Genomic DNA, 288358 nt, shown 5'->3' on the forward strand with positions numbered 1-288358 from the left:
TTTGGGTTGGTGCTAGAGGAGGAAGGAGGAATGATGGGGAGGGCTTCTTTGCTTATAGCTTAAATAACAATTAGGTTTAAAGAGAAAGGAGCAGAGAGGAGGAAGGTAGAGAACAGTCAGAAAATAGGATGGATAAAAGTGGGTGGAACTCACAGGGCAGGACCTAACCTGAAGATAAGAAATGTTGAGGAAAGGAATTCCAGGTGTCAATAGCCTTGCCCACATCTGAGTTTCCACATCAGCACATCACTGGTCCCTGAGTACACTTGAATGTTTGCAGAACACAACCGCCCCGCTGAAATGAAATGCTTCCTTTTTTTCTTTCTCTTTTTTTTCCCCCTTGGTTTGAAAGGCTTGTGGCATAACTACAGAATCATTCTATAGTAACTTGGTTCAGTGTAAAAGCAGAGCCATACTCTTAAACTGAAAAGGATGTAGTAATATGCTTCGGGTTTGGTCCTCTCATCAAGTCAATGATGATGGTGATGGTGGAGGCAGAGCAGGAGAGGTGAGAGGAGTATGATAATGATCAGGATGGTAATAGCAACACCTATTTTCAGGATCAGTTCTGTGCCAGGCCTTGTGCCAACAGTCTGGTGAGGTGGGTATTATCTCATTCCATCTACAGATATAGAAACTGAAAACGAAGGAAGTGAAGCATGGACTAATGTCAAACGGAACCAGTGTCTGGCCAGAAAATGCCGTAGCTAGGTTTAAAACCCAAGGGTGGCTCCACAGCTCAAGATTTTGCCGGCACAGGGTATCGCCTTGCTTGAAGCAAAGGTGCTTCCTGGATTAAAATGCCATAGTTTACACTCAGTTTTGTTGTCTGGGTTACAACAGAACATGGGAATAAGAGCAGACATAATAAGCACATGGGTTTAAGCTGAATGAATTGAACAGAAGTGTAGTAGTGCCATTAAGTAACATTTTTAGAAACTTTATTTCAATGAAAGAGCTCCTTAATTGAGGCAAATTCAAATCAGCATAGTCATTGTGATACAGTAGTTTGACTATATTAGTCTCTTACATGTAATTATTGTTTTCAGGCCTTTGCCTATCTTTTTGCTAAACAGACATTATTCGAGGCATCTGATCCCACACCGAGGATATTTATAGACTCTATCGTCCTGACTTTTTCCCCTGCAATTCATCCTACCCACCAGGGGACTAGAGTAATCACTCCTGAACATACAGTTTAACCAATTCCACTTTGCAAATGCTGAGCATTTATTATGTGCAGGAGACCAGTTCACCTTTGTGACCTCCTAGTCTGCATATTTTCAGAGATGGCATCTATTTCCTCTTGTATAAAAAGTAAACTCCTTTGCTTGATGATAAAAAAAAAATGCCCCATACTTCCCATTGAGTCTGCTTTTCCACATTCCCAACATGGACCCTTCACTCTGGTCACACAGGTTTTTTTCTCTATGTTTAAGATGACATACACAGTGTTCTGTCCTCTCTGCCTAAAAATTGTCACCACACTTCAAGGTGTGGTCATGCTTCTGTCCCTAATTCTGGATAGATTTTTATTTTTATTTTTTATTTATTTAAATGTTTATTTTGAGAGAGAGAGAGAGAGAGAGAGAGAGAGAGAGAGAGAACGAACATGCACAGGCAGGGGAAGGGCAGAGAGAGAGAGGGAGGGAGAGAGAAAATCCCAAGCAGACTCTGCACTGTCAGCACAGGTCTGACACAGGACTTGATCCTATGAACCATGAGATCATGACCTGAGCAGAAATCAAGAGTCGGATACTTAACTGACTGTGCCACCCAAACACCCCTAATTCTGGATAGACTTTTAGACAAAGTTGCTGTCTTACTTCCTCCATGATTTTTTAGAGATCATTATCTTGTCTAAAATCACATTATGTCATTTATACTAACTACTATCACTTATTGTTCCTTGATGATTTTAGTGTCAGCATTATTTCCAAACTGGGATGTTAAGCTATTTGAAGACAGTCTTTGTATCTTAAAACAGAGCTGCCCAAATTTTAATGTGCATATGAATCACTTTAAAAGTGCAGATTCTCATTCGGTAGGTTTGGGGTAGGACCTGAGAATATGCATTTCTGCAGAGCTCCCCAGTGATACCAGGGCTGTTAAAGGCCTCCTTGGGTGATACCACAGACCACACTTTGAGTATCAGGACACCACTTTGTTTCCTTGACACGGCCAACACCAACTATTTCATTAATAGTAGGTACTTAATAAATGATTATTGATTCAACACAAATGAGGGATTTCATCTTAACAAATTATCCATAGATGAGAACTAGTATTTTGAGTTCTTATTAGGGAATTAATGATGAAGAGTTCTAGAAATTTTCATTTTAGAATGAATTTGGTCCCATTTTTCAAAAATTGGCACAGTGACAATGAGTTTTAAACATAGTTAATAAACCTTGCATTTCTTCTCCCCTTCCAAAGAAACCAATGAGAGAATTAAAATCTCACCCTCGAGAAAACCTTGTGACAAACTCTAAGTAACTCTCCCTGTTGAAATCAACCAAATGAGAATGGGTGAAGAATATTTTCTTTCTTTCTCCTTAGCGCATCCTCTTCTCTTGCTGCTTTAATGCTTGTTGCTTCCTGCCACTCAACTAGCTTTGTGCTCCTGGGACCTTTTTCAGCCCTAACTAGTCATTCTACAGAAGAATGAGACACTTTCTCCCTCATCTTGCCAAAAAAGTGCTTCAGATTAGTACTAATATTTCATGATCTCTGCCGTATTCACTTGCTTTGTTATAAGGTTAATACTTTCTTTAGATATTACCTTTTAATGTATTTTTAGTAAACATTTTATTGCTACCATGAATAGAAAAAAAAACCCAGCATAATGTGCCATAGATAAAAGGAAAGTGTTAAAAATAATAAATTCAATAAAAACAAAACATTACTCATTTTTATCCAGGTACAATTCCCCTCAGAAGACTCTGAGTTTAAGGGCTGATTTATTTGTTAAGGCAAGTGGAAATGGTGTTAAACTCATAAGGTACCAAATGAGACTTTCTCCTTGACTTGATCAAATAATTGAAAGAGAATTGAGAACAGAATATGGTACACAGTGTATGATTCAATGACAGGGAAGGCTGTGAATTTGCATCCTTTCTGGTCATCTCTCTTACACTTCTCACACTTTAGGAACCATACTTCTAGATCACAGGAGTTGGAAAATCTGTGGAAAATGTTGACTTCACAAGAAAAGAAAGAAAAATGTTTTGCTTAAGCTTGAAATTCACCATTTAAATGGAGAACATGCTTTAACACTTCTCTGTGTCTTGCAGACAAGAGTAGGAAATGGTCTGGATATGTTGTTTTTTTTTAAGCCTCAGAATTACAAGTATGTTGAAGATTTTAGTATAAACCAGAGTAAACAATGAATATATTTACTCAGAAAGTCTGATCTAGCAAAAAGCTCCTCTGGTGAACCCAGTTTAAGCCGAAGCTAATGGCTTATCTGGCCCAATAAGGCGGTAGGTTCAACTACATTCCGTAATATGATACAAAACATACATTAAAAGTAACGCACTATCAATGCAACTATAAAAGAGAAAGATGACCCACCTCAGTAACTTTGGGAAATACAGTTCAATTGAAATAGATAAAGCAAAAAGAATAGAAAACTAGTTCTATGACATGTTTTGCTTTGAAATCAGAGTTATAAACTAATATTTCCCACAGGGAAAGTTGATCAGAGGAAAGGGAATAAATAGAATTTCGGGTTTCCTTTCTTCATCTTTCTGAAGAAGATCTATACCATCATTGCCTGGTGGAGATATATCAGTATCTATACCTGTACATGTACCTATCTGTATACCTATGGATATAAATATTCAAGGTCCCACTTCCTCTCTAGGTATCTATGTCCATGACTTGATGAATGATTAAAATACTTGGGATTCTGCGTTTGTTCCAGTCTTGACCAACTACTTATGGGTGACTTATTTAATGAGTCAGGCTTGTTTCCTTTTCCTTTTCTTCTCTTCTTTTTTCCCCTTGCAGGCATAGCCAGACAGGTTTTGAAGTACTAATGATGATTAGTTCATTTAAGCCAGCACAGACCAACAATGGGTTTGAAATGTTAATCAGATGAAGGGCTTATTGCTAAACAGCCCACAGAATAGCAAATGAACCAGGAAAGGAAAGCAAGGAGAAAAAGAGTCTAAGTGGAGATTTGACACAAGCATTTTCAGCTGCTGGGCCTCTTTGATGTGTGAGTGGGACAGATGCACTGCTCTTCTCCTGAGAGAATCCTCTTTGTATACAATAGTGTGCTGATTAATATCACTTCACTCTTCCCTTGAGAGGGGCAAGGCTGGCTCTTACTCATTCTCTCATTGGGTATCATTGGACCCGCTTCTCCTTCCTGCTGGCAGGGAATTGGCATTCAGTCTCTCTCCTCTTTATCTAAAAACTCAGACTCACAGAAAACCCATCCTTCTCCTATCACCATGGTTCCAAGTAGGTACCTATGATGAGGTCACTTATATTCTTATAACCTCACGTATGTAAGGTATGCGGTAAACCATTGATGCCAAGTATATGCCTTAGGATACAACTGTAGAGGCAGTGGAGAAACTGGTGCAGTCAAGTTTTATTACTGTTGTGCTCTAGAGCAGAGGCACCCAATAAAACTTTCTGCAATCATGGAAATGTTCTATGTTGGTGCTGTGCAGTGTGCTAGCCACTAGCCATATGTGCTAGTGAACACTTGAAATGTGCCTAGTGCTACAGAAGAAATGAATTAATATAATTTAATTTTAATTAAATGTAAATGGCTACATGTCACTATCAGCTACTGTACTGAAGAATCTAGGAGATCTAGAGCCTTGCCACTCAAAGTGTGGCCTGGAGATGAGCAGCATTAACATCACCTGAGACCCTATGAGTAATGCAGAATCGTAGGCCCCATCCTAGACTTTCTGTATCAAATTCTGTATTTAAGGATAGTCTTCTCAGGTGACTTGTGAGAATATTAAGTGTTGAGAGGCCTTTTTCTGGAACATGTGTTGAAACCTGGATATACTGCATCTGACAGATGGAAATACCAAATGGAAAAATTATTATTCTAAAGGTTATTAGCCTCCTTAAAAAAATATTTCCTTAAAATATGATGGAGTTATTCTTTGTGTCTGGGAAAACATTGCTGGTAATTGGGGTCCGATATCTAAGGAAGCAACTGTGTTGACTCTCCAAAGAAAATGGAAATCTCTTAGGGAAAGTATCTTATCTCTTAGGGAGTTTTTAGGCCCCCTCCCCCAAACCACATCATCAGACAGCTAGGATCTGTATAGCCCTTAACCATTTACAAAGCACTTTCATTTTTGTTATGTTTTGGGTATTTTTGTTTTGTTATGATATGGGTATTTTATCTCCCTTTGACGTGTGAGAAAATGGTCTGGGAGGGTTTATCACTTGTGCATGATTACTGAACATAGTTACACAACTCATGAGTGACAGGTTTATGGTCCAAATCTAGACTTCCTGCTTTTTGGGTCTTTTTACACAAGGGCAAACTGAGGGGACCACATTTCTGTGAGAATCTTACAGTGACAGAATTTAGGAACAAGTTGGATGAGAGAATTTTAAGGCTGTGTCTAATCCATAAAAAGAAAACAAGACTGTAGACCCTGCTTTCTTCTCTCAAGGGAAAGCGTCTTCTATGTTATAACGGCTATAGTCTTTTGGATTTCATATCTCATTTACATGTAATCAATTACATGCTACCTTTCTCACTCTCATGAAGATAAGAATGATATATTGTGAGTTTTCTAAGACAATATTGAAAGTTATTTCAAAAGCTACTTGCCTTTTATTCAACAGGTATTTCAAGTAGTTTCCAAATCAGAGAAAGTTAGAAGGCTATAACTCTGGTTTACTAAGTTGTGAAAGGTCAGTTTTGGTGCATTCAGCTTCAGGAAAATGAGAGTTGGGCAAGTTCCTGAAGTCTGAAAGAGGAAATTTATAGGCCTATAAATAGAAGGACCTATGCCAAAATTAATAAAGTTGCAGAAGATGTTACCTTAAGAGTTTGGATAGACTGGTATGATAGTAACAATTAAACATGTTTTATATAAACTTGTCAATAATAAGTCAGTACCTGACTATTATATAAGTCTGGCAATATTTGGATACATGCCTTATATTCAAATGCTGATGTGACAGGGCAATAATTCTTTCCTATAAATCATTCTTCGTTGTCTCTTTCAAATTTAATTACTTGGCTAAATATAACATGGATCTGACTTTGTGGTATTTCTTATGGTCTCAGTAAAGGTTGTAATGCAAATGAAATATTTTATTATTTTTATATATGCCAGAGGCTTATATTTATTAAGCTTGCAGAACAGTTTCTAATTTTTTTCCTACTATTGAAACTGATATTGGCAAACAGAGTCCTCAGTACTTTCCAGATCCTTCAAGTCCCACATCAGACTGAGATTGGCAGGTAGAAATTGATCAGATTTTTGGCATTATTCTTTATGGTTCTTCCTAAATCTCTTACCAACCTTGCTTTATCTTCATACAACACTTTGATTAACTTATCACTGACATTTGCAGGGGTTCCCTCACCCCGGTACAGAGAGGGTATTACCCACCAACACAGCAGGATTTCAGTGAAGCAGAATGAGACCTTAATTACAGATTTAATGAGGAGAAAGCCAGATCTTCATTTCTTGCTGATTTCCCAGCTGTAGGATGATGTCTGATTATTTCCAATACGCCAATGGTTTACTTTCCATCTGCTGCTGTCACCACCACCACTTTTGTTGGGCAGTTCTCTGCTGGTTGTCCTGTTCCTTTTTGGCATACTGGCTCTGAGAAAATGAAAATGTCAAACTCTCAGGTATCCTCTCTGCTTTAGCTAGAGAGAAATATCTTAAGAGAGAGATGACACTAGCTAGCTTCACTGAATAATTGGGGTTAAAAATGAGATCTATTTCTGATTTTCAAAAATAACACAATGTATATATTATTCATTGCTCTTAGAGTTTTAACAAGAATTACATTCTACTTTTTATCATCTTCATCTGTTTTCATCTCATTGTCAGTTTTGGAGTGTCCAGGTGATGAAAATTATCATTCTCCTTATTTCTCTGGAATATAAAGTTTTCAACCAGGCACTTGTTTTTTAAGGTTTAAAATTAGTTGAAAAGAAACAATAGAGTTGTGCAGTCTGGTCATTTACTTAACCACTCTCTGCGTCAGTTTCCTCATCTGTAAAATGGAGACAACAATATGTACCGCATGAGTTTGTTGGCAGACATAAATGCAATTAATACATGGAAAGTGCTTAGCACGTTCCTGTAATATAGCAAGTTGACAATAAATGTTATGTATTATTTTAAGAGTACTTATAAATATTATTCTCTAATGATAGCATGCTTATTCAATTTTGGGCAACATGAATTTTATGGCTAAGTTTTCTTTGGCCATGTTTTGTTAAAAAATAATCCCTATGTGACTGAAAAGAAAATCATAACTCAGCACACTCAGTTGTCACATAATAAGACCTTGAAAACCTTAGGAAAACCATTTCTTACCAAGAGGCTGGCTAAAGAGCAGAAGCAGAAGCGGCTATTCCAGGCTGTACATAGATGATACACTGACCTTCACACCAGCCAATGACATTTTTTTCTGAGATAATCATTTTACACTAGCTATCTTATATTAGCAAATATCCAAATATATTAAAGTGAAATAAAATCTAATATTGATTGGGGTTATTTCAAGACATAAAAGTCTTAAATGGATGCTTTGGAAAGCCAATACATTCTGTCGTTCTTTAGTTTAATATGGTGATAAATATTGAATCACCATGACTTGTTTGATATTTAATAATACTGGGTTTTCAAATGCTACACATCTGAACTATTATTATTCTCGATATTCTACACACTTGAGGTCAGGGATTGAACTCTTATTTATCTTTGTACCCAAGCCTCATTGAGCGCGCGCGCGCACACACACACACACACACACACACACACAATATAGCACTGCATATTACACCTACTAGGTGCTGAGTATTTATTGAAGGACAGAATGATCTTTTGCATTAATAAATGTTTATTACTTAATCACCTTCTTTCCTTCCTTATTACTGTTCACTCAGTAAGCATGTACTCCATCACCTACCTCATACAGTGCAGATGGCTAAGGCTTTTTTTCTCTTTGTTTTGTTTTGTTTTGCTTTCTTTCTTTCTCAATGAAATACACTAGAACAGATTGTACTTTCACTGCTGCGTTTAGTCTTGACCCTTATTGAATCCACCACTTTCTACCTCCCTGGCTGCTGTACCTCTGTCTGCCCTTGCAGTGCAGAATGAAATCTGCCTGCTTTTTAACTTCTACCTTCTCTCCTTTTCTCACTCCCAGAACTCTCTCCTCTTACCTGCTAACTAGGACTTCTAACACGAGTTTTCAACTAGTTAGCACTCTGTCTTTCCCTGTTAGGTTCACGTCTTCAGTGAGGCCTTTCCTGGATCAATAATACACCTCCGGAGGGCCCAGATACTCTTGACTTCTGCTCTTTTTACAGAGCCTAATGCATCGTAGGCACCCAGCTGTTATTAACAGAATTAAGAGTGAACTGCCAAGCCAAACAAAAATTCATTTCCTTTACTCTTTGTGTGTGGTTTAGTTTCTCTACTTTATTTAATCAAATAATTTACCAGTAAGTTTTACTTTAGTTATTTTATTTATTTATTTATTTATTTATTTATTTATTTATTTATTTTTTTTTTAGTTTTTTAATGCTTATTTATTTTTGAGAGAGAGAGAGAGAATGCTGGGGTAGGGCAGAGAGAGAGGCAGACACAGAATCTGAAGCAGGCTCCAGTCTCTGTGCTGTCAGCACAGAACCTGATGCGGGACTCAAACCCATGAACCATGAGACTGTGACCTGAGCTGAAATCAGGCCCCTAACTGACTGAGCCACCCAGGCGTCCCCAATTTCACTTTATTTTTAAAGAAACTTTCTATTTGGCTTTTGGTGCCCTAGTGCTGTATAGTATTGTTTGTACTTGCAAAGCTGACAAAGTATAAGTAAGAACAAATTGTTATTTAACGATATGAAAATAGAAGAAATCTCATTAATACATATAGAAAATATTTTAATTGTTGAGCTGTTTATTAACTAGGTACTTTTTAAAAAGTGTACATTTCATTTAATTCTAGTAACTCCAGAAACTAGATCTTATTTAATACTACTTTACAAATGAGGAAACCAAAGTTCATGGGAGGAATCAAGATGGAGCTGAGATTTTAACCAAGATTTGGCTTCAAAGCTTGTCCCAGTGGTTCTCAGCTTTAGTCTTTGAATTTCTCAAGGTATATTTTAAGTATTGTAACCCACAGACTCCACTACAGGAGATTCTTATTCAATAAGCCTAGAGTACAATCTCAGGACTTGAGAAACCCAACTCCCTGTTTTAGATTTTGAATTTGAAGTTAAAACCAAAGGATTATACTGAAGTAATTTGAGAATGTTTAGTCCCTCACCTAATAGTTCCTATAGTGTGTTAGATTAAATATTAACTCCAAAAGCACCATGCTATTATAGGGAGAATATGTGTTATTACCATGTTTCTAGACTGACAGAAGGAATCATTCACGTCAACTGCAGATTTGGCTAAGTCAAAAGTAGCTAATACTATATCAGGGTGATTGCATAAGAGAAGAAGAGAACTGAAAGAATGTGGGAGGTTGTAAAAGTGCTCTGGAAGATCCATTTTACCCTTAGAGAAAGAGGGACCAAAAAAGTAAGTACAATGGAGGCTAATCATAAGTGAATGGTCCAGAGGACAAGAAGACAGAAGAGAACATGTTCTGTGAAGCCATGCCTCCCAAAGTCCTAGCTGTGTGTCCCACTCATATTGAAGGCTCGGTAATGGTAGGTTGAATTAATAAGTGAATGTATGAATCATGGAACATTTTAAAACAAGAAAGAAACCTGAAAGATTGGGCAACCAAAAGAAGGAGGAGGCGGAATCATGGAGAAGGTGAAGAGAATTAGAAGTCATGGAAAAGGAGAACAACCTGAGAGCACAGAAAGATAGAAGCAAAAGAGAAGTCGGGGAAGGAATGCTTCCCTTTGGGTTTGCCTCAGACAGGACATGTTTCCATTCTACAGCAGTTCTTCCTAACAGTGTTTTGCATATGAAAATCTAGTTAAACTAATGAGGTCCTTAATTAGGGCTTTTATTATCCTTTAATTCCTTGCTTAAAGGAAAATGATTACAAAGCTCATCTTTATGATTTAGGAAACTAATCTTTCATTTCTGAAGTGTTTCTATCCTTCCCTCATCACAGATATTAGAAGAGAAACAAAACCCCCAGAATGATGCAAAACTGTGCAACAGTAATAAACAGAGGTAGTGAGCACTGTATATTAGAATTGTCATGAACTACAGAAAAGTCTCCTGGATCAGACATGACCTCTTCTATGGTTCTTAATTTAGTAAGGATTATAGTGACTCTGGATAAAGTACTACTAAAATTATGTCTGTAAACCTTGAGTCTTTTGCATGCATTCTTAAAATTTCAATTACAGAGATGTCTATGTGCTTCTTCTCATCTTAGTGAGAAGCACCCATGTTCTCCCATACCTACACTAAAGCATCTCCTTTCATCCAATTGAGGATTAATTCCCATACATTGTTTGGAGCCATAAATCAGAATGTAAAATCTTACAGCTCCCCTGTCACCCAACAGTATTTCTCAGATAAAATCAAATTGAAAGATAAATCAAAGAGTGACCTATAAGGGGAAAATAATCCCAAAGCACAATATTTAATTGATCTGAAAAAAAAAAGCAATGGTTTGAGGATTGCCTATTAAAAAGAGGATGGGCAGTTATACCCCTTGCCTTTAGTCAATTAGACATATAATGGCCATCTTGTAGGTGTCTGCTATTCTACTAAATTTTGTGGGTACAACTATACAGTTCATTTGGGGAAACAGACTTATGAACAAAAAATTCCCAAACAATATACGAATTGAGCACTAGGGTTAGGGATATGGCATTTTGGAGACAGTAGAGTTCAACCTGAGGTCTCAAGGAAGTTTTCTTGGAGAAGATAACCCAGAAATAATACCACACATGTTGGATTTGAGAAGAGTAAGACTGGAGACTAGGAAGGCCAGGTGAAAGACTATCACAGTTTTCTCAGGAAGGAGAGATAGGAACCTGGAAGAAGGCAATGACAATGAAGCTTGGAAAGAGGCAATGATGTGAGGGATCCAGAGGTGCCATCAGCATGAGTTAGTGTTAACTGTATGCAGATATAGAGAGGGCAGAGATTCTAGGTATTCTGACTTGGGATGCTAGGTAGACCAATAAACTGAAGAATACACTGAACGTTCTGTTTATCTGGATGTTGGTTATGTGGAATTTGACACCTCCTGAAAATTCAAGCACTCCTGATTTGTATGCTTTTCTTCATATATACTTAAATCAAAAAGGAGTTGATCAGTGTTCCAGGAAGAAGAGCTGTGAGGATGTTAGAGGTGCCTGTTTGTGTATTGTGTGTTTTACTATTGATGAGCCTTGCCACTGTCCACTGAAGCACTATGCATGAATTAGTTTGTAGGAATGGGTGAAGACTGGGCCTTCGTTCACCACTTTTCATTGACTATTCTGCATGGCATAATTATATTTAATAGGTTCTTTCTTCAGGGAATATTTGATAATGAATAAATGGTGACTCTCAAAGTTGCCTAAGAGAGAGCAGACAGAGATAATCAGATGTTTCTAGTTCAGCAAGATCTACCTGGAAAAATCAGCTGTGATCTTCTCTATCAACAATAACCAATTCAAAATATAATCAATTTAAATGATACAATTCACAATACAAAAACTGCAAAGCTATTATAAAAATATTAAAAATAAGCACAACTTGTATGAAAAAAACTCAAACATTAAGGAAGGACATAGACAATTTACAGTGGTGCAGTGAACATGTATAGTTAGGAAATCCAAATATCTTGAGTTGTAGAAATCTCTCTGAATTAAATTTTAAATTCAATGCAATTTTAATTGGAATCCCAAAAGAATAGTTCTTGGACTCTGACAAACATTATTAAATCTAACGATCAGTTCTTAAAAACAAACAACAAAAACAAGCGTTGATTACACTAGTCTATATTTAATCACTTTTCTTTGTGAAAAATTTTTTTTTCAAGTAGACTTGTAGCATCAATGTTACTAACAATGTAACTCTGGGAAAGTGACTTGGCTTCATGTGCTTCCATTTCCTCATGTATAAATGGAGATGAAATGGTACATACCTCAAAAGGTTGGTTGAAATGCTCTTGTGAAGGGTGCCTGGGTGGTTCAGTTGGTTGAGCATCTGACTTTTGATCTTTTGATTTCAGCTCAGGTCTTGAGATAGAGCTGCACATCAGGCTCCATGCTGAGTGTGGAGACATCTTGAGATTGTCTTTCTTTCTCTCTGCCCCTCTCCCCCAGCTTGGCTTATGTGCTCTCTATCTTTGAAAAAAAAAATACAAAAAATTTTTGTGAGATTGTACCTGCAAAGCACTTAAATAAAGCACTTAGGAAGTATTCACTGAATAGAAGCTATTATAACTGAAGAAAAAAATAAAAGTATATTGACTCCTAAGCTTTAATTGCTTTCAGTAGAGTGCAAACTCCTATCTTAAATAGTTTTGCACAAAACATAGCAGCAAATCTGTATTGATTGGAATCGAATTATTAGCATAGGCTTCTACTTCATTCACAACATTGGACATCCAACAGAACCCCCTTTTCTCTCAGACTCTAAGTAGAGAAGATTCTTTTCTTCCTTTATTACAAGCTCAACTGACAGAATTCTGTTCCCTCAGCCAAAACCATCTAAACTCATAATTTTCAATCGGCTCTTTTGGGGTTTGGACCATTTGCCCTGCTTTCTGTCTTTGTTCAGGCCTTCGTTTTCCTATCAGTGTGACACTCCTAATAATGAATTGTAGGTTTCCATCAGGTGATTTTCTTTAAGTAATTTCCATCTCTTTACAAATGAGTTCAAGTTTCAAGTTCAGCCAAGCATTCTTACCTGTTGTTTTCTAACTTGTTTATAAACAAATAATTCAAATTTGAAAGGTAAATGCTATAGACTGGAACATCTACTTTAATTTTCTCCATTGGGTTTGTGATCATGCTGTGTTGGGTAAGCAATGACCTATGACTAGACAATGGGATTAATAAAAGTGATGCTAATGGTCCAACCACTTAAATTTTGCAAAACAACGATGTGTTTTGCCTTAAAGTAATAGATGTTAGATTTAATGTCAAAATGAGATGAATTAACAAGTCAAAATGGACCTGTCCCTTGTAGTTTGTGAGGCTCTCTCAGTATACATTATTACTTTTAAGTACACTTAGGCAGTTTTAATTCTCCTCAGCAATTATCAATTATCTCTTAACTTAATCAAACCGTTGGATTCCTTCCCAGGCCTAAATTAAAATCTACTCTTATCTTTTTGTAAAAGCCAGGAGCCCCTGGACTAAGTCATTGACAGTGGGACATCTAAGGTAGTTCAGGTTTTGCCTGGAAAATCCCCACCAGCTGCTCTGCCTGATGCTGGGTTAATTGCCTTAATTAGCTTTTTTACAATAGCCTTCTTAATCAGTCCTTATGAGGAGATCTAAAACTTGCATTGTGGTTCCTTTCTCACTATATTCTGACCTTTAAAGAATATCCATTCAGTCTTATTGCACAATTGCTTTTGAAGTCTTAAAATGAAAAATCTGAAAAGCTAGAGAAAAAACCTCTTTGCTGTTTTTTTCTGTATTCCTCCCAAAATTGTAACCCTTAACTTCTAATCAAGACAGGTTATTCTGACTTTCTAAATTACTAACAGCTAGATATTACTTCCTTTCTTCTCCCATGGCTCACTTTAGCCTTCTTTTCTAATGAATGTGTAATTAACACTGATACACGTTCTTTCTGATGAAGCTTGCAGTTTTCACAATTTGTAGCCCTCTCTGTAAACTTCTTCATAAAGAGGCTCAACTTTCAGTTATAAAACTTTAAAACTTGTAGACTTTGTTGAAAGCATAACAACAATCTACAGTTTTAATTCCCTTTATGGAATTTCATGCAGATCAAGATCTTGATTTTTATCAAGCAAGACCATGTCTTTCACTCGGCTGCAATCTGTGTTGTCATTCATAGAAAGTGATTCAGTTGACCCCAAAATATGTGATTTTCATAAACATGTCATCCTTGCTCTTGACCAATAATACCTTTTGTCCTATGAGATGTGTGTTTATTGATATTTTAAAATTCATTCTAAAATTTTCTTATAAGGCTTTAACAATATTTAAGTAACCATAAAATTAGTGTGGACGTTTTGAGTATATGTGATTGTGGTCAGCATTCTGAATTTATTTTAGATTATACTGTAGCTTTTCAGTTTCTGTCACCATCAAATGAGTATAAAGGCAAAAATAAATCTATAGGACCCTGTTGACAATTTGATAGAAAATAGGGGAGATCTTAGGCAGCATCTGCTGTTATTTTATGGGTAAATGATTATACCAGTATTAATGTCATGTGATGCTCTGCCTTCACTGGAATACAGCACTTTTTATTGCTCATTTTGTCAATTTCTGGACACTGCAAACTATTCATTAATAGCTTGTCTTAATCAGTCATCCTCTACCTTTCCCCCACCCCCAGTGATCTTTAGAGAAAAAGTTTCATTTGACACAGAGTGTCACCATTCTGCGTGCTCCCTAGGGCAGAGGACCTTTGGCTGTACAAAGGTGTAGGAAAGATAAGATGAGGGATATCTTTTGCTGATAAGATGATGAATACCTGTGATGTGCTGTGGGAAAGGAGATATAAATTGTTATACGTGTCAATAAAGGATAATGAAGAGTGCTAAGGAGTTGAGTTTCATCACTCTGAATGTTTCCGTATATACTCAGCCTTCAAAAGTGCTGAATTCTTTGTAGACTGTTAAAAGCTATGATCTTTATTCAGAGTTGATAAAATTATTATTTAAGTGAAAAAATGATTATTTGAACTGTAAAAATTAAATCAGTTACCACCATTCACATACTTGCTCTGAAATTTACTTGGCGTTCTAAAATTGAGTCAGCTTGTTCGGTTCATGTCATAATCTCACAGTTAGTGGGGTCTAGCCCCAAGTCTGGGCTCGATGCTGACAGTGCAGAGCCTGCTTGGGATCTTTTCTCTCCCGCTGTCTCTGCCCATGCCCCCCCCCCCCCCCACCCCGCTGGTGCTCTCTCTAGACCAACAAACAAACTTTAAAAAGAGAGTCAGCTTAATCATTGATACATGTAAATAAGGGAAGAAATGAAAGTCAGTCAGGAAATAGTACTTTAGATACTTTGCATCAGTATTATCATGCATGTTATCTATTGTTTATTGTGTATCAGGTCAACCCACTTGAAATTGCAAATTAAACTTCAAAAACAAGTCCCTGTACTTAGAGCAGAAGTTTGTTTTTTTCCTCTTGTTTGGTTTCTTCTTCTACCTTTAAAATATAGAATAGGTAGTATTGCTCTTATCCAAAAACACCACTTGTTTCTGAAGGAAGCAAAGATAAAATCCGCCTAAGAAAAACAATTGTACTATTTAGTAGACTAATATGAACATGCTGTGTTAACTTGTGTATATCCTGATTGGTGATCACATTCCTAAACTCTTTGCATACCAGAATGTAAACTGCAGGTGTCATTAAGGGTCCTCCTGGTTCAGTCATTGACAGTAGTATTATATAATAATACTTGGTGGGTAACTACAATGTAGAACTTAAAAAGACTCAATGTACCCTATGGATTCAAGTGTAGTGTGTTATTCCATTAATTTAAGCATAATGGAATGCAATAAGCACTATATAATATGAAATGGATTTCTGATATTTTGATTTCTTTTCACTCACTCTGACATGGTGACAGTGCAGTGTATCTAGTGTTTCTTGTCTTTTCATCACATTGGTTTTGTTAATTCTTGCCTTGTCTCGTAGAGTATGCCCAGGATGAAAGCTAGCTGCAGTCAGGATCCTTGTTATTAATTGCAGACAAACCTAAACCTTGGCTTCAGCAATTATTGAGAGTTCAGATCTTTTTAAAAGGAGTCATTACCAGCTATAGATGAAAAAGGGTTAGGGATGCCTGGGTGGCTCATTTGGTTAAGTGTCCAACTTTGGCTCAGATTATGATCTCATGGTTCGTGAGTTCAAGCCCTGCATCAGGTTCTCTGCTACCAGTGGAGATCCTGCTTGGGATCCTCTGTCACTCTCTCTGTCTATCCTTCTGTCATGCATTCTCATTCTCTCTCTCTCTGTTAATATGTATACTTTAAAAAAAGAAAGAAAAGAAAAAGGATTACATTGTACCTTCCACTGTTGGAAGAAATCTGACATGATTTCTCTTTATATTTTATGAAACAGATATTCTCTGGTTGTTTTAGAATATTCTTGGAGGCTGTGTGTTTTCAACTGTTGCCCTGAACACATTTTTCAGCATTGCTTCTTTTTGATATACCTGTGACACTTTCTCCTATGTTTAGCCTATGAGAGAGAGATGGTGTGGGATTTACCCACTCTGCCCATGGCAGGAAGAATCAATCCCCAGTTGAGTACAGTCTGAACAGGATTTCTCATGAGCAGAGATACTGTATGATATCTGAAGGACAACATGGAAAAGCCTTCTTATCTGTACCTACAAGGATTTTTTTTTCACACTCAAAGTTGTATATGCTACACATGTATCAAAGTTCAGGGAATTTTCCCTTCAAACTGCCCTTCAAAGCCTATTACTCTTACATGAGATGATCTGTTTAGACTTGCTTATCAGGTTTTTTTCAGTCCATGGCTTTTTTTTTTTTTTCTTGCTGTCAGATTGCTTACTGTCAGAGCGGCAACAGGAACTTAAATTTCATCATCCTAGTTGGGACCCATTTTGAGTAAGGTTAGCCACATTTGCATACTGCTGAAGACCTGACTCTCATAAGGTTTAGGCCTTAAGTATACAGAAAATTTCATTTATATGTAACACTGTCTTCTCGGATGATATCAAATAAGTGAGTTTCCTACAATTAGTTATGCCTTCTATGTTATGTAGGAGTTTGGCAAGGGTAATCTTTAGTAGATAAATTAAGCCACACGGATTGTTGAAAATTTACATTAGCCACCAGCATTTCCCATTCAGAAATACACCCAAGGAACTCCTTTGCTGGGTTTAACAGTCATTGTTTAAAGGGGATCCCACAAGACTAGATGTGACATTTTAGTTATTTAAGTATTTTCAACTCAGCTGGTCAACAGAAAACTGGGATTAACATCTGCTTCTCTATCCCCAGGCCTCCAGTGTCTTCTTTCCCTTAGCGTATTGGCAACTCTTTGTAGAACTATGAAGTCTGTCCCTCCAGGCATCTGTACTTGTTCTACTATCAAGAATCCATTTTGTAAAATGTTTGTTTTGTTTGTTTGTTTGTTTTAAGGATCTTAATTAAAGGGGAGATGGGTAGCTGAGGGATTACAATAGGACCCTGTTTACGGTAACAAAGTCTAGTTATATGGGCTCAAGTGAAAATAATGAAATTTCCTGTCCTTGGTGGAATAGGTAATTCCACACACCAGATAGTTAGGAGATCTTTTAAGGAAAAGTACATGAATTACTCTATACCTCATTCAGAGCTGTAGCCTGGTGTTGCCTAGCATTCCCAGTCATTGTTTCTGCTGTGACACGTATGACAGACGACATTCATGTGCTCAACATACTCCCTTGGGCATACCCAGATTGTGACAAAATACCAGAGCGTTTATAGTGAAGTCAGGCACAGCAATAATTCATAGTCAACACAATTATTAAAGTGGTGTCAGTATCCGTTGTTCCCTTTGGGCCTTCAGAAAGGCTGGATGTTAAATATAAATAATTTCATACTAGCTGCACCTCCACCCACTTTTTATATCACTCAGGAAAGAGCATGAAATTCCAATGAGTAGGAATGACATAACCAAAGATATAATTTGGAACCACTCTAAATTGTATTTATTTTTATTGTTTGGTTTATAGACTGATATACTATGATAACTAGCAAATTACTTTCAACCACATATCTAGCAACCTGTAAAGTCAAATTGCTGTGGGTTTGGAATCTTAAGTGCTGGGGCTAGGGATTCAGTTCTGACTTTTACTCAGGAGGATGGCAAACTCTGGAGGTCCATTGCCGTACCTACTCAAATTGAGATAATAGGAGCATGTGGGTGGCTCTGTTGGTTCAGTGTCAGACTTCAGATCAGGTCATGATCTCATAGTTTGTGGGTTCAACCCCCTGTCCAGCTCTGTGCTGACAGCTCAGAGCCGGAGCCTGCTTTGTATTCTGTGTCTCCCTCTCTCTCTGCCCCTCCTCCACTCGCACTGTGTGTGTCTCTCTCAAAAATAAATAAACATTAAAAAAATTAAAAATAAAAATGAGATAATAACCCTAAATTTACTAAGGATTAAATGAGATATTTGTATTATATATATGTGTATAAATATATACTCTGATAAATATATATATATTTACTGTTATTAAATACATTAATGATTATACCTTATTTTCTGATGATTCATGATGATACACCTCCCCCCCCCTTTCCATTTGTTATTATTGGATCTTCTGAAATATACATGATAGGTATTAATCTGATTGATAGATAAAGGAACAAACTAAGACTATTGCACTTCATGTTAAGTAATTTGCCTAAGTTCTGTCTCTTTCCCATGCCAGTTTGAATATGCCTGAACAGTCCCTAACTTTAGCATGCATGTTTTTATACATTCATATTCTTGAGAAGTTTAAGATAATTTTTAGAACATTAGAAGTTACTACTATATTTATATAATAAAAACTATTACAATGAATCACTGTGGAGTTAAATAATTTGTAATAGGGTATTGGATCAGAAGAAAGAAGAAGAAGGGAAAGAAAACAAGAGGCAAAGAGATAGGAATAAATATACATTTCTATATGTAGAGAAAGGCTAATAATTAAGACTCACTGGAATTATTCCTGGGGCCAGTTTTGACACTTTTATAAATGGTCTAGATGAGGGCTTTCGTACTGAAATATCTACTAAAAGCAGACTCTGATAAATTATTGACCTGACTTGCTTGGCTGACAGTTTCATCTTTCTTAAGGTAGAAGATGTTACAGTGGGGAATTGCTACTTTGGGCTTAATTCTAATCTCAAGGGAGAGGTGGATGGAGATGTGGTGGGGAAATCCACACATAGGCATATCCTGATTGTGTGTGTGTGTGTGTTTAGACACTAAATCTAGTGGACAAGATGATGATATGGGTTGGGTGATAGTGAGGGCGGTGCATTTGCTTGTTAAACCTAGCATGTATTATAATTAACGTCAACCTGGAAAGACCTCTCAAAGGACCAAACCTTACAAAGTCCTGGTCCTAGTCAAGATTTTTATCAGTGCTATTCACTATGTCATAGAAGTAACTTATCAGTTATAGATGATAATGTGACAGGAGGTGAATATAAATAATGATTAGTAAAAGAATTAAGAATTAAAGAATTAAAACAATCCTGACAGCCTAAACTCCTGGGCCAAAATCAATATGCTAAAGCTGTATGTCTTCAATATTAGCGTTATTTTTATTGTTGTTTGTTTGTTTTGTAATACCTAGTGATGTGCAGGATGTTTCTGATGGAGTTGTAAATTAGTTTGATTTTTCTGGAGGGTAATGTGGACATATATAACCAAAGCTGTGAAGTATTCATGATCTTTAAACTGAATATTCTGATTTTAAATAGAATATTATGTACTTTATTTTTATAAAAGAAAGTTAGTGTATATAGATATACAAATATGTTAAAAACAAAACATGTATAGAGGTATATCCAGGAATATGTCATTGTGGCTGATAATTTTAGGTATGAGATTTTCTTCTTAAGCTTATCTAGGTCTTCTAATTTTTTGTAGATATATGTATTGACTGCATGTTAGAAATGTTATCACAAAAAGATAAGATTGAGGTGACAGCCATTTCAAGTGAAAATTTTTCTGGGTTATTTGGAGGACAAAAGTTACCACTAGTGTGACAGAGCAGCTAATAAAAAAGAGTATAATTAGGTTGCATAAATAACAATAAAGCTTCAGTGGGGGGTGGTGGGAGAGGTAGCAAAGAGCTGTTAAGCCCACATAGTTATGGTGATATTCTTTTATAGGAACCGTTTTTAAGTAAGAGTCCTAACAATACGTATAATTTAGTGGATTGAAATTTGACATATAAAAAATTTGTAACTCAAAATCTTTAGCCTACAGAATTGATAACTTGGGGATCTGAGGAGGACAAGCCAGGCTAATTGTGTTTAAATACTTGCAGGATGACAGAATGAAAGACATTCTGATCATCTCTGTAAACCTTTAAAAAAGACTTGAACAAATGGGCAGAAGGCTCAGAGAAGAAGATACTCAGGATTTCCTAACATTTAGAAAACTGCAGCAGGCTACAGTAGAAATAAATGCATTCCCTATCATAGGTCTGTATCTTGGATAGTAATGATTGAAAACCTTGCTCAAAATGATGTTAATCAAAAGGCAAATTTATTGGCTGAGAAGTGGCTGGCTTAGTCTATCCTCCATCAAGCAAAGGCTAGATGCATAGTGTTGATGATGCCCACAGGACCCATCTCCCCTCCTTTCATGTGGTTTTATCCTGAAAGGAGCTTGGTTTCATGATGCAAGATGGCTGCAGGCCTTTAGAACTCCCATCCTCTATTTTACATTTAGGGGAAAGAAACACATCATCAACAGTAGAGTGAAAAGCCTAGACCTAATTTTCCTTAGAAATAGTTGGCCCCTGTTCTCATCCTCGAACCAAGTACTGTGGGCAGGGTGGTGGTGTATAGAATAGTTGTTTTCTAATGTTTGTTTGTTTGTTTATTTTTGAGAGAGACAGAGTGTGAGCGGGGGAAGGGCAGAGAGAGAGGGAGACACAGAACCGGAAGCAGGCTCCAGGCTCCAAGTTGTCAGCACAGAGCCAGATATGGGGGTCTGAACCCACGGACCTTGAGATCATGACATTAGCTGAAGTTGGACGCTTAACTGGCTGAACCACCCAGGTGCCCCTAGAATAGTTGTTTTCTTACAAAGCCAGACAGGGCCTCCCATCCCCCCACCTGAGGATGGGGTCAAACTCAGGTAAACCCCCTGCACTGAGGATATGGAGGAGTGGTTTCTGAAAAGCAATTCACACTAATCGTTTATCAGGAAAATGGATGACTAGACAATGGGCTGCAAAAATGACAGATGCCTATTAAAACTAGGATGACAAGTGTAACTGGATGATTTCTTAGGTTCTTTCCAATGCCAAGATTCTAGAAGGCTGAGATTCAATTTGTGGTTGGCGCTAAGATTTGCAGGGAGAGAAATATAAAAGGAAATACAAAAGGAATTGATGATGAACTCCAGGAAGACATTACCAGGCTGCAAGAGAATAATGGAAAGCAATGCTGTTGGGCAGGCAAAGGTATTAAAGGGGGAAACAATTTGAAACATGGAAATTCCTTTACAGTTGTGAGCTTTTGAGCTTAAAAAAAAAATTGAGATTCTGTCAGTTAACATGTATCTCTCCCCCAAAGCATTCTCTGTCTCTACTTAATCAAGCATGCATTTTGTGCTGCTTTTTTCCTCCTCATTTAACAAGCACACGTGTGCACACACACATGCACTCTGCCTAGTAGTTTGCAAAAAACCAGAAAGTAGCAGATATCTTTTCAAAACACAAAACCCTCACCCATGCACTTATGTATAATCCAATGCTCCAAAAAAAATGTAGTCAATTATAGATTATTTATGTTTGACAGATGCCTTTCAAAATTCATATGATCTCTGGAAGGGTTAAGATTCATTCACAGAGCAAATTGCTTTAATCAGATAATCAGATCACCAGCTCCTTAGGGCTGCTGGCTCAGCAAAATTTCTCCTGCAAATTTACAATTTTATTTGAGAGCGGGAGGAGAGAGGGAGGGCCAGGGTTTGGGAGCAGATGGTGATTTCGGGGTACACCTTAGGCAGCTAATAGACCACTTAAAGAAATGTAGGGGAAGACAAGGGAGAGAAGGAAACCAAGAAGGAGTGGATTAAGAAAGACAGTAACAAGAGAATTTTGCCTAGAACCATCTCAACTCTGTATAAACCAACTGGACATAATGAACATCGCTGCTTCCCTAAATCTCTATAGCCCCTCTAATGTCCCCTTATGAGCTCCCCACTCTTTTAACTCTTAAGATATAAGGAGGAAGGAAAGGATAAAGAGGCTAAGCCTGCAAAGAGGAAGGTCTTATTCATGTGCCTATCTCCTTGTCCTTTGTGTTCTTCGTACTATTTCAGGTTGTAAAGCCTGGGATTTGCCTTTTTTAGGATAACTACAGTGCATCCCCCAGGAACACCAAGGGCAATGCCCTTGTACAAAACCTTAGATCATCTGCACTATATGTGGTTCTGGTTGATGAACCTTAAAAGAGAGGAAATGGAGCTAGAAAAGGTCTAGAGAAGGGCAGATAAAATGATCAGAGGGATAAAAAAGGGTGCAGGATGAGAGCAGATTAAAATGATCACTTTTCTTCATGCTGCCCTCTACAAAACTATGAAGGGCACAGACAAGGTAAACACAGACTAGATGGCCAGACCCTGCAGTGCCATAACCATGGGGAAAGCCACAGGAGCTTAGGGAGAGCAGAGAGACGAATAGAAGACTAGCTTTGTACATAGCACAGATACATGTGTACAATTCCCTACCTTTCAGTAGCAGTATAAGCTAAGTAACTATAAGTAGGTTTTGATAGGTTTGTGATGGAAAAACCCATAGTGAGTTTTGATCAAAACAAGCCATGCATCTTTCATTTTTGCTGTGGATACCTTAAAATAGTGGTCTTCAAACTCGATTGATCATCAGACTCACCTACGGGTGCTTTTAAACTGCGTTTAGCTTCCATAGCCCTACCTGAAATTTCAAAAATAAAACTTTTGGGAAACAATAAGACCCAAAAATTTGTGTTCTACAAAAGATCAGCTGACTCTGATAGTCACAGGACTGAGGAATACTGGCCAAAAGGCTGCCCCTAGCTGCCCTATGTGATGAGGAGATAGCATGGCCTGTGGGATCAGGCAGACCTGGGTATAATTCTGACTGCTGCTTTTCACGGTGTGACTTGGACAAGTTACCTACCCTCTCTGAGCCTGAGTCGATCTTATAGGGTATTAAATAAAGGATTTGGTGCTGAGTAAATACTAGCCTATGTTTCCCCACCCCAGCCTCCAACCAGGTTCTGTGGATTGTCAATCACAGAATCCTGGGCTAGTGAGATTCTGGATTTAAGCACATTGATAGTTCTTTTTTAAATTTTTTTTAACATTTATTTTTTGAGAGACAGAAAGAGACGGAGTGCAAGCAGGGGAGGGGCAGAGAGAGAGGGAGACACAGAATCTGAAGCAGGTTCCAGGCTCTGAGCTGTCAGCACAGAGGCCGATGTGGGGCTCGAACTCATGAACTGTGAGATCATGACCTGAGCAGAAGTCAGATGCTTAACCGACTGAGCCACGCAGGTACCCCAAGCACATTGATAGTTCTTACACATTAAAGTGTTTGTCTCTGAGAGGGAGAGAAGACGACTGTATAGAAAGGCGTGAAGGTGGACATGCCATCTTCTCCTCTCCTACCTCTCTCTTTTGTATTTCCATTTATAGGTAGAATAATGAAAGAAGCATATGTTTCTGAACTATCAAGTTTCCACTTACTGGCTTCATGGTGTTTTGAGATAATTTGTCAGTATTTTGGGGTTTTGGTTTCTGTTGAGGTCTGCACCTCTCAAGATTAGTTTACAGATACTTCTGTGAAGTTAAAACTAAAAGGAAAAACAAATCAGTGGAGATCTCGGAATGTGTGTGAACACGTATTGGGCAGTTGTGCACTGAATCAGCCGGTGAACATTCTTTACTGAGTTGCAGTAAAGATCTAAGGAGATGAGCAGAGAGAAGAGACATACGGCATGGGAGGGGACAACTAAGAAGGGAGTTTCTTAAAGAGGCAGGTTGCTTTTAAGGCAAATGCAGGTTTCCTGAGAAAAGAAAAGGAAAACAGAATTCCAGGCTCCTGCGGAGCCAGCAGGACAGGAAAGTGAGGTCACCTAAGATGCTGTGGGTCACCGGGCTATAGCTCTGCTCCGGTGCCCACCTGGTCATGGGGCTACTGCTTTGTATGGGGATGCATGGGTGTTTTCAAACCCCAACAGACTTGCAGGGAGAGATCTGCCTTATGGGGTCAGTGGGAAGGAAATGTAGAGGTAGTGAACCTATGGCACCGAGTCTTCCCAAATACAATGTCAGAGATGGTGTGTCCATTTCCCCAGCCCTCTCTTCTCATTATTGCATTTGGAGACTCTCAGGGATTCTGTCCATCAGTCTCTGTTGTATACCTGTTTCTGTCCCAGGTCTCTAGCTGGTTATTGAGGAAGATTCATACCTAACAGAATGGAGAACAAGAATTTTCCTGTTACAGTGTAATTGGGGCTGGCACCCAAGGCACAGGTCAAAAGCTAAGTATCTATATTCCAGATTCCAAGAGTCACCAGCAGGTGTGACTAAATGTCTCCCCAAAGAATTTACCGAGGAGACTTTCCCCGAGACCATAGGTGAAGGTCTAGACGTAGAGAATCCTGCACATGTTTGAAAAACAGTTTCCAATATGAATAGTTGGGGTGAGAGAAGAGGTCTGAAGGAAAGAGGAAGGGGCCTTAAGTAGTTCATACTTATTTTGGAAGAGAAGTATAAGATACTTTATCATCTGTCTTCTGTTTTGGGGAAAAGACTGTAGGCTCGTATAGACCTGCTTTATTTTATTTCTTAATTATATAAGACATATATAGACATATTCCTAATTTAGAAATTAGAGTATCAAAGAGAAAGGCAAGCCAGTTTTACCACAACTCTAGACTATATACATATATATGTATATGTGTGTATATATGTGTTTATGTATATGTGCATAAATATGTGTGTATATATACGTAAATATGAGTACACATACATATATACATATGCATGTATGTGTATGTATAAAATCTCTAATAGATATCCATAAATAGTATAAACTTATATGATATTTTTTTCTAATGTGGCTTTTTAGCATTATTCAGTTTGTCTTTTTTATAGCAAATTTGTGTGTGTTTTTTTTGTTTTGTTTTTTTTTTAAATTATGCAGCTGAGATAACCCAGAGAAAGTAAAGCAGATTGTTAAGAGCCTAGATTGTGGAGCAAAACTGCTTGGCTGTGTGACCTTAGACAAGTTATTAATGTTTCTGTTCCCAGTTCTTCATTGGTACAATTGGGATATAATATGGTGTTCCACACAGGTTTGTTGTGCTGATTAAATGAATTGATACATGTAGACCATGTAGAATAGTGCCTGACATATTGTAGGTGCCATATAAGTATTACAAATAGATCAGGTTCGTTATTTAACAGCAAATTCTAATATATGAATATACCATATTTTATTTAGTGATTCCCCTACTGATTGACATATTGGCTCTTTTCTAATTTTGCATTATTAAAAACAATTCTGCGATAAATATTTAATCAATTTATAACACATGTTTTGGGAACATGTGTTACAACTGATATGGCAAATGCTACTGTTATAAATAAATGCTTTTGAAATCACATTGATGGTAAGAATTTGATGTAACTTCTTTCTGATTTACACACTTGAGATCATTTTTCCCATCTTTGAAATGACTTGAGAGAAGCTGTATCCCAAAGATTTAATGAGGTTATGTCCTTTTAACTGTCAAGAGCTCCCAATTCTTTACACTGATATTCTTTTGAATTGTTGATAATTAATCAGGAACATCAGTGGTGAAATGTCACATAGATATCACTCTAACCCTTCGATCTGTATCTTTAAAGGGAGGCTTTTCTCTCTGTCTGCTGGCCTGTCATTGCCAAGCTTCCCTCTTATTAACCTTGAAGTCACATGGAACAGACTCTCCTGTGATTTCATCATATCTCCCATCTGAAGAGATGCTATCACACTCCAAAAAAATAAATTAAAAGCACTGCATTACCCCCACACGCAGGCAGGTCACAGGTTTAATTTTTTTTCCCCTAGTGGGGCTTCTTGCCCAACCTGTCACAGACAAGCGTTTACAGATTTCTCTTTGAGTCTTCTATCAGTTTGCATAGAACATTTTATTATTGATAATTGTTCATGACATTCTCTTTCTTCTGATAAAGCCAATCTTCTCTGAGTTTTATGGAAAATGAGTTATTTGCTTCTTTAAAATGCTTCAACTTCCCAATGGTGATAACTTGATTAGTAAAAATGGTGAGACAAATTTTTATGAAAGCTTTCCGATGTCTTTATAAATTAAACAAAATGTGAAAGACTCTTTGTCCGGCGCATGTGAAGAAGTATCCCATGTGCAGGTTTTCTTGGAGTTAGCACAAGTTGCTAGCCCCTAGGAGTGACCCTGGACAAAATGATGAAGTCTGGGAAGTTGGACTTGAACCTCCTGGCTTTCTCTTCAATATCCACAAATCTCTTGACTGCTTTGAGCTACAGATGTTCTGTTTCCAGTAATCCTTTCCAGCCAAATGTCTCTGCTTTCTCTACTACTGGAAATATCAGAATAATGAGAGGGTGTAAGAATTTCCAGGAAAGAGTGATATTTAGCAAGAAAGACAAGTGGGGGGCGGGGTGACAAAGGCTAGAGCATGATATTAACTTGGGATGAAGGAGACTTCAGTTGAATTGATCAAGTGGAACAATTGTCAGCCAGAGACAGTGACGTAAATGCAAGATTTTGTTTTACTTCCAAAGCATCAGACACTGGGTTTGCACAGAGCTGAGGGTCAAAGCACACTGAGGAAGAGTCTGTAGGGTAAGTTTGTTGAAACTGAAATTTAGAAGCTTCCAAGTTTGGGTTGGCATTGAATACAGTCCACAGAACCAGGTGTCAGGGGTGCTAGGGGTAAAACTGTGGAATATGTAAGGGTCAAGTCTCAGGCTGAAAGAGCAGCCAGGTTGCTTGGGCCATGGCAAGTTGTAATGGCAAGTATTTTGTTGTTGTTGTTGTTGTTTCAATTGGATGGGTAAGAGGGTTCTCTTTCACTCAGTTTCATCAGATTCCTGGGTCTTAATGGGTCCTAGAGAACTGGGCACAAACCTCATCTTTAGAGTTTCCTGGTCACTGCCATTGTTAGTGAAGCCCCTTCTGCAATGCTTTGTTTCTCACAGCTCTCTGGTCCTTTGTGTATACTGGAAACTGGAAGCCTGATACCCTTCACAGGTATCCTTCAGTCCTGCTGTACATACAGCCATCATTGCCCACCCTTCCCACTCTGAAGCTTCTAACATTACTGGAATGATGATGTATCCTATAATGTCACATCTCAGTGCCTTATTTGAGTAAAGTGACCTGACTATCATATCACTGCCCTTTCCCAACCCAAGCAGCTTTCTGGGTCCCCTCCCACCCTCAGAGGACTCCTTACTTACCCCTGTCGGGGTTTAACTTTCCAAAACCAAGGTTTATACCCTGACCTCCAAAGAGCTATCAACACCTTCCTACCTAAGACAAGCGATCCTGGAATTAGATCTTAGTTCTTGTGAAAGGAGAAAACTCTTTATTTTTTATTTTTCCACAGTAGAAAAATACCATTTAATCTGTCAAGAATTCCCTTTTATATGGGTTTGCCCTTTCTACTTTTTCCTTTTGTGAGGGGAGAGAATTCTACCCTTTACCCATGAAGGTTTAGAATCAGAGAAAAGATAGGGGAAATTCCATGGAGTTTTGTCTCTTTTCTGTTTCAAGTGACACTATACCTACTAACCTGACATGGAGAATAAATTTGATTTAGTCCTTAGGGTTCCCAGGGAAAAAGTTAGGAATGAGGTACACTTAAGGATTAGACTTCTTTAAGGTGCCTGGAGGTCTATTCCTATGACTTTTTGAGAGTGGGAGAGTCTTTTTCACCAGATTTTCCAGTATTTGGAGCCTTTTCTGCTCTATCATGATTTTGTTCAGAACACCCTTCTTCCTTAGTTTTGTTTTAATGTTCGCCTCTGCCCCCAATCCTCCCTCAACTTCAAGACAAACTCATCTTCCAACTCTTTCTCACATGTGTAGGTACATATTTTGCATTTTCTAGTAGTTTCTTATAACATTAATGGATTTTTAAATACTAGTCTGCCATCTCTGACATCTAAGAACATTTGCCTTTTATATTATTTCTGCCTTTATTTATGAAGCTCCTGCCAAAAAGACAAATTAGAATTCATTTTCCACATTAATGAAGATGTCTAAACCAACTTTGATCCAAATTAAAATGAAAAGGGTGCTGGTGTATTTGAAAACTGAAAAGGTAAGCTATGAGGGCATCATTGGCAAATTTAAAAATTGTGTGTGACAGGGGCACCTGGGTGGCTCAGTTGGTTAAGCATCTGATTTCGGCTCAGGTCATGATCTAGCAGTTTGTGAGTTCGAGCCCCACGTCGGGCTCTGTGCTGACAGCTCAGAGCCTGGAGCCTGCTTCAGATTCTGTGTCTCCCTCTCTCTAACCCTCCCCCCCCACTTTCTCTCTCTCTCTCTCTCTCTCTCTCTCTCTCTCTCTCTCTCTCTCAAGAATAAATGTTTTTTAAAAAATTGTGTATGACGATACTTGCAGACAAGGTCTTGGCTCAGGCATCAGCACTTTGATCACGACCTTGGGTAATTTTGACATGAGTGGTACTTGGATCCCACTTTGGGAAGCATCACAGTGTTTTCTATCTTACATAGATGTCGTCATTTAGATCTATGGGTTATTTATGTTAATGTACTCCTTGGAAAAGCAGTGCAAAGGGAGTTTCAGTGTTAGATGAGGCATGATACTCTAAAATGTTCTTTTTGGTAAACTTAACAGAGAGGATGTTTGACACTGGATTGAACTAGATGTAAAAAGGCACTAGACACTGGTGTCTGAGAGAACTGAGCTCTGAAATCCTGCTCTCCTAGTAATTTTGCGTGTTGTTTGAAAGTCATTCAACTTCTTCCAGAGCTATTTCTTCATATCTAAAATGATGTGTTAATAATAATATTTACCTGAAGGGTTGCTGAGAAGATGAAATGCATCAGTGTGTGGAAATCACTTGGTATACTTTGTAACACATATAGAATTTTTGCACCTGATGCCTATAACTTCTACAGTGCAGGCATAACTTTGGGTGCATACATATAATACACATATATGCATGCACAGACACACATGCAGAAAGCAGGGAGAGGAGGAGAGGGAGAGAGAGGGAAGGACTGGCAGGGAGATAGGGACTCTTGTCTTGGAAACTCTCTAGTCTCAAGAATTACATATTTTACCAGGCACAATTCCTAGGTAACTATTTTAGGTACATAAAGAATATACATGTGTAGGAGTCTAATTTGAGAGAGAAAAAAGCTAGAACTAGTTGTGACTTTTATCTCTCTAATGAATACTTACATCTTTTGGTTCACCCTCCCACCGAGTCAAGCATTCCTTCCCATCGCATCTTTCTTTGGAGGGAGTCCTGCAACTGCTGCTACCCCTTCAAAAAGTTGCTCACACAGGCATATACAAAACCCTTTTAGATGAAAAAGAAAAAAAAATAAACAAATGGAAAAAATATTTTCACACACCCCTGAGAATGCAATGTTGGGGCAATCCAAGAATGCATTATATTTTCTTCCTACTGGGAAATCTGTTTGCATCAATGCCCTTCAATGCTATTTGACATTTAGGACTTGAGAAAGATAAAAAATATGGGTGTGGAATTGAGTTAGCAAAGTTGAGGTAGAAAGTAGTCCTTAAATGTGCTTAAACATGCTTATGCAGATTCCTTTAAACTTTGTTTTGTTTCATCAAATCATAAAAGCATATTTTAAAATTATTATAAAAGTTGGAGACTGTCAGTGAGATAAAGGGCTGTAAACTGCCAGATATCTAGGAGACTGGCCTGGGCAGACCCTTTTGAAACCCAGAGGATCGTCTCTTCCTCATTAGCGAATATCATTTTCATAATGGGGGAAAGGAGAAAGGAAGAGAATATCCAATGTAACTTCATGATAGCTCAGATAATGTGTGGCCTCAGATCTCACAATTCAAGGTAGAGGAAAACTCTCTGAACCCCTGAATTACAGTAGTCAGTTATTTCTCTCATCTCTCCTAATCAAAGATAGCTTCCCCTCATTTTCACTGCCCCTCATTCTGTCCTCTTTCTTCTCATTTAATCAGTTCAGGTTATTCCATTGAGAATGCTAAACTGAAAATCCTAGGCTGGCATCTTGTGTATCCGTAAGACAGGGAGAGCTATAAGGGCCCCTGCTGGAGGTACTATTCCCCCAGGGCCTTCAGCCCCAACCAGGGAGGCTGAGCTATTAATGAGGAGTATAAGTCTTCCTTGCTCATTCAGCCCTTGTCCTCTCTCCTGAGACTGCCAACAAGAGAAGCAATTAGGGCCAATTGTGGTGGTGGTTGGCTGCCTTTTAAAATAGAAACCATCTCAAAATCCGTCTAAGAACGTGCCTTACTTTCAGCTTCCCTATAGACCACAGAGACATTCAGTGACAGTGCTGAGAATTACCCAGATTATCCATGGAAGCCAGTAATAGTCCAATTACCAACACTTGTTTGCAGTCTTTCAGTGAACTTTCTCTGAAGTTGGGAAAGAGTATGCTGCAATAGGGCTGAGGCTGATGTCGGGGTGGGGGTTGTTGGGAAAACTGTTCTGAGAATAAAATTGTTTTGATCAGTGACTCAAGATTCCCTTAGATTAGGTGACAACTGGAGGCTCTGATGTGTTTTCATAACACATAATTGTGTTATTACCATTAATAACATTACCATTGTGGAGAAATGATTTTTCCACAGACTATGGAATCTCCCATCCAAGCCTGTGTTCATTGTATGTTTGCTATATTGACTTGAGGGAAAGTTGGTGGGTTTTGGTGTGTTTTTTTTTTGTTTGTTTTTAAGATCCTATGTATTCTCTTCATGAATTAGATAATCCCAAAACTAATAGGAAACTCTAAACAAAAGCTGAAAACCAATGTGCTTATCTGTCACCTGTTTTAACACTTTGAGTAGGATTCCCTTGCTTTGTATTTAGAGGGATGATGACCCAATTTAGAATAAAGTAGAGTATGAGATAGCTTTTTTAAAATTGTCTCCTGCTATTGTTAAAAGTTCCATCCTTGAGGGAAAGCAAAGAAACCAAAACTTATTTTCTCTGTGAGCAAGTTTTCCCTTGTCAATTCAAAAAAGGATTATATAGATAAATACTAAATGCTTAATTTCCATAATAAAGTAATAAGTGATGCTTTGCCATTTCTTCTCTTTTTTAAGTAGAGCTATTAATATGCTGTTATTTGGAGTCTATGATCTTACCTCTAGCTGTCTGATAATAAATCAGGAGCTATCATTCACGGAGACAGGAGATGACTACATTACTTCAGTCAGAATTCTTCGGAACCCTTAGTTTTATCCATCAATTTCTGCAATGATAAAGGAACCATATGGGAGGATCTTTCCATTTTTTTCTTCTGCCAGCCCCCTATTTACATTCAAACTTCATCTTTTAAAACCATTTCTAAATATTTCTTCTTACTTACAGTCAGTATCTTTTAAATGACAATATTAACATACATGCAGACCATCGTAGCTATATTTCTGGAGTACTGGAAATTGTGCAATTTATGTGCATAAGCCATTTGCTCATCTCTTCCTTTTAAGAGCATCTGTGTTTCTCCATGACAGCTCATTTCTGTAGTTTATAATTTTCATTTGGAGTATTCTATACCCTAGACCATTCTACACTGGGCAATGGCAGCTGCACCTCCTCAGATAGGATTCTATTGAAAAATCCTGGGTTCTGCCAATAACTGTCTTGGGAGGAAGGCATAGGTGTGTGTGTGTGTGTGTGTGTGTGTGTGTGTGTGTGTGTGTGAGAGAGAGAGAGAGAGAGAGCGAGAGCGAGAGAGAGAGAGAGAGAGAGAAAATGTGTATAGAGGAGTTTATGTGTTAATTGGGTATCAACCTATATTTCTCCAATTGTTCCCTTTAGGTCTTATGTAGCTTATTAGCTCTTTGCTGGCTCAGGATCCTCTGGCCATCCTGTCACTACCCTTTACAGGAGAACAGATTGCTGCTGGGCCCAGACTGTTTGCACTAGAATGCACTGAATGTCCAGGGGGAAGGAGAACCTTCTAGAGTTTTACAAATTTTAGTATGTTGAACAATGACCACCCAAAGATATCAAGTCCTAATCCCTGGAATTTGGAAATTGTCCCTTATTTGGAAAAGGATTCTTTAGAGATGTAATTAAGGATTTTGAAATGAGGGGATTGCTCTGGATTATTTGGTTGAACCCTAAAGGCCATCACAAGCTTTAGTAACTACCTTTAAGTGTCCTTATAAGAGGAAGGCAAAGAGCTGTTAACAGAAACATGAAGAGAAGGCAGTATTAAGACAGAGGCAGACTAATAGGTGTTTATCTAAAGAATATAAACATGCTTATTTGAAGGGGCACATGTACCCCAATGTTTATAGCAGCCTAATTATGGAAAGAACCCAAATGTCCATCAATTGATGAATGGATAAAGAAGATTTGGTGTGTGTGTGTAAGTATATGCACACACACATATACATGTATATACACATACATATACATGCAATGGAATATGTATACATATATATGTATATATATACATATACATGCAATGGAATATTATGCAGTGATCAAAAAGAATGAAATCTTGCCATTTGCAATGATGTGGATGGAACAAGACTGTATTATGCTAAGTGAAGTAAGTCAGTCAAAGACAAATACTGTAGGATTTCACTCATATGTTGAATTTAAGAAACAAAACAGATGAACACGGGGAAAGAAAGGAAAAATAAAATAAGATAAAAACAGGGAGGGAGGCAAACCCTAAGAAACTCTTAGAGAACAAACTGAGGGTTATTGGAGGGGAGGTGGGTAGTAAGGGGATGGGCTAAATGGGTGATGAGTATTAAGAAGGGCACTTGTTGCAGTGCCTGGGTGGCTCAGTCGGTTGAACCTCTGACTTTGACTCAGGTCATGATCTCACAGTTCGTGGGTTCCAGCCCTGCATCAGGCTCTGTGCTGACAGCTCAGAGCCTGGAGACTGCTTCAGATTCTGTGCCTCCCTCTCTCTCTGCCCTTCCCCCCACTCATGTCTCTGTCTCTCAAAAATAAAAATAAATGTTAAAAGAAATTTTAAAAAAAGGAGGGCCCTTGTTGGCATGAGCATTGCATGTTGTATGTAAGTGATGAATCACTAAATTCTACTCCTGAATCCAATACTATATGTTAACTAACATGGATTTAAATAATAATAAAAACAAAAGACAGAGGCAGAAATTGATAGCGGTGCTGACACAAGCCAACAAGAACCACTGTAACTACCAGAAGCTGGAAGAGGCAAGGCGGAGGCTTCCCTAGAATCCCCTAGAAAGGGTGGTCCTGCTGGATTTGGACTTCGCGCATCCAGAACTGTGAGAGTGTAACTCTGTGTCATTTTAAGTTAAGCCATTGCCCTGTGGTAATTTGTTCCCGTGTTCTTAGAACACTAACGTGTAGGTGAGGAAAAATAACACAGGACGTAATATTTCATAAATATTATGCCTCCTAGACTTATTAAATTATCAGAAATGTTGAGGATTTTTATGAACATCACAGTTGGGCATCATCCCCCTTCTCCTCCTTTACAGCTGCATTGTTAAATATGGGAGCCACTAGCCACATGTGGCAATTGAATAATTGAGATGTAGCTACTGGAACTAAGAAATTGAATTTTTAACTTTATTCAATTTTAATTAACTTAAATTTTTAAAACTTGTAGTTGATTCAGTTATTGGAAAGCTTTTAAGCATGCTTGGAACAATTTAGGTATGTGAATTTACTTTTTCAACTGTAAATTTTATGAAATGTAAATATACATCAAATATTCCAATGAAAATTTATTCTCCAAACGGAGATGTGCTCTAAGTGTAAAATAAATACCATATTTCAAAGACTTATTATGGAAAAATGCAATATATCTTACCAATATGTTTTATATTGATTACAGGATGAAATGATAATATTTTGGATATGTTAAATGAAAGATATTACTAAAATTAATTCCAGTTATAGTAATAGATCTGCATTCTGGTAGCTTACGGACCAAACCAGTCACTCAGCTTGCCATTAACTTGGGACAAGCTTTGACCACATGTCCATTCTCATGGCTGGTCATTTCATTTGGTGTTTTTTTCAGTGAAAACAACCATGTTTTGAACTAGAATGTAAACATAAACATTTAACACTGCCTTCACTCCTGATAGAGCATACAAAAGAAAAATAATTAAAGATTACAAGATGTGTTCTTGATGGTTACAGTTTGAGGATGTTTTTTAGGGCTTGGGAAGTATATACTGTCTTAGAGCAGTTGAGTTTCCAAAGCTTCGGCAAAGATATTCCAGTCCCATTTCCAGTAGCTCTTGATAGTTCTGGGTGAAACAGCAATATTTTTATTCTTGCTTTGCTTTATTTGCCTCATGGATCTATTCCAAATATTTAAAAAATAACATTATTAGTTATGTAAATAAATTTATCTTAATTGATTTAAAATGACATTTCACTTGAGAAGTGCAATAATATTTTTACTTTCTCTACCATTACATTGAATATATTCTGTATTTTAAAGAATTACTATCTTCAGGCAATTACCATAGTGAAAAATAATTCTGAAAAACCAGGATTGTAAGTAAAAAGGGTTTTATCTACCAATCTCTATTGGACTGATTGTGGAGCCTAAAACTATAAGCAATAAACAACACTTGAGAGTAGAAAACCTCTTGTACTTGGTATTTAAGTAGTTCATTGTTGTTTTGCTTCTTCTCCTCTTAATTCTTCAGTCAATATATGTCTTCCTACGGGTCCCTCCTACATTACTGCCACACCTAACCCCAGATCCTGCTGACTTTAGAGGCCATCTACAAAGAGAACAGACATTTTTGTCCCAGAAACTACAGGAGTTAGCAAGGACTTAATGGTCTCGTTTCACAGATGGGGGATAGTTTAGAGTCAGGGCCAGGGCTAGCACAGAGGGTCTTCTGATATCACATCTAATTATCTTTCTGCTAAATCATACTTTTCCACTACAAATGACCTGAAAATATCCTGAATGTTATACACTCTTACATGATCTCCTAATTTCCAAAAGAATCTGATCAAAAGTGAAAGGCCACACCTTGTGAAAACTAGAAATTGGTGGATGTTTGTTCTAACACCAGTACTGCTGTGGACATCTGCTGAATTTGCGATGGGCTGTCTGTTCATTCACCCCTCATGCTTTACCCAGAGTGTTTGCTGCTAAAATAGGGTTATGTTTGTAAGGCAAGCAACCTACACAGAGATAGTCCCTACAATTATAGTAGCTGTGTCCCCTGATACATATGAAGTCCCGTGTGAAGTTTTTAAGAGGAAACTAAATTCTTTGTCATATGCCAAGTTTTCTGGACCCGGGGATTAATATTTATGTTCTAAGTTTGTAAAATTAAATGTATTATTAATATAGTATTATAACCTTCAAAGCTAAATACTAGTTATTTGATTTTATGCATCCTGACATAACAATTTGAAGAAAAATTAATACCGTAGTTCTTTTGTTGAAGAAAAATTAATACCGTAGTTTAAACAGAGTTTTAAACACTTTTAAAGTGTTATGTGTTTAATATCTATTTTCAATGTTCAAGCTCAGAAACCTCAAGCCTAAATATTGCCTTTCTTAAAATGTCTCTTTCTTTTGTACTTTATGTCTTCCTAGATTATATTTGATGTCTTATCTCATGACCAGATTGTTGGTCCACATTCAGAGATCGTACCTCGGTGGGTTTAGTAACTGGACTGGGATAGGGTGTAAGTCGCCATGATGATATAGTCAGGAAAAGCACACATCGCCAGAGGTATATGTAATGGCTCTAAACACTAAGGTACAGTATGTTCCATCAAGATCCTTGGGTTTTTCTCCTCTCTGAGTTTTATATTCCTAGTCTGGAAGACTCGAATCATTCCAGGGCTATCTATCTCATGGAGTTGTGAGGATAATACGGAATAGAATATTCATGCAGTTTAAAAAATTAATTAACTATGAAACACAAAATAACACATAACTGCGATAGGGACTCTATCTGAATACGATACTGAAAGCAAAGGAAAGAGAAGAGAGGTAGGTTGGCGGGAAAGGGGAAGACCAGGGGCTTAGGATGAATTAGGCTCATAGTTGCAATATTGGTGTTTGGGGGGGGTGTCTTATTTTTTCCTTCAAAACTTGAAGTTTGAGCTCACTGTGTGTGGCTGTGAAAAACGTACAGAACTTTTTCACATACTGCAGTAGCAGATTTTGATAGATTGGACAGTGACATTAATTTTATGATTTGCATTATTAAAAAAGATTATGCACAGACAGTGCTTTAAAAATTGTAAACATGCATTGAAATTGTATGGATTATCATTATTATTGTCAAATGATGTGTGTGGGAGTTTATGTTGTTGAGTGCAGTTTGCATCTTTTGGAGAAGGAAGAGCCTTGTAGTTTAAAATGGAGGGAACCTGTGACAGCTGATTCTGGGGATCTCCTGTTGAAATTTTTAAAATTTATCTTGGTGTTACATAAAAGTCTTTTTTTTTTTAATTTGAGAGAGAGAGAGAGAGAGATAGCAAGAGTGCACACACATGCAAGTGGGGGAGAGGAGCAGAGGAAAGGGAGAGAGAATCTTAAGCAGGCTCTGTGCTGAGTGGAGCTCCATCCCATGACCCTGGGATCATGACCTGAGCCAAAATCAAGGGTTGGATGCTCAACTGATTGAGCCACCCACGTGCCCCCAAAGTCCTTTGTTTTATATCTAAAATTAAGGTATGGGATGGGAAAGCAGGAAGAAATAATTCCTTTAGTGGGAAAGTAGATATTCTGTGATAAACATTTGTAGGGATTTTTCTATCTGCTTTTTCTTTTTTCTTTTTTTAGTATATGTGCTGCCAAAGCAAGCACTTTATCTGCTTTTTTGAATCCTAACAGTTTGGTGGTTTTTGCATGTATTTTTATATTTTTACTGCTGCTGTCATTAACCACTTATCTTTCTCTTCATCCCTTCATAACGTACATTTCCATTTATTCTCCATTGCAGTCAGTTCACTAGTCATTATGCCAGATGACCTCTGAAAGTAGCCCTAAATGGACGTGTAAACATGATACGTGAATAGAAGTGGCTCTGTCTGATATTTCTTTCGTACACAAAGTTTTCTTCAAAGCAATGACTAAAGCTTTTTGCCCTTTTCAAACCCTCCAATCCTCAGGAAGTTATTTTCAGTGAAGTGGTGAGAAGGAAAGAGTTCAAATAGGATTGATTTAATAGAGCTATGATGTGAAAAATCTTGCAACACGCTGTCTGCCTGAAATGGCCAATCATGGAAGCATTAAAATCAGAGCTGGGAAGTAAGCTGAGGCATCCCAAAGAGGCACCCAAATTAAAGAATGACAGCAGCTTGCCATTCCTGTGTGGAGAAATACAAGTATTATAGGATGAGAAATAGCCAAAGGAACATTTGAAGCAGTTATCATCTGTGAGCTACAAACAGCTTTAGCTACAAATTTAGTGCAAGAAAATTTCCCTCCTCCTCCCACTCCCCACCAATGACCCAAGAAATTAAAAGAAAACCTTCATATTTCTTTTGCTCATCTGTCTGCTTTCCTCCATGGGATCTATTCTCTCTTACTTACTGATAATTTATTCCTATCATCACAAAACTCTACTGTCTTTCATACTTTAATGGTGTATTTGGTTTCTTTCTCTTTTGCTATTAACTACTCTCAAAGAGTATTGTTCATCTATGAGTTCTTTAAAGCTGCCTATCAGGGCATGACAAATGTAGCCTCAGGGCAGGGGCTTTCTAAGAGATTACTGCCTAAGAAGTATGGCAATGATGGCAGCAAACATATGGGATTGCAGATTGCTGTAATAGAATGTAGGATAACTAGGTAAAATATGAGTAATGAGTCCTGCTAGGATTGTGGGAGTGGAAGTACTGAATCTTTGAGGGGTTGCCCCTTTCCCAAGGTCATTTAGCCCAATAAGCAAATCTAGAAACTTAATTATCAGTGGTATGACATGCATTCATGAAATGTGTAGGGAATTCCTTTGTAAATCAGAATTCCAATTAAAATAATATATTATTACAAATTTCTGTATGAGTGTGTGTATGCAAACAAAGGGAATGTCTTTAAGCATGAAGAAGAAAATAAATGTATGCAATGCTATCACTTGGAGAGAACTACAGCTTTTATGATGTCTAGCTTTCCAACCTATGTACACATAAGTATGTATTCTTTAAAATAAGGTATCATAATATGCACTTTGATTTGTAAACTTTTTTGTCTGGAGTAAATTGAGAAATGAAGGAAGGAACTTGAGGAAGCATGTACACAGATCTTTTAAGAAGTTCCTCTGTGACTGAAGCTGGGGAAGAGGTTGCAAGGAGAGCAAATAACTAAAGGATTAGTGTATTTGAGATGGTGAGAATGAATGGGATCTGCAGAAACTATGGAGCCAGACTTGATGGAGTGAAGGCCATTCTTTGTTGTAATGAGGAAGAAGAGGGCCATGGACGCAGGTGGTTTGTTAACAGAAAAAGTGATCAGAAAATGAGGAAAGTCAATGTTGGTGACTTGTCCTTGTTTTTTCTAAGGAAGCCCAAGGGAAAATCTTCCATTAATTTAAAATGAAAAAGGGGTATGTAGGGGTGTTGAGGCAAGAATAGAATGTATGAAAGTTTTCTGGGTGAACAAAAGAGTGACTTTTCTAGTACACTATGGTGGGATTGCCAGACAATATTGAGGTCCTAGTTAAAGTTCATGATCATGTAACTAAAATAAGGAAGTTGGCTTTGTTGTATAGCTTGTGCAGGAATGTTTGGCTATTTAGATGAAAGTACAGGAATACCTCAGAGACATTGAAGATTTGGTTCCAGACCACTGCAATAAAGTGAATATTACAATAAAATGAGTTTGGTGACTTCTTTGATTTCCCAGTGCATGTAAATTATGTTTATTTATACTATTTTGTACCCTATTAAGTGTGCAACAGCATTATTAAACATAATGTACATATGTTAGTTAAAAAAACACTTTATTGCTAAAAAACGCTAACCATCATCTGAGTTTTCAGTGAGTCATAATCTTTCTGCTGGTTGAGGGTCTTGCTTTGATGTTGATGGCTGATAACTGATCAGGATAGTGGTTGTTAAAGGTTGGGATGGCTGTGACAATTTCTAAAATAAGACAAAATGATTTTAAAAATCAGACTTTTAAAAAATTTTATTTATTTAATTTTGAGAGAGAGAGGGAAGGAGGGAGGGGAAAGGAGAAAGGAAGACAGAGGATCTGAAGCAGGCTCCATGGAACAGCAGAGCGCCCAATGCAGGGCTCTAACCCATGAACTTTAAGATCATGACCTGAGCCTAAGGCAGATGCTTAACTGACTGAGCCACCCAGGTTCCTCTAAAAATGACTTTTAAAATAAAACAACAATGAAAAAAATAAAGTAACAATTTTGCCACATCAATTGACTCATTCATGAATGATTTCTTGGAACCATGTGATAACGTTTGATAACATTTTACCCATAAGCAGAGCTTTTTTTCAAAATTAGACTCAGTCTTAAAAAAAAACTTTCTGCTGTTTTATCAGGTAAGTTTATGTCATATTCTAAGTCCTTTGTTGTCATTTCAACTATCTTCACAGCATTTCCACCAAGAGTAGACTCCATCTCAAGAAACCATCTTCTTTGCCCATTCATAAGAAGCAACTGCTCATCCATTCAAGTTTTATCATTAGATGGCAGCCCTTCAGTCCCATCTTAAGGCTCCACTTCTGACTCTAGTTCTCTTGCTATTTTCTACCACATCTGCAGTTACTTTCTCCTCTGAAGTCTTGAACCCTCAGAATCATTCATGAGAGTTGGAATCACCTTCTTCCAAATGCCTGTTAATGTTATATGCCCTCTTCCCACAAATCATGAATGTTCTTAATGGCATCTAGAATAGTGACTCCTTTCCAGAGGTTTTCAATGCAATTTGCCCAGATCCATCAGAAGAATTACTATCCATGGCAGCTATATTTTATTAAATGGATTTCTTCAATAATAAAAAGACTTGAAAGTCCAAATGACTCTTTGATCCATGGGCTGCAGAATGGATGTTGTGTTAGCAGGGACAAAAACAGCATTAATCATGTTGTCCATCTCCAATAGAGCTCTTATGTCATGAGGTATGTTGTCAATGAGGAGTGATATTTTGAAAGGAATTTTTTTTTTTTAACGTCAACAGTAGCTTTCAGTAAACCGTGTTGCTATGAACAGATGTGTTGTCATCCAGGCTTTATTGTCCCATTTACAGAGCTGAGGAAGAATAGATAGTTCTTAAGAACTATAGCATTTTCAGAATGGTAACTGAGTATTAGCTTCAACTTCAAGTCACCAGCCAATTAGCCCCTCAACCAGAGGGTCAGACTGTCCTTTGAAGCTTTGAAGCTAGGCATTGACTTTTCCTCTCTAGCTATGAAAGTCCTAGATGGCATCCTTTTCCAATAGAAGGCTATTTCATCTACAATGAAAATATATTATTTAATATAGCCACCTTCATTAAATATCTTAGCTAGATCTTCTGGATGACTTGGCTGCAGCTTCTACATCAGTACTTGCTGTTTCAACTCACTTTTGTGTTATGGAGATGGCTTCTTTTCTTAAACCTCATGAGCCAACCTATGCTAGCTTCCAACTTGTCTTCTGTAGCTTCTTTCCTTATCTCAGCCCTCACAGAATTGAAGAGAATCAAGGCATTGCCCTGAATTAGGGTTTGACTTAAGAAAATACTGTGACTGGTTTTATCTTTATCCAGGTGACTAAAATGTTCTCCATATCAGCAATAAGGCTGTTTTTCTCTTTTTTGTTTGTTTATTTTTGTTTTTATCATTCTTGTGTTTACTGGAGTAGTACTTTTAATTTCCTTCAAGAAATTTCCCTTTGCACTCACAATTTAGCTAACTGGTGCAGGAGGCCTAACTTTCAGCCTATCTCTGCTTTTTTTTTTTTTTTTATAATTTTTTTTTTCAACGTTTATTTATTTTTGGGACAGAGAGAGACAGAGCATGAAGGGGGAGGGGCAGAGAGAGAGGGAGACACAGAATCCGAAACAGGCTCCAGGCTCTGAGCCATCAGCCCAGAGCCCGACACGGGGCTCAAACTCACGGACCGCGAGATCGTGACCTGACTGAAGTCGGACGCTTAACCAACTGCGCCACCCAGGCGCCCCAAGCCTATCTCTGCTTTTAACATGCTTCCTCACAAAGCTTAATAATTTCTAGCTTTCAATTTAAAATGAAAGACTTGTGGGGCGCCTGGGTGGCTCAGTCGGTTAAGCATCCGACTTTGGCTCAGGTCATGATCTCGCGGTTCGTGAGTTCAAGCCCCGTGTCGGGCTCTGTGCTGATGGCTCAGAGCCTGGAGCCTGTTTCGGATTCTGTGTCTCCCTCTCTCTCTGACCCTCCCCCATTCATGCTCTGTCTCTGTCTGTCTCAAAAATAAATAAAGGTTAAAAAAATAAATAAATAAAATGAAAGACTTGTGACTCTTCACTTGAACACTTAGAGGCCACTGTAGGGTGATTAATTGGTCCAATTTCAGTATTTTTGAGTCTCAGGAAATAGGAAGGCTCAAGGAGAAGGAGAGAGATGGGGAAATGGCTGTCAGTGGAGCAATCAGAATACATACAACATTTATCAATAAAGTTAACTGTCTTATATGGTCATAGTTTGTGGTACCCCAAAACACTTACAGTAGTAACATCAAGGATCACTGATCACAGATCCCTATAATGAATATAATGAAAAAGTTTGAGATACTGTGAAAATTACCAAAATGTGACAGAGACATGAAGTGATCAAATGATGTTGGAAAAATAGCACCAATAAATTTGTTCAATTCAGGGTTGCCACAACTCTTCACTTTGTAAAAAACATATTATCTATGAAGTGGGATAAAGCAAAGCACAATAAAATGAGGTACACCTGTACATAAAAGGTTAATGGGGGCGCCTGGGTGGCTCAGTGGGTTAAGCGTCTGACTTCAGCTCAGGTCATGATCTCACAGTCTGTGAGTTCGAGCCCTGCGTCAGGCTCTGTGCTGACAGCTCAGAGCCTGGAGCCTGCTTCAGATTCTGTGTATCCCTCTCTCTCTGCCCCTTCCCCGCTCATGCTCTGTCTCTCTCTGTCTCAAAAATAAATAAAAACATTAAAAAAAAAAAGGTTAATGGTATGATTCTCTCAGAGTTGGAGTTTTCCCAGGTGACTATAAGACTGTAACAGAGGTAGCCGAGAGCATTTGCAAGGGAGTTTAATAATCACAGAAAAGCAAGAAAGTGGAGACAAGTGAGGATAAATGGCATATTTTTGAAATCAAAGAATTGTGGCAGTAGGAGTACCAGAGAAAATTGGCGTGTGTGTGGATATTTAGAGAAAATAGTCAAATAGGATGTTTACAACTGAGTTCCTGGTAAGCACATGGCACACGGTGTGCCCTTGACCATGTACTTGAGTTGATGGGAGGTAGTGGGGGAAAATGAAGACTTGAAGGAAAAGAGAAGTAAATTGAATGATTCATTAATGTGGACATTGAATTCACTGTGAATAATGGCAACAGTTGTGGTAGAGAGGAGCTGTGTGGTAAAGTTTTTGAGGAAATAAAGGAAGCAACAAGGAGGTAAGGAGGTACGTGTAGTGAGTAGGGTAGACTGTGATTTATCAAGATGGTATACATTTTAGAGGAGTAGTGGTTTTTGTAAGGGGAAGGGGTCTAATAGTCTGGAAGCCACAAGGGGAAGCAAGGAGGACACTAACCTCACTTTCTGGCTCTGAGGTAATAGTGTATGTAAGACAGAATACAGTTCCTACTTGAAAAAGTTAAAGAAGAAATGTTCTCAGAGAATTAGGTCTCAGCTAAGGTAAGAAGGTGAAGGAGATGTTCTGAGAAATTAATAATAGAAAGGAGCTTGGGGAGGTGAAGAGTGGGGATTAAGTTTAAATAGCAGGTGAGCAAACAAATGTGGACATGAGACATGTTAAAACAACTGGCCAGAGAGATCTAGGTTAGTGGTGATGAGGGAGGCAAATAAGAAGGAAGGGATATTGGTGGGTAGTCCTGATGGGTCTGAGAGGAGTATTCACGGGACTATGACTGTCTGAGGGTTAGTCAGACACACACTAGTGTGTTAGACATCACACTGGCTCAGTGTGATGGAACTTCTTAGGCCTTAGAGTCCTGAAGGAATGGAAAGGGCTAAGCCAAAGCAGCTTCACACCATATTTTTTATATATGGACTTCCTCATAAGGTTTTGTTTGAAGGAAGTGCCATATGGCTTTAAAATTTTTTTAAGCTACAGTCATAGGCCATCCTTCATCAAGACTAATTTAGACAAATCCCTGGGTAATCAAGCAAAGGACAGATGAACTTTTTTTTTTTCCTCCCATCTTCCCTTTCACACTGAAATGGTAGATTTGATCATAATTGGGTCTGTGGGTGAGAATTAGAGCCAAGGAATAAAAAAAATGTCAGGAGACAGGCAGTCATGTTGAATACGCAGAGAGTTTTGACTTTGTTTTTCTTGTCAGACAAGATGTTGGATCTCTTGTCAGGGAAGAGTATGGCAAACTGTGGACAACGCTATCCATTAGGGAAGATTTATACACATCACTTTCCATCCCAGGCTGAAAAGAGGGCTGAGAGCCAGGACAGACATATCTTAATGGTACCGATTCACAAGTAAGTTGAAATATGCCCCATTGCCCTCCCTCTCCACTCTGTTCAACAGATGACAGCAGCTTCACTAGCTAACATTTCATTCAGTGGATAAAGTTTAGGCAGTACGACAGGGCATTTTATTTTTCCCTAGACTACTTATTTTCCATCATAGAGACTGTGCTGTCAGGGATACCAGGTCTCTTAGCCACTCTCAACTTTCTTTTCCTTCTTCTTCTTCTTTTTTTTTCAAATCTAAAGTAACAACATCTGGATAATTAGAATGATTAGCGTTCGTTTATAGCTAGAATTCTTGAACATTTATGTTGGCTGAGATAATAGAATTTCCCCTCACATAATAACAATGCTCAGAATTATAATGTGCATATTAGGAGAACTCAGTTTTTCCTTTGGGGCAAAAATCCAAGCTATCTTAGAGCCTAGATGAAAAGCAGTGATTTCCTAAATGAACACCTGTCAGAGAAGTTTCTCTTTGAAAAGTTTTCTATAAATTACTTGAGTTATTATCACTGTGCTTACTTGATCACAGCACTTAGCTTACCATGTTAAGCATAATTTTGATGTTCCCTCCTTATCCTTTCTATTGGGCTGACTTCTCCATACCCTTCAGTACTTTCTCAGGAAAGACTTCCATGATAACCTGTAGACCAGGTTATGTGCTGTTGTCATTTGGACCCAGAACGCTCTATTTTCTTTTCCTGTATTATCACTTATATGATTCTTTGTTACTGCTTATTTAGTTATCTGTATCTGAACGTGTATGAGGGAGGAGCACATATCTTGTTTATTTTTACATTCCCAGTAGCTAACACAGATCCTGTCTCAAATATATACTTAATAAATATTTATTGAATAAATAAATATCACATTTTGGAATTTGGGGATTTAGTGTTTATAAGAATGCATGTTGAAACTGTGTATGAAGTTACTTGAAATTATACCATCTCACCTTCAACAAGGTAATTTTTTAAAATTTATTTTCTAACTCTAGGTTAATTTCGGTGCCAGAGATTCAGAGGATATTCAGTGTTTGTTGACGGAACAGTAGTAGGTAGCCACAATTTGGAAAGGTCAATTTTGGAAAAGAAATCAGATGATACTGTTCTTTTGGAAGTATAACCTGTCTCCATGTTTATAAGAAAGTATATCAGAATTCTACTTCTAGTTCCTTGACCTCCATCCTCTTTGTTCCTCCATTGTGTCTGAGGAAACTAGATTTTGCTCAAGAAACTATTTTTTACCTTTTTTCTGTTTCATGCGGTGCTTGGTGAATATTTCTGAAGATTGATTTTAATCAAAAAAGGGTACATTTAGGGGTGCCTGGGTGGCTTATTTGGTTAAGCATCCGACTCTTGATTTCAGCTCAGGTCATATTCTCGCTGTTTGTGGGTTTGAGCCTGTGTTAGGCTCTGGGCTGACAGCAGGGAGCCTGCTTGGGATTCTCTCTCTCCCTCTCTCTGTGCTCCTCCTCCACTCATTCTCTCTCTCTCACACACAAAATAAATAAACATTAAATTTTTTTTTGAATAAAGGATACATTTCTTTAGGAAGTAGACCACTTTCCCAACTTCCATAAGCTATATGCTGAACTTGAAGCCAGAATCTCATGCTCAGGGAATGGAATCTTCTACCATTGTGCCAAAGGACAAATCAAAACATGTATTCCTTTTTTTTAAAATTTTTTAAATATTTATTTTATTTTATTTCTTTTTAATATTTTTATTTGTTTCTGAGAGAGACAGAGACAGAGTGTGAGTAGGAAAGGGGCAGAGAGAAAGAGAGAGAGACACAGAATCAGAAGCAGGCTCCAGGCTGTCAGCACAGGGGCTGATGCAGGACTCAAACCCACAGGCTGTGAGATCATGACCCAAGCCGAGGTCAGACATCTCCCTAACTGAGCTACCCAGGCACCCCTATTTTATTTTTTTAAAGACAGAGAGTGTGAGCAGGAGAGGGGAAGAGAGAGAAAGAGACACAGAATCCAAAGCAGGCTCCAGGCTCTGAGCTGTCAGCACAGAGCCCGACACGGGGCTCAAAACCACCAACCATGATGAGATCATGACCTGAGCAAAAGCTAGATGCTCAACCGACTGAGCCGCCCAAGCACCCCAAAACATGTATTCCTTGTGGGTGCAAGGCAGTTGTTTTACCTACGGTGCCAGAATTGTAAGTCATGTGATAATCGAGGTTTTACATAAGAGAGCTGACATAAAATCCAGATAGTCATCATAAAATCAGATTTCTATGCAAATAACTCTGTGGGAATCAGATTATCAGGTAATGAAAGGAACAGGCAAACAGGTCAGATTTTTAAAAAGGAAAAACAAAGATGCAAAGGTCTTGCCATCAACTGAAGGAGAGCCTTCACCTGCCTTCCTCTGTAGGGTAAAGCCCATAGTTACAACTGAATCATGGTTTGGGTAACATACAAAGTTGCCACACCCTGGCACTTACCATCTAACCATTTGTCTTACAGAATCTATCCAGAGAAGAATATACCTGATGTAATAATTCATTTGATGTTAAGTCCAGAACAGATTTTGGTAATTTCAAAATATCACTGAGTATTTTAAATTTAATTTGGCCAATGAAACTATATTTCGGATTTTATATCCTCTTGGGAGCTACAGTACTCTCATTTTAACATTTATTGAGGGCCTACTATCTACTGAGTACTGCGGTCTCTACTGGCTGTGGTACCCTTGCCCTCAAACCTATATCCTAGGAGAATGAGTTATGTAGTCAGTAATTCAGTATAGTATATAAAGAGAACATGGAGTTACAATACTAACTAACACCCAGTCTAAAGCTTCAGAACAGGCTGCTTGAGCATAGTGCCTACACTAACTTTTTAAAAGGATGTATATGAGCCAGCTTTGTGTGGAAGACGGGGAAGTTCTTCTAGGTAGAGAGAATTTTATGAACAGGTTATGCGGCGGGGGGGGGGGGGGGGAGGGGGAGCGTGTAGGGGTGTGTGTGTGTGTGTGTGTGTGTGTGTGTGTGTGTGTGTATGAGTGAGTATAGGTTGATTAAACGCCTCTCCAAAGACTATATAGAAAAGGAAATGGTGAGTTAATCAAGGCTTTGATTATGAAAGATCTTTTATGCTATATTAATGGATTTGGAATTTATCCTGAGACAATGATTTTAAGCATGAAGAATGTGATGTCAAATCTTTGTTCAGGTAACTTTGAGGAGTAGATATTTGAAGAAAACAAGGCAATGCAGAATAGTAGTTTAATAAATAATCTGTGTCAGAGCTACACCTAAAGTGGAGTTTTAAAAGAGGAGCAGGGGAGAGAGGAATATTTTGCCACCAATAATGCAATTCTTCTGCCATTATTGCTCAGAGACTTATTAAAAGAAGTTTTAAAAAAAGAGAGAGAAATTGTTGAAAATACTGAATACCAGATAAATGATGGGTTCTTAAAATAACTAGTATTTGAAGGATCAGCCATCAGATAAAAATGAGAATCAGGCCAAGAATAAATTGTAACCTGAACTGAGACAGATCAGCTTGGATCTATATGTAAGGAAATATTTGAAGGTGGAGTAGAGGGTTTTTTTAATTGTTGTTTTTTTTTTTTTCTTTTCATGAACTGAGTCCTTTGAAAGCTTCAGTTGACAGCTGTCTTTCCAAGAGCAGCTACAAAACAACCTCTAATATTCCTTGGTATCAGCCTACACATATTGTAATGTGAGATTAACACTGCTAATTTAGACACATAGAATTCCAGAAGAAAGAAGTTTACGTTTTCTTTAGCACTTAAAGATGGTTTTCATATTATATCTTTCAGCATTTCTGATGAAACTCCAGCTCGCTTTCTCAATAGTTGTTCATTTCAATTCAATGTGTTTTTTTCACTCTGATAACTTTAAATTTTTCCCTTTTTCTTTTGTTTTCAGTAAAGTTATTAGCATGTTGCTATGCTCTGCCCAGGTGTTGTTTTCTTTTTCTTTATCCTTCTTGGGATTTGCATTGCTCCTTGAATCAGTGTCCTGATGTCTTTGATCTTATTTGAAATAATGCTTTTTTAAAAAATTTATTTATTTATTTTGAGAGAGAGACAGAGAGAGAGAGAAAGCTCATGAGGGAGAGGCAGAGATAGAGGGAGAGAGAGAATCCCAAACAGGCTCTGCACCAACAGTGCAGAGCTAGAAATCATGAACTGCGAGAACACGACCTGAGCCAAAATCAAGAGTCAGATGTTTAACCAACTGACTGAGCCACCCAGGCACCCAAATATTTTTCATTGAATTTATGATTTGAGTTATTGCATTTTTTAGTTCTAGAATTCCTATTTCCTAATTTCTTAAAAATTCTAGTTCACAGGTAAAATTCCTCATCTTGTCATCTATTTTCTAAGTATATTAGTCATGGTTATTTTAAGTCCTTGTCTGACCACTCCAATATTACTTTTCCATCTGTAGGTCTCTTTCTATTGGCTTTTTTTCCTTCTTGGTTTTGATATTTTCTTCCCATTTCCTGACATAACTGGTATGTTTTAATTGAATGTCAGACACTGTGCATGGTAAATTTTTGAGGCTCTGGATGAAATAAGAAAAAAAGTTTTATCTTCCTCCAGAGAAAATTTAATTTTCCTCTGGAAGGCAGTTAGATTAGCATTTCTTAACCTTTGAAAACTATTTCCTTACTAATGAGACATTTTATTTCTTAATCACCTAACCATGAAATTGTAAAAACACCTATATACTGTGTATCTGGTTCTGAATGTCTGTATATCTGTTATTTTGTTGTTGTTTTGTTTTTTTACACAAAATGACTAAGTATAAGGATTTCTATTTTTTATTCAATACAGGACTAAGAATGACTAAATAAAAATGTTGAGAGTTGAAATTAAAAAGTTATTAGCATTTAACTTTACAATTGTGTTTGCAACTTTTAGTGTATTAAATTACAAATGCAAATTAGCAAGTTATATAAATATATAATAATATCAGTAATATAATCACATTTAAAACATCATTTAAAACTAATATTTCACTATTAAAACAATTGAAAACATTAAATTAATTTCTTAAAATTATTTTTAGTGAATTTAATTTTTAACATTTTGCATGAAATGAAAAAATAACCTAAGTCTCTCCCAGATATCCAGGCATTTATTCAGATACTTTTGACATTTGTTCTGTTTTTGTTTTTGTTTTTGTTTTTGAACCATCAATCAAGAGAAAATCCTTCAGTTACAACCGTCTACTCAACATAGTTTTGTAGCATTGATCTTGCATACATTTTGTGTATCTTCTGTGAATTCATTGTCAGTGAGAACTCAATGCTCATAGGATACCCAAAAAAGCCCAATGACAGAAATTAAATAAGGGAGAGTTGGGTAGAGTTGAGTTTTAGAGGGCAATGAGCTAACATCTAAGGATTTGCTCTTACCACTTAAGGACCAATCTTTACTCCCTTGGAAACAATGTTACCTCCGTTGAGTTGAGAATGCATGGATTAGGGAGTGATCATCTTGTTCCAATAAAGTATTGATTTGATAGGCTAATTTACAGTTGTTATGAGAGCCTATCTTTGAGGAGGTTTCTGCTCATTCCTAGGCTATACACTTTCAGAGCTCATAACAAAAAGTCTGGGGTGTTTACCACTGATCTCTCTTGACTGTCCCACAACTCCCAAGTTTTGTCTTCTCATTATCTTGAGACTATGAAAAACTCTGTTTAGCTTTGTAACTTCTTAGTTGCCATTTTGTTTTTGGCTTCTGGGTCTCTTGCCTCCTATAATTTAGGAATATTCAAATGTATCAGGGTAGAAGTTGCATATAAAGAAAGATTCATTTCTTTGTAGTTTTCTTTAGTCTCAACCCTCTGATACCCTGACTGCCTTGCTAATTCTGAACTTTATTTCCCATCTCCCTAGTCTCTTGAGCCTTTCGAAAGTTGTGAGCTCCTACTTTATGCATTCATACTCAATCCTGCATAGTTTACAAAGTTGGAAGGTGCCTTAAGGGGGAAAAGCAGTGGAGAAAGTTGGATTCATCTCAGTGTGTTTTCCTTCTCAAGGTCTTGGATCATTAAATTATGGCTGCATTGGTTGCTCTCTGATCCATTCAGACACTTTTTGTATTTTATCCAGCTTTTATAATGGTTCACAGTGGGAGAGTTCATCTTTTACAAGCTACTTTATCATAGCTGGAAGCAGAAGTCTCAATCCAATGGTATGGATTAGCTGGAGGTTTGATTAGCTTTTGGCGGAGGAGATTGAGAAGAGCTCAAGGCTGGATAGACAGATGTATCAACAAAGGTTGAATGTTGAGGTGACCGTTATAATTTGTAAGTTTATTTTCTCAAAAGATGAGCCTCAAGTATTTTTCGTGGGGTTAATCATATGCTGCATTTTAAGAGAAATCAATGGGGAAGTGGAATTAATGTTAAAATGTTTTCTTGATAAACACCTTTAAAATGTATTGAGTATGTGAAATGAGAATTTTGTTTGTTTTGGGTTTTTTTTGTTATTTTTTGTTTTTGTTTTTTGTTTTGTTTTATTTTTGGTTTTGTCAGAGTGATTGCTCTATTTTCATAGCCAACACTGGAAGGCTACAGCTTTTTTGAGTGGAACACTGAGAAATCATGTGTTTATATCTGATCTTTTTTTCTAATAATTTGGGATAGGCTCCACACTAAAACCTTTTTAATTCTACTATTTATTAGTTGCTTTCTTCTTTCCCTTTATGCCTCTCGTCTAATTTTCTGTCAGTAACCATAAATGGAAGGCTTCTTTTATTTAATTTTACCCATCTCTATCCACAGCTGACATACAGTATTGAACTGTTGCTCAAGTTCTTCCCAGATGCTATTATAAAACCATTTCATCTCTTTACTTCCTAATACTGTCTTTCTTTCAGCTTATTTTAAAGAAGATGGTAGAATGTTTTCCTGGTCACTCATAAAGGTTTAATGGTGTTGCCTTCTCTTTGAGTCCTGTTTATAGTACCTAATTTCACTGATAAAATGTGATAAAAATGTATGTTGTTATGAAAGGCATTGAGAATAGCTTTTGCTGTTGCTTTGGTTTGTAGTTTCCTGTGAAATAAGTTAAGAATCCAACTTACTTTCTTAGTGCTTTGGTACTTTTAAGTAGTTAATGTCTATGTGTATGTCTAATTAAAATATTTATATTTTATATATTAATATAATTTTATATATTAATAGTTTTATTATTTAAATAAACCCAGAGATGATAGGACTTTTCTCCAGCTTCTTTACTAAATAGGTTTAGGGTTTTTGTTTATCCGTTCAAAGTTATAAATTAAGCAATTCCTCTGCTTTAATAGTTTCTGAGCTAGTGGAGTGAACACAGTAACAAAGGTTTTGCTTTTAGATTAAGGAACACCAAAGACCTATCTGGAGAAATTGGACAAAGCTACAAAAAGGAGGCAGGATGTAAGAGAAACAGATTAAGAAGAAAAGTAGGCAATCAATGAAGAGAGGGATTTTTAACAAATGCAGAAGTGCTAGGGCTGTTTTAAAGACTTATTTTCTCCTAGTTCTTGGAAAAAATGGACCAGCTTCTATGCCTGTCCCTTCTGCCTGCTCAGCCTCTTAGAATATAGATTCCTGTGGGAAAATGATGAATACTATGGACTGAATATTTGAGTCTCCAGAAAATTTAAGTTGGAGTCATAATCCCCAACATGACTGTATTTGAAGGTAATGGGAGGTATTGAGGTCATGTGGATGGTGCCCTCATGAATAGGATCGGTACCCTGATAAGAAGAGACATGAGAGAAATGATCTCTTCCGTGGCCATGTGAGGGTATGGCGAGAAGACAGCCATTTGCAAACTAGGAATTGAATGCTCACCAGACACCAGATCTACCAGTACCTTGATCTTGGACTTCCCAGCCTTCAGAACAGTGAGAAATAAATGTTTATTGTTTAAGTCACCTGTTCTGTGGTGCTCATTGTATTTGCTAGAGATGACTAAGAAAGTGAGCAGCAACAAAGGACATCCTTACAAATAGAGAAAGAGAAAAGAGACCAAAGGAACAATTGGCTCCAGGAGATTGTTGTTGATCCTTCTAAGGTTCTGGGAATAAAATGGGCTGGGTCACCCATCTTGTGAAATGTTCATTCCCCTAAATCACAATCGTATTAAAATGGTTTTTTGTTTGAGGAAGGTAGGGGGGTGTGAGGAGATACTGGTGGAAACTGGGTCAAATTCTTTGTCAATGAAGATTTTCCAGCTCTTATCATTGGCATTGCTTTGCTATATATATCCCAGCAGTCACTTGGATTGTGAAACAGAAAGATTGAGTTTGAACCTCAACGTCCATTTTTAGTATAGAACAGCAGTCATTTACATAATTCTGTGACATTGTGAGAAAAGGAACAAAAGAAATTGACTATTCATACTTTTTTTTACTTTAATCATAATTAACAGGTGATCTAAATTTCTATACATGCAATAAAACCATAGAATTTTTAAAATGCAAATGCTTACAGTCATTCAAATTAGTAGAGATGCACAGAACTTTGTTCCCTAGAATATCAGAACAATGATAATTTAATTTCTAATTGGAATCTAGAATTTCTAACGTGGTGTCATTTGTGTTCCCCATTCATTTAGATTACAAGTATGCTCCACTGTTAGCATCATTTTTGCTTGGATAGTAGAGAGTGTCACAAAAATTATCTTCTATTTACTTTTATTTAATGTATTTCTTTTTTTTTTTTTTTTTTTTTTTAAATTTATTTTTGGGACAGAGAGAGACAGAGCATGAACGGGGGAGGGGCAGAGAGAGAGGGAGACACAGAATCAGAAACAGGCTCCAGGCTCTGAGCCATCAGCCCAGAGCCTGACGCGGGGCTCGAACTCACAGACCGCGAGATCGTGACCTGGCTGAAGTCGGACGCTTAACCGACTGCGCCACCCAGGCGCCCCTAATGTATTTCTAAGATGGACCCTAATATTAGACCCTAGAATTTAGTCTAGATTTTTAAGTTAGTGACAAACCTGAGTTTTACAATTGACTTCTTAATATCTAGCTCTCTAATACAAGCTGAAACTTCAGATACAAAGTTTCTGATAATTATTTATATTCATTCAAGACAGAATATTTCTGAAAGACATTGGTCCTTATAATACCATTTTCCATTACCATATATGAAACAAAACCTCCAAAATTGTTTCTCTCTAGAACTGTAGTGTCAAAAAGAAGTGCTTTATGTCACATTTTTCATTCCTTTCCCTAACCAAGTCTTCCCTTGAGGGGAGAAATGCCCTCTCATGTGCCCCTCTGATAATTTGGAAGCACTTGTTATAAAACCCTAACAGTTTATTGTCCTTTCTTGTTTTGGAGTCTGTTTACCACCCTTGTCGCGAGTGTACGTTCTTTGTAGGCAGGGACTATCTTGCATTCATCACAGTGGTATCCAGTGGGTACTGTGATTAGAACTCAATAAACTATTCCTCTGTACATTTTCTTTCCTTTCTCCTCATCCAGAATCTTTCTTGAGCAGAGGTTTGAAGCAAACTGAACTACACAAATGGAGGCAAAGTACAGATAAAATATGTCTCCAGGTTAAAAGTCAATGTATAAACCATTTTTAAAAACAGTGTTTTACATCCTTCCTTTTTGATGCAGAGAAAGGATGAGAACGTGAGAAGTACCACTTGGATCTTCCAGTTCTAGTAGCTTCCAAATTTGTAATCTCCCCTGGGAAGCCATGCATCTCAAACATTTCTGGAATGTTTGGAAAATGAGAGAGTTTACATGAAAGACCATGTGGTCAAAGTTTTGGGAGAGGGCTGTAGTGCCAAAAGAAGATGTTATCTTAAAATGATAGATACAGGGACGCTTGGGTGGCTTAGTCGGTTGAGCATCTGACTCTTGATTTGGGCTCAGGTCATGATCTCATGGTTTGTGAGTTAGAGCCCTGTGTTGGGCTCTATGCTGACAGTGTGAAGCCTGCATGGTATTCTCTCTCTCCCTCTTTCTGCTCTACCACACACTCTCTCTCTCAAAATAAATTAATAAACTTAAAAAAGGATATGTATATATATATATATATATATATATATATATATATATATATATATATATATATATATAAAATCATTTCTCTAACTGATTAGAATAACTTTATTTCCTTCTTTAGAATTAAGTATAATGCTCACTTCCTGTTGAGGCTTCATGACTATTCCAGAGTGACAATCCCAAGCTTAAAAGCTAGAGGATTTTTATATGAGTGAGTCTTCCATTTCTCTACAAGGTTTTATATATACAATAAGATTAATTAAAATGTCTTTCTAGGGGCGCCTGGGTGGCTCAGTCGGTTAAGCGGCCAACTTCAGCTCAGGTCATGATTTGACGATCCGTGAGTTCGAGCCCCGCGCCGGGCTCTGTGCTGACAGCTCAGAGCCTGGAACCTGCTTCAGATTCTGTGTCTCCCTCTCTCTGACCCTCCCCCGTCCATGCTCTGTCTCTCTCTGTCTCAAAAATAAACAAACGTTAAAAAAAATTAAATAAAATGCCTTTCTAATCATGTATGAATAATGAAGAAAATATGTCACACAAGTAATCCACGTGAGGCATTTCAACAGTCTTAGCAGACTGAGTAAACAGAAACTGATATTATTTATTTATGCTAAGATGTGTAAGTCTGTACAAAGCATACAATCTGGTGTTAATTGTAGGCCAACATCTGAACAGATTAGATGAATCTAAGAGAAGGACTCTTAGGAGGAAGAGTAGCGAGCAGAGTACTCCACACTGACTCCACACTGTGGTGCCCACAGTTCTGAATAGCTTTTCTTGAGACCTTCCACGATTTTCTTCTCCATCACCAATTTATTACCCCTCCTGCAATCTACTTCATTTTTATTTTATTTTAACTTTAGTTTATTTTAAACTTCATTTAAGTTTTCAGATTATTTTCTCATTTCCATCACCTCACATTTGGGTTCCCATTTCTTTATACTTGTCTGTTATTACCTCTCCATTTTATTCTTTTATTTCTCTTCCTCAGTCACTGAACTGATTCTCCTCTGTGGCTCTCCTGTACTATGGCCAATTTTAAGATTGTGTCACAATCCATGAGCAAATACATTTCCAGCAACTCTTTTTATTCCAGAAATCAGAGAAGCAGCAGAACCCAAAAGAAATCTTTTGGGGCTTGATCCATCATCTTTCCTCCATATTGCTATGCTTTGGTGGTGTGGCTTCTTCACATCCTGGTGGAAAGTCCTGTGTTTCTGCAGTGCTGGCTTAGAAATAACAAGACTGAGCTCCCTATACATTCCACTTAAACACTTTTAAAAGAGAAGCTAGATATTCATCAATGGCTTTTTCAGGACCTCTAAAACTGCATTCTGTTTCAGAATAGCTGCTTAAATATCAACTTGGAAATGCCAGACCTTTCCTAAGGACACAATGGTGAGAGATTCCACAGCAGAACAAGACAGCAATACATCTTCAATCATGCTACTTTAAAAAAGTAAATCATGCTTTATGAATCTAAACTTAGCCTTTCCAAATACATGTGTCTGCCGATACTGGTGATTAATAGATGACACTGAAGCTTGGCACCACGGGGCCTGATTAATGGCAGTGACATCATGACTTTTAAATATGCTATTAATGCCGGGGCCTATGACACATGCAAATGTGACATGTGGATTTTCATGGCATTTGCATAGATGCAGAAAAAAAAGTTGAAAAGTGACCTTTCCCCCTAGATTAATCACTGATTTGTAAGGCATCGTCTGAGGACAGTGAACCCCACCTCTCCTGCCTTCTTTGGGGGATGATCTTAAGTTGCTCAAGTGGTGTTGGAGTGACTTCTTTTCTCCACCCTTAGGCTGATTGTAGTGCACAAATTTATCTACAGGATTCCAAACCTTGGATACCCTCCTAGAAATTTAGTATCCTAGGAATCTGAGTGCTTCTACTAAGGAAAATTAAGTCAAACTTACTTTGAGTTTTTTCTAGCCCCTTGTGTTTCTTCACCCTCACCTTCTCCAGAGAAGAAAGGGAAAATAGAGGGGGAAAACTATTACCTCCATATTATGACTGATTACTTCTTCTTACTGAGTTTTGGGGTATAGATCCTTTCTTAATTTTTTTTAATGTTTCTTCATTTTTGAGAGGAGGAGGTAGGGTCAGAGAGAGAGAGGGAGACAGAGGATGCAAGGTGGGCTCTGCCCTGACAGCAAAGAATGCTATTGTAGGGCTTGGATTCATGAACCATGAACTTCGGCTGAGCCGAAGTTGGATGCTTAACCAACTAGTCACCGAGGTGCCTTTGGGTATGGATTCTTAACACTGTACACTTACTGGATGTGAACTTAGCTGTTAATAGGATTCCTTACTGGGGAATCCAAGATTGCAGTTCAAGGGTTCCTTCCCCCATCATGTACATAATCACACAGCGGTCACCATCCTGCAGCCTTCCATTATATCTCATTCTGGAATGGATGGAATCTACCCTACATAAAGTTCCCGGAAATGACAGCAGAGAACAGTGATAGCATTTGCAAAGGAATGCTCAACAACTTTTAAATTCTCAGTGTGACCTATTGGAAGACCATCTATCCAAGGATTTTTGATATCCTCTTCAGGTTGAGGAGGATGTATCAAGCATTCAAGAAAGATCAAGGCGGTTGTAAAACAGAGCTGTAGAAAACATTAAAAACGGGAACAGATTGGAGGAGCAGCACTTTAAACATAACTACACACAGAATGTGGTAAAGCACCCTACTTGTTAAATGACTACTCAGTACCAGATGATTGACCTGCATCATCAATAAACCACATAGTTCCCCCCAACTAGGGATGATCATCCCCTTTTTTTAATGAAAAACTTGGGATCCTGAAAAAGTAGTTAAGTTTCCATACAATCTAGATCTAAGAACTGGTGGAACTGGGATTCATCTCTAGATTTGTCTGACTTTCCCAGTGTGCTTTATTATTATTTTTTATTACATACTTCCTTGAAGAATATGCATCAAATTGAATAACATTATTTGAGGCATCAGAATTTCCGAGTCATCTGCTGAGGGGTACATCCTCTTTTCTAAGCCTAGCTCAGGGCCAAGGATATATTTCTGACACCATGATCTGTAAGATCTTGTTTAGCTCTGACATTCTGTCATTCTGTGACCATTCCTCTCAATGAATACTGTATCCTGGACCTCTCTCTTTCCCCCACTGCCCTAATCTTTCACCTCTGCTCAATCTTCAACTGGCTTTCATTAGAAGAATTGCAATTTCATTAGAAGAATTTTGACTACAGGACACACATTATTTTAAGGAGAAAAAAATAATTGGCTTCTAACTGCAGGTGTAGTAATTGGCATTCACTACAGCCTTTAGCCAGTTGGGATAGTGGTGACATTATAAGCTGAGGAGGCTGACCTATGTTTCTAGAAAGGAACAAAAGAGCTGGCAAAGAGGCTGTTTCTGTACAAAAGTCTATGTTGCAGGGACTGAAAAAGGAGAGACACATTTAGAAGGAAATAGGTGTAGCCTAAAATGCAAGGAATTGAATTTTGTCTGAAAAGATTTAGCATTTCATATCAGATCCTTTTCCTTAAACTTCTTGAATATTAGCAGACTTCCAAGGACACTCACAAACACAAAATACTACAAATAAAAAGGAACTTAGAGGCAGTTTAATCCACCTGTGTCATTTTGGATGGAAAAAACTGATGCCTAACAAAGGTGTGACTAAAAAAGATAGAACTTTAATGACAACCATTTATTTCAGCTTTAAGACAAAAATCACAAGTGAAATATAAATTGTCATATAATTTTAGCACTAAAAAGTAGCTCTGGTAAACTCTTAGTGAAATTTTAGTGAAATTTCAAATGCTTGCTTTTTTGGTAAAAATGGATAAGAATCAATTATTTATTCTAATAAGTCTTTTGATTAAAAATACTGTTATCTGTTTATACTTGTAATCTTAGATTTTTTTTTTTTCTAGAGAAATAGCTTGTCGTTTAGACATCTGGTTCTGGGATGTCTCTTACAGGGCCAAAGTGGGTGTTTATTGCTGCCAGAGAGTTTCTAAGGAATCACTGCTTTTTAGCAAGTATTGGCCAGAAAGAAAAGGACAGTGTGAGGACTCCCTTTAAATACTTTCTACTTGGCTTTAATTTTTCTTCTCCCCACTTTCTGGTATATAAACAAAGAAAGAAAAATGAAGAGATGAAGACATAATCTTGATCTGGGAGAAAGATTAGCAAGCAAGTGCAGGAGCTCTCTTCTAGGGGAGTGTGAGGTGGAAGAGAGTTTGCAAGGTTAAGAACTCAGGGGCAGTGATCAACTTGGAAACCTATTAAACAAACCAACAAGAAACTGTGAAACACCTGAATGAGTGGTGCTGGGGTTTGGAGACCTGGTGTTAGGACTAGATACTGCAACTAGGGATCATTCTGACCCCTCTGTTTCTCCTGCATCCTGCTTGCAATCTAGTAGCCAAGGGGCATGGCTTCACCTTCCAAAGATACCATGAACCTGACTGTCCCTATGCACCTCTGCCACTGACTACTTGGTCTAAACCACCATCATCTCTTGCTTTGATTTTTGCCATGCTTCCTAACTGGTCTCTGCTTCCATATTTCCCTATATAGTCTAGTGTAGGGGTTGGCAAACTTTCTGAGGAGGGCTGGAGATTAAATATTTCAGTTTTGGTCACTGTAGCATGAAAGTGGCAACAGACAATCAGCAAATGAATGAACATGGCTGCATTCCAGAAAAAAAATTTACTAATATACTGAAATTTGAGTTTTATGTAATTTCCACATGTCATGAAATATTATTCTTCATTTGATTTTTTTTTAATTTGTTTACAATTTATTTAATTAATTTTTTGGTGAACCACTTAGAAATGTAGGAAACATTCTTGGCTTGTGGGTTGTGAAAAAACAGGCAGCGGGCCAGAGTGATCTCGTTAAATAATGAATAAGTTCATATTATGCTTCTGCTCAAAACACTTCTGTGGCTTCCTATCTCATTTAAAGACCAAAGTGTTTATGATGGTCCACAGGGTCCAGTGTGATCCATTCCTGGTAACTGTCTGACCTCATCTACTCCTCTGTTTTCCTGACCCTGCTCCAGCCAGACTGTCTCCCCGTTCTTCTTAAGCTCATCTGTCATGCTTCCCCTTAGGCCTTCGTGTGTTTGTTGTTGGCTCTGCTTAGAGTACTCTTCCCCCAGAAACCCACTTGGTCTGCTTGTTACCTTCTTCAAAATTTTCTCAGAAAGGGTTCTCCCAATAACCCTTATTTAAAGCCGTAAACCAACTCTTTGAAAAGAAATACCCAATTCCCCTTTTCCTTTCATGTCAATCCCTTTCTAAGATACTCCAAATTTATTTACTAGATGTTTTCACCCAGAAGATTATCAGTTTAGCAGGGACAGGCATTTCTACCAACTTGCATTTGTTTTGTTTATATACACCTGAATCTGGAACATGCAGGATGTATTCAGTAAATGCTTAAATAGTTGTTGAATGGATTCTGGTAAGCATGACCTATTGCTGAATTCTAGAATATGGATCTAAAGAACTTTATGTTTTGACTCAGATAACAATTCCACCAATACTTGGGTGTTTGTGTGGGATGGGGAGTTTGGATTAAACAGATGTTAAGAGGACCAGGATATATAAAGGAAAAGTGATAGAGGTACTGAGTCTCAGATTTGGCAATCTGATGGTGTTTATGGAACTTAAACCAAAAACATAGTACTTGCCCAATATTTATTCATTCATATAAATAGGTTTAATAGTATCCATTTGTAAAATTGGCTCATGTACTGTACTGAGATCACCTGCATAACACAGACACTCTTCTAGTGCCAGGACATGGGCAGATGTGCTCCCAGCCAGCCAGTCAGTCTTATGCCTCACTTACAGGGCACTGACACTGCTCAGGGTACTCCTGTTGACCTTGTGGTGATGGGTGTTCATCCTGTCATGGCAGAGGGGCTGGCAAGTGTAGAGCCATTTTTTTTTTTAGTTGATTTCATAAATGAAATGAATTTGATGTGGTCCCTGCAGCTTCCCCACACGCTACTACATTTACCCTATTTGTCGTTGAACTTGGAGAGAAAGAACATCCTTTCCCCCCCACCCCCCACTATATGGATCTATTTTCAAAGTTTGTGAAGAATACGAATCCATATTCTTAGGGCTTGAGTAGGCTTCAGGACTTCCATTACCATTAATACTTTAACAAAATAGTAAACAAAAGGAAGTATCACTTCACATGTGTATTCTTCTCTAGAAGTTATTAGTAGCAGTGCAGAAAATATTAAGAGCTGTGGACATAGAGGCAGATTTTGGTTTAAACACCAGCTCTGTCATATTTTTGCTTTATGACTTGAAAATGCTAGTTAATGTAAATGGTCATGGTAATAATAAATAGTATTTATCAGAGCTTTATTATATGTCAGGTTCTTTTTTTTATGAATTATTTCATCAGTGCTCTGAGTTCTGAAATGTTATCCTTATTTTACAGATGAGGAGTCTTAATCAACTTGCCAAGATCACCTAGCTCTTGAATCAGTATAGATTCCAGCCCACGTCATGATGTTAGAGTTCACACTCTTAATTACTTCCCTATAGTGACACTTCAGGTAGTTTTTCAACACTCCAAGTCGTGTGCCAGGGTCTATATTTAATCTAATTTATTTTTAAAAAATTGGATTATAATCATTTATATTAAATTATTGGTTTAATTAGTATTTTAAAGTGGATTTTGTAATTTGTGTTTATATGTGTTAAATATAATGTTAAATATATGGTGTATATATATGAGAAGTATTTTATCACTGCCACTTGATGGAGGATGTAGAAAATTATTCCATGCCACTGATCAAAGGAAAATACAAAACTCTTCTCCACAGGACTCCAAAATTTCTAGGATTTCCAGAATTTCCGAAATTTCCAGAATAATTTGGATTTAAGACTATCCAGACAGAGCATATTTTTTTTGTATTTAAAATTGATGTTTCTTACTAGGATAAAATAGAGAAGGTTGGGTTTGGGGAAGAAAATCTTTTCCCTTATTTTTTCTAAGCTTCCCTTTATAAAACATTGATGTAGTAAGAAATCAATTTTTTTTTTTAATTCCTCTTACTTCCCAAGAGAGTATGGACATCTGTGTCACTTTTCAATGGGCTCTTCAATCTTAATTATTCTTAACTATATGTGATGGATCCTCAAATGACAAATACAGGTTATATTTAGTACCTTTTTATATACATCCCATACAATCCCCTCTTCATGCACACACATGCGCACACACACACATACACGTTCATTCTTCAGAGAAGAGTACCCACAGAGAAAAGTAACATTGTAAAGTGCTTTTTATAGTACATGTAATTGTTAATAGCAACCAAATGTGTCATTGATTTTAATTTGTACCCACCATAGCCACCTTATCCATAAAATGTCTTTAAGTTTCTTTAGTTAGATGGGGGAAAAATGTTGCTGTGAGCAAAAGGTATAAGTCTCACCACCATGCTGTTTCCCCCACCTGTAGCTCCAACTGTCCTGTTCATATGGCTGATAGGATGTTTAAAAGCATTCCTTCTAATCTAATAGGTCATCTCCTGACACCAAGCAGACACCTGATGTAGCCAAAATGAACCTTAGACACCATGCTCCTTCATTGTCCTTTTGCCTAAAGCGTTGTCAGCTGTGACGCTTTAGATTTTTCTCCATATCAAAATATGCTGTTTTCTTCCCGTGCTTTCAGGGTTTTGCACTCTGCAGCTCTTGCTCTTGCTTGTTCAGTCGGGTTTACTAATCTCTTCTTTTGAAATGGCTGGCTAATTGAATAATTCTCAGAGAACAGTGACCTAATTCACCTAATATTTGTGTGATTTGAAGTATGTGAGAGACCACCAAGGGTAAGATCTTTGATCAGGCATGGCTCTGGGTTCTTCTCCAGGAGTAGGACTATTAATGTTCTCACCTGACTTATATCCAGCATGGAGGAAGAGAGGGCTCATATTCTGTATCCATTGATTAAATAAGTGTGATAATTATATGCAGAGCTCACAATTTACCAAGTTTCTTTTAAAGTCCTTATGTGGGACTTCTCATTTAATTCTCACAACCACCATATTAGGAAGCTACCCTTAATATCATTATCTTATTTAGGGAAGTGAGGATGTTGAGATTCAGAAACTTAAAAACAGTTGATGATGAATAAAACCTGGGTTGATGTGAGAAAAAAATGTCTGACAAAGAAAATGGAAGTAATTGAAGCAGAAGAGCTTTTGCTCACGTTACTGCCTTGCCTAGAATTCTCTTCTCTCCCATAGAATGTCCCTGTATCCACCTGTGAAGTTATTTGCTCTCATGGCCGGGTTTCTCTTGTCATTCTTGCTCCCATTTCTGTGTTCCCATGGGAATCTATCCTTAGCTATTTTAGAGCACTCAGCACCTGTGTCCAGAGGATTATTTAGGCATCCATGAGCAATAGAACTTGAGTTCTTTGTAAGGTAGAAATGAGCTTTGGCCATTTTTATGCCCCCCTTCACAGCACTTGATATGTAGCAGATGCTCTGTAAAACGGATGTGTGAAAGAAATCATACCAAAATGGATTTTAAAAAATAGACAAAGACATAATGGAATTGTCTGCTTATACTTAAGCCAGAATGCCAGGATTAAAAAGGGTCAGATGTCATGTGACCATTAGTGACTAATAAAGATTAGCAAAAGGCATTTTAGCAGAGAAAATGCTTTTTCTTTTATGATACACAGGATTGCATTTTTTTTCTGTGTCATGATTGATAAAATTTTATCACTCTTTACGGAAGCAATCAATTCCGTTTCTATTGCTGCCCAGTTGGCTGCTGCAATTCTTATGCTGACCTCTCACTCTTAAGGTTCTACTTTGCATTAGGACCTCTTCAGATAAACTTGCAAAGTGTCTGGTGATTAGATCAGGAGGCTGGTTTCAAGCATTCCATTTTTATCTCTATTGCTTCCCTTATTGTGTCACCTTGGACAAAACACTTAGTCCCGGTTTACATGTAAGGTTTTTTTACTTAAAAACTGTATCTCATGATAAATCCTCATCCAGACAGTAGAAAGCTATTTTCCTAAGTGTTTTACTTAACTGGTTTCCATCCACACATGAACCTCCAAGGCTGTACTTACATATCTCATCATGCAATATTGCCTCCATAATTCTCTACCTTTCAGGAAGGTACATGTCTCTGGTAATTTGTTTGTGGCTGCCGAGTTCATTCACTGATGCTTGTTCTTTATTCCCCATACTCTATCCGTGTTAGGCAGACGGCTATGCAGTGCTTGTTAGGAATATGAGTTGGTCCTATAAAAGTAATAAATGCTCAATTACCTAAAATTAGTACCCAAGTCTGAAATTCTGGCCAGTGGAATGCTTACTGGAGGTGGAAAACAAGATCCTTATTTGAAGAAGAAGGTATAAGGCCTTTAGGGTTGTGGGCTGAGAAAATATTTTGGTGGGGATGTAGCCTCTTCCTTATTATTATTATTATTATTATTATTTTAACTTTTATTTACTTTTGAGAGAGAGAGACAGAGCACAAGTGGGCAAGGGGCAGAAAGAGAGGGAGACACAGAATCCAAAGCAGGCTCCAGGCTCTGAGCCATCAGCACAGAGCCCAATGTGGGGCTCAAACCCACGAATGGTGAGATCATGACCTGAGCCAAAGTCAGATGCTTAACTGACTGAGCCACCCAGGTGCCCTGCCTCTTCCTTATTATTAAGCGTAAGTGTTGAGGGTGAAATGTTTTCTGTAGAAGACAAGAGCTTGGGAAAAGGCAATATGGAACCAGTTGTGTGTTGTTTCTACTACCTATATATGCATTGAGTAGTAATTTGGCTGAGTATGTCTAATGGGGTTAGGGTTCTGGGGAGAGGTATATTCTCAAAAATGCCACAACTATAGGAAATGAAGAACTCTAATTTTTGTCAACCCTACAGTTTTTCTGAAAGACTTGCTTTGGCTATAAACCTTAAATGATTTTTCCATTTGTTCAAAGAGGGATCTTTGTAAGTGGTTCCATCCAGATGCATAAATTAAGGAATACAGTCCATAGTCAGAATAGAACAAGAATGAAGATTCATGACTTTGGCTTCCTTTTCTCCAGTTCTCCTAGTCAAGTGAAGGAAGTTTGTTGGCAAGAATGGTGAATAGTAAGAGTTCCATGAGAAAGCAGAGAGGGAGACATCTGGGTTGTAAGAGATGTGACAGCTCATTTTGTTCATATGATTAGTAAAGATATGAATTCAAACAGAGCAAATGAAAATATTATATTTGCTTTTCTCATTAGACTATGAATTACATGGAAATGGATGTTTTCAGGGATATAGAGCTAAAATTCAATTTGTTTCCAAAAGAGTTTCTAGAAAGGAGGCTTAAAAAGCTCCTCAAATTTGCCAAGAAAAAAAAAAAAAGTATGGCCCAACTTTATGCTGCTATGCTTTAGTTCTTTTTTACAAGGTAATGGGCATCCTGACTAGATTTATAGTAATAGTAAAACTATATATACTGTTCAGTGCTCTTATATTTTTGAATAAGTATCACTTTTATGAAAATGTTAAATAATTATCTCTAGCTCACCAGTTTTACCTATTTAGGTCAACTAACAATATCACAAAGTATATTCTGGTTCTGATTTCGTCCTGCAACCTTGAGTGGAGCCAAATGGTGTCTTTTGTCCCAGTTAGTTTGGTAGTCCCCTTGAATGCATCATGGTTAACTCCTTGGATGTCCTCATTTCTGAAAGGTGATATTGGAAAAGAGCTCATTGGCACCTGTCAAATGTTTGACCTCAGAGGCTGATTGATGACTCTATTCTTGTGACTAATGGAGTTATTTATTTCTCATATGTATTTAATCCTGTTTTTCTACCTGATGGATGGGCAGATATACTTATTTGAAAACTAAAGAAACTTGTGACTTTTCTGAGTTGGATAGGATAGGAAATATTTTGTGCATGCTTCAAAAGGAGAGGTGAACTTGATAGCTAAACCAGTGAGTTATGAGCAGAACTGAACTTGTGGAATAGCACTACTTAGCAAAATACTGAAGCGCATATATTAATTAAATAAGTAGAATACAAATTTGAAACTAAAATAGAACATCTTTCTCTAAAGAAATGTTTCAAAAAAGTTAACTTGGATGGATTTATAAAATAAGGTATCCAGATGTAATATAACTTTTAATAATTTTTCAGTTAAAGTATAAAAAATAATTGCTATGGGATTTTTTTTTTTTTTTTTAACCATAGAACCTGGGATTTGTTGTCTCACTGCTTGGAAGAATGGAGAGGTGGACACAAGACTAGCAGCAGGCAAAAGTTTATTAGAATATAAAAAGCTCTTTTTACAGAGAGGGGAATTTGAAAGTGAATGCCCAAGGACTATAGGGGAGGGTCCTTGTTCTATAAGGTTCTGGTCAACCCTCCCCCATCCCTTCCCCCTTGTTCCTTCTCAGGTTCTACCCTATTGGCTTGATTGCTCTAAGTACTGGCTTGTTCCTGTTTGGTTCCTTTTCATTGTACGAGGGGTGGTCTATGGCCATACTTAGGTCTTTTGTCAAATTCCTGAGGGAAACCTGAGGGGGAGTAGGTGGGATCTGTTAAATTCTTAAGAGAAACCTTATGCCTGAGGGGGTTTGCTGTGGTTGGACACTCCCAACATTGTTCCAAAATAGGTGTTTTTTTCCCCACCCTGGGATCTCAGGTCCTAACTTTTCCCTCTCTGCCTACTGAATCCTATCTTCTCTTATCATATAATTACTGTTTTCACTCCAGAGGAAGTTAATTTCTACTTAAGGAAGAGGCAAACCATGTGCTCATTCTAAATTCATATAATGGTCACTCTATAAGTGGTAATGGAGGCTATAATTTTGAAGAACAATACCTACATTTAATGAAAAAGTAGTATAATGAGAACATGTAAATTATAATATGTGAGAAAGCCATGAATGCTATGAGAGAGTCACTTCAAGGGATCAGAGGATTTATTCTGACACCTCAGGGGTGTTTTAAGAAAAGGCTCACTTTGAGGCCTTGGAAAGAATATAGTTTGAATCAGCATAAAGAAAAATAATCCAGAGAGATGGTTCGGATTGGATCTCAGAATACTCTTTAACGTGGGTTCGCGTTGGTTTGGCTTTTGGCTTTGTCCAGCAAAGCATAGGGTGGCAAAAAGGACTACTCAAGACACCATGCAAGTCAAGAGAGGAGACAGGTAGGCTAAGGAAAGTCTATCTGAGCTGCTCTCAAGCTCTCATATTTATTAGGCATACATTATAAGGAAAATATTACTCAGTATGTCAGTGGCTATGTGCCAGTAAGAACTATAGAAAAGTGTGCAGACAAACAAGGCGTTCCCAAGACTACAAAAGAGCAGATGCCAAAAGCAGGGTAGAGAACAAAATAAAATATTCCACAGATAACATGATTTAAGAAATTCATGAGCACAGGCAGGACCCAACCTCTCTATATACATATGCTTAACTAGATACTAGTCACCTGTTTTCAGCAGGGCCAGAAAGCAGTGTAATGCATTCCCTATAATCTCCTTAACCAGGACATAGCTATTTGATTTCCCACATTAACAGACCAAAGAATTTGAAACCTACCTGGTAGACATTAACAAGTCAGTGGGCATCTTTGAGAATAATATGATAAGAGCTGTGGTTAAGGAAATTTACCTGAAAGTCTTATATAGGTTGAATTAAAAACCAAGGGGAACTTGGAAGAATCATTATTGAATGATTAAAATAATCTAGGTTATAGTTAATGAGGCCTGAATTTGGGGATAGACTTGGCATGGTGAATTAGTGAAGGGCTACAGGTATGTGGAAACTTGGATAACAATTGAATGGAGGAAGCAAAGGGCCGAAGTCAAGGAAGACTGAGTCTGTGATCCTGAGTGGTGGGTAGAAGCAAATTTCTCTTAGCGAAGCTGTGAGAGCTAATTGGTTTACTTCGTCCTTTACTACATATTTGGGCATCATAAACATGCAAGTATTCTCAAACAGTTGGATAGGTAGGTAGATGTTATTTGAAGTGAAAATAATAATTTTTTTTAAACTTCTGTAAAACCTGTGGCAGTTAGAAGCTCTCTCCAAATTTAAACAAATAGTCTCTGATGTAAAATCTTGCAGAACTGTTTTCCAAAGCGTATTATATGTTTTCCCTCTGAACAGTTTAAACAATATTTTTTGAAGTACTTTTTAAGATAGGTTTAAATAAGGTTCGTGACAGGTATATATAGACTTCTCAAAGCCTGGAGGGAAAGTGAGAAATCACCTAATTTAAAGCTTCATTTTGAAGTTGTGGGAACTGAGGCCTGGAGAGTAAAGAAAAGTAAATGCCTACAATCACTCAGTGACAGAAATTAGCTGATGGCTCTTAACGTCAAGTCTTGTGCTCTTTCCACAGTATATATATTGGATTTAACCACATGCGATTGCAATTTTTATAGGTCACAAATTTTAGAATATCAGAAATTACAATCTAACAACAAAACATTTAATACAGGGTAAAATATGGGACTACTTATACAGAAGGCTAAAATTTCTGTAATAAGAACTGGTTCATCCATATATTTACTTAGGGAACAATTTCAGTGACAAGAGGCAGGCTCAGATTAAAGTCTTTATTAGAAATCTGGAAAAGCAATAAATAACATCGATGGCACATTTATTTGGAGGACACTGAGCAAGAAGATGTTGCAAACACACTGAAGTTTGAGGAAGCAGAAATCATTTCAGATCATAGACCAGAAATAACAAGGTCAAATTAAAAGAAATCAAGCCAATGCATTTGAGAAACATAATGAAACATAATAAAACATAGACTCTTTGGTGAGGAGCCACAGGAAAATTATCTGTTCTAGAAAAAAAAAAAAAAAGCAAAATATATAGTATTGTATAAATGTGCTAAGACTAATACTCAACAGTCCAGAGGGTAGGTACCGAAGTCACTAAGATGGTGAGGACTTTGTATTTGGAAGACTACTGAGCCAAAGGAATGGCAAGAATCAGTAGATTAGGACATAAAAAGCAAAAGCAAGGGCAAGAGGCTGAAGAAACAAGGGGCCAAATACTTATGGATTGATGGTAAATACTTGAGCAGTTTTAGATTTCCCTAATGAAGTATTTAGGCCCTTGATGAATAGAAGTAGTACTTGCCTCTGGATACACATTTCTGTGTGTATACCTGAGAGAGAGGTTGAGAAAAAGAGTGAGAGAATATGATTTAGGATGAGCATGTGAGAGGGAAGCTTGGCTTTCTTACATATGCATATTGATACATATTAAAAAAGAAAACACCATTCATTCAATGAATCTTTATTATGAGCTTAGTTTGTACATCGTTGTCTCAAAAAAACCTGAGAACCATGTACCCTGACATTACAGATCAGGACAGTGAGTCCCAGAAATGGACAAGTAAATGGTACAATTTTACATGCCAGTGAAAGGCAGAGCCTTTCTTTCATAATTCCTTTTCCATGAATCATGTCTCAAATGGAGTTCTCAGATTTGTCAAAGAGGGTAGAATCTGTTGCAGTCAAACACTGTGAAATCCACTGGGGAAATCATGGGGTGAAAGGAGCAAAGCCTGGGGCTGGTTAAAGAGGATAATCATGTAGGCATTTATTACAGGGCCTTAGAATAGTCTTGTCCTGATAGAACTTTGCATCTCGATGGCAAAGGAGACCTCCCTGAAGCAGACAGAAGATGGATACTACTTTCATTCCTCTAGGAAGTAAGAATTTCCCTTAAACTCTATATGCTTCAGGGGCCCACACACTACACTGGGTGGGAATTAGAAGACCAGGGTATTAGTCCAGGCTGTACCATTAATCAGCTGGGTGACCCTGGACATGTCTTTTTACTTTTTGACCCTTGGTTTCTTTAATGAGGAGATTGGACTGAAGAAATGTTAAGGGCAAGAATGTTGAGTTCAAGGGCAAGGATGCTCTTTCTTTGTTAAATCTTTTCAAATCTCATGAAATTGATGCCGACTGAATAAAAGATGCTCGTAGTAAGCGTTTAGCATTCTCTGTGGCTGCTCAGGGTCCGCCCATCCATGTGTATGTATGTGGATTTCCACCCCCTCCTGACACATATCTGTGTCTTTGTGAGAAGCAGACTATCTCCCACACCTGGAGAGAGATCTAGGATAAACTAGCTTTCCCAGCTTCCTCTGTAGCTGGGGTATAAGCCTAGGACTTAACACTTTTACAATCAACTGTCCTACAGCCATAGACTATGCTTTTGGATTAGCCCCTTCAAGAAGTAAGTGGTACAAGTTCTCTCTGTCCCGAGGTAGCCTTTTTTCCACATCAGAGCCGATTCTAAGGTGTGGTTTGGGGCATTTTTTCCAGGAAACCTTGAACCTTGTTCTCCAGCCCTATTAGCAATTCTTATGAGCTGTTGAGTACTTTTAACAAATCACTGTATCTTGTCCTTCTATCTTGTCCTTCAAGGCTTTCTTTAAATTTTGTCACCTACTACTTTTAGATCATTTGAACATTTACACCGTCAGAATTTACATAATCTTTTTTTGGCCAATCATATTGCTAGTACGTAATTGTATCTTTTTTATTATTTAAATATGCAATTAGACTTCTAGTTCTGGAAGGCAAATTATTTCCAATGGTATTTAGTTGAATGATTTTTATTCATTTTTGCCTCAACTGTTAGCACCCATATTACTTACTGATTAGAATAATGAAAATACATCTTCAATAAGGGAACTGGAAGCAACAGAGGTGAATTTCCCGAGTGTGCTTTTTGAACTGATGGATGCCTTTGTCATAGATTTCAAAGTTTCCAAACTGCCCTCAGTGCTTGCTACCGCATTTTACTTTTTTTGCCACCTTTAAATCTTAGTTGTTCCCTATAAAATAGTAAAGATTCGACCTTAAAACTAATTTTGACAGTACTGGATAGAGAAAGGCCTCAAATGAATATCACCATGGGGGTCTTGTGAAGAATTACATTTCAAATATAAAATGTTGCAGACGAATTAATCAGAGGAAGAAAAAAAGAATCATGGAAAAATGGAAAAAGTGACTCCAGGGAACCTATTAAAGGCAATACATTTGTATAACTTGACCCATTGAAAAGGGTAGCTGAGTAAGATTTTTAAAATAGATATAAACAGTTAAAATGCTAAAATGAAATAAAATATTTTACCCAGCACAAGGGGGCAGACTTACATTCTTACAGAGAAGATAAATGTCTTCAAGGCACCAGCCAAAGGATGAGGATGGAATCTGTCCATAATGTGGAAGAAAAGCATGAGAGAGCAGTGTGATACTTCCTTTCTCTTATGAATTCTCCCCATCAACGGAATTCCTAGAACACCTCATAAAGAAATGGCTTCTGATCCTGATAGCAGGGAGTCTGAAGCACATAGAGATTGTTATCTGACTCAATATATGTCAGAGTACATCCAAGATTTCCTGACCAAAGTTTACTGTTCATCCATGAGAATTTGCCTTTCTCAGATGGGTATCTAGTGACAATGTATTGTGTAGCCGTGATCCCTGTCCCTAACTCCCTATTAAGAGTTAGCAACTTAATGTGCAAGGCAAAACCATCATACAGAAGTGTCTCTATTATTCACACCAGGGAGACAGGGCTAAACTAGCACACATAGAAGAAACTATAGGTGGAGACCATAGAAACTGTAGGGCCTCCTTAACATCTGTTTCTCTGTGTGCATGTTTATATATTTAACACACACAAATACACTGAATAATAGGATTAGTCTGGAATGCTTTCAGAAAAGAAATTAAGTTTGAACAAAATTTTAGAAGATAGTGAGAAACACAGTGGGATCAGAACCAAATCCTCTTCCATAAACGGGGGAGCAAGATAGTTTTGGGCTAGGCATTTCATCCCATTTTATCCCTCAGTATCCCCATCACTGCTTTGACAGATCTGAGGGTATAGGAAGCTGACCCACACTCCTTCTGACTATGCCCTTAAGTTTACTGAGTGCATCATCCCAAATTGTTACTCCTCATGCCTTACCACTTCTCCATATGTTTTGTATGTGTGCCTGAATGTGATGATTTGTTAATTTAAGGCAGATGAGAAGACTAGGTCTTTTTGTGCACCAACACACGGAGCTTTAGTGCTTGCATTCCAAGGAGGTCTGCAGCGATGCTCTAATCTTTTGAAGCATGTCCACTGATATATGATGCACTTTGTTATAAAATGTGGTTTCCATGGACATTTTTCAAACCCTGAAGACAACCTAAGAGCATCCACTGGGACATAGCAGCTAACTTGCTTTACTCCCTTTTGATGTGGGGTCGAGTTTAAATTGAGCTACAGACAGTAATGCTAGAATGCAACAGCATTTTATTGCAAAATGGATTGTTTGGGATGGTTCACAATGCTTCACAGGAGTGAAAGGAGGAACTGAAATGGATTGTGTCATCCATGAGAGACCATGGGTCATTCTCCACCCACAGAGAGGTGCCCTAGGCCTCCTCCCAATCTAACTCTAATTTTTCCTCTCTTCCTTTCCTTTCCACACACATCTGCCAAAGGAGGCAGACCTTAACAACTTGAGAAGGAGTCCGTGTCTGTGTGCGCTGATCAAGCGGTCATTCCGCAAGCCACTGCCAAGTATTGAGCCTTTATCACGGAGAAGCATTGTGAGCCGTCAGCTGTACAAAGAGTGGGCAGAATTGCTGTACAGGCTATGGAGGATCACGGAAAGGGAGGGAGGGAGAGGAAATAAGACTTTGCTGTTTGCTAGGATCAGCATTTTCCCAAATGGAACCCAAGATATGAATAAAATGACTCATGCATTTTAAATCAGTGTTAGGATTTTGATGAGAGGCATGTGGGTGTAGAGACAGGCTGGTCTCAAAATGCAGTTCAGAATGAGGATAGAAAGTTACGTGCGCATTTTGTCAGCCAGTGGCAGAGAGCCAGCATGAACCGGAGTGAGGGGGCAAGGTGAGAAGTAGCTAATCTTTACTGAATTCTCTGAGAATCATCCTAGATTTCATGGGTGTGTGGTGACACAATTTCTGCCACAGTGCCAAGGGGCAGCTTTGAGAGAGAAATTATAAATGTTGAGATTGTTCATAAAAGTGAAGAAAACGGCACTCTGACATCGGCCGAGGTATAAGGGGAACTGTATAAACTTAAATTGAGAGAGGAGCAAAGCCATGTTAGGAATCTTTCGGTGTACCAGTATCAAAGCAATGTGTTAAAAAAAGAAAAAGGTCGGAGATGGAGATCACTCTGCCCAGGGGACTGAAAGTAGAATCAAGATGTATGTACTGTTGTTCTATCAAAACCTGACAAATTATAATATCTTTGGAGATAGGAGCTTTGTCTGTCTCGTCAACTTTAAATCCTCAGCTCTCAGGGCAATCTCTTGTGTCCATTCAGGTCATCCTAGAAGATGCCATGACGGGACTGGAAGTACAAGAGATTTAGGTGGGAACAGCCTGTGTGGATGAGTAGAAAAAAGGGGAAATAGGGAGGGAGTACTTTTAAGACTGTAGAGCTGAACAGAGACAGGGAAGAAAAGATTTTGTAGGTGGAACCCTGGACTGCAGCAGTTCTGAGAAAATTCTTCGCCAGGCTGATAGAAAAGCAAGGGTTGCCTGTTAGAGAAGTCCAATAATAATGGCCCAGAATTAGTACCTTGGCTCTGTTCATGCATCAACTGGGAACACCCTAGGAGAAACATAGACTTGAGGTACGCCTTGGCAAGAATGAGGTGGTTGATCCAAATGGGAGTAGCCAGGGCTGTCATTCAACTCCTCTCTCTAAAAAGGCTCTCTAGATGGGCATCTGAGTGACACATTTCTATGAACTCCTAAACAATTGCTCGTTATACTTTGGTTGCAACAATTAAAGCTATTTAAAGGGAATGTTCTAAGAAGAGTCCTCCTGCATGCACATACTGTTCATCTTCTCTGCTGCCATTTTACATCACCCATTCCTTTAAAAGGCTGCTATCAGTTATGGTTTTCAGTAAGTTTCACTTACGAACATTGGTAGTAGAAGGGTTGTGATTTAACCCAAGACTGGAACCTGCCCTTGTGGTGAGCTTGTAGACAAGGAGAGGACCCCATGTTCCCCTAACTCTTCTAAGACCTTATTTCATGTTTTGCCTCATTTCCCCATGGATTTTAAAAGAACGTGGTTCTGGGCCGTCTTGGTGGCTCAGTTGAGCGTCCGACTTCGGCTCAGGTCATGATCTCCCAGTTGGTGAGTTTGAGCCCTGCATCAGGTTCTGTGCTGACAGCTCAGAGCTTGAAGCCTGCTTCAGAATCTGTGTCCCCTGTCTGCCCCTCCCCACACATGTGTGCGCTCTCTCTCTCAAAAATAAATGAAGATTAAAAAGATTTAAAGAATATAAAGGAAAGTGGTTCCTTTTTTTCTGTTTATAAATATACTCAAGTGTTCTTTATGTTGTTAAAAAATATCTCTCAGCCCATTCACTTTTTATGCTGTCATCAATATTTTATCTCTTAAATGTTGGGGTTATCCTTAGATCAGTCTTTGACCCTTTTCTCTGTCTTGGCTGCATGTTAATATATCTGAAATGTCTACCTAAAGCCAGGAATTCTTTGCTGAACTTCAGATCTTTATATCCAGTTGCCACCTGAACTCTTTCATTTGAATAGCTCACAGAAAGCAAAATCAGAATGGCTAAAACGGAATTCATCACTCCATATGCCAAACCTTCCCTTCCAGTAAAAAGTCAAGCCTAGTTTTTCTGTCTCCTAAGTATCTCTGTTCTATTCTCTTTGCTGTATTCCTCCTGATTCTGATTTGGTTCAGTCCCTGCTAATTTCTTACCAGGATTATTCTCATAGGACCCTCACTTTCCTCCCTGATATGAACAGTGCTTTAATTAATTCTACATGAACAAAGTATGTTCATGTTACTCCCTTGCTTAAAATCACCCAAAGTATAACTTCTCATTCCTTAGCATGACACCTGGGGTGCTGCCACTCTCCAGATGCACTAGACACCCATCTTAATGGGGATGCTTGAAATTCTCCACATGATAGTGCTGGGATGCCTCTCTTCTCTTATGAGCCCCCATGAGAGCTGCACTATGTCAGAATCTCACACCCTGGGTTTAGAACATACATTGCTCAGGAGATTAAGTCCCCAGATCATGGCAGAAATGGCTACTTGATGATACCACTCAATGAAATATCAACTTGGAATAAGAAGTTGATGGCTAGGTATATGAGCCTGGTCAATCAAGACTTAGATTCAAATATAGGAAACATTTATTACTGTTAGCCAGGCCAGAGCTCAGTGATTTTATATACAGTATTGTGCACATATAGTGACAAACATTTTAGCATAGGTTAAGGTAAGTGAGTCGTAATATCAAAATGAATGGAAAACCCTTCAGGTAGCCAGAAATAATTCAGATTTTGCCCTCCTGTCCTGCATTCATCACCAGGGATTTGACATAATAGTTATCTAAAAAGCAGAATTGTTTGAATCACGAGGTAGCTCATGTCGATTTTCCTTTTGTTATTTTCTTTATTCTGGTTCAGTGGGTCTCAAACTTAAATGTTCTAAAATTATTATATAGGGTAGTATAAATGAAAAAAAATGTATGCTACTCTTTATGGGAAAGTTTTGGAATTTATATGGGTAATTTCTACTGCAAGCAAATTTTCTTTATATAGTTTGACACTGATCAAAGATTGGACTCTACTGGATTTCCTCTGCTGAGAACTCCACACAATTCATGCATATTCTTTACCTAAATAACTTTTATTCAGATTCCATTCTCCTTGGAAAGTCTTACTTGACTGTACTTTTGCCTTCTCCTTCCAGCCAAAATATGTTAGCTGCCCACCCTTACCCTTCATTCTGATGGAGGAAAGCCTGTGGTTGCCTATCAGTTACCTTTGTCTATCTCAGTGTTTGTAATCATTGTTTTTATTTCTTCTCCCCAAGTGGGCTGTGAATTCTTTGAGACAACGAGTCTGGATTATTCTCTGGCATGTAAGATGATGTTTGTCATGTGGTAGTTCACAGTTAATGTTTGTTGAGTGAATACTAAATAAAACTCAATTTAAGAAGAATATTGTTTGGTGATAGTGAGAAATGAGGAAATTGATTGAAACAGAACAATAATTTCCCTGAGAGTAAATTCCATAGGTAGCATAATTTATCTAAATGGCAAGGTTGAGTAATACTGGCAGCAAATTATCATGCCTCACATTTTGCCTTGTAGTCTTTTAGGAAATTAGTTACCAGTAGAAAGTGTAAAAGATAGAAATGTGTTCCTGTTGGGACAGAATATCACTTCACAGGGTACCCTTTACTTTCTCACTTAATGAGGGAGGTTTTATGTAGTTGAGGAAACTATCAAATCACAATAAGGATGCTTGACATAACTAAAAGTTATTAAGGCTCAAGGTTACTCATTAAGATCTGAAATAAAATGTATGAAGGAGACACAAACATTCTAAGCATGAAACTCTGTATATGTACAGTGAAAGGAGAGGTCACATGGTATTGCTAATTCATTGTCAGTATTTGTTTACACAAAGTACACTGAATTTGCAAATCAAAGTAAATTTGGATGTGGGTTAGATCAAACAAGAGTATTTTCTTGAACTCAACGAAATGATACCCAAGAGAACAAATTGCCCTTCAGCTGTAACTGTATTTGATTATGATATAAGATACTCTTAATCAAAACAGATGTTTTTCCACATATTAAACAAGGTTTATTGGTTTGTTTTTTGTCATTGTTTTTGAGATTTTGAGGCATTTCAGGCCTACCTCTACTACCAGGAACAAAGACTTGAGGTGGAAAACATCCTTTTAAATGAAATGACATCACAGAATGAAAGGAGATTGGAGCTGGGGATGTGACCTCTAGACGTATAGGAGAAAGTCACAGGATATCATTTGGTTAATTGTAAAGTTTTCTTTCAAGCCTTCTTGCCACAAAAATAATAAAGTTCTACATTTTTTATCCTCTTCCCCTACTCTTCTCCTTCCCTCCCTTCAGGACTTCCTGCTGTATCTAGAGGTAAAAGGGTCTAACCCTGAGAAAAGAAATTCATGTCTTCAGGCCCCTCGTGGTTCAGGAAATTAAACACTAAGGCTAGAAGAGCAGACAAGTGGTGATTTTTTTGTTTAGTTTTTTTTTGGGGTGTTTTGGGTGGTTTTTTTTTTGGAGGGGGCAGCTTAATGAAGGCATTCTCTTTCTCCTCTCTGTGGTCTCTTTTTCACTGTCTCTTACTGTTTCTTTATTGTTTGGGAACAACCTTAAGGAGGAGGAGAGAATGGTGGTTAAGTGTTTGCAGAAGGGAAAGCTTGAGGAGGGTGGAGAAGGTGGTATGTTTCTCTCTCAAGACTGAATATCATCTCTCTTCTTAATCCTTCGTGAGTGAAAGAAACCCTTCACAGTGGGTTCACAGCTATCCTTTCTCCACATCAGTCCAAATCCTTGCAATTGACTGAGCGTGAGATGTCTCATAATTGATACGTGTTTTCTGATAGTAATTGCACCTGCTCATTTTTTCTGGTTCTCAACCCTTGTGTCATACATTAGAATCATTTGAGTAGCCTTAAAAAATTCTAATTTTCCAGCCACTACCAGGATGAATTTAATCAGAAACTCTAGGTATAGGGCCCAGGTATTAGATTTTTTAATACCTTAAGTGATCCCAAGATGTAGTTTGGTGGAGAACCACTGTTGAGGGCCAGGGTTTAAGTTCATCTCGAGAAATAGGCATATAATATAAATGTTCACATTCTTTGCTTTATTAAAAATTAAAAATTATGAAATATTTGAAAAAATGTCCAATCGTACTTTAAATACTTAATATTCTATATGTTAAGTATTCATATTCTATGAATATGAAGATATGGTACATAAATAACAAAATGAAATTAATCAGATCGATGCCTTATTGAGCAAAGACTAGTTAAACATACTTTTAAACAAATGGTTTAAATTGTTTCCACATCATGAATATAGTGTGGGTTAAGACATGGGCCAATGTGTTTTCATCTTAAATTGAATTCTAGAGAGCTGCTTATCAAATCAACTTACTTCAGTTTTGGTGCTATGTATGGATACGAAAAAAAATTGGCATTTCTTCAAGGATCATGCTCTCCACCCACTTCACAAAGAAATGAGACAAGAGGTGAATGGTGGAGTATTTGGAGATTTACAATTTTTTTTTTTTATTTTCCTGCCAAGTGGTGAGAAGGATTTTGTTTTTTTAAGCTAGTAATTTGTTTCCAGTTTGGGATAACTCCATTCTATCAATAGACATAGGATTCAGAAGTCCCATATAATAATGACAAACTTATATTATGCTATCTGAGTTTCCTTATTTATTTATTCTATATGCATACTGATTTTCTGTGGGTTTATCAGTGCTGAAACAAATAAAATAGAATTTTTCATCAGGTTCCTCACAGTGTAAGGCATTGTTTCTTAAAGTATGGTCAGAATTACCTAAGGACTGGGGTGCCTGGGTGGCTCAGTTGGTTAAGCGTCCTACTTTGGCTCAGGTCATGATCTTGTGGGTTCCTGAGTTCAAGCCCCACACTGGGCTCTGTGCTGACAGCTCAGAACCTGGAGCCTGCTTCAGATTCTGTGTCTCCCTCTCTCTCTGCTCCTCCACCACTCATTCTGTCTCTCTCTCTCACTCTCTGTCTCAAAAATAAACACTAAAATTAATTAATTAAAAAAAAAAAGAATTACCTAGGGGCCTGTGGAGATGTTGATCCCCTATAACTACACAGATTCTGATAAATGTTTGGGGTAGAACCAAGGAATTTTCATCTTAAAGGACTCCCCCATGGAGTCAGTGAGAAAATCTGTAACATCGAATATTTGGCAATGATGTAGGTGTTCATCTAATGCAGTACTTCCCAAACTCTGTGGCAAAGAGACCATTTTTTCCTTTCTTTTAAAATTTCTAGTGCATAGTAGACTAAGTAAAATTGGATAAAAAAAGAACTAAGAAGAAAAAGCAATGAAGGGAGAAAGAAGATATAAGACCTAATTTTTATTATTAGGCTCAACAGACAAATTATTCTGTCAAATTGCTGTAAAAGTTTTTAAATGCCTACTCTCAATTTTTATGCTTATTTTGTCCTACACTGTAAATAATTTGCACTGGTCTTCAAATCAAACAATGAGTAGCAATGTTTCCCATTTTTGTTCAGAATAGCACTAATTCTGGGTGGTCCTAATAGGATAGGAACCATGGTCAATTAAGTTTGGGCAATAGTGGGAGAAATAACATTTCCTTACAGTAAAACATGTCAAAGTGTCTACTATAGCAATGTGTTTGTGAATTCAAGAGAAAGAAATAGCATGTACCTTGTTCAAAAGTTATTCACCCATGACTTTCTTTTCAAGGGCACTGATTAACAACTCAGGTAAACCAGATTTTAGTTGAACATAATGAAGGAAATGTTTATTTAGGTAAGTTTCCTTATTTTACAGTTAAGGAAACAGAAACCTAGATATGTCAGGTGACTTGGCTTATAGTCAGACAATTATTTCATTTTCTAGTTAACTTAATAATTGGTTAATTAATTAAACAAAAATTTAATGAGTGTTTACTATGTGTCAGGTAATCTACCAGGTGCCTTCCAAATTGACAGAATCATTTGCAGATATGAAGTGGCTAATCATCCACCTAGGGAAGCCTTGGTTTTTATTTCTCCACAGACACATCACTAATATCTCTGTGTTCTTTACATGTTTTTATTCTTCTTCCTAAAGCTTTCCTTAGGAAACTGAAGACATTTTCCTGGATATTATTGACCCAATCTTGGCCAACTTTGTTAAAACTGAATAGTTATTCGATCTGGTAAAAAGATTAGGGTAGGGAATTTGTTTCTTCATTCACAGAATATTTGCATAGTATTATGGGCCAAACAATGTTCTAAGCATTTTACATATTTTAATTGATTTAAGCCTTATATCAAGTGTTTGAGGTCTGTATTTTTATGCCAATTTTAGAGATAAAGAAACTGAGGCACAGAAATGTTAAGTGCCTTGCCCAAGGTCACAGAGCTTATATCCAGTAGACCTAGAAGTCGCATCTTAGCAGATTGGTTCCAGAGTCCATGGTATACCAAGTAGAAATCTAAGTCTACTTAATGAGAGTAACCCATAATACTGGTTCAAGGAAAGAGGAAATTATACAAGTGAATGAGACCTATTCCGAAGAATGCAGGGTGCTGATTGAAAAGGATATTAAATGTTTAGAGAAATGATTCTTTTTCCACCATCATTCATCTGGGTGAGAGACTATTTTCCTCAGGAGGTTTGATAGAGGGGCTTTTCAAAGACAGTTAATAAAAGTTGTATAAACATTATTTTAGAGCAAGATGATCCTTAAAGATTACCATAACACAGTTCTTAATTGTGTTCTAGGAGTTGAACCAACTATGGATTTTCTATAATAAAATAATGGTTTTATTGCCTACAAGGTATGGGGTGGGGGTGGGGTTAAATTTAACAAACAGAATTAACCATTTAAAACTCTTTTCCGTTTTTTTTTCCCATTCATATGCCATATACCATGAAAGGTGCTATAAATATAAAAGTGACTAAAACACATTCTTTCCCTATTCATATCAAAGTCTAGAGAGGGGAAGCTTTAAAACATAAATATGCTGCATATTACCATTTATCTACACTGTAATTTATCAGGCAGCAATGATAGCATATTCTTCAGTATAATAATGTTTTTTGATATTCCCTACAAAGCACCAAGAAGTTTGAGAGTCACTAGGTTGGTACCCACCTTCATTTTATAGATTAGGGTGTAGGATTCCCTGGAGTTTATGACTCATCATATCTCATGGTCATGATGTGGTGAAGCCAGGGTTGGGGCAGCCCTCATGTCAACAGGTTTCAAACCTATGGTTCTTTTCATATTTCTGACATGTGAAGTAACTATTATTTCCTCTTATTTTTCATCCATACATGGCCATAATAGAAGATACTACCTTCTCTTTATTTATTATGAAAAGAAAATTTGGTTTAGGGGTATTTATTTCAGGTCAACTTTTAGTTTTTGGCATTCTACCTTTTATAATGTATTTCATGGGTAATTTAATTTTAGGTAATTTTTCATAGAATGTTTTTTTAATGTTTACTTTTGAGAGAGAGTGAGAGAGAGTCAGTGAGGGAGGGGCAGAGAGAGAGGGAGACACAGAATCTGAAGCAGGCTCCAGGCTCTGAGCTGTCAGCACAGAGCCTGACGTGTGGCTCAAACTCGGGAATGGCGAGATCATGACCTGAGCCTCAGACACTTAACTGACTGAGCCACCCAGGCACCCCCATAGAGTATGTATTTTTTTGCCTTTCAAATGTATCAAGATTCAATATGTTTAAGATTAATTCTCATGGTTAAACTTTCTTTGAAAAAAAAAAAAAAGAAAATGGTACAGATAAAAGTGAAACATTTCAAGTAAAGTTTATTTGAACGTCAGCTTTATTTCTGCTCCTCTTTCTACCTTTATCGATGTAACCACTGATTTCAGTTTGAGTTCTCACAATTTCCTGTATATTTATATGCCTCTATCATAAATAATAGAAATAGAAAATATACTGCAGTTTGCTTAAGATATATGATATTGTATTGAAAGTATCTTGTAGCTACTTGCTTTTTTTTTAATTCAACAGTAGGATATTAATTTATTTTATTAGACTTGGATCTACCTCATTCTTCCTAGTTGTTGCGTAGTATTTCATAGTTTGGATATATAACACAATTTATTTGGCTATCCAAACAATTCCTACTATAAATAATGCCACAATAAATATCTTTGTGAGGCCTCTTCATGCCCTGGAGAAATTTCCCAAAACGTCAATTGTAAGCTTAAGAGAAACAGGGCAGTGACCTTTCTAACAAGAAGTTAGTACCTATGCACTGGCTCTCAAGGTAAAAATTCCCTGCCACAAAATGTTAACATTTTTCTTTCATAGGTCAGCTTGGCAGAGGCAAAATACAATATTAGGATTGAAACAAAAGAAAGGAAATTGGCATATACTAAATGGACAAATATTGTAATTTGCTGGGTTAATCAAGAAATATATGTCAAGGACGTGCCTACCCAGTGTCAGGCTCTGTGTTATGTGGAAAGAAAATAGTGGGGAAAGAGACAGTTACTTTTTTCAAGGAGGTCACAATCATAAAGGAAAGGAACAAACATAATTAATGTTGTTTCCTTATGTCACCTAAGTCTTCTTGTAGGGATATGAATAAAGTGGGGTGCAATACACTGGAAGAACTAAAAGGGTGGGAATGTCTATTATGGATTTTCAAGGTGCGACTCTAACTTGAGATCTGAAGGAAGAGTAGAACATATAGCCATATTCTGGGGGTGGAATGAGGAAGGCATTCCAGGCAAAGGGAATTGCATGTGCAAACACGTAGAAGAAAGAGCTTGTGTATCAGTGGGAGCAGAAGTAGCTCGGTACTGCTAGAGTGTGAATGTGAAACTATAGTATGAAATATGAGGGACATACAAACTTTTGCTAAAGTGTAGTCTTTGTTTTTAATGCTTTAATTGTGATGAAATCAAACAAAGAAAGCTTTTTTCTCTTTTAAAGTAACCCACCCATACTTAATGTTATAAGTATACGACCCTTGGTCATTTACTCATTGTTCAACAAATATATATTGAGTCATGACCCAGTGCAATATGATATCTTGGATGTTAAATTAAAATTTCCCTCAAGGAGGAAAATATTCTGAATTAAGTGTAATTTAACACAGTTTGAAATGGATAGGAAGCCAGAAAAGGAAGATAATGAAGATGCAAAATCAGGGGCCAAATCCAAAAAGTCTTTTTTGTGAAGAAAATTAAAAGTCCAATAGTGGTTTATAAGATGTATGTTGTTAATATTTCAGAAGAAGGATTATTATTGGCGGGGGGGATACTATCACTAGTTTTATAGACCAAAAAATTTAATTGGGGATACTTTTTGCAATGGAATTTTTACAATACCCTGTTGGCTCCATCATTTTATGTGACAGCCCAAATCATAGGTATCATCCTATTCAAGCATTTTGAAAATATGCACTTTATTGTATTTATTTCTCTTCTTACTCACCTCCCTACAGTCCCTTAAGGCTATCTCATTATGTTATATCTTAATGATTCTTTAATTTGAATTTGGTCAAATAAAATATGAAACAACTCTCTCACAACAGCCACTTCAGTAATCAAGATGATAATGAAATAATGAAATGTTAAAATATTGTTTCATTTAAAATAAATGTAATTTAAAATATCATGTCCTCTACTCCAGATTGTTTCCAGACACACAATCGGACACATAATTGGAAAGCATGTCAGTGAATACTATGGAAAATATTAGGGGAAAGGAAAGGTTAGAACCGTAGGAGAAAAGCTTAGTGGATTTGAGCTTTGAGTTTGTTGGTTAAGTGTATTTGAAGTGGCATATACCTATATGTCAAGAGGGAATTCATTCATTCATTCATTCATTCATTCATTCATAAATAAACAAATATTTGTCAAGTGACTACTTGGTACCTGCAGTCATTCTAAGAAGCACCTGTGATCCTCAATTGACTGATTCAGTAATAGTTGTAAGTTCCTTTTGGATTTGTGAATGATTGTCAGTAGACATTCCCTGGACATCTTTGTTTTGTAGTTTTTCTTGCCATTTTGTAGTTTTTCTTGCCAAAACTTTGTTTTGTAGTTTTTCTTGCCAGTGATCTTGAGCTCAGTAGAAAGTAGTTGAGTGATTGACAATTATGATTTATACTTAATATTTCATATCTCATTACAACAGTAATGCTGCCAATAATACTTAAAATTTTATTTGATTTTGGAGAGTTATTTTGTTTTATCCATTCATTTTTTTTTAATTAATTATACTTGGAACTTTTTACATGGATGAAAGTTTTATTGTCCACAGAGATAACTTAGTTTCTGTTTTCAGTGTTAGTTTACTAAAATTGCAAAATGTTTAATGAATACTGGATTTTAATCCTAAACTATTTGCAGTGAAAGACTACAGTAGCTTACCACAATTTTCTGAGAGAGTTGAATAGAAATTTAAGGCCTGACCTCCTACCACCCTCTCCCTCTTTTTATTGGTGATATAATTTCTCTGCAAAATTCACGTGATGGAAAAAGAAAAAAAAAAAGGGAGAAAGTGGATTAGTAGGAAGCTTGAGGAAAAGAAAGGTGTCAAGATCCTTCAAGTATAAAATCAAATTTGAAACACTTGACACTTCTAAGAGGATAAGAAGCTAGGTAGATAAGGTTGCATACAGAAAAGATAGAATTCATAAGAAGTTGTAAGTGGGAAGAAACATAGTGACATGAGTGGAGGAAAAGTAAACTATTGCCCATAATATGATGTAGTGCAAAAGTAAAGTATTGGGGAATTATTTCTTTAAGTAATTACCACACATACACACACCACCCTACAAAGATGTTCAGTAGTAAATGTACTCACTTATGTGTGTATCTCCTTCCTTCCTTCCCTTTCTTTCTCCTTTACTCTTTCTTGTATTATTGTTATTGGTGTTCTTGTGTACTTGTTCAATCCTGACTGCTCAATAATAAGCTATGCTAGGATAAAGGTCGGAAGAGGACTGGGTCTGTACATTCTCTATCCCTATGGAACTCAGCATGTGACCTTAAACATGTATGGCAAACTTATTCCGAATATTTTTGTTGAACAAAGAAATGTGTGAATGGGTGACTGAGGTGAATGAATGGATGATGAAAAAAATGAATGAGTGAAAAAAAATGAATGAAGAAGATATATTTTGGAAACAATGCAACTTAAACTTAAAATCCTGGAAACACTATTGCATGTACAGTTTCTTAAGAAACAGATTCTGAAACAGAGATCAAAGTTTATTAGAAATGCTATATGAGATCAACACCTGTGGGAAGATGGGGACATGTGCCTAGCCCTAAGGAGGGGTTGAGCCACAAGTTATTTGCAACAGCCTCAGCTGACCCCACTTGGGGCCAGGACTTTATGCCCCTGCACAGGCTAGTCATCTGACAAAGCCTGTCCTCAAAGAAGGGTCATGAATGTGGACAGAGATTTCAGTTGATACCGTAGTGAGAAAGACTCAGCAAGGGAATGGATGTTTTCATCCTGTGGATGGAGATCTAGAAGTGAACCATAACGTCCACTACCAACACCATCACACGAATGATCTTTACCATTTCTTTAGAAGGTAAATCGAGGGCCAATAAATGGACAGGGGAAAGATTTCAGCTCAAGGAAATATATTTACACAATTTTCATAATTTTAAAAAGCTTTAGAATGGAAATATCCCAACAGAGCCTGGCTAGTGTTTTGTTACATAAGTATTAACCATCAGAGGGCAAAGGGAAGAAGGAGGATTTAAGATAATTCCTAACTCAGGAAGTCTGATATTACACATATATACATATATCTGTCTAATTTTACATATCTGCCTACATTTATATATATGTAAATTTATATATGTATATAAATTTTTATATATGTATATGCAAATTTACATATATTTATGTACATATATTTACATATATGTATATGTATATTTACATACATATATGTATTTACATATATATCTATATCAAATTCACACTCAGTGAAATTTAAGACATTTATACTGATTTACTATTTTTATCATAAAGTTAATTCATCATAACTCCAGGATGAACCTATGAATAACACTAATTAGAATCTTGGGAATATTTGGGGCCATGTGTGAATAAGAGTGTATATTTCTCTCAAAGGTAGTAAATATCTAAGGCAGGGATATGGGGGAATTTGAAGACTGGGAGAAATATAGAGCACACCGAGCATGTAGTGAGTTTAATTCAGCTAAATTTCTCTGTGAGAGAGCTACTCTGTGCTTTCATCTGAGGAAAGGAAATTAGGAATTCTTGAAACTGAGCTCAATGGCAAGGCCTTGGGCTATATGCTTTATCTATATTATCGGTATAATAATAGCAAGATGTTCTATAACACTAGCCAGGTAACACAAACTCTTTTAAGCACTTTGCATATATATTAAATTTTTTTTTCATATTTATTTATTTTGCAAGAGCGAGTGTGAGGGAGTGGTGGCAAAGAGTGATGAAGACATAGAATCCCAAGCAGGTTCCTTACTGTCAGTTCAGAGCCTGTTGGGAGGCTTGATCCCAAGAACCATGAGATCATGACCTGAGTCAGGATCAAGAGTTGGACCCTTTACTGACTGAGTCACCCAGGTGCCCCTAAGCACTTTGCATATATTAATGCATGTATTTTAGCACAAACATTTGAGGTAGGTATGCTAATATTATTCTCATGTTATAGATAGGGAACCTGTGGTACAGAGAATTTCAGTAACTTCTCCAAGGTCATGAAACTAGCAGGTTGCAGTGCTGAAATTTGAACCCAGGGTAAAAGGAGATACTGCCTCTCAACTTATTTAAAAGATTGGTCTTCTTTGTTGGCTGTAGAATGATTTGAAGTATATTGAGTTGAGAAATAACTCAAAAGTACTGAGATAAGATTGCCAAGCCAAATAAAAGTAGTTCAGAATGAAATGAAAATTTCCTCTTAAGGATTTTCTGAAGGAAGTTTGACACATCTCCACTGTAATAAATCAATCCTTTGTGTTTCTTGAATATGCAGCTTGCATCCTGGTAGATCGTATACATCAAACCTGCCCACTTGCAGATCCTCAGTGTGTAAACTACATTCTTCAGGACTATGCAGGGGTTTGTAGTGTTTCCTGATGCCTCCAATATAGGAAAACAGTTAAAAAGTTAAAATATTGTGTTCGAATATGAAGCACTGTATGGGGGAGTCTGTAAGACTGAAGTTTTACTTCAATTTTATCATCCACTACCTATGAAAATTACTCAAATTACTTAAACATTCTAAGCCTCATTTTTCTTGCCTACTGAATGGATTATGATACCTATCTTTTAAAAAAACATCAAAAAAAAGGGGTACCTCTATGGCTCGGTTGGTAGAGTATGCAACTCTTGATCATGGAGTCATGAGTTTGAACCCCATGTTGTTGGGTGTGGAGACTACTTAAAAAATATATATATATAATATATATATATTTATATAAAATATATATATATATTATATATATTTATATATATATTTTTCAAAGTGAAGGAAAAAAAAGCAAAATGAGTGAAGGAGTGGGAGATACTGGCTTCCAGTTATGGAATGAGTGAGTCAAGGGAACAAAAGGTACAACATAGAGAATATAGTCACTGATATTGTAAAATGTTGCATGGTGACAAATGGTAGATACACTTGCGCTGAGCAGAGCATAACATCTAGAGAAGTGCAAAAACTATTGTACAACTGAAACTGTTGTAACATTGTGTGTTAACTATTCTTAAAAAAACCCCTTAAATAATAATATAAAATATCACGAAGGGGTCAGTGAGGTAATATAGCTCCTGGAACATTACAGAGACTGAATACACACTATGTTAATTCTCCTTTATCCCTGGGTCCTGTAACTTCCCCAGTCTTCCAAATTCTTCCAAACTTCCCCATTCTTCCAAAAGGAACTCTAATAGTCTCAAATATACTACCTCAGCATAATTTCTCTAAACTATATCCTATCTTTCTTACTATATGTCTTGTTCATTTCAATGAGTATTAGTTTTTTTTTTCTTTGAGGGCTAACTATGAAAGACTAGAGAAAATGGAACTTGATCTATTTTTCTTTGATTAAAATGTTTAGATATGTATAAAAGTACCGTCACCAAAGACCAAAGTGGAAATTCTGAGAAGGTTACAACCATTAGCTAATGTAAATCTTGGGCTTTTTCTTCAGATTTATTTATAGCATTTCTAGCCTCCCAGCCACAATAAATAAGAAATGGTTGAGGTTATGTTCAGCAAGACAAGTAGATATATTTTTTGGGCAGCTTGATGATGGGCCAGGAAGACTTTACATGGAAGCTCCACACTTTTATGGTTATTTAGTTATTTTTTTTACAATGATAGGGAAAACTGATGAAGCCACTGCTTTCCTGTTAGCGAGCTATTCTAGGCTTCAGTGAGTTTATAATTAGTTGACATTGGATGAAGGATAACTTTTGTTTTTAACATTTAACTTTTAGGGCATATTTCCAGGTCATCAAATTACCTATTCTGAATGTTATAATTTTTATTACAGACCTATACATTTTTTTTGTTAACTAGTTTATACATACAATCAACTTTCATATATTTGCAGAAGCCAATTATTCAGTTTAATAATTACCCAGGCTCTCTGTTTCTAGTGTTTCCCCTTGCTTGCCCTCTATTGGCCATTCATCAATAGCTCTACCCCAGGGAACAGGAAGGAAGCAGGTTGCTTAGGTGAGTCTCATAAGAGATGGTTGGACTTCAGGGTTTGAAAAGGCCGAATGGTAAAAAATAAAATAAAATGCTGGGCTAAAATGAGATTGAATATTCAGTGGAGCTTAGTTCACCGTTTTAGTGTTGAAAATAATTTGCAGCCTGCTTGCTCTTAGTATTTAAAGCCAAATCCATAGTTATAACAACAAAAACTCTGGCAGACTGTGTATGTGTGTGTCTGTGTTCATGTGAGAATCTATTTTGTCAGCACTTTGTCTCCTTCATTGAATCCCTCTAGCACTGAAGCTGTATCATTCTAATGTCACTTACCACAGATACGTTATTTGTAAACGTAGCTCGTGTGCACACCGTTGGCAGAGAATTGTATCTTACTCATCTCTGCATCTCCATTGCCTAGAATTTGTCCTGCCGTCCTTAGAAATAGCGTGGCTACTGAATGAGTAAATGAATGGATGATGAGGGCATTTTTAAGGAACAAAATGAGAGCACAATTTAAATAGCTCTTCATATTTCATATGAGATGCCATATTTCTGGTCAGTAATGCAAGCTGAGAAGTTGATTCTGTGGTGTTGCCAACACTAACCCTGGAAAACAAACCATTAAAGTAGCAGCCCTCCACAGAAGTGATCTGTGTCACTCAACAATGCAGGCTCTGTTAGCTTGTGCCCGAGCATTGGCTCCCGATGCAGAGTCTTGGCATAGTCAGGAGGCAGACAAAGAATCCATCAAAAGACCAGAGACAAGTTTGATGTATGCAGTTCATTCCTCATCTTGCAACATCACTGCCAGTCATGTCCTCACAGCTGTGGGGGATTTTGTTCATTTTATAGCACCTACAACGTTACTACATAAGCTTTCATAATCTGACTGTCAGAAATATCTCAGGGTGAGTATTGTACCTGGGAAAGATTGGCATAGCGTGGCCAGGGACACAGCAAGTGATGCATGAGAAACAGCGGTCAGGCATTTCTTGTGAAGTGCTTTTTTGTTTTTGTTTTTGTTTTTTCCTCTTCTGTGTAATCAGGTCCAGGGAAATGTCTGTATGAGCCAGACTCAACTGTTAACGCTGGCCCTTTTTACACTGTGATCTGACCCTGAGTGTACTTGACCCATTAAGGTATTTAAAAACAAAAAAGAATTGCCTTTTTAGAGAAGGCAATGAAAAATAACTGGGACCATTTGGGGATGCTATCATCTTTACTCTTTCCATAGTTTTATCTCAGAGCTTAGTCTTAGGGCAGGACAAAAACACCAACATACATGCATGTGTGTGACACACACGCACACACACACACACGCTTTATATTCATTCCTGTACATAATGGAATCTTGACCTTCCATGATCATGTGAAGGCAACATATGGAAATGAAGGTGCTCCCCCATAATATCTCTAAAGAGAAACCAGACTGATGAGAAACTAATTTTGATTATTTTATCCCAGGGGGCTGGCTTGAGGTTAGGGGCCAGGGTTCTGGTTCTTCACTGTGTCGAGGTCCTGGGCCTTTTCCACATGCCCGTGGTCTCTTGGATATAGAGCTGAGGTGGAGATGGGACAAATGCCAGTGCATTCTGGGTTCAGTCATTCTTCTCTCTCCTTCTCTACCTACCACTCTGCTCTCGCTGCGTCTCCACCCAGTATTGGAAGAGCTTTGATACTAGGCCTGCATCAGCACAATAACAAATTCTGCCTCATTCCAGTATGATGAATGAAGAGTTTTAATGAAACTGGCCCAAACTGCTCTGGCAAGCTGCCTTATTTTTGTGTTTTAAATGGAAGTGATCCATCAGCCACACGCAGCGCCTCTGTCTCCACATCCCTCCCTGATGCACCTTGCCCATCCTCCCCACCCGGCTCTCTGCCACTCTCACCTCTCTGTGTTCCCAGTCTTCCTTGCCTGACCAGTGAGATCATGGTTCTCTGCACCCACCGGCTCCACTTTGGAGCACTAACCACTGCTGAGGCCCTGGGTGCCTGACTACACAGCCCTGTGCACACAACTCCATTCTTTCCTAGCCCAGGATACAGCATGCTAATGTGGCAAAATGTCTGTCGGGTATTAATTACGCTTGCTGGCTGCTCCCTCATTAGAGTTGCCTATCTCCCTTGAGAAAGGTTGTAAATCAAACTATGATTCATGACTTTTAAAAAATGGGAAAAGGTACACAAACACTAAAGGGAGAAAAATCCTCCAAAAATAATAAATATAAACAAAGAGGAGGGATGACACCTTAATCAAGCTGGCTGGTAGCAGCAGGCAGCTCAGCATTTTGCCAGAGTAGAAACGGCAGTTTTGTTAGATGGTTCTTTCTCCTTGTGATTTGTTTCATCATTAAAAAAAAAAAAAAGGAACGCACAGCCTTATTTTTCTTTCTTTGGGGGGTTGTTTAAAATTGTGTGATGGAAAATGGAAGTGTAATCTGCATAGTTGTGTGAATGATCATAGGCTGGAGTTTCATTAACCGGGAATTTAAATGAAAGGAAGAAGGGAAAAAAAAAAGGTGAGGGGGAACCTCCAAACTTTCAAAGGTTTGCAAGTTCCTCTCTGAGTAGAATTTTCTGTAAAATACCGTCTCCTGAACACCATAGGCTAGAGATACACTCCTGAGCTTTTTTAGACTATCACCTAATCCCAAACAATCAGTGCTCCTGTAAGAATTTTGATCTCTCAGAGTTGCTGGGAGATTCCATGACATAATACAAATGAAAATATTATTCAAACTCTGAAGTCATTATTCACATGTTTGTATATGATTTGGGGACAGAGATATCCATCAAAATTATCAGACATTATTCATGTTACTCCCAAACGTAAGCCTGTGTTGGTTACCCACTGTATGGTTAGCTTCATAGCATATGCGTGAAGTGTACCTTTGTTTTTTTTTTTTAATTTTTTTTAATGTTTATTTATTTTTGAGACAGAGACAGAGCATGAACAGGGGAGGGGCAGAGAGAGAGGGAGACACAGAATCTGAAACGGGCTCCAGGCTCTGAGCTGTCAGCACAGAGCCCGACGCAGGGCTCGAACTCACGGACCGTGAGATCATGACCTGAGCCGAAGTCGGACGCTTAACCGACTGAGCCACCCAGGTGCCCCGTGAAGTGTACCTTTGAAATAGAAAATAATTGTAGTTGTCTTTCTCAGGCTTAACTATTTTATTTGGGAAGAAAGTCCACCAAGACTGAGTGATGATGCAGTATAGTCAACAAATCTCACAGAAATTTAGAGATTAATAGGGATTAGTTCAGTTGGGGAAGATTTCATATAAAAGGTGGGGCTGAATGTCACTGGGGATAAAGGTTGTACAATGAGCAAATCAAATGGAGAAAAGACCTTAGTGTCTTTGGGGAACAGTATGGAGGACAGTCTCTTGGGTAGGAGAATCATGGCCTTGTATGGTAGAAGATGAGATTCGTGACCATTCTATTGAGGACAGATGAAGGATAATTTTCAAGGAAACTCCAACCAGTACAGCTATTCCAGGTGACTTATCTGTCACCATTATTTTGTTTTATTTTGTTTGCCTGTTGGAATAACCATACCCATCTTATTAGGAACATAAGTATAAGGAGCTCTTGTTTTTTTGCTATTAAATAATTTTGACTCTACATAATTATTGCTAAGACATGGTTTTAGGAAGAGCCACTTAGGACTTGGGAGATTGGTGATACTGCCCAGCACCTGGTTTGTCATTAGCCTTCTATCTCTGTCTTCAGTGTTTTCAAGGACAGATAGCCAGGGATCCATGGGAAGGAGTTAGACGATTCAAACTAATTATATTCGGAGAGGTGGTATGGGGAGAGGAGTCCCAACAGTTGCGTTCAAAGGAAGATTAGCTTGCTAGGGTTGCCATAACAGAATACCAAAAATTGATGGCTTAAACAATAAGAAAGTATTATTTCACCATTCTGGAGGCTAGAATTCCAAATCAACATGTTAGCAGGATTGTTTCTTCTGAGGGCACCAAGGGAGAATTTGTTTCATATCTCTTTCCTAGCTTCTCATGGTTTTCTGGGCGTCTCTGATAATCTTTGGCTTATAGATAGATGGGTCATGACAATTTCTGTCTTCATGTTTGCATGACATTCACCCTGTGTGTGTGTATGTGTGTGTGTGTGTCCAAATTTCTCCTTTCTGTAGCCACCAGTCATAATGGATCAGAAGCCCACCCTACTCCAGTATCACCTCATCGTAAATGATTACATATGCATTCACCCTATTTCAAAATAAGTTAACATTCTCAGGTACTGGATATTTGGACTTTACCATAGGAATTTTGGGGAGATATAATTCAACCCATAATAGCTATGATAAGCAATAAGGATAAGTCAATCCTTTCCAGTTACTCAGAGACTACAACATCCCCAACTGCTTCTCTGCAGCATTTAAAGCAAAGGAGCACATTCGAAGTATTGTCGTGATTATTAGGAAGAAGTGAAGGGATTTTTGAAGACATTAACTTTGGAAAACATGGCTTGAGGTGTGCTTTGTGTAAACGTAATATTTTTAAAATGCATCTGCCTATTGAATGCAAGTCAAAACACGTGGCAAACATTTTCACAATTTTCCACCAGGGGGTGCTCCCCCAATATAAAGAAACAAGAACACTTGAAAACATTTGACTGTCTGAACAGCCCCAAAGCAAGCATTTGTTTCTGCCAAAATCCTGGAAATAAACATTATTTTTCTTTTAGAAACAAACATATTGGTTCATGAAATGAATTTTGGGGAAAAAAATCAGTTTCAATAGCATACATGTATGTTTTTAAACTTGTATAAAGGAATATAAAACTCAGAGTTGGCTGATGATAGTTTTGATTATTTAGAAATTGAGGGTGCCTGGGGGGCTCAGTCGGTTAAGTGTCGGACTTCGGTCCAAGTGATGATCTCGTGGTTTGTGAGTTTGAGCCCCGTGCCAGCCTATGTGCTGACAGCTTGGGGCCTGGAACCTGCTTCAGATTCTGTGTTGCCCTCTCTCTCTGCCCCTCCCCCACTAATTCATATTCTCTCTCTCTCTCTCTCTGTCTCTCTCTCAAAAATAAATACACAGAAAAAAATTTAGAAGTTGAGAAATATAGTTCCAAAGAGATTTCTCAGACTATTTCCAGTGTAAGAACTTTTAGAATGTTAAATACAGAGAAACAGAAGCCAATTCTCCTGACTTCTATAAAGCTCTTAAAATATGCATTTCACATAATGTGTACAGTCGAAAACCCTCATAAGCTGTGTAGGAATTACTATGAACAGGCAAGTGTTCTAGGATCTGATTCACCCAGGCTTTCACAAGTGCCAGCTTGATATGTCATATAGCTGAAATCCTACTCAAGAGATTTTGTTTTGTTTTGTTTTTGTTTTTGTCACCAATAGCCTACTTTAAGAACTTTGTCTTAAAATTTAGAACCAATAATTTAGTCCTGTGGTGTGGAACTCAAGAAATCAATTTATTTGAAGCTCTACTATTTTAGATTTTTTTCCTTTCAAATGTACTTAAAATTTACATTATAAACCTTACCATTTTTATACAAAGCTTTTTTTTTTAATTCAAAAATAAGATAATATTTTCTGGGGAAATTGCTATAGTGCACTTCCCCCCACCTTCAACCAAAGAATAAAATAGGGTTCCTCGAGCTTAAATTAATTGCATGAAAGCTCCTGGAATATCTAAGGCAGGTGTAAGAAGAAGAAAACCCAGTTCTCCTAGTTCTCCATGCACTTGGGCCAGCACATGGGCCCCACCTCCCATCCTGGATGCCCAGACACACACTGCCATTCTTGCTTACTGCAGCAGCTCTGTGGAGGGAAGAGGAAGAAGGAAAGAGGCTTTCCTTTATGGCGAAGGTTTTAGTTTCCCTTGCTCCTTATAGCAAATTATGTTGATAATTCCCCTCACATTGCATAGGCCTTATACATTTAATCCTACAGCCTATTGATAAAACTAAAACCATTTCTACTTTTGCAAAGGTGTATTTTACTATTTCTAGAAAATGCACAGCTGCTATAATGTCACAGGGAATTGCCTCAAGGAGAAATGCTGATTTCTCTTTCCCGTACGCTATTCCAGAAAACGCTCTGGGTTCTCACTAGCAAGATAGCTTTTCTACACAGAACCATTTTTATCATTATGTGGAAAATTATAACCCTAAAAAATGTCCCAAACCTGTTAATTTATTGTGTTCTGCTTCCTAAAATAAGAACAAATAAGTAGCTATCTGAGAGAATTAGTGGAGTGAGAAGGTGAGACTCAATTCCATATTGCATGTGTGTTATGCTCTGCTTTTTATAGCTCCTGCTTAAATAAGCTTGAAAATAAAGCCATGGATCGATGGCCCGAGATGTATCATTACTGAGAATGCAACCCTGGGATTAACTTACCCAGCCATTCTTCCATGGAGCGAACAAAGCTTGTCTTGGGGATCTCAGACATATGCTGTGCCCTGGCATGGCCCCTTCTCACTGCTTGCACCTATGCAGGGTGCTGCCTCACCACACATTCATGGAGAGGGGGAATGGCCGAAACCTCCTTGCAGTAGAAAGAAAAATAGGGACCAATAGTTTTAGATAGTTCACTAATTTTAATAATAACATCAACAAAGGGGCGCCTGGGTGGCTTGGTCAGTAAAGTTGCTGACTTAGTTTTGGCTCAGGCAGATGATGATCTCATGCTTCATGGGTTTGAGCCCCACATTGGGCTAGGTGCTAAAGGTATGGGCCCTGCTTGGGATTCTCTCTCCTTCCCTCTCTTTCTGCCCCTCCTCCACTCATGCCTTCTCTGTCCCTCGCATAATAAATAAACTTGAAAAAATAATGATAACGTCAACAACTACAGTGTACCAGATACCTCTCATATCTTAGTTTTGACCCTCACATTACATTTTTAAGAATTAGGTCCATTTTTAGAAATGAAAAGAAGGGTGCCTGGGTGGCGCAGTCAGTTAAGTTTCCAACTTCAGCTCAGGTTATCATTTTGCAGTCTGATTTCGAGCCTTGCGTTGGGCTCTGTGCTGACAGCTCAGAGCCTGGAGCCTGCTTTGGATTCTGTGTTTCCTTCTCTCTCTGCCCTTCCCCCGCTCATGCTCTGTCCCTCTCTGTCTCTCAAAAATGAATAAATGTTTATATATATGTTTAAGTATATGTATATAAATATATATATAAGTATATATAAATATATTTACATATATATTAATATATACATGTATATATAAATATATATATGTATGTATAAATATATATGTATATATGTAAATATATATAGAAGTATACATATATAAATATATATAGAAGTATACATATATAAATATATAGAAGTATACATATAAATATATATACATATATACATATATACATAAATATATATATGTATATATAAATATATGTATATTCATATATATGTATATATTATATATATTTATATATATGTATATATATTTATATTATATATATTTATTTATATAAAAATATATACATATTTATATAAATATGTAAGTATATATAAATATATATGTAAATATATAAATATATATATAAGTATATATATACATATATAAGATAAGTATAAATATGTGTATATATATAACTATATACATATATAGCCATATATATATATATATAGCCATATATATATATATATAGCCATATATATATATATATATATATATATATATATATATATATATATGGAGTGAGAAGGAAAAAGAAGGTTCGGCCTCAAAGTATATGGCTGAATTTTTATTTGAAGCCAGGTCCCTCTGCCTTCAAAGCCCATTCTCTCTCTTCCATGTCAAATACCTGTTACATGGCACCATCGTGGACTTTTATATTCGTGTGCAAGAGTAACATTTCATGGAGTGACTCAGCCATTTAGTCTTTGTGTGACTCTGGATGAGTCACTTAATGTCTCTTGATGTCTGATTCCTTATTTGTAAAATGGAATGATAATACTACCTACAATTATAAGGATTAATGAGTAAATAACGTGAAGCACTTTGAGGAGTGCTTTGACTGCATGAAGCAATCTATAGAAGTTAGTTATTTTAGTACTATTGTTGAATTCAAACATGAGAGAAGACAGGTTTCTCAAGAATATTTCAGAAAGGAGTAGTACATAGAAGCTTTCAGAGGTGAGGTATATCCTTATACGGTGAGGAGACTGCATGGGATATGGGTCCACACTATTTAGTTGAAAAAGATAATTAGCTGGGATCAAGGTAAAAAGAGATTTCGGGAATGAAACTGATCTTCCGGGAACTTGGCCAGTGAGCTTTGAGGTTTATTAAATATTCCACTAACATAACAGTCCTTGCCTTTGCATCTGGCAGGATTTACCATGTAGGCCAGATCTTTTATTCTGAACCTGGACAGCCAGAGGAGAGAAACAGCATGGCAGAAGGCTGAGGAACAGTGACACTGAAGTCTCATGGTGAGCCAACAGAGAAGGCAGAAAAAAGAAAAGCATTAGTACAATATCATTTATTTATAATGTAAGTTTTGAGAAACTTCACACAATTTGTATTGGGAGACAGATACCTCACCCTCTGACTTTTCCTTCTTCACTGCCATCCTTGCTCCCTGAACTCTGATTGTTTCCTCAGAAGACAGCTGGTTTGACTAGCTTTTCTGATGTTTTCTTTTGAAAATAATAAAAAACATAAAAGGTACTCTCCCACGGAGATGTAAAGATATGTCACACATGTCTCCCTGTTTCTGTGCTGTGTAAATGGTGGTCCTCATGAGATGGACGTGAGGAGCAGTCTGCCTTGTGATGGTCCAGGGAGAGACCCTGCCCTCACGTCTTCTCCCCAATCCAGCCAGCCCAGCTTAGAAACCTCTCAGTGGCCCCATCCTCAGTCATAACATAGCTGCCTTGTCACCTTTCCAGGACCCACAGTTCATCCTTACTCTGCAGCAGCTGTAGTGTTCTAGAAACCTCACAGTTCTACCTACAGTATTTCTTGTTGTTCCATAAGGTGACCACACACAAATTTGTCTCTGAGATGCTCTAAATCTTGCCCAAACAATCCGGTCTTGATTCTCTCCTGACAGGCCCATAGCCTTGCTAGTGTAGATTAAAATCCTGGACTGTCAGAACCAAAAGGATGTCTTGACTCATCTTGTCTGCCAGCTCTAATTTTTAGCTGAGGCCACAGGTGCCTACATCACTGTTAGTGGATGAGCGCAAACCAGAATGCAGACAAGCTAAAGCTGATGGACTATTGCTTCCTTGTGTCACATGACATGGCTCCAGGTTAACTAGGATTTGCGTGAGCAGTAATGACATATTTTGCTGTCTGAAGTATTTCACTTTTCATTCCACATAACCACTGATTTTTTTTTTTAAGTCTTTCTCTCCTCAGTATACCTGTAGGTAGACAAGATGGGTGGCAGTTTACATGGTATAATTCCAAGAAATTCCAAAAAATTCCTATTGACTATATTTCCAGGGACTGGTTAATTTTTGGGATTCCAAAAAAAAAAAATCAATCTTTCTAAACTTAAGAATTTATATCTGCAGAAAATATTATGGAATATTTTAAGGATTTATAATCAGAAAAATAATAGAATAACATAGGTATTAAGTACTTTTTATTGAATAATTTTAGAGGTGCCTGGGTGGCTCAGTTGGTTAAGTATCTGACTTTGACTCAGGTCGTGATCTCAGGGTTCATGGATTCAATCCCCTTGTCGGGTTCTGTGCTGACAGTTCAGAGCCTGGAGCTGCTTCTGATTCTGTGTCTCCCTCTCTCTCTTGCCCCTCTCCCGCTTGCACTCTGTCTCTCTCTCTCCAAAAATAAATAAAAATTATAAAAAAAGAAATAAAGAATTTTAAATGTATAAGTAATATTTAAAAACAGAACAATTAAAAAATAATAGCTGCAAGGGGTGATTTGCATCACATATTTTATTTATAGGAATAACTGTAAAGATGTTTAAATTGAGATTCCTTTTCCTCGGTTGTAGTCTATTAATCATTATTCCTGGTGGTAGGGCCCTGTAATATGCATTGTAAGTAACTTAGAGTTGTTTCTGCTACATCAGAATCTCATTTTGATGAAATCTTGTTTGAAGATTTGTTTTCCCAATGGCAAAGACTTTCAAATAACACTAAATTCATATTCAACCATACTTGCATAAGTTATCAATAACTATTGAAGATTTTTCTTTTGAAAAATGCTAAGAATACTACTAAAATTCCTACTTGAAGCCCCTTCCAAAAAAGGTTGTCAGTCCAAGAGTAGAGATTAAAGATGGAAGAGTTGGGGCTCCAACTATGACAAGTCAGTTGCCCCTGGAGTCTCAGATATTGGCTGTGGAAGAGATGATATGAACTAGGACTGGGCAGTAGGACCATGGGGAATGAGAGACTTACCCCCTTAGTCTAGTGTTCTCCCCTTAAGGGTCGGGCTCTTGAATTGACCAGCAGGTGTTTATCTCCATAATTCTCTCTTGCCCTGCTGCTGTGCAGAGGTCTGGACATCTGGGGGAGGCAAGACACAGGTCTGTGTTGTACTCATCCTGTTAGTGGTCAACTCCAGCAGTGCTGGATCCTAAGTGTTTGCACCCCAGTGCGGGCCACTCTGAGTATGATGCAGTTCATATATTCAATTTTAAATTTCTCTGGTAGCCACCTTTCTAAAAAGGGAAAAATAAATAGGTGAAATTAATTTTATTACATATTTTATTTGAATATTTATAGAAACTATTACCATTTCAACATGCAGTCAGTACAAAAATAGTGAGATATTTCACATGTTTTCCATAGCAAGTCCTCAAAGCCCACTTTTGCACTCACAGTTACACTTATAGTTTTACACTTAGAAAACCCCATTTTGGACTTAAAGTACAACTCAGTTTGGTTTAGCTATATTTCAAGTGCTAAATGGCAACATTTGGCCAGTGGCTACTATATCAGATAGTGAAGTTCCCAAAGATTAGAAATTGTTTTTAATAATTCTTTTAGAATCAATTGAATAAACATTGGTATCATATGTAACTTTTGGGCATTGTGAAATATATGGCTTATTAATCACTAATATATGAAATGCTTTGCCAAAATACTGAAATGATTGGTGGTGGTTCCCAATTTTGCTTTCATTTTATTTGCATGGACTTGTCGAAAATATGTGCTAATGGGCTAAGAAAGAAGGGAAGGAGAAAGGAAGGAAAGAGAAGGAAAGGGAAATAATTTACAATTGTTCTGAAATGTCAAAGGGGAATTCTCACTTCAGGTCTGATAGCTACGAGTCAAGAAGCCCCTGTCAGGTTCCGTAGTTCTTTTTGAAAATCTTTGGTGCCTTTACTTATTCAAAAGCATCAGAATCCCATGGGAATTGGTTGAAAAAAAAATTACAGTGGAGTCTGAACAGAACAGCAAGCTGCTGTTTCCAAGAGAGGGTGCTGAGATAGGAAGGAAGGGCTATTTCTATAGATCAAATTGCTAGAGAGCTAATCAGACTTTCCACAGTCAGTGACAATGGGCAATTTATTCTGATGCTTCTCAGCTCATGGGAACCAGCAGGGTGTGACAAGAATGGTTTGCCTCAGACATACGCATCATAGTTTCCTTTAGGATTTTTAAAATAATCATAATATTTATTTCCACAGAAAAGGGCAACCTCAAATAGTTTGGAACATTGGCCTGGATGCATACTACCACCAATTGGGTTCTTCACTGGACTGGTGTTAAGAAAATGATAAAAAGTCACTCCAAATCTCCTCTTGGTTGTTGTTCTAACAAAAGTGGCTCGCCAGGATTATTTCTGTGGAGGAAAAATATTTTTTAATTTTCTCTTTATAATTGTGGGAAAGGAAGGGACTGGAAATACAATGAGTAAATACAGTATTTAGACACTCCCAGAGCGCTTTAGCTGTTCTTCACTGTTGTTTCACATCTTAGAGGCAAGTGGGTCTCCAAGAAATCAGACTCTAAACCATTAGTTGTCTTACAAATTAAAACCATCATGTTAACTGAGCTGATTAGAAGTTCATTACAGCCTAGAGAGTGCAGTTTGTTTCACTTGGGTCCATTACCTCTTATTAAAGGTTATTAGCAGGACCCCCAACTAAAGGAGTACCATAAAACTCTCTCCTTCATATGCAAAGGTTTTGGTAGTAAAGGAATCCATCTCTTCTAGGAAGGTTTCCTAGATCATTCCCATCCCCTTCAACTGCATTATTTTTTTCTTCTCTGATTCTCCAGTGTTAATTCCATCCGGAATACATTACTTTGTGATGGTCAGTGCCTGCCTTTGCACTATCCTAAACCATAAAAACAACAATAAAATAAACACCATAAGACAACATTAACAACAATGTAACAGACTGTATAGATTCTTCTAGTAGATGTGGAGGGTAAATAAATATTTCTATTTATGAATAACTTTAATATATATTATATACCAGACATGATGCTAGGCACTAGAAGTCAACATTGAATATAACAAGTATGGCATCTTCCCTCAAGGGGCTTACCAGCTAGTAGGAGAGACAAGCATTAAACGTAATGCTACAAAAATATTCATTTTAACTGTGAAAACTTCTACAAAGAAAATCATATCAAAGTTTATATATCAAGTTTCCAATATATAAATCACCCCCCAAAACATATGAGAAAATGTACCAATTTATCAATAAACCAAATGGAAATTAAGTAATGAGATTAAATATCATTTTCACCTATTACATTGGAAATAAATGAATACTCTTGAGATTTTTCCATCATATATTTTGGGAGGCATTGTCAACTTTACAAACCCCATTGGCAAGCAATTTCCCAATATATGTAGAATATCGTAAAGATATGCAACTTCTCTGGCAACACACTTCCAAGATTTTATTCCGAAAGAATAAGTCTAACTATGGAGGAGAAAATACACACATGAAACTATTCACCAGTTTTATCTTGGTTGAAGATTAGAAATGCTCTAAGTGTCAAAAATGGGTGAATGGCTGAGCAAATATGGAAAATAGGAATTATAAGGGCACAAGGTAGAGTCAGGCAGTTCCAGTTCAAATCCTACCTCTATTTTTAAAAGTTTCCTTTTCTTAAAAAAAAAAAAAAAATCCTTGTCTGTAAAGTGGAGATAATTTGTAAAGTACTTACAAAAAAAAGTGATACATTTAAAAAGTTTAAAAAAAAAGTCTCCTCCCCCCACCCCAAACTAAAATCTGCTCTTTCAGAACCACAAGATACTGGGTTTTATTTTCCCTCAGGACATCTAAAGCAGAGAAGTTAGGGACCAGTATTACCTGGAGTCTCTGTGAGTTCATTTCTGGTTTTGGCTTATTTTGTTCCATGTAAAGCAGATATTTCTTAAATACATGTTAGCATAAAGTATATACTATAGTAGATACACATGGAAAATACCATCCCTGCTGAGAGCTCCCCCAGCCTTTCCCACAGAAAGCACTGTGCGCATGGACATTTAGGTGAGAGGCGGCTGAAATCTGGTACCATTGGAAATCCTTTTCTTTTCTTTGCCCCTATGAGATGGTCATCTTCATGGAGGAGCAAACCCTGGAAGGGAGCTTAGCACTTTATACACAGATTTGACTCTTCCGTGCCTTCTTTGCCGTGTTCTTTCATCCAATATTTTGCAATCCTAGCTGGGCATCAAGATAACTTGGAGAAATTTGTATATACATGCCTCCCTTCGTCCTACCCGCAAGCCTGCAGAGATTCTGGTTTCATTGGTCTGACATAGGATCTGGCCATTGGACTTTTTTAAGAAGCTTCCCAAGTGATTCTAACTGCAACCACATGGCAGAGTTACCTTTGCTCCAAGACTCCTGAGAAAAGGGACAATAAAAATATTTTTTTTTCAATACAGAATGTCAAAAATATTGTATGGCTCCTTTCCTCCTGTTGTTCCTAACTAAGGGAGTAAAAGACAGGCAGTAATTAGCTTGTTTCTACATTTCTGCTCACCCGGGCTCTCTAGACTCAGAAGATTCATGACAGACTTTTTTTCTCTTTTGAAGTATCATGCATCAGTTTTCTGTTCCCATCTCAATGAGATAAATTCTGCAATCCATGGCACACTTTCCCCATTCTTGTCAGATACTTTAGCCTGCAACGTTTTCTTTTGTTCTTCTGTCTTCACAGGCATTTCGGCATTAGCTCATCATCTTCTGGAAGGAAGTGAAAATGTTTTGAATTCTAATTTCCTCCCAGATATGAGATGCTGTCATTAAATGCTGCAAACCATTTTCCAGAATTTATGATAATTTATCCACAGGTCCTTTGCTTATTTGTAGATAAAAGATAGTTGATGTTTCTAATATTTTGAGCATACTTTTTCAGCCATTTAGCAAGCTGATTAAACAAGCCAGTTATATCTGACTGGCTCTTAGAATATTTTTTGCTGCTTTATACAGAACAGATTTTATTCTCATAGGGCCAGAACACAGTAAAAAAAAAAAAAAAGAATCTTTTTTATTGTCCTAGAGCAGGAAAAGTTTCTCCCCACTTGGAAAAGTCATTCACTCAAATATCAAGGGAAGGCTGCAATATGATGAGCCCTGTTCTAGATGCTGTGGATACAATTGAAAAAAAAATATATATATAGAAGAAAAACATCTACTTTTTAATGGCACTTAGGGTTTAGTGATTTATTTCATTAGGTTAAATTCCAAGAAGGGATCCTGTAAAATAATAGAGTATAAATAGTTAAACCTATTTCCACTAGCTATATATATGTGATAAAACAAATCTACTAAAAATTGATTTTAGAGTGTAGGTTGTAGGTATTAGGTATTCATTATACAAAGCTTTCAACTTTTCTGAACGTTTTAAGAAATAATAATACAGTGTTCAAAAATATTTTTAAGAAAAGAATGTATCAGAACAGAAATTATTATTTAAACTAAATTTAGAGGCAGATTTTGTTCTGGGAACACTTGTCTAGCTAATGTAGTAAATGGTTTATTTCCAAAATACACAGTGTGACTAAAAATCACTGAAAACAAATATTGGTGCTGCATTGGAAAAAGGAGCAGAGGCAATATGCAGAAAACTACAATAGACACTGACTACAGTGTCATGAAATGACAGGAGCGAACTCAATAGTAATCAGAGATAGCAAATTTCAAAGGAATTTCCTTAGGGCTTATTCATAATGCAAATTTTTATTTATTCTTTTAAAAGTTTATTTATTTTGAGAGAGAGAGAATGAACACGAGTGTGGGAGGGGCAGAGAGAAAGGGCCAGATAAGTCCCAAGCAGGCTCCAGGCTGTCAGCAGACAGCTGATGTGGGGCTCGAACATAAAAATGGTGAGATAATGACCTGAGCTGAAGTCAAGAGTCTGACGCTTGACCTACTGAGCCACCCAGGCACCCCTTTCAGGCAAAGTTTTAACTAAATAATAATTAAGACTTTGGTGTTGTATACACCAAGATTCCTTCTTAGGTAGGAGGGAGGGTGATGAAGTTTAAATTGGCAACATTTCTGAAAAGTAGTAGGGGGCAATATAGATCATGAGATTTGAAAACCTTCCTTCCCTTGACCCACTAATCTCACTCCTAGAAATGACTTCTAACAAAATAATTAAAGATGCAATCAGAGATCTGTGTACAAAATTCTCGTTTAAAAACTTCTTATAATAGCCAAACAAGAAACTAAATATCCAATAATATTCAAATGGATATTGGAACTATTATAGTAAGACATATTACACAGTTATTAACCATCATATTTTAAGAGAATATTTGAACAAATGTGAAAATGTGCGTGATATAGTAAGTGAACACTATAATGATCATACTAATTTAAAAAAAAGAAAACAGTGTGTAGTTCTAGGAAAAATGGAAATACATACTTAAAAGCAGCCATAGTTACTTTGGATGGTTTTAAATTTAGCCTTCATATATGTTTTTTCTCTCAGTGAGCATTCACTATGGTTATTATCTGCTGCAGAGAGAAAGCATAGAAATCCCAGATCTTTAATGCAAACCCAGCCCACAGAAGTGGTTGGGCAGCCTCCTGAAGAGGAAGGGTCTTCTCTCTGCTGATATAGACAGAATCATGTTCTCAGCAGGGGCTCTGGAACCCCATCCCGTGCACCTTCCATGTTTTCGTCATTTTGCTGGAATTCTAGAATCATAGGTAAATAATGCTCTGTGGATCACCCTGTGTTCTGCTCCATATATTAGCTTGCATGTTAGGTATTGTGATCATCCCTCCACTTTTTTGTTTTTTTTAAAGAGGAAGTTGATTCTTCTTGAGATTGGGTAACTTTCCCATGCCCACCAGTCAACAAATGTCACAGTGAGGGCTGGCTACTACAAATTCGGCTGATTTTACACTGTACCAGGTTAGCTGCATGGCTATTATCTCAGTCAGGGAGAAATAATTTAGCAAATGAATGTATTATTCCTTAGTTTACATTTCTCAAACTAGGAAGGTTTTAAATAATGAAAGTAATTATAATTAAAGTAAAATGTTGAGAAAATAATTATTGTCTTACATTATTCTGTAAAAAAAAATGTGCTTGTATCTATTTAAGAAAGCACTGCTAATAGTTTAGAAGAAATTTCACTGCCTCGGATTATGGTTGAAATTATCTGATGGCGCAAGGATAGGGATGCAAATGGCTTATGAAAAATATCTATTGTCAGCCCACTGCTCCTGAGATTCTCCTTCCTTTGGAAGGCCTGACAGAGCTCTGGAATGTGTAATTTTTATATGAGCCTCAAATGATTATTCCACATAGGCATCTTAGGGAAGACATGTCTCTAGGCCAACAGAGTTCAGTTAGAGTGTGCACTTGTATTTCCTGGTAGCTTAAAAAGTAAATCTGGTTTGGGGTGCTTTGGTAGCTCAGTCAGTTAAGTGTCCAGCTCTTGGTGTTGGCTCAGGCCATGATCTCATGGTTTGTGAGTTTGAGCTGACCGTGTGGAGCCTGCTTGGAATTCTCTCTCTGCCCCTCCCCTGCTCGCTCTCATGCTCTCTCTCTCCCCCCGCCCTCTCTCTCTCTGTCAAAATAAATTAATTAAAACAAAAAAGTAAATCTGGTTTAGCATGTCTAGGGTGTAGCCCAGAAGTCTGCGTATTAAACATGTCCTTCAGGTAATCCATTGTGATTGGTATATAGAACCCTCTTTGACAAACCTGCTTTATTTTGATTTTTGTAAAGTGTCTACTGTAGATGGTACTGAGGAAACATGAAAGTATATTTTCCCCCTGCAGCCAAGAGGGCATAAGAGGAAATAAGATAACAGTAATATTTATAAAAATGAACAAAACAGAAAATGTGGAAATGGAATTTCTACAGGAAGAACATGAATAGCAGGAGGCATCTCTGAAGAGGACACACCATTAGGCTCTGATTATTTAAGAACACATGTGGGTAGTGGGAGAGATACAAGGCTTCCAGATTGAGGGGATCAGAAAGATGAACAGAAATAGAAAGGAGCACTGCATTAGAATCGGGGAATGAAAAATATATTTGGAGAGGGAGCATGGCCCCTGATGATAATGTGGTCTCTGAGCTTCTCAGCTTTAAACCTTGAAGGGACAAGCAGTGGGGAGTCACCGACGGGTCATGATGGATGGTGCCCTCCCATGATATATTGCAATATATACATTGACCTTTCAAAGGTTTAGAAACCTTTTAAATTAGGGTTGACATATACTAGATAGACTGGTTGTTGAGCATTTGTCCGCCCCAACTTCTAACAGCCCAGTTGATGGATTAGAGCTTTGCCTTGCCTTTCCAAACTGCTGCCCTCAACATCAGGCTCTTAATCATCTATGAAGGAACAAAAGAGAAAGTTCAGTTTATACATTTCTTGGAATATAAACTAAAATGCAGATTTCAGAACCTATGCCAGACCTGTAGATTTTTTCAGGAATCTTAAGATAATGTCTCCAGACACATCTTGTGCACCCTAGATATGAACGTTGACTTGTAGACTGAGGTTATATGTTAAAGCATGAATTTCTCTCCCAACTACACATACACACATGCAGGCAAACACACACATTCATAAGCCACGTTCTAAATCAGCCCTTTGGGTCATTACAATGAGGAACTGCTTCAAGGACCTTTTCAGTTCATTATGATGTTTTTCTGCTTCAGAATATTCCAGGGTATTTTGGTATGAGAGAAATTCTCTAAGCCTTTGTTTGCTCAACATCTTTTAAGACTGTAACTCTGAAGGAACATCGACCAGTCTGGACCAGTAGTCATTTCACCCTCCAGTGATGGCCAGTGTTCCTGTTTATTGAAGGACAGTAAGGCTTTATCCTGACCTGTACTGAGAGGCCGAAAATCTGATTATCTTTATGATGTTCACTGTGTATAATGGCCTTGCTTATATAAACAGATACAGATAATTAGCCATGACTGTATTAATTAATCTTTCAGAGAGATATGAACTTTAGCATATACAACTGTGGATTAAAAAAAGATGTGTAATGACTGTGGCTGAATGGGTCAAATAAGTATGTGTGAGGAGGAGAAACAGTTGAGAGCAAACGTCTTCTCTAAAGAATAACTTTTTATTTAGCAGACCAAATACTGGTGTTGCTTGCATGCATGCATATGCACGTGCGTGCATGTGTGTGTGTGTGTGTGTGTGTGTGTGTGTGTGTGTGTATGTGTGTGTGTGTGGCAGAGGAAGGGAGAGAGAAATGAGACAACTGAAGACTTAGGTATAAGACTTTTCGTGTATCAGGTATTAATCATTATTTACCATCTTATTGAGAGGTTTTGCTGAATAACTAATGAAAATGCGGTGGAATTTGTTAAAAATAAATCTAACATAAATAAAATGAAGCTGCTAAATAACAAGGGCATCATAAATATTACTCTGGCACTAAGGAAAGTGAATCCTCAAATGAAAGGAGAGGAAGATTTGCTGGACCAAGTTTTTACCTTTATAATTTCAACCTGTAGACAGTTGTCATCAGGACTCCCATCTCTAATTCAAATGTGCTGGGAGATTGCAGTATAAATCTCTGCCACAACAAGCAGGAGGGGAGGACAAGAGGTCTGCATAACATTGCATTTGGTAAGATAGATGTATTCCGATTGGAATTGGAATGCTCAAGCAGACTAAATCAGCACACATTTATGCTTCTCTTTGAATCATTATCAGATAAATGGCAGGTGATGACCACAGGGAGAAAAGGAAAAAGTTGTTCAGAAAATGATGTTTATGAATTAAAAATTTCTAGGACAAGAATGTGAAACATCTATTGAAATCTTTCCCTTACTGGTTTGGCATTAAAAAGACAAAAATTACTTGTCCAGCAGCCAAGACAATATATGTGAAAATGTTAGGACCTGAAATGCCTGTAAAAGCTTTCCTGACTTGTGAAGATGTAATTTGTTGTTCAAAACCTACAGAAAACAACTAAGCCTCATCTCAATAGAAGACCTACTACATGTTCGTAATGAACTATACAGGACCTGTGGGGCTTTTAGGCAAAGCAAACACAACTGTTTGCAGTGCTTATTTCTGAACCACTATTTTTGTGTTTATTTACCCAGCACAGATGTTATGGCTCATTGAGAACCAAATGGTTTGTGTATGTGGCCATGTTTTCATGGTCAGAATAGCTCATGCAGAGATATGTGTGTTTGCTCTACTGGTGATCTCACCCTAGGTATAATAATACATAGGAATACAGTTTAATTCAGCACATATTGAGTACCTATAATGTGTAAGTAAGATATATTTAGAACAGGCAGATCCTGGTCTCATCTGAAGTGAGGAAACAGGCAGGGTAGTGCTTTGAATTGTCTAATTGGAGGGGAATGTTCTATCCAGGAAAATAGTAGCCTTGTTCCTTAGAGCCAGACCATTTCATTATTGATATAACCCAAAGTCCTTTCTCAAGCTACGCTGACAGATATGAGCGGGCATGGAACTCCCCTAGAACATGCATATTTATAGAATTTACAGGCATGGATGGTCAGACGAAGCCTCGGCCTTCTCTAACAGTAGGCAGTGGTAGAAATTGGTAACATTTTCGTACTATTCCTGAGTTAATAAGAGTTCCAGCCACTTCTCAATCTTACTGAGACCCTTCAACAGTTTGGAAAGATGTTGAAATAAAACAGAAATGCTGAGCAGAGCAGTGACCTTGTTGTCAACAGTTAGAATCTCCTGGTTGGATCTCATGATTGATTCAAAGCAAGGGTGGAGAGGGAAGAAAAGATGTATTTTCCACATGGCAACAAAATATGCTTAATGTTTGAATGGATCTTTTAAGTAACCCTGGACATAGGTAATAAATTAACTTGCCATTGTGGCCCTATTTAAATTAATAGGGTCATCTCTGGAATTGGGTTCTCTGCAGGTGCCATATGCCTCTATTATTTTTGTTGAACACCATTTAGTAAACTGGGGCTGATATTAAAAAATAGTGTAGACTGAGTGACTTAAACAACAGACATTTATTTCTCACAGTTCTGGAGGCTTGTAAGTCCAAGATCAAGGTGCAGGCAGACTTGCTTTCTGAGAAGAGCCCTTTCCTGGCTTGTAGATGGCTGTCTTTTCACTGTGTCCTCATATGATGTAGAAAGAGAGACGAAGCAAGCTCTCTGGTGTCTCTTTTTATAAGGGCACTGATCCCATCATGAAGGTCTCACTCTCATGACCTCATCTAAACATAAGACCTCTGAAAGGCCCGTCTCCAAATACCATCACATTGGGGGATAGGGCTTCAACATATGAATTTGTGGGAAGACACAATTCAGTCTCTAGCAGATGGTGACTGAAACTGGGTCATCGTTTCAGAGAACATGTTCACAGGTGTTTTCTTTGGTGTGAAGACACAAGGCTGAGGATCAAAGGAAGGATGTTCACTTTTATCCCTTAAGGTTTAATCATTCCCAGACCTTCAGCTCTTTCAGTGGCAGATGTCTCTTTCTGTGGTTTAGACCATGAGATGGGTATCAGATTGTTTTAGGATTTCCTCCTAAACAAAGATTAAGGAAACTTTCTGTGTAAGAAGCTGTACAAAATGTAAAGGGACTCAGAAAGACTCTCTTCTGCCTAGCCTAATGGCTGAAAGGAAAATGCTAGAAGTTGTAAGTAGACTTAGCCTCTATACCCTCTCCCTGTTCTTGTTAGCTATTCATATCTCTCAGCTCTTCCTAGGTACATCTTTTCTCAGAAGACTTTACTGATACCAATTCTGCACTCTTCTAGACTAGAATAAAATATTCCTTAGTTTATAACTTTAATACATTTAATCATTGTTTGCAATATAATCCCACCTTTTAAAAATTCCTTCAAAGAACCCTTTATTTTACACTTAAGAAGCTTTCTTTAGGTGGGTATCATATGGCTCATTTCAGTGTGCCTGAGTGTGTGAGGGGGGCAGGAACACTCTAGGTCTAGAACTGAGTTGAGGCCTCCTTGTTGCAGCTTGCTTCAATAACAGCAGAAAAGGTAAATTAAGGGAGGTCTACCCTAAAAGCTCATAATTATATGGAGACAGCTATTTTTGCAGAAGCCCACATCCATGCTTTATGCACTTGTCCTCATCAAAATTGGTTTTGTCCTTTTTTTTTTAAAGAGCTTATCTCACTATAGAATCTCTGATGCATTAGTCACCACCTTCACATCATTCTTGCAACATCTAATTAATTTATAGAGACTGGGTTGCTAAAATGTTTCATATTCTTTTCTGTGTAACATCCAAATAGGATATTCCCTCTGTCTGGAATGCTTTTCCCAACTCGTCTTTACAGGCGCTGTCATGATATTCAATTTTTTTTAAATGTTTATTTTTGAGAGAGACAGAGCATGAGCAGGGGAAGGGCAGAGAGAGAGGGAAACACAGAATCTGAAGCAGGCTCTAGGCTCTGAGCTGTCAGCACAGAACCCAACATGGGCTCCAACCCATGAACCATGAGATCATGACCTGAGCCAGAGTTGGATGCACAACTGACTGGGCCACCCAGGCTCCCTGGAACCATCAAAATATTCAAATTTCCACTTACTAATTGACAGCTACAGGTAGGGCTCCTTCTGTTGCCCTATGCAATTAATATTTTCCCCCCCATTGTTCTCTATTCCAGCACCCTCTTATTACCCCACAACACTCATACATGCTTGTTATTCCTCATTTTTAAAATTTGTGTTGCATTTTTCTATGTGCACTCCCTGCCTGTCTCACTCCCCATTCCATGCCTGGCACAGAGCAGCTGCTTGATATACTTTGTTTAGTGAACAAATGAAAGAATGAATGCACTAGTTTCTGGACATTTGTCTCTGTTTTACTAATCTCTTTAGACCTAACTAGCATGTAGCCTCAGAAGAATAAAATTAAAATCTGAGGAGTGGGAAATGGATATTATTCATTCTGACATCTTTGTGAGTTATAGTAAAAATAATAATGAGGATGTGGACTAACACTGTGTATTTACTGTGCTACATGTTTTTTTTTTTTCAGTCTTCGTTAGACACAAAAGTAGTCAAGAATCTGCATGTAGTATGCTCAGTACCCAACCTCAGTTCTTTTTTAACTGAAAAAGAATACAGAAGTGACACTTTTGAAGCTTAAACTTCAGGGCCCTCACTTGGACTGCCACCTTTCAAGGCCCAGGTTGGGGACTAAGCTATGTGTATTTTTATGTGTATGCTTTACTCATAAGGAGACACCCCACAATTATATAAGCCTCAGGCCATATAATTCCTGAATCTGTTCTGGAAACTTGAAAATATATTAGAATCCCTATTTTACAAATAAAGAAACTGAACTCTAATTCAAGGTAAAAAAAAAAAAAACTAGGAAAAAATGAGCAGGGTTCTGAACTCTGACCATACACCTGCAGAACTCAAGTTTTAGCCATTAGACTCATGGAGGGCAACAAGTAAACACACATGAGTAAAATATAGGGCCCACAGATACATGGCTCATATTCTCATATTGCTATTACCACTCTTCTTTTAAAATTAAAATATATTAGTTTTATGGTAGAGTGAATTTTTAATACTTGGAAGCAAGGATTGTTTTTCCTTCATTATGTCAGCCCTTTATTGGCCTCAATTTCCATAAGCCTCTTGCTCAGAGCTTTGACTTGCAGGGCTACAATCTGCCCTCATTTTGTTTAACACCAAGTCAGCTCCTTGGTGATTTTCCTAAGCTTCTGAAAATGGTACATATCCTTGCTTACTACTGCCTTATTCTTCAGTTTCTTCAAAGTGCTATAAATCAAGGTAGCAATATCATATGCCAGTGTTCTGTTGTGTAACAGCCTTTATGAGTTGACTATAAGACTGCATTGCAGGGAGAAACAAAAACAAAAAATCCAAAACAAACAAAAACTCATGTCTCAAGCTGTTCTCCAAAGTATGTTTTATCTTTTTTTTTTTTTTTTTTTTTTTTTTTTGGCCAGTAGTACAACGGAGTTGATAATATCCATGCCCACCCACCTCATTAGTTGTTTTAGGTAAAGAACACAATAATTATAAAGGCATTCTGGAATTAGAAGTGTTCTATGGATGCAAAAATCATTGTATCAGAAGTTGAAGGCTTGAAGGCTGTTTAGGTAGATCTGTATCTTTCCCAAGACAATAGGTATTGGTTATAGTAAATGAGCATAGCTCATTTTTTGGAAAGTTATTCATGAAAGTAAAAAACAAACATAAAAACAAAACACATTTCAGTATAGTCAATTCATATTAATGAAGATCCATGTTATATTTCTCATAAAAATTTAATGTCTCCTAATAAACTATAGTAACTCTCCAGAATCTCTCTTAAATATGCTGACACTGGACACAAAAGTAGTCAAGAATCTGCATGCAGTGTGCTCAGTACCCAACCTCACTTCTGTAAAAGTGACCCAGAGGCTCATAGATTCATTTTTTCATTCATTCAAGAAACATTATTTAGGAACTAGAGTTATGTGCCAGACTTTGTCCTATGTCCCAGGTACATAGTGGTGAGCAAAAGGAGCCACAGTCTATTCCATCATGAAAATTATAGTCTAAGAGGAAAATAGACATTAATCAAGTAATCACACTAATGAGTTCATTATTTCAAATTGAGTTAAGTGCTCTGAAGAAGAGGAATGTAGTACTATAAGAATTGATAGCAAAATATATAACTGAGGGGTCAGAAAAGGTTTGCCTAAGGAAATGCATGATCAGCTGAAATCCTGAGGAGCAACACTTGACCCAGAGAAGAAGGTTGGTGGGTACTTCCTGACAACATGGCATGTTTCTGCACCAGAGGAATCTCCAGTGTGCCTGACATGAGAGCCATAGAGATGTGTGGTCTCCCATAAGAATGAAGGGAAGCAGAGGCAGAAGGTGCCTTCTAGTCTACTCCAAGATTTCATTCTTTATCACGAGAGTCATGGGAAGCCATTGAGTGGTGTAAGGGTGTAGTGGTAAGGTGAGAGATCAATGATTTCATTTGTGCTTGAAAATAGCTCTTTGACTAAGTGTGAAAATGAGGAGGAGGGCACCAGAGTGGATATAGGCCAAACAGAAGACTATTAGAAGCAAGAGTGGCTTGGGCTTAAGGTGTTGGCAGACCACACAGAGAGAAATGGCAGACCACACAGAGAGATGGAAGGTTTACCTATGACTTGGTGCTGGAAAGGATTAGGGATGTCTCCAAGGCCTCAAACACCTGAAGTCTTCTTGAGGCACTTGTATAATACTCTTGTACAAAGAGTAAACATTTAGTAATGTACATCATTTCTTCACTACACTTCTTTATTGACTTAATAAAATTTAGAGTGTTCTCTCTCTGCTTGTGTTTATGCCAGTTGAATAAATAAGATCCTCCTCCTCAAGGAACTCTATTTCATTGACATCATCTTCAAAGTAGCCACATCTACGCTTTGATGATGGTGGACAGAATTCTGTTTTGCATGCACAAGACAATTATTTCTTCCGCCGGTGGAGCACTTTATTTCAGAGCAAGCCTAGTATCAGTTGTGCTTTTTACCAAGAGAACTAAAAATGTTCTGATTTTGTGGAAAACTCAGCTGCCATTATTGTCCTGAGAAAAATGCTCAATTTTTGTGGCTTATTTCATGGAAAGGCATGGCCTGATTTAAGAAATGATTATAGAGGTGTAATGTACCTACTATTAAATTCCAGGCCCAAGCAATAACAAGACATCCACAAAGCAGTAAGACTTCTTTATCAGGAGACCTGACAAGGAAGCAAATTTCTATTTAGGTCTAAAAATTCAGGTTTCCCTTGCCTGGTTTTGATTATTTCTGGAACATATATAACTGCATTTACTGGGGTGTTTTCATGCTTTTCGATTCTTTGCCAGTTATTTGGGCTGACAACTGAAGATACAAGTTGGGCATTTTTACTGAACAATTTCTTGTGAAGAAGAATATCCATTGCTGATATCCAACGTGAAGTTACTAAGTACAAACTAACCATAAAGTACCAATAACAGTGAACCGTATTGTCAGACTGGAGTGCGCTTCATTTTTCCTTAGGAATTAAGAGTATTTTTTTAAAGGAAAATAATGTTTTTATTTACATACCTGGACATGCTCAGTGATTATGGAAGACAGCTGTATGTGTCCCACAAAAACACAGCTGGAATATGCTGAAATGCATTTCAAAAGACATTATTTTATTGCTTGAGTTAAGCATCCAACTCTTGGTTTCTGCTCAGGTTATGGTTGTGAGATAGAGCCCTGCACTGGGCTCCCGATGCTGACAGCAGAGAACTGCTTGGGATTCTCTCTCTCTCCATCTCTCTTCCCCCCCTGCTCATGCTTGCTTGCATGCTCACTCGCTCACTTGCTCTCTCTCAAATAAATAAACTTAAAAAAAAAAAAAAAGAAACTAGTCCTCTGTCCTGAAGGACTTGTAGTCTAACTGAAAATCAGGTAACAAGGAAATATTAAGGACAAACTTCACTTGTCTGTCTCCAAAAATAAAGTATTATCAGAAGTAATAATAAAGAGGGGCACCTGGGTGGCTCACTTGGTTAAGTGTCTGACTTTGGCTCAGGTCATGATCTCACAGTTTGTGAGTTCGAGCCCTGCATCAGGCTCTGTGCTGACAGCCTGCTTCGGATTCTGTGTCTACCTCTCTCTGCCCCACCCCCACTTGCGCTCTGTCTCTCAAAAATGAATAAATGTCAAAAAAAAATTAAAAAAGAATAATAAACAATTCACATTCCTGAGAAGTACTTTATTTCTATGTGCATCTTTTATTTTTAATACTTTAGAATTAAATGGACTTTTGCCATGGTGGCCATTGATAGAGCTGGTATGAACTCTTATTTTGAAGAACATCCTTCAGTAGCTGATTCTGCATAGCAATATTATAATATCCCAGGTAATTTATGACAGTTAGACCTTGCTAGTGCTACCTATTGGAAATAGGTATAATAAAATCTGTTTATTTTTTAATATAATTTATTGTCAAATTGGCTTATATATGACACCCAATGCTCATCCCAAGTGCCCTCCTCAATGCCTATCACCCATTTTCCCCTCTCTCCCACCCCCTCTTCCACCCTCAGTTTGTTCTCTGTATTTAAGAGCCTCTTATAGGGGCGCCTGGGTGGCTCAGTCGGTTGAGCGTCCGACTTCGGCTCAGGTCACCATCTCTCGGTCCGTGAGTTCGAGCCCCGCGTCAGGCTCTGGGCTGATGGCTCAGAGCCTGGAGCCTGCTTCCAATTCTGTGTCTCCCTCTCTCTCTGCCCCTCCCCCATTCATGCTCTATCTCTCTCTGTCTCAAAAATAAATAAATGTTAAAAAAATTAAAAAAAGAAAAGAGCCTCTTATGGTTTGCCTCCCTCCCTCTATGTTTGTAACTATTTTTTTTTTCCCTTCCCTTCCCCTATGGTCTTCTGTTTGTCAAGCAATAGCCAAATTATGGAAAGAGCCTAAATGTCCATAAAATCTGTTTAGATTGAACCCATTTTATGACAGATATTTCCATAAGCCACTGAATGTTTAACATTATCTTTTATTTGAAGATCTGTAAAATATTTAATATTCCCATTTAAGTTAGACTTTTGTTTTGCTAAATGTTATTTTGGTGGCGTTCTGATACTCTACTTCATCTGTTTATATCTGTTGACATACCTTCGTTAAAAAAAAAATCTAGGGCGCCTGGGTGGCTCAGTCAGTTAAGCATCCAACTTTTGATTTTGGCTCAGGTCACGATCTCATGGTTCCTAAGGTCAAGCCCAATGTCAGACTCTGTGCTGACAGCATGGAGCCTGCTTGGGATCCTGTCTTTCTACCCCTCCCCTGCTCATGGTATGTCTCTGTCTCAAAATAAATAAACTTAAAAAAAATCTATTTTTTATACCTACCAAAACTTTTGAAAGTATAAGATGGTCAGGACTGATCTTTAAATATTCACTCCTATTCATGGAATGTATATTAATTTTCTTGTATAGCATGATTTGATGCAATCAGTTAAACAGGCCAATGCATGAGGAGAATGTGTAATTAACTGCAAAACTAGAAAAGTTTTTATCACCAAAAATAAATGGCCTAATAATGAAAATGTTTTATCATTTCTGATAGTAGGTGCTTAATAATGAAACACACTTTGTCAGAATACTGCCAGTTAATAATAATAAAAAAAAATTTCCAAATAGAAAATAAATCTTTAAATGGAAAACAGGAGAGCTGAGTATGAGACAGTAAAATCTCTATTGAATATGTTGTCTGTTTAGCTCAAAAAAAAAATCCAGGAAAGGTACAGTGATTTTCCACTTTTCACAGGATTAGAATTTCCTTCCGAGTATTTCGCAATACTTCCTTCTCTGAGATACCTTCTACTTGTATTCAAATTAAAAATAATGTTTAATAATAAATTATTAGCATTGGCTCAGATAAGAAAATTATACAATTATCTTTGCCTTCAAGCAATTTATGCAACCATGAAGTAGATTTTTCTTGTCAACAGAATAAAAATGGTCGTTTACTGTTTTGTCATCCAAGTTAGGAGACAGAAACCACTTCCTAATTTTCAGCACACTTGAAACTCTAAGCAAAAGCCAAATAAAAGAGTAACACCAATTTACCGTTGAATAGAATTATATGAGAAATAAGTCTGTATTTGGAAACAAGTTTATTGCTGACAATCCCGACAATGTATTATGATAAATTAATTATGGCTTTAAATTTTAGGTGTGTTTTTTGGTACATTTGAGTTTGTTTTTCCCTGATAAGGCTCAAAATGAAGTAGCTGACATGCCTAGTTTTGGTTTTTGTTTGCTTTGTTTTTTTCTGGTGTTTTTAACTTAGTAGTTGAAGCTCTCAAATCCAGCTCACTAACTCATTGACCCTTATGTGTGGACAAACCTCACTCTGCCTTGATTTTGACCCTTCTAACTTCTCATGAACCTGTTACTCTAACTGAAGTTATCTGGATGTGAACTATCCTAGTCTTCCAACTAACGTGGGTTACTCTTTCTCTCTTTACTTAACAGTCCCTCTGATAGTCCTGTCACATGACGTATCCATCACGTCAAAAGAACCGTTTTTGGCATTTGCAATAGGTATTTTCTGAATTAGTCTATTATTTTTTTAAGGTTTAAGAAGATATTTGTAACAACTTTGGTCCCTTAATATACTTTCTTACACACATTACTGAAAGGAAAATAAGCAAACCAACCAGACAAACAAAAAACTCTTGCTGAGAGAATCTGTGTTAAAAGATGGGTAACAAGGGAAGATAAAATGATGGAAAAAGTTATACAAACAGAGTAATAGAATTAAAATCAAATCTCAGTGCTATCAAATGTTTTTAATGAAGACCTATTTTAAATCCTGTAAAGAATATTATAGTCTACATATTGGGAGCCTATTTTAAAATGTTTAATGTAGGTTAAAATGATCAATACTAGGAAAGTTATAACTGCTTTGTTTTCTTTTTTTAAATTTGACTTAACTACTGATGAGAATAAACTTCATTAGTAAGAAAAGAATTGGTGGGTGGAGGTGTTTAGAGAATAAATAAAAGGGTTTTTTATTTATATTTATATTTATTTACTTAATTCCAGTATAATTTATATACAGTGTTCTATTAGTCTCAGGTTTATAATATAGTGATTCAACAATTCTACACATTACTCAGTATTTATCACAGTAAACACACTCTTGATCTGCTTCACTGACTTCACTCATCTCTCCACCCACCTCTTCTCTGGCAACCAACAGTTCTCTGTCTTTAAGAGTCTGGTTTTTTGTTTGTCTCTTTTTTTCTTTGTTCAGTTGTTTTTGTTTCTTAAATTCCATATATGAATGAAATCATATGGTATTTGTCTTTCTCTGACTGACTTATTTCACTATATCTTTAGATCCATCCATGTTGCAAATGGCAAGATTTCACTTTTTTTTTAAATTTTTTTTTCAACGTTTATTTATTTTTGGGACAGAGAGAGACAGAGCATGAACGGGGGAGGGGCAGAGAGAGAGGGAGACACAGAATCGGAAACAGGCTCCAGGCTCTGAGCCATCAGCCCAGAGCCCGACGCGGGGCTCGAACTCACGGACCGCAAAATCGTGACCTGGCTGAAGTCGGACGCTTAACCGACTGCGCCACCCAGGCGCCCCAAGATTTCACTTTTTTATGGACAGGTAATATGCCACTGTGTATATATAAAACATATTCTTTATTTATTCATCTATTGATGGATACTTGGGTTGCTTCCATATCTTATCTATTGCAAATAATGCTGCAATAAATATAGGCGTGCGTATAGTTTTTCAATTTAGTGTTCTCATTTTCTTTGGATAATAGTCATAGAATTATTGGATCTTATGGTATTTCTAATTTTTTGCAGAATCTCCATACCGTTTTCTATAGTGACTGCACAAGCATGCATTCCTACCAACATTGCATGAGGGTTCCTTTTTCTCCACATGGTTACCAACATGTTATTTCTTGTCTTTGATTCTAGCCATTCTCACAGGTGTGAGGTGATAGCTCTTTGTGTTTTTGATTTGCATTTCCCCGAGATCAGTGATGTTGAACATCTTTTCATGTGTTCATTGGCCATCTGTATATCTTCTTTAAATAACTGTCTATTCAGATCTGCCCATTTTTAAATTTTGTTTTTTAATGTTTGTTTATTTTTGAGAGAGAGAGAGAGAGAGAGAGAGGCAGGCAGAGAGAGATGGAGACACAGAATCCTAAGCAGTCTCCAGGCTCTGAGCTGTCAGCATGGAGCCAGACTTGGGGCTTGAACTCACCGGTCATGAGATCATGACCTGAGCCCAAGCTGGGTGCTCAATTGATTGAGGCACCCAGGTGCCCCTCTCTGCCCATTTTTAAATTAATTTTTTTTTGCATTGAGTTGTATAGTTTCTTTATATATTCTGGATATTAACACCTTATCAGATATATTCTTTGTAAATACCTTCTCCCATTCTATAGGTTGCCTTTTTATTTTGATGGTTTTCTTCTCTGTGTAAAAACTTTTTATTTTGGTGTAGTCCCAATAGTTTATTTTTTTTATTTGCTTGCCAAAAAAAGGCTTATTTAGAAAAATTCTAAGGTTGAAATCAAAGAAATTACTACCTATGTTTTCTTCTAGGGATTTTATGGTTTTAGGTCTCACATTTAGATATTTAATCCATTTTTAGTTTATTTTTATGTATGGTATAAGAAGGTGGTCCAGTTTTGTTCTTTTGTGTGTAGCTGTCCAGTTTTCCCAACACGATTTGCTGAAGAGATTGTCTTTTTTCCTACTGGAAATGCTTGCCTCCTTTGTCATGGATTAATTGACCACATAATTGTAGGTTTATTTCTTGGCTATTTTGTTCCATTGATCTGTGTCTATTTTTGTGCCAGTACCATACTGTTTGGACTACAACAGCATTATAGTAAATCTTGAAATCTGGGGTTGTCATACCTCCGGTTTTGTTCTTCTTTTTCAAGATTTCTTTGGCTATTCAAGGTCTTTTGTGGTTCCATACAAATTTTAGGATTGTGTTCTAGTCTGTGAAAAATGCTATTGGTATTTTGATAGGGATTTCATTAAATCTGTAGATTGCTTTGGGTAGTAAGTACAGACACTTTAACATTTGTTCTTCCAATCCACAAGCATGAAAAATTTTTCCATTTGTTTATGTCTTCTTCAATTTCCTTCATCAATGTTTTTTAACTTTTCAGATGATATAATCTTTCACTTCCTTGGCTAAGTTTATTCCCAGCTATTTTATTATTTTTGGTATAATTGTAAATGGGATTGCTTTCTTAATTTCTTTCCACTACTTCATTATTAGTGTATAGCAATGCAAAGATTTGTATCCTGCTACTTTACTGAATTTAGTTATCAGTTCTAGTAGTTTTCTGGTGAAGTTTTGGGGTATTCTATATATAGTATCATGTCAACTGCAAAAAGTGAAAGTTTCACTTCTTCCTTACCAACATGGATGCCTTTTATTACTTTTTCTTGTCTGGTTGCTATGGCTATGATTTCCACTACTCTGCTGAATGAAAGTGAGAATGGACATCCTTGTCCTCTTCCTGATATTAGAGGAAATGCTCGCTGTTTTTCCCCATTGAGTATGGTGTTAGTGTGGGTTTTTCATTTGTGGCCTATTTAATGTGAAGTATGTCCCTCGAAACCTACTTTGTTGAGAGTTTTTGTCTTGAATGGATATTGTACTTTGTCACATGCTTTTTCTGCATCTCTTGAGAAGATCATATGGTTTTTATCCTTTCTCTTGTTGACGTGATGTATCATATTGATTGATGTGCAAATATTGAGCCATTTGAGAAAGAAATCCCACTTGCTTGTTGTGATTGACATTTTTAAAATGTATTGTTAGATTTGATTTACTAATATTGAGGATTTTTTTGCATCTATGTATATCAGAGATATTGGCCTGTAGTTTTACTTTTTGTGTAGTGTCTCTCTTATTTTTTTTTTTATTTTTTTTTTCAACGTTTATTTATTTTTGGGACAGAGAGAGACAGAGCATGAACGGGGGAGGGGCAGAGAGAGAGGGAGACACAGAATCGGAAACAGGCTCCAGGCTCCGAGCCATCAGCCCAGAGCCCGACGCGGGGCTCGAACTCACGGACCGCGAGATCGTGACCTGGCTGAAGTCAGACGCTTAACCGACTGCGCCACCCAGGCGCCCCATGTCTCTCTTATTTTGATATCAGGGTAATTCTGGCCTCATAGAATGAAATTGGAGGATTCTTTCCTCTTAAAAGGGAAATGATTGCTTTATTTTCTCTTCCATTGTGTGTTTTTGTTTTTGATTTTCCCATTTCATGTGTATACTAGTCTTAAGTCTTTGGGGGAATAATCCATATCCAAACTCAAAGGCTGCATCTGCCCATAACCTACAATTAGGCCCCAAGGGACATATCCTTTCAGACCAGCCCTCTTCTCACACATGCTCTCTAAACCACCCAACATCTGCATGGTATAGGATTTTACTCTTTGGCCTCCTCCTACTTACCAATTGCCTTGGTAGTGATCTTGACCCAGGACGGTCTTTATGTTCCACCAACAACAGATACACACTTTTAACCAAATCAGAACTCACAACTCAATCTGCAAAATTGGTCTACTAGAAAGTACCTGTATTTGGTAGTTTTCTTACCTATCTTTTGGAGATCAAAACTTCTGCTACGTTCTCTTCACCCAATAATGTGTTCAAGGAAAGGATGAAGTATGTTCAGATCCTAAAGAAACCCCACAGCTAGGCAACTGTCCTAGAATAGCAAGTTCATTTAGTCTTGCTAATTATTTTAAATTACCTAAACTTCCCAATAATAAAATTCCATCATCATTATCCATCGTTTGTTCTTGTCCCTTACAATTTGATTCACATATCCTTCTTTCAGATATATACATGCTTATATTAACCTTATGAACAAGCCAGTTTTGTGAAACAGGTCTTGGTACCCATTCCCTGAAGCAGCTGAATTCTGCATTCACCAGTTAAAGAGCATATGTGCACTTTGGATTTGAAAAGATTGAGGCTAAGTTGCTGATGTGGGCAAGTCACACAGTCAGCTCATAAAGCCTTAATTAAATAACCATTGTGCTTTCTTAATTCTGGTATAGTAAAATCTACAGCATCTCTTAGGAACATTTAAAATACCCAACAGAGCCTTAGCACCTCATTTAGCAACCATTGACTTAGGCCAGTGATTTGGATGGATAGTGTTTGGATTCAATTACTTTGAAATAAAGGAACAAATAGAAGTCAAGTTAATTATCATATTGCCTTAGTTGAGATGCTTTCTTTAATTTAGAAAAAGGAGTGGGAAAACAACCTATGATCACCTCTATTCAGTAGGCTCTCAGATACCAGGGCTTGCACATGGTAAACAATAATTTTGTTGCTGGTGTCATCTGTGTTCCCCAGGAACAATGGCCTCATCATTCATTGCGCCAGCGTCACTCCTCTGAAAGACTTCCTGGAGTGAAGACACTGCCATGGTTTTCATATGGTCCTGTCTAGTGATAGCAGAAGGATTGGAGTACCTGTTGACACAATAAGCATTTGTATATGAATTGAAGTGCCTTATTTACTTGTGTGCTAGAAATAAATGCTTGGTTGTGAGATCAAATAGATCAGTTTAAGGTCCAGTTCTGCTCCTTTTAAAAAATTACTGGACATCCATAGCCTTCAGAGTGGTTTGTTTGTTTGTTTGTTTGTTTGTTTTTCTGTCTGTAAATTGGGTTAATCAGAGCTCAAGGATATTTTTACGATTAATGCAAACAATTGTGGCAATATAGTTGGCACTCAGTAAATCAGCTTTTGAGGTCAACAGAGTAAGGAGTAAGAGAGAGAAATTTTAAATCCTACTGTAACTTGCCAGACACACACACACATACACCTACTCACACCCAGCTGAGTACTCAGAATCAGTGAGATAAAGCAGGAAATGTGCGCATCATTTATATTGTTAAGAACTTGGGGATCATGTGCCATTGGAGGAAAATTGGAGGTTAGTATTGCAAACAACCATCTTGATAAATAGGATGTGGGGCTGAAATCAATAAAAAAAAGGGATTCAATAAAAACAAATGTAAACTACACAAACAACTGTTCCATGGGGATGGAGATGTAGGCTATAATGAATGATAAATTGAGTATAAGTCAACAATATGATGGTGTCATATAAAATCCCAGATACAGCTTTGGGGTATATTAATAGGGAGAGCATGGATGAAATGGGAGGTAATTATTTTGCTCTACCAGCACTCTTTAGGCCTCAATTGGATAACTGTGTTCAGTATTTGTTCCTCAGTTGAAGGAGAATCATAGATAAATTTGAATGAGTTCAGAAGAGAGCAACAAAAATGATAAAAGGCTTGGAAAATGAGATCTGTTTGGAAACATTAAGGGAGCTGGGCATGATCAGACTAGAAGAAAGATAACAGAGAAACAGGGTAACTACTAACACACAGGAAAGATACTGTAAATGAGAGAAGGGATCACTTATTCCCACCAGTCACTCAGAGTTGAGTAAATAGGGGTTGGGCTGCAGTAGATAAAACTTAGTTTAAATATTAAACACAATTTTGTGAGTAAAGAGCAGTTTAACACGGAAACAAGGTGCCTTTAGTGATTATGAAACTTACTTATTAAATAATTTCAAGTGTCAAACTTGGAATTATCCTCTGGTAATTTTGATATGGGAAAAAGGACATGATGACTCAGCTTATCCCCGAGCCATTTTTATATCACAACTCTACAAATATGCCCTATAACTTCGTGCCTCTGCTGACACAATTACAGATAAAGTCATGATTAATCTGACTTTTAAATGTGTTCTTTGTTACTTAATCATTTTACTTTGTGGGATGTTTTGACTTAATTTAGGTGATGGAAATGTTGATTTTTTTCCGTCACTGTTTTCCCATTGATTCCTCTTCTTCATATTCTTCCTTTTATTAGATTCAGTTTCTGATCAACTGTCATGGTACTAAATGATGTGAGCAAACGTTCTGAGTCAAAAACCTTATAATAAGGCTTGCTTTATTTTTATAACTTCCTGGTTGAGCAGGTTCAGTAAACTAAGGGACATAAAATACTCCTTAGGGGCAGGTCATGGGCTTCCAAATGCAAGATAATTAGGCCTTTTGTATTAACCTTCATTATACTTATGATTAATGTAGAATTAAATAAGCACCACAATGTACGATGTGAACCTAGACACTATATTAGCAAGTTGAGATTCAATTGCCTTTTTTGTTAAAGAAAAACAACACCTGCATTTAATGTGACTATTTAGAGTTCCTGGCATAGAGTAGGGATTTAATAAACAACTGTTCTTTCTGCTTACCTTTCTTTAAAAACATTTTGAGTGTCACTTCTGTACAAACTCAGTAGTGGCCTCTGTCTCCCATGTAAATTTCAGTCTCAATGAAACTGCTTTCAAGGCCTTTTATAATATGAATCTGCTTTTCCTTTCGAGTCATTCTTTGCTTCTTTCTCTGTTGAATAGGAGTTTTGTTGATGTAGAAACCATATTTGGAATAGTCAAAACCTAGAACTGTCTGGAGAGCAGGTTACTGAAGAATGGCCGCCAGGATAAGATATGGTTATGCATACAGATGGTGCATAGGACTTAGGTGGCACTTTCAGGTCTCTTATTTATTTTTTCCATCACAGTGCTTATACACATTCACTTAAAGACACTGACTTCATAGCCCACCCAGCTCCTTCAGTGGGTACAACAAGCAGGAACAGTGGGGAATGCACATTTTTGATTATAATGTTTATAAGATTTAAGTACCAATACCTCTGATCTCTGAAATTGGTGTTTGGACTTTGTCTTCTTTATATTCAAGTTTTATTTCCCAGCAGATGTTGACTGACTGCCTCAGTTGCTCTGGGTTTCCCATGTTCTTACAAAGGAAATTCCCTTTTCTCACTGTGACCCTTAAGAATCTTACCTGGCCTCTGAACGCTGTGCTAACAGTATGTGGTTAATCCTACTCACCCCAAACGGTTGATTCAAACACCTGGAAATTCTATGAGTTCTATAAGTTCTTTGAGTGCTTTGAGTTCTGTAAGTTCTATAAGTTCTATAAGTTCTTTGAGTGCTCAGGCTGTCTTCAAGAAAGGATAAGAATCTTTAAAGGGGAGAGGGAAGGGAAAGAATTAAAAGCCAGGTAGAAAACGGATCACTTCCTGGCTTGACTATCTGCAGTAACCTGGACTATTTGCTGGTCACCCTGCTTCCACTTTATCCACCTGTATTCAGTTCTTTGCGAAACATCCAGAGCTTTTAGTCCATTCTTCTGTTTCAAGCTTTTCAGTAGCTTACTTAAACAAACAAACAAAACACAAATTCTTAACCATAGCAGAAGATTTCCTCATCATTTGCATCTTATATATCCAAACTTACATAAAACCTCTCACCCCTTTGCTGCCAAAGGGCCACACATTTTGTCTAACCTTAAGTCCTTCAAATCTATGAACTTCTTCCTATCCTAGGGTCTCCCGTGTGCTTTCTTTGTTTTTGTCTGAAATGCTCTCTTCTGGCTTTTGTGTGCTGTCTCTTTTTTAATAATTTAAGATTCATATTAAATACTAGTTTCTCAAAGTTCCTTTTTTACCTCTATCTTTGGATGTGCCCTTTTTTGTTAATTTTTAATACAGCACCAAATATATACTTTTATAGTATGCCGTATAGTGAATAGGTTTGATATTTACTGATTGGATTACCTTTTTGTTGTCTGCTGCTTTTACTAGGCTGTAAACACTGTAAGGACAAGATTTCTGTCTTTCCACTGCAACGTTGTATGCCAAGTGCCTTGAACAGTATCTGGTTACTAGTAAGAATGTACAAAATACATGTCTTTATGACTGAATCTCTGAAACTCAACCTCACAAACTAAGCCCTTAGTCTGTAGCCTAGGTCTGTAGGTTAGTGTGCCTGAACCATTATCAACTGACCCTTAAGGCTTGTTTTATTCTTTGTTCATGCTGGGCTTTTTCATTTTTTATCTCATTGGAATCTGTCTCTAACAAAGTTGACCCAAACCAAGAGTAAGAAACTCTTTGTCTCACCTTGTTTCAAAAATCCTTTACTCACTATTCAAGTACTTATTTCTTTCCTACAGAGCTTTCAACTTAATTGTAAAGTGTAGATGACTCATATAGCCTAGACTGAATAAATAATTCAACTCCTCCAAACATTTTTTTTTTTTTAATTACAACTCATGTTACTAGTCTCATTAGATTTTCAGGTTCTTTCTGATGGCTCATAATTCACAAATTGCAGTAAATATAAGTGATGCGATTTCTTCTCTACTAAGAAGAATACATTCTCACTAGAAACTCCCAAATTTAGCTGCAGATATAAAAACAGTTTAATATCAATGCTAATAAGAACTGATGGTATAGGAGTTTCTTTAATACTTGGGGAGGATTATAAAACTTAAAAGGTAGAATTTGTAAGTCACTTTTTTTCTCCATTCTCCCAGTTTGTACACCTACTCTTCTTATGTCATTCAGTCTGAACAGAAAAGTATAGAACAAACAAACAAACAAAAAAAGACTAACAAGGTGCTCTGATAATTCCTGGCATAAAATATTTACTCTTTCATACCTGAATAATATATATGTTGACTTATTTTTTAAATATAAAGTTAGATTTTTCTATAGAATGTAATTGTGGATTTTAATGGAATTTTTATATGCTAAGGTTTTAATATGGTTTTAGATCCAGTCTAAATTCCCTTAGCCTGGAGGATTGTGTCCATTTGAATTACGGTTTTTATCTTCTTATGAAGGATAATTATTTTATTGATCCCCTGCGATGTCCTATTCCATATTCAGTATGAAAGAGTAAATATTTTTGTGATCAAAGTATTCCATTACTTTTAGAAAACCATGATTCCATTCTGTAATTCACTTCTGACATCAAAACCTGGAATATTAAATCAGTGCTTTTGTTTAAACATGATAAGAGCTTATTGGAATCCTAAACTCTGGTGTCTGTATAGATAATTGTACAGTTTTTAGCCCTGGAGTTTCGTAAGCTTTTGATGAAAAATACAGCATATAATTTATCAGAACATTGTATAGTAGTTATTTTCACTTCAAATAATAGTGATAGTGATAGAAATATTAACTTGTATCAGTGTATACTATACAGTGTATTATATGTATAATATTAGTTATTATATTAGTTATTAGTTACACACACATACACACATGCCTTGACTTAGTTAAGTATTCTTTGAGGTTGGGGGATAAAGATACAGAGGAACAGAGTTCCTAAGTGATTCTCTCAGTTCACACAGCAATGTTGTAAAAGAGGTTAAGTTAGAATGTGTTTTCCATACTTAAACTATTATCTCTCTTCTGGCATGAAGATAATCCAGTGCCTAATATTTAACAAGCCTGCATGTCATTGATACAAACTATGTTGTTAAAATTTTTTGATTGGTAACTTGGCTAAAGGGCATAATATTGATACATACTCTTTTCATACATCATCATTTGCAACTGAACCAGGACTGTGGTTTTTAGGATATGAGGTTAAATGGTGTAGATTCTGCTGTCACAGAAGAGTACACAGATGCATTTATAGTCACATAGTAAGTCTATTTTATTCAAATGTAAAGTAAAATAAAATAGAAAAACAGAGCCAATTTATTAAAAAGGAATAATGCTGTATAAACCAGCTAACTGAACATGAAAGTTATCATTTGTTTAGGACTGCTGGATATAGGCTTATTTTCTATTCTGTTTTAGATTCATTGGATTTAGGGAGGAAAATGTCAGTGAAACTAGCATTTGCCAAAAAATAAAAGAAATGAAGTGATAATCATGGCCAGTGACCACTGTCACTAGTGTTATCTTATTCACCATTCTGTAGCACTCTGTATTAGCAAAATGTTTATAGTTATAACTCATTTTAGCTAAAAGAGACCATAAAAGTTGGCAGCTCCAGCCTCCATCCATGAGGCATTGGAGGTCATAGCTCTGGCTGGTATCAGATAGGTCAGTGGTTGAGGAAGAAAATGAAAAAGAATAGGAAAAGGAGGAACTGGAAAAACATAAATAAGGCTAAAAAAGGCGGGAAGCCCTAGGGGTGCCTGGGTGGCTCACTCGATTAAGTGTGTGACTTTGGCTCAGGTAATGATTTCATGGTCATGAGTTAAAGCCCCGCATCAGGCTTTCTGCTGTCCTTGCGGAGCCCGCTTTGGATCCTCAGTTTCCCTCTCCTTCTGTCCCCTCCTGCACTTGCTCTCTCTTTCTGTCTCTCAAAAATAAATGGAAACTAAACAGTTTCAGAATAAAGCAATTTAAATGAGAATAAAATCTCATCAAAGATAGGTGTCTGGTGAAGAAATCTAATAAACTATTGACATACCAAAAACAAACAAACAACCCTGTGAAATATGTTTGTACAGTAAGTCAAATGACACACAGTATTTTAAAGTAGACAGCCATCCAAGGATGGCTAAAAGTTATTACTTATGAGTTCAAATTATGATCCATTCATTAGAAGGATCAGGAGAAGCTTCAAAAAATAATTTGGGACCTATCTCTTTCTCTTACCTAAGATCATCATGTAACATTGTCTTATTAAGCCATTACTAAGACCCTTATTCCAATGCAATGTTAAATACTTTTCTATTGTGTTTGACTTTACATTTTCTTCATAAGACCCCTGTTTTAAGAATTTTCTTACTCTCACATAGAGAATACAGGTATAAAACCTTATGAAATTAACTGCTTCTATCATAAGTGAATAAAATGGGATCATCTTGGTGAAGGGAACTAGCACTGAGACCAGCTGGGTTTCAGTTCTGCTCGAGTCACTTCTTAGCTCTATGACCTTCAATCAGGTTAACACTAGACCTAACACTTTTTTTTTAAATAGAGATATTAATGTTTTGTTTGTTCGTTTGTTTTAGTAGGCTGCATGCCCAATGTGGGGCTTGAACTCAAGACCCTGAGATTTAAGAGTCATATACGAGCTCTCCAGACTAAGTCAGTAAGGTGCCCCTAGACCTAACACTTTAGGCTTTAGTTTGCCCATCTTTGGAACAGAAGGCCTCTAAGGTTTTATCCTGCTCTGATAGGACTTTGTTCTAAGTTCTCGCATACCATCATTATCCCACTCTTGTGTTTAGCTATGAATAATCTGCTTGTATGCCTCTCCAGTTTATGTTCTTTTTCTTTTTTTTTTAATTTTCTTTAAGTTTATTTATTTTTGAGACAGAGAGAGACAGAGCATGAATGGGGGAGGGTCAGAGAGAGAGAGAGGGAGACACAGAATCTGAAACAGGCTCCAGGCTCTGAGCTGTCAGCACAGAGCCCGACGCGGGGCTTGAACTCATGAACTGAGAGATCATGACCTGAGCCAAAGTTGGACGCTTAACTGACTGAGCCACCCAGGCACCCCTGTTCTTTTTCTTTTTAAGTTTATTTATTTCTTTTGAGAGAGAGCGATAGAGTATGGAGGGGGTGGGCAGAGAGACAGGGAGAGAGAATCCCAAGCAGGCACTGCACCATCAGCATGGAGCCCAATGCAGGGCTTAAACCTACAAACTGTGAGATCATTACCTGAGCCAAAATCAAGAGTCAGATGCTTAGCCGACAGAGCCACCCAGGTGCACCTCCAGTTTGCATCCTGTACATTCAATGTAATGAGTAAGTGTTTAAGCACCCATATACTTGAGCATATAAAAGTTCCAATACTTAATGTGCATCTTAGTCCATCTTGGTGACTGTAACAGAAATAACTACCAGAGACTGGGGGGCTGGAACAGCAAACATTTCTCACAGTTCTGGGAGCAGCCCAGGTTCACAGCACTGGCAGATTTGGTGTCTGATGAGGCCTGCTTTCTGACTCATAGATGGTCACTTTACAGTGTCCTTACATGGTAGAAGGGATGAGGCAGCTCTTATGAAAAAGACCTGAATCTCATTCATTCAGGTCTCCACCCTCATGACCTAAACACATTTCGAAGGCCCAACCTCTTAATGCCATCACATTGGCAGATAGATTTCAACATATGAAAATGAGGGGGCACAAAAATTGAGTCTTTTGCAGTGAACTACTCCAGCCTTTTACAAAGTGGCATGTGACAATGCTATCGTAATAGCCCTGAACCTCGTGGTGGTAAGGGTTATTCTCTTTTCATACCTTTTCAACTATTTGATCATACCAAGTAGAGTCTTGGTTTGGTGCTAAGAAGGCTTTAACACCTTTATAAACACTTGCATGATTTCCCCTTAAGAAAGTGAAACAACAAATGCAGCATCGGCCCTTAGGCTCAGAGCTTTCAACAGAATCTAAGCAGATGATAATACCACTGTTTTGCGTTTGGAGTATTTTCATGTTTGTTTATGTATAACAAGTGATGATTATCTTAAATGTGTAATAATAATAATGTTATAATTTTCCAATTAAAAGATAGTGAAATGTATGTATTTAAAAGAAAATAATAAATAATAGCGCAGATGGCATGCGAATGCTGCAAAAATTGTGGAAAAGGTTGACTAAATTTGAGGAAAACTGGGCTACTCTACATGTTCTCAAAATAGCCTGTTGTGTTACTCTTTGGCAAACATGTTGGACATTTTGAAATCCTGCTCGATAAATTTAACGAGGATATTCTTTCAGAATCTGAAGTGTTTTAACTTACTTTGGCTGTGAAATCATTGAGTCAGTGTTAAATAAGCTAAGTTTCTCAGAGCTCATGAAATTTGTAATCTTATTCTGATGACAACCATTTACATTCTGAAATCTATAACTGTATTTCAAACTGTGACAGCTTTACCTACACGATTTCAGCACAACTGTCTCTTCCTTATAATTTCAAAAGCCTTTACAGCCTAGAAAGTTGATGTCTGTGAATTACCTTATAATCAATGGGTTCTGCTAGACATGGGGGAATTACGTAAATTAATAGGCTAATAGATTATAAACTCCAAGGGCTTACGTATTTTTGCTTGTAATAATCAACTGTTTTTAGAAATGGACTTGTTTTAAATGTATATTATATTTATTATATTTAAATGATACCTTAGGTCAACTTTTTCTTTTTTTTTTTTTTTGCCCTTAAACTTTTCATTAAAAATTATTATGGCCAAGGTGGAATTGAACAAGACTGTAATATTTATTTAAATATTAATTCATTCAAAATACAGATAGATTCCAGAGAATAGAGGTGACCAAAATATACTCTTTGTTGTCATAGATGCTTACTATGAAGTCAAGGAATTGGATAAGCAAGTGATAAAAATAGTGACGTAAATGCTTAGGATAATGGGGATACCCAAATTTATCCACTAATTATGAGGTCCTGAAATACTTTAATGTACCTATTTTTTGCTAGGTCAGACTCTGAAGCTTGTAAAAACATAGTGGAGTATACACTTAGTATCAGTCTGGTGAAACCTGATAGGATACTGCAACATATCTCCTCTACAACTTGGAATGGGAAAGCAGGTTGTAATGTTATAGAATTGTTACTTTGCTACTTTACTTTTAGCCTCTTTAATACACATTTGAGTTTAGAACATGTTCCCACATGTGCTATTTATTTCATGCTTGTAATGGCCCAGTGAAAGAGATATCACCCCCATTTCCCAATTTACAAATGAGGACCCAGTAAAGCTAAGTTACCTGACCACTATTACTTATGTTGAAACTGACAGTAGCTGTACTTAAATCTAGGTCTTTCCACTATACTGATGCTGATTGTATTTCTGCGGAATGTCAAAAGTAGATTATCCAGTGAGTTTTTCCTTTATTTTATAAATGAGGAAACTCATATCTAGAAAAGATGTGACTTATATAAAGCCACATTCCTGAGTACTGGAGAAGACACATGTATTTAAGGAAGGAATGCTTATTCTGAAATCTGATAAGTTCTGATAATTGGTGAGAAGTTACCTAAACTGCTAGCTCAATAACTGGACAGAAACAATGCCTTGGAAAGATCACTGGGTGGGACATCAGAAGACCTGGGTTCTAGTTATGCCATATTGGAAACTATTTGTGGAACCTTTGGACACATTCATTGCTTTCCCTTTTATGGGATCTCTATTAACTTCACTTGCCAGAAAAAAGAAAAGGGCACCAAGTGGTGATAGGTAGCTTTCCCCATAAGAGAGGTATTACAGAGTTGCATTCCACAAGGTCACACATAGAGGGATGAATGGTTATGGATGGTTCCATAGCATCCAGTATCCAAAAGGAGACTACAATGCAGGAATGAACAGAAGAACTATATTCAGAAATTGCTGGAACACTTGTAATTTCTGTAACTGTCAGTGTCATTATCCAGCTCTTATCCTGATTGGATATTGGCAGTAAAATAGTTATGTATAAAAAGGAATTAATTTGTATTTCAAAGACATTAAGGAAATGGAGCTTTATGTACTTCTTAGCATTAATTTTGTCCTCTCCTTAACTTTCCCCAATTGAGTTCCCTTAATTTTCCTGGTAATGCCCTGTGTTGGTTTTCTAGAGCTGTTCTAAGAAAGTACCACAGACCAAGTGGCTTAAACAACAGAAATTGATTGTCTTACCATCCTGGAGGCTGGAAGTCCCTAGTTCAGGGTATGTGCAGGGTTGCTTCCTTCTAAGAGCTACGAAAGAGAATCTGTCCCATGCCTGTCACCCACCTTCTTGTGGTTTGCTGGCAGTCTGTGGCATTCCTTGGCTCATAACAGCATCACTGTGATCTCTGCCTTCATCTTTACTTCACATTCTCTGCATGTCTGTGTCCAAACTTCCCATTTTTATAAGGACAGGAGACATATTGGTTAAGGGCCCACCCTAATGGGCCTCATCTTAAAAAAAAAAAAAAGCATATTTATGATGACGCTATTTCCAAATGAGGTCACGTTTTTAGGTACCGAGGGTTAGGAAGTCAATATATGAATTTGGGACAGGGGTAATAATTTATCATGAATTCAACCTGTTGTGTATCCACTTAGCTAAGCAAATAATTGCACATGTACTTGATAAGTGTAACGAGGTTCCGCCAGAGAAGCCAGAACAAGTAGAGAGTGTGTGTGTGTATGTGTGTACACACACAGGTTAAAAGGGAAGGGAAAGATTGATTGTAAGGAATGGTACTACCATTATAAGAACTATCTGCAAGTCTGAAATTCATGGGGCAGGCCACCAGGAAGGGCAGTTTGGAAACTTGAGGTCATGAGCTAATGCTGTAGTCTACGATGAATTCCTTCTTCCCCAGGGAAACCTCACTTGCATTCTTAAGGCCTTGGACTGAATGAGTGTGGCTCATCCAGACTATCAAAGATAATCTCTTCTGAATAAAACCAACTGATTGCAGATATTGGTCATATCTATAAAACACCTGCACAGCAACACCTGGAGTACTGTTCAATTAAATAATCAAGTATGAGAGCATAGCGAGGTTGACCCAAAACCTTCCCATGACAGTAAGTAACAGGGAAGGAGGCAGAAGGCAATTACATTATTCCTCAGGCCCAAGTGAAATGCAGGTGATAATCTTAGATAGAGCATCCAGTAATGGTGGACAGACTAGTCCCTGTGTGGGAGGCTGGGTGTACACAAGGCTTATGTGCTATTTTGTCACAGCCCAGGACCCTTGATGCATTTTTCCTTTCTAACATAGCCTCAAAACAACCTCCTCTCTTTCAGTGTATATCATGAAGCCGTAGCTTCATTCTTCCAATTCAATCTTGTGTTCTCTGAAGAGAAAATGCCCAAAGCAATTTTCACCCCATCACACACTGGTAATCATTTTATTTTTCTGATTATGTTTCCTTCTCTCTTTCAGCCCTTTGGTAAATTACGCAGGGACCCTTTATTCTCATTCTCTCTTTTTCTGTCTCTCTGTGTCTCTATGCTAAGTGCCAGCTGTCATTGCTTGGCAGATAATTACCATTTTACAAACAGTATTTAGGGAAATGACATCAGTTTCTGAATGTACGGCTGTCATGGCTTATTCACAGGGCTTTCCTCTGTTAACCACCTTCTCTGTGCTCAGGCTGAGTGGAAGCAGTGGGGATTAAGGGGAGGGGAAAAGGGAAGACCCCTTGGCTCCAACCTTGTGGAGAACAATTGCATCCCATTTGTCACTGTTAGTCTGACAACACTCATTTCACTCCTCCCAAATTCCCCCTGCCATATTCTGCTTTTAGTGGATAAATAAATGATTGCTTATACGAGTTCAGTGGACTGGCTCCCCCACTGCAGTTTTTATAGCTTGAAGAAGTAGATGGGTGGAAAGGCAGAAGATACTCTCTTCTGTACTGGATGATGGTATCCGCTGAGCGATACAGGTCTCTCTCTCCTTTGATGTTCTTGATTGTGCTGTTGGATGAAAAATATCCCAAAATATTATGAAATACAAAGTGCACTAGTTTAAATTCCTTAAATTAGTTCAGTAATCTGCTTCCCAGAAATGTTGGTTTAAAGATCCTGTTGGGTGCATAAGATTGAATAGATATAAACAGACTGAGAAAATAAACACATTGGTTAACTTCAGTTTAGGGGTCAACTAGTGTCATGAAAAGAACACTAACTAGTTTTCAAGTTAGGTCATCTGCATTCTCTTCTAGGCTATCAGTTAAGGAAAGTAAGCCATTTTGTTTCTCTAGCCCTCAGTTTACCATTGTAAAATAATAACAATAATGATAATGATAGCAAACTTTGTGTTAGGCACTATTCCAAGTACCTTATTTATGTTAATTATTTAACCTAAAGTGATAACCTTATGGATATATTGTATTATGCATATCCTAAAACAGGGAAAATGAAGACACAGAGGTGTTTTGTTACTTGTTAACTGGCTTTGGACTTAGGTGGTCTGGTTCTAGAGATAGACTCTTGGCTTCTGCAGGGGATGTCGATCTCAGTGTTTTCAGCAAGTGTAGAGGCAAGAGTAGGGGTGGTGTCAGAGAGCTTGTATACTAATCACTCAGAAGCCTTTCAAATTATGTAGCCCCTTGTTTTTCCCACTCCCTACCTCTGTGATCAAGGTTGTGATATTCTTCCCCAAGAGCAACATTGCCAGAAGGGGAGGGATGTATAATTTTGAAAAGCTTACTCAAGACAGGTGGATAACTACTGTAGTAGCGAGTTCCTAGTCCTTCCCAGGCCTGAGGGAAAGGATTCTATGGTGGCAGCAAATTGGGCTAAATAGCTATCACTTCGTAGACTTGACTTGCAATTTTTATTGAGTCAGAAGTGATTGGAATGGACAAGTTTAGGGAGTTCAAGTCATTTGGTGCCTTCTTACAGTAGGAAATACAAGCAGTTTCCAATTCACAAATTGCCAATTTACCTACAAAGATCTCTTTAATATGAACGGTTCCTTAGTTCACAAGTCTTAGTGGCCTGGTTCCTTCCCATCACAACTGAAGATGTTCTCATTTTTTATTCTACTGGAGTTCCATATTGGCTTTCTTCCCCACCACAGCTATTGCCTTTCTTCCCTTCCTCGTTCTCTTCCTTCTCTCTTACATAAGCGCAGCCAGGATTGCACCAAAGATAGATATGTTTTTGTGCTTTATCTATAAAGAGAATGAGGTTGATATAGAATAAATATGGTACAATTAGCCTTAACGTTTCTGCTATCATGAACATTGTAACTTAGTGATAGGACAGGAGGGAGTTAAATCAGGTTCTATGTGTAGAACTGCAATCCCAATAAAGCCTCTGGTTCAACAGACAAGTATAAACCTGGGGACCTAGGAGGCTTCCTCTCAAATGCTGATTCTTCCTAGTTTTGGTCTTAACAGCCTTGAGTAAGTCATATAATGTTAACTTTTCTCATCTGTAACATGGAGATAATTTCTGTGCAGTATTGTTATGACAAAAAGAGGTAATATACCTTGCATATGTTGGAACTCAGTGGAGATTAGTCATTATTATCCATCATGCTTTTATAAGACTACTTCTGTGGGAAATTATAGAGCCACCTTCCAAATAACCAACTTCCATCATGGTATTTTTAAGGATTATTTTACAAGCTGGGATTGTTCATTAGTTATTGCAAAATATTCCCCTTTATTTAGTTTGTTTCTGTGTATGAATTAAAGATAGATGAAGGAGGGGTACCTAGGTTCCTCACTTGTTACGCACCCAGCTTTCGATTTCAGCTCAAGTCATGATCTCACGGTTTGTGGGATTGAGCCCCACCTCGGGCTCTGTGTTGATGGCACAGAACCTGCTTGGGATTTTGTCTCTCCCTCTCTCTCTGCCACTCCTTCATTCTCTCTCTCTCTCAAAATAAAAAATAGACTTTAAAAAATATATAGATGAAGGAAATAAATAACTCTGGTCCTAGCCACTGAGTTAAATGTAATGATCTACAGTGTGTGTACACCCTGCATAACATTACTCACATATGACATTCTGATGGAGGTTTGGTGAGATGACTACATGCACATGAGCACGTGCACACACACACACACACACACACAGTGCTCACACAAGACTCCCAGATGCTCCCAGCCCTGACTTACCTTGCTGCAACCTTTCTTTCTTTTTGAACTGAAGTTCTCATTTGGCATCACTTCTCTCTTCGATCACAGAAGTGAAGAAAATGGCGCCATGACATACAAACACTGTTGAAATATCCTTTGACACCTAGGACCTAGAAAGACAGAGAGAGCCCAAAAATGGGCTTTTATAGACTTTTTCTATTAACACATAAACAGGTGTGGATCTATCAGATTAGCTAGTTACATGGAAGTGTTGAAATCTGAGGCAGAAGAAAAAATGGAAATGGGGCATTGGAGAAAACAGCATTAGCACCAAAAACAAACTGCCTCTCTCAAGCTTACGCCTGGGGTGAGGTGACTGTGAGACTGAATCAATTGCTACAGGCATTCTTTATCCACTGATTCAAATTTCCTGTTTATAACTTTTCATATTATTAGTATATGACTCAGTAACAAAAAGTCGTAAGGTATTTTGGCTAAAAAAAAAATCCCCTCTGACAAAACAGGGTACCCACGTTCTGATGAAATATTTCACTGGGCGGATAGAGTTTTTACATTAATGCTGTGACTACAGGGGGAAAATGAGATACAAAAATATAGTGATTATTTATTTATACTCCATCTTGTTCCAGGGAAGATTTAGAGTGGAAACCAAGGTAATTATCTGATTATGCAAGCAAAAACAGCAAAAAAGTAAATAATCCAGGTTTTAGGAAAAGATGTGCGCGTATATATAATGTGCACGTTTGTGCTTGTACGTGTGTGTTGTATTCTAGATTTAAATTTTAGCTCTCTCTTACATACACTTAAACATAGAGAAACACAATCAGATGAATAGGAGCTGTAAGTGATATGGTAAATTATCTTCTGCTGTGATTTGAAATAGGTCATCTAATATAAAGTTGAGAGGTGACAATGTTATGGTAGGGTCAAGAATTTTTAGGGAGGGAGAGAAGTTCACTTCTTTTTCTTCTTCCTCTTGAGAGCCATAAACCATATGTTGTCAGAGACCCCATCTGTGCTGCCCGATCCAAGAGCCACTGGCCACATGTGTCTACTAAGTACTTGAAATGTGGCTAGTCTAAAATGAGATGTGTTGTAACAAAAAATGCACACAGGGTTTCTAAGATTTCTATGAAAATGTAAGCTATCTCGTTAGTATTTTTGTTTTGATCATATATTGAAATGACACTTCATATGTATTCAGTTAAATAAAATACGCTTATGAAAATTAATTTACTTGCTTATTTTTACTTCTAGTGTTGTCACTAGGAAATTTGAAATTATACACCTCCCTCTCATTTGTTACTTGGTACAGATTTCTATTTGAGAGTACTGGGCTAGACATGCAGTCCTAGCATAGAACCCCATGAAAGGTTGCAAGCAAGTGATGGTGTTAAAAAGTCAGAACAGTTTTATTGTGGATTTGGTGGGGGTCAAGCTTCCAGCTTGGTGGGAGAGGGCAAAGGAATTTCTTCACCGTTCTCATATACATCTAATTAGCTGAGATACAACTTTGCCAACTTCAGAGCCCATAGTCAGCTACATTGAAGAGAATGGAAAGGAATAATGTGGAACTTTGAACCTTTCCTGGGCACATCCATAAGGGGGAAGAAAAAGTTAAGTAATTTTACCTGCAGAATTTCTATTTCTTCAGAGATTTTATTGTGCCTAAATATTATTATATTTGCTATTGTTGACTTTCCAATCTAGATGGGGGCTGCCATTCCACTGGGTCAGTATTTCCTCAGAGGAATTGTGGTTGTTGAAAAGAAATCGTACTCTTTTTGCATTTGGAACACAACTGTTCCATTTGATGGGGAAGCGAGATCGTTTATTTTCTGTCCCGGATGTGCCCTCTCTTGATGGCTTATTTACTTAACTTCTCTCAGCCTTGTTTCCTCCTGTGTTCCAAACTCTGATATTTGATGATTCTGTGCGACACTGGAACACTCTGGTGCCCGTTTGTAATTCACCTCCGCCTTGTTCAGTGAAGAAGGCATACATGCAAATCTGCTCACCCACCTATCTTGTGCTTGTTCTACATCTTAAAACCACAAAAACAGTGGGAACCTAATTCACTCAGAGGTTTTATGGTTGAAGAGAGCATGTTTCGGTGGTCTCTTATTCATGCCCCCCCCAACCCCATTCTCTAAATTGGGTCTGAACTGGTTACTATGGCAACACAAGCCCTAGAAACTTGATATGTCTTCTCTAATACATCCTACTTTGAGAAACCTATAAAAACAATATTTCTGTATGGTGCCAGGGTCCAATTCATTTTAATTTAAGGCTGAGACCAGTTAGAAAAGAAAGACCCATCAAAACAAAATTTAAAATACATATGTATCCCTAAACCTTTAGGAAACTAGGCCCTAGGTACAGTAAGGAGTAAGAAAGGAACTGCTGTATTAGATGCCTGCGAGGCTGTCAATCTACAAGTGTTTGGCAGTGGGAAATTTCCTTGGAAAAGAGAAAAATCTCCAAGAGATTTAAAGATCCTATTGAAATTCACACTGCGAATTGCCATTCCCCACAAAGGCCCCTTAAGCTGAGACAGTGAATGAACACGAGTCTCCCTAACTGGGCCAGTGCTGACAGCCTTGGCACCACTTTTCATATTCCAGCAGCCTCTCCTGTCAGCTCTGGGGCCTGTGGAACCCTCTGAGGCCCGGGGAGAGGCAGGCAGAGGGTTTTCTCAGGGCCTTGTGAACTCCTGGCTGGGCTACAAGCTAAGATGTCCGTTCAGTCAGATTCCCTCTGTGCTTTTAAAAGAAACAAAAACAAACAAACAAAAAACTGATTTCAAATTCACTTTAGGATTTAGAATCTATTATGTCTTCCATGTGAGTTCTTTGCACACCTGAAAACTCCCTTTAATCATCTTCTACCAACGTTCAAGTACCACTGGTGGATTGACCAGCAAGATTGCTCTTTATGGCTAATTCCACCTGAGAGCGGCTTGCTTTTTTATTGCTTTCTTCATCAACTCATTCTATTTTCAGCTCTCATCTGATTCCTTGCACACACACACACCCTTTGAAATTTCCTCCCATTGGCCCTGGCGTACTTTTTTATATTCCTTATTTCATTGTTCAAAATGTATGCGAAAGCACTAGGTTGGGAACCCAGAGATCTGAGTTCAATTCTGGATTCTCTGCATTCTCTAACTATGATATTGACGGGGGAATGCTTTGTTCTTTCCCTCTGACCAGGACCTGGTAAAAAATTATTGGGATATAACTGATCATATCTGGGATGACAGTGAATTGAGTAGTACTGAGCCCTTGCCGAGAGCCCTCAGCTAGGGATTAGGAGATCTGATTACTCCTGCTAGTCCCCAAACCTAAAAACAGATATGAGGCAAAACATGGAGGACACAGTAGTAACTGAGATAATATAGGAATAAATGTAAAAACTTTAGCTCAACAATCAAGATTAAATTTAAGGCAGACTTTTAATATAAATTATATATATGCATGAGTTTACACAGGCATTATCTCATTTTTAATGCTTTGATATTATTGCTAAAAAGCCATTACTTAAAGTTTAGTCCCATTTCAAAGCCTCTCACCTGCCTGGCCAGAGTTCTTTCATTGAGGCTGCAGAATGGCAAGCCTAATAATCTGTGGTCTGAGGGAAAGACAGATGTGGCAAGCATCAGGGCTCCGGAGATCATTAGTCATTTAGTGAGATATTCCATGCAAACCTCTAAGCCAGTCTCCAATACAGATTTCTAAGCAACACTCTCCAGCTGCATATCAGGGATGACATCCCTGGGGACAAGCAAGTCTACAAGGTTATAGATATGTCAAGATGTCTGTATCCCACCTAACAGTTGCTGCAAGGATTGCCAGCCACCTTCCTCCATGAGAACAAATTACTAACACTCTGGAGGCTTCTCCCCACCCCCATCATGCTTACTGGAAGGAAAGCAACATCCTGCTCAATACAAATGGTTCTGTACAAAATCTCTCCCTTTTGAAGTCATTTTGGAAGTATAGAACTTAAGTTTGTGTGTATGGCAGACCTAATTATTTCCTTTTGCACTGTGATTGTTGAAGCATCTCATTTTTGGAATAGATATGACTCTAAACAGTTGTCTGTAAAGTGAGTTTTGCCAATTCTATATATGAAATATTATTTTCTCCATTATGTATCATTTAAATTAAGTTGAATTCAGCAAACATCTTCCGAAGGCCTATTACATGCCCAGCACTGTGCTGAATGTATAGGCTTCAGAGGCGAATGAGATGCAGCTGTTGCCTTCAAGAAGCTAGCAATCTAGCTGGAGAATCAGGCCTCTCAAAAATTAACTCCAGCAGAACGCACTGCATGCTAGAACGGCTGTATGAAACGATTATTACAGAAGCGAAAGGGAGAGAGTAATTAATTCCACTCAGATGGGTCAGGGAAACCTTCACAGAAACGAAATCGGAGCTGGACGTTTAAGGATGTTTTAAGATTTTTCCAAGAGTGAAGAGTAGGAGGAGGGCAGTACAGGCAAAAATAATGCAGAGTGGAAGGCACAAAGACAGATTGCAGGAACATCCATTCAATGGGGGGAAAAAAAGTGCTGTCGCTGCAATGAATGGTGGGGGATTAGCAGGACAGGGGATTCTGAGCATCCTTGTCTGCCTTCTGCCACATGACAGCCAATGAATCTCTTAAGACGGAGGACGCGATACTAGATTGTTTTTAAAAACATAAATGATGGCATATGGGAGAAACAGATTGAGGGAAAAGATTGAAACCGTAGAAATTAATCTATAGGGATGATGTGGGTCTAAAATAAGGGGATAGTAGTAGGGATGAGGACAGGAGAAAAGAAGGTCAGAGACATTTGCGGAGTAGTATGGAAAGGACTGGGTCACTGGATAGATTGCTGAGTAAGAGGCTGGCATGGGGTCACTATTCCTAGATTTCCTCCTGGGGATAATTGGGTGCATGCAGATGTTTTTGACAGAAATTTAAAACACTACAGGAAGGAACATTCATATTTGGAGAGACATGTAATTTAGTTGTGGATATTTGCAGTTTGAGATGTTTGTGAAACATCCAAGTAAGAGGTCCAGTACGAAGGTGTAGAAGTCATGAGAAAGGGCAGGACCAGAGGCACACAGTTGGAGATCATCAGCTTATAGATGGCTGTTGCAATTCTGGTAGCAAATGGCATTACCAAGGTGACCTCCCCATGAGGCAAAAACAGATAAGGACTCAACTCTGACGTATTCCACTATGTGAGGGACAGCTGGAGAGAAGTGAAGAGGGTAGTATGATGCCAAATAGGAATGAAATGTAGAAGAAAAGCTCACAAAAGTATCACCATTGAAGCTAAGTTAAGGAGAGCATATAACAACCAATCTAGAATGAAAGGGAAGTGGGGTTCACTTTTTGTTACATCAGCCTGGATCACAAAGGCAGTGTGATTTCGGGAAAGAGGAATGACTCAGGCAGACAGACCTGGATTCCATTTCTCAACGTAACACTTGTTCTCTGTAGGCTCTTGTAGGTTTATTTTCTCCAAGCCTGTTTACTCATCTGCAGAGAAGGGTTTGTCATGAACATGGATTGAAAAAAAATGTATATAAAGCACCAGGAAAATGTGACATATGGAATAGACAATTGATAATGGTAGTGCCTTCTAGCACCAGGCAGATACCAGAGGTTGTGGTGAGAAGCAGGTGGGTCTGAACATCAAGGTCAGGGAAGAACTGCAGTAAGAATTCTGGTGAAGGAGGGGCTCCTGGGTGGCTCAGTTGGTTAAGTGTTCCACTCTTGATTTCGGCTCAGGTTATGATCTCAGTCATGGAATCAAGCCCCACATCTTGGGATTCTCTCTCCACCCCCCCCCCATCAAAATAAATAAATAAACTTAAAAAAATTTTTTTCTGGTGAAGGTTAACTAACCCCTTGGAGCTTCAGTAAAAGGCAGTAAGCAAGAAGGATTGTTGATTCTGCTTTAGGCTTCAGAGGGTACCCTCTGTGGTCAGTCTGTGTCCCACAGTCTGGGATATTTATGGACATTATGAGCCATATTCCCTGGCCTTGTCAGTATCCACAGAAAGTGTTGAAGAAAACAAGTCGGCAGGTATGATTGGAATGCTTCCTGAGAGCACATTATTGGACTAGGTTCTGGGAAACACAGAGAAGTTAAGGTAGGTCCTATCCTTGAACTTAGAAGCTAGTGGGAGAAAAGATGTACATATAGACAACATTTAGGAAATTATACCAGGCTCAGGGTTTTGTATATAATAGGGAATTAGGGATGGGGGGAGGGGAGAGGGAAGGGATAGGAGGCTGACTGAAGAATACCTTAGACTTGAGGAAGTTAATTTCCAAAAGTTCAGAGGAGAAGGCAGATGTGCCTCCAGGTCAGAGACATTAACATGGTAGACTAAATGGGAGAATCCAAAATTCATATACTAGCTCCATGATCACAAATATTTCAGTTAAGTCAAAAGTGAAGGTATAAACAGAAACCAAAGTGGCAGCTCTGTCTTCCACAGGAAGTACCTGACATTGTCTTCCTGTGTCCTGATACTGAGTCTAGCTGCCTTGTGTTTTTCCTCCCTACACTGCACCCATCTGTCTCTATCATTTCAGATTTTATCTACTTTTTACTTTTTTTAAACAAATTATTATTTGAGAGAGAGCATGCATGGGAGGGGCAGAGAGAGGGAGAGAGAGAATCCCAATGTGGGACTTGATCTCACGACCATGAGATATAATGACCTGAGCTGAAACCAAGAGTTGGATGCTTAACCAACTGAGCCACCCAGGTGCCCTTTATCTGCTTCTTTTATTGACAGTGCTTCCTTCTCAGTTCAAAAAAAAAAAAAACTTAAAAAAAAAAAAAAAGGAAATGAAAAAAGAACATCCAAAGCTCAGGAAAAGAAGCTGATGAGGAGCCTTTTGCAGAAATGTTGAGGCACAAAGCGTCAGAGCCCATGAGCTGCTTGTGGCTCTGAAGTGAGCCTGAGTGGGTTCAGCTGAGGGAGATGGACTCCCGATGGACTTAACAGCACTTTGAGGCCAGGCAGCCTATTTACATAAAATGGTGGAGGCCCCATATCCATGTCATGGGGTACTCAGGCCCGCTTGACATCTACAGGGTCACGGGAGGGCAAATTGAGTCTCCATGCCATGGGACACATGAGCCAGACAGCAAATGTCAGCACAGAAAGATCTTGGAAGAGTTATTTTACATTATGTCAATAAATATTTATTAAGCATCCACTGTATGCTAGTCTCTGAGAAAAATATCAGAGGGGCAAGTACTCAGGATTTATGAGTCCTATGGGTGTAGGTATGTATACATACCCCCAGAGTGGTATAAATAAGGTGGTGCAATAAGCTCGTGTTTAAATCCTCTCTTTACAACCTACTAGCTTTGTTGTTTAGAAAAATTAGTCCACCTCTTCAAGACTCTATTTCCTCCTTTTATTCATAACTTTGTCCCAAGGTGTGAGGATTCTGTGAGATATTTGAAGGTGCCTAGCCCAGAGATTGGCATACAGTGGGTGCTTAATAAATATTTATTGATATAATATAAAATAACTCTTCCAAGATCTTTCTGTGCTGACATCTGCTGTCTGGCTCATGTGTCCCATCTAAAGGCCATTGAATCCCAAATTACAATTCCCAATCTAGACTTCTTCCTGAAGTCCAGATTTATATATTTCAGTACCTACTTAATATCCTGCTAGAATATCTAATGAATACTTCATACTTAAAATACCTGAACTACTCTTCTTCTCAAATTTCCTCCTGCATGCCTCAGCATTTTAGTTGGTAGCAAATCCCTTCTAGTTGTATAACCCAAAATTCAAGATCTTTTGCCCACCCCCCTCACAACCTGTGAAAGATAGCACTATATCTTGGGGTTCTGCCTTCAGAGTATATCCAGAATTTGACTACCTTTCTTCACTGTTAGTGCTATCGCCTTTATCTGAGCTACTGTGAATACTTGTCTGTAGTACTTCAAAGGTTTCCTAATGGTGTTCTCTCTCTTTTCTTATTTTATTTTATTTTACATTTATTTATTATTGAGAGACAGAGAGAGAGCCCAAGTAGGGGAGGGACAGAGAGAGAAGGAAACACAGAATCCGAAGCAGGCTCCAGCCTCTGAACTGTCAGCACAGAGCCCGACATAGGACTCAAACTCACAGACTGTGAGATCATGACCTGAGCTGAAGCCGGACTGAGCCACCCAGGTACCCCATTTTTTGTTAATATTTATTTTTGAAAGAGAGAGGCAGAGCATGAGCAGGGGAGGGGCAGAGAGAGAGAGAGACATACAGAATCTGAAGCAGTCTCCAGGCTCCAAGCTATCAACACAGAGCCCCGCATGGGGCCTGAACTCAAGAACCATGTGATCATGACCTGAACAGAAGTTGGAAGCTTAACCAACTGAACCCCCCCAGGCGCCCCAAGGAGTTCTCTGTTTTGACTCCTGACTCCCTACAGTTACACTTAACAGAGCAGTCAGTGATCCAATTCAACATAGAAGAATAAGCATTAATCATTTCAGGTCCAAAGCCAGGCTCATAATAGATGTGTGCTTTGCCTCTTCCCCCTGCTCCCCTCCGTGTCTCGTTGATTCTTTCTTTTGTAAAGGTCAAGAATGAGTGAATAGAGAGATATACAGAAAACTAAGGTAGTATAGGTTTTCATGAGATCTGAGAAAAGAGGCAACATAAATTGAATGATGCAAAAAAAAAATACTAAGGGACATAAAATAAAGGATCACTGAATTTGGCTACTTTGGAATTACCAATGACTGAAAATACAATCTCAAAGGCAAAGTGAAAAGACACACGCTTATGAAGGTTTATATAAAGCATGTGTGACAAAAAAGAACTCTCTGTAAATTGGTTTTGTAAAATTTGGTGATAAAGGGAATGGCATAAATGAGATGGCAGTTCAAGTACACACTGAATAAGTTTGGGCCACTTAGCATCTTCCAAAAAAGAAACGTGCCTATGGAAAATTGCCTGTGGGTCCAGGACTCTCTTGAGATTTCCTATCTACCCTAATTTCAGGAGCATTTTATCCTTTTTCATTCTGTCCTCTTTTGATATTTTTATGCTTTGGGGGCACTGTCTGCATGTAGTTCACTGGTCATTTTGTGTAGCCTGCACACTAGGTCCACCCACCATTCCTCATTCTACTCCACCCCTCAACACCTATAACACACTCGGGCAACCGAGACCTCAGCCCTGTTCACTGCCTTAGACTCCTGCTTGTGGAAGATTTCAGTCAGCTGGGAGTTAAGGGCATAATTTATATTACGTTTTTTTGAGAAGAGTATAATCTGCAGGCAGAAGAAAATAGCTGTTAGAACCAGAGAGACTGACAATAAAAGAAGGAAAACGTTACCAATAGAAGAAGGTGGCATAGGAAATGGGACATGGGATCAGAATGCAGGTGGAAATGGAATGTGACTCCCAGGCTAGAAATTCAGTGCATTTTATTATTTGTGAGTTTGAAGTATAGCAGAGGTAACTTTTTAAGACTCCTTAAAATCCTTAGCCAAATCTCTAGGCTCTCTTCAGCCACCAGACCAATCCTCAGGACCAATCATTCACTGCTTTGACCTCTCTCCTCTTTCACTGCCCTTCCTCCTCCTTCCTATCTGACGCAAACTTATCTGGCTGGACTGTGGCTCAGCTTGTTCTTGTAATTGGAAACAGGAGGTTAGCAAAGTCCCAGGTTCAGTAACAAGGATGCTTTTTTCATTTTCTGTTTGCCATGCCATTAGTGGCAGCTTCAAGCTGAGCTGAAGACATTCTAAAGAGTCATTGTTCTTCTCCTGGAAATATTTTAAACGTGGGCAGAGGTGAGATGATGATATCTTTTTTCCACTATCCCCAAACCAATGACTTTCCTTTTCACATGAACTGAGCTTCAGGAAACTAAACAAAGAGAGACAACGGTTTCCCTTCACTGTTACTTGTGGGTTTTATAGCCAGGACATTATCTAAAAGCCTTCTGTGATTATGAACTACATTTCAAGTTGGAAATAATTTTTTTTTCATTTTCTACTTCCTTCATTAACTGATTGTTGCTGCCAATATAATTTCGTTCTGGACACACTTTAACAGAAGACTCTTTAGCTTCCTTTTCCTCTCAATGAGCACTTTCAGTAAATGCCATAATTAAAATGCACAAATTAGCTTCATCAGAAATCATCACATCTCAAGATTCAAGTTCAGAAGTGCCATGCTTTAGATTTAGAAATTGTTTCCCTACCGTTACACATTTTTCGATCATATTTTTGGTGAGAATTGTAGTTTACACCAAAATATAAACTTCATCATACTGTTCGCAACAGGGAATGAGGTTGACTTTTTTGTTGTTTGTCGACGGTATTTTATATATGGTAAATTTCTAGTAATTGGGTTCAATTTTTCACCTATAGGAAATATTTACTTCTCCCAAAAATCCCCTCAGGTCAACAGCTGTCCCATTGATAAAACTGATTTTTTTTGTACTATTCCCTTGAAGTCTAGTAGCCCTGGACATGCAGCTATGTATTCTTTCCCTGCACTGCTGTGCTGAATGGGTACAGAAGCCTTACTTATGTCATTGACAAAGGCACCCATATGACCAAGTTCTTCATTAGCTGCATGCTGTTGGACATTTTGTTGCTGTCTGTTGAGAGGCAATGCCATTGGCATGAAACCTCATTACAGAATTGAGTCAATATAAGCTCTCTGCATTTGCTGGATTTATAGTTCCAGTTTTGTGTTTGTGATAATAATGACACTTAGCTCTTGGAAATGTGTTAGACTCCTGAATCTGTTCTAATAGTTGTGAGGTGGATGATTACTGGAAGAGACTCATTTTTCATCTTCTCTGTGAAAATATAATAGGGGAAGGATGATTTTATAGAGATATGGTATAGAATAAATGCAGGAAATATCAAAGGCAATTAAAGCAGCACGATATATACAAAGTGTGGCAAAATGAGGAGTGGGAAATGGATGGAGATTCTGCAGAAATAGTCACAGTTGAGCCAAGACATTTAGATATGGTGTGTCTGTGGAAGTTAAGAGGTTTTTTTCTCTCATAAAATTCCCCAAACTTCATAAAGATTTAGAGAAATAACAAGTGTTTTAAAGGCATTCCACACATCTCATTAATTTAGAGCTCTAAGTTTGAAATTTGTGATCAGGGCATTTAAAAAAAAGGTTAATACTATAAACAAGATTGTTGGGGGAACTTTTATAAGTTTTTAAACTAAAGATAATAGTTTTTAAAGACTTTTTGGCATATTCTTAATGTGGAAATTCAACTCCTGATTATAAATGAGGCTTACTTATGTAATAAACTAAATTAAAGCAGGATATCTGCTTTGGAAATGCTTGGATGGTCATTAATTTGAGTTACTATGACTTCTTATAGACCAAAGCTGCTTTTAATTTGGAACGGACATATGTAATTCAGACATTATCTGATTCTGATGGACTTCTACTTCTGAGGTTGACATCATGATTCTTAACTTTTTTTTATCATCACTAACAACTTAATTATCAATTAATATTTATCAATTTCACTAATATCCATGTCATTGCTCATTTATTTAGCAAAGAAAACTTGATATGGCTTATCACATTTAAAACTCATTTCAGAGTGTTTACAGATATTAATTAAAGTCTCTTAATTGGTCTTCAGCATTGAATGTTTTTTTTTTTTTTCATGTGGTTTTATTGGAAGGAGTTGCATTTGTGGCTTCTCCCTAACCCTCTTGTATTTAAAAATGGGATTTTAATTTTTACAGAATTTATGTATTTGTATTATATTCAGGTATGTAGGCCCCCCTTCAAAAATTCTTGGGATGTTTTTGCCAAATATATAACTTTAAAATGCATTCTTTAATAAATTGGGTTATATTTACATACTATGCAGCACAAAGAATGATCTAGAACTACATGCAATAATCTGACTAAATTTTGCGACATAATATGTATTGAGCAAGAAACCCCGAATCCCATTTATTTTAGTACCTAAAAGAGAAAATTAATCTGTGTTGATAGAGGTCAGAAGTGGGGCTTAGTGACTGGAAGGAAACTCGAGGTAGTGAGTAAGGGTGGTATTTCCTTTCCAGATCTGGTAGTATTTACATAAATGTATCAAGTTTGTGAACATGCGTTAGGCTGTACAACTATAATAGTGGAGCATTTGCATATGATATTCTGTAATGAAAAGTTTTAAAACACGAGTATACAGCAAATATAAAGATTTCTGACATTGTACTCCAAGTTATCTCTCTTAGAACTTCGTTCAGATGCCATTAGGCTTCAGGAACATAAGGAATAGAATATCATTTTTAAATGCCCTTTTTTCATGTGTCTGGAGACTTTTTAGAGAAAATAGTTTATACATTTAACAGATATTGTGAAGCAAAAATAGAAATATATTCTACATGTCTCTTGCCATCAGACCTTGATTATTTTGACCTCTCTTATCTGAAATGAGGTTATATCCCCTCAAATGTGCATCTTTTCTATTAAAATATATCCACTAAGTAATTATAGGATTTAATTAATATCTCCTCATTATTTTTGAAGAATTGAGATAGTTCACTTTTTTGAAAAGAAAAAAAGCACCTTAAGTAAATAACATTAACGTAGTAATATATACGTAGGTTTTTGATTTATAATCATGTCTCATAATGTCTGTAACTTGTTATATATCAAACTTGGCTTTGACTTAATTCCAGTCTCAGTTTGGTATTTGTTTTTAATCCCGAGCACTATAACTTATTATTTTATATGACCACATTTATTGACCTCTCTTTACTTAAGGGAAAAAGCTGGGTTGGGCAGTTCAAAGACTAGAGTCTTTATTTAGAACTTGATCCAGGACAACAGAGAAAATAGTAGCCACACTACAAACGTCACATGCCTATCTCCACACTTGTTGCATCATCTAAGAATCTCATTGAAGAAAGGCCTACCTAAGTTTGTTAGAATTAAGTATGCTCAACAAGAGCAGAATTGGCAGGTGCTCCTGGTTGCTAACCTCCAAGGTCATATTAAGTCCCCAGTAGGACACAGAATACCAAACAGGTGATTTTCTACAGATTCTCCACTCCCAGCCATGCTAATCCAGAGGGGCTACACTGGCCAGGTAGCTTCCAGAGAAACAACTGCTTCCAGATTCGTGCCACACTGTAGCCACAAGGTCTTTAACCAAGGCTCTAGCATAGGCTCCACCTATGCCCAAAGAGGATCAGTTAAGAAATCAGCACATAATCTGTAAGCATCAAATACATTTGCAATCACTAGATGCAGGACACCTACACCTGTGATCACTACAAGATTTGGAACGCTTTCTTTTCCACAGTAGTGCATTCATTTTGTTGGTTGGTTTTGTTTGTCTTCCATGAAGTCATAATCTCAACAAATGTCTAACCAAATGATTATGTTTTAGTTAAATGGCAGTCATTTGGAAGCAGTGGAAGCCGTATCAGAATCACATTTCCAGAAGGGAGTCTAAAATCTTGTAAATACATGAAGATGTCTTCTTGGAAAACAAAAGTTTGTGCAAGTTTCAAATGTATTGATACTGAGTTTTTGTTGTTGTTATATTTGTTTTAAATTTTAGTCATGATCCTAATAGAAATAAATAAACGTACATGTGACTTACCAGTTCAATTTCATAATTGAGGTTAGTCTTTTGTCCTAAACTTTCAATCATCTGTTATCTTGCATTTACAGAGGTCTGTAATTAGGCCCTGTGTAAGGTTGTGACAGAATTTAAGCATTTTCTTTTACACAAGTGACTCTCCATTGCATTCAGGTCAACTGCATTGTCAATATCTAAAAGAAAAGTAAAATGAAATGACCAAGGGAGGAAAAGACAACTATTTACGAAATCATTTCTTACTTGTTAGTTTAGCATCTAAGCCAGACTCAGGAAGGATTTTGAAGTAGGTCTAGCCTTCTGTAGATCCAGCTCTTCTATCATCACAAAGCCTTCATTCTTGGTTCTAAGTTGCTCCTCAGGGACTCCCACTTAGGACTTAAGCAGTACCCCATGTTTTCAACACCTCTCAATTGACAAACCACTATGTGGTGTGAGAAGTTAATAAATAAAACTTAGGGGCACCTGGGTGGCTCAGTCAGTTAAACATCCACCTCTAGATTTCTCACAGTTTGTGAGATTGAGCCCCATATTAGGCTCTCCTCAGACAGCGTGGAACCTGCTTGGGATTCTCTCTCTCTCCTCTCTCCACCCCTCCCTTGTTCGTGCTTTCTTTCTCTCTCTAAAAATATATAAAGAAAAAAATAAGCCTAATAACTACTAAAGTGCTATCTCATTACAGTAGTCCCCTTTTACCCATGGGGTGACAAAATCCAAGAGCCCCAGTGGATTTCTGCAACCGTGGGTAGTATTGAACCCTCCATATATTATGCCTTTTCCTGTACATACATGCCTATGACAAAGCTTAATTTATAAATCAGGCATAGCGAAAGATTAATAACCATAACTAAAAATAAAACAATTGTAAGAATATACTGTAAGGAATGTAATATGTAATTATGTGAATGTGGTCTCCCTCTCAAATATCTTATGTACTGTATTCACCCTACTTATGAAGATGTGAGATGATAAAATGCTTATGTAAAGAGATGAGTTGAAGTGAAGGACATAGAGTTTATGGTATAGTGTTAGACTATGTGGACCTTCTAATGATACGTTATTAGCTTCCGGGGCCATGGTTGACTGTGGATACCTGAAGCTGTGGAAAGCAAAACCTAACATGAGAGGGGCTACTGTACATTTTCCTGGTGGGTATTTTAATGTGATTTTACAAAAACAGTGCTTTAAAGAAATAACTCTGAAGAAAGTTTTAAGTACCTTAGTACTTAATGGGAAAATATTTTTTTTATTTTTTTTAAATAATCATAAGTGTTTTATTTTTTTTAATATATGAAATTGTCAGATTGGTTTCCATACAACATCCAGTGCTCATCCCAACAGGTGCCCTCCTCAATACCCATCACCCACCCTCCCACCCCCCATCAGCCCTCAGTTTGTTCTCACTTTTTAAGAGTCTCTTATGCTTTGGCTCTCTCCCACTGTAACCTCTTTTTTTTTTTTTTTTCCTTCCCCTCCCCCATGGGTTCCTGTTAAGTTTCTCAGGATCCACATAAGAGTGAACACATATGGTTATCTGTCTTTCTCTGTATGGCTTATTTCACTTAGCATAACACTCTCCAGTTCCATCCACGTTGCTACAAAGGGCCATATTTCATTCTTTCTCATTGCCATGTAGTACTCCATTGTGTATATAAACCACAATTTCTTTTTTTTTTTAATTTTTTTTAACGTTTATTTATTTTTGAGACAGAGCATGAATGGGGGAGTGTCAGAGAGAGGGAGACACAGAATCTGAAACAGGCTCCAGGCTCTGAGCTGTTAGCACAGAGCCGGACGCGGGGTTCGAACTCACGGACTGCGAGATCATGACCTGAGCCAAAGTAGGCTGTTTAACTGACTGAGCCACCCAGGCACCCCAAAATCACAATTTCTTTATCCATTCATACATTGATGGACATTTAGGCTCTTTCCATAATTTGGCTATTGTTGAAAGTGCTCCTATAAACATTGGGGTACAAGTGCCCCTATGCATCAGTACTCCTGTATCCCTTGGGTAAATTCCTAGCAGTGCTACTGCTGGGTCATATGGTAGGTCTATTTTTATTTTTTTTTGAGGAACCTACACACTGTTTTCCAGAGTGGCTGCACCAGTTTGCATCCCCACCAACAGTGCATGAGGGTTCCTATTTCTCCACATCCTCTCCAGCATCTATAGTTTCCTGATTTGTTCATTTTGGCCGCTCTGACTGGCGTGAGGTGATACCTGAGTGTGGTTTTGATTTGTATTTAATGGGAAAATATTTTTAATGCAAGAGCTTTTTCATGCAACTCAGATCCCAGCATTACATAGCTGGGCTAAACCTAGTCTAGAGCCAATCTGGTTTATTAAAAATTTAATCCTGATTTCATTCATCATCATTAACTCCAGCAACTGGCCAACATATTTAAATGAAGCAAATTTTGAAGATTTAGGAAGCAACTAGCAGTTCTTCAAGACACCAAGAATAATATCCACAGTTTAAGAAAATTTGTGTCGAGCCAATTTACGAGGAATAAAAATGTCATGAATCAGATCATTTTGTGTAAAGCATTTTGTGTCATCCTCAACCCAAAGTCTTGTGTTGCTTAATGATAAAAATGAATTAAGATTTATTGTCAATCAATGAAAGCTTTTCTCAATCACTTAAATGACTCCTTCACACAAACTGAGATTTCAATGAGACTCCATGTTTAATAATAAATATATATATATATATATATATACATATATATATATATATATATATATCTTTAAAATACTCCCCTTTGGAATGTTTTCGACACACATTTGGAATGGGCTGATGGCTAGACTAAAGTCCTCATGTTTGGGTGTAAGAACAGCGTGTGTTTCACATGCTTATTTCTCTGAGATTTCCATTTTGACTCTATCTCTTATGCTCTAGTTAATGGGTACTTAAAATAAAGTGGTACCCATTTTGCTTTATTACTTTAATTTCTTTAAAAGTGAGTTCTTTTCCTCCTCTATTTCCAGTTCAAAGGCAGCATGGAGTCTTAATAAACTTCAAATGTATTTGGATAGCTGATAAATTTAATGATCTCATCAACTTAAAAAATACCAAGTAGAAAGTAAGTGATCTTGAGAATAATTAACAAGGCAATGATGGGAGAGGAGAGTATTATACAAAATAAATGGAGGTGCCCTTATTTCTGTCACAATTTCTATTGAGAGAATGCAATCGTATTTTGCCTTTGTTATTTGTAACTTAAAATGTCCTCTACATATCTAGGACATTTCATCGTAGCAATTGAAAATGATACAGCAAGACAACATTACCATAGCTGTCTCCTTTATATCTCTGTAAACCAAGAAGTAAATGTTTGCAACTAGAGTTGTCAGGGAGAGAAACTAAAGTCAAAGATTGGTGTAGAGCAGTTTAGTGATTAGCTGGGGAATAACATATATGGAAGGGGTCATGCATCTCTACATGAGATCAGTGCTGATACTATTTTATCTTTCTACAAATATCTATGGTTTTATCCCAAAATATATTAATATGATAAATTAGAGAGGATATTTACTGCCTTTATGTAATGCATTTTGATTCTTTGCAACATTATTCTTTGCGTATTCTTACCATAAAGCTTCAGTGTTGTACTAAGAGAAAGAGGTTGGAAACTGCTGTCCCTGGGAACAGGAGTATTTTATTTGGCTTTGTTTAGAATTGCCAAGCGTATGTTTATAATAAAGAGGAGAATGACTTTTAGTTGATTTTATTATTGTTTTACAATTCCTTACCTTTGGAGGATTGTTGTACCTCCTTATTGCCTGCCCTGGGAGAGCCACCATTCTGTTCTTAGCCCATGACTAAAAAGGCCAGCATTTCTTGAGGTATGGTAGAAACCTGTGAGAAGTGACTTTTTCCCCTATTTTACAGATGACAACACTGATGTGGAAAATGGTAAATTTTCATAACATCTCATGATGTGTAGGTGGTGAAAGCCAGCATTCTGATGCCAGACCCCACTCTATGTGCTACACTCTATTGTCCACATAAACATATAGGGAGTTCACACTGAGTTGTAGCTATCTGATCATGTTCAGCTGGTGTTATTCTTTCCCTTTTCCTTCTGAATTTATATTATGCTAGAATAAGACTCAAATGTCAAAGTGGAAACAAATTACAAATCCTAGTATGTTAGTGTAAATTTGTACATTTGGGTTTGGCTGATTTTCTGATCATTCTGTTACATTTTTAAACAGCATTAAATGAGATCCCTAACTCCTTTCCATGGAATTGTATACTTTCTCACCAGTTCATTAGTATACTTGGTTGGGTAGTTCATATAATCAGATTATTTTGTCAGGTGAGGTCAGATTGTGTTAAAGTTTGAAATTACCCAACACCTACTCAGTGGCTCTGACATGTGGGTATTTTATTGGGGAGAGAATTGTCACTAACTTGTAAGGGTTGTCGACTTGTCTTCTGAATCAAGCTTTAGGGCACATACAGGGGAAGCAGAATGGTTTGTTTGAGCTTCTGGTATACAGTAATTACACAGGTGTATTCAACTCTAATCTGAGTGTTTTCATTACTTGTACAGCCATTACTGCAACTGGAGGGACTGTTGCTGAGGAGGTTTTGTGACAGGCTTAGTTTAGTGAGGCATAAATCTGGTGTGGGGGCAATTGTCTTAGATCTGTGTGTAATATAAGAATGGCAGGAGTTTGGTAACTGTCATATTCCACTATAAACTTGGCTTCCTTCGAGATGTGTCTTGTGCTAGCATGTACTGCTTGATAGAATCTTGGCTGCTATTTTCGTATTCTTGTTATCATTATCAACAGCATCATTAATACACTTTCTATATTCTTTAAATTTCTATTATTTCTAATTTTCATTTATTTTATAAATGTTTATTTATTTATTTTGAGAGAGAGACAGTGCAAGTAGGGAAGGGGCAGAGAGGGAGAGCAAGAATCCTAAGCAGCCTTCCTGCTGCCAACACAGAGCCTGATGTGGGGCTCGAACTCACAAAACCACCAGATAATGACCTCAGCCAAAACCAAGAAGAGTCCAACGCTTAACTGACTGAGCCACCCAGGCACCCCTAACTTTCCTTTATATTAAATGTCTTAAGAGGTCTTGAAAATGCAAAATTAAAAAAATACACATGCTTTAAATAAGAGTTAGATTCCTGTTTTAGTTGATAATGTGGATGCTTAGGTGGTTACAAAGTTAGGGATTGACATTCAAATAGATGTTAATTCAAGAATTTAGCATTTACTGAGCATTTCCTGTGACCCAAGTAATATATTCCATGTTGTAAGTACAGAACCAAAAATAGTTTTTTCACAGAGCTCATGGAGGATGAAGTGGAGAGAGACCAGTAACAAATGTGGCATGATAAATGCTATTACAGAGTCAAATAGCAGACAGTTTCTTAGATACTAGGACATGAGTTCAAGATGGTCTCTTGGATTATCTTTTGATAGTATAACCATGGGGGGAAAAAGGCCAACTCACAACCATTTGGTATGTTTTTATGGTGGTCTTGCTACAAAGGCAGAGTACAGGGTCCTCATAGCTTTACCTGTAATCAAGTCTAAAGCCTGAGTGAGCAAAACAAGTTTTGTATTTGACTTTGAACTCCTGATGCACTTGAGTACATGCTTTCGGTTGTTTAGAAGGTGAACCCTGGGAGAGAGGAGTGTAAAAGTATGGTGGAGTTGTAATGGGGATATTAGTCAAAGAGAGAGGCGGTGATGAGATCATCCCATGGTCTGGCAGTACTACAGTATATGGAATAACTAACACCATACAGAACCACTAGTGTCTACACCCATGTTTCTTTCCTTCTCTGTAGATAGACTGTTGGCTTTAGCATCCTAGGAGTTGAGTACCTGGGAGCTTTTCTCTTCCATATATATAACACTGGAACAGATACTCATTTTTTTTCTAAATGATATTTCCTTCTTGCCTGCAAATAATACCTAAAATCATCTTTGACTATGGGATAGACACTATGCAACACTTGGAGCCAGAGGCCTGGGACCATTAAGATGAACTGCCCTCGGGGCGCCTGGGTGGCGCAGTCGGTTAAGCGTCCGACTTCAGCCAGGTCACGATCTCACGGTCCGTGAGTTCGAGCCCGGCGTCAGGCTCTGGGCTGATGGCTCAGAGCCTGGAGCCTGTTTCCGATTCTGTGTCTCCCTCTCTCTGCCCCTCCCCTGTTCATGCTCTGTCTCTCTCTGTCCCAAAAATAAATAAAACGTTGAAAAGAAAAAAAAAAATTAAAAAAAAAAAAAAGATGAACTGCCTTCTTTGCTTCCCTAAGCATTTTCTTCTCCTGACAATGTTTTCTTTTTGTTTGTTTGTTTGATTTTGCTTTTCCTCTGAAATTTTATCCTATCATCAGGACTTATTTGGGATTGTTTATGACAAAGACTACATGTATAACATCATTTCTACTCTAATTTTGGCCCCTTGGGGCAAAAATAACCCATATAAAATCTCATTATTGTAATGATTAGAATTCTAGTTAATTTTAAGTATCTAAATATGTTTTTTGTTTGTTTTGTTTTTTTTTTTACATTCTGGTTGTCCCAAATTCTGTTTTAGATTATATATTATCTGATTTTTTTAAAAAAATATTTAATTATTTTTTTTTTAATTTTTTTTTCAACGTTTATTTATTTTTGGGACAGAGAGAGACAGAGCATGAACGGGGGAGGGGCAGAGAGAGAGGGAGACACAGTATCGGAAACAGGCTCCAGGCTCTGAGCCATCAGCCCAGAGCCCGACGGGGGGCTCGAACTCACGGACCGCGAGATCATGACCTGGCTGAAGTCGGACGCTTAACCGACTGCGCCACCCAGGCGCCCCAAAAAATATTTAATTATTTTTAAGAGAGAGAGACAGAGAGATAGAGAGAGACAGAGCATGAGTGGAGGAGAGGCAGAGAGAGAGGGAGACACAGAATCTGAAGCAGGCTACAGGCTCTGACCTGTCAGCACAGAGCCCTATGCAGGGCTCGAACCCACAATCCGTGACAATGACTTGAGCCGAAGTTGGACGCTTAACCAACTGAGCCACCCAGGTGTCCCTGATTTTTTTTTTTTAAGAGCATTGGTACCTAGCTTATACCTTTCTCAGGTTTTGTGAGTACCTGCTCCTTCTATTTCTTTACCACTACTATAATAAAATAAGTAAGAAAAATGAGATTTCAACCCGGTTCTTGATGGCAAATGTAACCAGTTTCTAAAATGATCCAGATGTTCTAATGATGTTCTACTCTCCATTTATGCTTGGATTATCAGCATAGATCAGGTTTTATGCCTCAAACCTATGTCTGGTTACCTTACTTTAACTTACATTTCTTGACGTTTCATTATATGAAGTATTATTTTTTGTCACTATGGTTCCATTTCACAGTGTTGAGATTCTAAACAACTAGGAGAAAAGAGATATATGACCATGACAGTAGGCCACAAATAGGTTTGTGTTCATGGTGGACTATTATCAAAAGCAATTGTACAGATGTATGGCCAATACTGGTATAGTCATAGTGTAACCAAGCCTCCTCATCTTCAATTTGAAATGATTTTTTTTTCTTTCCCTGGTTCCAAGTCTCAGTGATATCAAGCTCATACAATATCTTCTTTCCTTATATTGAGCATTGATTGTTTTAAAATTCTAAGCAAAGGCTAAGTCACTGTACTGTTGTAGCAGGTGATAGGTATACAACATATAAGATTTGCATGTTTGATATCTGATGGATGTTGCTGCTTTAGCCATGTAGCTATTATAGAGGTATAGTTGTGCATAGGTTACCAGAGGAGAATGCCTTGTGAACAAACCAGGGATATCAGAATAAGAAACCACAAAGTGACTCCAGAAATATGGGTCACTTTAGAGCATGATGTGAATGTATTACAAAGTGAGATGAATTTCCTTTTTTCATTTTTCAGTCACTACTGAATATTGATTTCTTCCCCTGCAGTTCGTCTCTATATCCTCTGATTTCCCCACAGCTCCTAACAACCTCCGATATTTAAGTAGAGAAAAAGCGCATTTGTATTTATATGTATGGATGAACCTGCCTACATATATTATATAAAATATGTATAGTCTTAATATTCATAGTTGTACACACAGAGACATTTTGCATATTCCTTGCTGCAGCCTCTTCTAAATACCCTACCTTACTTCAAAACCCAGTTGATGTGGTTCAGTATTACTTATTGTGTGGCAAGAATCTCAGCAGGTTGTGGGGAAATATTTGTTCAATATGTTTTCCTTCTAGACAGGCTGATGTCCTGTTCTTTTGGCTGTTCAACATGGTGCTGTTCTTTCAGATTATTCCAGCAGTACCCACTGGGTCAGTGTAGACACGCAGATGAGTGCTGGAAAATAATTGTAATTTTACCATCTTCTCCTAACAGAGTACACCCTCAGGCCAAGTGGTAAAATACCAACTCCGCCAGTCCTGACATCCATCACTGTAATGAGCTACAAAATCAATCTGTAATTGACAAAAGCATTTTTAATCAAAGTATGAGGCATTTAGAGTCTCCAGATACTGCCCTTTTGTCTTACGTCAGTATTTACTTTATAGCAGGATGGGAGATGTTTGATTTTGTTCAAGAGCATGAGTTATGTCTGCAAAGGAACTAAAATATACTTTTTAGAAACTCCCAACCCCCCCCCCCCCACAAAAGTAAATGACATAATCCCTGAGGTCTGTCATAAAACATCAAGTCAGAAAGATCATGCTGTACCATTTTAGGGAGGGAAAGGATTTATTTTTGTAAATGATTGCTGATGCTTTCTACCAGTTGCCTCTCTACATGAAATTACTACCCTTTGACTCAAACTACCACCATATATATGGGAACTTTAATCCAAAAGGCTACTTACTTTTTTATCCATCTCCTAGTTATGGATATGTGTTTTTAGGAATTGGTAGGCATCACACAACATTCCTCTTATTAATACTGTTCTTTTCTAGTGAAGTTAAACTCCCCAAAGTGTAATGGTATGTGGGCACCTCAGATGACCACAGATTAAAAGTTTTAATGTGTTTCCAAGTAGTGGGAGTTACAGCCAAAGGCAAAATATTTATAGGTGCATTCAGTGACTTTCTGGGCCTGAGTTCTTACATTTTTATGGAATGTGCTCCAGATATTTAGTATCACCTCTTCAATTTGGAGGCCATCTTCCTATCATCTGATGCAAAACAAGGTTTTTGCAGACTAAACCATGCCTCGTGTCTTTTAAATAGTTTGGCCTTGCTGTTTATGCGTGCAAGAGAAGTTCTGTTACTATCTGGCACTTGCAGTATTTTCAAAGGAAATTACCTGAAGGCTGTAAGAATAACTGAACACAGTCTATATTGTCTGATGTTCTTATTTGTGGATTTTATAGTTAATCATTTTGTGCTTGTCTATATGTGTTTTGTAAGTCTGAGCTGGTTTTGCATGTATCAACATCAAACCTTGCAACTCTTACCCAAATGACTTTAATGTTTTCAGAACCTTTTATCATTAACTATTTTGAGCATTTCTTTGCTGCTACACTTGTTTAGAATATGTGACCCTCTGTAAATCAGTGAATATAGCTGATAATGTAATATTTAAGGAGCATTTAATATTAAGCACTATGCTAAGTACTTTATATATGTCATCACATTTAATTTCTTAACAATTCTATGAGCTAAATCCTATCATGACTCCTACTTTGTAGGTGTGGAAATAGAGGTTTGGTGAAGTGATGTAATCTGTCCAAGGTCACATGGCTTAGCTTATAAATAGTGGAAGTATGATTGAACACAGGTCTTCTGACTCCCAGGCCCAAACCCTTAATCACTTAATGTTGATGGAGCACTACTACGGATATCAACCCATGTTATTTATCATGTTATACTTTATTACTAGTTTCAAGCAAGCCATTCTCAGTTCAATATTTTCTTGACTTTTGACCAGGAAAGCACTACTTATTTTACTTAAACTTGTTTTTTAGGACATTAATAAAGAAACCATATTGCATCCTTGGCTTGGGTTGGGTTTTACAATCTAGTTGAGTAGATATTAATTATTAAAATTGAAACTATGTTGCCAGTGCAAGTAAGTATACTAATGGCACTTCTTTGGGTCTCTTGATGCTTCTGCCAAGAAGAAGAGAAATCATATTAATAAAAATTACATTAGCCCAAGAAAGCTTAACTTTTGCATAGAATGCAAGCAGACAAGGGGGTAGGTAGGATAATAGTATTGGAGTAAATAAATAATACCTCGACTCTGATAGCTAGCCCTTACCTTGTAAGGGGTAGTTTGGTGAGTTTTTAAATGAAAAAGGAGAGTTAGAATTTCCTTGTCTCTGAGATGTGCTCAGTGGCAAAATTCGCAGGTTATATCTGGGAGTTTGTTTTAGAAAACCTTGTTCTCACTGTATAGCCATTGCTTCTTGTAGATGTTTACTTTTCCAAAATATGTTATTTTAACTAATATATCTAATAAGTGCAGCATGGACAATTCACACATAGTTATCCACATTTAAAAATTCCTAATTCCTGGACATTCACCATAACTGATTCATTTTTGTTCATTTAGACATTGTGAAGAACAAATACATGCCTCCATAATGCATGTTGTGCATTTGGAAATGTGTTGAGCAACCCAAATACCTAGAACTCGCTAATTACCATTTTAAAGACTGGGTTTTTTTTAAAGTTTAAATTTTTTTTTTTTTTATTTTTGAGACAGAGAGAGAGCATGAGCAGGGGAGGGGCAGAGAGAGGGGGAGACACAGAATCGGAAGCAGGCTCCAGGCTCTGAGCTGTCAGCACAGAGCCCGACGTTGGGCTCAAACTCACAGACCATGAGATCGTGACCTGAGCAGAAGTCAGACGCTTAACTGCCTGAGCCACCCAGGTGCCCCAAGACTGGGTTTTTAAAGAAGTAAGTTGAAGTTGGGATTATCTTCCTTATGAGCTTTTAATTGGAAAAGTTTATGACATCAAACTATAGATTCTACCTTTTCAACATATTTTATTTTTATTTTTTTTACATTTATTCATTTTTTCATAGAGACAGAGTACAAGCAGAGGAGGGGTAGAGAGAGAGAGGGAGACACAGAATTTGAAGCAGGCTCCATGCTCCGAGCTTTCAGCGCAGAGCCCGATGTGTGGGGCTTGAACTCATAAACCCCGAGATCATGACCTGAGCTGATGTCGGACACTTAACCAACTGAGCCACCCAGGTGCCCCGTCAACATATTTTAAAAGTTAATAGTCCTTCCTCCTCCAGAAAATCTGCCTTGTGCTTCTTTTAATAGATAGATAGATAGATAGATAGATAGATATAATTTAGTGGCATCTTCTTATTTCTATTCTTAGTTATGTTATCTTAAATGTATATTGGAATTATTAAATATCTTTTCTTTTATAAAGCTTTCTTGGTTATTTAAAATTTTTAATTTTAAATTCCAGTGTTGAATTCATTTCAGGTGTTGGTTATTTTAATTTTGAAGATACCATCAAAATAATATTCTTACCTTCTGACATCTAAGCATATTCTTTGACCATCCAGTTCCAGAGCTGCCTGGTCAATTTTCAGACAGTTATAAATGCATATCAGTGTAACTGTATCTGAAAGTAACAATAGTTATGAATGGCCACCAGTACAATTCCTATAGCCACTATGAAAGTCCAGGTCCAAACTATTCCTCAGCCTCCCCTAGCAGGCATATCTAGCCATTGCACAGGTGCATATATAAGATAATTCAGAAAGATTAAAGAAAGGCATCACGGTGCCTCAAAAATAAGAAGGGGAAAATCCATATTTTCATTAGTAGAGGTAAGTACTATGTGGTCCCTATCTAAAGCCCTTATTGGAATCGACAGGAGTTAGAATTCACAGCCACCTATTGATGTGAACTAGACTCTCCTTAATGACATTCAGATCAGAATAACAATAAGAGTAAAGGGCACAGACCTCTTCTGTCAGTTCCAATGAAGGCTGCACTAACTGGGATATACATTACCCTTCTCTCTTAATATTCATCAGAATTGATATGGCATATTATGGTTCCCAACACCTTTGGCTGCTAATGAATTAATCACAGCTCCTCTGGGAATTGGTGAGTGTTCCACAGACAGTTCTCAATTATTCAAGTTGTTGGAAGAAAGATATCAAAGCAGAGTACAGCATGTTGAAAATCCTTACATAGCCTTTTAATTCTCTTATGTCTCCCCTCTCTCTTCATTCAGCTGTCCCCCGTTATTCCCAAGAACAGCTCGCAAACTGATGAAACTGATTTCCAAGAGACAAAAATATAGATTGGGAATGAAATTAAGGAGTCCTATGGCCCAGTCACAGTCTCACTACTGACACAGCTTTCTTGGGCCTCAGCTTTCATATTTGCCAAATGAATAAAATCACTTCCCATGTGAGTATCAGTGCTATGTTGGAAAGTAAATAGCACATTAGCAAAGATATTACAAGTACATAAACCAAACTCTTAATACCCGTCAGGCACTTTGAAGTCTTTGTTTCAAGGCACCAATAAATCAAGTATATTATTTCATGTCTTTCATTATCATGCAGTTTTGATGAGTGGGATTCTCTACAAATCAAAAAGAATTAGCTGAGATCATCTTAGCTTTTATTATCTATGGTCTCTGGACCTCAACTTGCCTGTGTTCTGGGATCTTTTTGAGAAGTCCACTTAGTATGGTGAACTGCAGAAAGAACATTGATTTGGCATTTATAAGATCTGGGTCCTGATGCCACCTTGGATATATGATCTTTGGCAGGTGTCTCTATTTATTTTAGTCTAAATTTCTCCATTTATATAATTTGGCAGTTTGATTAGATGGAGCTCTGGCATATTCCACACAATAACCTATTTTATTTATTCTCATAGACTTTGTTTGGGAATATTTGGTTTAGCCAATTTCAGTAAGTAACTTACTTTCCTATTTTTGTTCATCAATGATTTTTTAAATTAAATATATGTTAAAAACCATGAAAAACAGTGGGAAGGAGCATACACAACTGAGATAAGGTGATTGCTATTTGGGGGTTCTGTAGGACCACATGAAGATAAGTGCTTAATTTCTACTAGTCTTTGAAATATTAGAAGTAAATATGTGATCCTCTTTACTACCCTAACAAATCCTTGAATAGGCAAGAGTCAATGAAGGCTGTGTATCATTGGACTGGACTATCTTTAAGGTATCTTCTAGATCAGATAACCTGTGATTCTAAATACCAAACTTGAGCCATCCACCAATTTGGTTCTGTGCTAGGTTTCTTCTGTCCTTTCAATGACCAGAGGTAGATATCTGGATATTCTGAACTGACTTCCATAAGGTCAGCAATCCTTCCACTTGGTGGCTGAGTGTTCCTGTGGATTTTAGAACCACAGACTATTTCATCCTGCTGATAATAATGGAAGATACTGAGGCAGATGGTGAAATTAGTTAAATGATATGGGTGAAAATAACTACAAACCACAGCCCAAGATACCTTCTATAACCACTATTACCATCATTAGAAAATGTTCCTGAAAAATAAAATTCTAGGAAGAGATGTTTAAATTGATGAAGTCCTTCTGGCACGGCAGTAGGGGAAACCAAATATTCAGAGGTTGTCACTTGCACTATAATGTGAACTGCCTTAGCTTTGGGTTGCCTAAGTTAGAAAGTGGATTATCTTTCTTCACTTCCAGGTCCAAGAAATGTTAGGGTCGCATCCCATCAGACCTCACCTCATATCTGCCTTTATTCTTCTTTCTACACTGAATTCTCAGGCCAAACTAAATAGCCCATTGTTCCTCCAAAGTACCAAAGGCTTTCTTGACCCAGTGCCTTTGCTCACGCTATTCTGTACACCTAGATAGAACCTCATATCCAAATTCAACACACTTTTCAAAGTCCTGCTCAAAAAAATGAGATCCACCATAAAGCCTTACTTTTTCTCAACAGTAAAATATTGTGCCATGCCATACCATGTTCTGAATTCATAACACTTTCTTGTAATTGTGTTTCATTCATTCCCATTGACATTTCACTCATATTCTCTATATATGCATTGCCTTCTCTGCTCTTTCCTGTCAGGCTCCTACCTTCCCTGGCATGAAAGCTACATCATACTCATCTTCATATTCTTATACTATCTTGTGCTATGAATCACAAAATTAATATTTATTGAATGACTAAATGGCATTCAAGCAGAAGGAGTTAACTGATTATGTTTAGAATTATTTAGAAAGGAATCACTCCAGAACTGTGTGGGTACTTATTTTTTCCTGACAATAATTAAAGAAGACCCATCAATTCTCCTTCCTGTTAATCCTATTCCCCACTTGGGTAGTTTTGTTAACAAGAATTTGCCAACGAAGCAACAGAGCAAATTTGAGAGATTAAGAAAAAAACGCATCAGACGTATGGCACTTGGAAAAAAAAAAAAAAGATGTTATCATTTATCCTCTAGTTTCTTGTTCTGCTTGCCAATTTGGTATAAGGACAAGTCTTTTCTATCCATCCTATGCTAACACACCATATTATTTTCTTTGTAAATGAAGGGGGAAAGAAGGGAAAGAGTTCACACTTAAAAGATAGTTTTAGAAATGCAGTGATGTATTCACAGTTGTAATATAATCCGTAAAGATAATGCCAAGCACGGAGCTGAAAGGCCATGCTGGGTAGTCTGCTCTGACATTTTTTCTATCTGAACAATTTCCAATGTTTCTTTCTTTTTGTGATTAGAAAGTGTGATTGAAAATCATACATGGACGGTTTTAAAATCACCTTAATGAAGAAATTAAGGGTTACAAAAATATAATATCTCATTTAAGAAAGTAATAAAATCAATCCATTTTTTTGGATCACTGAGGTATGTGGTGGGGGAAGGGACAGTCAAAAAATGTATTACATTATCAGTCGGGGAATGGCTTCTCTGTAACTTATAAAGGAGGGGTTTTCTCACCTTGCTTTTCTGTCAGTCATTTGAGATTGGCCTTGTGCTCAAGCAAATGCTCCACAATGATCAGAAAGCCGGAGAAAACTGTACTAACCACTCCCGCTATTGTTTCTGCTGTTCATATTGCACTGCTTTTCCCTCAACTACTCTTATTCTCACTCACATGGACTTAGCACAATCACCACCATTACGCAGAGCACAGTAGTGGCTCAAAGTATGGGTTCTAGAGTCAGACAGCCTGGGTTCAAGTCCCTTTTCCACCAATTACAGGGTGGTCACCAGAGTGCTTTAATTTCTTTGAAACTTAGAGTTCCTCTCTGTAAGATGCAGCTAGTGATGGCGTGTGCTTTGGAGGGGGATGTTTGAGGACAAATGAGATGATACACGTTCCCACAGTCATTGGCAAGTGATCGCTACTTCGATAAGCTGCTGCAGTTCCTCATGCCAGTCTCCCCCTTCACTCATTTCCCACTGCCTGAATCTTATTTGTTAGTGTCCCCAGACACAGACACAAGCACTTTGTCTGCCTCTGTCCTTGATCCAAGTCCTCAGATAACCGCATGGCGGGCTTCCTCACGCTCACCCTCTGTCTAGCCTGGTCCTTCCCTTCTGATGCCTCTCTTCTTGTCTATATTTTATTACATTGTCTGTCTGGATGACTCCTCCATAGCATATTAACGGGATATTATTTTTCTCACTCTGCGTTTCTGTCAATCATTTGAAGTTGGCCTTCTGCTTAACAAGTAGTTTCCATATTGCATTCCCGCTTTCTTGGCAGTCCTTGTTCCCACCAAAATCAGTCTCCTTTATCATCACCTCTTATTTAGAGAAACTTGATTTGGCTGCCACCATCAAGGCAGAAACCAGTCCCACCCAGCTTTGCAGTCCCCAGACAACTCAGGACTGAAACCACAGTCATCTTCAGAAAGGTCCATCTAGAAGCTCCTAGTTGACTGGGAATTGGTTACACTGAGCACAAGGAAGGAGGTGGTGGTGAAGAGAAGGGAGAGATTGAGCTCTAGGACATGAATGAACTGGAAGGAGAAAGTGAGGAGGGTCTAGGGGACTGAGAGGGTCTAGGTGACATGAGGAAAGAGGCAGGCAAGTAGAAACTTGGAAAAGTGTCACCTTGCAGGTAGTGATGTGGGGGGCCACAGAGAGTTAAGATGCAGGAATGTTTTGGAAAGCAACTGATAGACAAATATGAAAGCTCCATAACATACTGCACAGAGGAAAGAGAATGTGAAGATAACTATTAAGCATAAAATGTATGAGATAGGGAAAGGTAATGAAGAGTCAGAAGTTTACAACTCGTAAGATGTTTTGCTCCATTCATGTTCCGTGAGATGCCTAGTCTGGAAAGCTCCTGTGGGGACTAAAATCAGATGACATGCTTATAAGAACACCAGTACGAAAGGAATATCTTTTCATTTTTCAGAGTTTCTGTAGGAAAAAAAAAGCTTAGGACTAAATTAAATATCAAGCAGATAACAAGGAAAATTGTATGGACTTTTGAAGGAACAGTATGAATGGTTCATTTGAAAACAGCAAATGCTTTTGTATTGAATGAAATGGATTAGATGTACGGAGATGTTTTAGAAAGAAAACCAAAATACTACCATAGTGAGCAGTAGGATAGATCCTGAAGGGGATGAATATAATTATTATTGTTATTATCTTCACTGTTACTTTTATTAATTTATTAATGTTATTGCTATTCTATAAGTTATCTGGTATTTTGTCATTATTGTTTCAGGCTTTCTGAAGGTAGATGTCTCTGTCTCCTAGAGTTGTTTCTTGAATTATTTATGATCTCATTAATGTCAGTTGTTGTAAGGTGATAAAATATTTCCCTAAAAAATATGAGTTGTTTATATTTTCAAACCTAGTTTTGCAGATTGACACCATGCTCAATGCTTCTGTCACTGGCTTGTTCCAAACCCAGTTGAAAGATGAATAGTAGAAATTACACAGGGCTTATTAAGCGTAGGATCACAGTGGGGACTGTTGTCCATATTCTGAAAACATGGTAAGAGACCCAAAGGAGAAAGCCGCTTAGAATGAAATGATGCTTGGTGCCACTTTATATGGGACTATACCTGGAAGCTAGATTTGTTGTTGGGACTTGTCAGCCTTCTATGCCTATTTAACCCCGTTGCAGTTTTTGACAATATCATTTGGAGGAAGCTTCGATTATTTGCTCTATATTAATGCTAGGTAAGAGACTACCTTGCATCCCTGCCTTTTTTAACCCTCATAACCTTTGCTGTATAACCTAAATAGAAAAGGAATAAATTCCTTTTATGGGCAACCAACTCTTAGGTTCTTTTTTTGAATCTTCTTGTTCCCTCCAACTTACTAGAATTGAAAGGGATTTCTAAGAAAAAGCAATCCTAGGAAGAGATGCCCCCAAATTCTCAGGAAGTTCCAAGTTCTAAAGTCTTCCTTCTGGGAAAAATCCCCCCCTAAAAGAAACCCCACATATCCACACAAAGCCATAGTCCTTCAAAGTTTTGAAACCCTCCACAATTCCTACTGAAATTCATCAGGTTTCCACTAAAGACAGGCTAACAGTAAATGCAAGGAAATGTTCTACTTCTACTTCTTGTCATACCATTTCTCTATATATTATTGGATTATTGGATTATTTTTAATTTTTATGGCAACCTCTAATTTCTGCTGACTAGGGTAGTTAGAAAGACTGAAATTTATAATTTTTGGCTTATATTTCAGTCCCTTTGTGTGTTAACTCTCATTGTTAATATCCCTCTGTCTTCTCTTGACCAATTGCCTCAAAATAAACTTTATGGACAACAGTTTACCAAGAAACATAATGTGCTTGAATTAATGCACTTGTAATACATAACATACCTAGACAAAAATAACCTTCCATATAACAGCATTTGGAGTGGTTACACTTTGCCTCATTTTGCTTAGTTTGAAAGGCAAAATTTTGACACTGATAGAAAATGACTTATCATTCTAGTTATTTTTATGTTGAAAATGCTAAGACAGATACTCATATCGAAACCCCATGACAATCTCAAAATAATTTGTTGAAAATGACTGTTAAAAGAATTTGAAACGGTATTTACTCTAAAATTGTATATACAATATCAGAGAACAAAAAAGCCTTGGACTCTGACACTGTCTAGTTTTCTCTCTCAGAAACAACTAAAAAATGACTACCAGATGAAACATGAGAATTTTCTCTTGCTTTATCTGTATCCTCATCTGTGTGTTTTTTGAGAATATTCAAGTACAGATTCTCAGGCAGTCCATTCATGTACTATGAGGCTTGTGTCTTCCCTCAGGGTTCCATATAAAGTTTAAACATTTAATGAATTCACTTAAAAAAATAATGTTTATTCATTTCGGGTAGGGAGAGAGATGGAACATGATCAGGGGAGGGGCAGAGAGAGAGAGGGGCAGAGAGAGAGAGGGGCAGAGAGAGAGAGTGGCAGAGAGAGAGAGAGAGAGAGAGAGAGAGAGAATGAATCTGAAGCAGGCTCCAGGCTCTGAGCTGTCAGCACAGAGCTCAATGCAGGGCTCGAACTCACAAACCATGAGATCATAACCTGAGTTAAAGTCATTTGCTTAACTGACTGAGCCACCCTGGCACCCCAGTGATTGACTTTTTCAAAATATGTCTTTAGTATTGGGATGCACAAGTTTATTCATACAGAAAAGCTATATGAGGCTTCTGGCCCATCCTTTCATCTGTGGAGTCTAAGGCCTTTGTGTTCTCAGTGATAATTGCATTCTGTATTCAGATGATGATACTCAAAGGGTATTTTTCAAGCCTCTTTGGGGGAATGACTCTTCCTGCTTAAGTCTGAACTGAAAATGGATCCCCTGTTTCTTTAGCACTTTGTCTCCTCGAGGTGACATCATTAAACATTGCCCTGGTGACAATAACTGGGGGTGCTTCCATTCAATCATTCTATATTGAATATAAAATAGATTAAACACATCTGTGAGTACTACACTAAAGACAACTTAAGACATTGGAACACCTTTGTCTTCAGTATTTTTGTTTGAGAAGGATGAAGCATTATTATGAGTGCAAAATGGGCCCATTAAAACCACCTATAATCCCACCACCTAACTATATCTACTGTTATTAATATTTTGGTGTATTTTTCAGTCTCTTTTGATAAATATATAAGCATTTCTTTTGCAGAGATGGAATCCTTCTACATGTATATTTGATAGCCTACTTTTTTTAAGGAATGATCTGTGAAGAACATTTTTCCAGCTCATTTTATATTCTTCTACAACATCTTTTAAAATTTCCGTGTGCTCTGACCTTATATAAGGTTCTTCAAAAAACGAGTAAAACTTAAATTTGGAGGAGAATCTGAAGTCTACAAACCTGAAAACTTTGTACATTGATTAAATGACCAGATTACCAATTTAGGCAGGACATTACTTTACCTAGTCCCAAGAGACTATTCCAAGTTGATTCCCCAATCAAGCCACCAGTAGCTGAATAGAAAGGGTCACTCCTACACCAATGTGTAAGATGTTAGGAACAGAAGAGGAAGTGTTAAAAAGAATGGATTAATAATTTTAATCTGAATGTAGGAATTTTAAAACACATTAAGGTGATCCAAATTCCATTGCAAAGAATAGAATCTACTCTAGCTTTTTGAAGCAGGAAGTACTTTATCATAGGAAAATAGAAATTTATAAAACCCATGGGTGGATTACTAGGTCGACTTTAGACCAGGTTGACAGGAGGAACCCCTAAAGACTTAGCGTTAAATCATCATGTCAAAGGAAGCAGTGCCTCTTCTATGGCTCCAGAAGCTGCTACATTCAGGAAGTTTCCATCACTGCTGTCAAGTAACTGAATGCCTTGAGCTCCTTTCCTTTCCAAATATAACTGAAAAGTTCCAATTGGACACTATAAATAACATCTAAACATATAGCTGCAAAGAAGTCCGGGAAATGCACTTTTTAGCTTTTTCTCATCTCTGTGTTTCAGAAAGGTATGCTGCAAAGATCAGCAAATGCAACGTGAGCACTAATCCATGATATCCATAACACATATCTAAGGCACATTGGAAAGATTTTTTTTTTCATTTAGATGCTTTTTTTCATTTAGATGCTTTTCAACTTGCTTGATAAGAAATTCATACACCAGTTTTGTAAACTATTCCAAAAAATAAACACAGTGTTTTTAAGAAAGTTTTCCAAGACTGTTAAGCTCCCTAAATATTGTATCTACTTGGTACATAGGTTTTATAGGGAGATAATTCCAGTGACCTATTATTGATAATCCATGTGCTGTTTGAGTTGTTTTTCTGCTATTGAGTAGTTGTAGCTTTTATTCATCTATCTACACACCCTCATGCAGTCTCCCTTAAGAACTTGCAAGATGCTGAAACTAGATGTAAATTTTTTGGTGATAAGATGGAACAAAGCTGACTCCCCTTGAAGTCTCATGAGTGGACCCCCTTGGATACCAACTAGATACTCATTCTAGGTAGAGGAAAACCAGACGTGCCTTGGGTTGCTAGGGGTCTGAGTGTTGTGTAACGATCAAGGTTAAGTGAACACACTCTTAAGCTTGGCTGATGTGAATGAGAGATTTCTGAGAGTTACACTTTAGGGTTTCTTCAACCACTAGTAATTCTTTTCATGTATTCTAATCAAGAGAAGACCAAAATAAAGATTTTGATTCTTAGATATTGGGTGACTTGAGAGTCACTACTGTGAGCATTCATTTAAGAACACCCTGTTTAGGAGTCTCTGACAGAAATTAATATAATTGTTAATAACGAATGGCTAACACTAATTTTAAAGTTGTAGCTGAGGGTAGTTCAAAATAAAAGAAGAGGGGAAATAATAGGTTTATTCTCCACTCCTTGCACAGCCTGATAGAGCAGAACTTCTTGAATTCTTTACTGCTTCCCATTAACAGATGATCACTCTGTCTCACATACAAACACACAGTTCAACTCTTCATTTCTTCTTGCCTTATGCTCAGATGTCTCCCTGTATTTCTGTATTATAGTAGTTGAAATGTCTGCCATGTGATTGCATAAAATGAGGTGCGAATATCTAATGTCTTTGTTTACTTAAGCATTCTTTTAAAGTTGTTTTTTTTTTTTTAAGAAAAGGAAAGTAGTTAAACATTTAAAGATAGGGGGTATTGAAACAAAGGTTTTCTGGTTGAAATATTCTACTTTTAAAATCAGAAATCTAATTGAAATTTCAAAGATGATTAGTTCATAATATAGGTTAATTATTACTAGTAATGAGATTTGTCCCCAGCAGCTTGAATACTTAAACTTTATCAGGATAATTCACAATACTATTTATTAAATTAGAGATTAACAATTGGAATAGTTTTTGACTTTCTAGAGTTTTTTCATTCCTTTCTTGTAAAACAACTCTTCCAGGCTAGCCTGGATATGAATTATACCCCAAAATAGCCTAGAATCACATATGCACATGAAATAAAATGGAGTATTCTATTTAATCCTCAGGGCTGTGAACAAAACCAGGTTATTTTTCATTGTTTTTCCTTCATCAGCTAGAGTTTCAGATACTAATTTAGTGATGCTCCCAACCTCTTTGCAAAGCACACCAGATCAAGAAACTTTGATTAAGGTCAAAAGGAAATTCTTCCTGTTGATTAAATCGCACACTGATGTGAGGGATTATGTTATTTGGGTCCTCCTCACTACATGTTGTTGACCTTGAATTTTTCTTCCATAACTCTCTCATGGATTCATGATGATGCATTCTCATGCGCGCTCTCTCTCTCTCTCTCTCTCTCTCTCTCAATATCTTTCAATTGCTAATTCCTCATTTTCTTTTCTTCTTCTCTCTCTTCAAGTCCCACTTCTGGAACACTGTGTATTCTCTTTCCCTAAATATTCTTCTTCTGATGACCTTTCTTTAGTAATGTATTATTAGTACTATCAGAGAGGGCTTCATTGTGTGTACTGTATGTGGTCCTTTAGAATTTTGACATTCAATGATCTTCTGCAAGCAAGATTTCTAATGCTAAACTGTAAATGAAATCCAATCAGGAGTTCTCTATTTACTCAGTACATATACTGGGAAATTAAGTGTCAAGCACTGTGCAGGGTATTCAGAATATGACTGAGTGTAAAAACAAATATAATTCCTTTTTTCATAGGTCTCAGCTCGACTAATGTATCCTCTGTCTGCTCCTCCAGATACTCTCGTGTGCAGCTCTTAGAGCTGCTTGTCTTCAGAGGGAAATAAATAAATAGATATCTCTTCACAGGAAACAGCATAGAGAGACCCACTAAGGAAAGAAAAAGAGTCAGCCTGGAGGAGGGAGCATAAGTGAAGAAAAGAGAGGACACTGAGAAATGAAAAAGAAAGACAAAAGGGCAGGGACTAATGGTTGGAACAGATTTAAGCAAATGCCAGGGTGTGTGGAGCTTTGGAAAGAGAGATGTGGGTAGGGAGGGATTTTAAGAAATCTTTGCTGTGTATGCATTTGTCAGTATATTCTTTCTTGTTCCCTCAATAAACATATCAGTACAGAAATGTAGTACTAGTCAGGGTTCAGTAAGTAGATTCGTGGATTGGTGTTTAGTTTGAATGTGTCCTGAGTTGATATGGCATTTGGGCTTGTGGGGTTACTAAGCCCTGTTTTATTAAAGTTATTTCTATGATGAAAGTACACCCTTGTACTGCACATGTGTATCTCTTGTACCCGCGTTAAATTTATTGTGTTGTGTTTTATATGGTTGACCTTTGGGAGCCATATACTATCACTCGACCCCTATGTCAGAGGAGGGTGGCAGGTTAAATATCACTGAAGGGAATGTGTATTCCCTAGACCAATCATCTGCAGATGAAAATGGGCCTTAACCAGCCAGAGAAGGAGTTCCTTCCTGCATCTCTCAAGTCCCTTTTTCTCTCCTGGGTTTGAGACTGGAGGAGTCTAAGTATGTTGGAGGAGTTTCTCTGTGGCAGTGCAAAATTGTATGTATTTATGGGGAGATTCATCATATTCTCAAAGCTACCTAAAGAGGTTGAAAGTCATTGATCTAATTATATGTTATATACTTTGCGTTAATTTCCATTTTGTTACTTGGAGCCTTAAGCCTTCAGGGAATACACCAACCTGAGCTCAACTCTGAATTGGAAGATTAAGAGAAGGGATATGCATTCAGGCTCAGATGCTAAAGCAAGGATGTGCCCCACTCCCAAGTGTAGTTGTGGCAATATTCACTTAAGGTAAGTCTCCAAGGAGAAGATGAATCACAGGAACAGGTGTCAAGGCTGAGAGATTAACCATTTCCCCACCCTTCAACCTTATTTTAGAGACTGACCACATTGCTTACCTTGAAGAATTCGGTTTTTATCTGATCTGGAAACCAGCAGTTTTTATTGTATTGCTTCCCCAGATATTTTCTCTTCCAAATCCATCACCACAAACTCAACATGTTCAAAAGCAAGTTAATAGTCAACCCACCATGTCCCCATATAATATAGCACTGTCTCCCCCAGAGTTTTCTATTTCTCTGAATTTTCCAAATCGTTTAGGCTCATAACAATTTTCACTTTTTCTGCTTTGCTTCAGTGTTTCCCACATCCTGGCCATTATTCACATGGTTACCTTCCTCTAGCAACTCCTTTTGTTGATCTTTAACACTGTCACCTTTGAGCATCCAACTAAGGGAGTCCACATTCAGACAACAGCTCAAACTATCCAGTACACAGAAATGGCTTGAAGGTTTTTTTTTTCTTTAATTCTTACAAGTGTGTTTTCTTTTTTAATGTGGAAGAATGACACTTATTTGCCAACATTTTTAATTTTCCAAATAAGCATATATAAAAACAAAATAAAATTAGTTTATGTAATCATGATTTTTTAAAAAAATATGAAAAATAAATTCTTTTATTACTGAAAAAGTTCAGTTTTCTTGACATGTTTTCCTTCTAATGCTTATTTTTCTCATTTACCTAAAGACTGCTGGAAGTTGAAGAATTAGCACCTGTCTGGGGCACTGGTGGCTCAGCTCATTGAGCGTCCAATTCAGCTCAGGTCATGATCTCACAGTTTGTGAGGTTGAGCCCAGCATCAAGCTTGCTGCTGTCAGCACAGAGCCCGCTTCAGATCCTCTATCCCCCTCTCTTTCTGTACCTCCCCTGTCATGCTCTCTCTCTTTCTCTCTCTCTTAAATACATACATACATACATACATACATACATGCATACATACATACATAAGACATTGAGAAAAGAAAAAAAGAATTAGCACCATCCTAGCATTAGAGTTTGGAAACCAAACCACTGACCTATATACCACACGTGAAAGTTAAGAGTTTAAAACCCTGGAGTCAGTCCCATATGGTTGGCACATACTAACCCTGAGACCTTAGTCAAGTTGCTTTGCCTTTCTAATCCTAATCTGTTTTTTCTCAAACAGCATAATTTGAGGATATGAGAAGGATCACCTTATAGAATTGAAGTATAGATAACTGAGTTAATAAATGCAAATTACTCAGCATAGGACCTGACACTTAGTAACCTACCAATAAATTGAAGATATAATAATCACTGTTTTTGAAATTATATTATGCTTCCTGTGTTTAATTTTTCACCACTGACGAGCACTTTTTTCCCTGAAATATATGTGTTGATTATTTAAACTAAGCCAGTCCCTGAGGAACCTAGTTTATCTTATGGGGGATCACTAGTTTATTAATTCTTATACTGAAAACCTGTTGCTCTGTTTCGTATGTTTAAGGTGAGACGTTTTTCCATAAAGGTTGTAGTTTTTGTTGAATGTTACAATTCTTACCATTAGAATTTTAACTTTGTGACTATTTTCAGAAAATGGACTTCAATTTGGCCTTGCCGTGACCAAAAATGAATGAGATTTTACTGTATGATCCAGGTTTAACAAAATAACCTAAAAGAATCCCCTTTGGGCAAGACTGCAGATGGTTTTTCTGCACTACTGAATTCCACATTTCCTTATAATTAAAAGGGTGGGTAAAGTCCTCCTTTCTTAAATCTTAAACCCAAGAATGTTTACCTATGCACATCCAAAGGAATACTGGCCTTATTCCAATATAGAGAAATAGTGATTTATTAATAATATTCCTTAGAGTGATAAAAGATTATAAAAACAAAGACCCGTTACAGCTGAAAACTTTTGGCTTTCACAGCAGATATTGGGACAGAATGGGTGAACAGTGTTCAACTGCTTTGGTGAAGCTAACACAGCTGAGTGAAGGGCTATGCAAATAGTAAAACCAAATGTATATGAAATAGTAAATTTATTCCTTGGAACTCATTGAATATAAAAAGCCTATTTCATTAAAGGAGAATTATCCTTGCTGCATACTAGCATAAATCTTTATTTAATTGGGGGTGTAAAAGGGAATAATTAGTGCTCCCTGTTGCATAACTAATTTTCTCATAGGGATAAAAAGAAAAGGGATAATTGTGTGTGCTTTAACTCATACCTCATATCTAGGCACAGAGAAGCTGAAACATGAATGAGTAGGAAAGTGTCACAGGATGATGAATAGAGATTGGAATGTTGAGTTACATGTCTGATTCTAGCTCTTACTGGCTCTGCAGGCTTGAATTCAACCAGCTCTTATACTTTTGAGCTTTAATTTCTTCATCTGTAAAAACAGATTAAGAATAGTATCTTTAAAGGGTCTGGCATAAGATATTTCATCAGAATAGTAGCTCGAAATAGTGGAGCATATTCTAAGTATAATGAATGGAACTTGGTAAATGGCATCTAAATATGACACGTGTATGCATGTGCACACAGATAAATCACTGATTTATCAGTTATTATGGAACATTTACTTGGAGTGTGTGCTAGGCACTGGTGGTAAGCAGTATAATTTGGGACACTAAACTCGTGGTGCTTTTGAGATATTGGCTAAAACTAGATCACTAGATGTGGTTTTCTTAAGATGTTTTATTAAGTTAATCAATGTATATATGAATCTATGTAAATTTTTTCACAGCACTTAAGCTAATGACTTAACTCACATTTTCTTAACAGAATGCTTTCTCCTTCCAAAAGTTCATGTCAGCAAAGCAATTTTCACACAGACCTAGGACAAAGCATGACTCCACTGGGACCACACATAAAAGGTTAATGAAAGTAAATAAATCAGATTAGCTTAACTGTCCTTTCTGTGTGTGTACTGTATTCAAAAATATATGTATATGTAATTCATTTGTCCCTAGAAATAAGGCAATGCTTAAACCATTCCATGAACCTTATTATTTTTTTGAAAAGAAATATTTTCACCTAGAGTATCAATAAATCTCAAACTATGGTGTATTCTATAGCTATTCTGCATGGGCTCCAACTTGAGAAGCTGCTGTTTTCAATGAAAGTAGGTAGTGTTGGGGACAAGAAAATTGTGGCATTGTAAGTCAGAATATGCCAAACCATGTGCACTATTAATGATAATATTAATATCTAGCATTTATTAAGCACCTCTCATGAGTCAATCACTGTAGTAAGAGCTGTAGGAGGAGTAACTCATTTATTTCATTCTGTAACCCTACAAGGCAGACAACAGTGTAAATTTCTTGTGTATATAAGGAAACTGAGGCTTAGTGAGGTTTAGTGACCTGGTCCCGTCCCACAGCTCATAACTGGCTATGAACCAATTATGAGCCCAGGCTGGCTGTCTTCAGAGGCTGCCCTCTTAACCACTACTCTTAAACTTCCTCCAGAGAGACTGAGGTCTCTGCTGGAAACCAAGGTATCTTTCATACTAGGTATTCTTTAAACCTCACTGTATTTATTTCTACTTTTCTTATAACCTCTATAATCATCCACTTATTGAGTTGCAGCTCACAGTATGCGTGTGGGAGGTTGCAGATAACATACCAGCAGTTTGTGCTCTTACTCACGCTTGCCAGCTGTTCTGGCACAATATTTATTTGCCCCATAAATCCTAGAACATTCATTTTTATAAAAAAAAATCTGTCAATTGACAGTTCATCTTATTTTTTCTACTGAAAACACTAGAGCATGAGGTATCCTTGACTTCAGGTTCAGAATCTCCAAATAAATGGAATTCTGGGCATAACGCCTGACAGCATGAAAGTCTGACATAGCAGTGTTGGGTCTACTCACAAATATTCCACTGGGTCTGGACTCAAGGCCCCGTCCCCCTCCCAAATTTGTAAATGACTCTCTGTACCTTCATCAACACAGGTGGGGGCTAATGAAGGTTAAATTATTCTAATTTAGTTGTGCATATGCCAACTCAGTGTTTGAGCTGTGTGACAGGTGTCAGGCATTCATGCTTCCTCCAAAAGGCTCACACAATGGCCCCCCAGTCACTGGCATCATTTTTGTATTACCTAATGCCATATGGTAGTAAAGCCATTCACCTGATGGAAAAGACTAGACCTTCTTTCTTCTTTTTTCTGTTGCTTTTTCTCTACTCAGGAAAACAATGTTCTATAATTGTTCTGAGGTTATTGGTAGTAATGTGATAATCAGCAATTACATCGTTGCCCCCCAAAGTTTAGCCTTTAAAGCATACTGCTTTGAGTTTCTAGGAAAAACATTTTGATACATTCATTTCCCCTTGGAAACCATTCCATCTTTCCCTTGATTTGTGGAGTAATTATGGCTCCCTTGTTAGTTCATTAACTTTTCTTTTCCATTAAGCGGTCTGTCTTTTTTGACATTACCTTCTGGCAGCTCAAATGCTAAATGCAAAATAATTCGGGGTAAAGGGGAGTCTGGTTTGGTAATGAAAAACAATAGGAAAGTAGACCTCTGTATTTAGGATGGAATTTGAAAGGTAATTTCATATGGTTATTACATTTCTGAGAAAGTTCCTCAAATATATCAGGGCTAATAATTCTTTAGAGAGATCATTCCAACAATGGAATAGAGAAAATTGGTGCTGTGGGAGAATAAGACATTGGTTACCCTTTTTCCAGTAACTGAAATAGCTAATGTTTCTGTTATTTACAGTGCCTCTAAGCTAGCTCTCAAATTCTCTTGCATGTGCCAAACATTTTTATAGCCCTGCCTCAGCCTCCAGGTATTTTTGATATGTTTATATAATAGGAAAACTGTTGAAAGTCAGTATGATAGACAGCAGTGTACCTGTATCCTATTTCCATACTGGGTGGATTTTATGTTCAACATTTTAAGGAGGTGCGTAGTGTTTAGTGGAAAAAAGGTTTTAATTATGTTCTGTTTCTAATACCTATTGGGCAAGCATGAAAGTCTTTGAAGTTGGATATTGCCTTACAGTATACATACATCAGCAAATTGAAACCAAGAATATACACTGTTTTATTCTATTTTTGCAACACTCTTCATGTACTAATGCCTGGGGGCTTCATCATTTCTGACCATTTCCTCCCAAGCTGCAAATTGCAGATTCAATTGAGTGGCATATTTAAGTTTAATGGATATTTACAGTAATCTTCATCTTTAGTGTGCTATGGAAACTTGTTCCCTCCTATAGACACTATTGTACTAGTGGGGTTTTTGGTTTTGATATTAGGATTTCTGAGTATTTAGGAAAAACATACTTAGTTTATTTGTATTTTTACAGTCATATGAACCCATATGAGTAAAGGTACTTAAACCTAGATCTATACCTGCGCGTGCACACACACACACACACACACACACACATATAGATATCTATAGGTATATACTTTGATGTATATATCACGTGTGTATATATATGTATCTCACACATCAAAGTAAATGTCCAAATATACTAAGAAGATTCCTTAACAACATCTAAAATGATGTGTTCTAAACATATTTAGCTGATGGAAAGTTAGTAGCCCTCAGTTCCCATTTGTCACTTTTGGAAGTTGTCATTGTGCCCTCAGGACTCTTACCACATGTCCGCGACTTAAAGATATCTGTGTTTCATCCTTTCCTAATGAAAAGGATTCTGAAGTTTGGTGGTGAAAACAAAAGAATAATTCATACTGCTGGATAACATCTGAGTTAGTAACTTTAGTCATATCTTAATATAAGTGATGACCCAGTGGAAAGGATTTAAAGAAAGACCAATATTCCATAGAAAATCCTCAGAACAGTGGAATATGGGGACCAGCTGAAAACATCAAGAAAGGTTTAACTTGAAAGAAAAGATTTAAGAAATGTGCATGAAGGCACTGGGGCTGACTTCATCTAATTGAAGAACTGCCGAGTAAGACATTTGATTGGGTTCTGAATCAAGAGAGCAAAATTGGGACCATGGCATGACAATCATAAGGAGAATCATCCTGACTCAGTACAAGAACTTTCTAATAAAATGGCCCTCTTTTAGATGCAATCAATTGCATTATGTTAGAGAGAAATCCCTTCTTGGCTCTATCCTACAAAAACGTTAGAGATTCTTACATTGGGTTATGCTAGATAATATCTGTATTAGTTTGCTAGGGCTGCCATTACAAAATACCACAGATTGGGTGGCTTAACCACCTAAAACTTATTTTCTCAGTTCTGGAGACTAGAAGCCCAAGATCCGGGTATCAGCAAGTTTGGTTTCTTCTAATGCCTCTCTCCTTGGCTTATAGACTTGTGCCATCTCTCTGTGTCCTTACGTGGTCATTCCTCCATGCATGCAACCCTGCTGTCGACGTGTGCCCAAATTTCTTCTTTTAAGGAAATCAGTCACTTTGGGCTACAGCTCACTCCAAGAGCCTCATTTTCACTTAATCACCTCTTTAAAGATTCTGTCTCCAATTACAGTCACATTCTGATGTATGGGGGGTAGGGCTTCAACATATGAACTTGGATATGGGGGGCACACTTTAGCCCATAACAGTATCTAAATATACTTCTCATGTCCTAGAGTTCTTCATGAGGAGATAAGGGAAAATTCAGACCATACAAACACCTGCTCCCTGGAAGAAAGAAAGTACCTCAGCTGAATGAAGGATCCAGTAACTGTGTCAGCACCCTTCTCTAAATTAATTCTTACCATCAGAGAGGTTTCTTGTCATCTGTCTGCAAATGCAGGTTTAGCCATAAACTGTGCTCTTTGGCTTCTGGTTGAATGTGGAGAAGATTAAATTCATTATAATATTAAATAGATCAGGTGGAATTAGTTCTCAGCAGAGAGCAGCTGCTGGCTCCAGCAGTGTTGTGACAGGCTCCGCCAATTATGCAATGCAAATATCATCATCTGACTTCTACCAGGCCTTGGCAAGCCCCACAAGTCTGTTGGACAAGTTCTTCTGATTTGGTCCCACGCATGTTTGCTTGACAGTGGCTGTCTTAGAGGCCAAAGCACAGTGTCTTTGATGGTCATTCAAGAGTAAAGTTAAATTAGAGAGATTTAGACCTAGAGGGATTGAAAGAGAATTATCCAAGCATACATGTTCATTTTGCTCTTATTAATACAGTTGATGTTGATTAGCTACTGGTGACGATGTTTGCTTTTTACCTAGAGCAGCAAAATGAAGTTGGGGCAGAGGTACCTTAGCATCCACCCTATTACAAAGGACGTATAATTTTGCTGCGTTTGTGCATATATTGTTATGCACGTCATAACAATATATTAGTTTGAAGAACTATAATGTATTTTTATATGGCAGAAAGCACTGGAAAGACGAATCTCTGGTTTTGTTGGATTTGATAGATCTAGTTGGATTGAAATTACTTAATTGAGAGCTAAAATGAAGCCTGACCAAGTTGAGCAGATGAAAGTGGACCCTGACATAAAGTTTTAGAACAAATTTAGGCAATATACATACAGATGTTAATGAGTATATGAGCGGGATTATTTAATCCGGAGAAGAAAGTTTAGATGTTCAGTCTGCTTGTAAACTTGACCATTTAGGGAGACAAGGTACAAGACAAGAAGAAGATTGTGTTTACTGACGTTAGCAGTAAATGCAAGTAAAAGAACCTGTTATCTAAATTCCTTTGTTGGTGAAAACCTAGGCTTCAGAGATTACATACTTTTGTAATCAGAGAAGGTCTCAGTGGAAACTGATTATAATATCAGGGCAAAGTAATGCCATTATAGAACCTTTCTTCTTACATGGAAATTAGTTTGTGTGTGTGTGTGTGTGTGTGTGTGTGTGTGTGTGTGTGTGCGTGTGTGTGTGCGTGTGTGTGTGTGTGTGTGTGTTTGCCTGTATGCGCTTCTCATGGGGTTGGATTACTTCCAGGAAGGTTATCTTCTACTATCATATTGGTATCTCAGGAGACAATTAGAAAAAAAAAATAAAGACAGATGGTGTGTGAAAGGTAGAGTATCACCTCCCTTCACAACTGTTTTCTTTGATTCAAAGTGAGTTTGTAGGGAGCCTCAGAAGTGGAAAGCAGCATTTTCTGTATTACCCTCCTGTTGAAAAAGAACCTGCTACCCTCTAACCACCTGACAAGTGCGCATTCTGATGAAGATGAAGATGGTACTCTCTGACAATACATTAATGAGAAAAATGCATTGGTTCAACATTTACATTCTCCCAAGTAAAATATGTACATTTTGTAAAAGGCCTTTTGATTACACAGTTTTCTCTTCCCTCCAATCCACGACACACACACATACTCACAAAACAGTTGTCTTAAGTGTGGAAGGATTGTGACAGGCCCTTCCAAAAATGAAGAACATGCTTGAGCTAGTCTGGGTTTTGGATCCTTCAGGCTACCCCATGGAGGTGAGTGCTTATTTGTGCTTGTGAGCCCTATGTACTGATGGGCGTTTGATCATGAGCAGTGCAGGTTGCATTCTAAAGCTTCTTTTGTAAACTTGTCACCTGGAACTTGAAATACATTGCCACATAAAGACTGTTTTTTACTATCAACAGGAGTTTTATTTAACCTTAATGATACTAAATTCAGAATTCATCCATATCTTCATACTGGACCAGTTCTTGAGCCCCACTATCTTTTTTACCCTACCATCTCCAAGAATTATGCTACCATCACAGTGTCTAATAGTATTTATAAAGGATTTTCTTCTTATTTATTCTTTTATTTGTGCTAGAATATGTTTATTGAGCGTGTCTTTTTTTAAAGAGTTTATTTATTTTGAGAGGCGGAGGGACAGAGAGAGAGGGAGAGAGGGAGAGAGAGAGAGAGAGAGAGAGAGAGAGAGAGAGAGAATCCCAAGCAGTTTCTGCACTGCTAGTGCAGAGCCCAATGCAGGGCTCAAACTCATGAACCACTGGATCCTGGCCTGAACTGAAATTGAGTTGAATGCTTATATGACTGAGGTACTCAGGCTCCCTTGTTGAGCATCTCTTATATACCAGATACTTAAGGATGGACTAGGAATATCAAGATGAACATGACTTGATTCCATTTTGAGGGGAGATCCAAGCAACCCAAAACTTATGGTAGAATGTGACATGTATTTTGATGGGGCATTTGCAGGTTCTAGAAACCCAGGAAAGAGCACACATTCAGGAGCATGGATCTTTCTCTGCAATAGTTTATCCATTTCTTATGAATAGAACATATTTACAATCATGTTCCCTTTTCTTGTAACCATTCTCCAAAAGAAAACTTGCTTTCTTTCCCTTTGTTGTGGTCATCACCTGCCACTACCACTTCAGGATTGTGTAAACACCCCTTCCAACTATCCCTGTTTGCAACACCTGGGTTCAAAGTGGGGCACGTTCTCCTTAGCACCACTTCCTTGTTGGCCCTTTGAAGGATTTCACTACTAATATTTACCAGAAAATAGACAAAATCTTGGAAGTAATAACAAGAGTCTCATAAAAATCGTAAATGTTGTTAAAGGTGCATGGAGGTAAAGGGGTTCTCGGAAAGAAAGGAGAGAAGGGACATAGAGATGTAGAAATGAGAGAGAAGACAGTGTTTGACTTGGACTGTGTGACTGTTGAGAGCATAGACTGCACTCCTTCAACAGGAGAGCTGAGCTTCTGAGACTTCCAGTTTGCCAACACATTCTCAAATACACGTTCCTTTTATTTGAAGATGTTCTGTTGGTATCCTGGAAGTAAATATAGAACTTGTCACTTTTCTCTCTCCACTGCAGATAAAATCAAAACAAGTAAAAAAATCTTCCTATATATTGTCTCCTATATAATCCCTTCTCCCCTAACCCCCATCTTTCTCTCAATGTCAGTCTTAAACACTCAATCTCAAAATGTTCAGGGGAAGATAAATGGGAACCAGAAGCCAGTGACATATTTTTACTAGTCTGTGTTGAAGATAAATTTGACCTACATTTTAATGAAAGACCTATGCTGAAGAATCTTTTAGAACTTTATCCAGGGAATTAGGGTAAAGTACAAGGAGTTAAGCAGAGAGAAGGATATGACATGCGAAGGAACAAAATGACGGCCAAGAAGCTGGAGGCCATTCCTCCATCAAGTTTCAGGGTATTGCTTTGTGTGTACATGTCCTGTAACTCCCTGTCTTCTATGCCAGTCTTATAGGCATGAGGCCCACAAAAGACGGGTCTTGAAGTGAGGCTCAAAGCAGGAGCAATATGATAGTGATGGGGCAGGTATCTTATTCAGTCATTCAACTAGTATTTGCTTATGGCCTGTGCTGGGGATGCAGTGTGAAAAAATATATATATACCCATCTCTGTAAATGGTTTTATGATATTTCCATCCTTAATGAGATAAAAGCCATTGCAAATTAAGCTTCCAAGGCAGTAGTGTATACAAATAGTGCTAAAGTAGAGGTATTGGAACAAATTAGATCCATATTGAAACCGTATCTATATCCTTAACAGATTCCTTAACATCTGAATCTCAGAGTTTGGTAATTAAATGGTGCTAATACCCTCTTCATGGCATCATTGTAAGGATTAGCTATTGCTTGATTAAAAGAGGCATCCAGGGGCGCCTGGGTGGCTCAGTCGGTTAAGCGGCTGACTTTGGTTCATGTCATGATCTCACAGCTCGTGAATTCAAGCCCCACATCAGGCTCTGCGCTGAAGCTCAGGGCATGGAGCCTGCTTCAGATTCTGTCTCCTCTCTCTGCCCCTTCCCCCATTCATGCTCTGTCTCTCTCTCTCTAAAATAAATAAAACATTTAAATTTTTTTTTAAAAAAAGAGGCATCCAAAATGTACAGATTATTTTGTGTGATCTAAAATATTGTGACATAATAGGGCAAAATCTCTTGAGGTATGATGTTTTGACATGTGTACACACATGTATAGCTTCTGCCCTTGGCACAATATCAGTCTCAATCTACTATATCCACCTTCTGAGTATACTATTTTGCAACCCATATATCATCTTCAGTTTTACTTAACAGACCTAAAGCCATTCAGGTCTGGTGGTGGGTTCTTTGAGTAAATATGAACACACTGTGTGCATATATGTGTACACGGGTCGTGACTTCAAAGTCAAGAGCCTTTGTCCTGTTAGGACAGAAATATGTGCATATGGTGCTTTGTGGCACCATAAGCCTGTAAGGTTTTATGACTGTTTCAATGAAATCTTTTTTCATTAGAATTTATCTTGAAGCACTCCTAGATATTACATGGTTTATCAAATTTGGGTGCATTTTATTATTTTCTTCATGGTGAACCACTATCAGGATTGAATAAACTCATGATAATTCAACAAAGCAAACATATAAAATTGTACTTTGTGAGGATCATAAGAAAAAAGATGAAGGCGGAGAAAAGAAACAAAAAATTAGAGCTATGAATTGCCAGGCAGAGTATGACTGAAAACCAGAGCTGCAATTTTATTGTTTTTTTTTCCCTTTTCCTTGACCCCTAGAGAATACACAAATAAAATCAATTAATGGGCCTTGAAGAAGAATCACTTTAAACTGTTCAATTAAACCCCGCAATGCAGAGAACAGAAGGGAGAAAAAAAAAACAATAAATACGTCTTAAAAAATGGACTTGTCAGAGGCGCCAGGGTCCCGACATGCACCATTACTGACGGATCGAATCGCACTTCCATTAACACCATAATCTTATAGACTCCACAGCCTGTAAAAAAGGGATTTACTTTAATCAGGTTTGGTTAGGACTGAATTTGAAAAGGGCTACAAGTGAAATAAAACATGACCTCCACCTCTTTGATTTTTCTCCAGCATTGGTTCCCTAGTATGTAATTTGCTGTCCATTGATGGGTCATTTTTAATGATTGTGATCTTCTGGTACATTTCTTTCTCTTTCAGTGGTGGAAATCATTAATAAAAACCTGTAATATTCTATCTTAACTATGTTTCTTCATCTAATCATTTGGTTTAACGATCATTAGCGAGTCCAAAATTTCAAAATAGTTCTCCTGGATGAGATCTTCCTTTAGACAAGTGCCTAGGCTTTCTAAAGTTTTCAAAGAATTATCATCAATTTTACTTCAAGTAAAAATGCCACGGACTTTGGTTAAGTGTCGAGTGAAACAAAGCTAAACAGCTTTCTTTCTGGTAGCACTTCTCAGTGCTTTTACTATGCTAGTGAACTCTGCAGAGGGGTTAGGGCATGTAATGTTGACCATGCTCATGGTCTGTGGGACACTTTTAGAGCTTCTCCTGAGATGTATGTTCCAGAGAAAGCACTATGAGAAACACTGACTTAGGCAGCTTTTATTTATCTCACTCAGTAAATTCCCTACAATAATTTGATTGCTGCTTTGTAGGTAATAAGCACTCACCCAGAGGGTATTTGGAGTGACTGTGGCAGGCCAGGTGAGATGAATGGCCATTAAGGAGCCTGGGAAGTCTATAAATCCAAAAGGTGTCAGAATAATCTTTTCTCACTGCCTTTTGCTTCATACTTCAGTCTTCCCAATTTATCATAAGATACCAGCTCAGCATTGAGTTGGGTTTCTCCTCCCTTTCTTCACAGAGCAGAGGGTCTAAGAAGACACACCATCCTAGTGTCAGGAAGCAGTTGTTGTTACTAGAGTGTACATATTTTTTTTCAGTATTAAGATGAACTGTGTCTAATTCAGTACAGATGTTTAATTTGTAAGGCTGAATAAGTCCATTGAGCCAGATTGTTTTATTGGGTCACTTGCAGTGTATGGACTTGCTCGAGTTGTAACCAAGTGCTGGTTACACAAGGGGGTTGGGGGTACTGTGATTTTGGGTCACTTATTCTTTTTTGTTTACTTTATTTAGAGAAAGGGAGTGCATATGCACAGGTGCAGCAAGCAGGGGAGGGGCAGTGAGAGGGATGAAGAATCCCAAGCAGGCTTCATGCTGTCCGCACAGAACCCAATGTGGGGCTCATACTCAAAAACCATGAGATCATGACCTGAGCCCAAATCAAGAGTCGGACACTCAATGGACTGAGCCACCCAGGGACCCCTGGATCACTTATTCTTAATGTAAACCTTGACTCTTCATTATAACGCTGTGCTTTATATGTTTATATTTACTATATATTCCTATCAGGATTTGATTAAGGTTCTTTTCCGATATAAAATAAGTCAACTTTCTTAGCTATCTTGATGTTCTTTTATCAAGTAGAAAGAGCCACAGTTGTAAGAGAGGAAGAGGCTTATGAGAAAGGGATGGGTGGGTGGGGCTCAGTTCTGCCTTGGGAAATTCTGCTATAGGAGGAGGAAAGTGGCTCCATCACACCAATTGGAAAATTCTTAATGATCTGCATGGTTGCCTAGTTAGGATTATCTCTGTCTAAGTTACAAAGGACCAAAGGCTATCTTAGAGGAGAGGGAACTAAAAGTATATTTGATGAAGGAAAAAAGAAAGGCCAAACAAGAAATACTGGCAGAAAGATAAAGAGGTTGGAGCAAGAAATACATAGAATATGTAAAGCTTTGAGAAAACAAGTTGAGCAAATATGACAATACCAGCATAACAAAGACACTAAATTAACAGATCTGATGGAAGATTTGGCCATAGAATTGCAAGGTTAATTCTAGAAGCACTTTTAAAAGCTCCAAAAAGCATAAAATTCACTTTAAAAAAAGCTCCAATTTTAAAAGCTCCCTAGAGGCACTGTAATAGAAAAGGGCTTTTAAATGCTATTTCTATTTTTTCCCTGTTTTCCTTAGGGGCTGTCTCAGAGGGATGATTTATTGTCTATTATATTTAAAATGACAGGGCCAATTTTGCAGACCTGCTACTGTGGTGCTAGCATCAAAGTACATGGGATTGCAGGATGTACTTTGTACAACGGCCAATCAGTACCTGACTTCTGTTTGGTTTTGGGCAGCATGACTGACAGAAATGGAATGAGAGGCACATGGGCTGCTATTATTATGAATAGAAGTATATCCTGTTGTTCACATGCAAATGACGTAATTATTAGAGGAAAATAATTTTAAAAAATTTTTTTAAATGTTTATTCGCTTTTGAGAGAGAGCGAGTTACCAGGGGAGGGGCAGAGAGAGAGGGAGACACAGAATCCAAAGCAGGCTCCAGGCTCCCAGCTGTCAGCACAGAACCCAACTTGGGGCTTGAACTCATGGATCACAAGGTCATGACCTGAGTGAAGTCGGATGCTCAACTGAGTGGGCCACCCAGGCATCCTGAAAATATTTTTTTTTTGTTGTAATCCGGGGAAATTTTGACTGGATTTTTTTTTCTTCTCTTGGAAGGTAAAATGAACACAGCTTTTCACAAAGGAGACTATTTTTTTTAATCCATTATGAAAATTCTCACTTACTTTTATTTTAATTTTTTAATTAATTAATTAATTTTTTAACTTTTAAAAATTTTATTGTTATTATTTAACAAATACAGCATGTGCTCTGTGTTCCCGGCACTAATCTAAGTGCTTTGCAGAGAAGTAAATAATATTGCACCGTGGGGAAAGAGACGGGGTTGGGGGTAGGGGTGGAGAAGAAAAGAGACTTAAGACAAAGGGCAACAGAAAACAGTGAATCTCCTGCCCCATGATTTTCCTGAAGAGTTTCAATCTGAAGACATGAGTTGGTGTGGGTGAGAGTCTAGATTCCACAGCTGACAACTGTAGTGAACTTGAGTCATTCAGCCTCTTTAAGAAAAGCATTGATACACAAGCTGCCGTCCATGAAGAGTGCTGCAAGAATCAATTTGACATAAGGTGGTTTGTGCCAACACATTGAAAAGCTCAGTCATTGTCAGATATGCTCTCAGCTATTTTTTCCATAACTTTTAGTAGTTTGTGGAATTAGGGGTATTTGGGCCAACATGCATTATATCAGAACTCAGAAGTATCCTAACTATACTGATCTCAGGTTGTAGTAAAGTGCAATAGTCAATTCTTTTGCCTAGACATGTTCTCTAATAGAACTTTCTTAATTAGAATAATGTGAAAGTTAACTCATGTTTTCTCCCTTCACATTTTTCTATATTTTTATTTTTTTCTGATTAATGTGATATTCATTGTATAAAATTAGAAAACACAGAAAAAAAAAAAAAGACAAAACCAAAAAAAAAGATTACCAGACCACTGGTAATCCTGTTACCAAGATTTAAGTAATATTAACACTGTGATGTATTTTCTTCTAGTCTTTAAAAATATTATATCTGCATGTCTAAGTATGATTGTTCAATATAAATTTAAGCAGAATTTACTTGTTGCCTTCTTTTTCCACTCAGAAATCTTTTTTTTTTTAAGTTTATTTATTTTGAGAGAGAGAGAGAGAGGGAGGGAGAGAATTCCAAGCAGCCTCTGGACGGTCAGTGCAGACCATGAGATCATGACCTGAGCCAAAATCAAGAGTCAGACAGTGAACGAACTGAGCCACCCAAGTGCCCCCATCATTATTCTTTTAAGTAAAATAATCCCCTTTGGGTACCTGGGTGGCTCAGCCAGTTAAATGTCCAACTTCTGCTCAGGTTATGATCTTGCAGTTCATGGGTTCGAGCCCTGCATTGGGCTCTGTGCTGACAGCTCAGAGCCTGGAGCCTGCTTAGGATTCTATGTCTCCCTCTCAGTGCTCCTCCCTGACTTGTGCTCTGTCTCTTTCTCTCAAAAGTAAATAAACATTAAGTAATTCCCTTAAATATATAACAAATTGGAATTATATGTATTTCATTAGTTCATGATTTCCTTTGGTTGGAGATATTACTATAAACTATTTTTACAATTTTAATGCTGCAGTAAACATATTTATATATAAACTTTTATCTTTATTTATGCTTATTCTCTTAGAAATAATAGCTTTCTAGAGACAAAATTTCTTTTTGAATTACCTTTACCATTTAAGGCCATTTATAAAGATGTGCCAAATTCTTTAATGGATTTGTTCACCATCACCAGATGGCATTCCAGATTACTTTTCTTTCCAACCTATAACAGCAGTGAGCATCCTTTGTTCATTGTTGTCGAAGGTCTATCAGTTTAAATAATTTTAGTGTATATTTAACATAAAATATAAAATATTTGGTGGCATAGGATAAATTAGAGTTGCATTATATTTTGAAACTAATCTATTCTCAGGGCACCTGGGTGGCTCAGTCAGTTAAGTGTCTGACTTCAGCCCGGTCATGATCTTGTGGTTTGTGGGTTCAAGCCCTGCATCGGGCTCTGTGCTGACAGCTCAGAGCCTGGAGCCTGCTTCGGATTCTGTGTCTCCTTCTCTCTCTGTCCCTCTCCCATTCATTAATTCATTCATATTCTCTCTCTCTCTCTCTCCCCCTCTCAAAAATAAACATTCAAAAATTGTTAAAAAATAATAATCTATTATCTTAATCACATTAAAATGTTTGGATCAGCTTGTTAACATGATATTTTTGCGATATTTATAATAGAAAAAAGAAATCTTTCAAAAAAGTATGGAGAAAATATCAATAAACATAATCTGAGTTTCCTAGCAGCCAAAACAAACAGACAAAAAGCCTATTTTCCATTAACTCATAGAAGATAAAAATACTAGTTTTTCAAGAAAGACAAACTTTCTTTGTGTTGATACCTGCTAAAATATATTTATTTCACAGACTCTTTTATTTAAGTGTTCATCACATTACTCTGTTTCTGTATGTGTTTAAAATGTTAACACAATAGGGGCGGCTGGGTGGCTCAGTCAGTTAGGCATCTGACTTCGGCTTAGGTCATGATCTCACAGTTCATGAGTTCGAGCCCTGCGTCAGGCTCTGTGCTGACAGCTCAGAGCCTGGAACCTGCTTGAGATTCTGTGTCTCCCTCTCTCTCTACCCATCCCTTGCTCACTGTCTCTCAATAATAAATAAACATTAAAAATTTTTTTTAAATGTTAACATAATAAAAAGAAACTTTAAATAAAACAAAACCATAGTGAGAAATGAAATTTTGTAAAGTTATACAACAAAAACCACTCACAATGATTAGTCAAAGAAATAACATCACTGATATTTCCCTCTCCTTTTGTTTAGCTGTATATTATTACTACAATAAACACAAATTATGTGCTAAAAATTACTTTGGAAATTTTAAAAGGAACACATGTCTAAAAAAAGTGAAAATCTAAAAGTAACAATTTTGAGCTAAACTTTGTACAGTGGTTTTATAAATTTGAGGTATATGTTTCTTATAAGGTATCAATGATATGTTAGTTGTGATTGGACTTACTAATGATTGGAGTTAGTAATCAGTTGGTAAGCTCAAAAAAATCATTCAAGACACTGGTAAAGTATGCAACATAGCTATGAAGAAATTATAAAGAAATAACCAACACCTGAACAGCCATCCTTATTCCCAAATTAGATTGTGTCCATCACATATGTAAACTACTACACAAAGCACCACACATAACAAACCATTTCCCTTTCTTTCACAATAAAAAGTACAGATGACTTGATCAGCACCACCAAATATTTCAGCAGATAAGTTTCATATATATATATATATATATATATATATATATATATATATAATATATACATATATATGCAGTATATATAATATATTGTCAAGTTACCTAACATACAGTGTATACGGTGTGCTTTTGGTTTTGGGGATAGATTCCCATGATTTCATTGCTTACGTACAAAACCCAGTGCTCATCCCAACAAGTGCCCTCCTCAGTGCCCATCATCCCTTCCCCCTCCCCCCACAAACCTGCAGTTTGTTCTCTGTATTTAAGAGTCTCTTTCAATAATGAAGCAACAGAAAGAGAAATCAAGAAATCAGTCCCATTTACAATTGCACCAAGAACCATAAAATACCTAGGAATAAACGTATCCAAAGATGTAAAAGATTTGTATGGTGAAAACTATAGAAAACTTATGAAGGAAATTGAAGAAGATACATAGAAATGGAAAAACATTCCATGCTCATCAATTGGAAGAACAAATATTGTTAAAATGTCAATACTACCCAAAGCAATCTACACATTCAATGCAATCCTAATCAAAATTGAACTGGCATTCTTCTCAAAGCTAGAACAAACAATATTTTCTGGAATCTTAAGAGAAGGTATTTAATATTGTATTGGACAATGTCTTTAACCAAAACATGCTTTGTGGTGTTTTGTTTTGTTTTTTTTTACCTTTTCCTCAGTTAGTCATTAAATGATAGACCCCACGAACTTAGTTCTGTGGAGGATTATGCTGTTTGTCCAAAACTAATAACTTTTCAGTGACCCATTTTGATATAAAGACCATTTAGAAGTACTGTGTGATTAGGTAAGCACTTAATGTGTACTGTTATTCTTCACAAAACCCAATGTGTTATGTACTAATGTCTCTTTTTTTAAAATTTTTTTTGACATCTATTATTTTTGAGAGATAGAGCACAAGTGGGGGAAGGACAGAGAGAGAGAGAGAGACAAAGAATCCAAAGCAGGCTCCAGGCTCTGAGCGGTCAGCACAGAGCCTGACACAGGGCTTGAACACACAAACTGTGAGATCATGACCTGAGCTGAAGTCAGATGCTTAACTGACTTAGCCACCCAGGCACCCCTAATGTCTCCATTTTACAGAGGAGAATACTGAGGTTTGTAGGAGATCAGAAATTTTCTCAAGGTCATGGAGCTAGATTATATTGGAACTATAACTTCACCCAAAGGCCACATTCTCAATGTCACCAGACAATGCTACTTCCTAATTTCTTTTCTTTTTTTTTTTTTAATTTTTTTTCAACGTTTATTTTTGGGACAGAGAGAGACAGAGCATGAACGGGGAGGGGCAGAGAGAGAGAGGGAGACACAGAATCGGAAACAGGCTCCAGGCTCTGAGCCATCATTAGCCCAGAGCCCGACGCGGGGCTCGAACTCCTGGACCGCGAGATCGTGACCTGGCTGAAGTCGGACGCTCAACCTACTGCGCCACCCAGGCGCCCCTACTTCCTAATTTCTATAAGTAGAGTTGTTTAGTGAAATAACATTATTAACGTTTCCATTAAAGGCAGTGAAGAAAAGAAGAGGATAAATCAACAAAATCAATGAGTGACTTTATTTCTCTTTGAAATCAGGCCTATGACAGAGTTTTTTCTGAAGGTCAAAAAATTTAAAAGATTTGGTCCATTGTCTGAAGAAAGATGCAGATTTTTTTTTCCTGTGGAATTTATTTAAATATGTCATCTTTTCTCACATCTCTTATTTGCCATTGACTGTGCTTCAGTCTGGACAGACATCCCTCCCCACCCCTGACCCCCCCCCCCAAAAAAAGGGGGACATCTTGGTTCTGAATCAAGAAGTTTTTTTAGAATCCTCATAACTGTGGACAATTGTGAGATACTCTTCCAGTTTCTGCCATATTAACTAGTTATTTAATGAATTGATGCTGCATGTCTCATAATGTTCGTTGTTGATGTTGTTCATTTAAATATTTTGACTTTTACAGCTTATTTTCATCTCATCAAATTACCCAGTTTGAATGTTGTTATTTTAAAAATACACTTATTCATTTTTAGTTAACCTGTAATTTATACATATAATCAACTCCCATTTATGCAGGAGTCAATTATACAATTTAATTAGTTGAGCTGCCTTGTGACTTTTCATCTTTTGGTCATTCATTGACACCACTACCTTATTGTGCAGTAAGGAATAAAAGAGGCATGTGTGAATCTTACTTGAAGTTGTTAGGTTCAGCTTTTGTAAAAGGTCGTAGCTAAAATCAGTGGACTTATGGACTTACATTTTCTGTGCTATATCCTCCTTCATCAGTAATGACAATGACAACAACAGACTGAAAATCACTTGTTGGTACAGAGCCATCCCAGAAGGCTAATACCGAATACATACATTCAATATCGAAAGCAAATATTGATCAATGTTGTTTGTTTGTTTAAAGCCTGGGAATTTTGAAAGCACATCCACCTTCACTTGAATACCTCTAGTCCTGGTTTTCTGAAAAAATTTTAAACAGTTGTTATAATAGCAGTGTTAAACAGTGTTCTAATAATAACACTCCTATAACCCTTTCTATGTTTAGGAACTGTTCTAAAAGCTTTATGTACATTAACTCATTTACTTCTGCAATACCCTGTGAGGTAGGTATATTATTATTTTCATTTTACAGATGAAGGAACTGTGGAGAAGTGACATGCCCAAGGTTATACACACAGCAAGTGACAGAGCCAGGATTTGAATGAGAGCACCCAATCTGGAACTTGTACTCTTCAACATCACTCTCTGCAACTCTATCACATAAAATATTTTCATAGTAGTCAGGATTTATTCCTTCTTTTATACATGATTCATTCTCTAAAGAAAGACTCCTGTGAGCTATTCTTAGATTTTATTCATGCTACCATATAGTCATCAAATCTATTTACATTTAATTCTACTCTGTTTTCCGTCATTATAGTTAACCAAGAGATTTATGTATTTCAGGACTTAGCATGTTTCCTGTATATATGCAATACATAGTTATAGAATTCCCTTATTGTGGTAGAATCAAGGAGTTGTATAGTTGGAAGTAATCTCATAAGTCATTTAGTCCAGATGTCTAATTGACTCGTGAAACTCTTACAATGTGGGTTTTTATATAGTTTTGTTTGAGCCCCTTCTGTCAGAAAACTCACTATTTATTAGGAAAATCCTACTTGTTCAAAGAACTCTTCATTTGAGGACACTGGGTGGCTACTCTCTTAAATCTCTGATTCTTGATTTTGGCTCAGGTCATGATCTCATGGTTTGGAGATGGAGCATCGTGCCTGGCTCCGAGCTTGGCATGGAGTCTGCTGAAGATTTTCTCTCCCTCTCCCTCTGCCCCTCCCATGCTTATGAGAGTGTGCTCATGCATGCTTTCTCTTTCTCAAGGAATAAAAAAGATGTCTTCATTTGAGTCAAAGTCTATGTCTTTGAAATGTCTACCGATTGATTTTACCTGTAGACCCATTTAGAGTAAGTCTAAATCTTTTCCCCATTAAAAAAAGCCTTTAAAAGAGTTAACCAGATTATCTTGTCATTATTTCCCTCAAACACACTCTTCTGTGAATCACTTCCTTCAATTTTTTTTCAAGTGACAGTGTTCTGACTCTTCCCTCTCATCGTAGATACTCTTCATTTACCTAAAATATGTCAACATTTTTAAGTGTGGTGGCCAGAATTAAATATATGTTTGATCTGTACAATGACAGTGATGGAATACAGCAGATCTATGACCATCCTTGTTCAAACCACTGTATTATGTTAAGCCTAAGAATGCATAGGTGTTCTTGGCAGCATTGACATATTGTTGAATCACAACGAGGCCTGTAGTCAATTACAGTGACTAAGATGTAATACTGTAAAATTGCACTCACTGGTTGGTAGTTGTGGTGAAATGGTGGACCAAGGTGAAGAAGTTTGTACTTGTCCATGTTGGATTTTCTTTTGCTGCCTTGTTCAAAATAACCTAGAGTTTATTCTGTGCCTTGTTTCTATTATGCCTTACCTTCACTTCTTAAATGTTGAGAAGTTAATTGATCATCTTACCAAAGATATAGATAAGAATTTATTTTATTCAAGTCATAATAAATATGTTGACTAGGGTAGCACGTCCAATGCAGCTTTGCTAGACTATCAGTCTTTCCCCCAGAGTGCTATAAATCCCTGTATTAATACTCTCAGATGCTTATCCTATCAATTAAGAGCATACCTAACTAGGGGCACCTGGGTGGCTCAGTTGGTTAAGCATCTGACTCTTGATTTTGGCTCAGGTCATATCCTCATGATTTGTGAGTGTGAGACCCACACCAGGCTCCTCGCTGACAGTATGGGGACTGCTTAGGATTCTCACTTTCCCTGTCTCTCTGCCCTTCTCCCACTTGCCCCCCCTCTCTCTCAAATAAATAAATTAAAAAACAAACAAACAAACAAACAAAAAAACCCCAAGAGCATATGTAACTAGTTTGGATTCAGCTTATGTTTTTTCATTATTTTTAACACCTGAAATATTTGCTGGGTTACTCTTTCACTCATAAGCATCTGTCGTTCAAATACCAGGACTCTCTCTTTCAGGGTTTAGGTAAATTACTGGGAACTAATGCTAAATCAGATCTTTTCAGAATGGAGGACAGAGGTACTAATATTCTATGACATTTTAAGTCTTGTGACCACATCCTGGAAATCAGAGCTACTTCCTGACATAATGTTTCTTTAAAATGAGTTTATTGCCTGCTATGATGATTATTATGCATTGATATAGATCTTTTCTAAGATGGTGTGCAATCATTTTTATTAGCTATTCTTTTCAGTAGTTACATGAGGTACTATAGTATTCATAAAGATTTGGGGCTGTCATCACTTCAGTCAAAACATTCTCTTGAACTGTTAAGTCAAGTTTGATTTTGTATTTGTAAGACTGCAAAGTGTCCCATTGGCTCCATCAGCATCCTTGAAAATGAGGAAGTGACAGAGAAGGAAAGAAGCATGTTGCAGCAAAGTAAACAACAAGCCATTAGCAGAAGCAGGGCTAAAACTCACAGCTCTTAAGTATTTTACTTTTTTTATTTTTTTTTATTTCTAAGAATTTTCATTACTGCCTAGTAATGTGTGTGCTATATTGCTTCTACGTGGTCTTCCTCTAACTTACGTGTTTTTTTCTGTCCTATTTCTTTATTTTGAACAATCTCTTCAAATATATAAATATAGCCTTCAAGTTAAATACCACTTTATTTCCTAGTTTTAATTTTATGACATTTCATCAAAGGCATTTTCTTAATTGGACAGTATGGATGATAAGATGGGAATTGGTTGATATGGGACTTAATTTTGTACCAGCCTTAGATCCCCTACGTAATTCTCCAGAACTTATTTATTGCTCATGGGGAGCTGAGTCTGACGTTCAGTTTGCTTGATTAGTGCTTTGATAGCTGAGGTTCAGCAGCTCGTCTGTGACCCTCCTGGCAGTATCTGGTACCACCCTTGCTCTGCCTGGCTCCATTTAAGCCAAGCTCAGTGGGCTGCTTTGCATGTTGTAAATGCTGTGTGATGCTTCCTCTCGTAATCAGGCTGAGCATCACTGCTTCCCCCAATCACTCTCTGCACTTAATTGACCAATAGAGCCAGACATATGGAGGATCGAATCACAAACCCAAATCAGCAGTTGTCAGAAGAGATTAATTCAAACAGGAGGCAGCAAAATACTTGTTTTTTTCCCCCTCTCACTCTGCACTCATTTTCAGTGGTCTGATGAGAGAAATGATTATTAATATCTCCAGCTGTGCCCTCAGGCAGATGCCAAGAACTTCAGTGAACTGCTTTCCACTTCCCTAGATCCCTTAAGTCTTTCTTCTGGAGATGCTTTCTAGCCCTTTGGTTAATCAGGTGGCCCAGGGGTGAGTCTGGCAAGACTGGTTTATGTCTATGCATCAAGTTCAATCTGTACAATACTGTTGGGAGAGTCTCCCCTATGAGCCATGCTGAGAGCCCTTTCCTTCTCTGGTTCCTACTCAGAGGTAGCACTGGAAAATATGAGTGGGATATTATTACTATCTAATTTCTCCTAGGTATAGTTCTCAACCTGTCAAGTTGTTCTGTCAATATCTATTCAGTATTTTTAAATGTTACAGTCCTCTTCTAGGCACTTTGAAAAATAGGGAAACAAAATATAAAACCATTCCTCTTGAAGAATCATATAAGGAAAAATGAAAACTAATATTGATTATATATCTAACATGTGTAAGATATTGGGTTAAGCATTAGAAACTTACAGCTTTGTCAGCTGCTTCATTGTTCACTCATTATGCTGTTATATGTTATCAAGTGATGGAAAAGAACTAAATCTGGCTCACAGTTGCAGGCACAGCTGAATCCAGGGACCATCAGGTGCAGGATCTCTCCATCTCTGGCTCACCATCTGAGGAGTTGAGATGGTTGCAAAGTTTCAGTTACCATCCTATGGTTTCAGCAACCTTTGTGGGGAAAAGAAAAGAGCTACTGTTTCTAAATACTTTCCAGAGGAGGCCTGGGCCTAACTCTTAATAACCTAAAGCTGTGGCCTTAGGGTCTCAACGATACAGATTGTCATCAATCATCCTTCCTCATAGTTAGAAGTAGATTTGCCTGAATCCAAATACAGCTCAAACCTTCAATTTGTAACCTTGGGCAAATTACTTAATGTCTCTATGTCGCTGTCTTATCAGCTGTAAGGGGAGGGAGGGATGTACCTGTACTGAAGATTTCATGGGTTAATTCATGGAGGATTCTAGGAATAATCACTGGAACTTTGTTCTTGTTTACATTCAGGGTATGTGATCCAGTTGGGATGCTATTTTACATGGGAAATTAGACTAAATGTCCTCAAATAATATCCAACTCAACAATTGTATGTTTTTGTATAGGTATTAGAATAGAAAATTTTAGATTTAGGGGGATGACTTAAACTGTTAAGCCTGAAAATATTCTACCAAGTGTTTCTGTAAGACCCTTTTCTGGAGGAATTTCTTTCTCATCATTGAGCACTGCATGTAGTGTATTTCATATCTCACCGTGATGGCACACAGCTCTTAGTGGGACAGGTGCTTACCCTGCTGGTATGGTTGACAAAATGAAGATGGAATCTGACTGCAAAAATCCCCAGCCAGTGCCATAGCTTTGTCCTCCAGGAGAGTGATGGCTTTGAAAGGTAATCTTGAAAGATGCCCTGTTGGGCTTGGAGAGTCACCATCCAGTCTGTACGACTTTATCAGTAGTGTGTCTCATGCGAGATGGACAAGAGAAAGGCAGTTGAAAACACAATAGCATAATAGAGAAAACGGTGAGGAAGGAGTAGGTGAGGCAAATACATCATGTTGGTAGGAAGGAAATAAAGGGGCATTGATAGAAGATTCTCAAAAAGTGTCACCACAGTGGAGGATGAGTTGGGTTTGTTGAATGAGTTGTTTCCCACTTAGAGGCTCTCCTTTATATGTGAAACATTTGTCCCCACTGTGGTAGCTAAGAAAGAGCCTTAAATGCTAGACATGGTCCAGAGAGGCTCTGTGTTCTTGCAGTACTGGTGTTTAATGATTGTGATTCTGTTACCTTGTGCCTGGAATGTAATTAGTACATAGACAGTGTCTAAGGTATATCATTAGAAAAGAGGGATATGGGGGTTGTATAGAATATTTCTCTTCCTAAAAACTGTATCTATATCATCTATACATATCACACCTAGTAAATCTTGCGTATTTAGAGAAGAGGTAGTGTTAGAACAGAGGGATTTTTTTAGTTACTGCTTAAGAAATCATTTCGCACATCACTTTTATTTACCATAGTCTTATAAAATTTACCTTCAAATTTTACAGTTTAATGGTCAGAGTTTCTCATAGTGAAGATGTTTACTGCCTCCTCCCCATGCTTGCTAGAATATGGAAAAGAGAGACAAACTTATCCTTACTATTTATCACTGAAAATATCCTGAAAGCAGCTACATGTACATCCTCTACCACTGTGCTTCTCCCTATTTCTGCCCTCATGTTAGCCTATTTATTTTCCACAAATGTCTCCCTAATCCTACCGGTGTATCTTAGCATTGTGTTTCAACTTAGGATAAATCTAAAGCAGTGTTGCTCAAAGGATGCTCCAGTGACCGTCTGCATTAGAAATATCCAGTTTCTTTTTTTTTTTTTTTTTTTTTTTTTTTTTTTTTATGAAATTTATTGACAAATTGGTTTCCATACAACACCCAGTGCTCATCCCAAAAGGTGCCCTCCTCAATACCCATCACCCACCCTCTCCTCCCTCCCACCCCCCATCAACCCTCAGTTTGTTCTCAGTTTTTAAGTCTCTTATGCTTTGGCTCTCTCCCATTCTAACCTCTTTTTTTTTTTTTTTCCTTCCCCTCCCCCATGGGTTCCTGTGAAGTTTCTCAGGATCCACATAAGAGTGAAACCATATGGTATCTGTCTTTCTCTGTATGGCTTATTTCACTTAGCATCACACTCTCCAGTTCCATCCACGTTGCTACGAAAGGCCATATTTCATTTTTTCTCATTGCCACGTAATATTCCATTGTGTATATAAACCACAATTTCTTTATCCATTCATCAGTTGATGGACAAGAAATATCCAGTTTCTTATTGTAAATGTAACTTTCTTGGCCATTGGAATCAGAACCGCTGAGAGCCCAGGCATATGGATTATTTTCAAGTTCCTTGGGTGACACTTAGAAGCACAGTATAAGCGTGTGCACAAGAGCTGTTAAGAACCATTGCTTCAGACCAGTGCTACTCAAAAGAAATACAGTAGGAGTTGCACACTACTTTTAAACTTCCTAGTAGACAAATTAAAGAAAGTAAAAGGAAGTAGGGGCACCTTGGTGGCTCAGTTTGTTGTCTGACTCAGGTAATGATCTCCTGGTTTGTGGGATCAAACCCCATGTCGGACCTTGTGCTGACAGCACAGAGCCTGCTTGAGATTCTCTCTGTCTCTCTCTCTCTCTCTTGCCCTTCCACTGCTCATGCTCTTCTCTCCTTCTATCAAAACAGATGAATAAGCATTAAAAAAAAGTGAAATTAATTTCAATAGAACACTTTATCCAATAGATCCAATATATTACAGTTTCAATGTGTAATGATTATAAAATTGGTTTTAAGATATTTTACATTCTTTCTTACATATTAAGTCTTCAAAAATTCAGTGGGTGTTTTGTACATACAGTACATTTCAATTGCTAGCAGCTACATTTCCGTCGCTCAGTAGACACGTGTGGCTTAGGGCTCCCATATTGGACAGTGAAGATGTAGACATGCCAGACATCTGATAGAGTCAGAGTTTTATCATGTCGCATGGCTTTTATTCATCATAGAACATATAAGTCTTCTGGTTTGTGAACTAAGATGATTGGTCACAAAAACCCCACATTCTGTTAGCCGTATAGCTATGAAATTCCAGCTGAGTAGCTTTTGATTACATAAGAAATATAGTAATTATTTGAAGTGTTTTTTTTGAATTTAGGACGTATTTCACTTCCCTCCTGTCACCAAAATGATGATTCATTATGAGAAAATATGTAGTAAGACAAATGTTCTTTCAAGGACTGTAGTAAAGCCATGAGAAATGGGTTTTCTATGGCACTAATGACAATGCCAGTGTTTATCAAGCACTTGATTTGTGCCAAGTGTTATAGGATACTCTTCATATAATGTATATAATTTGTTTTTAATTTATTTTGAAAGAGAGAGAAGGGGGAAGGGGCAGAGAGTGAAGGGGAGAGAGAGAATGTCAACCAGGCTCTGCACCATTAACACAGAGCCTGATGTGGGGCTTAGTCCCGTAAACTGCGAGACTATGACCTGAGCCGAAATTAAGAGTTGGATGCTTAACCAACTAAGCCACCTAGGCACCCCTATAATTTATTTCATATGACCTCACCAATTCCATATAATTATCCTAATTTAACAAACTAGGAAATGGGGATTCAGAAAAAAGTTAAATAACTTCACAAAGGCCACACAATTATTAAAGTTCATTCTGTCATGCATCATGTTAAAATTATGCACTTTTAATGTAATCAGAATTCCCAGAATTTTTGAAGAAAATTTTACATTTATTTATTTTTGAGAGAGAGGGTGAGACAAAGTATGAGTAGGGGAGGGGCAGAGAGAGAGGGAGACACAGAATCAGAAGCAGGCTCCAGGCTCTGAGCTGTCAGCACAGAGCCTGACGCGGGGCTCGAACCCACGAACTGTGAGATCATGACCTGAGCCAAAGTCGGCCGCTTAACCGACTGAGCCACCCAGGTGCCCCAAAGAAAATTTTATTAAGAGGAACTAGATTTTCTCTTTAGTTTTTTCAGTTCTTCCACTAGCCAGCTATCTTAATTAGCAAATATTTTGACCACAATGATTCCATACATATGTACACTGTGAAGTGTCTCCATGGCTTTGTGAATTACCATATCCATGTCTGAGAGTTGTTGGCAAGGAAAGGGAAGCACCTGTTCTCATTTTCTCCTTCCTGTTCTCCTTATCTATTAGGCTATGGATTCTTCTGATTGTCTCTCAGTCTCCAACACTTACCCTTCTGCATAGTAAATGGTGAAGCTTGAGCAATCTAAAAGACATAATGCTTTTTTATCTCCACTGCCTTTAGTGCCATGTAAATGGAGATAAATGAAATCCTAACAAAAGCACAGAACCAGTCTGAGAGTCTGGCTGTATTCTATGGGGAAGGTGGGGCAGTGAGCACAGGTGAGGGGAGGATTGAGAAAGGAGGTTGAGGAGAGGGAAACAGCTGTTTGGTAAAGCCACACAGGTGCAGGGAGTACTCATTAGGCTCCCATAGGCTCTGTCATTAAGTCTGTGGCAGATGTTCTCGAATGTGACTGGCCTAGTCACCGGGGATCCAGTAAACTTGGCTTAATGTTCAGGGCATTGGTGTGGCACCACTGGACAGAAGGTTGGTGTGCTTCACCTCTTTGCAAGAGTGGCAGCTGTTTTTGTCTTCTCTGTTGTGGAGTCTCTGTCGATTTCCTCTTTGGCAGCCTTCTCATATCTCACAGGCTAAGTTCTCCCTTGTAACCGGACTTGGGTTATTAGGAAAAGAAAATCCCATGTAAACAGGGTCATCATAAACAAAACCCTTGATACTTAGAGGCTATAAGATAGTCCTTGACCCCAAATCCCGTGAGAGCTTGCCCAATATCAACGCAGGTTCAGGAAGTCTTAAAAAAAATCTTGCAGCAGAGAGATAGTTGCATGGGCTGGTTGCATTTGAGGCCCTGAATTTTTTTTTCAACTATACCACAAAGGGAAGGGTATATCAAAAGTCATGTGTTTTTCCTCAAAGTGGAAAAACGGCTACTTAATTCTAAGTCTTCAATAGAAATACGTCATTGTTTTTGTCTTCCTTTCAAAAAAATTGTACATCACAAATTTCTGGGACAACTCTAGGAATAGAGATGGTTGCATTTTCTGTTTGTAGACAGAGATAAAGGGGCATGTTGGTTACTGGACGTGCAGCACTGTGGCCCTTTAACAGTGAAAGGTGCATACTAATTTAGCATATTGGTAAGTTTATTAGAAGCAGGAATTTGGTATGGTTGAACTAAAAATCACTGACTTTTTTGTGTGTTGTTTTGTGTGCATTCATTCAGTTCTTAGTCTCTAGGCATTGCCAAGATCTTTAAGCATTAGACAAGGCAGAGAAAATCTTAGTGATTGATATATCTTGTTCAAAAGCAACCTTTTTGCTACTCTAACTATCTCTGAGGTACTTTATTCCTTTTTTTTTTTTCCATTGGAAGATTCCAAAACACTTGGCATCTGAGAAAATCTTGGTTGTCAGTTACTGACATTTGAAAGAAGATAGATAGAGGTTTTCAGGACATGACTTAATAGCTGTTTGCCAAAAGACCTTATAGTTAGTATACATTTAGTGAATTTATCAAGGTTCTGGGTCTAGCTTTCAGCCTCAATGGCCCAAGTGTCAATCTTATCAGTGTCCAGAGTTGATTAGATTTAGAAAGCTGACTAATACTATTAAAACTCACAATATTGAACTATGAGCCAAAATGCCAAGTTATGAATTTAAAGTGAAACAAGGATTGGAATAGTACAGTCTGCCTAGTGCATCCCTTCTTGTAGGCCAATTCATGTGGGACAAAGAGTTGTTTAGTACCCATGAACCTAAAACAGAGAATATTAGTTGCATTAGTCATACTTACATTGACATAACTCCTGTATCCATTTCCAAGGTGATAATTGTAAACATTTATTGAGGACTAACTATGGACCAGGCACTGTCTCACATGCTTGGCATATATTAACTTAGCTATTTTCACAACAACCCTAATGGTGGATTCTATCATTATACTCATTTACAGAGGATAAAACTGAATTACAGAGATCCAAATATACTCCCCAAGGTTAAAAAATGCTAATGAGTTAGAACCCAGGTAATCTGGTGACAGACTCCAGTTTTTAAATTCTCTGCTATAATCTGTGTGTCACAGAAATTGGGCAAGTTGCTGGACAGGGACTAATTCTTTGGCAGTATTAGATATTCTAGCAACTTCTGGCCTTTTGGTTTCCCTTTTCTACAGTGCAAGCTAATCTTTCTCCCTTTGTTCAGCTTTTCTCTGGACAAGATTCACAGTAATTGCTTGGAGTCCAGCTTATTAAATTTCAATTAAATGGCTGCATTGCTTTCTCTAGTTCACCTTGATGGAAGTTATATAGAATTCTCAAACTTCGTTGTTCACATGCTTATAAATATCATGACCTGTTTTTTTTTTGGGGGGGTAGTTGTTTGTTTTCTTTCTTATTTGTTTTTTGTTTTTGCTAGAGGTGGCCAGTGCACATATGTCATCTCCAGATCCAGCTAGTTTTGTTCTCAGAGGTCAACCTCATTTCCTCGTCTTCAGTGGATTCTGTACCACTTACATCTTAGTACCACCCACATATGTGAAATCCAAAATTCTTAGAATTGCCTCAAACTCTACCCCTGTGCAACCTATTAAGTAATAGTTTCTCCCACAACTGCTCAAACCGTAGGGCTGATGTTATCCAGGTGAAACTTTGTACTTTCCAGTGGAGTTACTGAACAGGATCTATCTGAGGGGAGTTTTTAGCGTGGGGTTCAGGGATGGAAAGTCAAATTATTTGACTAGTGATTTTTTTTTTTTGCAAAAAAAAAAGGTGCTGAAATCCTCATTGGTGTCTTCTATGATATTCTGCTGCATGCTGGGGATATCAAGGAAAGAACAGTTTCTTAGCTCACTTTGATTGGTTATACTTCAGTGCAAGTGTCCTTTTAAACGTCCTAGATTTAATTTCTAAAGCAGATAGTTTATCCTTGTCACTTCACCTCTATTCTGGGCGTATCACAAATTGCTTATTGTATCTGGAGTGGGTTCTCCTTTTAAGTCAATAGAAATGTCATATAATCAAGAGTTTCTTGGAGTATAGAGGGAACCAGATGCAAATGAATTATTACTAAAAGGGCAGTTGTTTTGCTGTGTTTTCCTTTTGGCTAAGAAATTTAAGATTAATATGTTTTTTCAGAGTTTATGTGTACAATTGTTTTAAGATTGAATGAACCTGTAAAAAAAAAAAGCCCTATCCTACAGGTATTTCATGACCCACTTTACAAAAACAGTACCTGTGTTTAATTTCGTATGCCAATACAAAGGGAAAAACAGCCCCATTTTCAAGGGGCAAGCAGAATTTTCTTTTCAGTATCTTAAATTTGATCTGCAAGCATCAGCTGAAATCTGGAGCATGACTTCTCAAAAAGTACTAATAAGAGTCAGTGAGGTCAGCAGTCTCTGTGGGAGAATTGGAAGAAAGCTATTTGTCATCAGAAAGGTATAAAAACCAAAAACTGGAAGTAAGTTTGTCCATAGTCTCAAAACTATTCTATTTTTAATATACTGGTTCTGTATTTGCTACTTTTCATGGATTCTGGATCACTTTTTTAGTAGTTAGGATGGATGATGAATTATGATAATGTAAATGTCATAGCAAATAATCAACATCTTGGTTACTGAGGATCTGTGCAGTCTAGTGTGGAATCATATATTGTGACTGGGTACATATGCCCATTTAAATTTAAATTTGTATTAATTAAAACCTAAAAATTCAAGTCCTCAGTCACACTAGTCACATTTAAAGTGCTTGATACCCACATGTGACTAACAGCTACAAAATTGGAAGCAGCACAAGCTTGGATATTTTATCTACTCTTCTACCCAGTGCTGGAATCTTTTTCATGAGCTTTTATAGATCTTTTTTTCAGACACTTCTTGAATACAGCCTGAAGAGATACATACTAGTCCCACTAGTCCATAAGACAGCAATCTCTCAGTAGGATGCTTAAAAAAAAGTTTTCCTTTAAAGGAAAAAGGTAACTCTCTTTAAGTTTCACCCATTAGTCCCAACCAACAGAAAAGAGTCTGCTATAATCCACTGACTCAAATTATTAGAGCGTTACTGGACCATGACATTAACATTCCTTTACCCATGGGAACCTGTTTACGGGAGTAAAGGAGAAAATCAAGCATGTTATCAGTCCTTTGACCCTGCATACAACTACTAAAACAAAATACAAGCAAAACTCCGTTCTTTAGTGAAGCTCACATTTCATACTGATTCTGTAAAGAACCATTTTACTGCTGAAAAGTCTCATTCATGCCTTGAAGGATGCATTTCACCATCACCTATGTCAGATTTCCTTGTCTCTCCAAAAAAGCAAATGGACTATAAAACACTTATGTGCTTACACAGTGCTGGATCCGTAGCATGGTGTTTTCCAAATAGCGGGTCACAAGCCCTCAAAAAATTGTGAACAGTATTGCTATTTAAGTAAAACAGAACATAACAGGATAGGATAGAAAATAAGAGTGTTCTGCACATAGTAACATATTTTTTTTGGTTTATTTGTGTGTAAGTAATGGGTCATAATGTAATATATTTCTTGTTGAGGGTTGCAAAGTTTGAAAGCTGTTAGAAGAGTATGTATGGCTCTTGGGTTATTGTCCATAAGATATGACTTATTCTAGGCATGTTTTGGTGAAGCTTTTGAGGGGAAAAAAAATCTTAGAAATCTAATCTGAATTCATGTGCTTATTTCCCAGTTTATTCTTGGCCCTGAGTAGATTAGACACTTTGTGAAAGTTAAATCCATTAGGTCATTTTATTGACTAGATAACAGATGGTCATAGCCCATTACATTGCAATTGGGTCAGTATTTGGAAAGATGTTCAAATGAGGGTAGTGATGGGATTGCAGTTTCATCCTGAACATATTTTTTCGCACCTAGAGGATATCCTGCTCTATTTCAGGCTGTGTAGTTAGGAACTATGATGCATAGGTTAGGAGGCAGTGTTATATTAGCTGGATGGCACTTTTGATTGGTCTTAAAATGTGGTTCGTATTTTGACACACAAACTCCGTGTAGGGAGGACAACAAGAATGGGAATGTATCTTCTGTTTTTAAGGAGGGAAAACGTATGGAAAGGAAAAACACCTATGTTTGTGTGAATTTTGAAGACAATTACACTTACATACCCCACATCTAATCTCAGGACTAGGGTTAGTCTTTATTACTGAAGAGAAGTGAAACTCTGAGATGTTAAGGGACTTGTCCAGAATGACATATTTAGTAAGCAGACCTAGGACATAGATCTTTTCTATGGATGCCTTTCTCCAAGCATTCATGGACATGTGAAAAGGGGCCTTGGACATTTTGTCATTTGCACTCTGTTTTTAGAGCAAAGAAAACAGGTTAATAAATAATTCTTGAAAATGATTTGCTAAAAATGAACTCTTTTAGAAGTCTCCCACAATTTTTACCAGCTCCTGTAATTTACAATTTAGCCAAAATTTACTGCGAATTATAGCATTTCATTCCTGTTACATTCACCATATTTTTCTCCCTTATTATAGAGAAACATTACTGCAGAGAGTCATGGCTTACTGAATTTCTCTTAGACCTGCCATCTGATATGTTTTAGGCCTTGGGCATATGAGCTCATAGTAATTTGCATGGTAATTAAACTCATTTAGACAATACACTGCTTAATAGGGGATGGGACAGCTTCTCACCTAACACTTCATTAAGCTACCTGTGCCAAGGCCTTCCTAGATGACAGGGTCAAGTCCACATTGCAGTATTAAATATGTTATACATTTGTTGAAAAAAAAATTAGCCAACTAGGTAGCAGTGATGTTGAATTCAGAAATAAATGTTCTCTTCCAAATTTGCTTTTTCCTCTGCGTACTGAACTGCACTTCACTGATTTTTTACTTCTATCAGTCTCCATTTTTCTTCATATACATACTTAAGTTTATTAATTTTTTGAGAGAGAGCATGCGTGCACATGTAAGTGGGGGAGGGGCAGAGGGGTGGAAAGAGAGAATCCCAAGCAGACTCTGTGCTGTTAGTGCAGAGCCTGATGTGGGGCTCAATCTCACGAACAATGAGATCATTACCTGAGCCGAAATTGAGAGATAGGTGTGTAGCCAACTGAGTCACTCAGGTGCCCCTCAGTATTGAAGATCAGTTACGTCCAGTTACTTTCACTTGGAAAACTGAAAAGATGAGTAAGACAGTCCTTGCCTTTATGAGCTTACAACTTAGAGTTTATGGCAGGGAAGAGAGAACACAATTTGCAAAAAGCTGCAGCCAGTAGAAGATATGATGCTGTCAGTGAATGACAGAGGTTGGATTAATTTGCTGGGGGATTTGCAAAGAAGAAACGATTATGTTTATCAGAGAGGGTGTTTTGGATGTGTGTTTTGTTTTATTTCACTAGTGTTAAATATTATTTAATTCAAATCAAGCATCAAATATTCTTCAAACCTTAATCTTTACACCAATCCTAGAAGGTCAAAATTCTCATTATTTTCATTTTACAGATGGGGAAACTAAGCACAGATAGTTAAATATGTTATCCAAGGTTACTCAACTTTAAGTGATGGAGCCTGTATTTGAACCCAGTCTGGCTTGGACCCTGCATTCTTAACCACTGTGCAGTATAGCTCTGCTGACCTTGAAAGATCAAAATGTTTTGACAGGCGATGAGTTAGGTCCAGGGCAAGTGATGATGTAGAATCATGAATAATGGCACAGGCACAGAGATATGTGTGTTTATGTTGCTGTGAGGAACCCTGTTCCTAATCACTGGTGTGTAAGGCTTGTTGTGATAAAATGGGGAATGGGGCTGCTAGAAGAGGCCTGGGGAGAAGTCGCAGCTTCCTGGGAAAGGATGCAAACAAGAAGGTGCTAAACTCAGCCCAGGGGATTGCTGGCATTTATCATCCAGATGGCAGGTGGTGAAAGTGGTAGATAGGAAAATGCCTCTTCTCTATCTTTCATGGAAAAGTAATGGGGAATAATTAAATAAAGATGAAACAAATACTGACCCTGAAGGATCCTGCCCATCAAATATGTATTGAAGAGCTTCCATTGACCTAGCGCTCTGCTATTGCTTTGCACAACTCATTTACAGTAAATTGGTATAGGAGGAAGTTAAAAATCCTATGGTGAAGTATTCCAATAGCACATACCATGCTTACTCAGCATGCACTTCCAAGATTTTAACACATAACCTGCCTCTGCAAACATACACTAAAAATCACAACCAAAATGATACATAGAAATGGGAAGAAACTAAATGAACAAATTGTACTCTTAAAAAGCAATACTAGTATGCATTCACCCCAAAGAGGAAACAAAAATAAAAATCAAAGTAAATGATTCTTGGGTTATTGGAGAGAGGGAGAGAATCATTTTTTGACTGCAAGACTTCAAAGTCTTTAATATGCTGATGGACACAGTGACTCATAAGGAAAGAAGTGGCTTCTGATGCACTTCCCAAATGTAGTGGCCCTGAGAGCCTTTCTGATGGAGTACCTTACAGGATCACTAATGGAACACACTCTGGGAAATGCCACTCTGTCAACTGTTTACTAAGTCTTGTGCCCCCTGCTTTGGGTCTCCATTTGTCCTATGAAAGCAAAAGAGACAGATACCTGTTATGAAAGTCTACCCTTGAAAGTAGCATTTCCTAAATAGTTTCTCAGTTCAGATGTCATTTTCTTTCTTTCTTCTAAATTTCTGCAGCACTTTTTCCTGTCTTGGAACTTTCATCTAATTTTTTCTCCTGTTTTACCAAAACCTCCTTGATCACAAAGATGGCCTCTTCAGCTTTTGAGCAAAACTGTTGGCTAAATGCATGAGTGAATGAGAGTTAAAGAAACTTCTGGAGCTATGATTGCCCTAAAATCATGTATGAAAAAGAAACAGAATGATTCTGAGAAACGTGCTTTCTTGCTAATTGTTTGTAACTTTACAGAGGGAGGGGCACATAAGTCACAGAGTCCAAGGAAGAAAGCTCAGTGTTGTTGTGTATAAATGCACTTCATTTGTCATCAGTTACTGTTACAAAATAAGAGATAAGTCAGAGTTTCGAGATGCTTATTTGGGCATGTTAGTCCACACAAGATGAGACTGGAGGCACCATCACTGAGAAGGGTAGGGTCAGGGTACAGGGCAGGCAGAAGAAACTTTGGTTTACTGATAAAAGCTGAGAGACTCTGAAAGCTGCCTCTGGAGATTGATTAGATGATGAAGGAAGCACTGTACCTTTTTCTCTATAAGACACCAACCTAGTAGGTGCAACTGCTTTGGCAGTGGTCATCAACAGTGAGGCAGGTGCAAATTTAAGCACAGCTCCTATCCAAAGTGTGAACAGCTCCTGGGGGTAAGACATGGCAGCTTACCTGTAGAGGAGATGGTGGGAGTCTGACAGAGGTACACATATTAAGAAGCCTAGCAATTTTATTTCATTTTATTTTTACTTTAAATTGGTATTTTAGTTTTAGAAACATTTTGAGATATATGCTCACTTATATGCATGATTTTGTGTTTGAGTTACTATTATCTAGAAGGGGAGATGTGTACTAAGTGATTGTTTCTGCACTTACAAAGAAGTTTAGCCGTTACATTGTGGTGTTTAATTAGTCGACAGTGGCATGCAGAATCCTGACCCTAAGACCCTGCTTCCTCGGTCAGGCTGTCAGGATTGCTTTGGCAGATACAGTTGTATAAAGTGACCCACAGCATACACTAGAACAATGCATACATTTTAAACTTCTTATGTACTTGAGATGAAAACGGACCAAGGAAGTCGTGACCTAGAATGTCTCTAAGCTACTTACAATGCTACCGGACGTGGGTGAGTGTGAGTAGAATCCTACTGGTCATTCAATTTGAACATCAGTGGATGTCAGTCCACTTACAGAGATCTCCAGTTTGTTCCTTTCTATTTTCACTTCTATCAAACCTCCTCTGGTTACCAACGGATGTAGGTGCCCACTTCTTAGTTCAGAAGAGAAATTGCCTTTGAAAACCATCCAGCCTGGAGTGAGGAATATTTCCCTGCATCCCAATCCTAGAAATCTCTAGGGGCACATGGGTGACTCAGTTGGTTAAGCATCTGACTTTGGCTCAGGTCATGATCTCACAGCTTGTGAGTTTGAGCCCTGCCTTGGGTTCTATGCTGACAGTTCAGAGCCTGGAACCTGCTTCGGATTCTGTGTCTCCCTGTCTCTCAAGTTCTCTGCCCCTCCCCCATTCATTCTCGCTCTCTCTCTCTCTCAAAAATAAATAAACATTAAAAAAAGAAAGAAATCCCAAACCAATTTGACAATAAATTTCATATATTGAAAAAAAAAAGAAAAAAGAAAGAAATCCCTCAGTACAGGAAAATCCTCAGAGTTATCTGTGTCCCTTTCTCTTTTGTTTCTAATTTCCTCCAATTGGCAAGACTCATTCTTATTGTCTCTACAAATCTTCTACGTTGGTATTTTTATTTTCAATTTCTTTCTCTTTTCTGCCAAGAGGTATCATGCGAGACTTGCTTTTCCTCTTCTGTGTCACTATGTTCCCCATTTAGAAGATAATAAACTTGGTTGTTTTTTCTTAGATGATTTTCCTTAATAAAAACACCAGAAAAAGAATGTATCTTTAACTTTATTCTTCACCTTCATTAGTCCAGTCTCAACCAGATGGTAAGGACTCCAGTTTGTAGGGAAGGTATCTCACAAAACACTCAGAGAGTCTGCGTATTGCTGGCAATTCATTAGATTTCTAGTAGAAATAATCTCTGACCTGTTCCTATCCCCTGGATTGGTGATTTGCTAACTGTAATATGCAATGTGTAAGATTTTTCTTTAATTTAGGAAGCCTCTGGGAAATTAATGTATTTTCTAAATGATGGGAGAAGTGTGAGAAAAGAGATCGTTGTAAGGAATGTTGCCTGGCTGAGTTTTGGGGGATTCTTGTGGGCCTTAACTATATATACCATAATCTGGTAATCCGTCCTTTACCTAATCAAATCCATTCTACCTCCTATTGAAGAAGAATATGGGGAGGAGAATACAGGGAAGGAGGAGAGAGAAAAGAGAACAGGAAGAAGGTGAGCATGAGGAGGGGTGAGGATAGAAAGGAAACTAAAATAGAGAAAGAGGAGAGGAAACCTAAGTACTGCACTCTGGGAAAATCAGAATGAGAGAAGGAGACTTTGGAAGTGTAATGAGTATTTCCTGGGGCTTCCCTGAACTCTGAAGACTTACATTCAACCTTAGAGACTGTGTGTCTTAGGCTTATGGTGCTGGCTCCAGTCACCACCAGCACCTTCACTATTGTCCCATCTCATTCCATAGCAGTGCCTGGGGACTTCCTATTCCCCAACATTCAGGGACATTCCCACAGAAGAGGAGAAGGAAATGTAAAAAGTAAAAGTAGACAAATCCAGTGAGAGCTGCTATGGTTGAGTGTGAGGAAGAGGCCAGTTCTCTGTCAAGGGCCTCACAAGCACCCCACACCTCTGAGGTTCCTTCCTCAGTCTCTGAGCCGGAACATGGCTTTCTGCTCTGACTTTGGTGCCTTGTACCAAGACCTCAAGGGCGAAAGGAAAGGCAGCTATTCAACACTATATGCCACATACTTCCTAATATGTTGTCATTTAATTCTCATTACATTGTGCCATAAGCATGATGCCCTTTAAATTACACATGTAGAAAATAAGACTCAGAATTGCTGTAAGTTTTGCAGGTTTTCACAGAAGTAATGGGCAAGTCAGAGACTGGACCCAGGTCATTATAGCTCTGAAGTGCATGCTCTTTGCAAGATGTCAAACCTGCAACCTGGTTGTGCTTCAGTAGTGTTTGTTTGGTTGGTTTGTTTTTATTTTTATTTTTTTTTTTCATAAGAAATGCTAAATGAAGGTAGACTTTTGCTTTGGGAAGTTCCCTCTCCAGATCCATACAGTTTATGCTAATATATAGGGCCAGGTATTTTAGCAAGGAGAAAGAAAATTTTACTGTTGTGCCTTCTTTCTAGACTAAATTCTAAAGAATTTTATTTTTAGCAACTATTTTTTACATAAATAATATATATTTGTTTATTTTTGAAATATTAGAAAACACATGTGAACAAGAAGAGGAACCGAGAAAAAAAAAGGCCAATTCTACTACCCAGAAATAACTAGTGTGAAAATTATGGTGTGTGTGTTTTTATGTTTTGTGGTTATTCATAAACTATGACAAATTACTATGTGCATAATTTTGTAAATGGAATTTCCCATTTAATATTATATCATCAACATAATTGTATGTGAATAGGTATACTTCTCTGTACTATTCTTAATGGCTGCCAAAAATCCTGTTGTAAGGATTTCTATAAAATGTATTTCATAAACCCCCTATTGTTTGACATTTAGTTTGGCTTTTTCTCCCCACATTATAAACAACAATCAAATGAATATCTCTACAACGAATTCTTTATGAGCATTCTTAGTTGCTTCTTTATTCATAATTAAATAATTTAACTAATTATAAGTTCTTAAAAAATAGAAATTGCTTTTTCAAATTATTACAGCTATTTTTTAAAATTTTGATAAATATTGCCACATTTGCCCTAGAAAGTTTGTACCAGTTAAAAATTCTGGCAACACTCTCACCAACATTAGGAAAACCATTTGCTTTTATCTTTATTAACTGAATGGGCAAAAAGGCCTTTTTGTTCTAATTTATATTTCTTGACAGTTAATTTGCTTTTGTAATACATATTTTTCTTAAAAATAGTCTGTTCATGCAACCGTTTTTCCAAATATTTTACTTTTATGAAAGCTTACATATTTTGTATTTAAATCTATTACTCTTTCCCATTTTTCCTTCATGTTTATGATCTTGTCATTCTCAGGAAAACCTTTCTCATATTAGAATTATGCAAGTACATAACTATGTATTCTTACAAGTGGATCCCTGTAAAGACATCCTGGCCAGCCAAGTTGCAAGCTGTAGACTCCAGATTGAGTCTCTGTGGCTCTCTTAAATAGGGAGGTAGCAGGAAGGATGTAGAAGAGACCTTCCCATCACCCATTTAAAACTATACAGAGCATCGTATGGGAGATACATTAGCCTTCCTCTGGTCACTGTTAGCTTAACAGCTATTATTCATGGGAATAACAGAAAACAGGAAGGAGGGGCTATTGCTTTCCATTTAAGATACTGGCCCCAAAAGTGTAACTCCCTTTCAGCCCTTGATGCTTTGGGCCCTGGGCTTGCTTTCTCATAGGAAAACATGGCATTAAGCTGCCTTAAGTCCTGCCCAGGCTGGTCTACAGTTGTTTGCAGGACTGTGATTGCAGTCAGCCCGAAGAAGTTCCTCTGCCACAGCCTGGAGAAGCCAAGGGGGGCTTGAACTCCTTGTAGGTGGATGTCAGACTAGTTCTGGTAGAAGGGAAGATTTGCATTCATCCCTTGTTCAAGATGAGGATGAATCATCTTCATGCGTGCACTAGGATGAAAGAAAGTTCCCTTAAAAAATCCCAGTGCTCCATTTTCATATTTTATGAGGTCTGTTCAAATTGTTTATTTTCCTTTGACAAGAACAACTTTTTGTTGCTCTTGACTTACTACTGCATACATCAGCAAATATTGAACTCCTAATGTGACACGATGTTCTTCCTTAGAAAAAGAAAGCCTTGTCACATCTCTGAGGATAGTTTCCAAGTTCAGGCTAACTCACTAGTAATAGTCCCTACTTCATAATACCAGAGAAAATGTGAGTCCACTTGGCAGTGCCCAGATTTTTCACATGTCTACTGAATATGTGGAATACCTGGCTTATTTTTAGGATTCCATAGAGTGGCTTCCAAGCCATGAAAATGGTGAAGAGGATAGATTTTGGAAATAGATGAATTTCAGATAACTGATTTCCAAGATAAACCTCAATTCCCCCTTTTGTAAAAATGTAAATAATGTTATTTCTGTCATATGGCCATCGTAAGGATTAAATGATACAACAAAAATACAGGCATCTAGCATCACAGAGCTTTAGCTATACTAGGAGATATACAATGAATTTAATCATTTTGTTTATTTCTAGAAGTCATTCTTAGCAGGTGCTTTTCATGAACAAGGTGTCTCAGTCAGAGACCACATTTTTTCCCCAAGGCAGCTCTCCTGTACCTTTTTCCCTTTGTTGTAGAATCTCAGTATTTAATCCTTTCTAAACCCAACACTCTTTAACCCAACCCTCCTTCTGAACTCCCAAAGCTGTTTAAGAAGAAGAAGAAGAAGAAGAAGAAGAAGAAGAAGAAGAAGAAGAAGAAGAAGAAAAGCTTTCTAACTTGTTACAGTCCTGCCATTTGTCAAGCAGTCTTTCTTGCTAGTCCCTACACAAAAACAGAGCTTGGCAAAAGTGGAGGGAGGGTTGCAATATCTCAAAGAAGTGTAGGATAATTTTTGTTTTTTGTTTTTCATAATGATTTGGTTGAAACTATCCCTACCTCTTATAGGTGAATTGGGCCAGAACTTTCTCTCTTATGGTTTGTCCTTCCTAAATTATTCTTGGATTAGAGCTTGGACCTCCTGGACCCCATTCCAAGAATTAAACAAAATTTTATGAAATGGAAACTCTTAAAAAGCAAAGAAATTGTCTTGTCTTTTATCCCTAGAGACTAGTACAATGCCAGGCATAATTGGTCCTAGTAGGCATTGTCGAGTGTGGAATATAAATGTGGGTTACTCCACTTATTTAAAGAAAATGAGCTTTTTGTGTGTGGACCAGGACATAAAAGGGTGGTAGTTTTTTTTTTTTTGAAGAAACAAAGTAAAAAAAAAAAAGCAATCTTATCCTTATGAACACATAGGTACTAAATCCTAATATTTTTCTCTAAATATTATATATAAGTAGAAGGAATGAATTTAGTCATACCAAATAATAATGTCATAGGAAGGAGAATGTGGGAACCAATGATGAAGGAGCCCAGTGTGTGGACAAATACCGAAGAATTTAGAATTTTCCCTAGACCTTAATACCAGTGACTATAGTGCAAATAGAGTCTAGTAACTTGACTAAAGACTAGGAAAAAAAATGCAATTCATTATAACAGGGAAACTCTTAACTATTGATTGATCTAAAGCAGTGTTAGGCAGAGTTAAAAATTAAAAGGACGTGTGAGACACAACTCCTAGTTTCTACTGCTAAAAAGCATAAATGGAAATATTTTATTTTTTAATTTATTAAAGGACTTGAGCTTTTAGTCAGGGATACCAGGCCTCTGGTCTAGGGGAGGAGCTGAATCATCTCCTCTTCGGCCATTCATTATCCTCTTTATTAAATGGCAGAAATCCCTATTTAGGATTGTGGAAATCTATATAGACAAACTTGGTCTGGTACGTTAATAAGACTATCGCACTGAGAAAGGGGATAGACCTTTAGGTCATAAAGTATTAAATTGCATCTTAACTTGTTCTTTATTCCAGAAATTTTGTGACTAATTAGAACCATGGAACTTAGCATTTTCTGATATCAATTATGGGAGTCATCACCACATAGTTCTCATTAGAAAATTAGCACTTTATTACTATTCACCACATACTATTTGCTGTGTGATTCGTCATTCCTTTTCTTCTGTCTTCTTAGTCCTTGTACCTGTGTTGTGCAGATGGAACATGGCTGAGGAAAGAGTGGGATTAAGGGAGGACCGCATGGATATGATCCTGATAGTCTGCTTGGTCTTGTTGGGAAAATTTGTCAATAACTATGTTGAAAGAATGAAAATCTTAAAAATGAAAATCATTCTAGAAGAACTTGAACCCCATGCTTTATTTTGCCTCTGTGTGAAAGCCAGAGAGAGCTCAGGGCCAGACTTTGCAGAAGGTATTTGACCATGCAGGGAGATAACATGAGCAATGGCTTCCTTGACCTAAGAGTCTCATCGACACATTTGAGAGCTATGGACCTGGCACTGTACCCATTTATCACATTTGGTACTGAAAGTTTCATCAAGTAAAGGTACTCACTATATTTTCATTGTGTATGTGGATCCCTCTGCAAAGAATCAGTTATTACATGGTGATTCAAAATAAAGAATTCAAGCATATAAATATTTATTACCTACAGACTATATATGAGCTACTGCTCTAGGTTCTAGGATTGGCTATTTGAAAAAGGTATAATCTGTGCTATCAAGGACCTGGAAATGAGAATGGCAGATAGACATTTATAGAGATAGCTATACCAAGAAGCAAAATATGTTAATTAAGGATGGAGATAAATATATGAAATAAAATGATTGTGAATAGAACAGAAGTTCAGATCTTATCAATGCCTTTATCAAGCTTATATGCCAAAGGGGGAAAAAGATACCAATCAAAATATGGAAATCTATAAATGTCATTCAAAACTTCAACTGACCTTGAATGGCATACACATGTCTGCATGAGTGTGCAAAATATGTGTTCATATGTGTGTGTGTGTTATGATATATTAAGAGTGTCTCTGTACTAATCTGCATCTGTGGAAAAGCAGGGGTAAAAAAATAAGCTGTTACTTATACCTAAAGGTAGCTGCATCCTTTAGCAGATTTGTAAGGATATGGCCATCATGTTCTGTTTGACAATGGGAAGAAGAGGCTATGCTGTTTCCCATTTTATTCTCTTACCCCCACTAAGAGGTTATCATGACAGCTTAATAGCTGTGAGCTGAAGTGATGTTATGGTAGTCTTTTTGGTATCTAGCCTGCTCCTTCATAACTATGGAATGGCTACTTAGAGGAAAAGTGGGTATTATGGGAACACCATTCTGTCAATGTAATCACTAGGTCATAGGGTTAGCTTAGTGATTAACAACAACAACAAAAACCCCATTATTTTGAATACCTTACAATTTTGTGTAGATAATCAGCATATAAAAATAAGTATGCATTAACAGCTTCTCATGGAAACTATTGGACATGCTATTATTCAATTTTAACAAATACGAAAGCTGAGACTAGTGTAAATATGCATATCTGGCCCAGGTTACATAAAAAATTACTATATAAAGCTTACCTTTTGCCTCACTTCTATGTCATATTCCCATCATTCTTATACTCCAAAAATTTCTTTTCTTTACGTTAATATTTAATATTCTTCTTACAGATCTTCCCTATATTAACCTATTGACAATATTTGTCTCTTTTTCTGTCTGCGGAAATAGACATTTTTGTGGTAAAAATTCTAGAGAAAAATTATCAGCTTGGCACTCCCTGAGTTTTAGAAACAAACAAACTTTATTCTGCTTGATTGTCCTTAATAACAGTTCCATTTGGGGTAGGGCCCAGGTGATTTTTGGACAAGGAGAATTCATCAGTATGCAAGCAGCATTTTACCTCCTTGCTAAGAGCCTTCTGAGTTGGGACCTTGAAATGTGAATATCCAAAATCCTTGCTCTTTTTACTGTAAGAAATGAACTCCTGTGCCACAGGATCTCATTGTCCTTCAGATATAGATGTATTTTAATTCATCATAGCTCTGTAACCTGATGTTGGCTCCAGCTCTGAAATGCAAATCTCATTCCCCATGCCCCTGTTGCTTCCTCAGAGGTGACTTAAAGAAGCACAGAGACAATACCTCTGACAAGCTCACCTTTAAGATCTGAGAGGTGAGGGTTTTTGTAACATATGCTTTCAATTCTGTTGCCATAGGCCACTCTGAGTTTCACAAGACACATATAGGCCAGAGTACATTAAATTTGATTAAAACTGTGGATTTTGTTTACACGTAAGAGAGAATTTTGAGCTCGCTTAACAGATGCCTTCACAACCCTGATACCAATCAGTGGAAAGTGTAGGGTATGCTGCAAAAAATCAATACGCCATTCGCTTTGGACATTTCAAAAGAAAGATAGAGTTTCTGAAGTTAGAAATATGTTTGTCCCCAAATAATTCATTTTAACTCTACTTGCAGAGCTCTATTTCTAACTTTTTGTGGTATTTTTTGTTTGTTTGTTTGTTTGTTTGTTTTCCCCCACTGCGTTGATGAAAGCAAGCATTAGTAAAATGAAATCCCCAGATAGAGCAGCAAGCCTGGACCAGAATATTAAATGAATGAGTGCGCAATGTTTATCTTCTTCTGTGATATGGGTCATACGATCCAGCAGCAAAGAAAAAACACTAATTGCGGGCATTTTTTTCGGCAACTACTACATTATTTCTTTCTAGCAAAGTACATTTTTTTCAGTAACTGTGTCTTCTGATCCATATGCATAAAAAATATTTCAGTTGTAAATGGTGTGATCACTGAAGTGTGGAGAGAAGTCTGACTCAGTATTGAGAACACAAATAAACAGAAAAAACAGTTAAGTAAAAAGCAAAAAGATCAAAACAGTTGAGTAATACAAGTAACACCTTTTCGTTAGTGCAAGGTAGGTGTATTTTAATATTCAGTAACTCATTGCCACTCCTATGTATATATGTCCCTTTTTGTTGTTGTTTTTTAGCTTACACTATTGCGAAAGCTTTGAAACACAACTGTTTCTACCTTTGGAAAGATTTTATCTTCTAATTTATTGCAATACCTCCCAAGCAGAAATGATGCTGGGTTTTCGTTCTTGAGAAAAATGATTTAGAAATAAACTAAATTTTAAAAACATATTACTTAAAAACTACTTCTCAGGAAAGGTTTAATCCATTACTTTGAACCGTTCATATCACTGTATGAATTATTTCACAGTTAGCTCATGTACCACATCATCCTGTCCTTTAGATAAGAGTACCATTTTGGGGGGCAACTGGTTGGCTCAGGTGGTTAAGTGTCTGGCTTTGGCTCAGGTCATGATCTCACAGTTCGTGAGTTCAAGCCCTCATCAGGCTTTCTGCTGTCAGCACGGAGCCTGCTTCAGATCCTCTGACCTCCTCTTTCTCTGCCCCTCCCTCCCTCCCTCCTTCCCTCCCTCCCTCCCTCCCTCCCTCTCTCCCTCTCTCCCTCTCTCTCTCTCTCTCTCCCTCCCTCCCTCCCTCCCTCCCCCTTTTTCAAAAATAAATAAACATTAAGAAAAAGAGTATTTTTTGGGGGTAAGAATTAGGTACCACTCTACAATAACTAAAAAATACACACAAAGTTATTGAGAAGAATTTATTTTATTTTATTTTTTTAAAGTTTACATTCAAATTAGCGTATAGTGAAGCAATGATTTCAGGAGTTGATTCCTTAATACCTCTTACCCAGTTAGCATATATACTATGTAATATCATCTTTTATTTTTGGTAAGAGTTTTTGCAAATCCACTTTCAGAATAGAAGCAATTATTACAATGACCATATCAGCAGTTAATTTGAATACTGGGACAGCTGTGTGTCTTCAAACTCTTTCTTCCAGTCATATAATATGTGAAATTGCTGATAATTGAGGCAAAATAAAGGCCATTGTACAAGAGGGTATTTTCAGGCCATAATAATTCTGCTGGGCTATTTGGTTTGATTTCACCATATGTAATTTGTCAAATCTTCATTTGTCTTGCTTGCTTAGATAAATCCAAATGACACAGGTGCCTCCTGGTAGAAATAGGTGTGGATTAAAAAAGAATCCATCTCCAATCTTTTGGCTGATGAGACAGGGCAAATATTTTCAGTCTTAAATAGGCTTGCAGTGGAAATCCTACTATGACATGAATCCTTCCGTACAGAAATTCCATTCCGCAAACACTGCTACTGCCTCTGTGTGGACAGACTGCTGCGTGCTCTGCACGGGACCCCGTACAACGAAGTCCGGGACATGAGTGTTCCCATTACATTTCTGAGAATTCGATGGCTGGTAAATATTTCGCCTCCTGTATTCTAGATGGGAAAATATCATTTAACTTGTCAAAATTCTTATGTAGTTCAACAGACGGAATTGCAAGGGAATGCGCCGTAAGATCCAATAGTGCTATGAAAAATAACATTTTGAGGTACTGGGTTTTTGATAAGTAAGTCCGATGAAAATGTGATGCCCAAGAAAATGGTGCTTCTTTCAGGACCTGTGAATGGGCTAGCATTCAACTAGGTTTACCTGACTTTTAATTAATAAGTAAGTAAATAAATGCACAAGTAAATAAAATACTTTCCATAATGACTTTTGTTAGGTTGTCTATTTCCACACAAATACTGACCTAGGTATTATTGGGAGGGGTAGTTGGTAAATTAAATCTCCTTTTGTACATATAATACAGCAGTCCTCACTGATCATTGCTCGTCGCTACTAGCTGCGAGAAAAGATAAATGTAAAGGTTTGTTTTTTCCTCCTACCTAATGGTTAATGCGTATTGTGTCATGGCTGCTTTGCAAGTCTCCTTCAAAGAGACGTTCATCGGTGTTACAGAGTAATAGTATCAGAGAGTAGGTTCAGTGAGAGTCTAGGTTCTAGGAGAAATACATATGTGCGGGGCGCCAGGGTGGCTCGGTTGGTTAAGTGCCAACTTCAGCTCAGGTCACAATCTCGCGGTCCATGATTTCGAGCCCCAAGTTGGGCTCTATGCTGACAGCTTGGAGCCTGGAACTGTTTCAGATCCTGGGTCTCCCCTGCTCTCTACCCCTCCCCTGCTTGTGTGCTTGCTTACGCTCTCTCTCTTGCTCTCCCTCTCTCAAAAATAAAATAAACGTTAAAAAAAATTTAAAAAGAAATATGTATGTGAGTAAAAATATGTAAGTTAAAGGAAACTCATAAGTCTCATGTGAATAGGATTAAATACATATGTGAATAAATGAATAAATATATATTTGTGTTTGTGAGAGGGAAAGAAAGGAAAAATGAGAAGGAGGATGCCTTTTTATGCCTTATTTTCCTAAAGATAATTTACATCTGGAGGCAGTAAATATGAATAATATAGATAATTGGGTGGTTTTAACATTGACTTTTAATGTGCTGTAGATAGCAGTAGTTAAAAGAACTTTTGCTATCAGATTGGCTTGAGTTCAAATTCTGTCCTATCATCTACTAATAGCTGGTATGGACAAATTCATCCACTTCACTAACCCTCTGTGTCCTTACATGTAATGTAGGCTAATACAAGTACTCCATTACAGGTTTGTTGTGTTAAATAAATGAACACAAGTAAAGCATAGAAAACAGCCACCTCTCAACAGCTTTAGTTATTATGAGCAGCAGTACTGGGTGGAATATATTGCAAGTGTTGATGGAAATTAGGAATTTTATGTTTCCTTTTATAAGAACTCTGTGAGTTGTGCTTGGATAGCTTGGTCATTTGAGTATCTGGCTCTTGATGTCTGCTCAGGTCATGAACTCATGATTTGTGGGATTGAGCCTCGTGTCAGGCTCTGTGCTGAGCATGGAGCCTGCTGGAGATTCTCTCTCTCTCTCTCTCTCTCTCTCCCTCTCCCTCTCCCTCTCCCTCTCCCTCTCCCTCTCCCTCTCCCTCTGCCCCTCCCCCACTTGCATGCACATGTGTTTTCTCTTTCTCTCATAATAAATAAATAAACCTAAAAAAAAACACACAGTGGGATGTAATTGCTGAAGGGACTCAGAGTAACATCATGGGGAGAGAAGAGGTGTGCACCACTTTGACAACCCAAGCATCATTCACCCCTACATCAATTTAGATGAATGTTAGCTGTGCATCTACTATGTGCCAGCCCAGTCTCAAGGCTAGCACTAGGATGAAAACATGAACATGAGCAACACGACCCCTGATTTAAGGAGTTTACAGTCTAGTTGTGAAGACTGATGCATTTCCAACCAATGGATAAATAATATAATTAGAAGCAGTGATAAATACTGTAAAGAACAAACAGAATTCTGAGGTAGAGAAAAACGTCCATTAAGCAGGGGAATCAAGGAAGCCTCTCTGAGGAGGTGACCTCAAGCTGAGACCCAGAGGATGAGAAATAGACAGTCATACTCAGATGGAGGAACCCAGAATATGTACAAGGGCTCTGAGGGGGAAATGGGTGAGTTTTATTTTACCATTATCACTAGCAGTAGAAGCAAATTGTCCTGCTGTAAATCAGGAGTTATAATTTTGCTACGTTCAGTCTTGTTTAGATATATTTTTATTGCCAAACTAACCAGTATTTCAAGAAGTTATAAGGCAAACGATTTCAACAATTTTGAAAACAGATGACATTTATGTACTTAAAAAAACAAACAACAATAGCACCAAAACTTTTTGGCTTCTTAATTTGAGAGTTAATGTAATAAATCTAAATACATAGCCCACCCTATGGTCATAACTCCTTGTAAAGGGAGAAGCAGGACCTGAAAATAATAATAATATAAGTAGATACTAGGTTAGGAAGCTTTGAATAGACATTATAGGAGCCACTGTAATATATTCTCTCCATTTTATATTATACCATTTCTGGGTCATCATAAAATACCTAGAATAAATTTTTTGTCTTTGGAGAGCCACATTTAGGTCGGCCTCTTTCCGCTGGGATGCTAGATTGCTCCTGGGAGGAGATGTACCACGGCAGGATAAAGAGCAGAGTGCATTTGGAAATAGAAGGAGACAAAAGAATTGGCCAGAGATAATACCCTCATCCTAACCTAAAATATGAAAGTTCAATAACTCCACAAAAATCTCCTCAAATCTAATAGCACTTCTAATAGCTCTTCTGAAATACCCACCCTCCCCTCAGGACCTAGCAATCTTCCCAGAGTTATGTGAAATACGTTTTCAAAAAGCATTGTCTAGACCAATGCTTTTTCTACCTTTTCATTTCTACACCACACCTATAAAATTGTTTCTGTTTTATAGCTCGGTCCTCGTAAATACATTCAACTCTCAATTACCTTCACCAATGAAGGGGAGCGTTAGTGCAGATAATTGAAATTGGTGAATAATCTGCTCCACTGGGCTGTAGCCAGCTCCTCCTACCCAGGCTGGAAGGCATGTGTGTGTGTGTGTGTGTGTGTGTGTGTGTGTGTGTGTGCGTGTGTGTGTGTGTGTGTGGTGAGAGAAGGGCCTACTCTGGTAAAGAGCCTCCACTGAAACAGAATCTGGTCTCCCACCACTCTGACTAGATTGTGATCAGATCTACAGACTTTTCAAGAATAGCTGGATGTCACTCTACTGCAAAGACCTTCATCTAGATTGGCAACTGGGCATTGCAGAGTCGGAAACGTGTTGTTGAAGACTCCGAGATGATTGGGCAAGTGGGCATCTCCTAGACATGCCAATGTCTACATAATTCTTAATAAACCCGTGACTCAGTTGTGTTTGCTCAGAGATGGGGGCAAGGGCACCATGCCTCTTCATTCCTACTCATATTATTTCTCTGCCATGGCATATCTCAGAGCAACTATGGGCATGTAGATTTCTCTCCTTGAGGAATGTCAACAGAGGCTGTCCAAATTTTAATGTATTCTTTTTTTTAAAATTTTTTTAATGTTCATTCATTTTTGGGAGAGACAGAGCATGAGAGAGGGAGGGGCAGAGAGAGGGAGACACAGAATCTGAAGCAGGCTCCAGGCTCTGAGCTGTCAGCACAGAGCCCGGCACGGGGCTTGAACTCACCAACTGAGAGATCATGACCTGAGCTGAAGTCAGACACTTAACTGACTGAGCCACCCAGGCACCCCAATATCTTCTTTAAAAAATAATTAACATCATCAAAGTTCTCAAGTCAGTATAGCCTCTTTTGTGAAGAGTTTTGAACGGTGGTCACTCATCAAAGCAAATGTTACTGATAGGAAATGATCAGTTGGAGAATCATGACTCAGACAAATGATTTTGCCAGAGTCCTAGTCCCTCAAAGCAGTTAAGTCCATTGCAAAGATCATCATGACCCTAAGACTGAGTTCCTGCAGACTGTGCAATGGGTCAGTGAGAGACATTTTCCTACTTCCCAGCTGCTGTGCATATATATGTCTGCTGCTAGGTGATCTCTCTCTTTTCCCATCTCCATCCAGTTTCATCTAGCTTGTACACATCTTTCCCTGTCCTCCTTCCTTGCTCCTCTTCCTGACATCCTCTTCTGGTCACCTCCCTGATTCTCATCTTCTGGGCCTGCTCTTTCTTTTGTGAAAGTTCTTGCCTCCTAATTCACTCCCTGATTATTTTTAATACCTCTCTTAGCTTCCCGCCCCAATACGTTCACTTTTCTCACTCCCCTCTGGCCTAGCCTTCTGCATTCTGATTAGATGCCATATGTATAACAAGGTAGACAGATGCTTTGCTGTTAAACTAAAGGGCTTTTTAATCTACCAGAACAGAAACCACAAGCTTTTTTGTTTGTTTGTTTGTTTGGGGACATCAGCCATTTGTGGCAAAGGGTTTAGGAATACAAATGAGGGTGTTTTCTTCAAGCAGCATGGAATCTCAGCATGTCTCTCTTATTCTCTCCTTATTGTACTTGATCCGCAAAGTAAAAACCTGTACACGTGACAGATTGATAAATACCACTGATGACACGGAGATCTGTGTAGACACAGTGCTTCTGCCAGTGGGGACAACTGGTGTATGTCTGTGACTGGCAATGCATTTTACCTATTTATTTTTCTACATATTTTTTTAACCTATTACCATTGGCACTGTATATTTTGATGGGTTTCTCAAGTTACAAATACCCAAGTCTTTATTCAAATTGAAAGTGTTTTTGTTTCTTTCTGGCACTCTCATCATAATCGGGCATGTCCTTTGAGTAGACAGGGAAGGCACACAGACAGCCTGTCAGACCACATAGCTAGGTAGGTCATGCCCTTGGTGCCATTTCTGATAGCCATTACCCTGTAGGGTTCAGCCAGTGTTAGCCCTGATTCAAAAGAGAAGAATGTGAGGAGAGGAGCCAGCAGTTTGGGGACAAGGGCACCATAGAAAGACTGCTCTGACCCCAGAGTGTGTTTGGAGTGGAGCCCTTGCAGTAAAAATGAATTTCCATCTCTTTCCGGGGTGGGATGGTTCATCTGCCCCAGTGATGGGGCCCCATCGCTACTTGGCCAGCAGTTAACTTCATAGGGTTAAGGATGAGGCCACTATGGAGGCAGGGTGCCCATGCCATGCCCAGAGCTCTTCACATGAGTATTTATCACCAAGTCACCAGGAGCTGTGTGAGGGACTCCACTAAGATAGCATTTCAGGATCCCTCACACCTTCCTGTGCCTACCATTTCAGTAAAGGTGCTTGATGATTTCATCTTCTCTGACCTACCCTCTCATGATCTTGCCCTAACAGCTAGTGTCTGGTATGCCCACATCCCCTCTCTCTCTTTCTCCCCCCCCCCCCCCAACCTGCCATGTCGGGGCCTCCTTATTCTATTAACCCAGAAGTTTTCGCTCACTAGTAGTACTTGAACATCAACCCTCTCTACCCAGTCTAGTGAAAAAGCTGGCATCAAAGACCTGCCCACTAGAATCCCATGGAACACAGTGGCCCTTCTTTGTAGATTCCAGTGCTGAGTGTAAGCAAGGCATGTGTTTTCCTGGGTGATTCAGAGTTTTTCTAACTCATGGAAATTGCCATCACATCAGAAAACACAGTCCTACAGTACTTCTGACTGCCAGGCAAGGCAAGTTCTCACCAAATAATCCACCGCCAGGGATTTTTTTAAACCTAGTGACATTTTTCTTGATTGTACTTTAGTCTCTGCAGACCGTTTTAACCTGACTTTGCAACTTTGTACTTTACAGTCACAACATGTGAAGTTTGGGCTTTGGTTTTTGCTGCTACATGGCTTTCCTGAAACACTCAGTGAAGGGAAATAGAACAATCACTAGTTGCTGTATTTTACAGATGTGGACACTGAAGAATAGGTAACAGAGTAGCCTTTCCCACAGAGAGATTCAAATAAATGATTACAATTGGACAGTCATAATACGTTTTTTTTTAAATTTTTTTTTCCCTTACTGGGAGGGGAAAAAAAAAGTTTACCTTCTCTGTATGAATGAGATTTGACACTCTCTCAATCTCTCATACCACGTGCTGTGGGACCTGTTATTGGAGGTTACATAGGTCAGGAGATAATTCTCCTCTGTTCAAACAAATGCACTTCAGCACCACAGGGCACTTCTTCTACCTGCATTTTGTGTTCGTAGCACCCTGCCGTGCTGTCCTGCCATTTACTCCATTTTAGTTGACCAGACCTGGCCTCTTTCTGCCCTTGCCTTTTTTGGCTTGTTCCTGATACAGTTAATAATTAACACTGTGATAAAACTCAATACCTAATACACTACCACCGAGGCGGCTTGTGCTTGAATTCATAAGTACTATGGGAAGCCAACGTGGGATGGGACTGGCCAGCATTGTACAAAGACAGCAGGGACAGCTGCCCTCACGTAAGTTAGGAGAACACACTGCACAGTGGATTGCATAGGTACTGTCTCTCTTAGAAAGGATCGTCTCTGGTCAGTGAGGAGGCCCAGACGGAGGCACTCCCTCCGTCTCGTAAGAACCGCGGGATATGTGACGTGCAAATCCGCAGCCGTCTGGGTCTAGTCCTCTGCACAGCAAGAAGCCCTGTAAGTCCCAAAGTAGGGCCTGTCTCAGGGCAGAGTAAGATGTGTTCTCCCTCCGCCGGGAGCCAGCTGTCTTCCCAAGGAGCAGAACCACTAGTCACCGAATCCTCTGCTCACTGAGCTATTCTGGTCACTTTGAGTTAGCTGGCTCTGTGCTGTTCCTCTCCGAGAAAGCTTTTTCTACCCCTACACTCTTCAGAACTTCTGCTCACTTTCAAGTTTCCTTTTTTTTTTGTTCTTTTGTTAAGATCATTTCTCTTCAAGTCATTCAAAGCTTCTTTGAGGATTCTCAGAGACACAAAGCATTTCTTTTGGATTGTATTCCTGCCTATTTCAAGAAGGTTGCTGAGAATGAGATCTGCGTGTGTCTGTGTGTGCATGGCCCCCTGCGTCAGGAGCGTGGGGCGCTGGCCTGCCAGGGTACAGGGGTGTGTAACACACAACTGACTGATCGAGGGCAGATAACCTGTGGGGTCTAAGGGAAGGTAGGTTTTCATTCTTAACACTGTGCGTGTTTTTCTCTGTAACCTTGTAGATATTATGCCACCGATCTTGTTCTCTGTAAGGACAAGATAATATATGGCTCACCGAGCTTCAGATTTTCTTACAGGTAAATGGAGTACATGGCTTATTATTTGGGTAATTATATTGCCTGATCTGTAAATGCTCCATGTGTGGATACATTGTGCTTAAAGACACACTTCTTGGGATCCTCAACACGTCCACTTTAGTGTAGAATCCTGCTATACAGGAAGGCAGCAAATGCAGAGTTTAGAGCCTGATCTCTGGAATCCCAGTTGCATTGCTCACTGGCTGTGCTCCCTGTTTCCTCCTGTGAATGGATGATATTGGGACTATCCACTGCATAGGGCTGTTAGGAGATTTAACCAGCAGATATAGAAAGAGCCTTTCAAACGGTGTTTGGTATCTTAGTGCAGCCTCATAAATATGCTCAGAGATGTTCCTACTCTATAGACAACTTAGATCCAGCCTTGCAAGGCTCTTCGCTTCATCAAACACACCAAGATTTTCCTGCCTCAAGATACCAACGTCCTTTTACTTACTGTTCCCTCTCTCCCCAACCCCACTCCAAGATCCACTGCCCACCTAGCTGTACCTCAACTTCAAGTTCATCCACAAGAAGGCCTTTTGTGACCGTTGACTCTAAATGACATCTCTTTTATGATCTATCTCAGTACCTCATCTGTGGTTTATAGTGTTTATTGGAGTTTATAATTATTGTTTATTTGTCTATTGAAATGTATATGATCTAGAGTGTGATGTTCTTGTGGGTAATAATGCTGTTTATCTTACTGACCATTGAATCCCTGCCCCACTTTATTCATTCAGCTTGCATTCATCAAGGGTTTGCATTATGCCAAGCACTTTTCTAAACACTTTAGATATATCCTTGAAACAAACCAACAAATCCCTGTCTTCATGCGGCTTACTGAAATATGTGGTATGATAGATATTGATAAGTATTAAGGAGAATAATAAAGCTAGGAAAAGGAATAGGGAGTTTTAGGGGAAGGTTTACAATTTTAAACAGGATGACCAGGGAAGGTATCGCTGGGGATGGGTGCAGGAAGAGGACTTATCTTGGGGCAAGTGATGGGAGACTGAAAGGAAATGGGTCTGAGAGTAAAAAAAAACTCATGCTTTTACTCTGAGTGGACTAAGGAGTCTTGGAGGAGACGAAAAGTGCATGACTTAGATTTTAAAAGGATCATTGTAAATGCTGAGTTCAGAATAGATTGAAGAAGAGCTAGAGGGGAAGCAGAGAGACCAATTAGGAGACTATTCCAAGAATCCAGGGATAATGGAAACTCAATAAGTACTTGCAAATAAATGAATAAATAAAGATGTTTGCACACACTTTTGGAAGACTGAGTGTCTAGGTGGTTAGTTTCGTTGTTGGCACACTGAGGTTCTGAGATTGGGGCTTCTTGTATACCTCTGTTTCTTTTATATTCAGTTAATGATTTCTGCCCCGTCCTCATCCACCTCAAAGCTGCAAAAGACGAAATGTTGATGATGATGGATAAAGCCAGTGAGATTTATGATACAAGCTACTAAGCCAGTGTTGCTCTAAAGCAATGCTTTGCTTTTGATCTGTGAAGCAGGCATTTCTTTCTCCTTCATCACCTACCAGCAAAATGAGCATCATTTTTAATATAGAAGGAAAAATGTGAAGACAAAAAGAAGTGGGCATAAAAGAACAAGAAAGTGCTGTCAGCATACAGAGTGTCAGCAAGTTGGTCAGCAGGGTTCTGAGTCAGATGAACTTGTCTTTGTACTTTCTTATCCTTGAAACAAAGGAGAAACCTCAGGGTTTTCGCCCCTCCTGAATGCCTTTGCCTAGTGTTTTTGCTTCAGAATAATTTGCTAAATATTTAACAGCATAATGACTTTAATCAATAACTGCAGTAGCTTCAAGAATAAATAGGTCTTTGAGATTTCTAGACCATAATCCATTTAAAAATCAGTATTAGTAAATAGAGAAAGATCTGAAACTCTGTTTAGACAAGAATTTTTCTGATCATTTGATGTGATGAAAAAAGCTATTTAGAGTTTCATAAACTACAAGTATTTGATTGGCATAAAATTACTCTCAAAGGAAAGAAAAATAATAATAAATGAGGGGGAAAAGACAATTGACTGCTGTTTTTTAATTTGTGACAACAGGTCTGTGGTTACATTAATAAAACATGCCTAGTTCACTGTATCCTCACCTCCAGATTTTCTCCAGATTTAGGAGATGAGAATTTGAAGTATGTTGGGGAGGTGAGGAAAAAAAGGAAGGGAGTGTGCAGAATGGCTTTCTGCTTGATTGCCAAAGAGCGAATTGAATCTAATCCTTGTTACAGTTTTTCATAGCATAGAAATGTCACCTTTGGTTTAACGTGAATCTTTCAGGGTCGAGGATCATATTTTTTAAGAAAGAATGATATTTAAAAAGTTGTTTCTGGGGCGCCTGGGTGGCTCAGTCAGTTAAGCGTCCGACTTCAGCTCAGGTCACGATCTCGCAGTCCGTGAGTTCGAGCCCCGCGTCGGGTTCTGGGCTGATGGCTCAGAGCCTGGAGCCTGCTTCCGATTCTGTGTCTCCCTCTCTCTCTGCCCCTCCCCCGTTCATGCTCTGTCTCTCTCTGTGTCAAAAATAAATAAACGTTAAAAAAAAAGTTGTTTCTGCCAACATTAGGAGAAAGAAAATTCATTAAAGCAAAATTGAGCTTTTAAGACCTGAATATCAGAAAAGATTTCCTTCTCTCCAGTACACACTCATATGATTATAGAATGAGCATTGCAAAGGTGATGGTTTGGTGGCATATTGTGTTACAGAAATTGCCAATCCTACCCCAATAATTGTTACTAATCCAGTCCTACACATAAGACTTGAAATATTTCCTAAAGCTTTCCTCTTCCCATTTATTTTCCATCAGAGTCACTACCCATTTTCTAGAAGACACTGATAGGTTGTAAGAATGTTCTCTGTGGGGATGATTGAGCACTACTCCAAAGTTGATGATGTTTCTGCCAAACCCCCATATGTCTTAAGTGTCCCAAATGGACATATAAAACATTATATATTGTTGTTTCTTTCAAAAGCCTGAACTTGCAGAATATTTCTGGTAGTAAGCATCACAGGCCAGTATTCAGTCACATCCTGACTACTGCAAGATAGTTAAAGATCTGAAATAGCAGATAAGTGGAGGGAAATAATGCTTCAGAGAAGGAAGCATAGCAAAGAGGAGAGGAGAATCAAGTAGATGTGAATAAAATAGGTGAGAATGAGCAGCCAGAGAGAAATACGAGGAACGTGATAGTTTTTTTACTTCTTCTTAATTTGCTTTTTCATTACTCAGTATTTCTGAAAGGATTTGAATACTATGTCCATGTCTAAGCTCCTTCTGCCAGAAAGCAAAAGAGAGGAAAAATACAAATAAACTCTAAAATAAAGGTGAGGGAAAGAAAGGCAGAGACAGAACAAAGTAGCAGTTTGTAGGGTAGTAAACTTGAAAGATGCAGGTGATTTAAGGGAGAGAGCTATGTATGGTGGGAGACTGGAAATCAAGGAAGGAGGAAAAGGGAGCAATGAAAGAAGCATCAGATCGAAGAATAAAAGAGGGACAGAGTTACTGATGACAGCTGGGAACAGCTCGAGAAAGGTTACATCTGCCCTCTGGGCTCCCAGCTATCTAAGAGCCGCAGTGGACTGTCAGGGCAGATAAACAAGGGAGAGTGGGATTGAATACAATTTACAACTTGCTTGTCATCTGGGAAGGGAGCAGAGATGAATTGCTCATCCCTCTCAGGTTGTCAGGACTTAGAGGGGGACACGCCTATACCTCATTAAAAAAACAACAAATAGAAAAGGCCACCCCCATATTCAGCCTTCCCTGGGAGATTGAGGCCCTTGCTGTATAGGCTACATTCTGGCATGAGAGTCCTTTCTTCCCAGAGTGGACTTTGTGTGCTGGGCTCGGGTTAACCATGGATACATGGAAGCAGTATCCTTTGAAAAGTGGGGAGTTCCCAAGTGGAAGTGGTGTTTGGGAGGGAAGGGTGGGTGGGTGATGGGTATTGAGGAGGGTACCTGTTGGGATGAGCACTTGGTGTTGTATGGAAACCAATTTGACAATAAATTTCATAATAAAAAAAATTAAAAAGAAATAGTTGGTGTTTTGGATTATGAAACACAAAACACAAGAAAACATTATTCTGGAGAGGTAACTCCCTTAACTGGATACCTAGTCTATGAAAGTGTAAATGCAGAGAGCAAAAGAACTTTGATGACATATTTTCCTCATCAGAAACTAGCACATTTAAATGCAGTCTTGGATAAGGAAAGAATGCACAGATGTGTGGAAATCAACAACAGAGGGTGACATTCAACATAGCTCAACTGTTTTCATTTTATTTCAAATACTCAGTGCCTTTCTGGTTCCCACACATTGTGGGAAAACCACAATTCTCATCTTGGGAGTGAACCTGAATTTCCCAGATAGGAGGGCTGGGAACTGGTATGCCTCTTCTAGCCTAGACTCTTCTTAAGAGAAATATAATTTACCCTTGTACATTTTAAACTTGGTCACACATTTTGACAGTATGCCTGGTGCCATAGCTTTAGTTCAGACCACCGATATTTGATGGGGTATCCATATCCTGTTTAAAAGCCTGTGAAATACTGTCCATTGTCCTGAAAAAGGGATAATGGACTGGAAATAGACATTAATTGTTTCTCAAAGCTAATGGTCTTGAATTTCTCAGAATCAGAGTAACAGAATGGTCATCCAACCGTGAGGAAATATAATAAAAATTCTTTTCCATGTTCTTCGCCTTATGGATGGTGAGAAGGAAGGGGCTGGAGTAGCTGATCTGATGGTGAGGCTTCGAACAGAGGTCAGGGGAAATCTGGAGTTGTTTTATTCCAGTAATCTGTAGATTTCAGAATCCACATACTATCTAAATGACAACTAGAAGCAGGAAACTATGTCCAACAAAGCTGCCCTCCTCATCCCTGTGCCCTAGGGGAATCATAAATGCTTTCTGTGTCTGGTCTCACACTCTTCAGACCCTCCCCGTAGAATAGTGGGAGTGACAGGGCAACAAGCATGGTCATGGTTATCGAACTCTGCCATTCTAAGATTGTTCATCATGTTCAACATTATCTTTGTATGCTCTCAGCTCATTGATAGCACAGTATGTTGGAATCAGAAAAAAAAAAAACAAATAGGTCCACTTTCCTCCTCCTAAGTGTGCCAGTATTTCACTAGCACTTTTGTGCTTGGCTAAATGTATAACTCTGTGCATGCGCACACACACACGCAGACACACACACACACACACACACACACACGGTACCACGATAGGTACCAAAGTAGTTAAGGAGATATGAGTGAAATGTAAAAATATTCTCTTTTAAGCACTGGTCATAAAAGACAGAGGAAAAAAAACAAAGCAATGTGAGTCCTTTACTTGATTATGTGCAGATTGGGAAAACAACAACAACAAAAAACTATAAATTTCGCACAGGATAGTGCTTATATCCACAGAGCATCTGTCCTCTTAAGGATCTCAAGGAAATTAGTTTAAAAAAATCTGAAAGTCCCTCAAACACATGATCCATAGGGTAAGCAATGACCTAAATGCACACTCATTGGATATCTGATTAGCTTTCAACTTTTATCAATAGTGTGTCATTCTTGGGTCTTGGTGTGTGTGTGTGTGTGTGTGTGTGTGTGTGTGTGTGTGTGTGTGTGTGTGATGCACAACTAAAATTCCCCATTTTTTGTTGTTGTTGTTTTGATGGTAGTTGTTAATAATCAAATGGGCCTTCTGGAAACCTCTGATTTTCAGGACTGTAAATAAACTGGGCAGAAGTGGAATGATAAAGCTGAAATGATTGCCCACTTCCTTTGATTCTTGCTTCTCTGCTGGCATGAGATAGACTTGTCTCTGTACTCCACCCAAAGGGTGGAAGCTGGCTAATTTCCTTTTCAGAGGTGTATGTAAGATCACTCCTCATGGGAACACCTCATTCAACATTCACTTCTCTTTTACATGATGCACGAACCATCATGGCTTCCCCTAGAACCTCACACTTTTTGAATGAGTTCCTTGTAATTCTGCAAACATGGAGACACAATCTCTGCCGATGCAAACTTGAGTTTTCTGTTTTCCTGGGCCTTTGAAATGTTTAAGTTTCATGTTCTTTTTGCTTTTCTAAAAACTTACAAGTTAATGGAGATACAGGAATGGAAAAGATAAACACAGAAAGCAAAAGTTAAAAAAATGCAGACAGGAAGGAAAGACGAGGGTTTGGTGACAACAGCAAGCAGCAGCATACAGAAAACGGGACAAGCTATAGCTGCAACAAGAAGCAAGAGGAACAAACCAACAGGACTGCTATAAGAATAGACATGGATCGAGGGGAGGACAAAGAAGGTGGGAAGACAACAGAGAAATAAGACACAAATTGAGGCAAGTGAATGAGCCTGGAAGAGAAACACGTTTAGGGCACAGAGGTGAGTGCAGGAGACACAAGATGCTTTAAGCAGTGCCCCTCCATTTGGTCACATGGAGTCTGCAAAAACCAGTTAAATAAAACAGTTAATTGTCAGGGAGCAATTAAAATCAATAGTATGAAACAATAGAAACTAAACTAGATTCACCTGCACGGAGCTGAACAGACATAAAAATAGCTGCAGTAAATGACCTTCCTTCATTCATCCCGGCTCCATTCCATCTCCTGGCCCCTTCTCACAAGTGGAATGGATCTTCTGATTTCCTTTTTTCAGTACATTTAAATGTCATTTTTGTGTGTGTGTGTTGGGAAAAGAAAGAAATAGCGATGTTTAGAAACATCCATCTACCATAGGGAAACACCAATTTCAGCTTCTATTTAAAACATCACAAGTGCAAGCTCTCTTGACAGTTATTTAACCTATGATGACAGGTTACAGTCTTCCAAAAAGAAACAACGGCTGCAGGTTTATTTATTCTACATGCCACACATTCTTCATAAATAAATAAGTATTTATGGAAACTCATTCCTTTGCTATTGTTTACCTGTCACTCAAGCTTGTCTTTCTGTAATAGACTGTAATGTTAAAAAACCACAGCTTTATTAATTTGATGCTAGTTGACTTGATGGAGGAAGGCAGAAAAGGGCGGGAGATGTTCTGTACAATATCAAATGTGGAAAGCCTATCCTTATCCCAAAAGGTCTTCGGCTCCATCAGCAGCCCCCTTGGCTTTTCTGGGTCTTAGGAGAAACACTGGTTTCTGTTCAGCAACAGATGGACACTCAGAGGTGACCAGCATCTTTGCTGCTCTGGGGACTGGTAGTTCCCGTTCACTAATCAGACCGAGAGTTCATCAGACAGGGAGAGAGCCCAGCCCTGGATGTTGAATTGTTGTATGGAATTGTGTTTTACTTCCATTGGTCCTGGGTAGTGGTAGCTGAGCTCAGTGGAGTTACTCCAATCTTACTTTTCTCTTTTTCCTTGAGGTGTAACTTAGATTCTTTGAGGTGAGGTTGAAAGAAGCATACTTACCCCCCTGCATGAATCATTTGCAGTTATAGCTATAATCAAATTATAATGTACTGTTACCACCCCATTGTCTCCGTGAGACATTTTTCTTTGTAACCGAAATATCTCACTAAGAAAATACACAATAATCTTTTTCTGCTTGGAAACATATAGACAGAGAGTTCTGTATAGTATTTTATCTACTCATGTATTAGCGAACCCAACCCATCAAAATTTTGCTCTCTGCTAGGAGACTTTGAGTATGTATGAGTGTGTGTAAATGACAAGAATTTGTTTGTCAATCCTGGATGGAATTGTGACATGTGGACAATTCTGGATTCTCCAGATAAATGGGTAAAGTTTGCTAAAAGAAGCCAGAGCCTCCATCTGTAAATGGGCAAACAATCCCTCTTTTAGTGTTAGAACTCAGAAAATGGTCTCACATTGCTCATGAGGTGGCAGCTCTTGATGTTGTTAATAGCTGCACCTGCCTTAGGGAAGAGCTCTGTTTCCTGAACAGATTGAATATTCTGCCTGAGTTTCAGATAGCCCCTGCCGGTCCTTTCCTTGCTCCACCCCTGCCCAAGCAGGTCCTCCCATTTAATGTTTTCAGCTTGTCAATGATGGTAAGAGAAGAGCACAGGGACCCGAAAATAAGGTACATAGACCCCTCCACTCATCACATTTAAACATAGAGCACATCAAAAAAACAATCTCAGTCGCGAGGCAAAAGAGGAGATAAATCATTAAAAAATTAATATTTTTATTTATTCTTGAGACAGAGAGAGACAGAGCATGAGCAGGGAAGGGGCAGAGAGAGAGGGAGACACAGAATCCGAAGCAGGCTCCAGGCTCTGAGTTGTCAGCACAGAGCCCAACGCGAGGCTCGAACTCACAGACTGTGAGATCATGACCTGAGCCGAAGTTGGATGCCTGACCGATTGAGCCACCCAGGTGCCCCAATCATTAACAGCATTTTTAAAATTAGTGTGCTTTTTTCAGGCATACAGGAATGGGGGTCTTTTACTAAATGAAACACATTTAATTTAAATACACAGGCAGTTCCTAATAGAATTGGATCCGAAATTTTCCTATTACTGAAATTTTATGTATGTGTATACATACTATTGTACTAACTTTATAAATTAGAAAGTTAGTTTGGGGAGAATATTGGTATATCATGTGTTACAATAACCCACCGTGTTTCCCACCCATGCCCCCAAAGTCACCCAATGCTCATCCTGACATCTTTGTTGAATGGCCCCTATGGGACTTGAGTACTACTAATCTTTAGCCATTGTACTTACTTTGTGACCTTGTGGAAACCTCAGTTTGTCTCAGCTTCCTCATGATAAGTATATGATCGATGACAATGTCTGTCATCACACAGTGATAACCTGAGAACTAAATGCATAATAAAGTGGACTAAATTTGAAGATGTGAAGTAATAATGCAAAGCATATAGAGGCTTCAGAGATAGGCATCCTATAAACTTCACATAGTCATGGAAGCTTGTCTTCTCCCTTGTTCCTTGTAATTTATTCTTTACAGTCTCCTATATTATAGAAGTCTATAAAGTGTTTGGAGGATATACAATTTGTATGAAAGAGGCCATAGAAAAGAAAGATGATTCATTCTAAACATATATAACCTGCAAACCCTTTTTTCCCCCCAGCATGTTGCAAAGAAGGAAAGTGAGCTTTACCTGATATACAGTATCGGACTTAAAAGTCAATGGAAATAGTTCATAGGGATCAGCAGCCAATTTATGGTTCATAGTTTGTGTATTAATTGGAAAAATATTTTCGAATGGTTTATGATGAGCAGTCTCAAATCAATTGCAATACCATTATTATTGGAAAAAACAAAAGACTTGAACTCTGTCTCTTGTGAAGGTTAAATTGAAGAGAAGCTGGCCTGTTTCTTTTTGTAGCCGGGCCTTTTCCAGCATGTTAAAGGGTGAGCCTAAAAGGCAGACAGAGGAGAGGAGGCAGTGAGCAGATCTCACCTCCTCCCTAAGGTCACATTCCACCATAATGACTCTTTCCTGTAGGTTCCAATATAGAGTTGCTGGTGTGAAATGGCCTCAGTGTGGTCTGAACTTGGAACTTTTTCTAATTAAATTTTGAAGTGTTTAGTGTGTTTTCATTTTGGTTTTCTAATTTGATGGGTCTCGTTTGTGTCATTACTATGGATTTCTTAAACCCTTGCTTCGGTTATTAATTTCTCAATTGTCCCAGGCCAAGTCATTATGCTTTGATCTACACATAACAGAGAGGAGAATTGGAGAAATTATCCAGAGAATTTAGGTCCAACGAGAATGATTGTGTGAAAAAGGCTTCCTTTGAGACAAAATGTGTGGTTTACATAAATTACTTGAGTGATGCCTTGACCCTCCACTTCTCTGATGGCAGTCACACCCTTAAACTTTGGGGAACTGACTCTCATTCTAATGATTTAGGGGAAGTCTGGGAGCAGGGGATTTATGGTTTCAAGATTGAGACTCATTATTTCAATCTGAAAAAAAAAATCCTGCCATGTCAGGAAGGTCAGTCATATCTATTGAGCAGTTCCCTGGATAATCCAAAAGAAACTATCATTAGCCCAGTTCTCATTTAGTAATATCTCAGGATACTACTTTGTCAGAGGCAGGGGGAAGGGGGCAGATAAGTTTCCCTGTTGATGTAAATCTTCAGAGGGCTCCTCTTCATGATTTATGACAAACAGGATCCTAGATCTATGGGCCAGAAGATTGAACTGAATATTGCTTATGAAATTTTGTCTGATATGGTAAGTGTTAAATTCATTTGAATTAGATTTCCTGGATAGTTCGAAAAGGTCAGTTGAACAGATATTATAGCAGAGTTTTAACAGAAACTTGGAAAACCAGACCATTCTTTATCTCATGGTATCTTGAGCAATGGGTTCTTGGTTCCAGTTGAGGACAACAGGAACAATGCTGCCTATAGATTCCCTGATGAGGAAACAATATTCTGTCTTTCTTTGAGAAGTTAGGACTTCTCCCAACTCACTTATTGATCTGGCAGTGAGTCCCCCATGCCCACCGATCTGCCCCCGTGACTTTTTTTTTTTAGAATAGATGCTCTGTGAGTTGTTGGAAGAAGGAGTGATAATGAGTCTGGGGTAATGAGGCTTCTGGAAGACTAGTTTTCCAGACTGAGATGTGTATCTTAAGATGGCTTGAGGAGATAGGAAAGAGAACACTTCAGAAATAGACTCTTAAAGTAGCCAGAGGCTAGGATCAAGGGTAAGAACTGGTGATTAACAGTTAATGTGTGATTGTGTTATTTGGTAGAAAGTGGTTATCACTGGAGAACCTTGGTATACAGACATGTTAAGCTCTTATTTGATAATTACAAAAGACGTGTACATTTACTCAGTGTTCAAGCTGTAGAAGGATCAAAAATTGCTTATGTATTATAAAGAAGGATTCTGTAGTAAGAAATATTAAACGTACCATTCAGGTTCACCCAGAAAGTTAGAAGAAAATTTCATATTAAAATATTGTGAGGTATTGATTTCACTAGTAAGGTCATACTTCCTATATATTATTAATTCACATAATCTTTTTTTGAAAGGGGTCCCATCTCCTTTGTATACTTTTATGTTACATAATGTTAATACTTTAAACTGCTACGTTCCCAATAATCCCCTACCTCCTATGCAGCTATCACAGGTCAAAAAACAATTAAGATTAGTTGATGGTAAGTTGGAAGAACCCATAATACTCTCTCCTAAGTACTCGTAAGTTAATTGGATAACACCACTGCATTTATCAGAGGCTTTCAGCTCGAAGTACACAGCATATTTGCAAATGGAGGACTTTCCTATTTCTTTTCCTTCATTCTGGCTGTAGAAATTTGATCCACAAAGTTGGATGCTAATAATAGGCAGTAACTCCCTATAGTTGCTCCTAGGCACTATGCTGGATGTTAGGGATAGAAACATGATAAAGACATTGGTCTACCTTTTTTAGAGTAGCAGTCTTGAAAAAGCAGTCATGGTGTTGAGTGGTAAGTTTGATAATAGAGGAGGGTTCGAGTGACAGTTACAGTTGGAACTGAGAGGTAGGAAACATAAAGGGAGAAGCAGGGGAAGTCTTCATAACAGGAGACTCTTGAGAAATGAGTGACAGCTCAACCCATTTCATGGGTAGCAAATGGGAGGTGAAGAAGTGAAGATGGAAATAAGGAATATTCAGGTAGCTTTTCCATAGAAAGGAGGGAAAGAGAAAGGACAGGAGAAGGTGGAAGTGAGGGTGGATTCTTTTTCAAGATAGATGGTGTTGAGTATATTTCTAGCCTGAGATGATGAAACCAATGGAGAGGGAAATTTTGAGGATAGAGAAGAGGGAGAAAAGAGGTGGTGTCAGTAGACTTACCAGGTGTCAGAGAGGGAAGAGTTGGAGTATAGGAGGAAGGATTAGCTTTTGACATGACTGACAACTCCAACTCCCAAGGCCAAACAAGGAAAAAGAAGTTGCAGCCCTGTTCATGCATACGTGCCAAATCAGTATAGACTAAAAATCCCTTTTATAATAGTGATTTCGTACCACTGTTATTAATGTAACCTAGACACTAGTGTCTATAGGAAGGTACCTCCATTTGTTTCTTCCTCTACAACTGTGTCTAAATTATGTCACTATCTCTACCAGAATAAAGAAAGCAATCACATGTAAGCTATGGATTTAGCTTGATATTTTGATATTCTTGGTTAATATTCATGGTGACACCACAGGCTGCAAGATGCCTCACTGAGAACTTAAATATAGGTTAAGGTGGTGTGGGGGACACTCCCATATGATACCCATTCCAGCAATCACAGGCAATTACTACAGACACATATAAGACAAAAAGAAAGTTTAACATGAGAAGACAGACATACACCTTTTAAGAAAGGCTACTGTCACAGTGTTCAGAATGCTATGACCTAGCTGTAAAATGTACTCTAAGGAAAATATCTGAATTTATTCAAACTCAGAGTGCACAGCTTATTTTATAAAATGCCAGTTTGCTGGATGAGGAAAGGAGATATAATTTCCTTTAAAACAGCATGCACCATTTGAAAGCTAGATTACAAACTGTGTATTGAAAGCTGTCATTTTTAGGCTTGGAAAATTAATTCTGTGTGGGTCAGGCATAGTGTTAACTCTTGGAGGTACAAGGACAGGCAAATGCTGTATCCTCCAGAAACTTCCAGCCTAGAGCAGAATTTCCCAAACTATATTACATGGAATCATGTAGTATTGCTCTGCTCCAAAATGTTGATAGGCATTTGATCAGAAATTATATTTTATTGTCCACCACAACATTGCCTAAGAAATTTATTTGAATAAATTATTTGATTTGCTACAAGATTTCCCAAAGCCTTTATTATGAAAACTCGTCATGGTGAATCATCAAGAGGATTTCCTTTACATTGTACTTATAAGTTTATTGAATATGGAATTTTCATCCTCAAAACCACAAACAAGGTCTTATAAAATATAGCGATCCTTGCCACTGTAATCCTGGCCCCATATTAGTTACTTCACCATAATGGGACATGGCCTTGATAATTTTTGTTCTACGAATATGGTAATATCTGGTTAAACCAAATAACTCACAAAATGGCCATTCTTCTTTCAACTAAAGGAAATCAATATAGTAAAATGGAATACATTACTACCTAGTGAATTTTTCTAAAATAAATATCTAATCCAAATGATTCAAGGCATTGTTAGATTGTTTTTTTCCGTGACTGATTTTAAACTGAATAATGCAAATTATAGCCCTAATTTTCACTTGGCACATAGCGAGATGGTATTTTTCCTTACCTTTTTGATCAGGAACCACAAATAAAAGAGGAGTAGTGAAATCAAATATAGCCAAAAGGAATAACAAACAAGTGGAATCTCAGATTCTCAGGCAGCTGGTCTACCGGTGTTAGTTCATCCCTTTCCTGTACTGATGTCCTGAAGAGACTGTTACCCTTTACAGAGTCTTGTTCTAACTCAACTCCACCCCTATCTCCCCAGTAAACTCACTTGAAAATGTGGCAGTCTGGCTTCAAGTGAATAAGCGAATTGCTTAAAGGAAAATATGTGGTACCTGGATTTTAACTTTCTTTTTATATTCCTAAACCTCAAGTTTTCATGTTTAGCAGTGAAATTTTAAAAAGTGAAATGATGGGGCACCTGGGTGGCTCAGTTGGCTAAGCGTCTGACTTCAGCTCAGGTCATGATCTCACAGTCCATGAGTTTGAGCCCCGCGTTGTGCTGACAGCTCAGAGCCTGGAGCATGCTTCAGATTCTGTGTCTTCCTCTCTCTCTGCCCCTCCCCTGCTCATGTTCTGTCTCTCTCTGTCTCAAAATAAATAAATAAATACATAAATAAATAAATAATCAAAGAAACAAACATTAAATAAATAAATAAATAAATAAATAAATAAATAAATAAATAAATAAATAAAAAGTGAAGTGATAGGGATACCTGGGTGGTTCAGTCGGTTAAGATTCTGACTTTGGCCCAGGTCATGATGTCACAGTTTGTAGCTTTACCCCAGTGTTGTACTCTGTACTGATGCTGACAGCTTAGAGCCTGGAGCCTGCTTCAGATTCTGTGCATTCTCTGTCTCTGCCCCTCCTCCGCTTGCTCTCTCTCTCTGTCTCCCTCTCTCTCTCTCTCTCTTTCTCAAAAAGAAACATTAAAAAAATGGAATGTAAATTCTACATACCAGATTAATCAGTTCAGTGCTACTCAAAATATTAAAGTTTGTTTCCAATAGTGTTTTTTTTTTTCTTTTTCCTTCTGAGCAGTTTATGCCCATTAAAACTCAGGAACTGTTCTACCAAAACAAACCAATGGCCCACTCACTCTAGAATCCTGCTTCCAACAGCAGTTAATAGTCAGTGCTTCAAAGGAAGATGGAAACACTTGATAATGATCTCTATCTAGTGGAAAAACTTCTCCCTCCTACAGAATGAATACTTGCAGATGGCATTGAAATGTGGAATGAGTCTGATTTTTAGCAGGTAGCCCCAAGCCTTTAGTTAATGCTCTATATTATTTTGAAATGTATTTTTGTTCAAGTCAATACAAAACCAGTGGTGCAAACCTGATCCTAAAAAGAACCAAGTTATCAACCAAAAGCTAAGAGGTATGAACTTATGGATTATTTTGCAGAAAATTTCTGTTTCCTTTCAGGACTTATGGTGGCACTTATTCTGTCTTACTCATCTTTGCATTTTTACCTCTTACCAAAGTTACATGGAGCCAAGATGTATTTGTAGAATTACATGAAATACGATTTACCCTTAAAAATGGAACTATCCACTGATCGAAGTTTTCATGTCGTGTATGCATGTGTGAATGTGTGTGTATGAAGTCAATATTGGTATGTAAACATATAGACTTTATATATACATATAAATGCATATACACATTCATATTAATAGTGCTTGAGTAGTTTGAACATCAATCTGAGGCTTAAACATAACATTATTTGTGTCTTCTCTAACCTCATATGAGTTGAAGGGTTCACAGATGGAGGAAAAGAAAAGGAAAAGTTGTTTCTATTCATAAGGTAGAATTCAAGACATTACAGTTCAAGGAAGTTGTGATATAGCTCTTTGATTTCCACCGTGAAATGTGTTCACATTATTGTACATCCCTGGGACCAGACAGTCCAATTAATTCAAAACCCATGCATTGGGTCTGACAGACCCAATGGTCTTATTTGGGATAAATGTTGAAAATGCCAACTTCATAATATGGCAAAACCTGATTTCTCTCTACTAAAGGTGCCACAAACCATTTATTGATTTTTTAAAAAAGAAAAATAAGAAGAATCATGTACCAATTGAATAGGAAGTCAGACAATCCAATTACAGTTATGAGACTGAAACATTGGGTCTGACAGGACCACTGATTGCAAAGGACTGCTAGAAAATGCAAGAGGATAGTTGCCCACCTGCATGCGCACATACCCAAGGATGTGTCTTCTGGAGTAATGAAATAGCTAAAATGAATAGTCATGGAAGGCCAAAGGTCACAATTTTATTACCTATTTATGGTAGTCATATTGAACCGTATGATACATTTGAAAGTTCACGGGTGGTCAGTGGGCACTGAGGGAATTTTGTTTCGATTATGCTCTGGTGTTGAATGATCTTGATCATCCAAAATCTGTACATAAAATGAAATTATTATTTATTGTGCCAGATAAAAACTGACCTATTTCAGCTCAGCAGTACAGTCTTTACTCTGTGGCTTAAACTTTATCCATCATCATCCAATAGTTATTGATTGTCCATTTGATTCATAACATTATATAAAGGTGCTGCCAGAAAAGCTTGTTGAAATAAATCACAGAAAGATTTGATCCCTAGACTCAGAGAGGGGTGGGAGCTTTGTTAAGCAGATAACCTAGAAGCAGTCATATTGAGAGAAAACAGGTTATTTCTGATATATATTTGACCAAATTTAACCATTCCCTTTATCTGCAACACATCCAGCTTGGTTGAATACTAGCAAGTGACCCCCATAGTGATGGGAGGGCAACGAGGACTCTCAGAATGATGCCCTCTCTGGATGGTGGTAGAACAGGAAGGGTTGGCATCCTCTGAAGCCATCCTTAGAGGAGGTGGCCTTTGCTTTCTTAAAGCAGCCTACTCCCTCCCCTTGTACGATGTGAGTTACAAGAAGAACCTCCCTTAGATTGCTTCCATTTGGGTTCTTTGGGCTCCATTTACACAGTAGGAAGTCAAGCCTGTCTCATATCTCTTGTCTCTGTGTGCTGGCATAAATTTTGTAAGGGCCTCTGATAATAAATAAATAAACAGAGGTTCAGTTTCTAACCCCATCTGAGTTCAGGGCTCCATTTTCCCATTAATACGGAATAGCTGCTGCCACTATGGAATACAGACAGGGAAGAGGGCCCGTTCAGAGTTCAGCAAGGTCCTTTAAATCCAGGGTCCAATGTCACTACATAAAATTAAATGCAACCCCTGCCACTCTTGGGGTCACTGCAATCATGGGCTATTTCCACACTCCCTATATGTAGTGTCCAAGGAACTGTGAAGCATTAACTCTTTGACCCTCGTTCCTAATGCTTCCTTGTAGACATCTCAGATACTGTGGGAACCTAGAAAGTAAAAGCCATGCTTTCTCAATCTTATAACCTGGTTTCAGAGATACATTATCCGATTATTCTACCATAGCTTTCCCTCGACTCCTTGTGACCCACACCAGCTGCCTAGCAGAATTCTATCTTTTGTTGATGCACTACACTAATCACTAATCATTACTCCATTCCTCCAGTGTTCAATGCTGGAACTCTGAGACACGTTCTCTGCTAGAATAGAAAAGCTAAGACTGATCAGCAACAGCAATCATCTCCAATGTAAAGAATTCAACCAAAAAGGCTTAGGTAATAGAACAATACATCCACAATGTAGGCATCACTCAAAATACGAAAGCATATGAAAGAATTATAGAGATTAAAACACATATATGCCATAGAGGGTTTTTAATAACCCTTGTGATTGCCTAAAGACAAGTGTGTTTTTCAACTCAAAATTGGGAACTAAAGAGAAGGCATTGAGGAGAGAGCCCATTCAACTCCTTATTCTAGGAGAATCAGTTTCCATAACAACTGGCTTTATTTCTTTATTCATGTTCCCATGTTATCTTTTCTTGTCACTCTTATAACATTCCTTGCCATAACAACAAATAACATGCAAAAGACAGCCAGATCTTGTTGGTAAGTCATAGCATCTTTTGCTTTGCAAACAAATGTGTTATTCTTTCAAAAGACTAAAAAAATATGAATGACATTTGGCTAGGTAACATTGCCCTAAATATATGTGGAGATAATCATGTCTTCATTCATTTAAAATTGATATTTTTAATTGCTTACTCAGAAATGTTAAAAGTAAATGGTACTCCATAAAGTTAGAGATTCATTAGGCAGAAGAGCTCAGTTTATGGTTTTTATGGCTCACTGCTGCATGGCAGCATTTATTATAATGATTGTTGACCCCACAAAGTTCTATCAATCTGTCTCTCATGTTAGTTGAGGTGGAGAGGAAGGAAACCAGCATGATGCCAGGTGATTTACAAAGTCTTCCAACATTCCTTTGAAAATGTAATATGGTCGCCATTTTGCATGAGAAGATTAACATGCGGAAAGAGTAAGCCACAGCAAAATTCCATTAAAGGCAAGAATCAGATTTTGAATCTAGTTGTTTAGGTTCCACAGACTGATTCTTTCTAGACCACCTTGCTGAAAAACATATAATTCCCCTTCTCTTGTAACTAATACCCTCCCAGATGTATTGCTTTTTACCACTGGCTTAATTAAGTCATTAAACTTTATGGTATTTTCACTTGTGAGTATTTGGAAACTATAATTTCTAAGGTGAAAGTTGGTATACAAAGATCTCTGTCATTAGTTTATTTTCCTTGCCTCTGAGTCAGGAAAGCTAATTAATCAACCAACAGAGATCAAAGTTACCCGTGTAAAATGACCCCATTTAAGAATGTTACCATATAGGTGAAAAAGCTTAGGTTGTAAAAGTAAATACAAAGTGAAAAAATATTCAGACATGAAATGGATTTCTGTTCAGATCATATGTATTTTGAAGATCCGTTCAACTTACTGGATCATAAACTTCTAAAGGAAATGTGGTGTCAAAGTTGAATCCTTAGCACCACAAACATGCCTGGCTCTTAATCCATCTTGCTTAGCATATCACAAAGAAGGACACATCACCATGCACAAAGAGTTATAAGACTTCACTCAGGATCATAGGCAATTCATACTTGCAAGGCATTTCTGATTCTGTTTAAGCCATTTGTTTAGTTAGCAGTCAGCCATCCAGTGTGTTTGTTGCAAGAGGGGAAATGAAATGAAGAGAGTTGTCCTTGGTCCTCGAGGAGAATACCCTCTCATAGGAAGACAGACATATGAACAGCCACAGTATGACTTCCTATCTACAAATGACAGTGGATGCAAACATGCTTTGGGACTGCCACAGTTTCACAAAATAAATAATTCCCATACATGGAAGATGTTTAGTGTATGTGTGTGTGGAATGAATGGATGAAAGAATATATATTTAGTCCATATTTTGTCTTTGTGCTAATTTCCATATGTGTCTAGAAGTATCTGAAAGTCTGAAGATTATTGCTAAGTATAGTGGCTTGGTGACATTAAGGCCCTGGGTGATAATGACCAGAATTCCAGATATAAGCATCAAGTCATGTTTTTGGTTTTTTGTTTGTTTGTATGTTTTTAGAGAGAGAGAGAAAAGAGAAAGAGGGAAAGCAGGGGAGAGAGGCAGAGGGAGAGATAGAGAGACTCTTAAGCAGGCTCCACGTTTATCATGGAGCCCGACGTGGGGCTTGATCCCAAGACCCTGGAATCATGACCTGAACCAAAATCAAGAGTTGGATACTCAACTGACTGAGCCACCCAGACACCCCTGTATTTTTTTTTTAACCCAGGCTCCAGACTGATAAACTCCTTAACTATGGCAAATCTCAAAAATGCAGAGTTTGGTAGTATAACTTCTATAACTCCTCCCTCTTCTTTATCAGACTGATTATACATTGTAGCTTCAGCTGAATATCCTGAAATGTTTTGACAAGTTTCTCTGCTCACTGCTTAGCTTTCCTACATTTTGTTATGAAATTTCCATTCCCTGCTGTAAAAAAATTATGTTGAATTTATGGGCAAAAGAAAATATTTAATTTTTTATCACATAAAGATTTATTTTATCTTTAGGATATAGGCAATGATAATTATACTTTGGCCATACAATCCTTACAGTTAAGACCAGATAGGAGATGGTGAATCCTTGGTCAAATTTGTCCTGATGTTGATTAGCTTATTGTTGTTGGTCGCTTTCAGAGAGAAGTGTGAGATTGACTGAACTATAAAATTCAACAATAATAACAACTTCATACTGAGGGTTGCTTCTCCTTATTTATAGCCACAGAATTATGCAATGGAATGTACAGTTCAGGGGAAGCTGCAGTAAGAATGTACATATATCCCAAGTTCATCTTTGTTTCATTTCAAACAACAGGATCTTTAGAATGTAGATAGCTCCTGCAGATCACAATTTGAAAAAAAAAAAAAGTAGAAGAATAAGGAATAATTGTAAAAAGTGGAAACGTTTTCCTGAGAAAGAGAAGACTGGATAATGCCTAATCCACTTAAAAAAATGATAGCTATGATAGCTATGAAGAGTATGCAGATCAATTGTGCTATGTGTCTGTAGTCTGTTAGACCTATAGCCTCATTGATACAAAAGTGATTACAATAGCAAACAGACTACCAAGAGAGATATTTGAATATTTATCTTAAAACTTCTTAAAATAAGATGGAAACTATAGTCAACTCAGGACTCCATATTTTTAATCACAGAAAGATGATTTTCTTTTTTTTTCTCTTATTGAAATATAGTTAACAGTGTTCCATTAGTGTCAAATGTACAGCACAGTAATTAGTCAAATATATACTATGCTATGCTTACTACAGGTGTAGCTATTATGAGTCACCATACACCCCTATTACAATACTGTTGACTATATTCCCGATGTTGTGACTTTTATCCCCATGACGAATTCATTCCATAACTGGAGACGTGTATCTTCCACTGCCCTTCACCCATTTTTCCCATCCTCCCACCCTTTCCCCTCTGACAACCATTAGTTTGTTTTCTGTATTTATGGGTAGGTGTCTGCTTTTTATTTGTTTATTCATTCATTTGATTTTTTAGATTCCACATGTAAGTAAAATCATATGGTGTTTGTCTTTCTCTGTCTGAGTTATTTCACCTAGCATAATGCCTTCACGGTCCATCCATGTTGCTGCAAATACCAAGATCTCATTCTTTTTTATGGTTTGGTAATATTCCATTGTTGTGTATGTATATGTCTATACACACACATACACACACATAGACACATGCCCCTTCTGTATCCATTCATCTTTTGATGGATACTTGGGTTGCTTCCATATTCAGTCTATTGTAAATAATGCTGCAGTCAACATATGGGCACATATATATTTTTTTCAAATTAGTGGTTTTCTTTGGGTAATAGTAGTGGAATTACTGGATCATATGGTATTTTTATTTTTAATTTTTTGACAAACTTCCATACTGTTTTCCACAGTGGCTGTACCTGTTTGCATTCCCACCAACAGTGCATGAAGGTTCCTTTTTCTCCATATCTGCCAAGACTTGTTATTTTTGTCTTTTTGATTCTAGCCATTCTGATAGGTGTACAGTGATAGCTGTTTGTGTTTTTTTATTGCATTTCCCTGAGATTAGTGATGTTGAACATCTTTTAATATGTGTGTTGGCCATCTGTATGCCTTATTTAGAAAACTGTCTATTCAGGTTCTCTCCCCATTTTAATTGGATTATTTATTTTTGTGTGTGTGTTGAGTTAGTTTTATGAGTTCTTTATATTTTTGACTATCAACCCTTTATCAGAGATATGATTTTCAAATATCTTCTCCCATTCCATAGTTTGCTTTTTCATTTTGTTGATGGTTTCCCTTGTACAAAACTTTTTAATTTGGTGTGGTCCCAGGAGTTGATTTTTGCTTTTCTTTCCCTCGCAAAGAAGACACTCTAGAAAAATTTTGCTAAGGCTGGTTTCAAAGAAATTACTGCCTATGTTTTCATCAAGGAATTATATGGTTTCAGGTCTTACATTTCTATCTGCAATCCATTTTTAGTTTACTTTTGTGTATAGTGTAAGGAAGGATCCAGTTTCATTCATTTGAATGTAACTGTCTAGTTTTCCCAGCACCATTTACTAAAGAGAGTGTCTTTTTCCCATTGTATATTCTTACCTCTGTGGCTATAGATTAATAAACCATATAATCATGGGATTGATTATCTGGGCTGTGTAATCTGTTTTATTGTGTATGTATTTTTATGCCAGTACCATATTGTTTTGATTCCTACAGCTTTGTAGTATAAAACAGTGCTTTTCTTTAAACATTGAGATTTCTAGGTATGAGGTTAGCTTTTTATTCTCTGTAGCAAAGGTCATAAAAGGAGTAGGAGATTGTTTCCACTCCTGTACTTGTGTCCCCAACCCTCAGAAATGCCAGCTGTCTACCATGGGTTGAAAAAATTGTGGCAGCCAGCTTGAATAATACTAATATATTCCCACCTACTACTTTCAGCCATAATTAATCAGAATGTATCTGAGTACCTTGATGCCTCTTCCAATTGTATACTTCTGCAATTCTGAAATAAATAAGCATCTATTATTTTGAGAGAGAAAACTAACATGCTTTTTAAAGAAATTATTTCTGTTTGTGGTAGATATAAAATAAAAACATGAGAGGGGTGCCTGGGTGGCTCAATCTGTTGAATGACTGACTCTTGATTTTGGCTCAGGTCTTGGTATTGCAGTTCATAAGATTGAGCCCTGCATCAGACTCTGCTCTTATGGCACAGAGCCTGCTTATGATTCTCTCATTCTCTTTCGGCCCTTCCTCCACTTGTGTGCTCTCTCTCTCTCTCTCTCTCTCAAAAGCAATAAATAAACATTTAAAATAACCATGAGAGACAATAGGGATATATGAGGATAAATAGAAAATGAGAAAAAAAATGAATTACAAGATAAATATTTGAAACAGAGTTCTGGAAAAGAAAGGAGTCCAGAATTGCCTACAAAAGAAAAAAAAATGACTTTCTAGGAGACCTATTGTGAATAACCTACCATGAAAAAGTCTTGTGCATTCTACACAGACATCATTAGAAAAATGGGCAAAGATAAGCTGTAAATGTGTCAAGCAGCAATCATTGTATGAGTCAATTAAATTATGGTGCAAAAAATAGCAACTGTGCCTTCAAAATCCCTAAGTTCCTGAGTGAGCTCAGGAATAGGTTGATCTCTGGGAGGAGAGTAGAGACCTGTGCACAAATGAGCAATAACAATCTGGATTGAAGGATTTCGTTCCATATTACTCCAAATGTGGTCCCAGAAGGAGGTAATATACTTTGGGAGTGTACCCTGGTCCAGGCCTGTAGTACACCATAGTACACCCGAATAATAGCTTGAAGTATATCGTGAGAGTCAGCAGTCATAGCGAAATAGAAAGAGTTTGAGATTTTTTTCAAGAAAGTTTAGGTTCATTTTGTGCATATTGAATCCTAATATAACAGTGATGAACCTTTGTATGACCAATTAGAAGACAACAGATTGTGTGTGTGTGTGTGTGTGTGTGTGTGTGTGTGTGTGTGTGTGTGTTTAGAGGGAGGGAAAGAGGAAAGAAAGTATACGATGAGAGTAATAGAAAGAGAACAAAACCAAACTGAAACTGTGATCATTTGAATATTTTTATGATTAACTTTTATATGAGATTTATTCCTTTGTCCTTTATGTAATGATAAATGTAAGAGGAAAAGTAACTATTCAAAAATGATGATTAAATCATAGCTGTTTGATTTGACACATTAAATGATAGAATTAAAAATGAGTCTACTTTTCCAGGAATAAAACCTTGAATACTTGAATTTATATTGTGTTTCATACATTTAATACCTTTTTCATTTATCTCCAGAGCAACCCCACGGGAAAAGATCCTAAGCACAGGACCCGACACACTGTGAAAACTTAGTAAAACATTGATACTTTAGATGGCAGCAATGAAGATGATGGGGAAGCCAGACTGGGAAAGGTCTCATAAATTAAAGAGCTAAGAAAGTAGTACTTTATAGACCCTTGGCAGTCACTGAAACCTATTAAATTAATGTCATCAACAAGCTAAACCTAATCTAGATTGTGGAGAAAATGCCACGGTAAGATTACTCATGGATAGGGGAATGAGACACTCTTACCTCCAGAAGTTGAGAATGGAAACTATTCTCTCCTAGCAGGAATGCAGTTTTCATGGTTAGAACCTGCAGAGTGAAAAGGAGAGATTGATTAAATGTGTTGCTTCCTGCCCCAGCCATCCACAATTTATCATTTCTAGCCACTGTGATTATTTTGCATTCAGCACAAAGATGGCAATCTGGCAGGTTTGTGAGCCTTGAGACTCCAACAGATTGAGGCTGAATTCTTACTTGTTTGTCAAGGCAACAGAGCACGCTCCCGTCAGTCAGTATGCCTTTTCTTGCCTTGTTGAAACCATTTCTACTCCATGCCGGTGTCAGTTGAGTTTCGCAGATGTGGTTCCAAAATACCGCAACAAAAGTTACTATTTAATTTGAAGCTGTTTTGGCAGGTGAGCTCTACTGTTGTAAATTGTAGTTCTAAATCAATAATTTACAGAAGAACAAGCCCTTGTTTTAATGTGAATGCTAGGTAACTTCTAAAAACCATAAAAAAAAGCTCTTCAGTCAGACATTTAATTAGTCTAATGACATTATTTCTTGAGTACCTACTATTCACTGAAACTATGACTTGTGTTTTGGGGGAAATACAGAAGCAAAATGTTGTTTTATCCCTCGAAGAAATTTCTCCATTTCAGAAAGCAGGATGTATCCAAATAATTAAGGCATTCTCAAAATTAACTTTTTATAAGATAACACAAAACATTGAATACAAAATACCAGTATGTGGTTGATACGTCAATAAAAATATAACCTGGCGAGTTAAGTTTTAAGGCATTGTGTGTTGGCAAGGGTTTTGGTACTAAGTTTCCATGTTATATGATACACCTTATGGATTTTCCAAATACTAAGATTGAATGAGTATGAATAAGTGCATCTGCCTCTTACAATTGACTATAATGGTGTATATTCCAAGTAGTTACTTAAGAACCTAAAATTTTCTTTGGATCACCAAGTGTGTGACAGCCAGGATGCCTGGCTGAATACACCAGTTGTCATAGTGAGAAAGGAGAAATATGAAAATTCCCAGCAAAATAAAGATTCTCTGACTTTATGAGGCAACAGTGAAGATGTGATAGCTTCCCACTGTGTTTCTCATCCCTGCAGAACACTAACCACCACAGTTGTTGAGGAGAACATGGGAAGAGTACATAACAGGGTACCATGTGTAGGTTGCTTCCATTAGATTCAATGGCCCTATGATAAAGATTAGAGCTGGGGTTCTAGAAAGCAGTCCATATATGGCATGAGTATCTCTGTAATGAAGCTTGTGTGTTGGGTAGGCATGAAGGCAAGGGAAAGAAAAGAAAGAGGAAGTGGCTGTATTGTGGCCCCTCAGAGGTTTGACTAATAACCTCGATGTCTTAGAAAGAATCCTTCCAGTGTGATAGATGTTTCTCAGTTCTGTTCACCATTTTTATTTGTTTTCCAAAACTGCCTTTCTAACTCTTGTCCACTTATGTCCTTGTTTCCCTGTCTTTCCTGCTTTTCAATACAACTCTTCCTTCTTATTCAGTCATTCCCTTTGATTGAAAGATGAGTGAGTTTTCAATCTTTTGTTTCTGTTTTCTGAAGTCAAGATCTAAAATAGATGGTTACTAACGGCAGATTATCCCAAATGTCTACTGGAACCAACAGATGGGGACTGTTGTCTGAGAGGGAGTAAATATCTGGGACCCCCAGACAGTCTTACTCAGCCCTGTTTGAAATTTTCAGGACTTTGGAGAATGTGTAAGTGTAATATAATTAGAAAAGGTAACCTGAGGGGCACCTGGGTTGCTCAGTATGTTAAGTCTCCGACTTCGGTTCAGGTCATGATCTCATGGTTCCCAGTGTCGGACTTCACCCTGACAGTGTGGAGCCTGCTTTGGATTCTTTGTCTCCCTCTCTCCCTCTCAAAAATAAACATTAAAAAAAAGTAAAGGTATCCTAATGTAAGAATGCTTCACTGAAGTAAGGGACATGACAGAAAGGTCTGTCTGTGTTGAAATGCTGTCACAATTCTAGCACTTGGTCTAGAGTAGTTTCTTTTTAATGTTATGTGATAGGTGATGTGTTTAATAGTAATGTCTTACATTAATACACATATTTCCATTTAGAAAGTACCATCAGATATGTCATCTGTTTATTTTAATTCTTATCACACTCCTGTATGATAGGTAAGGTATGCATTACAATCTTTACATTTTAATATAGAGAATTAGCTTCAGAGAAATTAAATGGCTAGGTAGGCTATATTCAGAATCCTATTCAATTGTTGTTCACTGAGCATATAAGAAGTAGTGGAGAATTTGCTACATGCTGACACTTGTATTAGCTTCCTGTTATTGTTCATAACAATCCAGTAGAATTGATGGTATCACTTGCATTGAGCTGATAAGTTTGAGAGCATGTAAGCCACTGTTGAGAATCACACAGCTTTTAAGGAACAGAGCTGAGATTTAAACTCAGGTGTAGTGAATCCAAGTCTGCTATACTTTGTACTTATGATGTTAAATGTAACACTCTGAGCTGCTACTGTGGTGTAATATTTGGGTCACACTACCAGTCTTTCAAATGATGTCCTATTCATACTGATTTCCTTTTAGATCCATGTCCTAAAATCATTTTCTCATCATGTCAGCCAGGCAGCAGGAAGCATACACATGGGCATAGTAATTGTGTTAAGAACAAAGATAATAAGAGCTAGCACTTCCTGAACATCTACCAGGTGTACTATGCGAAATTCTTTATATGCTTCAGTAGTCTGACTGTATTTTTGAAGTCTGGTTGCAAATAGTTTTCAAGCCCCACCACTCCCCTATACCCTCTGTCTCACATCAGGGCAAGCTGTTAGGAAAGCCTTAGGTGCTCCCTCCTTTGACACCAGCAGGCTATTCAAACCATGCAAGGCTTAGCCTGTGAGAGGGAAGGGAACCTTCACCTTAACCCCATTCCCTAACTCTCTGAAACCCTCTGTTCTCTGAAGCTGTTTTTGTACCTGGTTAGGAGCCTGTTCTGTTGCCTCCAGAACAGCACATTATGTGAGGACTAAACCGTTTCATGCTCCTTGCTGTATATGTGGTATCATCTGTCTTGCCATCCAAACCAAATTTAGAGTAGGAAGTCCATCCTACTTCCATGGAGCTCTCAACACATACGTCTCCACTAATCCTGCAGCCACATAGTTATTATTTACATTTTATAGTTGAGGAACATGGAACATAAATGAAGAGTGGAGTGTGTGTGTGTGTGTGTGTGTGTGTGTGTGTTTGTACAAGATGATAGAAGTTGGCTAGGTGGCTAAAGGAAGAAATTGGAAAGGAATTTGTTTTTATAGCCTTAATGAAATCCTTATTAGCCTTCCCTGAGAAACATTGACTTGAAAGATTGAAATGCCAGATGACTAATAGTTGAGTTAGATAATGTTTTGTGAAGTTTTATAAGATCCTTGGTAGGTGTTCCAGAGACAGGTATAATGAAAATTGATATTTCACAAGTTCCTGCCTGTTCATAATCAAATTGTGTCCTTCAGATATATAAAAGCTCACCCTCAAAACAGTTTCTAGGTATTTTCCCTGAAGAAATAAACTGGAAAATAAAATACTGGCTGAATTTTATCCCCTAGCTGATTGGTAGAGATCTTAAATGCGTTAGCTTCTAGAATCCCTTATTAGGGTTTCAGTGGAACTGGAATGGGATTCCCAGGGCCTTTCTCCTCATCTTTTCTGCCCTCCCCCCAGTCTCAAAATTTTATCAGAGCACTGTTCTGAGCTCCTGTTGGTACTAATAACTCTGATCCCATTGTCTGTCTGGAAGAAGCATGCATAGGCAGTGAGAGCTCAGGGTCTGAGAAGGAGATGGTGAGTTCCACTTACTGCCAAATTGAAGACATCTTCTGAGTATTTTGACCCCACCAAGCCAGAGGGATCTGCCATGTAGAGCACGAAGGACATCATTCACAAGAGACATTTATGAGAACTCAAGCCAGAGTTCATGAAATGCTACCTACTTTTCAAATTTTTCCGTTAAAACTGATTCCAAGGTATTTTGTTAAAAGATCACGAAACCTCTTTCTAGTAAAAATTATTCTATTTTATACTGTTTGCAATTGGTATTCTTTAAGCATAGCTTCATTTTCCAAACATGAATTGCATTTCAAAATATTAAATTCCTTTAATGATGCACATTTCTTTGTAATTGTTTTCTTACACAAACATCATTTGTCACAGTCATGGCTTTTTTTAAAAAAAAATACTTTTATTTATTTTTGAGAGAGACTGACAGAGCATGAGTGGGGGAAGGGCAGAAAGAGAGAAAGAGGGAGACAGAATCTTAAACAGGCTCTGAGCTGTCAGCACAGAGCCTGCCGCGGGGCTTGGACCCATGAACTGTGAGGTCATGACCTGAGACATAGTTGGACGTTTAACTGACTGAGCCATCCAGGCGCCCTGTCTTGGATGTTTTTTTCTTGACCTAAACTATAGAAAACTTATCTCTTCTATTTTTTTCTGCACATTTTCATTCTCTAAACTCATTTCCAACCCACCTTTTCTTTTCATATAATCTTAACCTGTCTAGTAGAAGGGAGTCTCTCTGGAACATCAGCCCTTTGTCATGAAAGAGGAGGTCTTTATAGGAGATTGTTATGATTTAAGGGAAGTCGGAAAACAGGCCAGTGTTGTATACAGTGGATCTTTGACTATTGTTGATAACAGAAGATGGAAGACAAATGGAGACAGAAAAGCGTCTGAGAAATTTGAAAATAATAGCTTCAGCTTCAAATGAAGTGAAAATGGAGATGACTATTAAAAGCTACATTATTACATTAAATAATCAGAGAAAACCATTGCACTGTGCTTTTGCTTGTCTACCTGTAGTGTCTGCTGTGTTATTTAAGATCTCCATGCATTCCCTGCAGGAGAACAAGCATTGTCAGTAAACTAAAGAGGACATTAAGTAGGGAAAGTAATGCAGAAGAGGTGAAAGAAAGAGCATGGTATTTCAACAATCTAGAAAGCATTTATTGAGAAGTTAGTCTTAGAGATCCTTGGAGACTTTAGAAAATCAGAATTGATACTCTGCTAGTGATTTGAGAAAGTCACTTAAAAAGACCATGGAACATTGACTTGAGAACAACCCTAGGTCTTTATACAAAGCATTTTATGTTTGTTTTTTAAATCAAATACAGGTCAAGTAATTTTCATTAGTCTATTTTTCAGCTCATTTTATGTGTGTAGGTCTATGTCCATTTTCAGAGTTGAAATCAGGATATTTGGGTTCATATTATATCTTTTTATTTAGGCTTTGAATTAGTTAGGCAAGCCATTTAATTACTCTGAACCACAATTTTCTAATTTTTTTGGAAAAAAATTTTAATGCTTTATTTTTGAGAGAGAGAGAGACAGTGAGACAGAGTACGAGTGGGGAGGAACAGAGAGAGAGGGTTATACAAAATCCAAGTGGGATCCAGGCTCTGAGCTGTCAGCACAGAGCCTGATGAGGGTCTTAGACTCACGAACTGCAAGATCATGACCTGAGCTGAAGTCGGTTGCTTAACCGACTGAGCCACCCAGGGTCCCCTCACGAACTGCAAGATCATGACCTGAGCTGAAGTCGGTTGCTTAACCGACTGAGCCACCCAAGGTCCCCTCAATATTCTAATCTTTCAAAAGGATATGTTATACTCTATCTCATAGAAACCCTGTAATAATTTAGTGACATAATATTTGGAGACTGTGAACTTTACACAAATGTTCCCCTCCCCAGCCAATGTAGACTATTAGAAATGGAATCAACTTTCTATGACGTGGATGGTCACTTTATTGTGTGCAAGTTCTTATTTGATTTGATGATGGAAGGTTTTGGAAATGATGGTGTTTTAAAGTATGCTTCTTAGGAAATTCACCTAAGCAACTAATTTTTCCCTTTCTCAACTTCATTTTCTGAGTTCTGTTGCATTGTGTACTAGTATGGATAAAGGAGACAAATGCCATGGGCCAGGAAACAACAACAACAACATCAACAACCACCACCACCACCACAACAAATAACTTGTAGGCTGCATGCTGTAATTTAAACCAGAGGGCACCTTCTTTATAAAGTTGTGCCAGGATTAATTAAGACAAAATATAATGAGCTGGAAACTATTTTGTACCCTGTGGACATGAACACTAAACACCTAGCCCCAAGTTATAACTATTTAGAATTCCCTCATGATTTTAAAATTACTATAAAAAATGGGTGAGATTCCAAATGTGCCACAGAGGTACGTAGCTTTACAAAATGAGGGCAAGGGAATGCGTTGGATAAAAGAGCTCTCATAATGCAATACAAACTGAAACATCTCACAAATCAACTTCTTTGACATTTGGAATCAAAGTGTTATAGATTGAAATCAACTTTGCTTTGAGAGAACCAAGTACCCAAACCAAAATAATAAATTAACTGATCAATTAATTAAACTCAAGTGAGTTGGCATACATTTGTGGAGTGTGCTATGGGAAGGAACAAAAAGCACACTTCTTCTTAAGTGTTGGATAAGTATATCTTTTTCCAGGCAAAATTTGAAACATAAAACTCCTAGGCCTCATCCCTTTATCTAATTTTGTCTCAGGATTTTAGGTACACAAGGTATTATCATTATCCTGTGGGAGACAGAGCAATGGATGACAATGTAAAATGGCTTTGCCAAGGAGACAGAGCTACCGAGTTCCAGAACTGAGTTCTGGAATTCAAGTTTTCCTACTCTGAGTAAAGTAATTCCCCTCCACATTGGCAAATGTTTAAATAACAGAGACATAGCTGCTTTTATTGACTACTTTCAGTAATAGTGTTTTCAGAAAAATAGGGACATATCCTCTTGGGAAACTCAGGTTAATTTACCCCAGGGGATAATGAGACATTTGTCAGTTGATCCGCAGCTGTGGCCTGACCAGGAATAAATGCAGCTCTCTCGGAGTGAAGGACTTGCCCTTTGCCTGGTGATTTGCCACCCATGAAATGCACCGTGGAGGGTCAAGCCCTGCTTTCACGATGCCTGTGATACAAGTCCCGGTGGCTGACATAACAATCCCCATTCCCTGGGTAAACTAGAGACACTGGGGTAGACTTGTAATCTTTACATAATCTCACTGAGAAGAACCATCAGACACATAGTTTTAGTGCCGTTATTTCCATTCTTAAACATATTATACATGCAATAAATGTTTTAAACAGAAGCATTTTAAACAAAACTTCTGTATATTTAACCGTGCGACTACTTTTTACTGTGCCTCAGTAGAAGCCAGACAAGTATGTTTACATAGGCATTTGTTTGATTTTTATTAAATGTATCAGGTTTACTCTTCTGGGATCCTGTTTTGAGAAACCAAGTGGATCATTCTGAGAGTGAACTGATTTCTTTATTGAAACATAAAATAATGAGTCATTACTAAAAATCCTGTGATAAAGAAATATGAAAGCATAAGAAAAAGACATAAAATATTATGAAAAACTAAAAGGATGTGTTACCTTAATTACCTAATTGATCAAGCAAGTAGACCTAGTCTTGTCCCATATTTGTTTTTTTTTATTATATGAAATTTATTGTCAAATTAGTTTCCATCCAACACCCAGTGCTCATCCCAAAAGATGCCCTCTTCAATGCCCATCACCTACCCTCCACTCCCTCCCACCCCCCATCAACCTTCAGTTTGTTCTCAGTTTTTAACAGTCTCTTATGCTTTGGCTCTCTCTCCCACTCTAACCTCTTTTTTTTTTCTTTTTTTTTCCTTCCCCTCCCCCATGGTTTTCTGTTAAGTTTCTCAGGATCCACATAAGAGTGAAAACATATGGTATCTGTCTTTCTCTGTATGGCTTATTTCACTTAACATAACACCCTCCAGTTCCATCCACGTTGCTACAAAGGGCCATATTTCATTCTTTCTCATTGCCACGTATTTGAATCCAGTAAGGGACTTCCAGATCTGACTTTACAAGTTCCAAGTTTTTATCTTCTCCTTTGTTCTTTTCCTCCCCACCCCCCACCAACCCCCAGAATTTGTACTGACCTTCTAGAGGAAGCTATGGTTGAAGAATAAGACCAACTGCCTAGTTTGGGGTAAAAATGCCCCCTTCAGATTCTTTTCAAGTGGCTGTTAACACAGGGCAAAGGAACTGACAGACAATAACCACTAATAGTCTTTAAAGTGCCCTGAGTCTCTATGTTCTATAAGGAAGATAAATTTAATGAAGGATAAGTTTGTAATTCCCACATTCTGAGTCAGTCTTGTGTGTTGGTTAGGAAGCATGACACAACTGGAAGCCAACAGAAATAGACCCAAAGGCAGATGGACAAGGTTTGGGGCTCAGATGAGCTATCACATGGTGATGATCTCCCTTTCTTGCTGAATAATCTTGAGCACATGTTATTTAACCTCTCTGAGGCTTAGTTTCCTTCTCCATAAACAGGGCCAATAATGTTATTTTTCTGAGTAATTATTATGGCTAAGTGGTACTTGACTTATTTAGCACATATTCAGTTTTACTATTCACAAGTCTGGGACTTGGTCTTCCTATGAAAGTGTCGCATTTCAGATCACCCTAACAGTTACTACAGGAGAGGAGAACACCCGTCTGTCACTTCCTCTTTTTGAATGCAGGACTTCTGACAACCTCCACTAAGTACCAATTTTTGGAAAAAATTATTCAAATCAAAGTGATGGATACACTGCCATAGCCACTTTTTTTCTGTTTTCACATGGAAACCACGACAACCAGTTTTAATTTTCTCAAACTGCCATTCTAAAAGCCATTCATTCACATACCACAATAAGCCACACTCAAGAATCAGTTCACTCTTGATGTAGGTACTTGTGGCACATTGAGGCAAGTGCCACAAAGTGAAGTTTCAAACACAAAATCCTCGTTTTGAGTTCCCTCTCCAAATTGTCCTAGGAAATATATTCCCAAACCAAAACCTGCTTTTTTCCATTTGGAAATGCTCTGGACAAACCCTCTCTAATAGAGGTCAAACCCAAGTCTCCTGAGAAGGAGCAGATGTGCTTTCTAACCTCCACCCTCCTCCCTCCTCCCCTCCTTCCCTCCTTCCTCCTCCCCTCCTCCCTCCTTCCTCCTCCCCTCCTCCCTCCTCCCCTCCTCCCTCCTCCCCTTCTCCCTCCTTCCATCCTTCCCTCCTCCCTCCTTCCCTCCTTCCATCCTCCCCTCCTTCCCTCCTCCCTCCTTCCCTCCTCCCTCCCTCTCTCCTCTCTCTTTCCTCCCTCCTTCTCCCTCCTTCCCTCCTCCCTCTCTCTCTCCTCCCTCTCTCCATCAGGCAGGTACACTGAAGCATCCTGCCACTTGGAATTCAGAGGAAAAGTGGTGGCTGCATAAAGAGGGCAATAAACATAAATGATACCTGTGGGTAATAGGTTTGAAATTGCTGTGTTCCTTGGTAACTGGATATAATTACAAGTACCCTGGATTCCATGGGGCTATGGTGCAATTATCAGTCTCATTTCCAGAATAAAAGGGAAGGATTACAACAGTGTTGCCACAATTCAGTAATGTGAGAAAAGGGATCTTACCAGAACATCAGTAGTTCTACATATTTTTCTCCGTGCTCGTTTCACATTGAGAGACTGTATATTTATAAGTCTAAAAGCACACAAATCTATGTGATTAAATCCATATAAGTTATAATACATCATCATTATAGTGAGGCTACTGCAGGGGTCCTTAGTAAGTTTAAAAAAAAAGTTGGGAAAGTAATGAGTGATATCACTGCATCATAGGTAGTGGGCAGGTTACCATATATTTTGGAGGTAATTAAAGACGATTGAGTGATACTTCCCAGCCTAATGAGTGATTCTGCAACAGCCTCGCAGCAGGAAGGCCCCTGTGTGTTACTGCACATTTCCACAGTATTTACTGGGGTAATGAGTGTTATTGCTGTGGTATAACAGCAGGGTGCACTGCTCACTGTGTTTCCCTGAGAGCTGTCATAATTACAAGGCAAAATGTGATTGCTGTTTTGCTAGACACCATTCATGATCTATTCCTATATGGTTCCATGGTAATTACCAAATGGCATAGTGCTATTTACCAGGGTATTTACTGTGGACAAACAAGGAATATATGTGTGTGTGTGTGTGTGTGTGTGTGTGTGTGTATACATATATATATGTGTGTGTGTATGTATACGTATATATATACATATATATACATATATACACATATATACATATACATATATATATACATATATATATATATATATATATATATATATTTGCTATTGTGGCTTAACAGCATTGTTTCCAATTTGGTTATAGTACATAAAATTGCGAAATTGTTATTGACTTGTAATCACTGACTCATACACCATGTTTGACCTTGCTTCTGGGCCCTGGATGTAGGGTTGCTCTTGTGGCCATGGTGCTGTTCAAGCTTCACAGCGAAAACAGGAGGGAAGGTCTGGCAGAAAGGAGAAGGCAGGCCTGTCACAAGTGGTTATCCTTTACACTTCAGCAGTTATATTTTGAGTATACTGCATCTACATTCCTGCCTTCGATTTTAAGAATAGTATCGGTACATCAATCAAGAGGACATATAGTCAGCAGAACAAAGACTCAAATCAGCCAATATTTTGATTTGACTTTACATGATGTAAGTACAGAGAACCGTCTTGGTTTAAAGTATTTTGACTTACTGTCCACATCAATGACAAGAAAATTCCATGGATTCTTGATGTTTTCACTTTGGAATCTGTCACTGTCTCCCACCTTAATTTTTATTTGGGAAAATGTGATCAGAGTAAGTCTGGGAGAATCCCTTTGGATGGGAGGGTCAGAGTATGTGATTCCGATCTGGCTCTACCATTACAGAGATCACACCTGACCATAAAGAGTGATGGTAAAGGATACGTGCTTTGATGTTTGATTGCCCGAGGTCAAGTCTTGACTTTACCACTTATGAGCAGGGGATCCATGGGTAAATGTCATAATCTCCCAGCCTATTTCCTCCCTAGTTAAAGGGGGGAAATGATAGTACCTGTTCATAGATTTGTTGACTTAATGAGAGAATTATGTAAAATATTTATCAAAATGCCTCTATAGAATAAATTGTTATTAAATGTTAGTTAGGATTATTTAACTTGCTGTGTCTTAATAGGAAAGAGTTATTTGCTCCTAAGGTCCCTTCTATCTCCCTAAAACTTGGATTCAGTGATGTTTTCTATTTGTGGCTATGTCAAAATAAAGCAGAGAATAGATATACATACACAATCAGGCTGACTTCATAACATGAACTATCTTGTCTAGTCAGTGTTCCAGTTTACACAAGACACCATCAAGAAATCTAAACTCTAGGTCAGACTGATCAAATAGGAAGAAAAATCTGTCTACCATTAACACTGGTATTTACAGCACTCCATGTGCAAAGGATCTCAGAAGTGTCAGCCAAATGAGAGAAAGCTGTGATGAGATAAAATCAGTAAGGTATAGGGACTGCTCTTCCTCAAAGAGTCTGGGTGAGGAGGGTTGAGAATTTTGGACTTCCCTAAAGAAAGGACTTAAAAGTGAACAACGCCCACCTATCCATTTTCATCCGTGTACTATTTAGTTTCCCTGTAAATTTCTTTAACTTGAAATTGCTTTGTACCAACAGGGATCCTGGGACTAAAAGAATTTCTCCCATTGCTACATAGCACAGAGAGACTTAGGAAGTGGGTCTCTCAATAGGTAGGCTAGAACTGTAGTCAGTGGAAATAAACTACTATAGCTAGTGTTGTGGGAAGTGAGAATTGAAAGAGTGAACCTTCTGTGTTAGTGCTTCTGTGCACTGCTAGACATTAGGCCTTTGATGCAAACTTCACACTTATATTAATATGGAACACTTAAAGAATGACTCTGATTTCCCTGCAATCAGTGTTCAGCATCCCTAGATATGGAAGCCCATGCTGACAGAAATAGCTTGAGAACTGGATGTCAAAGGATCCACCAAAGACATAGACTGGATACAATATAAAGTTAGGAAGACGCAGACATTTTTTATCCTCAAGCCATGTATCTGTGGATTTCAGCAACCCATACTGTTGAAGGCAAGGTTTCTTACATGCCGAGATGCCAGGTTTGGTGGGTGGTACCTCTGCAGAATTGTTCCTCCACATGTCTTATTTCTTGTCTAGGTCAGGTACATGGCACATGTGGCCCAGCGAATCTATTCCCTGCTAATGCTGTGTCCTCCATCATTTCACCATGGCATGTCCGTCCATCTTTGTGAGCACAGTTTTTTATTAATCAGCAAAACGTTTGGACCTTTGAAATTGAAATGGATTTCAGTCTTCTTTATATATTAATTATTGATAAATGGAGCCTGGGAGACAAGGAAGAAGCCTGGCATGATTATAGACAGATAGTTTTTAATTTTATGTCTCTTGCAATGACAGAGAAATTTAGTTTAATAGGAGTAATTTTTCAAAGGAGATGCAATCATGAGGGAGAGGGTGTAGAAAATGGGCAAAGCATACTAAAAGAGAAATAACTTGTAGGAGACATAGCGTGCTTTCATAGATTACCTAAAAATTTCCTAGAAGACCTTATCAAGAAGTAGGGGTAAAGGGATATAGGAGTACTGATGCATAGGGGCACTTTTACCCCAATGTTTATAGCAGCACTCTCAACAATAGCCAAATTTGGAAAAAGCCTAAATGTCCATCAACTGATGAATGGATAAAGAAATTGTGGTTTATATACACAATGGAGTACTACATGGCAATGAGAAAGAATGAAATATGGCCCTTTGTAGCAACGTGGATGGAACTGGAGGGTGTTATGTTAAGTGAAATAAGCCATACAGTAAAGACAGATACCGTATGTTTTCACTCTTATGTGGATCCTGAGAAACTTAACAGAAACCCATGGGGGAGGGGAAGGAAAAAAAATGAGGTTAGAGTGGGAGAGAGCCAAAGCATAAGAGACTCTTAAAAACTGAGAACAAACTGAGGGTTGTTGTGGGGGGGTGGGTGGGAGGGAGTGAAGGGTAGGTGATGGGCATTGAAGAGGGCATCTTTTGCGATGAGCACTAGGTGTTGTATGGAAACCAATTTGACAATAAATTTCATATATTAAAAAAAAGAAGTAGGGGTAGAAATCTTTCAGTTTTTTCTTATACTTTTGCAGGTAAGAACGCTAACCCCCAAACCAGAACCTATTATTTTCAAAAGGCCCACATCTGCAACTAAGACAATTTCATGTCTTTTACATAATATTACATACTTTCCTAAGTTATACAATGCCTCAAACAGCCTTAATGATGTGTACCCCGAACATTGTGTAAAGAGACCATGAGGTTTAGTCAAAAAGGTGCCTCAAGGTTAAAAAGACTGTTTCTCCATATGAAAAGTGGGAATGCTATTCCTTCTAGGTCCATAGGTAGTTTCTGAGGGTCAAATGAAGAAATTACCACGAATAGTTTCTGAGGCTCTTATTAGCTCAAAAAAAAAATCCCAAAAAACCCCTAAGATATTCTGATAAAAGAGAAACAAATCTTTTTATTGGTCCATCAGTTACTATTTACTCCATAAAATTATGGTTATTTTTTATTCTCCATATATGTGACTAATCCATTTCGACACCACAAATATAGTTGAGCCCTATGATAGTTTTCTTGGGATCTGGAGATGAAAACAAGAAAACAGAAACCTACGCTGCACCCCTCAAGATACTTCATTCTTCAAATCTCACTTCGTGTTGAAGTATCTGCATTTTCATGGGCTCCTTCCTATAAAATTGATAGGACCTCTCTGCCTCACTGCCAGTTTAGCCAGTGAGCCCTCAGTTGTTATTTAGAAGAGTGAACCAGGAAGGGGAAAGCATTACATTATGATGGATAACACAGGAAGAAGGAAGGAGAGAGACAAGGATTTGCTTTTGTTTAGAAGTGGGAAAACAGTGGTGGGTGGAGGCTTAGCTTCCAGTCTGCACACTTCAGACACTTCTGATTGATAGGGGAAAAAAAATTCCCTAGACACCTCCCTGCTTTGCCTATTTTAGTGATTATCGCTTAACTGGCATTCCATATTAATCTTCCAAAAACCTTTTCATTATGTTCTTACCCTGCTCAAAAGCCTTCAATGGCTCTCACTGATACCGCACTAAATCCATCTTTCTGCACTTCTTTCCTCTCTCCAATCTCTTTCCTCTTCACTTTTTTTCATATTTGGGTGTGTCTCCTATCTCCTCAATAATATTGCTGGCTTCCTTAGAATGTGAAGTCTGTCTCACACAGTTATTCCCTTGTAACTTTAATAGAGGAGGGAACTGATTAAATTTTTCTGGATTGATTGTAACCCTGTAATTTAGCACTTGCTTTCGCAGTTTTATGGTCTATTCTGATTTTTGCGAGCATAACTGATTTCACAATGCATTATAATTTTTTAAAATAATGTTGCCTTGAAATTCTCATACACCTGAAGGATCTATCAGCTAGATTTTGAAGAGGTCTTTGTTAATTAATTGATACTAAGATGCGAGTTTTTTTGGCAATAAAACCATTCTTCTTCATGAAGTTCACAGAAACTCTCGTCACGTGACATCCTTTCCTGGTCTGCCTACCCCTTCCTTTCCTCTAGCAGTTCAACATACATGTGCACACACAGGGACACATAAACTCATCGGGAATAATTACTGTTCAAGCCGCATTCTGCAGAAGGTGGTACAGCCCATTTGTCTTCTCTGGACACCGGAATCTCTACTGTGATTGACAGAACCGCACTCTGCACACATATCTGTCTCTAACCTCTGAAAGCATACTTTAAGGACACTAGGACACAACATATACAGTAGTTGAGAAAGACTAAGCTTCTACATGTAATGAGAAGTGCATGCAATTTATCACACAAATAGCTTAAACATGCTACTAATTACAGACATTGCTTAACACGCATAAAAATGAGCAAGAGATTAATTGCCCTTCGGGTCCATTCTCTATTCTTCTTTCCACCATTTAGTTTCTGTATATCTTCTTTGGTATAGTCCACTTCTTTTTCCCTCCCATGTGGGGATTGGTCAGGCCTTTGTATTGAGGTCTTATTACTATTTTCAGAAAATTCTAATTCTTTATCACAGTTATACCAAGGAGGCTTTGCTTCCCTCCAATGAGCTTTGTATAATGCTGGCTGCCAGCCTTAGTTATTAGGCCAGAAATGACTATGCTGTGCCCCCGCTCACCCTTTTTCTAATCTGAGGACTCTGGGTTCTAGCCAACAGCATTTAGGCGCTGCTGCTGCTTCTTCTTCTTCTTCTTCTTCTTCTTCTTCTTCTTCTTCTTTTTTTAAGTAGGTTGAGGTTAGTTGAAATGTGAGCTGAAAACACATTCTACCACTACATAGATACACACTTCCTCTGTCAAGGTATCAAACAGCCCCTTGGCCTCAAATGTGTGGCGGGGGACCAGGCGTATGGTCTGAATAGGAGGATGTCATGTACTTATCGCTTGCAGTATTGGATGCACATATTCTGAAAATAAGTTCTCAGTGAATTACCAAGGTAAGTTGGTTTCCAAGGACTCTCAGACTTGGAATATAGATAAAGCACTTCTCATTACAGTGAATACTACTCCCGAGGCTGAATAAAGAAACACATACCCCAAAGATACTCAAATTTATAACAAGAAATACAGGACATTTCGCTCATTGGTAGTCACTGATTTAGTTTGAAAATGCAGATGAAAGATACCCCAGGTCCAAATGATACTTTGCAAGCTAAACCACAGTATAAATTGTGAACTCTGTCATTTGCCAGCACATTAACCTATATATAATGCAACATTTATGGAGCCCAGTGAAAGATTGGATCTGACTCAGTAATTTCTAACACAATTGGTCTCCTTCGTTCTTTAATTATCCTCGCCAATTTCAAGAATTAACCTTAACTTTAAATTATGTAGGCCTCCTCTTTTGGATTTGTGTTACAATTGTAGGCTTATCTAAATGTTAGATGGTAAGGGTTTCTTGTTTTGCTTTGTTTTGTTTTTCTCTTTTCGCTGAATAGAGATATTTGTTCCCAGTTATTATTGTCATAATGACCCTGCCAAAAAATAATAATATTAGAGGCCGAGAGTGTCTCCAACCAGGCTATTGTGGGACCCCTGATGCCAGAGCTAGATTGCCTGGCTGAAAATCATATCTCAACATAATTGGCTGCAGTGACAAAAAGAGAGAGTGAGAAATAGAGAAAGAGAAAGTCAGCAGGTCTGATAGGAAGGTTGCAGGCATTTATATCTAAATGGTCTCCAAATGTACCATTTTGCTCCTAATGACACAGGATTAGGAAGGGAATATAATGAGGTTTTATCAAATGTTAAAATAAGTAGCCTGACCCCCCCCCTTCTCAGTACCCCTTTTTCTCCCTTATATAGATTTAAGCGTAATAGAGTTTAAGGATTAAGAAAGGCAAATTTAGCAGAAGGCTGGATGTCTTTTTTTTGGCCTTTTTTCTTATTTTTTTCACCCTTCTCTGTCCCTATCATAATTAACCTTTGGAATAATCTCCCTTGTGATGCTGGTTACGCTACTCTTCTTTTTCCCATTTCTAACTATTCTGATGTCAGAGCTTGTGTGAGCATCTTGACAAAGAATGACAGATGTCTAGAAACTGTACGAATTTATCTGGGAGTGTCAGTGTCCTTTTGAGGCAAAATAGCAATATCTGAGTGCGACACAATGGGATGCATGAACATTTGCAAAAGGAGATTCAAGGGCTAGGACCTGTAAGCACATGTTTTTTCCCCTCCCCTTGTCTTCACTGCCAGACTCTTATCGCCTTCCTCTGCAGTGTCACTTCCAGCCAAATACTCCCTTTGTTCTTCAGTTTACCTTCTCTTTATTGCATCTATGTTGTCCTTGCTCTAACCCTCTGTCCATCTAGGTATACACTGCTTTTCCCACTCATATGGCATCAGCACCTTCATAAGCACTTCAGGAGGCAGAACAGCAACTTCCACACATTTGTTTTAGCATTTGAAGTTAATAAACATTCAGTGCCTACACATAATATTTTGATTATTTGGTAATGCTAGATCAAAGAAATAATCTATTCCTTCATTTTATATATACACTTTGAATACACACACATACTCCCGTTATGTGTGGTATATTTTACTAGACACCATGGGAATTAGGAAGATGAATTAGATCTGTTCCCTTTACTCACAATTATAATTTAGTAGTTTCTTGCACCATCTGCATAAAAGTGATTGTTAGAGCCATGAAGTGGATAATGTCCTAGTGAGAGAGTAATATGAAAAAAGCAGAAGGCAGAGGTTGGAGCCACAGGGATCAGTCCATGTTTAAAATGCAAAATAAGGGTGGGGGAAGCCAGTGAGAGAGACAGATAAAAACTGACTGAAATGACAGGAAGGAGATGGCAATAATGTAGTGCCAGAAAGATCGGAGAGTAGAGTTGCAAGAAGGAGGTGGGTATAACAAAGTGTCAGAGAGGCCAAAGAAAATCATAGCTAAACATTTGGCAAGTAGGCAGATCTTTGAAGAAAGTGGTTTTTATAGATAGTGGGAATGCAGCTGAGTTGCATGGGGTTGAAGAGTGTTTGGTGGGGAAATAGACATAGCAGGTAGATTCTTTTGAGAAGTTTGATGCTAAGGGGAAGATAGAGAAGAAGGAATTAATGATAAAGTAGTATGCATGCTTTGCTGTTTTGTGTGGTATGTGGGGGGGGGTATGTGGGTGTGGTTGTCATGTAAGTATGGTTTAGGGGCAGCAGTATACCGGGTGTGTGAGTTTAAAATGTGGGATGGATAAGGGAGTGAGGGCAAGAGGGAAAGAGAGAAAAAGAATATGAGGGACCATGGAGTGGTTGATGGAGCCAGGTCCTGGAAGAAGTGGAGGGATATGGACTGAAGTGGGAGATATGTTTTGTTTTGTTTTTCCTCTGAGAAAGAAAAAATCCAGAAAGGAGGGTGACATTTGGAAGGATGGCAGGGCCGGCAGCCAGTGCATGGCTATGCCAGAACTCCTCAGTTGACAGGTTTGAATCATGACCTGAGTGTCTAGGCTTGAGGGGTGCATACTGGGTTTGCACTGCCTGTGGTAGACTGCAATAGGCAGTAAGCATGGATAAACCCCAGGTTAAGGAATGGCTGTAAGGATCTGCTGAAGTTCTAGAGAGAGAATTTTCAGACAGTTCACAGCATTAAACCTATTTTTCTCATAGTGATAGGTGACCAGTAGCTGCGTGTGCACAGCCAGGGGATGAGCAAGATCCGGAGCTCTTGAAAAGTATTTAATTAATAGGTATTCTAAGAACCTTTAATATATTCCAGACACTGCACTGGGCTCTATGATTTTCTTATGGCAACCACATCACATAGCATTAATCCTCTTTGATTAATAGGAAACTTGACCTGGGGAGATAAAGCAACTTGACTCAGATTATGTAACTGGTAGATAGCAGAGGTGGAACAGCATAAAATCTTAGACTATGGAGCCACCTAATTACCTAGGTTTGAATCCCAGTTCTGTTACGTAATTTTGGGCAAATTCCTTAATCTGTTCAGACTACTAGTTTCTGTATCTGTAGTATGTATTCATTTGCTTTATACAAGATTAAATGTGTCAATACATGTAAATCACAGCAAGACTTGGCTTATTTTAATATTAGCTACTAAATACTGTCGTCATCATAATTCTGATCTCCCAAGTTAAAATTCAATTTTGTTGTTTTTTACTCTACCATAATTTCCCAAGCTGTGTCTACAAACCATAAATCAATTAAGGTGTTATCAAGTCAAAGAGAATACCATAGCTACAAAAACTGGCAAAATAGATGTTAGATCAAATTTATCAAACTTCTTTACTATGAATGACTTGGAACCTCTAATAGATTAATACATACTAGGGACTTCTAATATGGAATATAACAAAACCACTACTTAGCCACGGTCTATACAGAACATATTTTTCCTTTCAAATCACCAACATTTTGAGAATTACTATTTTTCTGTGGGACATACTGCAAATATATATATATATATATATATATATATATTATATTATCTATATTTATATTTATATAAATTTATATAATTATATATAATATATATTTACATTTATATAAATTTATATAATTGTATAAATTTATTTATATTACAAATTCTTATTTGTATTTATTGTATTACAAACTTGTATTTATATTATAAATTTTATTTATATTACAATTTATTTATATTACAAATATAATTTGTATAAATTTATATTTATACAAAAATTATACTGTATTAAATTTATATAAATTATAAATTATTATAACATAAATTTATATAAATTATATATATATATATAAAATTCTGCACTTTGGCCACTAAACAGAAGTTTCAAAAGACTTCTCTAGAGTGGGAGAGGAAGATGGCGGCGTAGGAGGACGCTGGGCTCACCGCGCATCCTGCTGATCACTTAGATTCCACCTACACCTGCCTAAATAACCCAGAAAACCGCCAGAGGATTAGCAGAACGGAGTCCCCAGAGCCAAGCGCAGACGAGAGGCCCAGGGAAGAGGGTAGGAAGGGCGGAGAGGCGGTGCGCGCTCCACGGACTGGCGGGAGGGAGCCGGGGCGGAGGGGCGGCTCCCCGGCCAAGCAGAGTCCCCGAGTCTGGCTTGCAAAAGCGGAGGGGCCTGACGGACTGTGTTCCCACAGCAAGCGCGACTTAGCGTCTGGGAGGTCATAAGTTGACAGATCTGCTCGGAAAGCGGGAAGGCTGGAGGACAAAGGGAGGGAGAGCTGCTGAGCCCCCGGAGGACGGAGCTCAGTTCGGTGGGGAACAAAGGCGCTCGCCAGCGCCATCTCCCCCACCCATCCCCCAGCCAAAATCCCAAAGGGAACCATTCCTGCCAGGGAAATTGCTCGCTCGCTCCGCGCAAACACCCAACTCTGTGCTTCTGCGGAGCCAAACCTACAGCAGCGGATCTGACTCCCTCCTGCTGCCACAGGGCCCCTCCTGAAGTGGGTCACCTAAGGAGAAGCGAGCTAAGCCCGCCCCTCCTGCCCCCGAGCACCTTGCCTACCCACCCCAGCTAATATGCCAGATCCCCAGCATCACAAGCCTGGCAGGGTGCAAGTAGCCCAGACGGGCCACGCCACCCCACAGTGAATCCCGCCCCAAGGAGAGGGGAAGAGAAGGCACACACCAGTCTGACTGTGGCCCCAGCGGTGGGCTGGGGGCAGACATCAGGTCGGACTGTGGCCCCACCCACCAACTCCAGTTATAGACCACAGCACAGGGGAAGTGCCCTGCAGGTCCTCACCACACCAGGGACTATCCAAAATGACCAAGCGGAAGAATTCCCCTCAGAAGAATCTCCAGGAAATAACAACAGCTAATGAGCTGATCAAAAAGGATTTAAATAATATAACAGAAAGTGAATTTAGAATAATAGTCATAAAATTAATCCCTGGGCTTGAAAACAGTATACAGGACAGCAGAGAATCTCTTGCTACAGAGATCAAGGGACTAAGGAACAGTCACGAGGAGCTGAAAAACGCTTTAAATGAAATGCAAAACAAAATGGAAACCACCACGGCTCGGATGGAAGAGGCAGAGGAGAGAATAGGTGAACTAGAAGATAAAGTTATGGAAAAAGAGGAAGCTGAGAAAAAGAGAGATAAAAAAATCCAGGAGTATGAGGGGAAAATTAGAGAACTAAGTGATACACTGAAAAGAAATAATATACACATAATTGGTATCCCAGAGGAGGAAGAGAGAGGGAAAGGTGCTGAAGGGGTACTTGAAGATATCATAGCTGAGAACTTCCCTGAACTGGGGAAGGAAAAAGGCATTGAAATCCAAGAGGCACAGAGAACTCCCTTCAGACGTAACTTGAATCGATCTTCTGCACGACATATCATAGTGAAACTGGCAAAATACAAGGATAAAGAGAAAATTCTGAAAGCAGCAAGGGGTAAACGTGCCCTCACATATAAAGGGAGACCTATAAGACTCGTGACTGATCTCTCTTTTGAAACTTGGCAGGCCAGAAAGAATTGGCATGAGATTTTCAGGGTGCTAGACAGAAAAAATATGCAGCTGAGAATCTTTTATCCAGCAAGTCTGTCATTTAGAATAGAAGGAGAGATAAAGGTCTTCCCAAACAAACAAAAACTGAAGGAATTTGTCACCACTAAACCAGCCCTACAAGAGATCCTAAGGGGGACCCTGTGAGACAAAGTCCCAGAGACATCACTACAAGCATAAAACATACAGACATCACAATGACTCTAACCCGTATCTTTCTGTAATAACACTGAATGTAAATGGATTAAATGCGCCAACCAAAAGACATAGGGTATCAGGATACCCTGATGATGGATAAAAAAACAAGACCCATCTATTTGCTGTCTACAAGAGACTCATTTTAGACCTGAGGACACCTTCAGATTGAGAGTGAGGGGATGGAGAACTATTTACCATGCGACTGGAAGCCAAAAGAAAGCTGGAGTAGCCATACTTATATCAGACAAACTAGACTTTAAATTAAAGGCTGTAACAAGAGATGAAGAAGGACATTATATAATAGTTACAGGGTCTATCCATCAGGAAGAGCTAACAATTATAAATGTCTATGCGCCGAATACTAGAGCCCCCAAATATATAAAACAATTACTCATAAACATAAGCAACCTTATCGATAAGAATGTGGTAATTTCAGGGGACTTTAACACCCCACTTACAGAAATGGATAGATCATCTAGACACACGGTCAATAAAGAAACAAGGGCCCTGAATGAGACATTGGATCAGATGGACTTGACAGATATATTTAGAACTCTGCATCCCAAAGCAACAGAATATACTTTCTTCTCGAGTGCACATGGAACATTCTCCAAGATAGATCATATACTGGGTCACAAAACAGCCCTTCATAAGTTTACAAGAATTGAAATTATACCATGCATACTTTCAGACCACAATGCTATGAAGCTTGAAATCAACCACAGAAAAAAGTCTGGAAAACCTCCAAAAACATAGAGGTTAAAGAACACCCTACTAACGAATGAGTGGGTCAACCAGGCAATTAGAGAAGAAATTAAAAAATATATGGAAACAAACGAAAGTGAAAATACAACAATCCAAACGCTTTGGGACGCAGCAAAGGCAGTCCTGAGAGGAAAATACATTGCAATCCAGGCCTATCTCAAGAAACAAGAAAAATCCCAAATACAAAATCTAACAGCACACCTAAAGGAAATAGAAGCAGAAAAGCAAAGGCAGCCTGAACCCAGCAGAAGAAGAGAAATAATAAAGATCAGAGCAGAAATAAACAATATAGAATCTAAAAAAACTGTAGAGCAGATCAACGAAACCAAGAGTTGGTTTTTTGAAAAAATAAACAAAATTGACAAACCTCTAGCCAGGCTTCTCAAAAGAAAAGGGAGATGACCCAAATAGATAAAATCATGAATGAAAATGGAATTATTACAACCAATCCCTCAGAGATACAAACAATTATCAGGGAATACTATGAAAAATTATATGCCAACAAATTGGACAACCTGGAAGAAATGGACAAATTCCTGAACACCCACACTCTTCCAAAACTCAATCAGGAGGCAATAGAAAGCTTGAACAGACCCATAACCAGTGAAGAAATTGAATCGGTTATCAAAAATCTCCCAACAAATAAGAGTCCAGGACCAGATGGCTTCCCAGGGGAGTTCTAACAGACGTTTAAAGCAGAGATAATACCTATCCTTCTCAAGCTATTCCAAGAAATAGAAAGGGAAGGAAAACTTCCAGACTCATTCTATGAAGCCAGTATTACTTTGATTCCTAAACCAGACAGAGACCCAATAAAAAAAGAGAACTACAGGCCAATATCCCTGATGAATATGGATGCAAAAATTCTCAATAAGATACTAGCAAATCGAATTCAACGGCATATAAAAAGAATTATTCACCATGATCAAGTGGGATTCATTCCTGGGATGCAGGGCTGGTTCAACATTCGCAAATCAATCAACGTGATACATCATATCAACAAAAAAAAAGAGAAGAACCATATGATCCTGTCAATCGATGCAGAAAAGGCCTTTGACAAAATCCAGCACCCTTTCTTAATAAAAACCCTTGAGAAAGTCGGGATAGAAGGAACATACTTAAAGATCATAAAAGCCATTTATGAAAAGCCCACAGCTAACATCATCCTCAACGGGGAAAAACTGAGAGCTTTTTCCCTGAGATCAGGAACACGAGAGGGATGCCCACTCTCACTGCTGTTGTTTAACATACTGCTGGAAGTTCTAGCATCAGCAATCAGACAACAAAAGGAAATCAAAGGCATCAAAATTGGCAAAGATGAAGTCAAGCTTTCGCTTTTTGCAGATGACATGATACTATACATGGAAAATCCGATAGACTCCACCAAAAGTCTGCTAGAACTGATACATGAATTCAGCAAAGTTGCAGGATACAAAATCAATGTACAGAAATCAGTTGCATTCTTATACACTAACAATGAAGCAACAGAAAGACAAATAAAGAAACTGATCCCATTCACAATTGCACCAAGAAGCATAAAATACCTAGGAATAAATCTAACCAAAGATGTAAAGGATCTGTATGCTGAAAACTATAGAAAGCTTATGAAGGTAATTGAAGAAGATTTAAAGAAATGGAAAGACATTCCCTGCTCATGGATTGGAAAAATAAATATTGTCAAAATGTCAATACTACCCAAAGCTATCTAAACATTCAATGCAATCCCAATCAAAATTGCACCAGCATTCTTCTCGAAACTAGAACAAGCCATCCTAAAATTCATATGGATCCACAAAAGGCCCCGAATAGCCAAAGGAATTTTGAAGAAGAAGACCAAAGCAGGAGGCATCACAATCCCAGACTTTAGCCTCTACTACAAAGCTGTCATCATCAAGACAGCATGGTATTGGCACAAAAACGGACACATAGACCAATGGAATAGAATAGAAACCCCAGACCTAGACCCACAAATGTATGGCCAACTCATCTTTGACAAAGCAGGAAAGAACATCCCATGGAAAAAAGACAGCCTCTTTAACAAATGGTGCTGGGAGAACTGGACAGCAACATGCAGAAGGTTGAAACTAGACCACTTTCTCACACCATTCACAAAAATAAACTCAAAATGGATAAAGGACCTAAATGTGAGACAGGAAACCATCAAAACCTTAGAGGAGAAAGCAGGAAAAGACCTCTCTGACCTCAGCCGTAGCAATCTCTTACTCGACACATCCCCAAAGGCAAGGGAATTAAAAGCAAAAGTGAATTACTGGGACCTTATGAAGATAAAAAGCTTCTGCACAGCAAAGGAAACAACCAACAAAACTAAAAGGCAACCAACGGAATGGGAAAAGATATTCGCAAATGACATATCGGACAAAGGGCTAGTATCCAAAATCTATAAAGAGCTCACCAAACTCCACACCCGAAAAACAAATAACCCAGTGAAGAAATGGGCAGAAAACATGAATAGACACTTCTCTAAAGAAGACATCCGGATGGCCAACAGGCACATGAAAAGATGTTCAGCGTCGCTCCTTATCAGAGAAATACAAATCAAAACCACACTCAGGTATCACCTCACGCTAGTCAGAATGGCCAAAATGAACATTCAGGAGACTATAGATGCTGGAGAGGATGTGGAGAAACAGGAACCCTCTTGCACTGTTGGTGGGAATGCAAATTGGTGCAGCCGCTCTGGAAAACAGTGTGGAGGTTCCTCAGAAAATTAAAAATAGACCTACTCTATGACCTAGCAATAGCACTGCTAGGAATTTATCCAAGGAATACAGGAGTACTGATGCATAGGGGCACGTGTACCCCAATGTTCATAGCAGCACTGTCAGCAATAGCCAAATTATGGAAAGAGCCTAAATGTCCATCAACTGATGAATGGATAAAGAAATTGTGGTTTATATACACAATGGAATATTACGTGGCAATGAGAAAAAGTGAAATATGGCCTTTTGTAGCAACGTGGATGGAACTGGAGAGTGTGATGCTAAGTGAAATAAGCCATACAGAGAAAGACAGATACCATATGGTTTCACTCTTAGGTGGATCCTGAGAAACTTAACAGGAACCCATGGGGGAGGGGAAGGAAAAAAAAAAAGAGGTTAGAATGGGAGAGAGCCAAAGCATAAGAGACTGTTAAAAACTGAGAACAAACTGAGGGTTGATGGGGGGTGGGAGGGAGGGGAACGTGGGTGATGGGTATTGAGGAGGGCACCTTTTGGGATGAGCACTGGGTGTTGTATGGAAACCAATTGGTCAATAAATTTCATATATATATATAAAAAAAAAAAAGACTTCTCTATGCTTGGCCCAAGTTGGGTTTGCAGGAAAAAAGAGTCAGAGGACTGATGATCTTCCGAGTATTGTCCGGGTTTAGAAGAGTCAGGCTCACAATGAAGGCAAGGAGTAGATTCAAGTGATGGTAAATAGTAGGAGAGAGAGGTGAGAGGGTGGGAAAATAGATAAAATAACAATCTCAATATCTTGGAGGCAGACCCATTCTTCATAAGGACAAGTCCCTGATGTGAGTTATTGTATGTCTCTCAATTTTAAAGAAAGTAAAAGTCACTTGAGTTCAAAAGACCAAGAAAGTATGAGATCAAGATTCCAGTGCTTCATCATATACATCATATACATGTACATCATAATACATTATGTACAATGATTGTTTTATACTTGTATAAAAATAGAAGGGAGGAAGAGGGGGTTTGCTTGTACAAACCTAACTAAAAAACAGCATTTGAATGTTACTGTTTATTATAATGAAGATAAAACATTTTCCTCTTTTTTGCAAATTTTCCTTTTCTTTAAGCAGTTACATTCTTTGTTTTCTATTCTAGGGTCTTTTTTTTTTAATTGGACAGGTGTATTTGAGAGCATTTGGTGTCAAGAACCAAAATTAATTATTTTGTTATTTCTGTGACACTGTGAGATACAAAACAAAGATGTTGGTAGTTATGTGGAGTTTGTAATGTAGATATTAAAAATAAACTATTCTCAATTATTCGAGATTATTTTAGAAATAAAGTAAGGGATGGAACTAAAAAGAGTTATCTTCTTTCTGGTTAATCTCCTATAAACCTAGAAAGGGTTTGAGAGCCAGAGACAAACAGGACATCTTTATTTATGTTTTAATCAAAACTGCATCCAGGGGCGCCTGGGTGGCGCAGTCGGTTAAGCGTCCGACTTCAGCCAGGTCACGATCTCGCAGTCCGTGAGTTCGAGCCCCGCATCAGGCTCTGGGCTGATGGCTCAGAGCCTGGAGCCTGTTTCCTGGAGCCTGTGTCTCCCTCTCTCTCTGCCCCTCCCCCGTTCATGCTCTGTCTCTCTCTGTCCCAAAAATAAATAAAAAACAAAACAAAAAAAAAAAACCTGCATCCATTCTAGAAACCTTGAGGGATGTTTGAAATATTCCAGCTTTGCATTGTTTTGGTAGGTGTGTGCATTGACCAGGTTTGCTATCAACACATTTTTCAGGAAAGCAAATAATCAAGCATGAACATAATCTCTAAAAACTATAGAATTTAGACATGACAGATATTTATTGAAGTATACCAAAAGTTAAAGTTTCCATTACCCATAATTACCCTTCCTTTCCTTTCTTCCAATAATTTACTCAACTTATTCCAACTTTGGGCCAAACACTGGGCTGGACATTGAAGACTGAAAGATGCATAAGATACAACTCCTGGTTTTAAGGAATTGAAAATCCCATGAGGATCCAAATCTGATAAAATTTTCTCTACATTTCTTGAATTCATTCTTGAATGCATCAGGCAATGTTCTAGGAATTCGAAATGTTTGTTACTGGTACTTATTATCAAATATTGTGAAAGTTAAAATTGAGGTATGAAAGGTTAATTAACAATAGAGAACAAATCCCTAAACTGACATTGGAAAATCAAAAAAATACTTGACTTTGAGAGTTGCACAAAAGGTCTAAGTAAAAACATAGGTCAAACAACAAGATATATTTAAGGAACTTCATGTAGTTCTGTGAATCTGGAACAAAGGTGGATAGGATAGGAAGTGATAGGAGATGGTGGGAGGTGGGGGGACTAACATCTATCAGGATCTGGCCAAAGTATGCTGTCGTTGGAGAAGAAGGGTAATTAAGAGTCGAATTCAAAGTAAATCAAAGGGATACAGAAAGGCTGAGAGGAAAGGGAAGCACACAAAGAGCTACTTGAAAAAAAAAAGAGGGGCTACAGACACAGGATGGTTATACAAATGTGTAAATTAAATCCTGTGTGGAATAGAAAGTCTAGAACAGACACACAGGAAAGATGGGTGCATTTAAGGGTCACAGATAACGACAGTGGCAGACTTGAGATCCAGAGTAGCGGTTTTGCTTCATGAAGTGGATGACAAGGAACCATTAGTGTCATGAAAAGAGGTACAATGGTCCTGAAGTGGTGTACTCTATGAACTACTTAGGTTCTTTCCTTCTGTCCCATGAGTACTTCATGAGAGCACAAAGTATCAGGCAGACACTGAACTGGTGCCTAAGGAAGTTGAAAGATCAGATAGAATTCAAGCTCTCTGCCTAATTAACTCCCTAGGGTGAGCCCGAATAAACCCCAGGGATTGATGCTATTATTTCAATAACATTAAAATTGGCTTGTGTCAATTAATTAGGGAATTAATGAGCGGTTAAGGTGCCCACTCTGAAACACGTGGTCATTTATAATGATTAGTATGTTATGCACTGTGATGTAGCAAAATAGTGAATTTCAGCCCTAAAATATTCAATACAGTAGTAGGCAATGAAAGAAATGTTCCACCATAAAATTATCTGGAAAAAAAGTATCCATTTGTCTAATCATCCATAGCAAATATTTTAACCCCGGCTTGAAAATAAGCCTTTTTTTCTACTGGCCTAAGATGAATAGTTATTTATTTACTCTGATTGCATAGAAATAAACTTCTGATATTCCATGTTTTTTTTTTACTGTTGTTAAAATTTTTAATGTTTTTATTCATTTTTGAGACACAGAGAGCACTAGCAGGGGAGAGGCCGTGCTCAACCGACTGAATCACCCAGGTGCCCCTGATGTTCCATGCTTTTTAAAGAATAGAAAAGGGAAGAATAATCCTCATTCCCTGCTCCCCCACATAAATATGTGGGCCTGTCTACATACATACATACATACATACATACATACATACGTATGTGTATCATATATGTATTTGTGTATGTATGTATGTATGTATGTATGTATGTATGTATTTCCAGGCTAAGATAACACTTAAATAACCATTACTTTTCAGCTTCAGGCTTACATAGACACACCAGTAAATAAAGTAATTTATTTCTGTGAACTAAAAAGGAAATCGCTACCCATGGTTCTGAGTCAGGCTTCTGCTTATGATGTAGCCATTTCTCAGCAGGTGAAGCCCTTGCTAACCAACAGAAAAACCACATGATGTTGTCAGTAATACAATGGGCTCTTAGTATTTTATATGAAAGAAAGAGTAATTGGTTAATGGTCTCATAGAGAGAGAATGATGATAATAGATGTAGTGTAGTGTACCTCCCAGTTACTCACTTGAAGTACTGATACCTATCACTGTATAAGGACTATTTCATGAAAGTACAGAGATTTCTGTAGTCAGTCTTAAGAAGATGGCAAAGGTACCTGAAAGCATACCTGACACATTTACCATAGAACAAGTTAAATGACTCACTGTGACCTAAAAAAGATATATCTGTTAAAAGTTGTGTAGTGCATCAAAAAATTCATGTTGAAGTACTTTAGAAAAAATTATTCAAAATTAATATCATTAAAAAAAGTAGGATTAAAAGAAAGATACTATGTTCATGTGTTTTCAATTTTTAGGTGATTAGATATACAAAGTCATAGATGCAATCTCAGCCCTGCTGCACATTGATTTATACAATGCATTTTGCTATGTTCTAAGCTTTTATTATCAATTATGGAAAAAAATGTTTGGGGATTTAGTTCTTATTTAGAATTCACTCAACGCTAGTTCAGGTGCAGAGGCTCTTTGGGGGATGGTGGTGGTGGGGAGAGGGATGTGTTAGTTATTTATTCCAGTTCCTATGTAAAATACAAAATGATTTGAGAGGTAAGCATCAGTATGTGTTCTCACTGCCTAGAAACTTGGGCCAGTATAAAGAAACAAGGAAAAAGTAGCCTGTAAGTATTCTGTCTGCCTTTCTGATTATTCCTTCTTTGCCCAGGAGAGGAAGGAATTAAGGACAAGATTAATTTTCTCTAGAAAGTGGGAATGGAAGAGAACATAAAAATTTAGTGTTTACATAATATTTTGCTAGGCTGCCTCAGTCTCCCTACAAAAGTTTAGACAAAGTTATCAACAGCTGTCTGATTGGCTAGGATATTGCACAAATACTTTTATTAGAAACACTTGCATAAACTGGGTTTGCATCATATCATATCGTAAGAGATAAAATTCAGTTCTTTGTTATTTTTTGCTCCTTCCCTCCACTCTGGGGAAATAGGGTGTGCTATGAGCAGGTGTACACTTGTCTAACCTATTTCAGTGGTAGGACCAGAGGGACTTGATTTCAGATGCAATAAGAACTCCTGGAATAACCACTCCAAGCTTGTAGGGAGCTGCTTTCTTTCACTGTCGTCTACATTTGGGCTGAGACTTAAAAGTGATTGATAATATTTATGGCTAATGCTCACTGCATCAATATTTTTAAGATTTATGAACATGTGATGTTGTTTACTTTTGAGACTTCTTCTTGGGGACTAATGGGTAACATTAAAATAAAACTATTAACATTTACAAACTCCAGGTCTTGCTAAAACTGTTGTGTGCCCTCTATTAAAATTAATAATTGGGCAAAAACTATTTTAAATATCAACAAAATGGGAAAATGTGGCAATGCTGAATCCTGATGAGACTTTCTGAAGGCCATAAATAGCCCAGTTCATTTGAACATAGAAAATTCTTTAAGGAAACAGAGTCTGTTTAGGATTCCATTCCTGAGTCCATTGAAGATACTTAGTTTTTGCATTTATCACTGTGAATTACACCTTCCTCTTAGAAATAGTAGAAAGGTTCTCTTTTCGGTTTCATTGAGGATTGTGCTAATATGGAGGACTCTGTTGCACATATTACACAAAACAAACACCTCATTCCTATACATTTTCCTCTTGCATTGGAGAAAGATAATAACAGCTAAAAGAAATTTATTTTCTCCCTCTTTACTGTCTTTTTGTCATCTTAGAATGTATTAAAAATATGTCTTCACTATTACCCTTTCTTATTTATTGTTTTAATCTCTTCTTTTTCTTTTTCTTTCCTCCAGGTAAGTCCTGCTGCTTTCTAAATCTTACCAGAATGTCCTTTAGACAAAATGGTAAGTACGTCTCTCCTGTAATATGGTTTCATTTTCCAGGGTACAAAGAGATTATCTTTTTTTTCTAAAGCTGCATTTGGTACCAGCCCATTTCTTGGCTTTTATCCATTAACACTAAAAAACATTTGGTCATGAGTGAGGTAGCAATTTTTTGTTTGATACTTTGATGGATCCTTGTTACTTTGGGTTTTCAGAGTGTTTTTCTTAAGACTTCCTAGAAAATTGGGAGTCTGCTAGTGTGTTATATATTAGAGAGAGGCTGCCTGACTCCTAGTAGGCATTGAATTTTGGGTGGCCAGAGATTATAGATGGTCTGTAGCTGGTTCAGAAGATTAAAGGAGCTTGCATTTATGAGTGTCAGATTTTAGAACTCAGCAGGTAAATATTGTCCCAGTGACATTAGATAACAGAACCTTTTTATAAAGCATTCCATTGCAAAGCTACCAAAGGAAATGCAACAGTGAAAATGAAGAGCAAAGTTCACAAAGCCTGGCTAATTAGTTTAGTGCTTCAGTAGGAAGAATATTGGCATTGTGGTCTTCATCTGCTGGAAACAGGCTCATGGTCCATTAAAAAAGGCACAAGTTTAGCTTTGTATATTGCAGTCCTTCATATTCAGAGATGATGCAAGTTGTGCGGAATTTTGATTCATCTTCCTTAAGAGGAGAGTGTGGATGGTATAACAAACTGAGATTATGACTTCTTACTGCTGTCCCCTATTTTATTTTGTGTCCTTGGTTTCACTCTTGTACATAATTATACCTATACTAGAATCATATTCTGTGCTGTTCCAAGAGACCATTTCAAAACCTCTTTTCATGACACTGAGCACTCATTTGATGGCACTAAAATCAAATAACAAGCACGTGAAAGGAGATTTAGTCAAGGCCATGAAAAACAGAATCAGAGAGTTTCATTTCTCAAGCTTTTAGCTAGAAGTCTCCTTAAGAAAAAAAAAATCTTAACATTTAGGTGCAAGGACATGGCATTTATATTACATGTTATTGTGTTATCAAGTCATATATTTTTTATAATAACTGCTTCCAATACCTCAATTAAAGAAAAGTCACTGGGGCGCCTGGGTGGCGCAGTCGGTTAAACGTCCGACTTCAGCCAGGTCACGATCTCGCGGTCCGTGAGTTCGAGCCCCGCGTCAGGCTCTGGGCTGATGGCTCAGAGCCTGGAGCCTGTTTCCGATTCTGTGTCTCCCTCTCTCTCTGCCCCTCCCCCGTTCATGCTCTGTCTTTCTCTGTCCCAAAAATAAATAAACGTTGAAAAAAAATTAAAAAAAAAAAAAGTCACTAGACTTTTGTGTGTGTGTGTGTGTGTGTGTGTGTGTGTGTACACTCCTCTGCATGTAACTCTTTAAAAGTAACTTTGGGGGCGCCTGGGTGGCTCAGTCGGTTAAGCGTCCGACTTCAGCTCAGGTCACGATCTCGCGGTCCGTGGGTTCAAGCCCCGCGTCGGGCTCTGGGCTGATGGCTCGGAGCCTGGAGCCTGCTTCGGATTCTGTGTCTCCCTCTCTCTCTGCCCCTCCCCCGTTCATGCTCTGTCTCTCTCTGTCTCAAAAATAAAAATAAAAGGTTAAAAAAAAATTTTTAAAGTAACTTTGCATGGGAAATTCAAGAATTAACTGGAACACGTGCTGTATTGTTTGGGTCTCTTGAATTCTTGAACAACTATCTTGCTTACACCCACCATGGATCATCTCTAACCCTTGAATTTTTCTTTCAGTATCACCTTAGTCCTTTTTCTGTTGTAAAAAAAATAGAACACTCAATGCAACTGGTTCAAACAAAAAGGAACTTTGTGGGATTATGTAACTAAAAACTCTAGGGATAGATTTGGTCAGGCACCAGTTGTTGAAAGAACCTCTGTAGGACCTGGTTGCTTTGTTTCAGTATCTCAAATGTATTACTTCTGGCTTGGCTTCTTGGTCTCTATAAACTCAGTTTGAAATCTCATGGAGAAAGCATAGACAGTAACCCTGTGGGTAGTCACAGCCAGAGACCCAGTGCATCTCATTGATTCTGATTTTTGTCTTGAACATATCTGTGATGGGAATGCAGTGAACTAATTTATTTATGTCTAAGTTATATGTTGTAGCCCTGGTATTGGGGTAGGTGGAGCCTATCCAAACTCAGGGACAAAATGAAAAAGGGGTGGATTGCCAAACTGCTGTTATCTTCACTAAGGTGAATAGAGACTGAGAAGCCAGGAAACAAATTAATAAATATCTACTTCATCTTCTTTATTACTGTATTTTTTTCCCTTGGACAAAGATTATCTTTCTCTTTTTTGGAATGGTGTGGGGAACTTGACTAGTTCTGCTTCATTGAAACTGGCCACCAGCATAGCCAGCCCAGCATGTGTGCATGAGATAGTGACATGGGGTTTCTGGTATTTCTTCTGTTCGATCTATAGTATCTGAGCCAATAAACCGGGGACAAGAAATGCTAGATGAAAGCATCATACTTTAATCAAATTTTCCTCTCTCTTCTGCCTTTCTTTGTATGTTTTGTTTGTTCACTCAGCACAATGAGAAAACAGTGCTGAGACTATGTTGTACTACCAAAGTATTTCTTGTTTTAAAACCAAGTCTTTAAATACAAGAGCACTGTGCATAGGGATAGAGCATCTAAAGGTAGTCGAATTCACATGTGAAAGCTCACTTCAAAGAATAGCTTTCTTCTGAACATTAACCCATGAATTGTCCACTTTAACGTCTTTAAATAATTATCACTTTCCTTTCCCTGCTTATATTAACATTTTACAACCAGAAACTTTGGGTTGATAGAAATTATTCTTTCAAGGTAAAGGACAAGTTTAATATTTAAAATTTAAAATTCAAATTTAAAATACTAAATTTCTCTGGAATGTTACAGAGGTTAGTGCCCCTGAAATTGTATAGCCCCAAAGTGTTGGAACCCTTGATCAGATTTTAATCCCAAAGTGCTCAGGTTGCCACGAGGAAAAAAGATTATTGTTTCGTTTAAAATATAAACTACCACTGCTTAGAGAATTAAACTATGAACAAATTCCTGGAAATGTTATCAACCTTACTAGAGCATAGCCTCTCTAGATTTTGACAGTCTAATTGATGAAATTAGACATTTTTATATCATTTGTGAACACTGTTAACCTAAATGAAGCCAAGCTATTCAGTGAAAGCCTTAGTCAAGTACTTACTGAAAGACCATCTACCTGCTTAGATGTAGATTATTCAATTTTTGTTTAATCCTTGTTTTTCCTTTTTAAAATTTAATGTTGAATGGAGGAGAATCATACCAAGAGTAATAATGCAATTGTTAATAGGTTAAACCTCATTAGTACTTAAGGTGCTATACAATGTATTTTTCAAAAGAAAGATAACTTTGTAAAACAAAATACATGTTTTACAATTTCTAATTAGATGTAGGATCACTAAAATATATCAACATAATGATTCTACCTGAAAGCTGTTTATCTTTCCATCCCCCAAAGCACCTAAAACCAAGTTTTACACATAGTGAATACTCTATATTCTTAAGTGATGGGTAAAATAATGACAAATGGAGGACAAGTGAATGGGTTTTTGCAAGACATATTTTCCTGCATAAATATAATATAAAATGTGAGAAAAGTTGAAAATATAAAAATAAAGATTTATGTGTATGTGTGGTTTTCTTTTTATAAAATTGTAAAATATATCAAGTGATAAGATTCAGCAACAACTCTTCTTGAAAAATGTCACTTCAGATATGAAGAGAACAAGGTAATTAGAACAGCTATAAAAATAGCTAATAAAATTAAAAGCAGCTAAGAAAAATCAGAGGTCTAAGGCCTATAAAATGCATGTTTTCTGCCTTTACAGTATGTATTGATCCTTGGCACCTACCCTTCTCTGGTGTCAAGGGGTCATTTGTCCCTCGCCCACTTCACATTCAGCTTCTACATACATTTGTAAGGACTGCCACAGTATTTATAATCTGCTTTAGAAAATAACAAAATTTCCTGAGACACAGACTTGAATTTTACAGGAATATCATCTAGTAGTCTTTCAAGGCCACTGGCACATGTTTATTATTATCTTTTCCCCTTAAGAGTAAATGTATAAGTAAGGGGCTTATCACTAGTCTGTACAGTGTATGATTTTGCAGAAGTTTTAACAGACACATATCATGAATGCATTTGTCATCTGGGTTGAAAGTTCTTTGTCTGGACCTCTTTCGCTTGACAGAAGCATAGCATAGCTCAAATTTCTGGAGAGTTTAACAGCCCTCTTCTGCCAGTTTGTCAGTCTATATAAGGGTTTAGTACTTTGATGCCAGAGTAAATATTGATGATCCTCAGAAGATCTGGAAGGGTATGTTACTAAGTTGATAAACTTAAATGCAATGAAATATTTAAATGTAACAACATATTTAAAATTTTAAAAGAAAAAGAAAACCGCCAACCTAGAATTCTATATCCAGTGAAAATATCCATTACAAATGAAGGAGAAATATGTTGTTTTCAAACAAAAACAGGGAATTCATCACCAGAAGATCTTTTTGCAAGAACTATTAAAGAATTTTCCTTAGGCAGAAGGAAAATTATGTGGGTCAGAAACTTAAGATCTACACGAAGAAAGGTAGACCAATAGAGAAGGAATAAATGGAAATTAAATGAAATTTTTTTCTTTTTCTTATATTTAATTGATCTAAAAATAACTGTTTAATGTCCTTACAGTAACAATGTATTGAATGATTTTACCATATGGATAAGTAAGTTGTCTGACAGCAATGTCACAAGGGATGAGAGGGAGGAAATGGGTGTGCAAGTGGAATAGTATTGTTTGAAGGTAGAGTTAGTTAAAAACATATGCTGTAAACTGTAGGGAAAGCACTAAACATTTTACTTTTAAGTATAATTGAAATTAAGACTGGAAAAGGCAGAGGAGAAAGAGCATCTGACAATAAATAGAAAGCAATTACAATGATGGTTGATATTAATCCAAATATATCAATAATCACTTTGAATGTGAATGATCTACATATACCTAATAAAAGACAAAGATTTCCATAGTGGATAAATAAACAAGAGACAACTACATGTTGTCTGCAAGAAGCTCACGATAAAAATAAAGATGCTGATAGGTTAAAAGTAAAGAAAGATACCATGTTAGCACTAATTAAGAAAAAGCTGCAGTAGTTACATTAATTTCAGGCAAAGCAGACTTCAGATCAAGGAAAACTATCAAGGATAACGAGAACCATTAGTAATGATAAAAGGGTCAGTTCTCAAAGGAGACATATTAACCTTAAATGTGTATGCATCCAAAAACTACATTAAATTATGTGATGCAGAAACTGATAGAACTGAGATGAGAAATAGATAAATAGACTATAATATTTGGAGACTTCCATATCTCCGTCAGTAGTTGATAGATCAAGCAGCCAATCAGTAACAATATAGTTGACCTCCCAGAATATAGTTGACCTGAACATCATTATAGTCAATTTGATCTAATTGACATTTACAGTATATTCCATCCAACAATGGTAGAATGCACATCTTCCTCATGCTTGCATCCCTATTCCAAGCTCACATGCAACATTCACCAAGACAGATGACATTCTGGGTCATAAAACATACCTTAACAATAAAAAAAAAATAGACAAAGTGTGTTCTAAGACCATAATGGAAATAAACTATAATTAATTGGATGTCTCCAAATATGTGGTAATCAAACATTATCCATATAAATAACGTGAAGTCCAAATAAGAAATCTCGAGAGATTAAAATATATTTTGAACTAAATTAAAATTAAAACACAAATTGTAGACATCTGTAAGAGGCAGTAAGAGGGAAATTTAGAGCTTAAATGCATATATTAGAAAGAAAGATGTAAAATCATTAGTCTAAGCTTCCACCTTAAGAAAGTAGAAAAAAAAGGGCAATTTAAACCTCAAGCAAGCAGAAGAAAAGAAAAAAAATGGAACACAATCAGTAATTTGAAAATAGGAAAATAATAGAGAAAATCAATAGAACTAAAAGTTGTTTCTTATAAAAGATCACCAAAGGTGAGAAACTTCTAAGCTAACCAAAATATATATATATATATATATATATATATATATATATATATATATATATATATATATTGGTAATACAAATTATTGATATCAGGAGTCAAAGAGTAGTCATCAGTACTGATCATATGGGTATCAAAAGGCTAATAAAGGAATACCATCAACAACTTTTCATCCATAAAATTGGTAAGTTAGATGAATAGACCAATTCCTTAGAACATATAAACAACCAAAGTCACATAAGGAGAAATAAATAACCTGAATAGCCCCTATTAAATAAATTGAATTAATAATTAATAACCTTCCAAAAATGAAGTCACCAAGCCTAGATAGTTTCACTAGTAAATTTTGCTGAACATTTAAGGAAGAAATTATACCATTTCTCCACCATCTCTTCCAGAAAATAGAAGAGGGAATATTTCCTAACTCATTCTATGAGGCATTACTGTAATACTATAAAGTATAAAAGTACAAGATCATATAAAGACATTATAAGAAAGATAAACAGTAGACCGATATTTGTCACTGTCAGAGACACAAAATCATCAATGAATTACTAACAAATTGAATCCAACAATGTGAAAAAGGAATTATATACCCGAACTGAATTAGTTTCTTAGGGCTACCATAATAAATTATGCCACAGTGAGTGGCTTGAAACAACAAAAATTCATTCTGTTACAGTCCTGGAGTCTAGAAATCCAAACCATGTGTAGACAGGGCCATCAATCAATCAATCAATCTATCAACTAATATATGTAATATGTATGTAAAACTTATTATAGAAAACATAGAAGGAAATATATGTATCACTTTTGGTTTGGTGATAGGTTTTTAAATATAACACCACTAGTACAATCCACAAAAGAAATAAGGGATAAATTTGATGTTGTTAAAAGTTTAAAAACTTATGCTCTAAGAAGGAGAATTAAAATGCAAGCCACAGACTTAGAGAAAATATTTGTAAAATATGTTGTCTCATAAAGGAATTGTATTCAAAATTACAAGAAGATTCTTTGCATTTAATGATAAAAAGACAACCCAATTTTTAAATGTACCAAAGATCAGAACAGATACCTAACGAAATATGATGTACAGATGGAATTAATATGAAAAGATGCTCAGTATAATTTGCATTAGAGAAGTTCAAATTAAAATGACAAGATACCACTCTACACCTCCTAGAATGGCTTAAATCCAAAACCGTGTAACACCAACTGCTGTGAAGATGTGGGGCAATAGGAATTCTTATTCATTTTTGGTAGAAATTCAAAATGGCAGAGCCACTTTGGAAGACAGTTTGGCAGTGTCTTATGAAACTAAACTTAATCTTGTAATATGGGGTAGCAATAACTGTGTTAGGTATTTACTGAACTGATTGAAAAACTTATGTCCATACAAAACCTGCATGTGAAAACTTGAAGCAGCCAAAATGCTCTTTAAAGGTGAATAAACAAATTGTGATACATTCATAGAATGGAGTATTATTCAGCTATTAAAAGAAATGAGCTATCAAGACACAAAAAGCATGGAAAAGTCTTAAATGCAAATAACTAAGTAAAATAAGCCAATCTGAAAAGTTTCTGTGCTATATGATTTCAACTTTATGCCATTCTGGAAATGGCAAAATTATTGAGATGAGAAGCAGATCAGTGGTTGCCAGAGGTTAGAATAGTTGGGAGAGGATGATTGAAAAGGCAAAACACAAGATTGTTTTTAGAGTGAAGCTTTTCTGTACAGTGAATAGAAGACATTAAACAATTTGTTAACTTATAGAACTTCACAGCACAAAAAGTGAAACTTATTTTTTTTAGGGTTTAAACAATCATTTAAGGGGTTGGGAAATCCCAGGGTGGAATGCAGAATGTGTTAAAATAATCTAAATATATTATAAAAACGTATAAACACTTCCCTCAAAGGGTTGAGAGAATAAGGGGGGAGAAGCTGTAATGATCCATGTAATAATGAATCAAAGTTGGAGACAGTAGTATAATCTTACGTTTAGCTCAATATAGTTACAGATGGTCTACAAGTAAAGGAACAGATGGATTTCAGGGTGGGCAAGAGCATGGCAAAGCAATAATTTTAAGAGAAAAAACAGTCTGAGCTATTCATCTATCATGAATCCTATTATTATGCAAAGTAAACAAATAATAAAAACAGGAACAGACCCTGGTGGGTACCCACAGTATCTTTAACGCAAACCCTTTTCAGCAAGAAATCTAACTGAAGGGAATTAGATTTATAAATGAGCTTTAAATTCAGGTGAACTTTCATACAAGGATATGCTTTAAAACTCAGCAGTATTTGTCCTATGAGGATGAATGTATTTGAACTGTGTAAAATTTATTCATAATGCTAAATGGGACATAGAGATGTTTATCAAGTTCCAGAGGTACATTATTCTTCATGTTTGAGAATGGGATGTTGGAGTCTCAAAACACATGGAATTAATTAGTGGAAATTCTGATGGATGCTAAAACTTCATGAATGACAGACTCCTAGTAGATTAACGGGTAAAGTTAATGGTTAGTGGTCTGTTGTGGAGAAAAATGGTACTTTTCTTTAAAAAAAAACACCACTTAGCTCCCCTGGAAAATATGGGTATGATCAGTAGACAGTTTCTTATTTGTCAACAGTTTATTACAGTTGGGGGGCTACATCAGATCAAAGTAAAACAGCTCATCAGCACAGCTTAGTACTAATATATGCAATAGTATAGACTCCAGTACACCCTTCATGCTGTCTAGGATTGAGTTCACATGATATTTAAGGAAGGATCGAGGTAGACGAGCATGGGATGGAAATGAGATAGCTCTGAGAACAGCCTAGTCTTCAGAGGGAGAAATCGTTTAAAGAGATATAAAGGCTTGATATGCAACAGTTTCTTGTAATTTCTAAGATAAAAGTTATGTAGAAACCTTTGTATCAAAAAGTAATATTAGTGATACCCTAACAATGACATATATTTTTGTTTTGTTTTCCAGCAGTGTTGATGGATGTTTATTAATCTATGGACACTATTCCACTTAGTTTTTAGGAATTAGTCCACATTCACAGGTAGCTAAGCATATGAACTCTTAACAGAGTAGTCTTCATAAGGGCTTATAACATGTGATCTTTACCTCATTAGTATGACATTTTAATCCTTTGTAATATGAGTAAAAGTTTGCACCTCTTTATCATGCATACAGCTAATGACCTGCACTTTAATACATTCATTAAAAGGCAGAATTGTGTCAGTATCTTTAAAGATGTATCTTTGAAATTCCAAGCAAATTAG

The sequence above is a fragment of the Prionailurus viverrinus genome, chromosome C2, assembly GCF_022837055.1.
Source record: "Prionailurus viverrinus isolate Anna chromosome C2, UM_Priviv_1.0, whole genome shotgun sequence".
Taxonomy (NCBI): domain Eukaryota; kingdom Metazoa; phylum Chordata; class Mammalia; order Carnivora; family Felidae; genus Prionailurus; species Prionailurus viverrinus.